Consider the following 288,358-nt stretch of genomic DNA (forward strand, 5'->3'; position numbering starts at 1 on the left):
ATATTTAAGTAACTTTGGGTCTCACTCGAAGTTACTAGGGGAATCCAGATGTGGACCCCTTGCTCACTATTCTTAGAGAGGCACAGCTCCACCCTACTGATGAGGTCCAACCAGACCAAAACACGTGTCTGGGGTTGCTGTTGGTACTCTTGTTCAGAGGAGAATTGCTTAGCATTTCGGTGCTGGACTCCCCTAGGACAGGACAAAGACTGGTATGTTTTAGATATTTCCCCTCTGTGAAAGATAGTGGGCAAACGACTCTGGGTAAGTCTTTAATAACCGGGACTAATGTCCGGCCGAGGGACTCCCATGACTCCCTTTGTTTTTTGCACATGTGTACCAAGGCACAAAGCTAAAGAGTACATAGTGCACAGCCTCTCTAGAGGCGGGTGTGCATCCTTATGCAAACGTGTACACCGAAGTCCAATGTGCTGCCCTAGCAATATGAAAAAAATAAAGATCCCAATAATCCAAAGACCATCAACAAAATTAAAATTAAAATAAACACATTAAAGTAACTTCTTACTGGACAAACACCCTCAAAAATGTGGTTTGTTATATAAACAATCAATAAACAAAAAAAGAAAAACAAGAAGCAGAGAATATGTAACTGATCATATCTAAACACCCACAAAAGTATTGAGTTCCTCATCAATGTTGTGCCTAATGGGGGCCTTAGTGTCAAAATCCAAAATCATCTTTGTCTCTAATTGGTGAACTATGAGTTTCCTGTTACCCCCTCGCAGATGCAAAGGTACATGCGCTGCTCCAAAAAAGGTCAATGCCTCTGTGTTGCTGGCATGGCACTCATAAACATGTTTTGCTATAGGATAATAATGATCCACTGTTCTGATGGCCCGCAAATGTGGAAGTATGCTACCTTTTGGTTTACAAGTAGTGCTACCAACGTATCACTTCTTACATGTACAACTGAAAACATACACCACAAAAGTAGTGTTACACGTGATGTAATGTTGCATGGTTCACGACAAATGCCCAACACAGGATGAATAAAAGTGTTGGAAGACACAGAATTCACACATACTTTGCATCTCTTGCATTTATAAAAACCCTTGGTGTGATAAGATTACCATGAGCTAGTAGCCAATTGACTTTGGACAGGAGATAAAAAACTAGACACCAATTTATCCTTCAGTGAAGGAGATTTTCTCAAAGTAAGACAGGAATGACATGGCAAAATAGTGGAGAGACCCTTGTCCATTTTGAGGACATGCCAATGCCTCTAAATAATACGTCTGATATGTTAGGTTGCATTGCCAAAAGTCAGGATGAGACAAACCTCCACATTAAAATCAGAGTTAATATGATGATTATCATTAAGCAAAACATCCGATTAAGACTTCCGGCTTTCACAGATGTCTTTTCAATTACTCCTTGGGAGTAGCCTTGTGCACAACATGTTTGGGCTGCCCTCAAATATCTATAGTCAAAATTCATATTAGTACAGTTTCAATGATATCTGACAAATTCACCAAAGGGAATACCTTTCTTGCTACTAGCCAGGTGGGGAAGCATGTAGAGGAATATTGGAGCTTGTGGGTTCTCTATGCAGAGTGGTCTTAAAACCCTGAACATCAAGATAAACACACACATCAAGAAACGCAAATTGTGATTTCCTGTAAATTGCAAATGAATACTGTTATAATTTAGATGCTTGACAAATTCCAATCTGCTCTGATAATTTCCCTTAAAAATTGTGAATAAATCATCCATAAAACACCACCAGGTCATCACATGTTCTGTGTGCTGACAATTGGAAGAATTCCAGACAACGGTATCTTCCCACCAGCCCATCGTCAAATTGGCGTTGGGGTGGTGGGAAGATACTCCCCATCGCTGTTCCCCTGAGTTGTTGATAGAATGTACTCTTAAAGAGAAAAACATTATTCTTCAGGCAAAGATCAAGCATCTGAAGAATCATTTCTGTGTGACAATTCAAAGAACACATATGGAGCAAATGTTTACAGGCTGCAATACCGACTTGATGATCCATTGAGGTATAAACTGAAGCAACATCAAGAGCTTCTACACTGAAAAGGTGAAATGAGGGTAAGTGTTATTTTTTCACATAACAATTCTTTATTTGCATGATCATTATATTTTGAAAAGCGACCATAGCTTAATAAATTGCTGGACATACATATTACAAAAATCACAAATACAAACAATTATATCAGTTAAAATGCATCACAATGTTCATACATATACAATATCATAAAGTGCACTGAGAAGGGTGCAAAATTCTACTTGTGCATTACACCAATCCGACCAAGCATATGTGTGATGGAATACACTCAGTACAATATTAATACATAAAGATCCCCAATAAGTCTAAAACGTCCTCATTGATGTGAAACAAACATCATAAACAATGGAAAACAACCATAGCGTACTAGGTGAGACAGATATAACACTGTCTTTCAAAAGTGCACGTTCCCAAAGGGTTTAGTCATTTTCCTTCATCCTAGTTTCAACAACTGTTCATCAGGACAGCTGTATCAATTTCTAAACAGAAAACAAAAAATATACAATTTGAGAAAAAAAATGTGTACTTTATTTACAATCTATTATCTTGCTGAAATGTAGACCAACATCATACATACATTGCTACACTTACACTTGATGGAAATTCAATGCAAGTGCATGAGTCCGTTCTTGTACCATGATCCACTGACGCCTAAACAAACACAGACAGGACACATCCATTAGTGGTGTTGTCTAACAGTGCCCGATTTAAACATCAACTGCAGTATTCTTTAAAAGAGAAAAAAACAAAGAGATACTCATAGTATCTGTAGACCATCAAGAAGACGTGTTCTAATTCTGGATGCTTAAAACGAAGGGCGATCAATCCCTCCACCATGGCAAAGGAGCCTCTGGATAATTGGGCCAAATTGGTCATCCGAAGCTAGAGGAACAAAGAAACCAAAGAGTCACCAAAATGCAGTCAAACTAATCCATGGAGCAACATATGTGTGCCCTATGTGTTTCCAATGTTAATGATGTCACTCAAATTTGCAAATAGCCCGGTTTGTCCCTCACCATTTATGCATGCGTCTTTTAAATTTGACTAGTTATGTCGTTAAAATGAGACAAATCTCATGATTGGCCCATTTCAAAAAGTAACAAAAATGCCAACAAAGAGACATTAATGAAACACACGGGTTGCCTGATTGGTTCCACGCCGTTAACCCCTGTTAGCAACTAGTTGTGTATATACATGGGCTGCCAATTCCAATACTGGGCCCACTGAAAACATGGCAGTAACATTACAAAAAGAGGGGGGGGCGGTTTACCTGCATGTCCTTATTCCTACACGTGGACAGCTGACTTCTCTAAGCCTCACGCCGCAACGCCAAAAATGTTTGTGGACAAAAACGCAGCTCTAAACGCTGCTCCCAATACATATGGCGAGCAGATATGTCATCTCCAAGTGAACCCGGTCTCAGGGGTACCTTTATTTTTTGTGTTGCCACAGGCAACTGCAGATCACATGTTCGGCCAGACCCACATGAGCCGCCACGTACTGACGGTTCAGGATGATGTTAGCAATGGCATGTGGTACCACTATTTCGTAGTTCACCACATAATAAACTCACCAAATAACAACAAAATGCAACCCATACGGAAGGTGCAATACCATAACCAGGATGATTGTAGCCTCTGCCTAATTAAAGCAGCACTGACCAGTAGTTGTCATTGAGAACCCTGAGGCACGTGCAGAAAAACAATAATCGTGATGTCACCAGACTAAAAGAAATGGGCGTATTTCAAAAAATATACACAGCGCACCAGATCGACAAACACAGTGCAAACCATCCTCATGTTCGAATCATCACAGTGAGATCTGGGAAGTTGGAAAGAGATGCATATCAGACAATGTACATAAATCATACCTCTAAATGCATCCATGGCACTGAACCTAAAGTGTTTGAAAAACGCATCCAGGGTGGGGCCCATTAGCAAAATGTATCAACCGCATTGGACTCCATTCATCTTGCTGATTGAGTCCAGATCTATATGTGTCCAAAGTGTATAGCCAATGTTGCCCCCGAAGTGCTAGCCAGTGATCTATGATGTGCTGGCCCATGCAACAATTTTGTCAATCACCCACCACTTTATATCATTTTCATCATGTCCGCTCATAACAAAATGCTCAACCCCAGGCGCTGTCATAGTTTTGGTTCTAATTTTAGACCGAAGCTCTGTGATCCTGGTTCTAATTTATCTCAATGTTTTCTCCACATATTTCTTCAGACAAAGGTATTGAATTATATAGATCACATTAGTACTTTTACATGTATTATGATAATTCAGGAACCAATCCTTCTCTTGAATCTTGAAGCTCTTATTTATCCCGCAGATTTTACAGGCAAAACAACCCCCACAGGAGTAGTGTCCCATAATCGCTGCAAGGCCCACAAAATACCTCATTTTTGCCAATGGTTTGGTAATTAGTCTGTCAGCCAATATTAGATGCTGCTTGAGGTTTTTGCCTTTCTTAAAGGCAAATAACACGGGTTCCAAATCTGAGTGTGTCAGTTGAAGTACATACCAATTCTTTAAGATTATTTTTTTTATCTCATTAATGTGCTGACTAAAGGATGTCACATAGACCATACTAGTGGATTTGATTTTGGCATCAGTTGTTTCCAAAAGGGAAGATCTATCTACATTTATCACTCTTTTCTTGCTTTGTCTCAAAGTGTGATCGGGGTAACCCCTATTGGAAAATCTGTCTACGGCCAGATCCGCCTTCCATTTGAAATCCTTGTTAAAGGTGCAGTTTCTGCTAATCCGGAGAAACTGTCCAAAGGGCACATTATCCCCAAGCGATTTTGGATGAATACTATCATAGTGCAAAATGGTGTTGCATTTGGAGATTTTCGATACAGACCTACCCCTTCAATCACATGCTTTAATGTCCAAATCCAAAAAAGGAATGTGTTCCACACTCTTCTCAATTGTGAATTTGAGATTGGAATTTAAACCGTTAATCCATTTGAAATAAATCCTCAATTTCCCCCTGTGTGGTATCCCATACCATGAGGATATCATCGATATACCTCTTATATAGGTGTATCGCAGGGAGGAAAGGGTTAGTGGTATTAAGAATAAGCAGCTCCTCAAATGTGGTCATATGCAAGATTGCTAGGTTCAGGGCAAAGAAAGCTCCCATTGCTGTGCCTTTGATTTCGATATAGAAATGACTTTTGAAGCGGAAGTAGTTCTTGTTTAATGAAATTTCCAACACTTCCAATATGAAGTCAGTGGGTACAGCATGTGGTTCAGTTCTGCTGTTTAGATAATCCCTACAGACACAAACAGCCTCCCCTTGGAGTATATTTGAGTACAGAGATTCAACATCTAATATCACCAACAGGTCTTTTACTGGGTCAAAGGTGAGGCCCTCCACAATAGTTATAACATCCCTGAAGTCTGCCAAAAATGCCAAGGTCTTCATGGCTAGAGGTTTCAAAAAGAAGTCAACATACTTTCCAACAGGTTCCAAAATAGTACGACATAAAGACACAATTGGTGTTCCCGGTGGGGTGGTGGCATTCATGTGAATCTTGGGGAGAATATACAACAATGGTGTCCTCGGATTCACAGGGTTCAAAAAATCAAGTTCCCTTTGGGACAAAGAACCTGCCTCAAACCCAGATCTGATAACCTGATAAATGAAATCCCTGATGGATATAATGGGATTGCCTTGTAATGTGCCATATGTGTCCTCTTGATTTAGTATTCTTAATGCCTCTGAATCATAATATAAACTATGCATAATCACAATCCCGCCTCCCTTATCTGCACCTTTGATAACAATTGCGGGATCACTGCGATGGAATTGAAGAATCTTCCTACATTTTTTTCCAAAATTGAAACTGGGTCTGAGGACTTCAACTTCAAATAGTCTATCCAAGTCCCTAAGAATGATCTTTACAAAGGTTAACACTGCCTTGGAAACCATGCTGTTGGAAGGATTAAAAGAAGATGTCGGACGAAAAGGGGTGTTCCCTGGTTGTTCCTGATGACCTTCCCCACAATCAAAAAAGTCCCGCAGACTTATCTTTCCAAAAAACTGTCTCAATTCCATCTCTAAATTCATCTTTGACACATTACACATAGGTACGTATGAAAGCCCCAATTCTAATACCCTTTCTTCTTCATTTGTCAACTTCCTTTAGATATATTGAACACAGGCGGAGCTTTGGCTATCTCCGATATGCCCAGTTCCATATCTCAAATGGCTGCTGTGGTGCTGCCTGTGGTGCTTGTTGCGTAACTTCCACCAGCAGCAGTTGGAGATTTTGAGGAGGGAAACCTCCTCTCTGTTCCTCTCTGTCTTTGGAGCCAACGGCCTCTCCTTAAAAAAGAGGAATGCTGACAACATCAAGAGCTGCCATCATCAAACCATTCTCCCACAGAATCTCATTTATATGTTTCAAAAAATCTTTAGTGTTCTGCAAATAAGAAGGTAAAGTAGACACCAAAGAAATGAGTGTTCCATCCACAAACTTGAACAAATTCTCTAAAAGAGACCCGAATAGTGTGACAATGCATCTGCCTGAAGGCCTCACTGTGGATTTATGGATTTTGGCCACAAAGTATATAGTAGGGATGACAAGAGAAGTAGGGGGAAAAAAACTGCATAAATCCATATCTAATATACCTTTATCATTCCATTTAGTAATAAGAGAATTCAGTTGACACTGTATGTCAGGAAAAAGATTGACACTGAGCCAGAGGTGTCTCTAAGTTGATGAAAAGCCACAGCCACATTATCACCCCAATTTAGCAACACAATATTTGATCCTTTGTCTGGTGTTTGTATGACCATTCCAGACAACTGTTTAAGGGACTCTAAAGATTGTTGCTGTGCATAATGTGAGGAGCCAGGAATGAGACGTGGACACAGCAAAATCCTATTTGTGGTTACAGGCATTTATTAAATGATAAGAGGTTGGAAACTGCCTTACTGTCCCTGGGATCTAAGAGGTATTTGCCTACCTCAACCAAAAATAAGGGTCTATTCAATGTCAAGATGTCCAAAGCAAAACTGCCCTGTGTCTGATATCCTATCCTTGCCTTAACATTCTAAAGTATCTCTAATATGCAAAGAGGTAATGTCTCTAGTCTTGAAAGATGTACAAATATTCAAGTTCAAAAGAAATATAAATGCACTCCAACACAAAAGTTCCCAATGGATAAGGTTCCAGGGGATGGCTCCCTTCCCCAGGTTGCTGTACAGGATTTCTCAAGACTCCAAAGGCACAAAACCTCCCTGGAGGTTTCTTGGCTGATAACAAAAACACTTTGTATTGCAAATCAATTTTAGATAAAAGTTCCAACTATACATGATACCTGGTATACTCCCATGCCAGGTTATTTTCCACTTCAACTTCACTTCATTCACTGTCTTTGGTTTACCGCGCATATTCCTGTGCCAGGACTTCTTTGGGTGTTCTATTTTCTACAACTGCAAACTTTAGCTTTGGCCTGGCATACTTCCCTGCCTGGGCCTTTAACATACTTCACTTTACACACACTTGCATACTTGGGTTTGCCTCGTATACCCTCCTGCCAGGACTTTCAATGTAGTAGATTTTACAAGCAAAGTCTGACAGGGGTGAAGTGACGTCATGACGAAAAGACACAAGGACACACTGAAACGATATATGAATACTTAAAGAATGAAGATGTAACTGAAGTAACAAAGTGAACATACATGCAAAAGCGAAGAAATCATATGTACTAAGAAGAGAAGTAAGAAGAGGTGCAGGAGATGTAAATATGTAGAAGCGCAAAGGTAGATAAGAAATATAGAAGCTTGCTACAGTAGAAAATACAACGCGGGTAAAGCAGCCATTTTGAGAAGATGGTCATCGGTTTCGTGTAATAGTAAAATGAAAATTCCAAGGAGAGAGACCACGGCTGCAAAGCTGACAGGCACTGAAATATAAAATCGTGCAAGAACAAAGCATATTTGTATGGCTAAAGATCAAGGATTCCACAGTGAGAAGCAACTACAAAGTACAAAAGGAGTCACAGAGGATAAGCCATGTACGCAAGACATATTTCTCATACATTAAGCAAAGAAATAAACATTTGCAAGTGCCAAGTAGTTGACAAGTAAAGTGAAGAAAGCATATGCAAGATGGAGCAACCAAGTCTCCAGAGGCCAAAGAGAGTAATAGCACCCAGTATAATTGAATCAAATAGCACTAAATAAAAGGATAGAATGGAGAAATCATAGCCTCCTAACATGAGTGCAAGACCAGAAAACAAGGCCTATTCATAACGCTCCAGACAAAGATAGCAATGTACCCTCACTCTGTTTAAAGTTCTGGAGAAGAGACCAGTCAGCAACGTCAACTACAAAGAAGAGGTCTTGGCCTAAGGCCTAAGTGATTAGAGCTGGTAAGGCTAATTGGCCAAGTGGGTGGTTATCTGATGTTGTTCTCCACACCTGGGTTTCGTTTTGCTGACGTGCTGCTAACTAGCTGAATGTCCAAGGTTGGAAGAGGATGCCAACCAATCAGAATGGCCTATGCGATGATGAACCATAAAATGTTGCAAAAGCCAACTTGATATCTGTTAAATAATGTTATTTGTATTATACGCAGTTAGAGGTTGTTTTAGGCATGCCTATCAGATAAAAGGCAGCCAATTATGCTATTAACACCTAAATAAGCTATAGGTATATATGTTCCCTTTAACCAATCCCTCCACCCGATAGGTTTTTACTATTTGCCACGTAGGATGATGTCATGGATGCCGTATATTAAGGTATAAAGCCTTTGCATAATAAAAATGTATTTTGAGAGTGAGTTTGCTGCTTGTTATGCTTGCCAGATTACCCTGCTTTATTGAACTAATAATAAAGTAGTACTTTGACATATTCTTTGAGTCTGTCTGGTTATTTGGGCCCATAACTATTGGTTATGTTAATCCCGTCCAGAACTTGATACACTCCAGGTGTTACTGCACAGTTCGGTAGCGGTGTGGATGGTTCAAGATCCAGACTCTCAGATTTTTGATGTCTTCTACGATCAGCCGGAAGACCGCAGAGGTTCCTGTGGAGAGCGAGAGAAAAATATACGTTTATCCAGAGACGGCTGGCCAGGTGTGCCTTTGAAGAAATTCCTGTCCAGTCCCTGCAGGCGCCCCGCGGACGAAAGGCGAGGTGGTCGATTGGGGAAGAGTCGATACTGAAGGGCTCGAGCTGAACAAACAGATGTAAGTAGAAGCATTGAAAGTGGTAAATAAAAGGGGAGGGATTATATTGCATGTGTATATAGTGGGAAAAGCAACAGGATTTGATTAAAGGAGAGGTACATTGATTCTTAATCTCAAGTAGAATAGAGGGGATTGCATCAAACTCCAGAACAGAGTAATATTTAAGGGATTCCTGTGGCTAAGAGTCAAAGAAGGGTGCATTGCACACTCCAGAATAGAGTACTACGGAGATGAGATTCTCTTTCTAGAGAAAGTAATGAAGATGATTGTAGAAATTAGTATGCACATTTTTGTTTGGGGTTGTGAAAATATCACTGTAAAAGAGTTGACGTGTTTTGTATTAGTTGTGATAATATAGGTTGTAGGTTGAAACTATGAAACAATAGTAATACATTTGATTATTAGATTCTAAAAAACAAGTGATTGGCACCAATCAATCAATCAATTAATTAATTAATCAGAGGGGGACAGGAGTTAAAAAAATAGAATCAAATAAGATTCTGAGGTTATCAATAATAAAAATAGGATAGTAAGTATCGAAAGACCCATAAATGAAAAAGTAAAAAGAATGTTATTGTGTAAGCTTGAGAATTGTTTGGAGAATTGTTTTGGGAAATAGGTGGCAATTGATGATGCTTGCCAGGTAATAGAACAAAAAAAGAACTGCTAAGTATTGACAGTCAAGAACAACTTCTCATCATGGGGGACACTCTCCTTCTATACCTGTACAAAACATTACCGAGATATACACCTAAGATTAGGAAATACCATGCTGAGTGGCTAAAAGGCACGGCAGACAAAATGGTCGTGCCTTGGCCTCAAGAAGGTTCACTATCAAGAATAGTATTGCAACACATGACAAAATACTTACATGCTGCATAGTCAAGGAAGAAGTTACAGAAAGGTTATCTGTTTTAGAGCTATGGAAGATGTATCAGAGCAAGAGAGAAGACCCGTCTGAGAAGGGGTGGGTGCTTAACTAGCTTATATAGATGGCTGTAAGGCCCTTGCCTCCTCTTTCTCCGCCTAAAAACGATAGTACAATTGAAGAAAAACAGGGACTTTATCCCCTAAAGGATTTAAAGGCAGCAGAGTGGCAATTTAATCCAACATACGTACCCCCGCTTATAGTAGTGAGGATAATATAGAAGAGAGCACAATTAAAGAGTGTCAATACATGTCCACAGGCGATAAACATAAAGAGCGTGGTGAAAGAAGGGACAAGCAGATAGAAATATAAGAAGATAAGAGACAAAAAGAGAGAAAGACAGAGCTAGTGGAGGGATAGTGGTACAGAATGAGTGGATGGGGGACAGACACTACATTAATTAGGCGGAAAGGGTATTGATAAAGTCGAAGAAAGAGAGGAACGGAAAAAGAAGGCAAAGGAACAAGAAAGGATATACAAAGAGGAGAATAAAAAAGAGAGGATGTGAAAGGGAGAACAAAGAAAGTATGAAGAACAGAAAAAAGAGAAAGGGAGAATAGAGGAGAATAAATGTGAAGAAATAGAAACAGAGATTGAAAGAACGTAGGTTGCAAAGAAGGCGAGAGGAAGAAGAGAAACGGTAGGTGAGAAGAAGGGAGGAAGAAATGACAAAGGGTTCATGAAGTAGACAACATTGTCAATAGATGTATAATACGAATTGAAGCACGAGAACAATGGGAAGAAGAGAGAGGTTCACAACAGCCTAATAGGGAACTGCAGGGGATACCGAGAATACAGACATGGGATGATGAGCATGAGGCAGAAGGCATAGGGAAAAGTATTGGGGATCAATGCAGGCAAATGAGAGAGAAAGATGGCTAAAGGACCAGAGTGAGCATTGCAGGATCTCCAGCGAAAGAAACAGGAGATCGATTGGATGATGTAATGATGGTCGAGCATAGAATGCTGTCCTTAACAGATTAGATCTTGATGACGAGGAAAGGAACGATAGTAATACCAGATAATGCGACTCTGGAAAGTCTTAAAGAATAGAAGTACTTTGGAGTAAACATTAACACTAGTCCAGGAGATATTCCATACAAAAAGGATATAAAAAACCAGATGGTCAATCTAACATCTCAGGCAAAGGTTCTATTACATCATTATGGTAAATTCTTGTGTAAACCAATTCTAATCTTTTACCTGCAAAAAGTAATACCTGTGGTCACCTATGGTGCACAGTCCAAAATGCCAGCGGAGCAACCAAAATGAGACTACGTGGAAGGAAAATTGTGGATATCTGTCCTAGGTCTTCCAGCATGTACACTAATTCAGCTAATAAGTTTGTATTGGGATTGACATCACTGCAAACTGTCATAGAATGGTAAACCTTGTAATTGTATAGAAAATATCTACTGCAGAACGACCATAAAGTCACTTTAATTCCAATGATAGCAGCTGCGATAACAGCCAATTCTGACAACTTTTTTAAACTTTGGAAAAAATGTTACTTGTCAATCCTGGACAAAGCTTATATACAGGAAAGGCATGTTAGGAAGAATTCTCATAATGTGCTAATTCCCTTCATCTAAGAGACCCCCAGCAACTTTGCTGGATTTTGGGGACTTGATTTTTTTACCTGGAGAGAGTGTGAGCCTTTTTTCCCACTCTCTCATGTATTTTGACCGTGATTTACTCTTGTGTTGTCTTTGGTTATGGAGTTTTAGACAACTCCATAGGCATCATCTCTTCAAATGTGTCACACATCACCCTCAGTGCAGTGGCACAGGGAAACCTTTTAAGGCTTTCCCAAGGTTTTAATACCTTCTCTGGGATAAACTACTGTTTCCCAGAGTAGGTAAAGTGAAATTGACTTTATTAATCTTTTCAAATTCCTAGACCCAGCGCACCCTATCTCACTATAGAGTGCTGGAGGGGTTACCTAGTATCCCCTGAGTCTAGAAACTCATGTAGCAGTCAAATGCTACCCTTTCCTCTCGAAATGGCTGGTGGCAATGGTTTTACAATGAACTACCATGATTTTTCCCGACCGCAAACACCGGTAGCGTTAAATCGTGGGAGCCATGTTTTTCAAGATGGCGTCTGAGCCCCCTCTGTTTAAACAAGTCCCGATCTTCTTTTTTACCATTTCTTCTTGGAAAAGTCCTTCTAGAGTTTATCTCTGTGCGCCAAACCAGGTTTGTTTCCTTTGTTCCGTCGCCTTTGGCAGGCTTCGGGACTGAAGACCGCCTCTGGTGCCCAAGTATCTGGGGAGGGCAGGAAGTGAGGGAGGTGCCCGAAACTCACTGTGCTTAGTCTCCTAGGAAACCCAAATGCACTCTGGCGTCATTGGCTGGCTGACTGTCCGGCAAAGACAGCCATCCTGCTGGGTGAGTGACATCTAGGCTGGAATGAATGGGAGAGAACGTGATTAAAAGGAGAGTCTCTTTGCTTGGAAAGTACAGTCGACCACTGGAACAAAAGAACCGAAGATGAGTTTGAAGAGGATGGCTGCTGCAACTCCTCGACCATAGGTTTGCCCGGTGAAGCCCTGCTGCAGGTCCGAATCGCTAAATTCATCTCGACAGAGAAGCCCTGCAAGGATGACTTCTCCCTTTTAAGTTGGTGGGACCAATCAACTTGACACTAAGCCACCTGGATACCATTCTCGGAGCTGGTTGTATTTTCCTCACAGTGTTGCAGGAAACCGAATAACCAGGGAGAGGGACACCAGTTTGTGTGCTTTACTACAGCTACCGGAATTGAAGATTTGCCAAGTGCCAGCTTTGCGACCAGTCCCAGTGCAGTGCAGGAGTCCCCTGATGTCCTCCCTCTCATCCCGACGACTGAGGCTCAGGAACAGCGAGATCTGCAGGAACTGCCAGGAACAGACGTCTTCAGCTGCTCCTTTTTCTTCATTTGTAAGGTACTGTGAAAAGAGACTGAGAGTACTTACCTCTCGCAGTGAAAGTGCTTGAAACTTTCCCAACTTGCAGGCCTAATCAGCTTGTAACCCAACATATGATTCTTTCTTTTACGAACTACTTCTGAGAACTTTGGCAAAGACTTTTCCGTTTAACTACCAGAACTGCTTTATCCTATACAAGACTTTAGGCCATTGACTTTGGCCTGACCTATTGCATTGAATTAACTCCTCTGGTGAACTCAAAGTATTTGCACCGTCTAAGAGTAACTGTAATATTCTTTTTATTAACCTATGCCTTTTTGCTCCTACTTCAAAGTACTGTGAATGCCATTTTGCTGCTCCTTCAAAGTAGTTTAAATGTCTCAGAAACCTACAATGTAAAGTACTGAAGTATATTTGTGTGTCATATAGATTGCCTCCTTCTAGTGAATGTTTTATAACTGACTGTGAAATAAATTAATAAGTGTTTTACCAAGAAACCTTGAGTGTAAGAGTTCATTTGAATACTGCTGATTGTAGACCTCTGTGTAACATCATTACAGCTCATATTCCACTCTTGAGATAAGCCTGGCTGCTCAACAATGCTACCAAAACTGTATAGTACATACTTATACCAAAGGTTGGTTTGCTTACACCTGTAGTTCTAGTTGTGTGAAGTAGTCCCAAAGGGTACTGCATACAGACTCTGACTAACAAGGCAGCTGATAGAGAATCTAGACCGTGCCAAATACAAACTATACCGATAGAATGGATCAGACTGTGGGACACATGCCAAAAATACAGAATTATGAAAACTGGCTGTTTTGTTCCTAAACTAATAAAACAAATTCCTAAATATCTGATAAAGTTTCCAGATCCATATTATTAAAATGCCTTGCTAAGAATTCGATTTGATTTGTGACCTACACGAGCACTGCTAGCATTGAGAGCAAACAAACCTGAACGAGAAAGTACATATCATTTTTGTAATGATGCTTCAACCTGTGAAAATCTAGAGCACCTTTTCACCGAATGTCCTGCCCTGTGACAATTAAGAAAAGAGCATTTTTATAAATGTTTTGGAGGTATAAGAACACTTGCGCAAACTGATATATGGGAAAAGATTTTTGTTGCAGAACATATTTCATTGACTAATGCCTCTGTCGGCTTTTTAAGGAACCTGAAACTTGTGTAGACTTGTGCGCTATATTGTAAAGAGTATTACACAATTCTAAAGACAAAGAAATATTTTTCTTTCTCTTTTTTCTTTTATCATATATATTTGTCTAAGTTTTAATGACTTTCTTAAATTGTACTGTAATGTATTTAACATGAAATTAATTAACATTAATGTAAATGAAATGCTTAGCAGAAATGTCAAAGTTTGTATTTTGAAAAGGTTGAAATGTTTTTAACCAAAACAAATAACGTATAATTGAATAGTCTACAAAATACCAGTTAAGGTATAATGATGTCAGATGAAGAAAGGGAAGACAACGAGAGGGCTCGGTGGGAAGGCGCATGCGTTTATTTGACAGATGTAGAAATACGAAGAGGGGTAAAGTGTTCAGACTTAGAGAACCGAAAGAAAAAACACAAGAACCAACACCATATTCTGAAAAACCACAAGCACGGTTGCGTAGTGCAGGGGATATATTCCTGCCTTATGTAAATAGATTAAGGTTGCTGCCAGGACGGAGACGAACGGCCAAAACTAGCCCCACCTGGAAGACAAGGAGCATAGGTTGAATGATTGTGGACCAAGATTCATACAATTTACATTATTAGAGAAAGGGGGAGGACGACCACAATATATACTGTGGCCACAAATGGATAAAGAGAATTTAAAATGCAAATTACCTAGTTTGACTGCAGGTGCAGGAAAATTGATTTATGAATTCGAAGGTATGACAGTGGGAATCGCGTTAGCAGTGGGTGACGTAAAAGGCCTACTAGCAGCTATTCTAGGGGAGAGAGCTGAAGACATTTGGAGACAAGTGGGATATGCGAGTGTAACAGCACAAAAAATGATACATGACGTAGCGCCATTTAATAATTGTAAAGTAGACATATGGAGAGCGCTCAGAGTACAATACCTTGACACATCAGACTTGGGTGTGATCATGACAAGGAAAATGGGTGAGGACGAAGATCCTGTTGATGTTATTCAGAAGATTCAAGAGGGTTAGTGTCTTGAGATGAGAGAACCGTGGGATAAAACAGTGGCACTATTTTATCATGTTCTATTTCAGGGACTGTCCGAGCCAGTGCAACTGCAGAAGAAGAAACAGGTAAGGATGGAAGCTAAGCCATGGCCAGAAATACAGTTGACTATAGTACATCCTTGTTGATTATTACAAGAGAAAAATATGAAAAACGCTACGAATAGAAAGCAGGAGGAAGCAAAATTGGGTCAGTAAAAGTTATCAAAGTTTGCCATAGAAGAGGCTGTATTGACAGGTGGTGAAGGTGTGGTCACACAAGAGTTACAGACAGTGCAGCCAAGCAATGCAGGGTACCCTATAGATCAAGGTGGGTATCATTTGTGGCCATGAGGTAGTGGAGATGGACCAAGAGGATGAGGCCGATTTCAAAACCCTTAAGGGGAAGAGGATTTAATGGAGGTTAACCACAGCAATGTTGGAACTGTGGGAGGAGAGGACATATAGCCCGTACATGTAGAAGCAGAGGGGGCATGCAGCATAACGGCATAACTGGCAAGCTTCAAGAGGTGGGATGTCCTATTCTCCACAGTATAATACAGAACCGCATTATGCTCTGATCCAACAAGCACAGGTGCAACATGAAAAGCTAATAAAGAAGTTCCACAAATACCCACGCCTAGGATAGGGAGTGTGACTTTGGTGGGAGGAAATCCTTTTACAGGCACAGGGATGAATTTATACCCACAATAAGAGAGCCCACATAGCGACTTGATGTGTTCAGTACTATCTGTGACACCAGACCCACAAGAGGAACCCAGGGTCAGGGTAACAATAAGAGGCAAAACATTTTCGTTCATAGTAGACACAGGAGTAACTCGTTCCTGTGTTTGAGAGGGAAAGTACCCAATGTCTGGGATTGCCAGGAATGTGCAGGGATTCTCTGGGGCTACGAGTTTGGTTAATTTTACTGGCGAATTACTACTTTCCATAGGAGAGCATGATGTGTCTATGCCACTATTGTATTCCCAGCAGGACTTGACTTGATGACAAAACTAAACCTAACTGTATCTTTCACTGACAAAGGGATAGTGTGTTCCACCCCAGGCATACACTACATAAACATAGGAGAATACATATTAGCCTTTCCAGGCCAAAAAGCATTACGTGGGGTTCCTTTAGACGCAGACGTATTTTGTTTAGAGTACACATTTTGTTGACATGACTTCTTAGAGTGGTAGGTAAATTGTTGAGAATAACTGACACATTTTTGGTTAGGCCAGAAATACCTATGGATGATTTGAGAAACCAGATGGTGTCTCCCTCGCTAGTCCCCAGGGATTTGTTATCCAGGTGGCCAGGACTTGGCCAACGCTATTGGATGCAGTTCCTGGGGGTGGACCAGTGAGGGAGGATCACCTGGATGGGGGTCCTTGAGGAGTGGGAGTGGGACGTCGATGGGTGAGACGCGGTATCCCCCTTCCTTTTACACCATTTTCCCATCCTCTCACTGAGGGCATTCTAAACCACTGCCCTGACCCCTTTCTAACTCTAACACTTTTGCACAACACAAAGGACAATGGACTAACACCAGAGCTGTTTACCTGACATGTCCCAATACAAGGGTCAGGCAAAGTCAGGCAATTGATCAGAATAACACACACCTGACGGCCTCTTCCCCAGAGAGATAAAAGGTGGAGCCAGAAACTACAGTCCGAACAAGGCGAGCACAGCAGACAGCACAATGACACGGTTACCACGTGGCAGTTCAAGAGAAGGAGAAAGGCGGAAGGAATCGAGGGGGTGGCGAGGAGAGAAGTGACCTTGCCCTTTTCATCCCAAACCCTCAGATCCATCGTGCAAGAGAGCTTAAGACTGCAAACAATAGCACAAGTGTCCTGCAGCAGATGTCAATGGTACACGGCGCAAGCCTATGCCGATAGGCAGGAGCGAGGAACCAAGTGATGAACCAAGTGGTTCATCACAACCAGTGAGTTGAGGGGAGAACCGAGAATAACCGGGCTGTGATGAGTGAGAATCGCAAAGTGGCAAGTTTAGAACCAAAGCTAATGAACTTTGAATGAACTGTTAAAAGTGTGAAGGGGAGGCTAGCTGCAGAGGGAAAGCTGCACCACATGGGTGCTAACCCAAGAGACTCTGGTCGAGCCCCTTATGAGAGAAACTACAAGTACCAGAAGGTTATAGGAGGGCTGGCAAAATAGGTCAAAGTGGTCATACATAGGGTCCAGCAAAATCCCTGTACAATCAAAAGACTTTGATCTACAAGCAGTGTGAGGAAAAGGGAAGTGAATCGCACAGCGAAAGTGAACATTGAGAACTCAAGGGAAAAGAAATCCCGCAAAAGGCAAGAGGTCTCCGAGCCCGACTGAGGGAGATCCAGGGGTGAAGTTGTCTCCCAAAGTTGATTGATAAAGGAACTGTGACATATTTTGGAATACGATTGAGAAGGGTCAGCACCCAGAAGAAGGGCACCCAAGGGTGAACCCCTCACCCAGCGAACATTGACAAAGAACTTTCATTTGTTGAAGGAACTTTTGTTTTGATGTTTGAACACGTCAGGTCCTCGAAGGCAAGAGACTTTCAAGTGAACCGAGACTTGGTCATCGACGGCCTTGATAACTGAAAGTTCGAAGGCTAAAAGCTGAACTATCATCTAATTTTAGAAAAGCCAGAGAGTGTGTCCTGAGACCTGTCATTGGAATTGAAGTCTCGTGCTGGACAAGCCAGAGACTGCACTGTGCTTCAAGCTCCCATCTTACCCAGTGTCCAAAACATGGGGAAGGGAGACCCAGGCTACTTCATCCTGACATATTATTTGAGAATACTTTTTTTTTTCTTGAGAACTAACCCACACCCCTTTTTGTATTAGTTGTGAGGTTTGACAATAGGTTTCTTAGTATAAACCTTTTTATTTTGACATGACGCCACTAGGACTGCCTTATATTCATTTGATGGTTGACGCTTGCTCCCATCTTAGATTTAGTTTTCGATATGGGATCGGCAGTAGTGAAGTTAAACTGTGATGGTAAATTTGAAGTAGTGACAAGTGCAAGATTGCCTTCACACTGTTCAGCACAGACCGCAGAATTAGTGGTGGTTATCGCTGCACTTCAGAGATATGAGGATGAGGAAGTGCTAGTGTATTGTGACTCTGCCTATGTGATGCCAACCATTCATGCAGTGTTGGCACATTGGAAAAGGAGGGGATTCCTTTGCACAGATGGCACACCAGTGCAACATATGCCGCTATTGGACAATCTTATTAAGGTACTAAAGCTCCCATTGGCTATCACAGTAGTGAAGTGTGCAGTCAATACTAAAAGGACAGACATGATTTCTCAAGGTAATGAAGCCACAGATGTAGAAACCAAAAGAGCAGCATATTTTCTAAATATTTCTAATTTTGAAGTGGAAGATGTTAATCAAATGTCAGAACGCTGCATGTTGATGAAGGAAGGTTTTAATATGATATCCATTCTACAGTTAATTGAGTTGCAAGGTCAAGCACCACAGGAAGAACGGGATTTATGGAAGAAACATGGGTGTTCTTTATCCCCCTCTGAGGCTTTATAGAGACAGAATAGCACTGGAAAGCCAGTTGTGCCTCTAGCAATATTGAAAGTTGCTCTGGATCAGCTTCACTATCCTGCGCATACAACCAGAGAGAATCTTGCTGACATGTTTGCAGAAGACTGGTTTTCACAAAATTTATTAGAGCACGTTGCACAGTTTATTGTGAACTGCATTGTTTACTTTACTTTACTTTATTACATTTGTAATGCGCACAATGAGCCCATAGGCATGATGGCACGGACACAAACAAAACAAACATAAATACATAAAAGGTACATATTGTGAGTAGAGAAATGCCAGAGGGAAAACAGTGATATAACAATAAGGATATAACAGTGACAACCGTTTCTCCATCACCCAGCCTATCTGACATTCATCATTAACACAATGGTTATATTATAAGGTGCACTATTCAGATATCTAACCAAGTACTATGCCATTTAGAGAATCAGATTGCAATTTGAGGCCCCTTTGGACAGGTATTTACAGCATTTGAGAAAGGAAGGAAGTGTGCTAGCCCCACAACCCACTAATATACAATCACTGTGGGTTGCGAGCACCAGTCGCTCAGATATATCCTACGAATGATGATTAGGTTCAGGTGTCTAACCACCCCTGGGCCTGTTCTCTGACGCAGCCAGGCTAAGACCTTGTTGCGCAGGGCTTCTTTGGACTCTTTTCCTTCACTTTTTCAGATGTTAGTTATTATAAAATTTCTTTGATCCATTACAAAATCATATGCGTTTGCGTTCTTTATTTTTTTTGTGACTTGTTTTGTTGCAAGTTCCTAGAGAGTGCTCCCTTCAATTTAGTGTTCAAAGTTATAGGCTGATTGCCCTCTTTGTTTATGAGATATGAGTCATCTCGCACTACCAAAGGTGAGGTTTCATGTGGGCCGACTGTGTTGTGGAGAATATTCTTATCCTTTAACATATTATTAGTTTGCCAGAAATTCAAAGCAGAACATACTTTGCGAACTGTGAGAGGAGCAATACCCAGACCTAAACGTCCCTTTCAGCATCTACATATAGATTATGTGGATATGTTGCAAGTATGCAATGGCTACAGATGTGGTAGTATATCCCTTTTCCAGATGGATTGTGGCAGTTCCATGTACACACCGGAGGCTGCATGAGCTGCCAAGTTTTTTCTATGTGAGGTGTTTCCTAGATGGGGTGTGCAAAGTCCTGCAGTCTGATAAAGGATGGTATTTTGTAAATGAATTGTTTGAACAGATAAGTCTTCTATTAGGCATAAAGCACACATTGTCATCTGCGTATCACCCACAGGTGAATGGTTTTTGTGAGAGATTGAACAGGCTCCTTAAAGAAAGCATTGCCAAGGTCAAAATGACCTTACAGAAAGGCATGGCTACATTGCCTACCTCTTGCTCTATTTGACCTGAGAAATCAGCCTGGCTCAGATCACCACCTGACTCCTCATGAGTTGGTGTCTGCACACTGTATGAGAGTACCCTTTGCCCCTCCCACTCAAATAAAAACTGATTCCCTTAGTGTAACAAAGACATTAGGGGATGAGGTGCATGATTATTTAACAAAAATGATCGCTAGTGTTTCTTTTATTCCTCAACAGGTCAAAAATCAAAGGGAAAGGTCGAAGAAGAGTGATAAAGACAGCCAAACAATTGATCCTATTGACTTACTAAAGCAACCTAGTTTGTTACCAGGGGGCTAAGTGTTTGTAAAATGTTTTGTGCGCACTTGGAATAAGCCCCACTTTGAAGGACCATACCTAGTAGAGGAAGTCACTCCTACTGTGGTGAAACTCAAGGGAAGAAGAGCTTGGCTACATTTGAATGATGTAAAGATCACCACAGGGGAGACCCTGACCCCTCCTGCACCCTCTGACAGTGAAGCAAGAGAACAAGGTCCACACATACAGACGAGATCAGCTACCAAGAGCCAAAACAAAGAAAAGAAAACAAAAACAATTTGAATTACGAACTATTCCCAAGTTCTAAAGGGAAATAAGTACATGGATGTTTGCAGCATTTGAAGAGTTATCTCAGTTAGTTGGAAATCCTAAAAACATTCCTATTATTTGCAGGATCATCAATGCCATCATATTACAATTTCTGTTATGAAATTGTGGTTCAGAAAAGCGACAGAAACTGAATGATTGAATTAAAAAAGAATAGGAATCTTCCATTATATAAGATACACGTTGCTCGTGAGAAGGCTGCCTACTGTACAGTATATAATTCGACACATGGACATTCTTGCAATACTTCTTGTAGTTACATTTTGCAAAATGTGCTCTCTTTACTTCCTTAAGCATGTAACATTTTGCCACATGATTTTTATAATGCAGATGGAGGGGTTGGCAATGAGACATTTATTTGTATTTTGATTCCCAACAAAAGCACAAGTGATATTTTTCCTGATATTTACAAACAAATTATTCGCCTATAAAGATGCTGGGAAAGATAATGAGGATATAAACTCATATCTTGATAATTCGACCCATTTAAAGGATAACAGGTGGTACAAGCACATGAAGGAAGTGGGGAGGAGCACATCTGACGAAAGCTGCTACATTTGTTCTCTCTTCCCTTATGCCATGTGCACAGCCAGAATATTAATTTCAAGGGAAATACCTATCCATGATGTAAAGTGTCTCAGCTGTCTAGCAGCATGCACAAGAAGAGGACAATTTGAAGGAAGATGGGCAATCCTCCTATGGATGTTGAACAAAACGTTTGCATGTGAAGATACACCGAGCAAGTACTACAAGTACTGTTTGCTGGGCTGACACGCTGACACGCCGAGTGGATCTCCCAGCGTCCTGAACTCTATCTCACTCTGCAGCGCTTCTACGCGGCTTTTACGCGGCCCCCCAGAGGATGTCTTATCAGGCTACATCGCGGCTTGCCTGTCCCTCGAAGAAACAAACAAAGGACAACCAATTGTTGATCCCTCCCCTGTGGTGGACACGCCCCAATCAGACCCTTCTTCTATCCGGGGGTCTGCGCACCTGCGCCATGCACCGAGCAAGTACTACAAGTACTGTTTGCTGGGCTGACACGCTGACACGCCGAGTGGATCTCCCAGCTTCCTGAACTCTATCTCACTCTGCAGCGCTTCTACGCGGCTTTTACACGGCTGCCCAGAGGACGTCTTTACAGGCTACACCCCGGCTTGCCTGTCCCTCAAAGAAACAAACAAAGGTGACTGTTTTGGCACGTTGTGCCTGAAGTGTGCATTCTGTGCTGGTACGTTGTGTGCATACTGCACGTTGTGCTCATTAGCACAGAGAACTCATTTTTAAAAAGCTCTTTTCTTTTCCCTTTTTTTGTGTTTATCTCTAAGGACAAGTGACTGTTGATCCCTCCCCCGTGGTGGACGCGCCCCAATCAGACCCTTCATCTATTCAGGGTTTGCGCACCCGCACCGCGCACCGACCAAGTACTACAAGTACTGTTTGCTGTTCGCGGCGCGTGGTGCGCTGAGTTGAGTCCAGGCGTTAGTATTGTTCCTTCGGTAAAAATGTAGAAGTTGTTCTCATTAACAATTATATGTTTACTTTTGGTGTCAATTGAGGTGTCTCCCTAATTTGCATTATTTGTGCGAGGCTCTAATGTATTCTTTGTTTTTTTGTATCACGCCTTACGCAATCATAGACGTGACCGTGGCCCACCTGTTGACACAGGTGTTAGGATTAATACACTGTCCATCTGCGCACTTCCAAATTGCTCCTGCACTAGTCGACTGGTAATCAATCCAGCCTTGTGACCTGTGTCTTGTGTCTGCCGGCAGGCTTGTTATAACTATGACATATAGGCTTACTACAAACATGCCGCCCAATATCCCATGCCTTTCCCAAGTGCGGTCGAGCCAATCGACTCAAAACAGTCATGTTGAGTTTGAAGCTAAACCCCTAGACTTCTATACCGCCCACTCACTAATTTCAACAGGCACATCGTTATCCACAAAAGCGAAATTCACCTTTGACAATCAGATAGATTAAGCCATTGTTTCAATCTCATCAATGTCAATCTCCCATCTAGGTAACAGCAACAAACCAGAAGGCCCACATGCACTCGATATATCCATCCCTCCAAGAACTCCAAGTGCAAGGGAAACCCACGTCCTCTATCTGACATCACAATGCTAGCTTCTACCAAAAACTGTCCACGTCTCTCTTCCTCCTGCATTGTCCTTTCCCCGATCACTTTTCCCTCACTATTGCAGGACCAAACTGGCATATCCATCCATGCCAGCCAATGTGAATCCCCGATTGCATGGAGGGCTCACCATCATTCCACTGATGACCCTTCGCACAGTAAAGTTACCCTGTCTCATCATCACTCTCAGGACTTTAAGAACTCCATGCTTCAATCATTTGTCTTACCCACACCCAGAATACCCAAAACAGTTCTTTCAGATTTATTTCTACAACACTCCACCATGATTCAACCGGCGTTGATTGCCATCAATACTAATATCACGAGCCTTTGCAAATTATGTGAATCGCTGGACACAAAAGTGTCTCACCAATCCAAACAGTTTGATGATCTGATGAAGTGGATGTTGGCACATTATAATTCTTCATTGTCCAAAAATGTGTCACCAATCACTGGGGGAAGGTTGATGAAGGAATCTCTAGAGGGGGCGGTAGGGTGCAAATCTGGCATTGCTAATGTATCCACTCCGACTGCTGTTGAAGTAATTCCTACGGAGGCATGCGCTTTGCCCTTGATCACTGGCATCATACGACCAATCACTCATATGAGTCACATTCAGTCTCCTGTTCATGGGCCTGTGCCTATAGTCCAACCGCCACAAGATTTTGTGCCTGAGGCGGCCCGGGTACTTAAGGTGCACTTCCCTGCGCGCATATCAGGACAGGGGTGTAGCCACCTAGACGCCCTTAAAGTAAGAAATCCAAAAGTTGTACCAAAAAAGCCTCTTGCAATAAAAAAACAAAGAATATGGCTAATCTCAAACAAACTAAAAAAACACTGAATTCATTTTTTAAAGCCTTGGGCAAATCAACTGCTCCACAAGACAAAGTGCCGGCTGTTCCTCAGCAAGTCCATCTCCCCTTACCATTTTCTTCGGCTCCATCAGTGCTGGTTGGCCTGCCTCCGGTCATTCCTTTACAAGCTGCGTCCCAAACAGTCTCACCTATCCCTCCCCCCGTGCAATCTTTGATGCCCCCGAGAATGGTCCAACAAGGCATTGTTGCACGGTCAGGTGCTCCCCTTTCCCCCCTGTCTCAGTTAGTTCTATCTATAGATCGTAATATTGAGGCGGACAAACAACTTGCTGCTTTAAAAGCACTAAACGTTGACCGCGTGGGGCTGTTTTCAAACGCCCACAATCCTGTTTTGATGGGTCCTTCTCTTACCAACACTCCCGATTACTTATCATCTGCAGTAATCAAACCTGTCCAGCCTCCAATTCCCCTTGCTGCGGCTTTGCTTAAACCTCGAGCTTCTGGGGTCAGCAGAATCAGGCAGATATTCCCAATGCACTACCCACACTAGATCAGCTTGAGAATTTTAAGCAAAAAGTAGATGAATATCTGGCGATAAGCTTAGCCAAAGCGCAAAATTCCTTCTTTTCTGCTGCAGCCAAGGATAGCAAGCAGCCTGCCCACATTACATTCCCTGCACAACCAGTTGCTCAAGAAGATATGTACCATGCTCAAGCTAGCACAAACATTGCCAACTCACATTTGCAGTGGGCTCCGGAGAAATCTAATACATCTTCAATCTCACGCCATCTGAACTCGCCGTGGGCAATTCTCTACCCTCATTCTAAAATGTAGAGAAGGAAAGTTTCCAAGTTACAATCTGAACCGGCAGAGTGTGCTGAATCTTTTTTCCGAGACGTTGCTGAGCTACGAAACCTGTCCTCTAATGATATAGACCAAATTGAATTTATCTCCGAACTCACATGCTCAATAGTCAGACTTTGGATCCCCTCTGGGCTGGTCTGAGATTCTATTTGGCAATGCAGAATGCAACTGTTCAGCATGGGATTTCTCGTAGCAGTGGAGCCAGAACAAGTCCATTCAAATCTTCAAAACTTCAGTCGAAAATCACATATCTATCAGGGAGCGCAGAGGCAAAATCATGGGTCCCAAAGTGAAGCCAGTCAACAGCAGTAACCATCAACACTCTGCGCCAAAGATACTATTCAGCTCTTAAGCTGGAACTCGAGGGGTCACTCCCATTTGCACTCCTCTATTGCCAATTTATCCAGCACTCACCATCTAATAGCCCTACAAGAAACCTGGCTCACTACATGTCCCATTTGGGATGGCTATGAGACTTCCCTCCTCCCTGCAATCCCGAGTAGTGGGCGTTCATCGTCCGGTCTCCTAGTGGGTGTGCATAGTGCCAGTGGCTTTAGCATTACACCTTGGGCCTCGGTAGGAGCTCAAATTCAGTTAGTATTAATCTTGGGTCACTCCCAAGAAGTGGCCCTAGTGAACGTCTATCACAACACTGCCACCATGTCCGATGATGTATTCTATAAAGGTCTGAATGAGACTTTGGATTTGATTATTTCCAGACATACCATCACCCATACCATTATTGCAGGAGATCTTAATTTGGATTGTCGAGACAGGCCTGGCATAACCTGGACAGCTCAGAAATGGGCAAACATCATGCATGATCGCAATATACACACGATAAATGGCACAGTTAAGGGGGATGTTCCTTCCAATTACACGTGGCAGCGTGGGAATAATACAAGCACACTTGATTACATCTACATGACCCCCTGATTGTTCCAAAATGTCCAACATTTGTCTATTAGTGATCACCCTAATAGTGATCACAGATTACTTGTTCCGCAGATCACATGGAAATTTGGAGAAGTTCCAACCAGACAGGTCTTACATGCTGTGGCAACCGTAAATTCAGCTAGAAGTCGTCTCCGATGGAACTCAGGCAAGATCATGTCTCTCACAAACATAGTAGAGCACAATGCTATGCAATATAATGGTGCTCAGTACCCTGAGCTTCTAAAACCTTTCATGCAAACTATTACTATCTTGCGGCATAACCGTGTCCGGCATTCACATATCTTCGACGCTGAAACCCAGCGTGTCAAAGCCGAATACAGAAAGCTCAGAAAAAAAATACTATCTGAGAATGACCCCTCAAGCTGCCAACTTTTAAAAACTGCCAAATGCTGTTATAAAAACTGGCTCAGGAGCAAAAAAGCAGCCCAATTTCAGCACGATAGTGTCTCCATGCAAGCTGCCATGTTAAATAAAAACTCAGCGATGATGTGGCAATTACTAAATGACCAAATCTATAATCTGCAGGGTGACGCGCAAATTAACGGCGTCCAAGAATCTGACTGGATCACCCATTTTTCCTCCTTATATGCTGATCCAGCCTTTGATGATATAATGTATATGCCCTCAGCTGACTCACCTTGGCAGCTTCAGTTGTCTGAACTAACAATTCGTACCATCATTATGCAAGCCAGTTCATCTAGAGCGAGAGGATCTGATGGTCTCTCTAACTTTATGCTTAAAACACATCCTGATGAATGGGCTCATATTCTTTATATCATCTTTAAGAACATCTTACTGACCCGCACGATTCCTCGCTCCTGGAAGACATCTATCATCATTCCTATATTCAAGAAGGGTGATCGTAGTCTTCCAGCCAACTATCGGCCTATTGCCCTACTAGATGCACCGGGTAAAGTCTTCTCAAAAATGATTCTTGCAGACTTCAATGACTGGACTCTACACTCACAGCTGTGAGACCCGCATCAGACGGGTTTTGTTGAAGGAATGGGAACATCGATCAATTTATTTGCCCTAAATTCGATTAAAATGCAATGCCATTTGCAGAAACAACAGGTATTCTTTGCGTTCGTTGACCTCAACGCTGCCTTCGACTCAGTGAGCCATGTCCTCCTACTAGCGCAGCTGCGTAGAGACCAATGTCCTACGACTTTAGTGGATGTAATTCACGCATTACATTCTGAAACATTGATTAGAGTCCGCCTCTCGTTAGATGTTGTGCTTTCGAAACAGATCAACACCTCACAAGACCTAAAACAAGGTTGGCTCCTGGCGTCGGCAATCTTTAATTTTTTTATTCAAGACGTTAGGCATGACCTGTCCACTGTGATTTCGGACTCACCTAAATTAAACAATCATCCAATTCAAACGCTTGTTTATGCTGACGATTTAGTCCTCATCTCCAGAACACAAGTAGGCTTGCAGCGATTGTTGAATACATTCTTTATCTATACTCAAAACAATGAATTGAAAATAAATACTTCTAAAACTCAAATCGTCGCATACCCTCCAAGACGAGGTGGCCCGCTATCTCATGTGTGGACCTTCATTCATGTTCCTATAAATATGGTGCTGCATTACACCTACCTTGGCATCGCATTTGAGAGTTCAATTTATCCAACAGGCCATATTACACGCCTAGAGGCAAGGCTAACATCATTTATTTCACAAGCCAGTATCCTTATGTATAAATATGGCATATTTTCCTTCTTGCCACCATGGCATTTCTGGACCATGAAAACAATCCCAGCGCTATTGTACGGTCTAGAAACCTTTCAGGATAATCCTTCCTTACAGTTTGCAAAATGGGAAGCAAAATATTGGCGACGAATCTTACACGTCCCAAATTGCATTCCAATTGCCTGGATAAGATACGAACTTGGCTTAGTTTCCTCGCAGGCTATTTACAACTGGCGCCAATGCTCCTTTTTTAGGAAATGCTTGCTGTCAACCACTCTGAAAGTCCTGCTAAAACACCTTTCATCATATATTTTTTCATTGAAGCAACCTTTTATCAAATCTTGGCTGATGAGTGTCTATCGCGTGCTAACCTCGGCAGATATCTCATTGTATTTATTACTGCAAAATCCAGATAAAGCTAAATCAAAATTGTATCATGCAGATTGGTCTCTCACTCGAGCAGCATGTCTTGTGTACCAAGATGCTGATGAGTATCGTTTCCCACATGAAAAATTACGCCCCTTACCAGCATACTTAATTTGTTGCCTTTCACATAAACTTTGCAACAGTATTTTAAGAGTGCGTTTCAATTTATGGGCTATTCGAGACCTACAGGCCAAAAGGAAACTCTTGAGCCCCTCCGAGAATATTTGCTGCTTTTGCATGTCGATGGACACTAGCGAAACCTTGGGGCACCTTATCACGGAATGTAAGGCCCTTCAGCCAATGCGAGAAATTCATTACGCAAGACATTGTAAATACTTATCCTTTGCTCTCCGAGATTTGGCCTGGTCTTTAATTCTAGGTTCTGTTTATTTACCTCTACAAATTGCCACTGTTAATTTTTTATCAAGTTTAAATCTGGAAACTCAGTGATATTATCATCAGTCCTGGTATTACCCTAGTTGAAGTATGTGATGCATCTTGTTCTAATGCTTGTGTCTTATGTTTTTGTCATACTTTGATGAGCATCTACATGGTGATAACTATGATTAGATATAGCTGACGTATTGCTATTCATATCTCGCACTATTTAAAGTTATGTGTTTTTCTGTATTTGATTTTATTGTACATAGGAAAGGGGAAAGAAGAAAAAAAACTGAAAAATGTAACTATTAACAAGTTTTGTTTTCTTTTAATTCAAAAATATTTTATTTGTTCTATTGTATTTTGTATTTGAAAGGTTGATTGATTTCAACTAAATCAAATAAATAAAAATATAATGTTTAAATAAAAACTAAGAAAATGTAAAAAGAACTAGATTGGAGAAGTAGAATGCTCCTATATGGATACAGTGGAATAACTGGAGAACAGATAAAGACTGTCAAATCAAAGAGTTTGGGTTGTGCAGGGGTTTGGGAAACCTCAGGAATGCCAGGATGTTGGAAGAGGCCTCGGCTATTGGAATGTGGACAAGTTGCCACCAATGCAAGATGGGAAGATGGGATGTTAGCATGCAGCGCACACTTATTAATGGCAGCACCAGTACACATAGTGCAAATGATGAATGATGAATGCCTAAAGGAATGGGCAAGTATTCAAAATTATTGACATGGGTTGAAAATGAAGCAGGACCCGTGTCCATATTACCTAGGAAGAATGCGACAATGTGTTTCAGAAACAGGGGACTGATCATAGTTGGGGGAAATAAAGCATGCAAGCAAATAATTGATGTCCCAGGATTTAATGGTGAAACTGCTATGTTAATGGACCATTATCAGGCCTGTGGATTGAGAGCTTATTTGCAGCTACCTAAGAATTGGGGAGGAATATGCTCTATAGTAATCATCCATGTTTCTGCATTGGTGATTCCCCATAGTGATCTCCATATCACTGACTTTCCAAAAATGGATGGACACCAAAGGAAGTAGAGGTCACTCAACCTCGTCCGACAAAAGAGAGAAAACAATTTTTCGGCAAAACCAGTAGCAGCATATGATTACATTCCAGATTAGCACACATTGTTCAGTAAAACATCAGTGATATTTACAGCTATATTCATGCCAGGAATTCAAACTGCTGTGAACGCCAAATGGTTACAAATCACTAGGTGGGAACTGCTGTATCAGGTAATATTATCCCCATACATATGGTTGCCGTAAATAATATTGCCAGGAAAAGGTCGTGGCAATATTATATGGGTGACCATATATATGGGACAGGGGCAAAAAAAAAAAATTACAAATAATTGGGGATTGCGGGGGTGTCCCCCGCATGTTCCATGCAATAATGTCGCCACAAAAAACGGCAATTTTTCAGCGATATTTTTGCATTGCGATATTTTTGTGGCAAAATTAAATGGAACCGGAACTGCTACAGACAATCAACACAATGATAAAAGGATTTAATGCAATTAGAGAAGAATTGACACTCCAGAACAGGTATGTCTTGGACTTGATTACATCAATAGAAAGAGGTGTTTGCGCCAATATCGGTCTTCTTGCTGTACTTACACACCTTCCCATGATGAAGTAAATAGGATCCTGACAGAAGCAATAACTATGCTGCTTACCCTGCTTTCAAACATGATGGACGAAGTAGATGAGACCTAAGATGAAGATTGGTTTTTGTCTTTGTTTTAATGGGTTCCTACTTGGATGGCAAATGCCTTCAACCTACTGGGAGCAATACTGGTTTTGGTGTTGCTAGGATTCTGCCTTATAAGAATAATCATAGGACAGTGCCAGAAGACAGCAAGAAAAGCTGTTGGGATGAAGATAATGATCGATGTGAATACTGTAACTGATGAGCACACACAGACTGAATGCACCACCTGTGAGCACCGGAAAGGAAGTCTTCTGGCATCTCCATGAATGAAGTTTTATCATCCCAAGGATCATAAGAAATATGTGGGACATTGGGTATTCTGTCAACCAATTGAAGAATGTTGCCATGTGACCTGCAGTGTGGATGAACATGTAAAGAATGCAGGTGACCTGAGAGGGGTGACAAAGATATGGATTCTGAAGAGGGGGAATGTAGAGAAGGAGAGTACATGTCACTCATGGAGCCCACCCCCTTACCGCCATCATACTGGAAGAGCAGCAAGAAAACACTGTGCATGACAGCTAGTATCATCCCAATACTGCATCGAAGATATGAAAGACGTTATGTGCTCAGACAACCGTACCAAATGTACCCTCAAACTGAAGTGGCAGAAAGAAGTCTGCAGACACCATCAGATGTAGAAGAACTATAAGCAAAGTCTGAGAGGGGTGAAGTGACATCATGAAGAATAGACATGAGGATTCACTGAAACAATATTTTCGAATACTTGCAGAATGAAGATGTAACTGAAGTAACAAAATGAACATACATGCAAAAGCGAAGAAATCATATATACTAAGAAGATAAGTAAGAAGAGGTGCAGTCAATATAAATGCAGAAACGCAAGGTAGATGACAAATATATAAACTTGCCACAGGAGAAAATATAATTCGGGTAAAGCAGCCATTTTGAGAAGATGGACATCAGTTTAGTGTAATAGTAAGCTGAAAATTCCAAGGCGAGAGACCAAGGCTGCATAGCTGACAAGCACTAAAATATAAAATCGTGCAAGAACAAAGAATATTTGTATGGCTAATGATCAAGGATGCCACAGTGAAAAGCAACTGCAAAGTACAAAAGGAGTCAAAAAGGATAAGCCGTGTACCTAAGACATATTTCTTTTGGATTAAGAAAAGAAATCATCATTTGCAAGTGCCAAGTATTGGACAATTAAAAGGGAAGAACACATTTGCAAGATGGAGCCACCTAGTCTCCAGAGGCCAAAAAGAGTACTAGCACCCAGTATATTTAAATCAAATAACACTAAATAAAAGTACAGAATGGAGAAATCATAGTGGTCTCCTCACACATGGTGCAAGAACTGAAAACAAAACATATTTATAACGCTACAGACGAAGGTAGCAATGTACCCTCACTTAAAAGTTCAGGAGAATAGAACAGTCAGCAAGGTCAACTACAAAGAAGAGGCCTTGGTTTGAGGCCTAACTGATGAGAGATGGTAAGGCTAATTGACCAAGTGCCTGTTGTCTGACGTTGTTCCCCGCACTTGGGTTTCGTTTTGCTTACGTGCTGCTAAGAAGCTGAATGTCTAAGGTCCGAAGAGGATGCTAACCAATCAGGATGGCCTATGCGACGATGAACCATACCTTGTTGCAGAAGCCAATCCGCTGCTGTTATTCTACTATTATACCTAGTTAGAGGTTGTTCTAGCTGTGCCTATCAGATAAATGGAAGCCAATGGTGATATTACCACCTAAATAAGCTATAGGTATACATGTTCTCTTATCCAATCTCTCCACCCGATACTATTTGCCATGTAGGATGACATCATAGATGACCCATACTAAGGTATAACCTCTTTGCATAGTGTAAATGTATTTTTAGAGTTAGTAAGCTGCGACTTGTTATGCTTGTCAGATTTCCCTGCTTTATTGAACTGATAATAAAGTAGTACTTTGCCATATTTTTGAGTCTGTCCAGTTATTTGAGCCCGTAATTATTGGCTATGGTAATCCTATGCAGCACTTGATACGCTCCATGTGCTAGTGCACAATCTAAAGGGGTCTTCAGAGGAAAATCTCTCTGCTTGACAAAATTAGGAGTTGTATGCAAATCAGTGGGCTTTGTCATATACATTCATGTGAATGTGAAATGTTGGCACTGTTGTGTTTGTAAAAACAATTGTCTAAAGGTGTTTTCTAATGCACACTTGTGTATTGTATGTGTTCAATTTCTGACCTGGCAATAGGGGTCAAAAATAACAAAAAAGGAATAACCATTTTTATAAAAAGGTTTTGAAAAAAAGTTTTGTACACATTTATCTATGGTGCTTTGATTGAAATAAAAGTGTATTTTGTATACAGAACCAAGTAGTGGTATAGTGTGTTATAAGAAACCGGATTTCACCTGAAATGTATAAATATTAGGGTAGTATTGTGTTTGACTTCTTTGATGGATAAAATTGTATAAGGTGTTCCCCTAGACATTGGCATCAATATGGTTTTGCAATTGACCAGACTTTTAGGGAATATGTTTTTTTTGACATGTATTGTATTGATCATCCATTCTAACACCATGACATGTTAAGAGACTAGGAGTGTCACGGTTTTATTACACAGCACACTCCAGCCCAGGACTACTTCCCCGACACTGAATGTGGTGTACAATAAAGCACTTTTTATTTTTAATAAACCACAGGTTCTTTTATTTGAGTAGGCCTCCAACCCGTCTTGCACTCAACCTTCACAAACACCCCGTGTCACAATGGACTAGTATCCAGGCCGGTGTGTATCAATAAGATATTTTTAATTTATTATTTAATGAAAAAGGAAAAAATATTCAAAGTACAACACCCACTACTATGTGGCACACAAATGCAATGATTCCTTCAGAACAACTAGTTTCAGATATCCTATCACAGTTTGCATAGAACCCCAAACGGATCCCTAAACATCAGCTAACTTAATTCCTTTGAATGGAAGGCAGTGGTACGGAGTAAGGGTAGAGAGACAAAAATCGAATTTGGAATAAAGTCCACCACCCCAAAATGGGAAACCAGTTTGAGGTTTTCAATAGGACAGAGCAAATTAGTAGTTTGTGGGATAATGCACACAATACATGGGCAAATTCGATTTTCAGTTACACAGAGACTTATTCTGTTGAGGCTATACTTTAATGACTATAGTTAATAAAGACACTCAACAAGATTGTTGATTTCGAATGGCAACAATTTTTAATGTGAATTTCAATGGGGAAATTAATTGATTTGTTTCAAAATGATACTAAAAGCCGGATTCATAGAATCTTTTTTAAAATGGCGCAAGCCCATTGGAAAAGGCTCCATGAATCGGGCTCTAAGTACTTATACAGACAACTGAAAGATTTATCAAAGGAATACGCTAACATACACAGTCTAATACAGATTCTTCTATGGAGAGGTGAATAAGTTATACTGGCAATTTGGGACTTTAAATGGGATCTTCAATGGGGTTTCGATGGGATTTTCAATGGGATTTTCAATGGGGTTATCTGCTACTTACATAGTAAGCCTTGGTTTGGGTTTCTGGATCTCAGGACACTATGGACTGCTAGGCAAGTGGACTGGTCTCTGCACTCTCCTTGAGATGGTGCCGCTACCTCCTCTCCATTCTCCTTCTCCTGTCTCCCTGGATTCTTGTGTATCCCTCTTCCTACTAGAGTCCCCCCTTGTATAGCCCAAATGACATCATTTACTTTACAATCTAGGGGGAGCTCTAGAATTACTCCTACCCTGGTATAGGACAGTCTACCATTCCTCTCTCCGCCCCCTGGCATCATTGGTTCAAGGGGAGGGAGCACCATCTGTCTGTTTGGCATTTATTACAGTTCTTTGTTTCTCAGGTCAATTTTGTATCAAAACTGAGTTATCTTTCCTAACTCCATATTTATACTAGCCACTGCCATAAGAAATAGATATGTGGTTTCAGTTAGTCATATGGAATTAGGTAAGCCGATCACCAAATCTGTACGAGGTAGCATGTCCCTTTGGTGCATTTTGGTCCTTTTCATAAAATATATAACATTTATAACTCTGCAAATGATTAAGCATGTTCATAATCTAATTGTCCATCTTTCCATCAAATCTCATGCTTGTCACATTTTTAAATCAGCCAGAAACTAGTCTTTACTGGCTATGTCAGTCCACAAAGTCCTAGGAACATGCACTTAGTCTCTAAACAACCGCCTGGAAATCACATGGAAAAATAGCAGAAAACATAATTACTTCTTATTCTGAGTGCTGCGAAAAATGCCTAAAATGAATGAATCCTTTAATGTCAATTTGGAGGATCTGTCACATATGGGAAGGTGGTTCTTCATCCCCCACAGCCAACTGTCTTGCCCTGACTCAGCAGGGGCCTAAAGATCTTTATTACACCCTTTGAAGTTTGTCAGTTTGTCCTTGGGAGTGGGTGCAGGAGGAACTCACACTTCCTGGTCAAGCTGCATCCACTCTTGCTTTCTCTGTCCTACCTGCTAGTACTGCCTTCAAGTCTGGCAGAACAGGGAATTACAATGCCCTCAGTCACATCACATGTCAATGCGGAATAGTTCACTTATAGGTGCAACTTCCAGTGGGAGTCAAGGCTTCCAATTGAGTGTTTTGCCTGAGCCCAAAAACTGGTTTTACTGGTATTCTGAGCCTTTTCCTAAGTGATTGAAGTCTTTTGGGGGAAAACATAATATACATGGCTTTAGTCAAAACCCCACCCACAACATATTTCACTACATTTTCTGTGCGAGCAAAGTTTTTGTTCCACAGTGGCTTTTAAAAGTCATTTTTCTTTATTTCACACACGTGCAAGCCATTTTTCATCTAACGTTTGAAATGCTGTTCTGTAGGTCATGGGATTCTTTCATTTGTCCTTTTTGAGTGAGTTTGCATTTTCTGTTGGTCCATTGACACGGAGGGGTAGGCCCCCTGCACAGTGTTCTTTAATTTGACATGGAATAAAAGCAAAAGCAAAGCCATTTTTCTAATTTGCAGTGTTTTAGGGAAAACAAAAGCTGTGATGGGTTGCAATGTTGAAATCCTTGCCTCTCATGTGAATTAACAGTAAGACAAGACCATTTTTGGATGTAGTGCATACCTTTTTGGTATTCAGATGAAGGAAAAGCAAACGCATGGCCGTTTTGAATGCAGTGCGTAACTTCTTGTTATTCAGATGAAAGAAAAGCAAACGCAGAGCCGTTCTCAGTGAAATGTTCAAATGCCTGCACATGTGCCAGGGTAAGCAAAGCACAGCCGTTTTTCGTGGCAATGTTTAAATGCGTTTTTTTTAGGTGACAAGGATTTCTGCTTAGCGCCTGTAAATGCACCCCACAGGAGTTGCCTTCAACTCTGCATTATGTATGGATCAGCAAGAAAAATTTGTAGTTAAATGATCCAATCACTACCCGGTGCTGCTTCGCCAGATTATATTGTTCTTATTTCAGGATAATTCCATTACTATTGCTTGCACCATTATTGACACAGAAATTGATTACTTCAATGCCCTGTTTCTTGGTTCATCTAAAAAGATTCTTCAAACGCGTCAGGATATCCTGAATGTGGCAAGTACGGCAGTCTTTAATACTCTTGTCGTGCCCATATTACACTGGTTTCCGGTGCATGCCGGAGTACATTTTAAGGTACTCTTTCTAGTACACAAATCCCTTTACAAACCAGTCCCAGATTATTTTAAGAACAAATTCAAATGATATTTTTCCACCTGCCTCCTCCACTCACAGAACAAATGTTGTCTTGCAGTTATCCCTCCCTACAAACACAAGCAAGCTAAGGGATGTTCATTTGAGACCCAAGCCACTAGGTTATGGAATGCTTTGCCTGTGGAGGACCAGGAAATGGTATATTTGATTACTTTTAGGCACAGTATCAAGAAGCTCCTGTTTTAATCTTAAATGTGTCCTGTTTTTGTTGCCGATGCTGGAGAGCGCTTTGTTGCCCATTGAGCTGTTTGTGCTCTATAAATAATCTTTAGCTACATAGATAGTAGCTAACGCTGGGTGCTGACGACCACAGTTATTGGATACTCTGCTCTGAAGGTGCACCTCAATCACGTCCATCTTCATTCGCCCACAACCATAAATCAACCAGGAGCCTAATACTGTACACAGTTTGTGCAGTGTAACTCTGTACATGTTTTGTGCATGTGGAAAGGTTTGATAGCATGCTTAAATGTATAATGTTTAAAATGTCTGAAAATCTTAGTCCTCTTCTGGGTGAACTCCTTTGGTTTCTGAAAAGTGAACAATACACTCTGAACAGGTACATTCGGTAAGCATGCCTAAGATTAATTAAACATTATTTGTTACACTGTGTTGGTTGGCAAACGGTAATGCTCCACCTAGCTGTACCATTAGGTTACTGTATTTCCACCACAAATTGCACTGTTGCAAGTGAGGTGGGCTAACAATCACATATAAAAATGTCTTCTGCCCATTCCCTTTGCTTCAAGCCTTTTTTATCTGCAGAATCTATGGCATAAGTGTGTCTTTTGCCAACATCACATGGCTTATTGTGTATCCTAGTTTGATAACCTTCTCCATCTCCTCCGCATCTTCCTTGCCAGAATTCAGTGCCTCACCACCGCTTGCATATAAACGTTTGATAGTGGTTGGTGATTTTGTTTGCTCACTTTGGCATCAATGCTTCGATCACTGAACAAACTAACTCCTATCAATGACCATATCCAATAAAATGAAATATATGTTCCCACTCATGGCTTTATTCTTTGTCAAAAGCAACTATGTGAATATGTAAGGGTTCTAGTCTCAGGATCCAATGATGCTATTGCCTCGCTTTGATTTTCACTACCCCAATATATAATTCTGCATAATGGTAATAACTACATTGAGTATAGCAGAGAGAATTGCACCCAAAAGATGGGATTTGACTGCACAAAAGCAGTTTGATTCCGAAAGCTCTCTTTTCATTTTGAGTCTCTCCATTTCATCAAGGTCAGATGGGGCAGCCATCGACCTATTCTGAGGACAGGATTCTTCGGCAATAGTAATTTCGTCCTAGAAACCACTGGATATGCAGCATAGGCTTAGGCTTATACTGAATGCCATGTGCCTCATCCAATAATGTGTCTATTATTGAGCCAACTCCTCCCTGATTTGTCAACTTGTACAGTCAGTCTAGCTCTCTGGGTGCAGCCTACCACATCCTCCAATTGGCTCAAATGACCTTTGAGTGACCCATGTGAGGTGCTATGAATGAGACTCGGACACAAGGGATCATGGTTTTGGTCAAATACTTTTATTAAAATAAAAGGGGTTGGGAAAATGCCTCTCTGTCTCTGCTCTAAGAGGTATTTCCCTACCTAAAATCAACCTGTCAATGTCAGAATGTCCAAAGCAAAATTGTCCTGTGTCCAAAGTACTATTTGGCCATCACATTTTAACAAAATAAACTCTAAGGTGAAAAGGGTAATGTCTTTGGCCTTAAGTGGCTTGTAAATGTTCATATAAGAAAATATGTAACTGCAACACAAATGTTCCAGAAGGATAGAATTCCTTATTCCAGAGGGTGGTACCCTTCCCCTGGATTTCTCTTCTCTCTGTTGTATATTCAAAGATAACATGTCCTTAAATTGTTCCTCAATACAACTGATACACAAAACAACTTCGCTATTTGCCTTTATCTTGTTAGATACCTGGTGTACTCCCCTGCCAGGTGTTTGCTCCTGTTCTGTTTGGTTTCACACAGTCTTTTGCTAGTCCTGATACATCCTTCTCAGGACTACATTAGGTGATGTATTTCTTGCACATTGTTCAGTTTGTCCTTGCCTGGTGTATTTCCCTACCAGAACTTTCTTGTGGAACACACTTGCAATTGCCTAGGATACTCTCCTGAAAGGACTTTCTTAAACACACATGCAACTACCTGGTATACTCTCCAGACATGACTTTCTTAAACACACTTGCAACTGCCTGGTATACTCTCCTGCCAGGTCTTTCTTAAATGCACACCCCTGCAACTTTACTTTGCCTGGTGTCTCGCCTAGCAGGGCTTTTCACGTGTGGGCTCTTCACATTTTTCCAAACATAATATCTTCTTGTATTTTCTTTATCTAATGCTGTCTCTGGCCGATACGCTATCCTGACAGGGCTTTCTTTATATGTGCATTGCATAAACTCACAGAGTTTAATGTCTCTTACTTTCCTTCTGTTTTCCCTTTTCAGCAAAATGCTCATTGGCTTCTTCTCTTTCAATCACTTTATTTGTTTCTTTCACAGTTACTTGCATGTGGAATGGATGCCAATACACACTGGTGTACCTGTTTCCCTTTCGAGGGCTCTCCAGCTCTTGCTGATTTACTTCCTTCTTCCTTGCGGCAAGCCGGCGGCGGTAGTTCAGCGTCTCTTCCCGTCTCACCACCTTTGTTCTGTGGGATATATTGACTCACTCAACAGCAGTTCTCCACATCACCAAGCTGCAGTTGCGCAGAAACAACAAAATGGTTGGGCTGGCTCCTGTGAGCGCCATGGATCGAAACTGCTTTTTGCAACAACAACAAAAATGGCTGCACCATCCTGCCAAGCCCACATCAGGCAGGATAGAACAAAGGGGGCACATTGAAGGAGATTGCCAGTGTGTGCTGACATAGATAAAAGGAAGAAAGTGGAAAAAGCAGTGTTGCTTGCTGCAAAAGCCTAAATCCCCATTGAAAAGAAACCCATTTCACCTTTAAGTAAAAAAATGCAGCCTGAACGCTAATTCCCTCTGTTCCTTAAAGCCACTGTGATTAATAAGGACTACCAAGCCCTGTGTGTCTCACTGTGCCTCAGCAAAACCAGGCATGATTCTGAATTGACAAGCCCATTCAAACCAACTGTAAAAAAACAACCAGGAACGTTACTTTGATTTACATGGGAAACACGGTTATTTTCACTGCAAAAGTATCCACAACTCAGCTGTTCAGAGACAGCCTCTAACTAGCTGAGCCATGTCTGTTTCAATGTATCTGTGCTTTAGACCAACTCTGGCATTTCAAGAGAAAAACTGTAGCTGCAAGACAGTGTGGGAATCTGCGGGAGATGGAAAGTTGCATTTTAGAAGGAAAGCCAGCTTTACCATGTGTAAATAAATGGGCCTTTACAAATTAAAGAAAAACAAATGCCTGTGTGTTGGAACAGTACACTGGTGAATGAAAGCCTGCCAGTCTTTAGCAATTTGAAGGGGTTTGTTGCTGATGAGACTACATAACGTGGGTTGTTTTATGTAACCGGCTTGCAGTAATTCTGGATCTAAGATCAGGAATTAAAGGTTAAAACTATGGTGGCTGGAGTTGCAAGTTGAAAAACAGGTTTTCTGCTTGGAGGGGTGGCACCAAAAGGAGGGCTCTCTCTCAGCAGATACTGACAACCCCCTGATAATTACTAGGTTGAACAGACTTTCGTCTCTGCTGGGACCCTGACAATGAAGCTCCCAGGGAAGGAAGTCTGAAGTGTGAAGGGGCAATATAACTTCAATCAAGGGAGAAACCCCCACCATGCTCTGAAGGAAATGGCAGTTGGCAGCAGTTGATGGACAAATAAAAACTGACCGAGGAACAAAGGGTCTGCCATTTGTTCCCAAAGACTGTTTCAGGAATGAACTTTAAAGACTTCTATCTCTGCAGCAAGACTTAAAAAAATTGTTTAAAAGTGATTTTTTTGTGTTTTCTTTTGAAACATGGTAGAACTCACTGACACCTTGGGGACAGAAAGGGCAAAGTATTGAGTATAAATCGAAAAGTATCAATGCTGCAAACATACATTTTGTACATACATCCCTTGGGATAATTTGCATCTGTGTATAAAGTTATGGAATTTTACGCCAAATCTTTCAAAATGTATCAGAAGGGCGAAACAAGGTCCCACTGACTGGAGGATTGGAATGATATATGCTGCACAAAAGATGTAACCTGTGTATATAATTTGCTAAGAGATTGCAATTGTATAAATGTATGTTGTTGGTAAAATTGGATTTTAAGTAAAGTAATTGTGGGAGTTTTTGGACATTGTAAAATTCACTTCATAAATCTGACATAATTCCCTTGGAAATCCAACCAGTTAAGAGAAAGGCGGAGACTAGCACCTCTGCCCAATCCAAGTAGTTTAGGGGCGTGCTTAGTTAAACCTGCCCAGCCTATGCTTTGATGATGTCATTATGCACTATAAATAAGGGTACCTGACAGGACTCTAGACAGACACTCTTCCGTATTGGCTGTGCTGCGTTCCTGTTCCCATCATCTTCCAGATCCAGACTCCAACCACAAGGCCAAGCATTGCTGATTCTACTCCAAGGCCCACTGCAAAACCCAAGCAGTGCCGATCCCATTCCCAGCAAGGCCTCAAATCTAAGAACCCACTAAACCTCCCATTAACAAGGGGAACGCTGTGGTACCTTTGGTATCCTGATCCAGCCTGGCTTGCTGCCACTCACTGCATGCTGCTGCAATCCTGCTACCCTGATGACCTTTAGTATCCAGTAAGCATAACTGCCCGTCCAGTGCCTGCCAGCCGGCGACCAGAACCACACAGCTGTTTGCCAGGTGCCCTGCCGTGTAGCGACCAGACCCGATTGACTGTCCAAAAAGTCGAACACTGAAAAGTGGATTGTGAGTATGTCATCAACCCGTAGAAATCGATAGTATACCTGGCCTTGTCCTTATTCCCCTCTATAAGTCATCCTATCCTTATCCTAATAACTTGTCCAACTTTCAGAATTCCCTGTGCATTTTGTCATTAATTTTAGGGCAAGTCAGCTCTGATTGATTTGCAGGTTGAGACTTCCATACAAAACTTGAGAAAAGGTCTTCAGTTTTTTTCCTAGATGGATGAGTGGAGGTGTAAGGCATTGGGTATGGATGGAGTATCCTGAAGAGAAGATGGGGAATAGTTTGATGGTGCCCTACCATTCTCCGGAGGTGGTCTCCACCCTTGTGATTCTCCCTCATATAGCCGACCCCTAGGATCAGGATCAGGTAGCGGCTGCCGTCCCCATGCCACATGGGGAGAGGTCACAGGCAGGAAAGGTGATCCGAAACTATCGGATTCATCACACCCAGCTGATTTTTCAAGGCCTGGCTATGTTCTTGTCAGAGACTGAGGTCAATGCAAAGCCTGCAGACCCATAAGTAAGATGGGTAGCGTGGGTAAGAGCAGAGCTTGTTCTTCTTCACAAAGTGTGCTGTGTCTGCAAAAGATGGAAATGATTATCTCTCTCTACGTTGTCCATACATTACATTCCCAGGTCAAAGGGAGATGTTTGAGGAGGCAAAGAGGGCATTTGTACTCAATGATAGAAAAGACTTGTTCAATGCAAGAGTTAACGTAAATGTCTGGCTCAATGAATGATGTGGAAATGCATGCCCCTCCCTCTCCTGCCCTCCAGTCCAGCGTTTCTAGCCACGCCAAGAGGGGCACATTGAATTCTAGACTTGTCAGAACCTCGCATTGCTGATCTCTTCCTTAACAATTGAATGGACATTATCTACATGGCTGTGACACCATGGTCTAGGAAGGCATGTGTTTCTTTTCCCTGAACACCATACTCCAGTTTTCTGCCTTTTGGAGGACTTAGGCCACCAAGACACAACCACTGTTTGACCTCGTTACTGGCAGAAGCAGAAAGGCGCCGTGCATGTCCGTGCAGTAAGCAACAGGTGGGCCCTCGTATTGCTCTTTTTTGGCTGTTTCAGCACCACATTGATACAGACTGGGCAGACATCTGCAGCCCAGGTCGACAGTGACAAACCCTTTTGTCGGCTCACCTGTAGAGAGGTGCACAGCCACCATGTGCCGCCCACCTACACAAGGCCACCTACCTGCATGCTGCCTGTCCCTGCTGTGATCTTGTGCTGTGGGAACTTGTACGACTGCTGCATAAGCAGCTTCCTTAACTCTACCACTCTGGCTTGCGCATAGCAGTAGGTTGATGTCCCAGTGAACACAGAACACAGAAAACAGCATGGATGTGTACCGTCTATAACAGAAATAACATCGGTGGTAGCCAATAGAGGACTTGAAAGTTGGGGAACTAGCAAGATATCAGAAATAACAAAGCAACATAAATAACAACCTCAGGCCAAAAGAGGAGCAAAAGCAGCATCTGTGCCCATGGGCACAAAGGAACAAATATAAAATAACTTGATAGGAGCCTACCTTGCCCCTTGCACTGCCCTGAGCCCTGATCCCTGCTTGAAGCCACAACAGGCCTACCTCACCACTAAGCCACCGGGAGCCTTCCTCGCCCTGTGTGTTGCCCTGATCCCTGCTTGAAGCCACAACAGGCCAACTGCAGCACTATGCCAGGGGGAGCCTACCTCGCCCTGTGTGCTGCCCTGATCCCTGCTTGAAGCCACAACAGACCTACCGCACCACTATGCCACCAGGAGCCTACCTCGCCCAGTGTGCTGCCCTGATCCCTGCTTGAAGCCACAACAGACCTACCGCACCACTATGCCACCGGGAGCCTACCTCGTCCCGTGTGCTGCTCTGATCCCTGCTTGAAGCCACAACAGACCTACCGCACCACTATGCCACCGGGAGCCTACCTCGCCCCGTGTGCTGCCCTGATCCCTGCTTGAAGCCACAACAGACCTACCTCACCACTATGCCACCTGGAGCCTACCTCTCCCTGTTTGCTGCCCTGATCCCTGCTTGAAGCCACACAGGCCTACCGCACGGCTATGCCACCGAGAGCCTACCTGGCCCCGTGCGCTGCCTTGATCTCTGCTTGAAGCCACACAGGCCTAACACACTGCTATGCCAACGCAGCCTTACTTGCCCGTGTGCTGCCCTGATCCTTTCTTGAAGCCACACAGGCCTACCGCACCACTATGCCACCGAGAGCCTACCTCGCCCCGTGCGCTGCCTTGATCTCTGCTTGAAGCCACACAGGCCTAATGCACTGCTATGCCAACGGAGCCTACCTTGCCCGTGTGCTGCCCTGATCCTTTCTTGAAGCCACACAGGCCTACCGCACCACTATGCCACTGGGAGCCTACCTCGCCCCGTGTGCTGCCCTGATCCCTGCTTGAATCCACAACAGACATACCACACCACTATGCCACCGGGAGTCTACCTCGGCCTGTGTGCTGCCCTGATCCCTGCTTGAAGCCACAACAGGCCAACTGCACCACTATGCCACTGGGAGCCTACCTTGCCCCGTGTACAGCCCTGATCCCTGCTTGAAGCCACACAGGCCTACCTCACCACTATGCCACCAGGAGCCTACCTCGCCCCATGTATTGCCCTGATCCCTGCCTGAAGCCACACAGGCCTACCGCACAACTATGCCACCGGGAGACTACCTCACCCCATGTGTTGCCCTGATCCCTGCTTGAAGCCACACAGGTCTACCGCACCACTATGCCACTGGGAGACTCCCTCGCCTGTGTGCTGCCCTGATCACTGCTTGAAGCCACAACAGGCCTACCACGCCACTATGCCACCCGTAGACTACCTCACCCCGTGTGTTGCCCTGATCCCTGCTTGAAGCCACACAGGTCTACCGCACCACTATGCCACTGGGAGACTACCACGCCTTGTGTGCTGCCCTGATCCCTGCTTCAAGCCACACAAGCCTACCACACCACTATGCCACCGGTCCCTACCTCACCACTATGCCACCAGGAGCCTACCTCGCCCCGTGTGCTGCCCTGATCCCTGCTTGAAGCCACACAGGCTAGCCTACCTCGCCCCGTGGGCTGCCCTGATCCCAGCTTGAAGCCACAACAGGCTTACCGCACCACTATGCCACCGGGAGCCTACCTCGCCCCGTGTGTTGCCCTTATCCCTGCTTGAAGCCATACAGGCCTACCTCACCACTATGCCACCAGGCCCTAACTCACCACTATGCTACCAGGAGCCTACCTTGCCCCGTGTGCTGCCCTGATCCCTGCTTGAAGCCACACAGGCCTACTGCATGGCTATGCCACCGAGAGCCTACCTCGCCCCGTGTGCTGCCTTGATCTCTGCTTGAAGCCACACAGGCCTAACGCACTGCTATGCCAACGGAGCCTTCCTCGCACGTGTGCTGCCCTGATCCTTTCTTGAAGCCACACAGGCCTACCGCACCACTATGCCACTGGGAGCCTACCTCGCCCCGTGTGCTTCCCTGATCCCTTCTTGAAGCCCCAACAGGCATACTGCACCATTATGCCAACGGGAGTCTACCTCGGCCTGTGTGCTGCCCTGATCCCTGCTTGAAGCCACAACAGGCCTACCGCACCACTATGCCACCCGGAGACTACCTCACCCCATGTGTGCCCTGATCCCTGCTTGAAGCCACACAGGTCTACCGCACCACTATGCCACTGGGAGACTACCTCGCCTGTGTGCTGCCCTGATCCCTGCTTGAAGCCACAACAGGCCTACCGCACCACTATGCCACCCGTAGACTACCTCACCCCGTGTGTTGCCCTGATCCCTGCTTGAAGCCACACAGGTCTACCGCACCACTATGCCACTGGGAGATTACCACACCTCGTGTGCTGCCTTGATCCCTGCTTCAAGCCACACAGGCCTACCGCACCACTATGCCACCGGTCCCTACCTCACCACTATGCCACCGGGAGCCTACCTCGCCCCGTGTGCTGCCCTGATCCCTGCTTGAAGCCACACAGGCTAGCCTACCTCGCCCCGTGGGCTGCCCTGATCTCTGCTTGAAGCCACAACAGGCCTACCGCACCACTATGCCACCGGGAGCCTACCTCGCCCCGTGTGTTGCCCTTATCCCTGCTTGAAGCCATACAGGCCTACCTCACCACTATGCCACCAGGCCCTACCTCACCACTATGCCACCAGGAGCCTACCTCGCCCCGTGTACTGCCCTGATCCCTGCTTGAAGCCACACTGGCCTACCGCATGGCTATGCCACCGAGAGCCTACCTCGCCCTGTGCGCTGCATTGATCTCTGCATGAAGCGACACAGGCCTAACGCACTGCTATGCCAACAGAGCCTACCTCGCCCGTGTGCTGCCCTGATCCTTTCTTGAAGCCACATAGGCCTACCGCACCACTATGCCCCTGGGAGCCTACCTCGCACATGTGCTTCCCTGATCCTTGCTTGAAGCCACAACAGGCCTACCGCACCACTATGCCACCCGGAGATTACCTCACCCTGTGTGTTGCCCTGATCCCTGCTTGAAGCCACACAGGTCTACCGCACCACTATGCCACTGGGAGACTACCTCGCCCGTGTGCTGCCCTGATCCCTGCTTGAAGCCACAACAGGCCTACCGCACCACTATGCCACCCATAGACTACCTCACCTCGTGTGTTGGCCTCATCCCTGCTTGAAGCCACACAGGTCTACCGCACCACTATGCCACCGAGAGCCTACCTCGCCCCGTGCGCTGCCTTGATCTCTGCTTGAAGCCACACAGGCCTAATGCACTGCTATGCCAACGGAGCCTACCTTGCCCGTGTGCTGCCCTGATCCTTTCTTGAAGCCACACAGGCCTACCGCACCACTATGCCACTGGGAGCCTACCTCTCCCCGTGTGCTGCCCTGATCCCTGCTTGAAGCCACAACAGACATACCACACCACTATGCCACCGGGAGTCTACCTCGGCCTGTGTGCTGCCCTGATCCCTGCTTGAAGCCACAACAGGCCAACCGCACCACTATGCCACTGGGAGCCTACCTTGCCCCGTGTACAGCCCTGATCCCTGCTTGAAGCCACACAGGCCTACCTCACCACTATGCCACCAGGAGCCTACCTCGCCCCATGTATTGCCCTGATCCCTGCCTGAAGCCACACAGGCCTACCGCACCACTATGCCACCGGGAGACTACCTCACCCCATGTGTTGCCCTGATCCCTGCTTGAAGCCACACAGGTCTACCGCACCACTATGCCACTGGGAGACTACCTCGCACGTGTGCTGCCATGATCACTGCTTGAAGCCACAACAGGCCTACCGCACCACTATGCCACCCGTAGACTACCTCACCCCGTGTGTTGCCCTGATCCCTGCTTGAAGCCACACAGGTCTACCGCACCACTATGCCTCTGGGAGACTACCACGCCTTGTGTGCTGCCCTGATCCCTGCTTCAAGCCACACAGGCCTACCACACCACTATGCCACCGGTCCCTACCTCACCACTATGCCACCAGGAGCCTACCTCACCCCGTGTGCTGCCCTGATCCCTGCTTGAAGCCACACAGGCTAGCCTACCTCGCCCCGTGGGCTGCCCTGATCCCAGCTTGAAGCCACAACAGGCTTACCGCACCACTATGCCACCGGGAGCCTACCTCGCCCTGTGTGTTGCCCTTATCCCTGCTTGAAGCCATACAGGCCTACCTCACCACTATGCCACCAGGCCCTAACTCACCACTATGCTACCAGGAGCCTACCTCGCCCCGTGTGCTGCCCTGATCCCTGCTTGAAGCCACACAGGCCTACTGCATGGCTATGCCACCGAGAGCCTACCTCGCCCCGTGCGCTGCCTTGATCTCTGCTTGAAGCCACACAGGCCTAACGCACTGCTATGCCAACGGAGCCTTCCTCGCCCGTGTGCTGCCCTGATCCTTTCTTGAAGCCACACAGGCCTACCGCACCACTATGCCACTGGGAGCCTACCTCGCCCCGTGTGCTGCCCTGATCCCTGCTTGAAGCCCCAACAGGCATACCGCACCACTATGCCACCGGTAGTCTACCTCGGCCTGTGTGCTGCCCTGATCCCTGCTTGAAGCCACAACAGGCCTACCGCACCACTATGCCACCCGGAGACTACCTCACCCCATATGTGCCCTGATCCCTGCTTGAAGCCACACAGGTCTACCGCACCACTATGCCACTGGGAGACTACCTCGCCTGTGTGCTGCCCTGATCCCTGCTTGAAGACACAACAGGCCTACCGCACCACTATGCCACCCGTAGACTACCTCACCCCGTGTGTTGCCCTGATCCCTGCTTGAAGCCACACAGGTCTACCGCACCACTATGCCACTGGGAGATTACCACACCTCGTGTGCTGCCCTGATCCCTGCTTCAAGCCACACAGGCCTACTGCACCACTATGCCACCGGTCCCTACCTCACCACTATGCCACCGGGAGCCTACCTCGCCCCGTGTGCTGCCCTGATCCCTGCTTGAAGCCACACAGGCTAGCCTACCTCGCCCCGTGGGCTGTCCTGATCCCTGCTTGAAGCCACAACAGGCCTACCGCACCACTATGCCACCGGAAGCCTACCTCGCCCCGTGTGTTGCCCTTATCCCTGCTTGAAGCCATACAGGCCTACCTCACCACTATGCCACCAGGCCCTACCTCACCACTATGCCACCAGGAGCCTACCTCGCCCCGTGTACTGCCCTGATCCCTGCTTGAAGCCACACTGGCCTACCGCATGGCTATGCCACCGAGAGCCTACCTCGCCCTGTGCGCTGCCTTGATCTCTGCATGAAGCCACACAGGCCTAACGCACTGCTACGCCAACAGAGCCTACCTCGCCCGTGTGCTGCCCTGATCCTTTCTTGAAGCCACATAGGCCTACCGCACCACTATGCCCCTGGGAGCCTACCTCGCACTTGTGCTTCCCTGATCCTTGCTTGAAGCCACAACAGGCCTATCGCACCACTATGCCACCCGGAGATTACCTCACCATGTGTGTTGCCCTGATCCCTGCTTGAAGCCACACAGGTCTACCGCACCACTATGCCACTGGGAGACTACCTCGCCCGTGTGCTGCCCTGATCCCTGCTTGAAGCCACAACAGGCCTACCGCACCACTATGCCACCCATAGACTACCTCACCTCGTGTGTTGCCCTGATCCCTGCTTGAAGCCACACAGGTCTACCGCACCACTATGCCACTGGGCCCTACCTCACCACTATGCCACCGGGAGCCTACCACGCCCCGTATGCTGCCCTGATCCCTGCTTGAAGCCACACAGGCTAGCCTACCTCGCCCCATGGGATGCCCTGATCCCTGCTTGAAGCCACAACAGGCCTACCGCACCACTGTGCCACTGGGAGCCTTCCTCGCCCCGTGTGCTGCCCTGATCCCTGCTTGAAGCCACAACGGGCCTAACGCACCACTATGCCACCGGGAGCCTACCTCGCCCCGTGTGCTGCCCTGGTCCCTGCTTGAAGCCACACAGGCCTACCGCAGCACTATGCCACCGGGAGCCTACCTCGTCCCGTGTGCTGCCCTGGTCCCTGCTTGAAGCCACAAAGGCCTACCGCAGCACTATGCCACCGGGAGCCTACCTCGCCCCGTGTGCTGCCCTGGTCCCTGCTTGAAGCCACACAGGCCTACCCCACCACTATGCCACCGGGAGCCTACCTCACCCCGTGCACTGCCTTGATCCCTGCTTGAAGCCACACAGGCCTACCGCACCACTATGCCACCAGGAGCCTACCTCGCCCCGTGCCCTGGTCCCTGCTTGAAGCCACACAGGCCTACCGCACCACTATGCCACCAGGAACCTACCTTGCCCAGTGCACTGCCCTGAGCCCTGATCCCTCCCTGAAGCCACAACAGGCCTACCACACCACTATGCCACCAGGAGTTTACCTCGCCCCGTGCGCTGCCTTGAGCCCTGATCCCTGCTTGAAGCCACACAGGCCTACCGCACCACTATGCCACCAGGACCCTACCTCGCCCCGTGCACTGCCTTGAACACGAGACCCTGCATAAGACCAGAGTGAATTCACTTCCTCACCTCATGCGCACAGACTCCCTGAGTCCCACCGACAGCTTAACAAAATGGGACAGCTGTGCGACATGGAGGAAGGGACCAAACAGAGAACCAGAGCATGTGCAAAATGCTGCCCTCTGCTCTTGACAGCAACCACTCTAATCTGTACAGGTGGCGGAGTAGTCATGGTGTGGCGGGAGTAGCAGTGGTGTGGAGGAGGGAGTAGCAGTGGAGTAGAGATGGGAGTAGTTATGGTGTGGAGATGGGAGCAGTCATGGGGCAGGACAAAGACTGATATGCAAATGGATATTTCCCATCTGTGAAAGGCACAGTGAGTAAAAGCAGTGGCTGCGAACTCTCAAGTGGTTAATAACCACTGAACAGGTTATCATGTCTGTTCTTGCGAGAGAGGGGCGCCCGCTACCTTTGTAAAACTATTTTTTAAGGAACCTGGGATTGGTAACCCTGGGTCTCCTGGGGGCAACCAGACGTGGTCTCCCTCTCACTGTGCTTAGAGAGGCATCAGCTTCACCTCACTGATGATCCCCAACAAGGGTGAAATACGTGTATGGGGTTGCTGGTGGTACTCTCGTTCAGATTGGAGTTGCCATTGTATTTCGGTGCTGGACTGCCCCTGGGCAGGACAAAGACTGATATGCAAATGGATATTTCCCATCTGTGAAAGGCACAGTGAGTAAAAGCAGTGGCTGCGAACTCTCAAGTGGTTAATAACCACTGAACAGGTTATCATGTCTGTTCTTGCGAGAGAGGGGCGCCCGCTACCTTTGTAAAACTATGGTGTGGAAGTAGTCATGATGTGGAGACAAAGTAATAGTGGTTTGGAGATGGGAGTAGTAGTGGTGTGGAGGTGGGAATAGTAGTGGTGTGGAGATGGGAATAGTAGTGGTGTGGAGGTGGGAAGAGTAGTGGGGTGGAGGTGGGAGTAGTAGTGTGGAGAGGCAGGAGTACTAGTAGCAGGAAGAAAGATCAGAGGGGGGTGGTAGATCACAGAGAGAGTAACTAGGTAACTGAGAGAGAGAGAGAGAGAGAGAGAGGGACACATAATCAAAAGAGAGGGAAGAAAGGAAGGGAGGAGAGTTGCAAAGCACGGAGAGAGAGATTCGAACAGTAGGGTAAGGATTAGAAGAGAGAGAAAGAGAGACAGAGGGAGAGAGATGCGCAATAGGCTCGTTGATTGATAGTGAGTTCTAGAGGCAATGTGTGACAAAGGTCACAATGAATCATTGTGTTTTTTAAAAAGAAAATGAAGGCAACAGTTAGCCTACTATATATTCTCGAAATAAGGTCCAGCTGAGATACTGCATGGCTTCGCTGCGTAGTTGTGTTCTGTGTGTTGGGCCCTGCAGGTATGCCTGTTTTTGCAGGTGCGCCTCCTCTCTCATCTCCCTTTATCAGCGTGCGATAAGCCTCTGTGTTTATTCGTGCAGGAGCCTCTCTCGCCACCTGTGGATTTAGGGGGCGAGAGGCTGTCATAAATAATCTGTGCATCCCTCCTGGGCAGAGTTGACCATCCCCCACCCCCCCACAGAGGGATCAGAGTCAGAGAGGGTTAGGCCTGAAGCCTGTCTGCTGATTCTGTACACTGCTGACACTGTAACTTTCCTACCTGCCACCACCTGCCACCTGCTCTTGCTCTCTCCCTGCTCAGAGGCGGTGTGGTTTATATAAGTGCCGGATAAGTCCCTTGTTCTGACAGCGGTGAGCTCAGATTGATGACAGATCAGCGTAGCTACTTTACTGTCTGGGCCGTGGCTCTTTAACAAGGTGTGACAGGACACCATGGCAGTCTCCTGCCGTGATTAAAGGGGCCCCAGAACTCACATGTTGTGATGCCTGTTTGGGCGGGACCTCGAGTGACCTTGCTATGTCATGGAATGGTTCTGTACTAAGTGATTAAGGGGACTTTTTGAGTTGACCGTAACCTTAAGTGGGAGCACGTAAGCCCAAATATGAGTGCACTGGTCACTGTATTGTATTGTAGTTGTCATTTATATAGCGCCTTTTACCATTATTATAGTCTCAATACGCTAGTGGTGGGAATGCTCTCCGGGATAGAAGTCCAGAGCGTTGGAGATCATGGAGTAGGATTAGAATGAGTGTATGCATTTGGTCATGATAAGGCTTAGCAGGGCTGGCCACGCTCTGGTAGAAAGCAACCCATGAGGTCAGGCAAGTGTATAGGTGCTGAGAGGGGTCCGGAGATGGCGTGAGTGCTAGACACTCGCTTTGTGGTCAGTGTGCCCGAATTTGTCGTAGGTTTTCACTGCATACTGATGTCAGAGGTGTTGTTGCGTAGTCTGGTGTAAGTAGGCGGAACAGTGATGCGACCAGCGAGACCGAATTTGTCATAGGCGTTGCTGTATTCTGATGTGTGTGGGTAGCCATGCCTGCGGCCAGTGTCCTCCGGAGTAGTGCGTTATACGCACAAAGAAGCACTGATTGAGATTTGTTTTATGTGCACCCAATCAGATAGTGTCATTCTCTGTCGATTCTTGTCACTGTGACAAAAATGGTTAGCGACAGGGTATGCTTCACAAATTGCCACTAGTGGAGTACAGGCTATACTTTTAGCTCTTCCAGGCGGAGAGCATGGAAAATCTTCCCAGATAGTGTGGGAACCCTTAATCTTCACAATAGCTACCTTTACCATCAGAGGCCAACCCTATAGTTCACCCAGGTGCGATACCTGCCCACCCCTCACGTCCTTCCACTGCGATTCCGAGCAAATTTCCGATTGCGTTCTGAATCAATATACGAGAAACCCCCACCTGCTCTTCTGGCGTGAGATGTGGTCATAGCACACAATTCTTCCCAGGACAATGGCTGGCCAGACATCACAATCTATCCGAGTGTGGTGGTGCTGTCATTCTTTCTCAACAACTTTGACTGCGATTTGCCTGTTTTCTTCGTATATGACATGTGCAGTGACTGGTCAATCCTGTGACATATCATGATGTGAAAACAAGATGATGGCCAGTGTCCAGCTAGTGCTGCTCGAGGGAGCCAAGGTCATGAATGGTGTCTGATAGTGTGTGAGCTCAGGCCGTAAAGATACCATCGCGCCGCCTGGTGCTGATAGGACAGGACCTCTGTGATAACGGCCGGCGCTGCCTGGTGGTCAGTGTTCGTATGCTCGGATTGGGAATTGGGAGGTTTAGGGACGGGTTTCAGGATAGTGTGCAAAATAGCCAGGTTTTGCGCACTTCTGAAGGAAAGGTAGTCTTCACTCCTGTGGGTGTGCAGAGGAAGAGTGTTCCAGATGGTGCGAAAGAATGGTGCTTGAGGGAACATAGGTCCTGCTTGGTGTTTGATAGTGTGTGAGGCCCGGGCCACCATCATGATTTCGGCCGGCGCCGCCTAGTGCTGTGAGGTTGGGCTGCCACGATAACGGCAGGTGCCACCTGTTGGTGAATGTCTGTCTGCTCGAATTGGGAATTGGAAGGTTAAGGACAGGTTTGAGGATAAACTGTGACTAGGGAGTCCAGCTACACTTCATTGATGAAGCCCAACAAGGTTAAACCATGTCTGCGACTTGTTCCTGTTCACAAGTGATGTGCTTTAGAGGTTTGGATTGCACTGCTTCCATTGATGGCAGGAACAAGCCAAATAGTCATATGGCTGCCCCAACGCGCACATTGCTAAACAGCATTGCTAAACAGCAATGGAATCATAACTGCCAAGAATAATTACCAGTGGTTACGATTAATTGAATATTTAGAGTAAAATAGTTTGCAGCTTTTTTTCTGAAATTAATCTTTTGGGCCATGAGTGCAGTCGTCTAAATGTGCTTTATTTAAAGATGTGTAGACCACACAATTATTGCACCAGTACACTTGGAAAAAATACAAATGAAATGAAACCCTGTTGTGCCCGCAAGAAGTACAAGGAGGCGCAAAACCATCTAAAGCGCTATACCCCAGCTTAGCTCAGAAGCAGTACCTTCACAAATGCAAAATAGGTCAGACTGAATAGTATATCTCCTTGGTCTCTAATGATGGGATGGGCCGAGGGCAGCTGCACTCTTTATAGATGTGAATCAGTAGCAGAAGCCTGAAGGGAGCTCTTTATATAGTGGAAAGAATCTCGCCTAGGTCAGAGCTCCCTTAGCTCCTCCCATGCCCAATGTCCCGGAGAGCAAACGGGCCTCTGCCTGCAATTACATTTCCTTGTCTGATCACCGACCCCCCCTCCCCCTCCCTGCAGGAGAGTCTACGGTTCAGGCCGTCCTTTCGATACCAATTTACCCACATGTGGGTGCGGTGTACTAGTCTCACTTGAGACTCGCAAAGGATTTCCTGGGTGGGACTGAAATTACCTGCTCTCAGTCTTGAAGAGAGAAATTCTTGCCAGCATGTCCTTCTTCTCAGCCAATGAGTGTGAGGCAAGGTTTGGCAACGAAAAGTCGGTGAAGTTAGAATTGGCTATAACTTTATTTCTCCTCATAATACAATATTCTTCTGTTCAGAATATTGATTCATGTCTAGATTTGTCTAGCATCCTAATGGTAGGATGATAGGACATGGCCAACAGGTGTAAAAGAGTGTTGGAAATTCCAATGGAATGTAACACAGGGGTTTATGATTTGGAGTTCAATTGCCTTGCTGACTCGACTATTGTAATTAGCAGCCTACTTGACCCAACTCGGTCTTCGATTAGGAATTGGGTCGGAGGTCGATTAGGAATTGGGTCGGAGGTGCAAATCGATATCTCTATGATGCTTGACTGTTGTGACAGACTTGAGGGATTGACAGAGGACCAGAGATTCAGATAACGGTTTACAAGGAAAGCCTTTTACTTAGTCAAGATGCAGGGTGGGTTGGAGAAAGGGAACACAATGTTGGTTAGTCTCTTTAGAAGAGTGTGAGGGTTCAGGATTAACAGACGCAAGTGCAATGTATGTTTATGGAGTCCAGCGTTAAACTCCTCGTCGGACTGGTGTCCTAATCCCAAAGATCATAGGCCTTGCTCGAGGTTAGGGCGAGCTTTCCGGACCTAGTGTTTGAGTCACTTGCAGTTCTCAAGGTTGTGACGTATCCGAAGTTTGCTGTCCTGGATAGTGGTCGCCTGGTTTGCTGATGTGTGTACTTCCTCCCCATCCAGGTTCACAGTTCAGCTTAGGTGTAGGGGGACCTCTCCATAGACTCTGGTAAGCCCCTAGTGCCCCAAGAACCCGTTTGGTTTAGTTATTGTCTCTCACTTACTTTCCCCAACTCGCTTCTCTCCTCTGCCCTTTTTAGGTTGAGTTCAAACACTGTTTGTGATGGCAAGTCTTTTTCACTTGTGTCCCAAATTCCCAATGAACCCCTTCATCCAGTTTCATGTGATCCCTTCTGGCTCAGTCTCTCTGCGAGCACTCCTGGCTCACATTCTGAATGAGCAAGTGCTATTTAGTTTCTTTAGTGGGCTTGCCAGTCCCATCAGCATCCAGACGAGTGCTCCTGGATAGCCTGGATCAGTCTTCTAATTTCAGCCTCAGTTGGAGTCTTATAGGTTTTGCCTAAGCACTTTCTTGGGCCAGGTCATCAAGGAGTTTCCCTTTTCTAAGTACTGTGCCCTTTCTCCACCCCATCACAGACCCCACTGGTGTTGACACATACGTCTTAGCACCCTATCTAGCCATTGGCCCTTCCATCTAGGCCAATGAGTGTTTTCTGGTTGCAATCTTTCTGTCCCATTCATCGTCTCATTTCTGACCCTCCTCCATCCCAATCCACTCCTTGCTTCTGTTGTTCACCTCCTTCCTCTCAACACCATTCTCCTCCAACTTCACCTTTCATTCTCCTTCTTCCTCCTCGTCTGTCAATCCTAAAACCCCAAAAAGGCTGGGCTTTTTTGAAATTTTAAATGAAATTGAATGATGGTAAATCAACCTCTGGAAAATGTGTGGGGCTAAACCACACACATTAACTAACAATGGCTCCATGGATCCGCACTGTCCTTTTATTGGGCCCTGTAGCTGGTGGTAGCAATTCACATACTAATCAGAAAGTAATTCAAACAGGCCCACATGGGGTCTGGCTGCAGAGGCTAACAAAGGATACAGAAAACCCTAACAACCTTTCATATACAACTGTGTCAACCTGATGCCAGCTCCCGGCCTCAGTATCGATTGACGGTGAAACTCATGTCTGGGACTGTGTGTTTACAGTAATCATCCCTGCAGGGGAACCCGTTTCATAAGGTACGAGTATGTGGGTTAGCAGAGCCAGAAAGTCTGGTATCACTGCAGCTTCAAGGTAGACCTGCCGCTTTAATCAAGAACCATGGACAGATCCATTAACCAGAGAGACCCTTTGATCCACAACAGACAGGAAGATGGGTGGGACTTAGTATTACATGTTTTCGCTGCTTTACCTTTTGTGTTGCAAAGCACTCTGGTTATGATCTCACACATGCAGGAGATTGGTGGAAGGGACCCAGGATTGGTTCATTAAGGTAGGCTTAGCATACACCAATCCCTGTTGTTCATTTGGCTTGAAACGAGGGCTGAGACCCTCTTTGGCAGATCATCTGAATATTTTGCAACGAGAAGCAGGAAAAACTCATCATTGGACCCTGGCTGAAGGTACAGTCTGCCTTACACATCTTCTGCCAGTGAAGGAAGGCCAGGACCTCCCAGAGGGAAGCAGGATCCCTCTCCTAAACATCTCCCAGGGAACAGAGGGAGATACTGAATCCAAGGGACACTCCAGCAGCTCCAGAACCAGTACCCAGCCAGCACACAGCGTGCCCTGCTTAGCTCTGCAGGAAGCTTCCCAGGTTGGAAGTGCCAGAGAGTCTCTGAACCCTAAATCAAAGACAAGGCAGCTGCCAGCAAGACACTCCTCAGCTCTGGGCCGTCTGCCTTGAAGGACGACATAGGTCCACTGAAGAAGCTAGGAAAAGTGCATCGACAAGCATCCACCTATGTTCGCCTTAAAGGACATTTTCAAGCCAGTTAAGCCCCTCAAGCTGCAACTGATTGCATCGCTAAATGTTGTTACACTGCAGTCGCTGAAGCCATCCAAGACACCTCGACCAGTGCTTCAGAACCGCCGACCAGCATTCAGACAATGATTCCCGACCCCAATCCACCGTGCAGGCCTGCCTTAAGCCGTCCATCCAGCTTCGCTCGCCCAACTGGCTGCCGCCTGATACCCACAGCTGTCTCCCGACTTGAACTCTGTCGCAGAAGCTGTAAAGCACCCTGAAACTGGCTCGACCCTGTCGAGCACCAAGAACTCCTAAAAACACCAGGTACATTGTGGTTCTGTCAACCTAGTCCTTCTCCAAACACCCCTAGAGACATTTTAAGACCCATTGCTCACTTTGTGCTGAAGCCAAGTATCCTTGAACTGTTGTGATAATTTACCATACCAACCACCCTCGTGTCAGTATCCAGGGTGCATCCATTTTCCTCCTTTGAAACTGACTGTCCTCTGCATTCCTTTACAGGGTGGGTTGTATTTCGTAGTTTTGCTAGAACTGTCTGTTGTGATAATAGTAAAGTAGATATTTGTATACACCCTTAACTGGAGAGTCCCTTTTATCATTGGATAATAATTGTATTTGGTGGTTAAGACCACTGGTGCCCCGGAAGTTGATTTGTCACATTGGCGGCAGTCGGTTGGATCTAGTTGGAGCCTTGTGCAAAGTTTAGTCACCCAATGATAAAAGTACTGTTGCAGGCATTGTCTTGAACACTGCTCGGTATTTGTAATAATCATGGATCTTGACATAGAGACTGTGAAAGACATGACCAAGGACGTCCTGCACGTCCAATGTCAAGAGAAAGGACCTCCCCACAGCACCAAGGTTAATAAACCTGAGTTGCTGACCAGCCTCCAAGTTTGGGCAGAAGCAAGGGTGGTTGGGGAGAAGATCCCAGGGGACGAGTTAGACCCCATTTACCCGAACTAAGAAGACCTTCCAGAAGGGGTAGTGGAAGATGACAAGGACAACAGCATGAGCAGTGTCTCTGGCCAACTATCCCGCCGGGATGCAAGCGTGGTTTCTCAGCACTCTAGAGTCGCAATGAGGTCAGGGGCTAGTGCAGCATCCCGTAGGTCCCAGGCCTTGGCAAGGTCTCCAAGTAGCCCTATAATTGTTTTGGCTGTTAACGAGGTGGTGGCTAGAAAGCTCCTTCTGGAGACGAGGAGACTAGTGCTAGAGGAACAGAAAAAGCAGGAAAAAGTCATCATAGATCTGTGCAAGCTGGCGCTCACAGAGAAGCGGGAGGCTAAGAGATCCACCTCTAGTGAAAGCAGCGGTAGTGACTCAAACCAGGGTGCCCGAATAAGCCCCGGCGGCAAATCCCAAAGACTTAGTGCAGGCTTACGAAGTGGAGAAGGATATTTTTGATGGGTCATAAGCACTTGAGCTTGATTTTCAGCAATAGGAGGTGGATGAGTTACTGTGGGGTGCAGCCCTGATCAGCCGTTTACCAACACCAGGGACTGATGCAATTCTTCAGTTATTTCCAAAGGGAAAGGCCCTTTTATGAGAGCATGAAGGCAGCCCTCCACAGGAAGTTCTATAAAACCCCAGAACAGTATCGCAAGAGATTCAGCGAGCTCAGAAAGAAAAGTGAGCAGACATTTGAAGCATTCACACACTTGACATTGAAATATCTGAGCGTATTGGTGTCTGGTAACAAAGTTAACACATTTAAAGGGATTACAATTTGATTGTGTGAGAGCATGTACTGAAAAATGTGAGGTTGACCTACACCAGCATCTTATTGACAAGACTATTACAGACCATAGCGAGCTTGCAAAGGCTCTCGACAGGTTTGTAACTACTCAAGTCCAGAAAAAGGCTCAGGCGAGCACAGCTAAACCAGAAGAGTAATCTTCAGACAAAAAAGTTGACAAGGATAGGAAGGACAAAGGTCCAACCCAATCCTCTTCGAAGTTATGTCCCCAAAAGAATGAAAGGAAATCCCAAAACTTTAGTTGCATACACACTGAAAAGAAGAGCAGAGGCAAAGTGGTGCCTACGTTCTCACCACACAAACGTTGTTTCGTGTGTAAGGAGCTGGACAAAAGGAAAGGGGATACTGTTTGCAAGGGCTTACCCAAGCAAGCCATAGTGAATCTTGGAATTGTGGAAGAGGGCATCATTAGTATGGGCCTCCTAGAGGAGGACTTCCTAATAGGCCAGGGAGTGGCCGAATGTGGATTAGTTACACTGAGAGGGAATAGTACTGGGTCCACAAAAGAGATCCCAGTTCCCAACAATACTCAACTCTATGTAGAACATTTGTATATCAACGGACACAGAACTCCTACGGTCTGAGACATTGTGGCTGGTCTCACTGCTGTCACCCAGCAGTGGGTACAACCGGGCCAGTATATTGATGGGCCTGATTGTAGCATCAGTGGGTTTGAAGGAAAGAGTCAGTGGTCCCTTGGCGATAGTAGAATTCAGCTGGTGTAAAAGAAGCTGTAAACGACTCCATCCCTGACCCATGTCTGTTGGGTAATGATCTTCCTCATCCCGATATAGTCGCAGCAGCAATGAGTTCGAGGACTCAAGAGGCCGCCAGATTGAAGACTCTCAGTGCCTTAGGGCCTGGAGCACTTCCACAGGGCTTGTTGGAGGGACCAGCTTGACCAGTAGCCCCTAGTCCAGTTCCACAGACTGCTGTGTTTCCTACTCCTGTGGGAGATGGGTCAGTAGCCAGCGAGGACCCTACTTTGGTAGCAGGAGACTCAGTGATTTCAGAGTTGCCTGACACAGCGCTGTAATCGGAGGTGGGGGACCAGGTGAGCTCAGATCTGAAGGGCCTGCCCAAGCTGGATGAGTTTGCATCAGGTGAGAGTCCAGATAAGACTGACTTCTTTAAAGCCCAGAAAGAGTGTCCCACTCTGGCAGGCCTGAAGAAGCAGGTGGAGGATCAGGCTAAGGGCGAGGCCCCTGGCCTGTTCAAAATGTTCTGGGAGGATGGACTGCTGTACTGTGAGTCAAAAGACTCTGAGGGCGAGGGCACCAGAAGTTTGGTGATTCCCCTATGCCACAGAAAGTTCCTTGTAGATTTGTCTCACCAAATTCCTTTAGCAGGTCACTTGGGAGTAGGGACCACATTTCACCAAAATGCCTGGGGTAGCGGAAGTGACATCACACAACCCTTGATTTCTGCTGACATCACAAGAGTGATGTAATTTGCCTCACCTCCAAGTGACATCACGGGAACTGATGGCACACAACGGTTCACCCCTTCTTGACGAAACAGAAAATCACAAGGCATTGTTCCTCAGTACACTACGAAGAATATGGTTACGATATCACTGTAATATGATATACACTTCATACAAGAAAGGGTCATCATATGACATAATATCAGTGTGTATAGGCCCATATTACCAAATTACTGTAAATCTAAGTAGACCTCCAACACATCAACCTGGGCTGTTGTACATCACTCAGGTTCAACTGTAAACATACAGATGATCTCGAAGAGGCCTAAACCCCAAAGCGAAGACATCCAGTGCCTACCAAGTGTCTGGCCACAGACTGGAAACAGCAACTGGCCAACACAAATCCAATCAGAAGACAATCAGATGCTGCATCACTTCATGCTTTTACACTTGGACAATACACGCAGGGATTTTCTTGTCAATAGGGCACTTTGAACCATTGCACAGCAACTCACTCCTGCCAGTCACCCAGAGCCTGAATATCCCCCGACCATTTTCACCATGGGCACCCTACCATCCACTGTGAGTCGCTAAGGGCTCTCAGTTAACAGCTTTAAATGTCTGGCACCCACTCCCTCCCTTCAATACCTTACACCTCCAATGCCTTGCTTCAACCCCTTCATGTTTACACAGTGCCATCCTCCAGCAACTTAAGTCTCCAGCATTCTCCAAAACCATCAAGCTCTAGCAAACTAGCAACTTAAGTCTCTAGTACCCTCCTTCCACACCCCAACAGTGTGAGTCTCAATTACCCTTCTCACACATCCTATATCTGCCTTCAATGCATTTCAATTGTCTTATAACACATTACGCCTCAAACACTCTCTCCCAGCATCTGTTAGTCAGTAGTACAACATCTTAAGTGTCCAGGGCACCAGCCTACATAATATTGAGCCTCAAGCACACACCTCAAACCCAGAGCTTTGCCAGTGGTTTTGAATGATTTGAAACCTTTCAGCCATCACCTTTCTGTTTTGCTTATTTGGTAAGTAGTCCACAGGTTTCTTTTGTTAGATGGGAGATAGAGGGGAAGGATGTGTTGCAGGTCACAGTAATTGCGGGTACTTTTAATTTTAAAAGGTAAACAGTAGCAACAGCTCCATGACATCACCCCTAGAAAAGGCTTATGTTATTATTTTCTTTGGTCCTTAATATGTTGCTTAATACCAGCCTCCTCCAACTTCTAAGCACTGGAACAGGAATTTAGCCCATGTTCCACTGCATCCTCTAGTTCCCAAAGCAAGTGCATTGTCCTTGATCTATCCTTCCAAATATATTATTTTTTGTTTGAGGAAGGGACAGATGCTTTACTTCAAAGGCGGAGGGAAACTTCATCTAAATTAATTATCCCACCTTGCGTCTATCTACAGTGTGCCGGTGATGCAGGTCTGGCAGATATGGGTGGTTACATGTCTTTCCATCGAAAGATGTACATCGAGGTGATGTTACATCGAATCTTTTTTATGGAAAGATGTTTCATCAGTTGCCATACATAAAGTGTGAAGTGTTTATGCATCGAAACCCACTCATCGAATAGAGTTTCGTTCAATAAACACTTTACATTTTTTGCATGGAAAGTCACTGAAAACTAACGTAACAGGGAGCTGTCCAGTACTGAAGTAGAGTACAAAAAGTACCAATCTAATCCAGCACTGGGCAGCTCACTCTAACTTGTGTAGTGTCAGAGAGTGCACTTGACACTTTTATTTGATTTTTTAATGCCCCCCCCAAACTCCCAATAAAATAAAAGTCCACAGTCACTAATACTACACAAATCAGAGGGCGCTGACCAGTGCTGAAATCACTTCAATACAGTTACGATGTGTTTCAGCACTTGACAGCTTCCTCTAACTTGTGTGGTGTTTATTTATTGAAATGCTTTTCCATCGAAATTCAATGAAAAACGATTCAATGAATATTAATTTCGATGGAAAGGTATTTCAATCAATACATTTCGATGGAAAAGGAGTCTATGGATGTTTTTTTCGATGGAAAGACTGTATACCGATCTGGGTCAGGTCACACAGTGCCCAGGCAGGATTGGTGGCAGAAGCCACTGGGGCACACCCCTCTCATCACAAGCCCAGTGGCTCACTGGATGTGCAAAGCAGACGAGAAACACTGATAAGATGTGCGTTCATGCTGTTCTGTCCCTGAGTATTGCAGGCTGCTCTTACCCATTCTCAGGTAGCTAGACCTAGCCCCCATTCCCTTCCAGTTTCTACACTACTGGGTATGAGCTGCACAGACAACCCCGCCTCTGAACCCAAACATTCAGGCATTCTTCACTAATGGACTGCCTGTGACAAATCAACTTCTGGGGTACCAGTGGTCCAGGGATGAATATCGGTTTCTAAACCATCAATCGGCCCCACACCTCTAGTAAACCAGAAGGGATCCAAGCAGATTGGAACACAAGTCAATTATAAACCTCCTTGTCAAATTTTGGTAATGTGGATGGAACGGTAGGCTTATCTCCACAAGGTCGCGGATCGTTGGTTAGTTGCAACACTGTGAAAATACAATTATTACCCAATGATAAAAGGGACTGTCCAGTCAAGGTTGTATACAAATATCTGATTTATTATTACTACAACAGATAGTTCTAGCACACTACAAAATACACCCTACCCTGTAAGGGAACAGAGAGGACAAACAGTTTCACGAAAGGAAAGGGTAGCACTCTGGATACTGACAGGAGGGTAGTTGGTAAAGTAATCAGTCTTACTGTTCAAGGTTGTTTGGTTTCAGCACCAAGAATCAAAGGGTCATAACTGTCTCTAGGGGCCTTCGGAGAAGGGCCGGGGGCAGAACTACAATGTACCTGCTGCTTAAGAAGCGTAAGAAGTTCTTGATGCTTCACAGTGTTGAGGCGGTTCCAGGGCGCTTTGCAGCTACTGAGACAGAGTTTGAGGTGGGAGACAGCTGCGGGTATCAGGCGGCAGACAGTTCTGCAAGCGAGGCTGGACGGATGGAGTTAGGCTGGCATACACGGCGGCTCGGGGTCAAGAATCATTGTCACTGTGCTGGTTGGTGGATCCGGAACACTGGTCGAGGCGTCTCGGACGGCACTGTTGACTGCGGCGTGACAACAGTCAGCGGTGCAACTGGTTGCAGTTCGAGGACTCAACTGTGACGAAAATGTCCTTAAAAGATGGACACTGGTTGATGCTTGTAGGGGCACTCCTCCTGGCTTCTTAGCAGGCTTGTGTCATTCTTTCAAGGCAGACGGGCCAAAGTTTAGGAGAGTGTTTGCAGGCAACAACCTTGTCCTTAATTCAGATACTCTCTGGCACTTTCCACCTAGGAAGCTTGCTGGCAGAACCTAGCAGGGCATGCTGTGTTCTGGCTGGGTACCGGTTCTGGAGCTGCTGGACGGGTCCTCTGAGTCCAGTATCTCCCTCTGTTCACTGGGAGATGTTTAGGGGAGGGATCTTGCTTCCCTCTTGGAAATCCTGGCCTTCCTTCACTGGCAGAAGATGTAAGGTAGACTGTAGCTTCAGCCCGGGTCCAAATGAGTCCTTATTCTTACTCCTTTCAAAGTCGTCGGATGATCTGCTAAGTTAGGAGTTCAGCCTTCTTTTAAAGCCAAATGGGCCCCAGTGATTGGTGCAGGCTAAGCCTACCTCAATGACCCAATCCTGGGTCCCCACCTAGAATCTTCTGTCGTGCATGAGGTCAGGAACAGAGTGCTCTAGAACAGGTAAGGTAAGGGGTGACAGCATACACCTAAGCCCCACCCATCTTCCTGTCTGTTGTAGATCAATGTGTCTCTCTGCTTAACTGAGACCTCTTTGACGCTTGATTAAAGCTCAGGTCTCCCTTGATGTTTGTGATGAGAGCAGACTTCCTGTCCCCCTTAAATCACATACTTCTCCCCTCTGAAAGGGGTCCGCTTTCCAGGGGTACCTAGGGTAACTGATGGACCCAGACATGCCATTCAGTGCCTTTCATACAGAGGGGTGGGAACTAGCTTCAAGTTGACACATTGCATACCAAAGTGGTGTTAGCCCAGCTTAACTGTTGTCTGTCTGGCAACCAAGCCCCTTCCAACATTGCCTCAATTATCTCTCATTAGTATGCACTGCACCAGCCGAACTAAACAATCGGAAAGCAGATCAATGGAGCCTTTGATATTTTAATTAGGCTGCCCATGGCCAGAGGAAGCTGTTCCTCCCTCTTCTTGAGATGCTTTGATGTACCCGTGGCTGTCACATTCCATCTGAACATGACAGGGGAGGACAGCGCCTGTAGGCTGTGATCTCCCGGAGTACCCATGACTATGTGTTTCGTGCGGTGAGTAGAGGAAATGTGTGCGGAATGGCTTCACACATTTTCGGAAGTTGATCTCCCATCATTCATTTTCATTATCAAAAAAAGCAAAAAAGCCCAGGCGAGTGCACACTCCCTAAGTGGATGGTCGAATTCCTCACATCGCCAATTTGTTAGTGATGGCGGCTTCATGGTTTTTCTTGCATCCCTGTTATTTCTTTAGCTAACGAGATATAGATTCCAGGTGAAAAATGTGTGGTACACAGCTATCTGCCCTTGGCACTGCCTCTTTGTCCAGTGGGCCAGCGGTAGCAAGGACAGGTTTAGGGGTAGCGGAGGGGGAGCCAGGGGTAGCAGTTGGTACCACTGGCAACTCCTAAATGACGTCCCTGCTTTGGAGTGAGTAAGACATCAGACCGGTCATCTGCGTACTTTTACTGGCTGCAGTTCGGGGTAAAGGTGAAAGAAGTAGTCCGGTACTGCCCCACTTGTCAAGCTTCTGGCAAGTCAGATGGTGTCACAAAGGCCCCCTTAATTCCACTACCCATGGTTGGGCGACCTTTTGACAGAATAGGCATGGACATTGTGGGTCTTTTGCATTCTCAAACCATCTCAGGGAATAGATGCATCTTGGTGGTGGTAGACCATGCCACTAGGTACCCTGAGGCATTTCCTCTGAGGAGGATCAAAGCAGCTGTGGTTGTGAAGGCTCTGATTGGGATATTTTTCTGTGTTGGATTCCCCAAGGAAGACATTTCTGACAGGGGAGCAAACTTCATACCAGCATATATTAAGGCTATGTGGGAAGAGTGTGGAGCCACCTACCGGTTCTCTACATCCTTCCATCCACAAACAAACAGGCTTGTGTATATATTTATTTATTTTTGAGCATTTGTATGGCGCCTATAAATCAAAAAGTGTTTCCAGGCAACACAAGACAAAAAGAGGGGGCTGGGGGGCAGAGGAGAAAATAACAGTAAACGGTCCTACTAGGCCTTGTGACATTCAGATCGTGTAAGGGCAATAACAAGAAGTGCAGGATGGGGTGGAGGGAGAAGTACAGGGGGGAAGGGCAGGGGGCTGGACAAGTGCAAGGGAGGCCCAAGAGGGCAAGTGTGCATGGAAGAAGGGAAAGGTGGGTAAAATAGTGAGGGGGAGGAGACTGGTCGAAGGCGGGCCTGGCCTCGGTAAGGCTCATGAGGGATCCAGGCAACCAGACAGAGGCAGGTGGAACTAGCAGGGAAGTTAGAGGGGGAAGGGGAAGGAGGATGAGGAGAAAAGGAAGGTCTTGAGAAGCTGCCGGAAATTAAGGAGGTCCGGCTCAAGACGGAGAGGGGCAGAGAGGCCATTCCAGATCTACTCCCCACTCTCTGCTTGGAGAAATTTCTGACCTACAGAGAGTTAGAGCTGGCAGACCGAAGAGCTCTAGCAGGGAGCTATTTGGAGAGAGTGAGTTGGATGTAATGAGGTCAGAGGCCCCAGAAATCCTTGTGGATGATGCAGAGGGTCTTGAATTTGATCCCTGCAATCACAGGGAGCCAGTGGTGAGATTTTAGGACTGGAGAGATGCAGTCCCTGGGCTTGAGGCCAAGGATAAGTCTTGCAGTCCTGTTTTGGATTAGTTCAAGTGGGCGGAGGGAGGAAAGAGGCAGATTAAGGAGGAGGCTGTTACAGTAGTCCAGCCTGGAGAGAACCATAGCCCTGGAGACATTGCATTTCTGGGTGAAGGTGAGGAAAGGGAGAATGCCTCTGCGGTGAAGCTAAAAGTGAGATTTCTTACAAGGTCAGCAAGGTGGGGTGAGAAGGAGAGGGAGGAGTTGAAGAACGGTTTGACAAGAAACTGAAAGGCATGATAGGTGGATTGGAAGAGAACCTGAGAAGAAAATGGTAAATTCTCCTGCCATGCCTTCTGTTCGCCCACAGAACGGTGTAGGAATGAGCCCCTTTGGGATTCTGTTTGGACACCCTATATGGGGTCCCCTCAGTCTAGTGAAAGAGGGATGGGAGTGCAACCCTCATCCCCTATGCGAGATGTGGTGGACTATGTACTTGGCCTTCGGTCTAGAATGGCAAAGTACATGGAACACTGGCACAACCAGAAGGCCACAGTGACAGTCTATTCTCCAGGACAGTTTGTGAGGATTATGGAGCCTGTCAAATCTAGTGCAGTTCAGGATAATTGGACTAGACCTTACTGTGTGCTGGAAAAAGTCAGTGAGGTGAATTACCTCGTTGATGTGTAAGGGCCTACACAGATGTTCAGGGTCTTTCACGTCAACCGGCTAAAATCCCATTATAGCCAGGATGACTTTGTCATGGCATTAGTGGCTGATGGAGAGACTGATGAGGAGACCAATCCCCTACAAGAACTCCTGCACACTGAAGCCACAGATGGGTCAGTTGAAGGTGTCAACCTTGCAACAGACCTGTCAGAAAAGCAACTGACAGATTGTCTCTGTTTACTGGGACAGTTTGCCGGTCTGTTTTCACTGACACCAGGTCAAGCAGATTGGTTCACCCATGGTGTGGACACTGGAGACAGTAAGCTGGTGAAGAGTAGGATTCACCGGATTTCTGATAAGGTCAGGGACACCATCAAGGAGGATGTTTCCAAGATGCTGTCCCTAGGTGTGGGGAATGAGAGGAATGAGAGGAATCTGTGGATCGAGATGCAGTATTTGTCTTCCTCTAACAGCAAAGACCTGTCGGCCAGATTAAAAGCTAGAGGTTACCCCTCGCATATTGTCTGCAGATCAATGAAAAGGGCAAGAAACACCAACAGACAGGACTGTCTGGCAACACGACCATGAGTGAAGGAAGACAAGATAACGTGTGTTTCCACTTTCTCACCTATTAGCAATGATCTTCGCAGGAGCATACTTAAACACTGGAGTATGATTAATACCGAGGAGTTTGTCATTAATATACCACACTTTGCATTTAGGAGCATGCCTTATTTAAGAGATAAATTGGTCCACACATATAGAATACCCAGAGATGGGAGCAATAATACTCAACAAACGCTCTGGAATTTACCAACTGTGGTAGCCCACTTTAAGTGTGGTAACTGTTCAGTATGTCATCTCACTACAAATTTGAATAGTGTTGACCTAAAAGGCAGAATCTGGAATCTAAAATCCTTCACTAATTACAATTCAAAATGGGTGGTGTACGCCATAAGATGTCCATGTGGGCTGCTGTATATTGGAAAGACCAAGAGGCCCATACGGCAGAGAATCTGCGAACATAGGTCTTGTGTCAAAAATGGTGTAGCAGATAAACCCTTAGTATCACACTATAAGTCTGCCCACCATAGCCCAGATGACATTCATTGGTTCATTATTGAAGCTATTCTTCCCCAACCACAAGGTGATAATAGGGATCTCAAACTGAGGCAGGCAGAACAAAAATGGATTTATTCCCTTAACACTGTAAAAGAAGGTCTAAATATCTCAATAGAATGGGCATTATTTATCCATCATAAATGAGTATAAAACTGCACCATAGAGCTGTTTCATATGGGGCTTAGATCTCAGATACAACAGATGTGGGACATCCGTCCAGTTCAAAGATGGCGGCCTTTCTTACAGTGTAAGCATGCCTTCTTCAAAAGAAATGCAACATATCTTGCTCGCATTTCACATAAAACTGGCATTTCTGAAATACACGTTTGTATTTCTATGTTTTATTACCCCAAGTTCAATAGATGAACACATTTTTTTTGGGAATATACAGACTTTCCCTTTCCTAAAATGGCGGGCACAGATGCGTCGTCAGAAGTCAGGCATGCGAAGTATAGGCGTGGCCTGATCCCACGTCATTACAGACACGCTATTTGAAACCGCATGGCAGAAAGTCAGCGCATCATGTGATCTTTGTAGTCAGGTGACACGCTGCTAGCGGAAGTGTACTGCAGGCTAAGTCGTCGGCCATTGTAAGGTCAGATACAAACAAGCAGTATTTTTCAGCTGTTGTGTATTTACAGTACAAAGTTCTTATGCCATCCCACGGATGTAATTTCAGGTCCGGAGAGGACTAGGTTCCCAAACGACAGATGCCACATAGACATTTTGGATACAATACGTGGAAACGCGTACCGCATGCTGCGCCACATATAATAAAAAGAGAGCGACCATAATAGGTGAGCACTTTTTGGCTGACCAAGTGGGGTTCTAGAGATGGGGGGCAGTAACTGCAATTTTAACACAAGGTAACTAGCGGTCCTGTTTCCCCAGTATCTACAAAAGAGGTGACTGAATACATTAAGCCACTCTGAGTGGACACACGTAAAGAAGGGAAAACATCAGGTCATGGTGGGACTGAAAAGGGTAAGGATGCATGATAGTATCTGTCAAAGCAGGGGTGGTATTACAACATTTACAACCATCATGAGGGGTACATGGAAGAAATTTAAGTAGTACGTGCCTCTAATATTGAAATTACTGAAATTGAGTAAACCAAGGGAAATGGTCCCCCATAAATATCAATGACGATAGAAAAAAATGATTCCTTCTGTTTAAAACTATTTTTTTTTTTAAAACCTCAGCCTGATGAGGCCCAATGTAAACAATGCTTTGTTACAACTTATGATTCATCATTTCATTAATCACAAGGATTCTTGTACATATAAAAGGGGTCTAATACCCGCATGAACACACATGTATTTAGACAGTCAACACTTTTTCATCAAGTCTTAGTGAGTCCATGAAGTCTACTACTGCGCAGCTCAATTTAATGCAATGACCAGCGCTAGCATAGGACCATGAATCTCGATTGCTTGCTGCAGCAGGAATAAATTCACCTAAGTGCTGCATCCATTTTAGTACAATCCGCTTGCACTTGGTTAAAAGAGGTTCAGTTGTTTCTATTTCACTGTTACAAAAGCGACACATGTTATCATTTCCTTCGCTTATATGTCGACGCCACAGCATTCCTTTTGTTTTTAAGGCGTTTAGGCGAAATCTCAGAAATTGATCCCGATGATGACGAGAAGGGCAGTTTGTTAGGTAGAAACATGGCTCATTTAACTTGTGAGCTCCAATTCCTGAGTCGAGAGTGGTCGACATTTGTAGACGATGGTCAGTGTTCTTGGTCCAGCACCAAAGTTCAAACTTCTTTTTTGTAACTTGTGGACGCATAATCAGGTCATTCAAGTTTAGATTGGCGGTAGCTAGAGTTGAGATCATCCTCTGCTTCCACTCCTCTAAGAGCTTCGATGTTCCCAGTCCCAGGCTTGGAAAAGAAATTTGAAATGCTGGAACCACAGGGGTCAGACTCATCTTACGCAGTGCCATTAATGATTTCCACAGTACACACGTGTAGAGTGAATTTAGGGACAGTTCGTATCTTATCTGGATCATTGAAATGTATGGAGGCAACCTCAAGACTCGCCGCCAAAAGATCCCTTGCAGCTTCTGCCAGAATGAGAAATCGATATTCCACCCGGATTCTGACCCAAAGGTGATTGCTGGGACGACCTTTAGAGCGTAGAAGGTTAAAACAGGAGCAAGGGTGAATTTGCCGTAGTTTTTATTCAGCAGCTGATCTTGAATGGTGAGTTGTATCATTCTGTTTTCTACTTCTAGTTTCCAGTGATGTTCATGTAGGGAGGTGTTGAATGTAATCCCCAGGTAGCTAATGGAATTGACCACCCCAAGATGTTTCCCTTCAACTTTCCACGTAAAGTCTTTCCGTTTCTTGGATTCTCGTTGACCAATTATGACAATCTTTGTCTTTTCAATATTCAAGGCCAAGTCATTGATGTTCAGATACTCTTGTAGGTTCGCCAATTGCCGTTGGAGACCTATTTGAGTACGATCCAGAAGAACGACGTTGTCGGTGTAGATAATGCATCCGATTTCGTTATGATTTAATTTTGCTGGAAAACATCGTACATTTCTTCGAAACTCTGGTAGATCACAAATTAATAATTTGAAGAGTTCAGCTGCCAACGGACACCCTTGTTTCACTCCTTTGCTCGTATGTATTTGCCTCGATAGAGCGCCTTGGTCGTTCAATCTAATGCGGACAGCGGTTTGTGAATGTAAAGCGATTATTGGTTCGATTAAATTGCGGGGACAAGTCCAGTTGTTCAATTTTTTCCACAATTTATCACGATTGATGCTGTCAAAGGCACCCGCAAGTCAATAAAAGCCAGATAAAGATGCGTCTTTGCTTTAAGGGTTTCCAATTTTAATATGTTTAGTAATAATAAGTTTATTTCCACGCCAACACCTCTGGTGAATCCAGTTTGTCTGATATCAAAGATGTGGTTGGACACAGACCATGCTGCTAACTTTTGGCACAGAAAAGAAGCAAACATTTTTCCTATGGTGTCCAACAGGGCAATCGGTTGATAGTTGGTTGGATCAGCCCGATTGCCCTTTTTGTAAATTGGCACAATAATTGCTTCTCGCCAGGAGTCTGGGATCGACGTCGATGGAGACAGTCGCCGAAACAACGATTCAATAAAGGTTGCCCATTGTGCCTCGTTTTCCTTGAGCATCATGTTTGTTATTAGGTCCGGGCCTGCGGCATGCAAACTTTTTAAGGCTCGGATTGCTGCCTTTAAGTCATCTTTATTAATGCATAGCTCCCATGAAGTCAGCTCGAATTTTGGAACTGTCAGTGTGTCTGAAGCTGGATCACTGAAGATGTTTGAGAAATGTTGTTCCCATTTTCCGGCGTCAATTACTTTTGACATCATAGAAGATTGACGGACATAACCTGTGTTCAGGATTACCCAGATTTCACAGGAGTTCTTAATTATCAGCTCCTTCATTAAGACGTCAGCTTGGTCTTGCTCGATTATTATTCTTTGAGATTTTAGCCAGTTGCGATATACCTGACGACGCTGGCGAATTTTATTTTTAATAATCGAGTTATTGCAATTCACGTGTTTTGATTTTTTTAGGCACGAATGTCACGTCTCATGGCCTTTTTTGCTCGCAGCACTATCATGGACGATATATGTTTATGCTTTGTGCTCGATTTGTGGTCCAAGGCTTTTACTGTGACAAAGTCATATAATAAAGGAGCATAGTTTACCGACAGGGCTGTGTCATGGATACATTTTTGACCCATTTTCTCGATCTTGGGTCCGTCAATCCGGAGACGATTCCCTCGTGCATTGTCAAAAATTGAGGTTTTATGTTGTTTACATTCAGTGCAAGTTAGACGAAGAAGATTATGATCACTGGAAGACATATCACTTATTACCAAGCTTGTCTCTCCTTCAAATAAGTTATAAGAGACCCAAAAATAATCAATTATTGAATGTGCTTTATGGTTTGACCAAGTTATGTGAGGTGGCTGATCTCTGAATACTTTTCCGTTTACCATCTTGCAATTGCGATTTCCAAGAGCGAGACTCCACTGATGGCTCTGTGTAGATAACTCGTCATCAGGTAGCAATTTGTAGTTTCCAGAGCGAGAATCATAGTTGAACCACGTACAATTTAGGTCGCCGGCACATATAATTGATAGGTTCTTGTAATTCAGGAGAGCCTTGTCAATGTTTGATGTGACCGTGTTTATGAAGGTCCTTGTACTTATTTTGTTTGAGTTCCAGTATCCATTTAAAACAAGCAAGTGTTTTCTTGCAGAACGACTTTCGTCAGCAGTTTGTAGCACGGCTCCTTGAACAAAAGGATTCGGATTGAATGAATCCACAAGGGTCCACCACGGATTTATTTTAATCAGCATCAGTAAACTAGAAGATGGTTGCCCCAAGGTGCTTTTGATGGCTGGATTTAATAAGGATACGTAGCCATCTCCGATTGGTGGGTTGCTTAACCATGTCTCCTGGAGACAGATAATGAATACTTTTTCCAGTTGGAGGTCACAGTTGTTAAATAAGTGGGTAAATCCCCTGGTGTTCCATGATATGAATTCCCGTTTGCATTCAGATGCACTGACTGGTGGCTAAAGCTGGGATGCTGCATCATGGCGATTAGCACTTTTTGGCAACTGAGTGGAATTTTGTCTTATGTTATTTGGAATTGACATTGCTTTGCGTAGATCTGCACATCTTTGTTCGTGGCTTCCTTGGAAACTGCTCCTTGGACTTGATGAAGGCATATTAGACCCGGCGCACAATGGTTCGACAGATATGTCGAACCCAAAGACTAGCAAAGACTAGCAAGTCTTCTGCGGCATTTAGGATAGTGTAATAGGACTTGGTCACAGCATTTCTCGGTGGCGTACTCCACAATTCGAATATCTCCGACCTAATAATGCGAAGCGAAGGAATGCAAGTAAAACGTTTCATCACATTAAAGAGATACAAGTTTAGATCGCAATCTTCGTGATGTATATTTTGTAATCGCAATTTACAGTGCAGGTTTCCTGAGCCAATATTTGAAGAAGATTGGACTCGTGAGATGAAACGGGGTTGTGTGTGGGACTGGAATCTTGTATGCTTGGGGTTCAATAATGCAGGTTTTCTAGATCCTTGAACAGGCTCCTTCGTTCTGCGATCCAGATTTTTGTCCCGCCGTACTTTTGGTTTGGGATTTGACAGAGACTCAACACCAGAAGCTTTGGGAAACCTATGCGATTGACCAATTGGTTTGTCGTTGGGAGAGGCGCCTGAGTAAGTTGAAAGGTCACAGAGATTGATCTCAGACACTGATAACTTGCTCGCAAAACTTTCTTGATCTGATTCAAGGCATTGTCTTTTTTTTGCAGGGACCACTGTATTTGGATGTTTTGGTGCCAAGTTTTCATCAGAGGGAGCATCAGGGTGGTCGCGAGGAATTAGCAACTCTGGCCGGGAGATTAGGCCTGGCTTATTCGAAGGCATGATGTATCTGATGTATTTTCTTTGTTTTGTTTTCTGTTGACGATTTTTAGGATCTTTCGTTCGTGCTGATGGTTCATCGTGGGATGCCTTTTTAGGTGGTGTGTTTTGTACCGGCTTAGTGGCGACCTCAATTGATTTTGCAGGACCATCAAAAATGCCAAAAGAAGCTGGTGGTTTCAAGGAAGTGGTGCGTGGGACTTTACATTTTGTTTGTTGCTTTGATGTAGAATTTGGGATGGCATCCTGAAGATCTACGTCCAGGTTTATTGTTCCAGCTTGGTCGACTGAACCACAGGTGTCTTTGCCAGGAACCTCAATCACAGGGAAATAGTGGTTACTTGTAATATGTTTGATCGGCCATGTGGAATCATGGAATCTGTCACAGAGGCCATTAATTTGGGAAAGGGCATTTTGTTGGTGTTCACTGCCGGCATTGGTAGAACCTTCACTGGCTCTGTTGGAATTGAAATGATATTATGCCTCCTATCGCAGTATTTGAATGTGTATTGGCCTACGCCAAGTTGTCTAAAATATCATGTAAATAGACTCCGCGGCAAGGTTTTGACCTCAACGAAAAGTTATGTAAGTCGCCATCTTGGATTTAGCCGCCATTTTAGGTTCTCTTGTAAAGTGGAAGTCACCCTGAACATCAAAATGGAGGCCGACTGACATTCTGATTGAGATTCTGGCCGTTGTGACCTCCACACACACGAAATAATTAATAAGCCTGCAGGCCACTTGTCGGGGTCGCGAACTGAGACCTTGTCCTATCCCTGACCTATGTGTAAATGAACAACTGTATCAGCGGAACTGATCAAAATGCATGCATTATGGGATTGACCTGGCAAGGAACCCTAGGCCTGGTCCCAAGAATGGTTAACCCGCGAGGGGGTTGGCCAAGGGCTGAATAAAGGATATAAAAGCCCAAGTATTCCAATGTACGGTCTCTCTACTAATGCATCGAACCCTCGTTGAAGTTCGTTACGTTACTCTGAGAGCCGAATAGCTATCCGTTTGTCAATTGACTTTGGTAACTGTTGTAGCTTTTAAATAAAGCACTTTGTATGTCCTTTGCAACCTGTGTTGGTGTGTTTCCTTTCGGCTTCCCAGCCTCATATCAATTTTTATGTTTTCACAGTTGGCGCCCGAATAGGGACCCTCAAGATTGATGGCGGATCATTGAAGGTTGACACAGACTATCGAACCGGGATCGGACGGTGTGATTCTGCGTGCCCGACCGAACGAGACGCGATACCTCGGCAGCGCTGCACGATCCGATCCTTGGACGATAGTCGTGTGGTCTGACACGGCATCTTGACGAGGGTCCATTTTTGAGGCGGGCAGATTTGTCGAAACCACCAAACACAAGGTAAAATTCGTTAGGTAAGTTCTTTAATAAACCGTACGGTCCTCCTTAGGTTTGGTCAGGTGCAGTCGTGACCCAGCTCTTAATTTAACCCTGACAATTTGAATTTGGCGTATTGTATCTGCAGACACAATTATTGACCAGGTAACACCAATTTTTTGTGAAATGCCTGGGAAATTGTCTAGCTGCTTTAGGGCTGTGTTCCGCAGCGATCGACAATCTTTGGAATTTAGCCGCCCGGCACCACAGGAGGGGTCGCCGGCATGTACTATGTACTGTAAGTATGGCATTGGTAGTATAGTATTTAATGATATTTGGCACAGACAGACCAGACATGCCTCCGAATTTCAGTGGCCAATCAACGGCAGTTTTGAGATCCCCGTATTGAATACCTAGAATCAGTCTTGCTAAAAAAGAAGGCTAGACCTGCAGCCTTTGATGTTTTACAGAATTGGAAAAAAGAAGCGCTACAGCAGCTTAAAAGTAGGGATAAACATGCACACCGTCATAAAACAAATGCCGAAAAAGCGTTGTTATATGATAAAGAAAAACATTCAGAATCAGTTAAAAATATGGATAGGGCTTTTTCACTCGGAATCCAGAAAATTGACCCCTCCAAAGATTTCCACGTTTCCGAAGAATTTATTGAAAAATTGTTAAACGAACGCAGGCCTGGTGCCTCTGCGCCACCTCCGTACGATCCTATTTTGGGCGCTCTCCCCATTCCTGCTGTTGTTCCTGCTGTTATTCCTGCTCCCCCTGTACAACCTATTGTTCCTATTCCTCTAGTTGTTGTTCCTCCACCTATCGCACCGCCCCTTCCTCCTGCGCCGATAGTTGTACCTTTATTAAATTTACCTGCACCTCCGCTCCCGAGTGGCCCCGTATTGACTAAAGATGATCAAGGTGCAGGATCAAAGATCGTCACTCGTAATACTGCTTCTGCAGATAAGAAACAGGAATTGTTTGCATGGGCTAAGCACTGTATGGAGAAAGGTGATCAAGTTAATGTTTTTTCCACATTATCTAATTTGAACAGTTTTCCCGAGAAAAATGTTTTTATCGAAGGTTTGGGGACTCATTGTAACGCTCACCTGATTCCCGTAGAGGCGCCGGTCTTGACTGGGCGTATACCGTATCTTCAAAGGTGATGTGTAACACACGGCTGGCTCTTTGGGCTGGACCTCTGTGCACTGTATGTCTGACTCGAAGGGTAAGATGTCTGCAGATAGAAAATATGGGATTAAGGAACTGGGTTATTGAAGGTCTCTCTCTTCTTCCCTTTCTCTTCTCCTGTAGAACCCCAAAGGTTAACGCTCTCACCTTAGGTAAGTGAACGCCGTGCTCTCCACCTGCCTCGAGGCAGGGTGCTGTAACCAGTTTCTTCACTGGATAAGGGGAGCAGGCCTCTTGACTTCAGAGGACTGCTGTCCGTCGTTTACTGCACGAACGGTAAGTTTCGAGTAATTCTAATGTCTTTAAAGTCTTTAGTAATGATGTTTCTTGTTTTGCAGGGTTCCGGCGATGGCGGATGACGGGCTGAAGTGAGTTGAAGATGGAGCCCGTGTGATGAATAGAAGCGCCTGGAAGCACGTAAGTAAGCGCTTGTTGCCTGCTTCACGATGCGCTCTAACTGTCTTTTTATTTTGCAGGTACAAGTTCGGAGCGGCTGCAGGGTGCCGGAATACCCACTGGGTTAGATGTGGAAAGGAGTAATGGCACGTGAGTATTAAAGTTCCCCAATGTCTTTAAACGCACCTTGTTTTGTCTTTCAGATGCGGGATGCAGCGCCGAAGGCCTCCGGAGCGTGCGAAGAGTTGGTAAGCTTTTGTCTTTCAGATGCCGGAATGCAGTGTGAAGACCTCCGGAGCGCACGAAGAGTAGGTAAGCCTTTGTCTTTCAGATGCCGGAATGCAGCGCGAGGCGTTGGTGACAGCCGATGGACCAGGTAAGTGAAGAGCTGAAGACCGTACTGCTAACCTGTTCTTTCTTGTCTTTATAGGTGTTGCTGAAGACTGGATTCAGGATGGTAAGCCTTTTTCCTTAGGCCCAGGATCAGATGCAGAAGACACGATGAGCGTTCTGCTGCAGAGGATGCAGAATAACGCAAAGCAAGATTCATCCATCGGGTGTGGTTTAAATAGCCTCCTGTAGTGCTTAGGTGTCTCCTACCACAGCCACGCCTAGGTAAGAAAAGAGTTCCTGCTTTCCAGAAGAGTTCCAGTGTTCTGAATCTAGGGAGTGGCTCCTGCCCCACCCAACAGGAAAAGTAGTTCCAAACAGAAGAGGATCAGAGGCTCAACTGGCAGGCAAGTAAGCAGCATGGTCTGCTGCAGGTAAGTCCACCCAAGCATTATGAGCCCGGCGCTTCCAGCGCTGGGACTGGGCATATTTATGAGCCTGGTGCCACTGGCGCCAGGACTGGGTCCAAAAGGTCCCAATTGGGACTGGTTGGCACTCGGAACCTGGGTTATGGATCTGCTTCCAAGGGAGTTGGGAAAACCCTGACCTTTTGGAAGCAGAGATCATGACACTCATTTATGTGTGATGTGGGGTAGATTACAAAATTCGGATCTTCCACAAGGGGTGAGAGATCTAAATGCTTTGGCACTTTCGAGAGACACAGAGCAGAAAGTATATGGTCATGTTGAAAAATTGTTTGAGCATAGGAAGGACTTTGAAAAGTCACGAGATGAGGATGACGAAGACAATAGTATGTATGTACAGAAACGGTTCCTTCCGTGTCGTAGATCGGCACCTGAGGAAGTACGAATTTGTACCAAAGATGCGATTCGATGGATCTCGGATTCATCGATTCCGCCAGATGAAGTATATGACACGTATAGTCAGTATACAGTAGAAATGCAAAGAAAGGTAATTCAGGTAATGGTACAGTACCTGCAAGAAGAATGTGTAAGAAAGAAGGTTAGTTGCCCCATAGAATTATTGGGGATTTGTAAAAGGGCTTTTTCGCCCGACACTTCTTCGGCTGCCTTAGCGCTCGACCTGGCTCTGTTGCTTTGTAAGCCGCTGGAGGTACCTATATCTCAGTTGCCTATGAGAGAGGTTCCTCCGACCTTTGTCCCAAAAGTTGAGATTCCCGCCAACGCTGGGACTGGTGCCCCCGCTGTGGATATCCCTGCACATTATGTATCACAATTCGTTCACGTCCCGTTTTCACGACAGGAAGTGAACACTATTAGACAATCAGTTCCCGATATCAGGAAAAACCCGACGGGGTTTTACAAAGAAATAGAGTCCGTCTTGCAGTCCTCTGTGTTCACCTTAAGTGATATTGACTTGCTATTTCCTGTACTCCTACCCGTAGATGTATGGAAACAGGTTCGGACAATAGACGATGTGCCAGGGTTGGGAGATACGTGGGCTAATATGATTAGGATTGATGGGGAAAGTCAGCAGGTGAGAAACCACCACAGGTAATACTTACTTTGCCTGATAGAATTGTCGCAAAATTAAAAACTATAATTCCAGAGAAAAGAATTATTTGGGACAAGCTTACGGCCTGTGTTCAAGGGAAAACTGAAGGCGCCACCGAATTCTTTAACAGATTCGAGCAGGTATTTTTTGACTTCAGTGGACAGGATTTGGGTACAGAGTCTGGGAAAAGGTTGTTTGTGGACAAATTCGCACGTGGATTGTAGCCTGACATCCAGTCACAGATTATGTCCTCTGAGAGCGCTTGGCAGGCAAAATCTCAATCTGAGGTTTTGCACATGGCTCAGTATTATGAGAACCGTGTTAATAATGAGAAGGACAAAATTGAAAAGAGGAAAGGAGATTTGAAAACCAAAGTATTATTACAGCAAATTGTTAGAAACTCCAGAGGAGGCACGACACAGACCAGAGGTCAGTATGTCCCAAAAGGAAATGCTCCTTTGGGTCCTGTGAATATTAATCAATGTGCTTATTGCCGCCAGGAAGGTCATGGGCGAGCACAGTGCCCCGTCCTTCGACAAAGGTCAAACAGTGCGCTTGGGAGTATGGGTAGACAACCTAGGGGCCGCCCTGGAGCAGGGGGCCCTGATAGAGGTCAGTTTTTACAAGATCCTCAGCAACCTTTTTCGCGGGAAAATCAGACCTCGAGTGTGGACTCGAGGAACATATTTGATCACCCTTCTGCTGCCTACCTCTCTGAAGAGCTTCCTTCTGACGATACTCTATTTCATTAGGACTGCCCGAAGCAGGGTTTGGAACCTTCACCTATTCCCGTTAATCAGAAAGGCCCCTACGTTGAATTGTTAGTAGGGAATAGGAAACACCAGTTTTTGATAGACACTGGAGCACAGAAGTGCTCCATTGATCATTCCCGGGTTCCAAACATTCCACTGTCAGGGCAAACAAATGTTTCCATAGGGTTTTCTGGTATACCAATTGTCTGTCCGGTTTCTTCACCGGTGTCTGTTTCTTTGGGTCCCTTTACGGACCATTGCCCTTTTCTTCTCACTTCGAACTGTGGAGAGAATTTGCTGGGGTTGAATTTGTTAAAGAAATTGAATGCAGTAATTCATTGTTTCTCTGATGGAGTACGGCTGACGGTTTCACCACAGCAACTTCCTAATTCTCAGTTCCTGATTCGACCTTTATCTCCTGAGTTTAGCATTGTCCCGGAATGTTTATGGGCGGTTGACGACAATGATGTTGGGGTATTACAGATTGAGCCCGTTAAAATAGTTTTGAAACATGGAGTGAAACTACCACGCATTCCGCAGTATAAAATATCAGTTGAGGGCGAGCGTGCTTTGAAATGCATTGTCTCCGATTTTGTGCATCGTGGGGTGATCGAGGAGATTACAGGTAGTTTGTGTAACAGTCCGATCTTGCCTGTATATAAGAAAGGCGACAATGCAATTCCATACCGGTTCATAATTGATCTTCGTGCTATTAACAGAGTTGTCGCCCCACAATTTCCAATCGTGCCTGATGTGACGACGATATTGACAATGATCCCTGCTACGGCGACGCACTTCAGCGTTGTGGATTTGAAAAACGCTTTCTTTAGCATCCCTATACATAAGGAAAGTAGATATTTGTTTGCGTTCACCTTGGGGGGACGCTCATTTACATTCACAAGGGCACCTCAAGGGTATACTGAAAGTCCAAGCATTTATAGTAGAGCTTTGAAAGAGCAGCTCGACACCCTTGAATTGCCACCTACTTGTACACTGCTTCAATATGTTGATGATTTGCTTTTGGCTGCAGACTCTGAAAGTGCTTGTAAAGAAGGCACTATACTGTTGCTTGTTCATCTAGCAAAAAATGGTCATAAAGCTTCGCTCAAAAAATGTCAATATTGTTGTCAGGAGGTCGCCTATTTAGGGTACCTCCTGTCAAAGGAGGGAAGGAGATTGACACCTGAAAGAATAAAACACATTTCTGGCATGTCTGTTCCAAATACACAGAAGGAAGTCAGAGCCTTAATAGGTATGGCTTCTTACTGTAGGTTGTGGATCCCGAACTTTTCACTAGTGATAAAACCGATGTTGGCTTTGACGAAGAAGGGCATTTCTCTGCCACTGCCATGGGAATCGGAACATCAACGATCATTTGAGATTCTCAAAACCGCGTTATGCTCTGCACCGGTTCTGGGTACTCCAAATTATGACAAGGCCTTTGTCTTGTTTGTGCATGAATGTGATGGATGTGCTTTGGCTGTGTTAACACAGGAACACGGAAGGAAGAATAGGCCGTGCGGCTACTATTCCTCCGCCCTTGATCCTGTCGCATGCGCTTTGCCAAGATGTTTGCGAGCTGTCGCTGCTGCTGCCGCGTCTGTAAAACAGAGTGAGGGAATGGTCCTAGGCCATGATTTGATTTTGATGGTACCTCACTCTGTAGATATCCTATTGAACAAAACCCAAACGCAACACCTCACCTCTGCGCGGTTAACAAGGTATGAATTAATTCTGTTTGCCCCTCACATTCAAATTAAGAGGTGTTGTGTTCTTAATCCGGCTGAACTCTTACCTTTCCCGCAAAACACTGTTTGCGGTGACGAAGAATTACATGATTGCCTGTATACCACTGAACAAGAAACGAAGGGCAGGATAGATCTTATAGATACTCCTTTGGACAATGCAGAAGGGGAGCTGTTTTGTGATGGCTCCTGCTTCAAACTTTCAGATGGTACATCTACAGCTGCTTATGCATTTACTACATTGAATAAAGTTGTTGAAACTAAGAGAATTTCGCATAACTCCGCACAGGCCGCAGAGATTATAGCATTGACCCGAGCTTGTGAACTCTCCCAACGGCGTATAGTAAATATATATACTGATAGCCAGTACGCCTTTGGGGTGGCTCACAACTTTGGGAGGCTCTGGTCGGAAAGAGGGTTCCTGACCTCACATGGGACCAAGATCCAGCATGGCCCCTTGATAGTGCAATTACTCTCGGCACTCTCACTCCCTAGGCAGTTAGCGATCATGAAATTTGCAGCAAATCGTAAGGTCATAGATGATGTGGGAAAAGGGAACGCTTTTGCGGACCTGATAGCCAGGCAAACGGCCACAGACCTTAGCACGGACATGTATGCTTTGAGGGAAATGAAAGATGCTTATATAATGGATGAAGGTATCTAAAAGATGGGCCGAAGGAATGGGGAAACTAGATGGTGATGGGTGTTGGGTGGATACATCTGAAGGAAAAAGGTTGCTCCCTGATTCATACGTACTGGCAATGGTTACGATGGCACACGGTCCTACACATGTGTGTGCTCAGCAGATCACGAAAATGTTAGAACAAGTTTGGGTGAATAACAAGATTCCGGAGACTGCCAAACATCATGTCCGAAATTGCATGATCTGCTTACAGCACAATGTGGGTAAGGGGGACAGTAACTCCAAGGGGAAGCTTTGGGCCCCCTTCTGTTCCCTTCGAGGTCATTTACTTTGATTTTATTGAGATGGAACGGTGTAACAATCTGAAATATGTTCTTGTAATTATTTGTGCCTTCAGTAAATGGGTCGAGGCTTTCCCCGTTAAAGATGCTACCGCCATGACCACTGCAAAGATTATAGTAAAAGAATTCTTTCCTCGATTTGGGCTCCCAAGGGTAATTTGGTCGGACAATGGTCCTCATTTTGTTGCAGCAGTAATTTTGCAGATATGCACAGCCTTACGTATTGAGAATCGATTTCACTCAGCTAGACATCCTCAAAGTGCTGGGTTGGTGGAAAGACACAATGGTATCTTAAAGAATAAGCTTGCAAAAACATGTGCCGATACCAAACTGAAATGGCCAGATGCCTTACCCATTGTATTATTGGCTATGCGTACCACACCTCAAACTAAGACTGGGCTTTCTCCATTTGAGGTAGTGATGGGGAGACCTGCTAATATTTGGGGTCTCCCAAAACCTAAAGCCCTGAGAGAGGTGGAAAATGTATTGCTTGTAGACTACTGTAACCAGTTAACTAAAAACCTGTATTTCATTTATCACCAGGTGTTTTCAGCTTTACCTGTACGGTTCACGGGCCCGGGACACGATATACAGCCTGGAAGTTGGGTCCTAGTGAAGGCCTAGGAAAGGTCTTCCTGTCTCGCTCCTCGTTGGAAGGGACCGTACCAGGTGCTGTTGGTCACTCGGACAGCAGTGCGGGTGGCTGGAAAGAAACACTGGATCCACGCGACGCATGTCAAGAAACTTCCTCACCCGACGCCACACGTTATAGAAGAAGCAGAACCCCTCGCTGATGCTACAATCTCTGATCCTGGAGTAGCAAACAGCGCTGTGAGTGCGCCGGAGAATTTCTCTGAGCCCGAGGAGCTTGGGGAACAGTACATTTCGTCTCCGCACTCTCTTGAAAAATCACTTCCGGAAAACACTGTTTCAAGCTCTGCGACTTCCGTCGCCTCCGATACGTCGCTTCCCTCAGGAAGTGACGACGCCTTATTTGCGGATCAAACAATCTTGGGTACCACCAGGTACAACCTTCGACAAAGAAAATAGAACTGCGGCACGGGTTTTCCGTGCATTTGGAAAAGGGAAGTGATTGGAAGTTTTCTTTTGTATAAGAAAGTTTCTGTTGAACAAAAGGGATTCTGCTGGCTAGGGTTGGGAAGGACTAAGAAATCGCGCGACCGTAGCGTCGCCAGCAACGAACATTGGGGTCGTCGATTGAGGAACTACAATGCCTGCCACCTCCACTGCTGCTCCCCGCACTGGACTTGTGAATAAGGGGGTGACCAACTTGGACAATGAACAATGTGCCTGGGCCCCAAAAACGTACTGCTGTGTTTTGATAACGATAATTGTTATTTTCGTAATTACTGCTGTAGGACTTTGGTACTTTGAAGAAATCTATCCTCTAAAACCTTTACTACCGACCGAGATTGTACCAACTGCTTTGACTCCCTCTGTACACCTTCACACTCTGTCCCCTAGAGACTCCCAACATAGACAAAAATATCATAATAACACTCTAATGATAGTGATGAATGCAACGCATGCCATTTTTAATAAGAGTAATTGTTGGATTTGTACTCATTTACCGCAACATGGGAACAAGGGACTGGGATGGTATATTCACCCTTTACCTTTAACGACTGCTTGCTATGCCTCTCTTAGAGAACTATTCTTTGGCCGTTGGAATGATAGCATCTCGGGGAACTTAGATGGAACTAATCTGAATGATTTTGAGAAACGTGAATTAACTCCCCTGGGATGCTCGCTTTTTGCGAATAGAAGTAAACCTAATGTCGCTTCTATTAGGCCGTCTGATAAACTGTCTCTTCCTTTTCAAACTTTAATTTCCTTTAAAATGGCTCCGATAGGCAATAAGGACGCTGTACCTCCTTCTTACTCTATAAATCATAGCCCTGACTCGGTCCCCTTTTGTGTACAAAGAAATGGCACTCGGCCAATGGGAGATTTTGAAAGTTGTAAGAACATTGTAAATTTGACTGGAGAAAACAGGCCTCTGTATGTAGGGGGGCCTGTTTATTTTGTTTGTGGTAGTTTAGCATTTCCCTGGTTGCCCAAGGATTGGCAGGGAACCTGTTATTTAGGAATCCTGTTACCCGGGGTATTTGTAGCTAGTACATTGGAGGTTTCTAAGGCTCGCCCACGGCGGGACAAGAACGGAGATACCCCTGGGCAAGTATTGGGAGATATAGCAAAATCAGTTGTGCCCTTTTGGGGACAAATAATAAACTCTGAGAACATTAGGGGATTAGCAAGGGTACTGGAGAGAACGATCAACCGGACCACGGACATACTCTACAATATGACATTAGAACAAAAAGCAATAAGATTGGTAGCACTCCAAAATCGGATGGCATTAGATGTGCTTGCTGTGTTTTCGTACCAGATTCCTCGCCGACAATTTTTAAAGCAATACAGAACTTTCATATCCTTAGTTCTGAAGTACATATCCTTGTGCGAGATTGGAATCTTAGCACCTGGTTCTGGGATTCTTTGCGATCTTGGGGTTGGAAGGTGCTTTCTGTTATTCTAGCTATTTTGGGGATCCTGGTATTCCTTTGTTGCTGTTTTCAATGTCTTCCGAGTATATGTGGAATGCTAGGGGGATGTTGTGCCCAAGCAGTGAGCACAATAGGGCATAGAATATATGCCCCAGATACAGCATCTAAAGAGTTTGTGTTACAAGAGGTTCTGATGAACGACCTAATGGCTATAGATATTACAGACAATGATTCGGGATGTATGGATGACAACACATGGAGTTATTTGCAAAAGTATTAGAAATGATATTAGCACTTGGCATAGGCCAAAAGGAGGGTCTGTTGGAATTGAAATGATATTATGCCTCCTATCGCAGTATTTGAATGTGTATTGGCCTACGCCAAGTTGTCTAAAATATAATGTAAATAGACTCCGCGGCAAGGTTTTGACCTCAACGAAAAGTTATGTAAGTCGCCATCTTGGATTTAGCCGCCATTTTAGGTTCTCTTGTAAAGTGGAAGTCACCCTGAACATCAAAATGGAGGCCGACTGACATTCTGAGTGAGATTCTGGCCGTTGTGACTTCCACACACACGAAATAATTAATATGCCTGCAGGCCACTTGTCGGGGTCGCGAACTGAGACATTGTCCTATCCCTGACCTATGTGTAAATGAACAACTGTATTAGCGGAACTGATCAAAATGCATACATTATGGGATTGACCTGGCAAGGAACCCTAGGCCTGGTCCCAAGAATGGTTAACCCGCGAGGGGGTTGGCCAAGGGCTGAATAAAGGATATAAAAGCCCAAGTATTCCAATGTACGGTCTCTCTACTAATGCATCGAACCCTCGTTGAAGTTCATTACGTTACTCTGAGAGCCGAATAGCTATCCGTTTGTCAATTGACTTTGGTAACTGTTGTAGTTTTTAAATAAAGCACTTTGTATGTCCTTTGTAACCTGTGTTGGTGTGTTTCCTTTGGGCTTCCCAGCCTCATATCAATTTTTATGTTTTCACAGCTCCAAGTTTGAGCCCATCATTGAGGTGAATGACGCATCCACTTAACAGCTTCAAGCAGGCCGTCTGACAAAGTGTAATTTTGACAATGATGTTGTGCGGCGAGATGACTCAGCCGCTCTTGCCATCGCGTTTTCAGTTCAGCCTCGTGGGATAGCTGCGTCTGTAAGAAATTGGTCACGAATTCAAATTTGTCCATCTTTTCTTTTAAGCTGACTATTATAGAAGTCTGATCTTTAAAGGCTTCGTGCAGCTATTTGTACATCTTTATAAACGGTAGCAGTGCAGTTGAGGAAGACGGCAAAACGTTATTGTAGATTTGCATCGCTGCAGCGGACGAGAGACTGGGTTTCGGGTTAGACCCAAATTTTTCGGCCATGCTTGTCTGTGAGGGGTTTGCGGACTCAGAATGGAAGTCACTGAGTCCTGAGGTGTTCACAACTGGCGGAGCAAGGATATCACGAGACGGCTGAGCAACTTTGGTGCGTGAGCTAGCAATCCTCGGTGTACTAGAGATGTCTTTTTGATTTAATTGCACACATAAATTCGTGTGAGTTACATTCGTGCTGGGAGCAACAGAGCCTCGGGGGTTTTCTCCATCAGTTAGAGTCACAACAGTTCGAAAACGGTACATTTTTGCATTACGTGAACTGTCACTTACACGAAGAGACACATTTTCCGAGCCAGCATCATGCAAGCGATTATTTCGCTGGTCAAAATCCGTTAGGAAGTTAGAATGAGTACATAACTGAGGAAGTTTTGGCGTGCATCGCAGGTTGTGAGCCTCTATGGAAATCAGCTGTGTTGGAATTATGGCACTTCTCTGCTTCTTTAGTGACCTTTCACTTACACAGCCTTCCGGATTTGGAAGGTTGTTAGTTTCATTCTCACCAAGTTCGACTTTGTGGTGATTCGTTGAGTCAGTTACTGAAGCACAGCCAGCTATAACTTTGTTGTTTGTGCAATTGACAGCAAGTGTATTTTGTCTTGAGAAGTTCACGCTCTTATTGTTGTCGTCTTCTTGAGAGGCTTCCATCAACTCTGCGTCCGTACATTCAAATGGAGAAAAAAATGCATCTGCCGTTTCAGAGTTGATCAGTTTTTGATCTGTTTGTTGAAGGTTGATTAGCAGAGGCGATCCTAACGGATTTAAGGTTAGACAAACGTAAGTGAGTCAACGTTAGTAAGCGTCGTAGAGGCGGGATTTCGGAGTTTGCGGTGGCATCTTCATGCAAGGTAAGCACTTCAAGCTCGGCAGACTCTTCTGAGATGATGTCGACATCTGCGCGAGCGGGTTGATTTGGATCTCCATTTCCCGCTGATTGAAGACTGTAAGCTTCCAGGAGCATTGGTGCCTGAGCCTGAGCGAGCGAGTTGTCGCCACCGCCATGTGATGGAGCTTTATTCATTCCTCCCCTTCTTTCTCCCCTGTCATCTACTGGCATGCATAATAAGTAAGTGGGGGCGAGTCGGCAACGCTCATTTCTAATGGTGGGACGGGCAATGAGACAGACGATAAGTCAAGCGAGGGTTCTGGCGAGATAATTGATTCAGTTAGCTGGCGAGCACGTTTAGCAATGCTTACCTTGGTGGCTTCTAAAACTGAGTCGGCCTTTAAGGCGGTCCACGGGTTTTGCATCCGACGTTGTTGGATGGTTTTTCTTCATGTGTGAGGCCCGCCATTTCCTGTTTGGGCAGTCATTGTGGCCAGAACGCTGTCAGTCGCGGACTGACGCAGACTGACTCTGCGCACGACTCCGCGCGTGAAGATTTATTGGCCTAGCCCACTAGGTTCCTTAAAGCAGCAGTTCACAGTTAGAGTTCTCAGGGGAAAACACGTTGCTGCAGCTCCTCTCGAGGCAAAATCACAATGGACTGACGCAGACTGACTCTGCGCACAACTCCAACTATACAAAGGTGAAGACGTGATCGATGCCTCAGGAGTTTTTTGTGACATGTCAAAAATCATGTGAACCATGGTATTAAGATTTGTTCTGTGTTTGTTTTTTAGAAATGTCGGAAAGATGGCAATATCTTGTGATGTTTTACGATGAATGTGAACCAATGAAAATAAGAATAAGTGCCCTGAGGACAGCACCAATAAGGAATGCAATTTAAATTAATTATTGTGCATTTTTCAGAAACTAGTATTGGTTCTAGAAACACATTGTTTGAAGTGTAGGCACACTGTTTTTGCCCTCTCATTCAAGGGGGTGTCACTAGGTAGGATCTCAGTGGAGTCATCAAGTGGCTCATGGCTAAGATATAAAAGAGGGTTAATTAGAGGTGCTTCTCTGCCATATGAGTTACATATGTGTTACATGTATAAGTGCATATGTTTATGCAAAAATGAACTATGACTGTATCATTGTCTTTTTAAATATATGTATTTTTGATTTTTGTAATTCTGATAAATATTAAAATATGTGTATATTTTTTGATAACCCATGGTTACCTGCCCTCATTTATGGTAAAAGGGTATGACATGACTATCTCAAGAGGCATTTGAGAACTCACTAGTAACAGAAAGGAAGGAAGCTGGTTTGTGGGATATTGTGTCTTTTCTTCCTATAGGGAGGGCATCTCACTAAAGTACATAATGGCTTGATGTTATAATAATGTGTCTATTCCACAAGTTGAATATGTTAATGTGGGTAAAAACTAGTCCCAAATCTTTTGGTATAGAGAGAAATAAAAGCCCTTCACAAACCCGGGACACTCATAGAGCTAAAAACTCCTTTAACTCCCAAAAGTGTAGAGAAGGGAAGTTTATGAATAATAACGGTCTAAATTCTAAAAGATTTTTTCCCCCCTCTTCAATCAAGTCTGATGACTAACCTGCATGATGTTTCCTTAGAAAATGTTATGGGGAACAGAGGTAAAGTTAAGAGTGAAGAAGAAATCAGAACAACTAACTTTGTTACGATGGACTTTAAGTCCCATGATTCCCTAAGTACTGGGATGATGAAGAGGGCTGAAGGGGAACAATACTGCAGGAGTGGTCAACTAGTTAATGCAGATGACCCACACCAGAGGGAGACTGGGAGGTTTAAAAAGCCCCCTGAGGTGCAGGCATTAGGAAAAGGAGAAGGAGAAGAGCTGAGTGAGCAGCAGTGCAGACTTTGTATACAGCCAAGGCCGGGACTGGAGGAGAGATAATACGTGGGGACTGCTGTAAAGCTAAAGACAGTGGCTGGTCCGGGAATGGTCTATGACTCCAGTTGTCCCAATTGCAGAGGTCGTGCAGAGGGAAGCATGCAGAAGGGATGCTTCCCCTTTGAAGTCCTGTGGTGCAGAGGCTGCACAGCGGGAATCGAAAGCACTGAGGGAGGTTTTCCCACTCGAGAGGTCTTCGGGCGCTGGCGTACACCAAAGACTCTCATAGAGGTCTACGGTGGCTCGTGTGCACAAGAGACTCTCAGAAGCAGAGGCGAGGTCTCCGGTGGCTCGTGTGCACCAGAGACTTTCAGGAGTGAAGGAAGCTCGAACAACAAGTGGCACGAGCAAAGATGGACCAGGAGAAGCTGTTCGCCGGGTCGCGAGGATTCGCTGCAGCTGAAGACCTGCGAAAGTAGAGAGGATCCGTAGCAAGCGACTTACCCGGTGAGATCACAAGTTGCAAGTGACTCGGGAATGCTCTGAGAAGGCTTACGTGTTCCAGGCAGACAGTTTCACTCACATATAAGGGAAAGAAGAGTTAATAGTCCTTTTGAATACCCAACTATCAAAAAGCAGCAAAAGTTGTATTCCGTGAAACCAAGTGACTGAACACACATTGCCAAAGCCAAGCAAGGAACATGAAAAACTTTTTCCTTATCAGAATTTGGTTACTTGTATAGTGGCGGAACGAAAGTGGCAAAAAGGCTGCAAGGAGTGTTAAAGAGCACCAAAGTGAATCTGGTTTCCCTGAGAAATTGCTATAAGTGTAATGCTGCAAGATAATGACAATTTTGAAGTTGTAATAAAGCTGTTATAAGTTGAATGTTACCACTAAAGCACATTCTCATTTGTGAAATGCTGTTCGGGCAGGGGAGTATACCCAGATGGCAAACCTTTGAAGAAGTAGGCCTTAGTTTACTTTAGGCTGGTAAATCCTTGTCAGTGTAGAGATAGTGAGGCATTTATCCTAACTTTTAATAAAATGGCACATTTTGAAAACCTCTTACAAAGATTTGCACCTCACATTTCTGTCCCCTCACAGTACATTCGACCTCATGGCACGGTATTGGCAGGTCGGCGTGACAGATGAGCGAGAGGGAGGTCAGCATTCTCAACCCCAGAAGGACATTATCAGTTAACTGAGATGCCCTTCGGATTGAAGAATGCCCCGGCCACTTTTCAGCAGATGGTTAACCAGGATTTGTCTGGCCTGGAAAACGTCTGTGTCGCCTATTTATATGACATTATGTTGTTCAGCCACACCTGGGAGGATCACTTATCCCACCTGAAACAAGAGTTTCAGGTGCTGCAGAATGCAGGTCTAACTATCAAGGCCAGGAAGTTCCAGATAGCTCAGGGTCCCGTGATTTACCTAGGCCACCTGGTTGGTGGAGGTAAGAAACAACCTCTCGAAGTTAAAGTACAGGCTGTAAAGGATTGGGATATCCCCACCACACAGACACAGTTAACAGCCTTTCTAGGTCTCACCAGATACTACCGGTCCTTAATCAAGTGGTATGGGACCATTGCCATGCCCCTGAATAATGTAACTTCCAAGAAAATGCCAAAGAAGGTAACTTAGATCCCTGCCTATCAAACCACCTTTCAGGATTTAAAGGATGGATTGTGCAGGGCCCCAGTTCTGAAAGTGCCAGACTATGATCAGGAGTTCATTATCCAGACAGAAGCCTGTGATTTTGGGATTGGAGCAGTGTTAGCACAGCTGAACTCTCAAGGAGTAGAGCAACCTGCCACCTACATTAGCAGGATATTGACAAAAAGGGAAAGGAATTGGGCCATTGTTTAAAAAGAGGACTATGCAGCCATGTGGGCCCTAAAGAAACTGAAACCCTACATCTTTGGGTCACACTTTACGAACCAGACAGACAACCAGCCTCTTTCGATGGTCAGTGGTCATGCAAGGGGAGAACCCTAAGCTTTTTCATTGGGCCATATCCCTACAGGGATTAGATATGGACATCCAGCAGAAGCCAGGTTCCCAGCATGGAAATGCAGATGGCCTCAGCTCATACTTTTGCCTTGATGACGAAAGGACCCTCCGTAAGGTAGTGCCCCCCAGCCTCACATGTTGAGGCTGGGGGGCATGTGAGGAATTCGACCAGCCGCACGGTCGGAGAGCGCTCACCTAGGCTTTTTTGATATTTAAAATTGAATTGAATGATCGTAGATCAACCTCTAGATAATCTGTGGGGCTAATCTGCACACATTTTCCTATGCTCACTGCACTAAATACACATAGACCTGTGTACTCTGGGTGGACACAGCCTACAGGCGCAGTCCCCCTGTCATATTTAGTTGGGATCTGACAGGAAGAGTGCACAGTGCATCTCCAGAAGGGGGGGGGGCAAACCCTCCCCCTGCTATGGCCAGCCTAATTAACTAACAAAGGCTCCATGGATCCGCCCTGTCCTTTTGTTGGGCCCTGTAGCTGATGGAAGCAATTTGCATACTAATCAGAAAGTAATTTAAACAGGCCCCCATGTGGCCTGGCTACAAAGGCTAACAAAGGAGACAGGAAACCCCAACAACTTTTCATATGCAACTGTGTCAACCTGATGCCAGCTCTCACCCCCAGCATCGATTGACAGTGAAATGTCATGTCTGGGACTGTGTGTTTACAGTAGTCATCCCCGCAGGGGGACCCGATTCAAAAGGTACGAGTATGTGGTTTAGCAGAGTCAGAATGTCTGGTCTTGCCACAGCTTCAAGGGAGACCTGCCGCTTTAATCAGGAACCACAGAGAGATCCATTAACCCGAGGGACCCTTTGATCCACAACAGGCAGGAAGATGGGTGGGACTTTTCACCCCTTTACCTTTTCTGTTTCAAAGCACTTTGGTTATGACCTCACGCATACGGGATATTGTTGGTGAGGACCCAGGATTGGTTCATTAATGTAGGCATAGCCTACACCAATCCCTGTGGTCCATTTGGCTTTAAAAGAGGGTCAAGCCCCTTTTTGGCAGATCATCTGCAGACTTTGCAAGGAGTAGCAAGAAGAACTCATCATTGGACCCTGGCTGAAGGTACAGTCTGCCTTACATCTTCTGCCACTGAAGGAAGGGCAGGACCTCCAAGCGGTAAGCAAGATTCGTCGGCTAAACATCTCCCAGGGAACAAATGGAGATACTGAACCCAGAGCACCCTCAAGCAGCTCCAGAATGGTACAAAGCCAGCACACAGCATGCCCTACTCGATATCCCAGGCGGCAAGTGCCAGAGAGTCTCTGAACCCTAAATCAAGGACAAGGCAGCCGCCTGCAATATACTCCTCGGCTTTGGGCTGTCCGCCTTCAAGGGCGACACGAGCCCAGTGAAGAGGTTAGGAGAAGTGCATCAACAAGCATCTATTGACTTCCGTCTTGAAGGACATTTTTGAGCAAGTCGAGCCCCTTGAGCGGCAACCGACTGCACCACTGACAGTTGTTACGCCGCATTTGCTAAAGCCGTCTGAGAAGCCTCGACCAGGGCTTCAGAACCGCCGACCAGCACTGAGACAATGATTCCTGTCCCTGAACCACCGTATAGGCCAGCCTCCAGCCATTCGGCCAGCTTTGCTCACTGAACTGCCTGCCGCCTGATACCTGCAGCTCTCTCGCATTTTGAACTCTGTTGCAGAAGCTGCAAAGCGTCCTGAAACTGACTCTACTCTGTCGAGCACCAAGAACACCAATAGGCACCCAGTACATTGTGGTTCTGTCCCCCTGGTCTTTCCCGGAAGGCCTCTAGAGACATTTTAAGATCCATTTCTGCCTTTGTGCTGAAGCCAAGTATCCTTGAACTGTTGTGATTATTTACCATACCAACCACACTCCTGTCAGTATCCAGAGTGCATCCCTTTTCCTTCTTTGAAACTCTCGGTCCTCCGCATTTATTTACAGGGTGCAGCACTGGTTCAAATCCCAGTCCCACACTTAGAGAATGGTCTCCTTTATTAAAGATTGATTCATTTATTTAAAATGTCCCTCAAAAGCCTCCCCTCCTCTTCTATAATCTTTCCCACCTCCGGCACCACCATGTCCCTTCTCGTGCCTCTTTACTTCACTCTGCTACTTGTTCGCTCAGCTTACTCTCATGCTGTCTCCACATCGCCAAACTCCCTGAGCTCAGGTGTGCTCTCTTTTATACTTGTGACTCTTGACAATTTTACAAATAATTGATGTCCTGGGAACACCTATGCGCTTTCATTATCGTTGGCTTGCGGTTGGGTGCACACCTAAAGTCCCGCCACCAACCCGTATTCCGCTACGGTTTGGTGACTCATTAAGCGGCCCACGGCTTCATGGACCAAGACTCTATGAAGTGGAGGCACCATTTTGTCATGGTGGTGGTCTAATTCTGCTATGGCGCCATCTCCTCTACATGTATCGCACTGTTGGAGTCCAATCATCTCTTTGCAGATGCTCGAGGTTACTGCGGATCTACCTGAATCTTTATTTTTCTGCTAGGGTTGAGGTCCGTCCTGCAGACCGCACCACACGTCTATCATTTATCATGTTCTCTCAAAGCTACATGGTGTGCAAGAGCAGGAATCATGACTCGTACCCACACGGGAAATTCCACATTATCCAGCTACCGGTCGGGATGGGGCTTTGACGTTAGGCGTGGCTCCTGTCAATGGGAGGAGCCATGTGAGATCATCTTTATAATATGTGAGGGCTAGGAAACATAGAAAGGGTGGCCTTTTTCAGAGTCCACATGTTTCTTCTTACCCCGTGTCCCGACCTTCGAAACGGGACTTTGTCACTATATATGTACTTAGCACCAAATGCTCTTAGAGAGGGAAGAGCAGAAGCAGAGAGGGAAGAGTACACGTTTCTACTGTTTCTGCATGTGCACAGTTGAAGGGATATGTAATATTTCCATATGAATTGTAGCCAATTCACATTTCAGCTGCTGGTGTGTCTTTGGACTGTGCGCAGCAGCATACATGTATCAACTACGCGGATGCAAGCAATCGTCAGCTGAGGTGTAATAACTAACACCACTGTTTAGCCATAGAGCATATGTGGAAAGTGTGTATGTTCAACAGAGTACACTTTCCTCTGGAAAAAAACCCCTTCACTTTGCGAAAATGGAAACAATCTCATGACGGTACACTCTTTCAAGTGCCAATACTTTTTTTTTAAAGTCTGCAGTTTGGTCGTGCACTTTTGGTCGACCTGAAGCCAACCAGTTTTCTATTGGGGGTGAGGGTGCCACCCTTGCCCCATCTCCCTACCCTACGCCCCCGCTTAAGCATATACATGTATATGCAATTGGTCGATTTGACCAAAAGTGCATGACAAAACCGAAGACTTTCAAAAGAAAGTCTTTTAAAACACAGGATACCCGAACGTACTTAGTGAAATCCAGTCATTGGGGGTCACTAGTTTTTAGATGACACCCCCAACTTGGATCACCTCTTTGACACTGGTGAGTCCCTCAATCGTCCTATATAGAATGACGTCAGAGCCAGCAGTGACGTTTGTGATATGTTCCACGGTAATTCGTGATTTACTCGTTAGGCTTTTGGTTACATCTTAATATTCAATTCAATAATCCATTACTTTTGATTGTTTTGTAATGTGGCGCCATATCTGCTACCTTCTTTTGAATGTGTAACATCCAGTGATATGTATCCCTTCATATTGCTCAGCCCCATGTCAACTGTCACTCACACTCCCTCACTACTCAGTTAAACCCTGAACATGAACACTATAGTTAAACTTTCCGACTGCCCAATACTGTCCAGCTACAATGTTTCCCTGCAAGTTGCCAGGTGTTGTCTTGCTTTGCAATCTGCGGCCATGATAACATTGGACGATTCTCCACAGGATGCGCGCTTCCTAAAATGGAAAGGAAATTACCCAGAGTTCCCATAATGTATGCATCACTCTATGCTCCAGAGCACTTTGTTTCACATCTAGTGAGAGTGTATGGTGATAGTGATTTCCCCGCCCCTGGCAGGCAAAAGGTGGCGCGGGCTCACTGCCTGAAAGTGGGAGTAAAGTCTTTACCACTGGGGTTCACATGAAGGACATTGCAAAGAGTCATAATGAATTACTCATTCCAAACGAAGACACATATATCAGGGCTTTAATTCACTTGTTTCCTTAAAGCTTACACTCTTTATTCCTTTATAATTAATCGGTGTGAGCTTGAATCTTTTTGAATACACCTACCTTGTACATTTCTCAATTGTACAGTTTTAACAACCAGTGACATTGAATATTGTTTTTAAGCTGCAGTGGTATTAGTGCAGTTCATATTAAAATGAGTATGTAGTGATGTATCTTACAATGAAGCTACCAGCACTCTTGTTATCCCTCCACCCGCCCCCGGATGAGCGTACTAGTTTGAGAAGTTCATTTGGCATGCTGGTTCTACTGGATTCCTTCCTCCCCAACTTCCTCATCTTAGAGACATTCTCTTTTGGGCTATCAAGGGATGCAGTGAAGCTCTGCGTCGTTCCATGCCCTGACACCGGATGTGATGTTGGGGGGGGGGCATATAGTGAATCACCTCTCCTCATTACCTTATTTCCCTTTATTCGCACAATCAGTATGATTCTGGAACGCCACCTAGATTTTCCAACCCTTTAAAAGCCTTGAGCTTCAAGCCTTGCTTGGACCTGCAGGAGGAAAATGTCCGTGTTTGCCCCCCACCGGGTGTGCCTGCAATGCCTTGGGTTTGACCACAACACGGAGGATTGCTGTTCCTGTCAGTCCATGCATTCAAATACCCTCAGAGGGCATGCCGCAAAAAAGTTGTTTCACTATTTCCACAAGTGTGGGAAGTAGACCCCTTCCAAGTCTGGGGTTTCGTGTAGAAGAAGGCCCAATTTGATTAACCACTGGAGGAATGCTCTCCATTAAGGAAGAACAAGAAGAAGAGATGTCGGGAGAGGTCCCATTCTCCAAGTGTCTCTTTCTGGCATCCTTCTTCCTTTCCCTCCAGGAAGCAATGTTATCACTCTCATTCCAGGGATAGCTCTGAGGCGTCTGGGCAGAAGGTTCCTTTCCCCACTAAGATGTCAGCTCTAGAAGCATAAGATGCTATTCCACAGAAGGTGCTTAACATCTTTACCAAGGCCATGGTTGCAAAACAGGCCCATCCATCATTGAGAAACCTGCAGAGATGCCTTCTTAGACTGCAACTGCATGCCTGCTGGCTTGGTTCCTGACTTCGTTGGTGGACATTGCTCTGCCCCAGCCCTGAATGGCTCTACCTTAGGGTGCTGAAGCCTCAGCGTCTTCTCCTTCCATCTCAGCAATGGTTGGTGCCGGATCTCACTGCAATACCCCCCCCCTTTCAAGGGGAAATATCTTTTAAAGGTGACAGAAATGTTTTATGAGGTGGGGGCTGCTATACCCTATGGTCTGGAACCATCCTACTTCTGTGAGGCAGAGGACTTCCCTAAGGAGTTCTCTTAGGAGGTGGCAGTCTAATGGACTTATCTGCAGGCCTGCAAGATTCCAGCGGCCTCGACATGTCTCCGTAGCTGGATGTTCTTCCTGTCCTAGTCCCTGCCAAACATCCCTTCTCTTTTCAGAGATCCATTGCAGAGACTCTGGGTGTGTCTGCTCACACTAAACCGCAAGTCCACTGTGAATTGATTGACATTTTTTAAGAGAATCATCCGAGGGAAATCCTTTTGTCTTTCAACCATGGGTAGCTGCACCTGTTTTGGTAGCCTGGGAGCTGCCAGGTTTGGTCATGTATTAGACCATGACCTTTCCAAAAAGAATTGTCTGGTGGCCTTGGAACCCGGATTACTCTTTGTGCTCCCTTTGCCAGAGAGCTTAACCCGCCCAGCTGGTTGAAAAACCACCTCTTTGCCCTCCTTGCCTCCTGCTAGTGAGAGCAAGAATCTGGGTGCCATGGGCTCCACGGTCATCATATCTCACAGCCTTTCCTTGAGAGTGGCCTGTGGCGTGTGATCTCTTTTTGCAGATGAAAACTTGCCGACAGAAGAGATGAAAGAGAGTTTGAACTCTATAGTTGGAGACGGAGGAAAGCTGCTTGCCAGATCTTGCAGTCTGGTCTTGACACTGCCGGCTGCTTGGAGCATGGAACAAGCACTGGGTCTGTCCTGCGGCAGCATTCTTGCATCAGGACCACAGGGATTTGTCTGATGTCCCAACTAAACTACTAGACATACTGTTTGATGGGAGCAACCTGTTTGGAGAAAAAGCAGACAAGCTACTGCAGATGTTCCAAGCCTCTAAGGCCATGGTTAGGTCCTTAGGGTTGGACGTTGAACAACCTTCTTTCTATCCTCAAAAGAGTCCCTTTTGAGCCTTCACCTCTTTGCCCACTGCTGCAGGCGTCAGGTGCCTTCTAGTAAGCAGTCACGTCACCGTCCCCTGCACCAAGGGAGAGGCAAAGGGGAGATTTTGTTGCCTCTGCTGTGCCCACAGCAACCCCAAGTGCCAAGCTGCCATGAAGAGGACTCCAGTGGGTGGGAGGCTGGCTATACCTGTTTGTTAAGGAGTGGCAACAGGCCACCACTTACACTTGGGTCTTGCAGGGAATAACTGCAGGTTACTGCTTCCCTTTTCTTCATCGCCCCCAACCATTCTCCTTCCAGAATTTCACTGTCTTGGGACCATGCTATGTTGGAGGTGGTCCATCAGCTTCCTAGGAAGGGAGCAATAGAATTGGCACTCTGTCCAAAATGAGTTAAGGTCTAGTACTCCCTTTACTTTCGGGTTCTGTAGAATGATGGGGCTTTGTCCCATAATGGATTTGAGACTCTTGTACTTATATCTGTGTGTGGATACGTTCAAGATGGTTTTATTGGCCAAGATCCTCCAGGAACTGGTTTCTGTGTCTGGGCCTTCAGGAGTCCTACTTCCATGTGCTGATTCATCTCAAACAGAGAAAGTATGTGTGGTTCATGGATGGGAAAGGCAACTACCAATTCCTAGTTTTACTTTTCAGTCTTCTCAGCACCGAGGAGCCTTTCCAAACTATTGGCAATGGTTCGGCTCTTCTCAGGAGGGTGATGATTCACATCTCCTCCTGGTTGCATGATTGGCTCATTCGAGCCAGGATCCCAGACCTCCTGCTTGGCACATTAGTGCATCACATGCAGCCTTCTGCACTATTTGGATTTCTCCCTGAACTTCAAGAAGTCCAATGTTTTGCCATGCAGGTCCCCCCATTTTACCGTAGTGCTATAGGACATGTGGGTACAGCTTTCCCTTCTTCCCAAGGACCAAGTAGTGTTAATCCTCTAGACGGTGCATGTCTTTCATTTGAGAGGCCTCCACCATTTTGTGTGTGATGGTCATCATGGCCTCCTCCTTCTTTGTGGTGCCGGAGTTTCAGTTACGCATGAGGTTCTTTCTATTGGCTGCTTCAGAGTTGATGGTCTCAGTTACAAGGCAACATGTCAGACCTATTGCTTCGGCAACCCTGGCCCCAGCCGATAGTGGTCGTGTGTGCCTTTTTTTAGGGTGTGGCATTCATCTGTCAAATGTTATGGTGTGTAGCCTTTGGTCTCTACGGATGCTCAGCAACATATCAATTTACTGGAGCTGAGGGTGATTACGCTGACCCAGATTGCCTTACTCCCGTCTGTGCGAGGAACATGTGTGATGATAGTGACAAACAACACAGTGGCCATGCAATACCTCAACAAGGGCAGTGGTGTGGGGTTGTTGCCTCTGTGCATAGAAGTAATGCGACTGTCGTTCGGGGTACTGGAGCAAGATGTGTCACTAAAAGTGGTTGATCTTTCTAGGAAAGATGTCCTAGTGGATGCTCTGAAGAGACAGACTTCAGCCTCCCATGAGTGGAAGCTCTACCAGGCAGTTCTGGAGACGATCCTCACCTTCTAGGGGACTCAACAAGTAGGCCTATTTGCTTCCAGTGTGAACAGGAAGTAGGAGTTATCCTGCTCCAAGGAATTTCCTCTGCTAGGAGTTGAATGGAACTTCAAATTCCTCTATGCATTCCTGCTGATGTCTGACATTTGGATGGTTTTCAGGAGACTGTGAAAGTTTAGGTCCACAATGATTCTGACCACCATAGACTGGGCATGGTGGACATGTCCATCTACCCTCTCTGTCGGTTTATGGTGATAATGAACCTCCTCTCCCACTCGAAAAAGCGGGACCTCCATCCGAGACTCAGAAGCCCGAACCTTCATGTTTGGATGCTGAGAGTCTAAGGAATAAAGAGGGGGATTTGTCTGACAATGTCCCGCATATGCTCCTTTCTGCTCTGAGGCTTGCCACCAAGTCTGTATATGCCCGAAGGTGACTTAAGATTTCAACTTGCTGTCAAAGGAGGGATCTGGGACTTCTTATCTGTCCAACATGAAGGGGTACCTGGCTGCAATTTCAGTTTTCAAAAGCACCCCTGAACAAGGCTCTTTCTGCAGTATCCTGACTATTATGCCATTTTTGCAAGGTCTGTGTAACCAGTTTCCCAACAGTAGTTAAACGTCCCTGCGTGGGATTCAAATTTAGTGTTTGCTTTTCTCACAGGAGCTCTATTTGAACACCTGCAGTCATGTCCTTTAAAACAGTTCACCTTTAAGACTTTTAAGGTGAGGTTCCTTGGGGGGCATCACTTCCGTGACATGGGTGAGTGAGCTCCATCTCTGTCTATTGAACACTTTCTCCTCTCCTCCCACCTCACCCTCCCTACCCCTCAGGCCAAGCCACCTCCATCACTGCCACCCACCTTCTTGGTCATCTGACCCATGAAGCGCGTGTCAGTTGAGGCTTTCGATGCCACTTTCTCTCCCCCTCATCTCCCTTTGGCTGGCTCTCACCCTGACACAGCCCTCTCCACTCTGCTATATCTGATACTCTTGATATCCTTGCCCTTGTCATGAGAATCAGCCTGAGGTCCAAAGCCAAGTGCAACTCCTGGTACGACTGTGACCTCGTCACCCTAAAACGCAAGTGCAGGGTGGCCGAGAGGAAATGGTTTGCTTCATGTACACCCTCTGACAAACTGGCCTGCCGCCTGCTCCAAAGGCAATACCGGCTCTCTGTCCTTACCAAGAAGAGAGCCCATATGCAAGCCCACGTCTTTGCGGCATCCAACAATTTGGTTGAACTCTTTAGAATCTGCAAGGAACTGGCCAATCCTGCCGCAGTCTCTACCTCTCCTGTCCGTTCCCAGGCCCTCTGCACGGCACTGGCTTCTCACTTCATTTCTAAAACTCAGGACATCCTGTCCTCACATTCCTCCTATGGCCTCCCTCCCTCTACTCCCTGCTCTTCCTCTGGCCCTTCTGCAGCCAACCCACCTCCCTCCTTCTCTGCCTTTTCCCTTTTATCTGCAGACAAGGTTTCTAGACAAGTCCAATCTATGAAAGTCTTGTTGAAACAGGTTCCCCCCTGTTCCTCCAAAACTATCAAGGACCACATCGACTCCCTGGCTCCTGCCCTTGCTGATTTCTGCAATCACTCCTTCGCCATTGGAGTCTTCCCATCCCCCTGAAGCACTCCCTTGTGCACCCCTTCTTAAGAAATGATCTGCCGACCTCTCCTGCCCGGCTAACTATCGCCCAATCTCCATCACTCCCTTCCTGGGCAAGCTCCTGGAGAAACTGGCAATCTCCTAGCTTAATCTCCACACTGAATCTGTTGGTTGTCTTCATGACCATCAGTCTGGCTTTAGAGCTGCCAGAAGCACGGAAACTGCTCTCCTGAACATCTGTGAAGACCTGCTCCCCAACCTTGATTCTAACACCCCTTGTGTCCTCATCTTGCTTGATCTGTCTTCTGCCTTTGACACTGTCAGCCATGCCATCCTGCTCAACCGTCTCCGTGATAACCTCGGTATCACTGGTCAGGCTCTGGCTTGGCTGACATCTTTCCTCTCTGACCGACCTGCCCAGGTCCAACTTGGGTCCTTCCTCTCCGCTATCTTTTTCTCTACCTGTGGTGTCCCCCAGGGATCTAACCTCTCTCCCTGGCTGTTCAACCAATACCTGGCAGTCCTTGCCCACCACATCGCTGCTCTCTGCCCCAACTTTCAGTGCTATGCGGATGATACCCAGCTCTTTTTCAGGCTACCCTCAGCCTCCTCTCCTTCCCTCATCTCTGACTGTCTGTCTGCCATCCAGGAGTGGTGTGCCGCCAATGACCTCTGCCTTAGTGCCAGTAAGACTGAGATTCTACTCATCGGCACACCCACTCCCTCCTGCCCTGCAGCTCACTGGCCGGCCTCTCTTGGCCCTCTTCTTGCTCCCACCTGCAAGGCTAAAAACCTCGGGGTCATCTTCGACTCCACACTCTCCTTCTCTCCTCACATCTCTGATGTCTCTAAGAAGCCACACTACCAGCTGCACCTCCTCAGAGGTATTCTTCCTTTCCTCTCCTTCCCCCAGAAGCTCACTGTCTCCAGAGCCCTGGTTCTCTCTAGGCTGGACTATTGTAATAGCATCTAAAGCAAAACCAATAGATCTGAACCATTGATACTTAACAGAACAAATATCCTACGCCTTTTCGGAGCGATTCCACAACTACAACAAATAACAACAAAAAAGATTGATTTAATAACTTTTAAAGACGACAAGCATCTTGACAAAATTGTGGCTGAACTCTCTGACCCAAATGACCAAGAACTGATCGTATCAAAACGCGCCCAGCTCCTTAAACTGGGCTTTATTTGCTGGGCATCTACATCAACAAGAAAACATCAACCTAAAAACCAGATGAATAAGCGCATCGAGGATCACTCAGGAAATCCCACTTCTCGGACTGATGTCGGACAAGCAGAAGAATCGGACAGAACAGACCGACCATTCAAAAGAATCTACGACTTAGAATATTCATTCACAGAAACCGTATCTTCAAGCATTTCACTTTACTCCCAATCATAACAATCAATGAATCCAGATATCATGTGGTCACTTTGCTCATGGAACACTAGAGGAAACTTGCACTTGTTCACCCATCCCTCAACTGATTTAGAAAACGTCCAAATCATTTGCCTTCAAGAGACTTGGATCAGTGAAACGCCAGCGTGCAATAGCTTTCTCACCTTTCCCAACCCTGCAATAGTTAAAAAACAAGGAATACCAGCATCAGGCCTACTTACTCTAATCAAAATAAACCCTCAATGGAAAGTACTGATTAACGAAAACATCAATCCCTGGATCCAATTAACAATAATAACGACGATGCAGAAGAATCAAACCCAAAAAACTGATGAAATAAGAATTGCTATTTTGAACCTGTATTGGAACCCCGCTGCAATAACAACCGAAGCATTAATTGACGGTGTATTCATTACAATTGACAAACTAGTCGGAACTCATTACCATCTAGAGCTCATACTTTGCGGGGATTTGAACATCAACCTATTTACCCAGAATGGTACTCCCCGAACTTACGATCAACTTTCACCAAAAGCAACAAGGTGGATGAATGAAATACTCACTCAAGATCTCATCCTCCTAAACCACACAAGGAACAACTCCACCTCCTATGTGCCAACATGGTCCAGAGGATCCTCATCTGCAATCATCGATTATATATTCATCTCAGAAACTTTACATGATTCAGTGAAGTTAGCTCATACGACAGTCTCCAACAACAGCGATCACAACAAGTTAACAGTCCACTCACATCTCATTACCAAACAAGATTCAACCCCAAAAGTAACTCCACTAGAACTTGATGGAACATCTTCTAGACTCTGTATTCCTCAAGCAGCAATAGCCTTTCTACCGACGAAACTTCTCGCCTCAAACAAGACAGATTTTGAAAAACTGAACTACGAGTGGATTCTTTTTCCTTTCCAGCAAACAGTCAAAAATCGACCAGAAAAAACTCACCTTCATGCATACAATCAGGGAATAGCAGAAAAGAAAAAGGCCCTGGCGAAATCGTTAAGACAGTTGAAGAAAACAAAAACAGCAGAACATATCTCACAGATTTCAAAATTGAAGCAATCATACAACAACTGGAAAATATCGCAACAAAAAATCCTATTGCAAACAGATGCAGAAACTATAATGAAGACATACAATTCAAACAACACAAGAGAACTTTGGAATCTCCTGAATGTCAATTCCCAAAAACAGCACAAGTTAACAGCCAATGTCCCGCAACAAACGTGGATTACACATTTTTCGACCATCTACGCGGACAGACCGTCTCAACTTGAAGAAGAACCAACTAACAAAAAAGCAACATGGACAGTAAGTGCCACATATGACGACTTGTTATGTATGATCAAAAATCTAAACACATCAAGAGCGCCTGGCCCCGATGGACTTTCAAATGCCGTACTGAAGCAAGATCCTCCGGCATGGGCAAACTTCATGTGCCAGATAATAGACATCATAAACACTCTCCACCAAATTCCAACTTCTTGGAGATCAGCAACAATTGTTCCGATCTACAAACAAGTACCCCGCGACCAACCACAGAATTTCCGCCCAATTGCCCTATTGGGCCCACTCGGGAAACTCTTTGCAACAACACTTCAGAGACAACTAACTTTTTGGGTTACAAACAACGGCAGGATTTCAACACGGCAAACAGGCTTTACGCCCAATGTTGGTACTAACATCAACCTACTTCTACTCCATCTCATCAACCATGAAGCCATCAACAATAAGACCACAATATATGCTGCATTCATCGACCTGAAGATGGCCTTTGACGCCATATCACGACAGAAGCTATGGGCAAAACTCAAAACATGGAACTGCCACCCGAACATCTTGGAACCAATCATCCTACTCTACTCATAAACCTCAATAAAAGTGCGACTAACCAAGCAAGATATGACCACCAAACCGATAACCACATCAAACGGACTAAAGCAAGGATGCCCACTTGCAGCAACTCTTTACAACCTGTTTACATCAGGCATTGAACACCACTTGATCAGCAGCCAAACTAATCCACTAAAAATAAATTGAACTCCGGTTCCTGTTATGGCATACGCGGATGACATCATCTTGCTCGACAAAACTCCCTTTGGATTACAAGCTGCCTTGACATTACTGAATAACTGCATGAACAATAACAAGCTAACAATCAACATCTCAAAAACAAAGACTATGATTCTTACTAAACCACAAGCAAAAACAACACATCAATCACAAGTCAACATCAATGGAATCCGATTAGAAAATGTTACAACATTCAAATACCTTGGCATATTAATCAACCAATCCTAGAAGGAACAAACAATGGCTGGATATGATAGAACAAAAGGCACAAACTCTGGCACGCCAAGGATGCATACTGCATAGGAAATATGGAAAATTCTCATTCAGACCAATCATTGCCTATTACAGATCAAAATACATCCCGATCATAACATACGGAACAGAAGCACTGATCAATACTGACAAAGTAAACTGGATGAAACTTGAATCAACTTTCTGGCGCAAGATTCTCCATCTCCCACACTCGTATCCAATACCGAGAATACGATATGAACTAGCAACACAATCAATTGGATCCATTGTAGCTTGGAAAAGATTATACTTCTATCGCAAACTACTTTCTGATGAGAAAACTGCTGCAATTCAAATCCTGAAAACCCAGCCAAACACCTTTAACAACATGGTGTTAGAAAAATGTAAAAGCTCTATCATCAAAGAAATGGAACAGCAAGAGATATCTGAAGAACTCTTAATCATGCGCCCCCAACATGCCAAAACCAAACTCATGCAGAATGATTGGATCAAAACCATTCAACTGAACAACAGCTACAAACAGACCCTCCAATGTAGCAAAGACAACTGAAAAATACATGACCCAGAGCCGTATTTGCTATCATTCCCAGACCAAACCATCAGAACAACATTTTTAAGAATTCGTTTGAACATTCTACCAACAAACTCTTACCTTGCCATAACAAGACAGATTGATAAATCACAAAACTACTGTCGCTTCTGCAAAACACAAACTACACTGGAAACCGTATTTCATTTGGTTATGGAATGTCAGTCCCTCGCAACTCAACGCAAGCAATTTGGCTCCTACTTTGATGTTGCATCACAACAAATGAACACAGAAGAAAGATGGGATGTTATCCTCAGCGGAAAGAACTATAAATACATATATACAATTTCCCTCATCCTATCCAGCATTCTTGAACTCAACCGAAGACAAACCTGAAGCACAACAAAGGTCTTCTTTTGATTTTTTTCTTTTTTTTTCTTTCTTTTCTTTTCTTTTCTCCCTTATCTCATTTCCTATAATTCAACACATCTAATTCACAATGATGGAAAAGTTTGATACCAAACTAAATCATCAAAAAAACAAAAATTAAAAAAAAATAGCATCTATCTAAATCTGCCTGCCTCTACTCTCCACCCTCTGCAACTTATCCAGAACAGGACTGCAAGACTTGTCCTTGGCCTCAAGCCCAGGGATCGTATCTCTCCAGGACTGAAATCTCTGCACTGGCTCCCAGTGGCTGCGAGGATTAAGTTAAAAGCCCTCTGCATTGTCCGCAAGGCCTTCTGGGGTCTGGGGCAGAAATACCTTCAACTCTCTCTTCCTAAATATCTTCCTTCTCAAGCTCTTCGCTCGTCCGCCTCCAACTCCCTTGGGGTCAGTCGCTCCTCCAAACAACAAGTTGGTGGTAGATCTCTCTCTTCAGCAGGGGCATCCCTCTGGAACAGCCTTCCAGCATCCCTGAAACATGAGGAGAACCATCTCTGGTTCTGGAAGCACCTCAAAACCTTCCTCTTTGCTTCTGCTTTCTCTCCCCGCTTCCCTGCGGAATTCCTGACAGAAACTGCACTGGTTACCTGGCCACCTGTTGTGATGTTATTACTATAGTTTCAGCACATCCTACTGAAACCGTGATGTAATGAATTCTGTAACCATGACGGCATGTTCATGTATGGTTCCAGAATGTTGATGGAACCATACACGAAGATTGCCTGAAGAGACAAGGTCGGCCTCCACGGGGGCTTCTCCAATAAAACCTGACAATATATATATAACAACAATATAGTATTTATATTTACACTTCGTAACAATTGGCGACGAGGATCTCATAGGGAGGAAGCCCCCAGAAGCAGTAATCGACATGACAAGTGCTGACTCGACCAGCTACATCGAAAAATGGTGAGGCAGCAGAACCCACGGAAATGTTTTGACTGATGTAAGGCAAGTTGGCACAAGTAGCGGCGCTAACAGCGAGTGGAAAAGCAGCGAGCGAAAAAAAAAAAAGTAAAGGAAAAGTGGCAATAATTAAAAAACAAGCAGAAGTATTGTGCTTACGTTAGCTTAGCATCGTTTGAATGTTGCGCGAGGCCGACAGTAGAAAACGCTAGAGGAAAGCACCTACGTGCGTAGGGTGCGTGCCGCCATCTTGAGGGATAAAACAATTTCGTCACACCGGCAAACGCTACGCGAAAGGCCGTCGATGTGCGTATCATAACAAAGATACGACTGATGAAGTATACGCTGGCCTGCGTGCGTTACTGAAAGTGAATGACAGTAACAGCTGTCTATACTGAGTAAACGTGAACGCGCCCCAAGTGGATGCAACAGTGCAACAGCTGATTGAAATGAGACAATGTGATACACGTTTGAATCAAAACACGTGCATAGTATTGTGGGAACGTTAGGATTGCCAGAATTACAGATGAACTGCAGTAAAGACATTAATTAAAATAAAAGTTGGCACTATGGAAATAAGTTTCAAGGGTGAAAGTTGATACAATTTCAAGTCAAACTGAAACTGGAAATATATAAAAATATTGAAGTAAAAAGGAGGATACAGTGACAGCCACACTAGTATACGAAGATCTGTGTGGTTAGGAATGACGCAGAACATAGCAGCTCCAATGAAATTTTTGGCACTGCCGGGGGATCCAGTGTGTCCCTGGGAACAGTGGCAGGACAATTTTCAAGTATACTTAAGGGCGATAGGAGGTACAAAGTTTAATGATGATTTAAAGGAAGCCACGTTACTTAACTGCATAGGTACAGAGGCACTCAGGATCTTCAGGAACTTACCAGAATTGGATCACACAGATGTAGTTCTGGGTGGTGAATCGTCAAGCGGAGCCAGAAAATATGATGTGGCAATAATTAAACTGAACAAGCACTTTGGAAATAAAACCAACATTGTGTTGGAACGTTATAGATTTTTTTCAAGAAAACAAAATAAAGGTGAAAGCATCGATGCCTACATAGCTGCGTTGAGAGGTCTATTGGCTACGTGTATATTCACAGGAGTGGCGGAGGAATATTTGAGAGATCAACTGGTTCTTCATGTGGCAGATTCTCGCATACAACAGCGTCTGTGGCAAGCAAAAAAACCCACATTGGAACAAGCAATTGAAATAGCAAGGTCCATAGAGCTTGGTGAGAAATGCATGAAGGAGGTTCAGAACAAGATGGAGAATGCAGAAATAAAGTCAGTTAGAGAAACAATCGATGGACAATATGGTAGTGAAGAGGATTTGATTGCCATTGTCAAAAGAATAGTCAGGTCTGACAATGATGCTGGACCTAGACAAGGAAGAGACAATGCATACAGAATGAACAACAAGTGTTTCAAATGTGGTGGATTCAGACACATAAATGTAGAGAAAGACTGTCCTGCTGTATCGGCTGAATGTTATAAGTGTGGACTAATAGGTCATTTTGGTAAAGTGTGTCGCAACAATAGAGGCAGAGGCAGATTCAATTTCCGCCATGTGAGGAATAATGGTAGATATGGTAGAGGAAGGACTGCTACCACGACAAGCATAAAGGCTTTGGAAGAAATTGGTGGTCCCAGTAGTCTATTAGCCATCAACGACAGATTTGAAGAGGAAGTACAGATACTTGCATTCACACCAAATGGGAGTGGTTTGGGCCCGTGGGTGCCAATGGAAATAAATGGGATTACGTTGCAAATCATGGTGGACACAGGTTCTCCATATACTATGGTGGATGTGGACACATATGAGAAAATACTAAAAAAAAATTTGGAAGAATTGAAAATGACCAAGATTAAAGCGACGGGATATGGTAAGACTCCCATCAATATAGTAGGGTATGACTGGGTACATTTAAATTTCGAAGGAAGGAAGACATACTGTAAATTGTATGTTGCTGAAAATGGATTTTCCATAGTTGGATGGTGGGAACAAGCATCATTGAAGATACGGATACATCCAGGCGAGAGTGTGCCTATTCTTTGCATAAATGGAGATAGCTGTAGTACATCGGAAAATTTAGCCAAAAGTTTTCCCAAGGTCTTCAGTAATGACATTGGAATTCTTAAAGGTTTCAAGCATCGGATCATACTTAAAAGAGGAGCAAATCCTGTGGTACATAAGGTAAGAAACATACCTATAGGTACCAGAGAAGCATTGAAAAGAGAATTAGATAAATTGAGCATGCAGGACATCATTGAACCCATTGAAAGTTCTGAATGGCTATCCCCTATTGTTATTGTTAAAAAACCAGACGGATCGATAAGAATGTGTGTTGACCTGAGAGATCTCAATGCTAAATCTGGGTAGACCGTCATCCACTACCAAATATAGGAGAAATGTTGACCACGATAAAGCCAGCGAAATTTTTCACGACACTCGACTTATCATCGGCATATCACCAGGTAATGTTAGATGAAGAATCCAGACACTTAACCTCATTTATAACACCATTGGGAGCATTCAGATACAAAAGGATGCCGTTTGGATTGGCTTCTGCGGCTGCAGTATTTCAGAGATTGATGCATCATTTATTTGATGGTCTTCAAGGGGTTCATTATTTTCAGGACGATATCTTGATATCCGCAATGTCTGAGGAAGAACATGATGCTAAGTTGTTAGGTGTGCTACAAGTTATACAACAAAAGGGCATGACACTAAAAATTGAAAAATGCAAGATAAAAAAAAACAAAGTAACTTATTTAGGACATCGCATAAATGCCGATGGTATAAAACCCAAAGAGTCATTAGTTGACACTATTCTTAAGATTCCTGATCCATTAAATAAAGACCAACTCCGAAGTTTTTTAGGATTAACAGAATACTATTCAAAGTTTGTGGATCACTACTCTGATAGACAGAACAATTGAGAAATCGGATGTGCAAAGGTATGAGATTTCATTGGTCTGACAGATGCAAGAAGGAGTTTGAAACAATGAAGTCATTAATAAACAGAGCACCTGCACTAAAAATGTTTGACTCAAGTGCCAAGACCAGAATATCAGTAGATGCCAGCAACATGGGCTTAGGGGGTGTATTAGAGCAGATTAAAGATGGTGAGGTAGTTCCCATTGCTTTTGCATCCAGGACATTGAGAGGAACGAGAAGAATTATTCGACTATTGAGAAGGAGGCTTTGGGAGTTAAATGGATTCTAGAACATTTCAAGAGTCTCATTTGGGGCATACCAGTTGAAATAAGAACTGATCATAAGCCACTGGTACATGTATTAAATTCAAAGAATCCCCACATGACTTCTCCACGCATAAGGAGGTGGACGTTAATTATCATGCAATACAATATCAAAATAATATACACCCCTGGGAAGACCAATGTAGTGGCTGATTGCTTTTCTCGTCTACCATGCAACTGTGATACAATTGAATGTGATAACAAAGGAGAACTTACAGATGATCAAAACATGGAATGTATAATAGCACATATACAACCAGGGTTTTCAAAAGAGGACTGGATTGAGGCAAGAGAACAAGATATTGAACAAATATTGTTAAGAAAAGCTATTGAAAATGGGTGGACAGATACTGGAGAAAATATCAAGTCTTGGGAAAAGATAAAAGATGAATTATCAAGTGATAATACATGTGTTTATAGAGGCGAGCGAATAATACCTCCAGTTAAGATGAGAGAGAAAATTATGAAATTAGCACATGAGGGCCACGTAGGAAGAAACTTAACGAAAAGAAGAGTAAGAGAAGCTTATTGGTGGCCCAACATGTGGGATGAATTGGAAACTATGGTTAGGGATTGCTCAGCATGTGCAGTAAGTGATAAGAGCAAAACAACGCACATCACACCATTACAACCAGTAGAGATTCCAGGTACGGTGTGGACTAAACTGGCAATAGATATAGCAGGACCATATGAAACTTTAGGACCGCAAAAAATCTATTTCATTGTACTGGTTGACTATATGTCTAAATGGGTGGAATGTGGAATTGTTGAAGAATCAATGTCAGCAAGGAAAGTTACTAAGTTTTTGGAGGACATCTTTAACAGAGAAGGGGAGCCTCTAGAAATAATATCTGACAATGGAGCTCAATTTATGTCACAAGAAATCCAGAAATTTCTTAAAGAAAGGGCCATCAAACATAAAACAACGGCTTTGTACCATCCTATGGGTAACGGATTGGTGGAGAGGATGAATCGTTTCATAAAAGGTATCATTCAATTAGCCATTGTCAACAACATACCATGGAGAGAAACTCTAAAGGAGGCGCTTAACACGTATAAAGTTACCCCTCATTCAACGACTGAAGAAGAACCTTTCACTTTGATGAGAGGGAGAATAGCTACAAACAGATTCAGACCTGCGTGGATAACAAAGAAAAAAAACAAAGAAATAAATTTGGATGACATAGTTAACAGAGTAAAAAGAAAACAAGAAGAATACAAAAATTATTACGACAGACAGAAACATGTTCAAGGAAGTAAGTTTCAAAAAGGAGATTGGGTTAGAGTAAGAGAACCCAAAAGAGTGATGAAAGGAGAGTCAAAATTTCGTCATCCTCAGAAAATAATGGAGTGCTCTGGAAAATCAGTGATTCTAGAAGATGGAAAGAAATGGTCATGTAATGATGTTGTTTTGGCAAAGGAGGAGGAAGTTGTAAAATTCAAAGAAGAACAAGTGGCAAAGGGAGAAATGTTTAAAGATAAGTTCAATGACTTGAGATATATGAACAAAGCAACCGCTCAGGAGAGTGTAACAAAAAATGAAATACATGAAAAAAATTTAGAGAATGTTCAGTCATCTACAAGAGTTAGAAAAAGAGTGTGGAATCATAATCAAGACTATGTATATTATTAAAGAGAAATTGTGACTTAGAACTACAACAACACAAAGAAGCAAGAACATCAAAAGATATAACTTTACAAAAGTATCCTTTTCTTAAATGGGCGAAATGTTCACACATATATATATATAGATATAGTTATAAATGTTAGTGGTAACACATTTTAAAATGTTAAACTTAGTTGTTCAGTTTAATATAGAAGGGAAGATGTTGTGATGTTATTACTATAGTTTCAGCACATCCTACTGAAACCGTGATGTAATGAATTCTGTAACCATGACGGCATGTTCGTGTATGGTTCTAGAATGTTGATGGAACCATACACGAAGATTGCTTGAAGAGACGAGGTCGGCCTCCACGGGGGCTTCTCCAATAAAACCTGACAATATATATATAACAACAATATAGTATTTATATTTACACTTCGTAACACCACCCTTTCTGATCTCAGGCCCAGGCCCCGCCAGTTGACTACCTGCACTGCCTCCCTGGCAACCCCTGCACCTGGGGACTGTTTTCTGTATCCCTACAGTCCCCCTACCAGCATTTATGTCTGCACTTACCTTGCACTTGCCACCAGCTGACCGTTTTAGTATCTTATTTATTCTACTATTTCATGTACTGCATTTTCCCCTCTCCCTTCCCCCGTGCACTTTTCCCTTTCCCCCTTCCCATGCACTTGTGTTATCTGAATGGCACATGGCCTAGTAGGATTGTTGTCTGTCTTCCCTTGTTCCCCCTTCCTTGCCTCGTCACGCCTTGAAACACTTGTGTATAGGCGCGTTATGAATGCCATATCATATCATATTAAAACCCCATACTTTGTGTTCTCCAATGAGATGGTGACTTTGAGAGTGAGAATGTCCTTCCTTCCCATTGTTGTGTCAGAATTTCATCTCTCTCAGAAGATCCATCTGTTTTCCCTGCAAGACTGTGGAGGGATTCCACTGGCTAGATCCTGTGAGGGCCCACAGCTAGTATTTCTCTTGGACGAGGGACATCAGGAGAAATGACCAGCTCTTGGTACATTACTCTTGTTACTTTGTGGGCAGGGCTTTTACTAAGCAGACCCTGTCCAGGTGAATCCTCCTGTGCATCTCCAAATGTTACAATATGCCTGGCAAGGTTGTGCCTGATGGTCTCAGTGTTTATTGCACTAGATGCCTGGCAACCACACCGGCCTTGCAGAGTGGGGGGGCTCTCATTGGACATCTGTTAAGCAGCTATGTGAGCTTTGCTGCACACAGTTAATAAGTATTACTGTCTGGATCCCTTGTCAGGGCAGGATGCTCACTTTGGCCCAACGGTTTTTGAAGTTCTTTTTTGGAGTACGTGGTGGTTTCTCACTCTCCTCCCTCCTCCAGATTTTTGTAATGGCACGAGGCTCTATCTAAGAGGAGAATCTGTGGGAGGAAGGAATCCATTAGAAGAACAAAATACTTTCCTCTTTGTAATGTCCTTTCTTGAGGATGAATCCTTCCTCCCACAGATTATTCATCGCCGTCCCACTCTGCCCCTGTTGGAGGATAGCTCATACACCTCATCTGTTTTATGACCACTCATTTCTGCTTTTTCCCCTATCGCTCAGCAGCTGAGGTAATTGGATGTGTGGCTCAATAAATACTGGCCGGACTTTACATGCAACGCAGAGATGTGCTATGTCCTCTAGTGGCTGAAAAAGATTCTGAAGATAGCTGGCACTGGAAAAACTATATCTAGGATGAGGCATCTATGAGAGGAAGAAATCCATTAGAAGAACAAATAATGTACCCCTCTATAATGTTCTTTCTGATGAATTAGTCCTTGCTCTCACAGATTCTTGATGACTGTCGCGCTCTGCCGCTGCTGGCGGATAGCTCATACACCTCATCTGTTCTGCGATCCCTCAGCTACTGAGTGCTAGGGAAAAAGGCAGAACTGGGGTCTTTAGGTGAAGTCACTCTATATATACTGGTCTAGACTTCACGCGCAACATCTGGGTGTGCAACGACGCCGAGAGGAACGCAGAGCTGAGCTGTGCCCTCAGGCATCTGAAAAAGTCTCTGAAGACAACTGGCACTGGAGCGAATATATCTAAGATGAGGAATCTGTAGGAGGAACAACTAATTCATCAGAAAGAACTTTCCTGAGAAGTAAGTAATGTGTTCTTTTGTGCCAAAAAACAATTATCTTTACTGTTATGTCTATGTGATGAGAGGAAAATACACCCTACATTACTAGGTTCACAGGAGGAACACAATTTCACTTTTCAACAAAATGTTCAGGAAAATGCATGAATGTTATTCCCAATTGTTTAGTCTTCTGCTGTTGGATGTGGAATAAGAAAGTGTAAATGCTTAATTACAAAGTATGGCGAGGAAATCAATATTGCAATCACTTGGGAGCAAATTAACATGGACGATAGAGCACTAATGAAAGGCGCGCATTCTCTGATCAGAGTTTGGCCCTGGTAGCAATGTTTTGAGAGACCGTTACAGTGGTATTGCAGAGTATCTGGTGAGTTGGCGACTGAAAGTACATGGAGTGGGTGGTGTCCATTCGACCGCATTCCTTTTGGGAAACGATTAAGTAGATCCCAATGGTCATGTGGGACAACTATCGACAAGGGTAGGTTGAGCTTGAATATATGGTGGCCTAGTATATGATGGATGTGTAGGTTGAGTATTGATTGAAAAGTAACGTGCGTCGCAATGCTATGGATGAGGGTTTGAGAAGTTGTCTGGCTCCACTGAAAGGCATCAGAGAGTTTTAGCACCATAGGTTAAATGTGTTACTGTGCGAACAGGCTCCTAGAATGCTAAGGAGCATTGTCAAAGATTTAATATGTAATATGATAATGTTTTAGACTAAGGTTACATGCACATGCTTTGTCCTACCCGCCGTAGGGGCTAGGAATATAGAGACTGTTTGGCATATTTGAAAATAGTGTATATTTATTAACTAATAGTCTGGGATACTCTAATGAGGATATCTGTCTTGTTAACGACTAGCTGGGATAGCACTGCTGGATCGGGACGACGTGTTTGGAGGCAGCCCTTTTGGCACTGGCCGTATCAATGCAGCTCCTTCAGCGCAGATCCCTTTTGGATCTGCCCTGCTGGCTATATATCAAAGCAAACATCAATATCTAGGAGCGTAGGTCCCTAAGCTCTGCTAGTTGTGGCCAACAGGGCTTGCTTAAAAGGGACCTCTGCCCAAGGTGCTGCCCAGAACGGCCGGTGCTGAAAGCACTGCTCCGGAATGTCCAGCTTCGCTTCTGGCTAGCCAGAAGCCTAAGAAATGGGGATAGAAGCTATGTGCCAGAGCGCAGAGTGAAATCCTCTAGTGCTACGAAAGATTTCTCTTCTGGCAACTTTCCCTTCATATTCCATGGACCCCCAAACTGTCTGCTTATGTTTTTGAACCTGTCCTGATTTTTTACAGAGAAGTGAAGACCTTCAGCTTCACTCCCCTGGCCTTTTGCTCATTTTGTCATGGGGAACTGATCAGTCCTTCAGACTGTCAGTACTGGTAAACTATGATTACCTCTCTTTTTACCTTGTTGGTATATTTTTAACACTGCACAGAGCATCTTACAATGCAGTGCATTGGGGATACTTCTGTAACACCCTAGTGTTTTACACTTGGGATTTCTGGTTACTTGTATATGTGCCTAAAGACAAGCTGATGGCAGCCATTACATCTGTGTTATTTCTAGTGTGCACATTCGTGTTTACTGCGTATGGCTACTAAAAGTGGCTAGTGCCCTAAAATGGCCGCATTTTTTCGTTTGTTCTTTGGTCATATCGTTGTTGGGGCATATTCCTGCCTTCTCAGGTCAGGAAATCCCATATAAGGTTGCTGCTGCTTTTGCGGTCTTGTGATGCCTTTGTGTGTGCTTGGCTCAGGAAGGGGTGGGACTGTCTGGTTCCACTCCACATCCGTGGTGCCTGAAAGTCTGGGTGTGTGGCATGAGTGAAACCCACAGTGATCCTTGATTGGACCACTGCTGGCTGTTTGAATTGTGCATTTCCTTACCATTGGGGGTTTTGGACATGCTTCCAGCCGGGATTTAGGATATGAAGAGAACTTCTGCAGCCATTTCTACAGATCAGCGTTTGAGCCAAGTATCCTGTGTAGACGAGCAGCTGACTAAAGATCCATGGACGACTCCTGAAGAGGCCCAGCATCCCTTACTGTGTTTGGCCCGGTGAAGCCCTGCTGGCCTACCTGATCTGCAAAGCTCCTGAACGGTGCTTCTACCCTTGGACTGGTGGGGCCCACCAGTCTCGAAGCGTTCCTGAGGAACCAGCCATCCTGAGCCATCTGAAGGTTCCCTGGACCACCAGGTGGACTGACCAGCTCTCCCGTGGGCTACCTTGGTAGAATCGTCGTAATTCCACGTTCGTCGCTGGATCTTCGTGGTAGCCAACTTGTTGTATAATTCACTTCCTGTCCAATTTCAGCCTCCCATCTTCAAGGGATCCTGCTTTGGAAGGTCTTCTTAAACCGTGACTGGGAGGATGTCTGCTGCTGCCTGTGTGAGGTAGCTGTCGCTGGAACGCACCTATCCCTGTCTGGTGAAGTGTCCTGAAGAGGTCTGCATCAGTGCCGTCTGCATTTTTTCTTCGCAAAGGGTTTTACCTACCTGTCACTTTGTTGAAAAGCTTCTGGAACAGTTCACCACCACAAGAACTCTTCCTACATCAGTCCCCTCTCATAACGAGAAGAGTTGTGACTTTTGGGCACATGGCCCATACATCCTAGGGATTGGACTTATAAAGTGAGGGCATCATTATTGTGTGCTTCACTGTGTGGACCCCTGACCCCACTAACACTCTCCTGACACTAAACCTTGACCACTTCCCACACTTACCTTGATTGGGCTTGGCTAACCTGTGAGTTCCCATTTTTCACAATAACAAGTGTGACCTCCTAAAATCTGTCCACCAGGCCAGATTCTAGAAATCAATTTTAACAACAAGTTTGTGAAACACTGGACCTCACTCTTACACTTACAAGTGTCTCCCACACTGACTCATGTTAAAACCTCAGCACACCTACCTCTGAGGAAAGGGAGAGAGTGATATATGATATGATAGGTTATTTATAGCGCGCGTAATACCCGGAGGTTTCTAAGCAGGGACTGAGGATCGAACCTGCGGTGCTCTATGTCGTCTTGCTTCCAAGGCGAACACGTTGCCCCTGAGCTATCCTCCCAAGAGTGCACGTTGGCTCTTGGCAGGTGCCGTGTCAATGTACATGTATTGACCACAAAGATCTTGGATGAGGAACAGAGCTCTGGGTTGTTACGGGTGTATGCAGGGAACAGGGCCACAACAGTATTTATCAGATCAGAGGGACCTATTCCCCTGACACAGTAATGATAATGATGTGGTATTAATATAGCGCTTTCACCAAGGTATTTCCATAAGACATCACCTCATGGAAGTTGGCACTCATAAATTAATCTGAGCCACACAGACTGCAGCACCGAGCACTCAACCCACTGAGCTATCTAACGGCAGTAACAGCATGTAAAATGTTGGCGTGGGTGAGGTCCAGGCTGAGTGGTATTTGGGATTAGAGAGGGATGATGTTCAGGGGTGAAAGCATTGATAGAGGATGGGGTTCAGTGATGTAAGATGCTTAGAGGGGAAAGCCGTTAGGCCATAGATGGAGCAGAGGTGTTAGACAGGTCAGGGGAGGATCACATCTCGAGCAGAATGCGCGGTCGTAGCAGGTCAAGCCAAGGGTCGAGGGCTGTATTGGAGAGGTTAGGGCCGTGGGGATAAGAGCAATATTACAGAGGTCAGAGGGGGACACGAACTAAAGCAGGATTAGAGATGCCAGAGGGGTCTCATCCAGAAGGTTAGAGCATGGGAGACACCCGAGGGGGTCCCGTCCAGTAGAGAGGCCCGAGTGGGTCAGGCTCGGGGGTGGGAGAACAGAGCAGTATGGGGGTGGTCTGAGCGGGCCTGGCCCTGGGTACGAGAGCAGTATTCGGGGAGAAGTGCAAGGGGTCAGAGGTGACAGATCATGGGCCTAAAAGCACTAAAGAGTTGAAGGAGGACAGCCACAGTAATAGAGGCGGGTTCACAGGGGGTCATGACCCGGAGGGAGAATGCAGTATTGTAGGTTTAGAGGAGTCAAGTGCACGGATATGTCCGCGTTAGGGGGGTGCAGGCCTAGAGGATTTGAGGGAGCCCTTATAGTTGGGCTTTGGAGAGGTCAGCGTCATCAAGGGCCAGGGCGGGAGCAGGCGTGTCGCAGCAACTGAGAGAAGAGGTCAAAGGAGGTAACGGGGGCAGCTAGGCCTGGCCCTGAGCAGTACTCGAAGGTCCGGTACAGCATGCCATGAGGTGGCGCATTCAAGTTTAAATATAACATGAATACATTCTGTGTGTTCATAGACAATAAAAGGTGGTCTTATCAGTGGAATCGGCCGAGAGAACTTTATCTTGCTGACAGTTTTCAGCGGAGTTCGCTTCAAGCTCCATCTTATAGTGCGGATTTGACTTGCCCGCCCCACTTTTTAAATACCTCCATTACAGTGGCCGACTCCCCAGGTAGGAAGAGGCGCCTTGGCGCCTCGGCGCGCCAGTCCTGACCTAGATCTCTGACAGTCGCCATCTGCAGCCGCGCGCCAACCGCCCGCCAGATGCAGAATTATGACGCGGGCTGAGGCCTCGAGCTGTCGGATTGCTCTCCTCCGATCCCCTTGATGAGTCTTAGTGACTCGGAGATCATTTAGAACATCCAAAGCTGTCCAGAGCCCTGCTCAGCCCCTTCCCTCCCTCCACCCTACAGGTAACACCGCAGCCCCTTCCTACCTTGAAATCCGTTCTCCATTTTGTCTCTGCACGTTTCCCAGTGTTTCATACGATCCGCTCTCCTCACTCAAATGACTGCCACACACATTTCTGCTGTTTTATTTTACATCACATCACATCACTGTCTCGCTTCCTTCTGAGGCTCTGGCCAATTTCTCTATCTCTCCCCTGTCTCAGAGACCTGCCTTATTCCTTTATCGCCTCAGAGGCTGTGAGGAACGGTCTCAGAGAATCTAGACTATAGTGGGAGAGTTATTGCAGGCTTAGCACTCTCTAGCTGAACTCTCACCGTGCCTCATTTAGCTGCTGTCAAACGGTTCCCTCTGAAACGCTCCTTGAAGTATCATTGCCTCACTGTTAGGTAGTGCAGGCCTGCCTCCAAGCATAATGTATGTGTCATTTCACTTCTATGTCGACAGAGACGTCATTTCACCAAAATGCCAGGGGTAGCGGACGTGACATCACAAGAAGTGATGCCCTGTGACCCCAACCCGAAGTGACATCGCGTGAAGCAATGGAACACGACCTTTCACCTCTTGACAAAACCGCAAGTGGCATCACATAGCATTGTTCCTGAGTAGGCTACAAATAATTTGGTTATGATATCACTATAATGTGATGTACATTTCATACAAGAATGGTTCACCATATGTATCGTTAGGATCAGTGTGTATAGGCCCATATTACCAAATGACTGTGAATGCAAGCGGACGCCCAAGGCCAAATGAGAATGATATGCTATTATATAGCACTTACGCATACGCGCATTATATAGAACAAATATACATACATCATCCAACCTGTGACGGTACTCATTTATCGACCTCAGAAGGATAAAAGACTGAGTTGGTGTGTTTAAACAGACTAAACCAGTGACTCACCCCCTGAAGTGTGCCTGAAATAAACCTTTAACGAGTCTAGCAATTATTGTATAGCATTCCAGAAAGACAAGTTATTTGTTATTCCTATTCTTTCTTATTTAGGGTCACTGCTCAGTGTTACACTTTTGGTATTCCCTGTTGTTTTTAAAGGGTCTGATCAAGAAAGTCAGCCACTCCAGAAACAAAGAGCCACATGGCACTGGCCACAGATCATGAGCTTACAACTAAAAAAAATAAAAACAAATAAAATAAAAGTAGTTTTTTTGGGGGTAGTAAGGGAGACCACAGGGGTAGCAAGGGAGACCTCAGGGGTTGTAGCTGCGACCCCTGTCAACCACCAATTGACGTCCCTGTATGTCGAGACCACAGGCTTCCTATTATGCATTCAACTTCTTTACTTACAACCAGCAGCAAAGACGGAAAAATCTTAACAAAACACTAGGAACATTTTTAAACAGTATTACCATGAACAGAAAGATCACACAAGACCCCAACCTAAGATGGCAATCCTGGCATGTCAGCCATTCAGGCACTTCTCCAGGGACGTCATGTGGGGGTCGCCGTGGTCGCAACTGCGACCCCTGAGGTTTCCCTTGCAACCCCTGTGGTCTCCCCTGCTACCCCTAAAAAAAATGGTGAACTAATGTCACAGGCAGCTCCCGGGGAAATCGGAACATGGACTTGCACTTCCTGGAATTCCAACGCCACTGGAAAGTAGACAAAGCACTGACTTTGATTTGGAGAACAACAGGAACAGGGTTATTGTTCCTCTCACTCCGTTCACAGAGTTCCCTCTAACAGATGGGAAGCCTGGCTGACCGTGAATGGACCTTGGCACCATACGATCGACACACGTGAGATACCAATGAATCTTTAAAGGAAGAAGCACTTTGGAATAGCTGAGGGTGAGAACATCGGCGGGTTTGATCCAAGACTACTGACGAGAGGTCCAGATTTGGTGAATGGCCCCTGTGTTTGTACTATAAGTAGTGAATCAGTTGGACAAATTTCCACGTGAAAACTACATCAATTGGGAGGCGACTTCAGGGCTGGAATGTGAAACATTCAAGAATGAAGACAGTTGAACACAAAAGAAATGCACTTTATTACACACCGACTTGTAGTCATTTTTTAGAATGTATTTTTGTATTTGTATGTTCTGATGAGGTGCACTAATTGGGAACAGTCTGAATAACTAGTTGCACGAAACTCGAGTCGACAAGACCAGAGGTTCCACTCCATTTTGGAGTTTGGACTCTACTTGGGTCACATAGAAATACTACAGTAAATGTATATATTGAAAGAAATGTGTTAATATATACTCTTTTTAGAATACTCATTGATGCACTTCAGAAGACTACAAACATGGTTTAGTGTCTTAGGGTCTATTGGTATAGACTGGTTTGTTCTGTTTTTGGAACACACAATAGATATTGCACTGGTATGAATGGATTTGGGGTTGAATGTGAATGCAAGATTACGAGATGAATGTTGAGATAGAATGGTTTTCGGTTGGTGTGGCGTTAATTGAATATTTCAGATTTTAACAATTGTTCAACTTATAAATGTTGTAATTGTATACAACGTCTTATGTGTTGCAAGTTATGAACATATAAATAAGAAAATAAATTTAATGAATTCAATAATGCCTTGTCTATAAATCCTTTTGCATAAAATAGCCATTTTGTTGTAGGTCTTTTTCTCATTAGTTATATAATATAAATGGTTAGAGGGCGGTACTTGTCCTTTTGACAATTGTACCTTTTGCATCACCCCTAAAAAAAAAGAACATTTTAAAAAGAATCTTTCTTTTTTAATTTTTTTTTTTTTTACATTGAAGCTCCTGTACAGTGCCATGTGACTCTTTGTTTCTGGAGTGGCTGGAATGTATGTTGAGGCCTCTTTAAAAAACAGGCTGTTCCACACTTTGAGCAGTGACCCTAAAGAAGAAAGAATATGAATAACAAATAATTTGTCTTTCTGGAATTCTACCCAATAATTGCTAGACTAATTAAAGGGGTGAAAGGTCGTGTTTGATCCCTTCCCGTGATGTCACTTTGGTTTGTGGTCAAATAACATCACTTCCTGTGATGTCATCAGAGGTCAAGGGTCATTATGTACGCTACCCCTGGCATTTTAGTGAAATGACATCCCTGGTCTTCTCCTCTTATAAAGGTCCTTAACACTAGTCCATCATCCTCTTCTTTGCTTCTCGACCAGCAGATAAGTGTTCCCTATCTACTGTCAAGCTACGTGCTGATTTAAATGGTTGTTGGTAATCATTACTGTACATAATGTATTTGCATAAGTGTTTCATAGTTTTATGACAGTGTGTTGCTCCCGTTCTGCTATGTGCAAGCGTTTGGCGTATTACATTTTTTTCGCAGCGCTTTCATTTTCGCTGCGTTCACTTTGCTCGCTGCGTGTATTTTGCAAATAGCAAGCATTTCGTTTGTAAGAGCCCGTGAAGCCTTATCGGCCTCCCAGACTGCTCGTCTATTCCTCGCTCTGTGAGAACACCCGGGCAAGGAAACGTTGACATTTTGTTTCAATTTCTTTGCCGAGCAAGTCCCAGCGGGAGGCGTTCCACAAGGAGTACGTTGCAGGCGCAAGTGCTCCATCGTGCAGACCATTCCTTCAGGCTATATTCTTTCACAGCGCAGGCATTGTGAGGTGTTACTTTGTTTCTGTAGTTTGCAGTTTTGCTCCGACTTGGTTGGCAAGAAGCCTGCTCGGCTTGAGGGCGTGTCACAGGCTCCTGAAGGGATTTATGGTTTTGGCTTGCTCTGCCTTTATACTCTCACCTGTGTGGTTGCTTTACTGAGGTGAAGAGTAACCTCTGCCCAAGGTTTTGGGGCTGACTGTGTGTGAGTCAAAATATCCCCCCCCCTCTCTCATCTGTTCCTGTTATAACTGGTAAAACCTTGACAGAAACTATGTCAGTTTTTAGAGGGGAGTAGCGGCAGGCAGAGGTAAATGAAGCGGGTATCCTTATTAGTCAAGGCAGTTTCTTGGAGGGGAATGAGGTTCCAGCTAAACAAGGGGCTACAGGACGCAGGCTGGAAGGGGTTGATGAGCACCTATGGAGAGTGGCCAGGAGACAGTTAGTAATGCATTCTGGGTTCTTAACAATATGTTAGCTGGCGCTTTTGATGACTTGGTGAAGGATATAGCTGATTTTCATGGTAATGGTCTTGCTGGCCCATCTGAGGTGCCAGCAGAGGTTCCCAGGCCTTGTAAGTGTTCACAAAAGGTTAAACATGTAGAGAAGGGGTCTCAGGCCAGGAAAAGATGTAGGATCAGAGTAGAAGTTTCCCTTGTGGCTTCTTCCTCCAAATCCTCCTCGTCTTCTGAGGATGCAGATTCCCCTCCTAAGAGGCAGAAGGTAAAGAAGGACGTATCCCAGGAAGGGAAGAAAGTGCTCTGAGACATTTTGGGGGAGCCTTTCTTTGATCCCGATGACATTCAACGTCCTCGTTCGGCAGAGTGGAGGCCATCAGAGGCTGTGTCCTCCTGCATGAAGCATTGGGTAAGGAAGCCCATGGAGAAATAAGCTAAGGGAAGTGTTCCCACGCCTGTCTCTCCCGGATAAGGTGGCTGCGACCGCTGAAGTTGTCCATTCTATGGTTGTTTTTCTGTCAAAAAAGGGTAAAGACCCTAGGAAAGGCATAGACAAAGCCCTGAGGTGCTGCCAGGACAAACTATTGGATATATGCATCTTGCTCAGATTTTCGATATGCTGGATGAAAGTGCACGATATGACACCCGACTCGATGTCAATATCCTCAGGGGCTGGGTCCAGCGTTCTGTGTGCCTGCTCGGCAACACCAACTCTGCTCTGTCACTGGAGCAGTGTAAAGCTTTACCGATGCGCTTAGATCCCAAATTACCTGACATGGCCGTGGCGGAGGCTGGGCCTAAGGCCCAGTGGCTGCTCTTCGGGGAGAGATCTGTCAAGGAGCTCTCTTCATTTCTGCACACGTTCACGGCTTTAGATAAAGCGCAGAATAACATTAAAAAAAAACCTGACCCCAGGTGTTTTTGTGAAGGCCGGAAGGGTCAGAGCCCTTTCCTGTGGCCGTCCGTTCCAGCTCTTCCCGCTCTTCCCGGCTCTTCCCACCCACAGTTTTCACCCAGAGGAGGGAGCTCCGGGTTCAGCTCTAGAGGCGCTGCCGGCACCTTTGTTCCACAGCGAGGGACACAGTGGAGAGGCCGCTCCTACAGGGAAGCAGGACATGCACAAATCTCTTCAGGTGAGCATTTTTCATTTAAGTGTTTCTTCCCAGGGAGAGCTTGTGGGGAGATTAGCTTGTTTTGCTCAGAATTGGGCTCAACTCTCGGCAGATGCTTGGGTGCTACAGTGTGGGGGTTCCACATAAAGTTTTACAGTCCCCCCTTTCAGATGGTGCGTCCTCGGCCGCTAGTGTTCAGTCAGGAGAGGCAAGTTTGTGTTGATGCAGAGGTACACAATTTCCTTCAGAAGGGAGCAGTGGTGCCCACATGGATGATCGATTCCCTTTTTCTCAGCTTCATCGTTTTGGTGCCCAAATAGGATGGGGGCTTCATATTGGTAATCAGCCACTGAGCCCTCAATTCTTTAGTGGTGTATCGCCACTTCAAGATGGAAGGGATTAATCTGCTGAGGGATTCTCTACTGCAGGGAGATTGGAGGGCACGATCGACTTGAAGGATGCTTATTTGGTGGTTCCGGTTTAACCCCCTCATCAGCAGTATATGCAGTTTCAGTGGCAGGATCGGTTTTGGCAGTGTGCGTCTCTCCCGTTCGGCCTCTCCTCAACCCCTTAATGCTTCACTGACCTGCTGCGACTGGTGATGGCTTTTCTATGGTCCAGGGGGATAAGGATAGTCATGTACCTGGACAACATGCTCACCCTAGCGCAGGAGGAGAGTCTCCTCCTCGCCCCACTTCGGTTGACGGTGTCCCTCCTTCAGGATCTGGGGTTTGTGATTAACTAAGAAAAGTCTGTCCTCATGCCCAACACAATGTGTGCATTTTCTGGGATTCGTTATAGATTCTCAGCTGTGCCAGCTCTGGTTGCCCCAGTAGAGGATGCAGAGGATTCAATCCCAGATCAAGTCTGTGTTACAGAAAGGGGTGTTGTCTCTTCGACTCCTTTCCAGGGTCATAGGTATGCTATTGGCATCCATTCAGGCCATCTTTCCAGCCCAGCTCCATTACAGGACTCTTCAGAGGCTGAAGACTCAGCATCTTCAGTCAGGGGCTGCCTATTCTCAGGTGGTGCGTTTGTCACAAGATGCAACGGTAGAGCTTTGTGGGTAGCTGCAGCACATGCAAGCGTGTAGCGGGCGAGCTATATTTGGCTTCACTCCAGATATGGGATATGGTGTTAGAGTTGGATGCCAGTCTGTCCAGTTGGGGATCGCAAAAGCAAGAGGTTTCTACGGGGGGAGGGGCAAGTGGTCCGCCCTAGAGCAATCTTTCCATTTCAATTGCCTCAAATTCATAGCAGGGTCCTTTGCAGTGAAGAGTTTCGCCAACGACAAGATGAATTGTTGCATGCTTCTAAGGATGGACAATGTGTCAGCCGTCTGCTGCATCAACAAATTGGGGGGGAATCGATCCAAGGGATTAACGGACATAGCACAACATTTCGGACACTTCTGCCTCAATCGCGGGATTATGTTGCAGGCAGAATATCTACCAGACCTCTCCAACACAGTGGCGGATTGGAAGTCCAGGTTTCTTCAGGACAGCAGTGAGTGAAAGCCGAACAGTGAAGTGTTTGCACTCCTGTCACATGTTTGTGGTCTGTTTGTCACAGCTCTGTGCACCTCTTGCCTCAATTGCCCGGTCACTTGCTTCTTCAGATGGCCCGCCGGATCCGAACGCTGTGACAATAGACGCTCTCCTTCAGGACTGGGGTCACCTTCAAGGGTACACTTTTCCTCCATTCTCCCTCATTCCGAGAGTTTTGCTCCAAGTGCGCAGACAAGTAACACCATTGGTCCTTATGACCCCTTTTTGGCCAAACCAGATATGGTTTCCAACCCTTATGGAATTCACTGTGGACATTCCCAGGCTCCTTCTGTCCTTTCTGCTGATTATCACAGATCTGGAGGGCAGGGAGGGTGGGTGTCACGAGTTGGTCTTGCAGGGGCAACTACAGTTCATTGCATGGAAGATATCTGTGAGTCCTGGGCATTACCAGGCCTTTTGGGAGATGCGTGAGAGGTCTTCAGAGACTCTTGGGCTAGATCCACTCAGGTTTCCTATTCATCTGTGTGCTTGCATTGGGTGATCTGGTGCGTGGAGAGTGAGCTCGATCCATTTTCTGCCGCTCCAGTAGAGGTAGTTAACTTCCTGGTATCTCTCTTTAAAGAAGGGGAGGCTTATAGGACAATAAATTATTTCCGCTCAGCCATATCGGCGGGTCATATTTTGGTTAAAGGAGAACTGGTGGGTCAGCATTTCCTAGTGCGAAGAGCCTTGCGGTCCATCAGGATTGAGATTCCTCCTAAACTGAGTTTTCTGTTTTCTGGGATGTGAATGTAGTCTTCTGTTTGTTCCAATCATGGCCAGTTAATGATGATCTTTCGCTTCACCAATTATCTGCAAAAAGAACTATATTGCTATTAGAAGGGTTTCTAATGTTAAAGCATTCGATGAAGATAATAAGGTGTTTTCCCCAGAAGGTGTAAAAAATGTTGTTTCATGCAGGACAGAGGGCCTCATTCCAAGTCAGGCAGTCCTGTAAAGACATGTCGGTATCCGTGGATAGAGGCACTTTACTGGACCGCCCAACTACGGGTTTGCCGATGGGGAACCTGGATAACCTCCAGCTAAATGCTAGAGGTAAGCCAGGTACCCTGTGGCCAAAAAAGCCCTCACTACCGCCAACCGCCATTGCCGGTAATGGCAATGATGGAAAATCCCCCTATGGAGTCCTATGGGACTCCATGAATGGGCATTTACACCATACCACAAGCACTTGTAATCTGGCAGCAATGCGCCAGACCGAGTGCCAGTAAAGGTAAGCACTAAATACTGGTATCCTGGTGGCTCTACTGCCAGGATACCACCATACTCGGAATGAGGCCCAAAGTGTTTATCTACCTCAATTTCTTATCCTTCTTTTCCGGAGGATCAGAAATTGTGTGCGGTTCATTGTCTGCAATCATATTTCAGGGTTACTAGTGGATCACGGTCTCCTTACACCTCTCAGTTGCTCGTCTCCTTTAGAAGACCTTTTGCTGCAGTTTCCTCAGCCACCTTAGCTTGCTGGGTGCGTTGGGTTATGAAGGAGGCTGGGATAGACATGTCCATATTTGGAGCTCTTCCTCCTAGAGGAGCTATGGCCTCTAAATCGGCTCTGCTTGGGGGGAGGTTGGAAGATATCCTAAGGGCGGCTGACTGGTCCAAGGCATCTACGTTTAAATCTTTCTATCATAGAACAGTTCAGCATGTAGCTAATGTGGTGTTGCAACAGCTTTGAACTTACATAATAGGAAGCCTCTGGTCTCCCCCCACACTAACGTGAGTGGGGGTTTAGATTATATTAAGAGACACAGAGGCGAGTTTTATCCCTCCCACCCTTTCCCTTTATTTATACTGTGTTCTCTTCCTCCAGCGGTCGTGTGAGTGCGAGACAGAGGCAACGCATCAGGAATGAGGGTGGAAAAATGATAAGTTCCGGTGGAATTCCATTTCTGGCTGGGTGGCACTCCTGGTTTGGGGTTCGGCATCAGTATCTGCTCTCCTATCACAGCTTCAGAAGAGGATGATGGACTAGTGTTATGGACCTTTATAGGGGAGATGACGTTGATTCGCTGACAGACCAGGACTGCCATCTTGGGTTAGGGTCTTGTGTGTGATTTTTCTGTTCATGGTAATACTGTTTTAAAAATGTTTCTAGTGTTTTGTTAAACATTTTCAGTCTTTGCTGCTGGTTGTAAGTGAAGAAGATGAATGCATAATTCTCGCCTGCATGTGTCTCTTAATAGAATCTAAACCCCCACTCACATTAGTGTGGGGGGTTAGCCATTGGACAATCTGCACTTCGGCAGTGAGTTTAGCAGTGCCTTAAATTAGCCGGTCCTAGCCGGCTCTCAGGGCTGGCACTTTATTTCATTTTTTTAATATTGAGCACTGGGCCACCTCAGAAATGAAGGAGGGTACCGGTACTCAACTATACGGCGACGGAGCAGTAAAAATGTAAGCATTTCATCATCTGTGGTGTGATAGCTCCTGCAGTCTTTGCTGTGGGAAGCTGCGCTCGCTTCCCATCCTCTGACCCCATCCCTTCCTCAGACCTTACAGCCCCATCCTGCAGTCAAACATCATTAGGGTGTCAGACAAGTTAAAACAAGCATTGGCAATGCCAACAGCTTGGGCTTTTGTGTAAGCATGGGAAAGGCACTTTCCAGGCACTGCCGTAGTGAAATTTACTGGCTATTGATGGTAGCAGGTGCAAAATGGTACGAGTACCTGGGCATCTAATACCAGTGCCTGGCAAATGCCTAATACTTATACACAAGCCAAAACGGTTGGCTTTGTCAATACTTGTTTTTAACCGAACTTCAGTGAAGGACACAATTAATGCTTATAAATCGATTAGTTGATGGCAGACCTGGATAAGACATTTTTATTACACCAGTAACGCGGTTGAAGCTCCAATTAAGTGATTAACTCACACTGGAAAGCACTTTGAGTGCAAAGTTTGATGGCAAGACTTGATTAAAGCAATCTCAAAGAAGAGTTCCCATGAGGTGTTTTGGGTAGGAGGGGCAGAAACTGGGTAGGAATGGCCATTGGGATGAGCATGGCCATGGGCAGTCAATGGGTGGGCATATACCGAAAAAACACCTACACTCTTTGTGCCTCCTCATATGCCATTTCTCCCTATCTGTACCCTAATGCAATAGATTTGGCTAAAGTGCCACCTAATAGCCCCAAACTAACAAAAGTAGAGCCAGACAGGGCATTACAGGATGGCTTCTACCATCAAACGGGAGACTCCCCTACTCACTCCTCCCGCAATGTCCCTGCAGCCCAATGTAACAGATCCTTAACACGTTGCCCGAAGCAAGATTTTTGCAAACGTGCTCAATGTCTTGTTAATGCACGCATTAAACAATCACTTGCTAGGTGTCTCGGGTCTGGGGGTTTCTAATTGCTGCTGTGTCTCAAACTGTGGACGTTTCTCCCCCTTGCTATGTGTCTTAAGTCTTGTTATTTCTACTAGCAGCTTTGTTCTAATTTAGACGTTTCCCATTCAAACCTAGGTGCACCCCCCCCCACTGACCCTTTAAACTCCAGGTACTGTGGCCCAGTTGGGCCCTCGTGATCGGGCCCCACCCTATGCTCCTTCACTACTCTAGCGGCACCTTCCATACGTGTGTCATCTCTCTATTAAGGGTGCATCCGACCCACAAAATAGACACCATGCCCAGAAGCTTAGCCAGGATTGCCTAACAAGTGGGGCCTGAAGCTCCCTCCAGTGACATTAACATCTGTAAATGCCCACACAGCACTGCTGAGGTGGGCATTTACATATTTTGGGTGGTCCTTGCCTGCTCAGGCCCTACCCGGTCTACGCCTTTGACCATGCCCCACACTGCCCAAATCAGCCACCTCAGCCCCACTTAGCATCACCCATGCTCCACCCCAGATCCCAGTCCATGCCCCCTCGCTATAGCTCCCAAACCTCCCATCTGGCTCCTAACCCAGTCTTACCACTATTCCCTTCCTCCCCCCTCCCTGTCTGTTGACCTCCACCCATGATGCCCTCCACTGGCCTCCCCAGCCCTCATCCAGCCGCCACCACTCCCCGCACCATTTCCACCCCTTCAAGAATCCCCCCCAAGCTCATGTCGTCCCGCACAAACCACCAAACCTCTTGCATTCTCATCAACGCCAGGCCAGTTTCTAAAAACAAATTTAACACCTTTGACCTTATCTCGGATGAACACCCAGACATCCTTTTCGTCACAGAGACCGTGTTTTCTGACGATTACTAGCCCATTGCACACAAGCCCCCCCCCCCGGCTACAACATGACTGTTATGCATAGATCAAGAAGAGGTGGGGAACTGGCACTCCTGCACAAGCACCGGTTTCCTCTGCTTATCAAGGAAACCTTAGCCAACACCACAAAATATGAATTCCAACTCTCGCCCTACACCTCCCACAGCTTCCTATTAATTTATAGAACCACTGCCTACAACAAAGAATTTTCAGACAAACTCAGCAAAGCTCTGTCAACTACCTTCAACCTACATCCAGCACTCTGGTTTGACAACCCCTCAAAACCCATGACCCGCTTTCTCACAGATAACCTAGAAGCCTTCAACCTGACACAGCGCATTTCACTGCCCACCCACACTGCAGGCAACACCCTTAATCTGGTTTTCAGCACCACAACCATCACATCTACTTTGCCTCCACACCCTCTAAGATGGACAGATTACTCAGCAATCCTCTCCTTACCATCTCCACCAAGGGCCCCCTCCAAAGACCACGCCCGGCCACCACCAAGCCCTGCACCGCTCACCCCGCTCCGGAACAAAGTCGTTATCACCCCATAACTAGCTAACTCCCTCCTCAACTCACTCCCAACACTCTCCCCTCAGGAAGGCTTCCCACCCATCAAACTCTTCAACCACTGGCTCTCCAGCCCCCTCAAGCCCCTCACCCCATCAAAACAGACATCTCAGAGATCAGGCTCCACACCCAGGTGGTACACCACCAACCTCAAATCTCTGAAAACCCTCAAGCACTGTCTGGGACGCACCTGGAGAACCAACCCAACCCCTTCCCCCTGAAAAAAACCCTGGCAAGAATAACAAGGGCCAAGTGCCTACAGATGGGAAATCATAAAAACCAAAAAAGCATTCTACAGAAACAGAATCTTGAACTCTTGCAACTCCAGCAAGGAACTGTATAGAATCATGTCTGAATTCAAATGGCCAGGCTGCTCAAAAACCCCCCTCCACCCAACTCCCAATCCCTATGCGATGCCTTATCAGAACATTTTCATAACATCGCTATCATTTTGCCATCATCTCTAAAATACAAATAATATTTGTTGCCCGCCCACCTCTCATCCCCTGTCTCAACCCGCTTCTGAAGCAAACATTTGCCTCTTTCTCATCAATCTCTACACCGGAAGTTCCTCTTGCTCCTAGCACATAGCCGCCCGTCAGGATTTCCTAAGGAGCCTTGACTGCCCTCTCTCCTCAAAAACTTCCTAACCTCAACCTGGGCAGGCAGTATTGCACGCTCAATCCTTAACCAATCTCCTACATCTGGAATCTTCCCGGAAGACTTAAAAACCTCCTAAATCAAACCCTTCCTCAAAAAAACCATGCTCGATCTACTCCTTGCGCTGAACTACCTGCCCATTTCCAACACCCGCTTCATGGCCAAACACGTGGCTCACACAGCATGCAAGCAACTCAGTCATTTCACTGCAGCCAGCAACCTCCGTGACCCCGCCCAATCTGGCTTCAGACGCCTTCGGGGAACTGAGCCCTCCGTAGTGTCCATTTGGGATGATCTAAAAAGAACAGTGGACACGGAAGGATGCGCTGTACTCATTCTCCATGACCTCTCTTCCGCCTTCCATATCATTCACCACACCATTCTCCTAGACAGGCTCCTCTCCTTAGGAATCAAAGACCCTGCCCTCACTTGTATCTCCTCCTTCATCTCTAATCGCTCGAAAATCATGCTCCTCCACCCTTTTCACTTCTGCATCCTGGCCAGTGGCAAAAGGGGTCCCACAGAGAGCATACCTATCTCCCCACCTCTTCAATATCTATCTGAGCCCACTTCTCTCACTCATCCGCTCTGCAATTTCACCTGCTACAACTATGCAGACGATACCCAGATTATTCATAAAATCCCAAAATCTTAGCGTGGATGGGGGTCAAGGTGTTGGTGTCCCACCTGGCCCTGAACCTTATATGCACTCTCATTGCTGTGTGCCCCACGCCCCTGCTAAGGACTTCAAACCACACCATCTTCCCCAGGAGGGTGAAGCCCGCAGGGGTAAGGGTGTGGAGTGGTGGCGTCCCGCTGGGTGTTTGCGGAACCGCAGGGGGTGTGTGCCTTCAACCCATGCACTCTTTCATCGACGTCCTGAACTGCTTGATCTGGAAATGTTGAGGCCGTTCTCACCCTGTGGCGCTGTGCTGGGTCAGCGTCTCACTTTTCACTCCTCACTCTGCATTGCGAGACCAGTAAATAAGGCTACAAGGTAACAATTGCTATCGGTTGCCCCAGTGCATTGTATACATTGAGACCAGTGGTACCTGCCATGACCCAACATTATACATTTCTCTGTAATGTGCAATATTTTTTGCCTGCTGCCAGGTGCACATATCTGGCGCTGTGCAAACAGCTTACATGCAATGGCGGGGCGGGTGAGGAGTGAGGCTTGAGACAGACACATAGAAAGGGGCACTGAGAGGGTCATGAAAAGCGAGACATGAAAAATGGGAGGCACACATGGAACGTGAGTTCAATGGAGTACTTCACAAATAGAGAGGGGTACAGTGAATGCGATTAATAGAATTGAGGTTGGGTCCCGTCAGGGCTCAGCCGCCGCCCACTTCACCAAGGGGGTACCTGGGCTTTTCTTTTTTCTCATTTCAAGCACTGACGCTCAGGTGCCTTCTGTTTCCAGATTTCATGGGGGCGCTAGAACAAAGTGGGTTTCGGCCTTGTCCTGTACGCCATGAGAGGCGGGGGCTGGTAAATGCAAGGTTCACAGCACAATGGCAATACAGTTATGGAAAGAAAAACGTACGGTTCAAAACATAGTTTGCTTTAAAAAAAAAAACGGCTCAAAAAGTAGAATGGTTTACTAGCACCCAAACGACAATGTTAGTGTTAAAGGATATTTGTACCGCGCACTATCACCCCCGGAGTGGTCCCCTGGCAAGTTCACGTTGAAATCTGGAGCAAGGTACGGTGCGAAAACCTCAAGTGTGCTAAACTCTATGTAGCCAATTTTCAAAAAAAGAGCATACAAAATAGCAGAGGGTGTGCTTTTTTGAGATGGCCCAGATTTGGAAAGGCGCTGGTCACCTTTGCAACAATGGTGACCTGTGCATTTCCAAGGGCTCTGCTGCAGCGCAAATGATGTGCTGGCTGGTCCCATTGCATGCATTAGTGCTGGAGCACGCGGCCGACACCAATACATGCCAGGCTTTCTGCACCCCATTGGTGCTAGAAGCATATTTTAAAGCAACAGGTCCTTAAAGGCTACGCCATGAAAGGTTCAGAAACGACAATGTCATGCTTTGTGCATCCACACTTCACCTGTTCCAAAAAGGGGCAGGAAGGTGATTGCTTAGGCACATTTTAAAGTACATCCCATTTGTGAATGCACTTTAGAATGTTAATGTTAAAGGTAATTATACCGCGCACTGTCACCACTGACGTGCTCTGGCGGATCTGAAAAGGAGAGTGTGAAGAAAGGGGATCGTGGGAAAAGGAAAGTGAGTGTTGTGATATCCTGGTGGCAGCGTCAGTTCGGCTTGCACCGTTCGCTGTGCTTAAGTGCGTTCGGGTCTGTACGAATTCCCATGTGCTGTTGTGCTAGGGTATGTGTTATGTGTTGTTAGTCTGAATGCACAGAAACACCCCCACAATTTCGCATTTGCACAAAAGGGGAAAACCGCAGGAGCTGAATGTGCACACCATTCAGATTTTGGGCATTGCAATACTTGCCTCAAGACAGTTTTGAGAGCCTAGTCCTATGTTTCAGAAAAGGTTCCTGCAGTGGAGTGGAAATAGAAAGCGGACTGGGATGGAAAGGGTGACTGGGTGTTAGGCACCTTCGGGCTCGCTAGCTATTCATGCATAGCCGAGCCCAATAACGACAGGAGCCATTCCATGGTTCAACTTCCCTTTATTCCGTAATTCCATAACTGACCCAACTCCCCCCCTCGTCCCTCCCCTTCCTTCCTCTTCCCGCTCCGGTGTGTTTCCTCCCTTCAAGGGGCCGCGTCCCTTTATTCAAGTACAACACCTCCCCCGTGCTTAACATGAAAGCTGGGGTTCACATTTCTTCAATGAATCTCAACGGTCTCCTCACTGTTCTGTGTGGTCGCGTCTTCTTCTGGTGTGTAGTCTTCCCATTGGGGAAGGCACGTTCGAGGTCTGTATCTCACCATTAGTTCCGCTGGTGTTTTCCCCCGTTGCATCATGTGGTGTGTTTCTGTAGCTCCTGAGCATGCCACAGATGGCTTGCGAGTGTGACACTTGCTCAGCTAGGGTTTTCTGCCTCATTAGTTTTATAGTGGCCATGAAACGTTCCACCATTCCGTTGGCTTGAGGCCAGAGTGGGGGTCATCTTTTGGTGGTGGAAGCCGAGATGGTCAGCGAATTTGGCAAACTCACGTCCTTGGAACGGAGACCGTTGTCTGTTTTGACGATGTTGGGGATGCCCCATTTATTGAAGAGTTCATCTGTGATGGGTGCTGTCTCGCAGAATGATGTTGACAGTGTTTGTTTGATGAATGGAAATCTTGAATATACGTCGATGGTTACAAGCAGGTTGCCACCTTCCTCCAGGGGTCCATAGAAGTCCATTGCAACCTTTTGCCAGAGTCTCCCTGGAAATGTCGGCTGCATGGGGTTTGGAGGTGACTTCTTTGCTGCTAGTTGGCAGGGTCTACAGTGTGCTAACATGTCTTCCACTACAATGTCCATATAAGGGAACCAAATTGGTTCCTTAGGATCTTTTTTGTATTGTCAATCCCTCTTTGGCCCTCGTGCGCCAACGCTACTAGTGTCTTCCGTGGGTCTTTCGGGGCCACTGGCCTGTTTCCTCGTAGAAGTATGTCTTGGTTGGTGGCCACTAGCTCCGAGTGTATCTTGGCTAGACGATCTAAGTCTTTCTTGTCTGCCCCCTCTCTTCCGTGTCTTCTTTCATGTAATTCCCTCCATTTGTTTGTGCGGGTGAGATGTATGGCGGTCCTGATTGTAGGGTCGGCTCTGCTCTGGGCCGCAAAGACTGCTGTCGAGATGGTCGGTGGCATGGCGTTGGAGGATAGGTTTGAGATTTATTCTTCTGCCTCATGGACTAGAGAGTTGTCACTTCCCTCCAATGGGTGTCTTGACAAGTAGTCAGCCGGGTTGGCTTCTCACCCCGGTTTGTGGATGATTGCGTAGTCATATTCTTGTAGTCTTATCCCCCAGCATTCTATTTGGGGGGGGTGATTTTTGTTTTGGGGTTCCCAAATAATGAGAGTAGCGCCTGGTGGTCCGTGACCAGGGTGAACCTCCGGCCAATTATGAAGTGGTGGAACTTTTCGCAGGCCCATACGGCCACAAGGCTTTCTCGTTCTGCTTGGGAGTAAGCTTTTTCGGTGTGGGATAGAGCACGGCTGGCATAGGCCACTACTGCATATTGTGCGTTGTCTTTGGTGTCTGTTTGGGCTAGGATGGCTCCCAGGCCCACAGGGCTGGCGTCTACCATGATGACGGTGTGCCACTCCGGGTGGAAGTATGCCAGCTGACGACAGTTGGCGAGGTTCTCTTTGATGGTCAAAAAAGCCTCCTGGCATTGTGAGTCCCAGTTGAAGAGCTTGTCCTTTCTGAGGAGGGCTCGGAGCGGGTCGGTGACCGTGCATAGTTTTGGAGGTAGCTTGCGCAGTATCCTGCCATCCCTAGGAACGATCATAGTTCTGCTGTCGTCGTGGGGGCTTGAAGATCAGTGATCGCTTTTATCTTGTCCGGGTCAGCCCTTCTGCCTTTGTCCGAGAATATGTGCCCAAAAAATTTGAGGCTGGTTTTGTTGATGTCGCACTTGGGTCCATTAAGTGTTAGGCAAGCATCTTGAAGTATCTTGCAGACTGCCACGAGTGCCTTGTCATGTTGTTCTTGGCATTTCCCAAAGATCAGGATGTCATCACTGTAGTTTATGGCGTTTACATCAGCTGATATTAGGCGTCTGATTGTCTCTTGGAATATTTCTGCGGCGGACAATATGCCAAAGTTGAGGTGTTTATATCTGAATAGTCCTTCATGTGTTGCAAAGATGGTGATTGGCCTGGAAGCTGGGTCTATGACGAGCTTGTGGTAGCCCTGATTGAGGTCTAATTTTGAGAAATGGGTTGCTTGGTTCAGGCTGATGAGCATGTCCTCCAGGCTCGGTCCGGGATGCCTCTCTCTTTGGATGGCGGTGTTGGGGATGCACATATTGACACATATGCGTAAGCGCCCATTGTCTTTGGCACTATTACGATGGGCGATACCCATGGTGTCAGTCCTTCTGCTTTTTCAATGATGTCATTGAGGAGTAAGAGTTGGAGTTCTGTTGATACTTGGGCTTGAAGGTGAAAGCCCACTTTGCAGGGGTGTTGTGGCACTGGTGTGACTGTGGGGTCAATGTGCAGTTGAATGACGGAGTCTTTAAGCATTCGTACCCCTTCAAATAGTTTGGGGAATTGGTTTTGAGGGCCTCTTTGGTGAGGGGACCGCAGGTTATGGCCATAATGTCGCCGCTAACTGATGGGTGTCCTTTGATGACTTCAGTTTGTTCGTATTGCAGGTCAATGAGTGCCAGAGCCCTGGCAGTTCTATAGCTGAGGAGGCAGCGTCCTATGGAGGGACTCCGTATGACGTGTATTATGGTGGTTGTTGTGATGTTTCTGTGAGTCAAATCACATTGAAACTGTCCTTTGGACGTCATGGGTAGTGCGGCTCCCAATGGAAGATGTGGGTCCTTGATTGTCGCAGGGGGTAGAGGTCTGCTATCTCGTGGTATAGTTCCTCGTTCATGACGTTCACCGTCGCTCCCGTGTCGACAACAAATTTGTTCCTGGTGTTCCCCATTTGTATTGTGACCTTGGGGGCGGGTGCGTCTTCACTGTCGGCGCTGAGGAGCCAGACATATTCCCTGTCATATCCATCTTGCAGGTACTGGGGGTGATGTATCTCTTCTTGAATATACCTCGGTGGGGAGTTGTTGTATGGGTCATAGTCCAGGGGAAATTGTGGGGTGTGGGTTTCTAGTTCTTGTGGTGGCGGGTGTTCCCTTGCGGAAGGTCTCTCCGGGGTGACCATTTGTATTTGGTCATAGTGGTGGAAGTCATACAGCTCGTGAGCCTTCCTGTCGGGTTCGATTTGTAGACCTTCTAATGCTCTCACAGTGTTGGGGCATTGGTGGGGGTTTGCGGGGTATGTCGATCCCCTTTTGCTGGGTCGTTGGCCGGGTTGGTCTTTGTGTTGTTCCGGAAGGCAATTGGTATTCTGTGGGCGGCTCGGGCCCATGTCGGGGAGTTGTTCCATACACATGGCTTGAAAGTGATTTTCCTGGCCACAGCGCATGCATCGTTGCCCGATAGCGGGGCATGGCCCTCTGTGTGGATACTCGAATCCACAGCGGTAGCACTGCCAGTCATTTTATGTCTGCTGCATAGCCGTTCTGGGAGTTTATCAACTCTAAAAGTTCGAGTATAGGGAGTATGGGGTAATGGCCGCGATGATGTCCCCTTTTTTTGGGTTTTCAATGGCTGCGGCTTGGACATCTATTCTTTTGTACACCCTGGCCAAGTCTAGCACTTCTTTGAGGGATTCCTCAATAACGAATTCCCCTATGGATTTGTGGGGAAGCTGGGCGCACTGATTGAAGGTATAGCGTTCATAGTCACGATTTGGTGTTATAACCAGTTTTTCGTTGATGGCTTCAAGGAGGCGTGGATAGGTGGCACGGTATTGCAGGGGAATTGTGCATATTATGTTCTTAATTTCCCTCCCTGCTACATTTGTGAAGATGCTGATCTTGTTGGGAGGATCTTGGGTGCCAATGGCATCTACGAAGTCTTCGAATTCCTCGACCCATTCCTCCCATCGTTGACGCTGGTCATGATGCGGGTTGAGGGTGAATGGGCTTGGTCTCCTCATGAGGCTGGCATGTGAAGTGAGGCTGGCAGTGGCAGGCTGGGGAGATCCTGCATCTGCCGCTGCTTGTGCTTGGTCAGTCATGGTTGCACCCTAGGTGGTGCTTCACAGGGCCTGGTGGCTCTGTGGTAGTTTGGGGCTGTTAGCGGTATTCAAATGGGGCTCCAACATTTGCTTGTCCCAGTGTGAGGTGCTAATATGTTGAACGTTCAAATATTAGTGGCCCTGCAGTATTTGGCGGTGGTGAATTGAGTCCCAGGCCTTGTAGTGGGGAAAGGCTTGTGTGCACCTTTCAATTTGCCGGTGTGCCTGCCCCTTTCTTGTATCCTCGTATTTCTTAGCCACGTTAGGAAGTGTGGCTTATTATTGGGCTGCTTTGGTGTGGCAAAGTCATTCTCATTACTATTTCTTTTACTACGTGGCACTGTGACGCGTGATAATACGCTCTGGCGTGTCAATGTCGCCCTCTTTCCTTGCACTCAGGCGTGATGGAGAGAATCACGCTATTTATTTATTTTTGGATGCGTGGGTCAGAGGAGCGTTTGTGTGGGGTGTCTGCTGTGTCTTGCTGCGGTGCGTGTCCTTGGCAGGGGCATGGAGTCTATACCTGGAACTGTGCTTGTGTTTGCCGCTGCTTTCCCCCGTTGGTGCTCCTTACTTGCAGTTGGCCCCGCGATCCGGCGGCGGTCCTCTTCGGTTTTTGGGCTTTTGGTCCAGTGTTGGAGTCGCGCCAACTGCTGGGCTCACGGTCTCGCAACGTCCTGTTCCTGCTGCTGGGCTCACGGTCCGGCGGCGACCTCTCTTCTTGCTGCTGGGCTCCTGGTCTGGTGACACCCTGCTCCTGCTGCTGGGTTCACGGTCCGGCGGCAACCTCTCTTCTTGCTGCTGGGCTCGTGGTCCGGCAACGTCCTGTTCCTGCTGCTGGGCTCATGGTCCGGCGGCATCTCGCTGCTGCTGCAGGGTCCTCGTTCCTGCGGCATCAAGTCACACTGCTGGGCTTGTCTCTGCGGGTGGTAGGCCCCTCTGCTGCGGTCGGGTGACCGTGTCACACTACCTTGCAACCAAGGTTACCGAAATCTTCGTGTTCCTGCTGGGCTAGTGGGCCCCCCCGCTGCACGCCTGGGACGGCGGCTTAGTCGCCAGTTGTTAGGCACCTTCGGGCTCGCTAGCTATTCATGCATAGCCGAGCCCAATAACGACAGGAGCCATTCCATGGTTCAACCTCCCTTTATTCCGTAATTCCATAACTGACCCAACTCCCCCCTCGTCCCTCCCCTACCGCCCTCTTCCCGTTCTGGTGTGTTTCCTCCCTTAAAGGGGCTGCATCGCTTTATTCAGGTACAACAATGGGCCGCTCAGAGGCTGGATTCAGTAAGGGATATCAGGACTCAGGGTCAAGTTGTGCCTTGTCCCTTTGGCAATGTTTTATGAGAGTTCAGACTTCCACAGGAACTTGCGAGAGGGCAGGGAGCACTGTGAGGACAGGTGGTTCAGACGATCGGGTCATGAGGTGGTAGAGTCTCTGGAGGATGTCCCTGGTACTGCAAATTTGGGGGCAGTGTCACAGACAAGCGGGTCAATAGAGGGCTCGTACACTGATGTTGTATCAGAATGGGGTTATTTGAATACAAGTAGATGGAGTACGGGAAACACACAATGGATGAGTCCCTGTAAAAAGAGTTGGGTTCAGGGGAAACCAAATATGTGGGACAGTTTTTGAGAGATGCATAGCTACTCTACTGAGGGGACTGTGGTCCTGGGTGTAAAAGTATATCAGGTGACATAAGCCCTTCTGCCCATATGTATTAAATAGTCACTGACACATATTCTAGTTAGGAGTTCCAGTAAATCCACTTGGTGGCTGCTAGTGTGCGGTGGCCCTCCTGGGTGACAGTAGCTTTACTTGCTGTGACAGACTTTTGATCCCTCCCCTGTCCTGGATAGATTTTCAGGTTGCTTTCACTGTATGCCCCCCCCCCAGCCAAGGGCATTATTATAAACCACATATCATACCACATGCCATCTACAGGCCTGGGGCTCGTGGAAGCCTGCCACAGGCTCAGGTTCCTCAAGAGCCCTCCTGGCTGAGGTTACCCACTGTCGCTGAGGTTTTAGTTGCCATCTTGTCAGTCCCACCAATCCCTGGATTACGGCTCCTGGCTAGCCTGGCCATGTCCACTCCCTGGCTGCGATCAGGTCTGCTTTACAGCCTGTGAGTTACATGCATCCCATCCGTCACGTGGCTCTAGTTGCATGGAGGACTCCACCAAAGTCTAGAAATACCCTGGTAAGCCTGGGGCTCTGCTCTTACTTCTGTCCGTCTTTGGGCTGAGGTCACTCAATATCTACAGCCATCCTCCCCTTTCTGCTCCCCAGCTTCGTCTCTATCACGTGAAACCCATCCCCACCTTCACTTTCTCCAAGGCCACTTTCCTTCTTCCTGATCTCTGTTGCCTCCACTGCCTTTCTTGCCATCTACTACTCCCCTCCTTTTACCCTGTGACTCGTTCTCCTCTCAAGCCTTCATTGCCCTCTTCTCTCCTTCCCTCACTCTCCTCCTTACTCTCGCGGCACAACTCTTTGCTATCTCTTGATCTCCAAACGACCACACTCTCTCTCAAAACTGGCCCTCTTTTATACACAGGATTGATTGGGATTTGGGATTGTACTTGCTCTAGTGGGACACCTCTGTACTACTTTCATTCTGGCTGTCTGATTGAGTCAGGGGTACTTGCCCTGCTCCCACCCAGGTGCAAAGGATGATACCTGATTGACTCCTCATTGGCCTTCAGTCCGCGAACCAAGGGATTAAATAAGCGTCTGCCATTTTGGAGCAATGTGGCCCATTCATGACTACCGCCTGACTCCATTGTGGTGCCTCCCAAGTGTGCTTGTCTCTCGTCTACCCTGTTATTACTCGTTAACAGTCCATGAACCCCCCCTTGTTTGCAGACTGACGTGAGTCGTTATTCTGATTATGTGCATGGTCACCTTGTCTGCTTTGATGAACCTTAGGGTGGCAACTGTGAACACCAATCGTGAGCATTAAGGGAGCGGAGCCCTCTAACACTGCGCAAGTCCATTCCTCCCGCTATATCATATTGTGATTTCCCTGCATTAAACATGAGGTCACGACTGGGGGCGGGGCCCTGGGTGATCTCTGTACACTCTGGGGATAGAGTAAAAGCACAAGTCCATCCCACACCCGGAAGCTAGGGTTTCACCCATCCCACGTCCCGACCTCAACAATGGGTCCCTGTCACTGGTGGCACCACATGAAATAACCAGGGGAGTCTGTTTGCTGCATGGTTCAGGTAGTGGAGAGGATGGCTAAAAAACTCAGATGTCTGATCTTGCATTGCGTTGGCTAAAGGCACTACTGAAACAGCATGGTAGGATGCTACCCAGGAGGGGAGCCTTGTGAGTGCCACAGGACTCCGAATCAGGACAGATTTTGGGGCCTGTCACAGGATGAACTTTGTGTCTAAGTGTGTCAGTAGAGGGATTTGGACTGTACAAATTACTACCTCTGCCCTTTTATGCACGTTGGTCAATTAGTTTAATACATTTCAATGGGCGCTTCTTCCCTCCACATTATCAGTATCTCAACCCTTTTCTGTACTCATCACCTTTTCTCCATAAAATGACCTGCTCCCCTCTGTCCCTTCTTCTGTCCATATCTTTTCACTCCCTCCATAAATTACTAAATTAACCCCTGGTGCACTGATCTCATTCCCTCACTTCTGTGCACCTTTCTGTCTCATGCCACATTTATCAAGCCCCTTCTTATTCCTGCCCCCAGCATTTCCCCATTCTGCACTCAGCCAACATTGCCCTTCCACCACCAACGGTCAGCATACTCAGGTTGGCGTGAACCGCACTGGTACTGTTACAGCCAAATTTTGCAGCACTCACACAGCGGCACACAACATTTCATGCACCCTATTGACAGCCATCCTTCAATACTATCCCTCCCCAATGGCCAGAAGGCCCTATATCACATCCCAAGTGGCCTGCACCCTAAAACAGACCTATCCTCTCACCGCGACTGTGCTGTCTACGTGTGTAGCAGCCATGCTTGTAGACAGTGGGCTCCACACTACTCAGCCCCCTTTAGATTGGTCCAAGATCTATTGGGGAGAGGAGGAGGCTCTGGGTGTTGGTACTATCAAGGTCCCCCTAACTGAACCAGGTACCAATTTAGCACTTTTTGAAGCCAGTACATTATCTGTACTAGCACCGCCAACACTGTCTCTTCTACCAGACTACTCATTCACACATCCGCTTTCCCTCCAAGACTCAGTCCTCTCACCCATCTGCTTCCAACCCCAATGTCAAACTTCTAACTTCTCTACCTTGACTACTATGTCTAACCGCAAGCATGTGTTTAACACATGGAAGATTGGCCTCCATCTCACCCCCAACTGTTTCAAAAGGGGGGCTCATTACGAGTTCCCCGGTATCCCGCCGATAATTCTGGTGAGATACCGGGGAACTACCGTACCGTCTCTGCCGCCCGATATTCCAGTGTTACCAGGATATTATGGGTGTCCGAGATGCCAGTAACTCCCGATTCCCATGGAGTTGCATAGGATTCCATGGGATGGGGTTGCTCAAATCACTAGCACTGGTGATACCAGTGCTGGTATTTGCAATAATTATCTGCTGGTAGGGGCCTGGTCTACCCGCGGATCAGGCCTGCCGGTAGATCACAGCCTCTACCGGCAGGCTTGGAGTTGGCCGGTTCATAAAGGTGCCGTTATACGTTGTTACCAGCACCTTATTTCTAGACCAGCAAACTCCTAATGAGCCTGCCTTCTACTCCTTAGCAAAGTGGGCTGTTACAGAAGCCTCCCAATGGGTTCCATTCATCACTCCTACAAACAGCTAAAAAAACATAACTATGATTTTGCCCTATGGCCTCATAGCTCCACCATCTTCTCCTCCAGAGGTCTGGCAGTCTGGCTCACTGTGTAAAATAAGGAGTGCTAGTCGTGGCTGTGAAGCAATGCTGGCTTCGCTACATCTGGTACAGTTAGTCATGGTTGCTCAGAGTGCTGGATTGGTAAGTGATAGTGATAGTTAAGTTACTCATGGCTACGGTGAGTGTTGGCTAAGTTTGTTCCTCACACCAGTGTTCAAATTTGTTCAGGTCCTCGCACACTTGCCTTACACAGGCAATGTCCCACCCAACCTTTGCCTTCTCTAGCCCCATCTCAAATTCAACTTCGTCTTGTCCTTCTCTTCCACCTGATTCTGGTCCTTTTATCGCTTGGCATCCTTCCACCTCACCCTGTCTCTTAACACAAGATCTGCCGTCTCCCTGCGACCCTCTCAGAGGCCCTCAAAGATCACCCTTCTAGCTTGAGCCTCACTTTCTTCACCATCACCACTGCTCCAAAGGGTGCCACAAAAGTGACTGCACACAGCAGAGCCCTATATGTTCACTCTGACTGCTATTTTCATCTTGTACTCTAAAAAGGCTTCAGGTAAGCTCATTTTTTACTTCTTTAGGCCAGAAATAGCCAACTGAGGCTTATCAATAGTAGACAAGCAGTCATAGTCCTCAGCAGGTTCACGAAAATAACAAATACCAGTGCCTTCTTTACGGCATCAAGCAGTTCCTCAAACTGGCTGGTGACCAATGGTCCTCCCCTTACATGTCTCCACTAGTCCATGCCTAGACTCCCTGTATCCAGAATTTTAAACCTACCAATTCAAGAATATGGTGTGTGTTGTAGATTCTATTCTGAGACTAAAAGCAAGGTGGGAGATTTGTGCTTGGTAAACCACTTAAATAGGAAGTAGCTGGATGTGTAAAGTTGTAGAGAATGCAGACATGCTTTTCCGCTGTACCTGGAGGAAAAGAGTGTGATGTTCATAAAAGTGTCCCTGCCTAGAGGCACTGAGATATAGCTCATGGCTCTAAGACTTGGCTAGTAACCCTGAGAGCGATTACACTCTCATTCCCTCCCATCCCTTCTTACTCATCACAGTTCGTACTTGAGTGTAGGTGATCCGCCTTCGAGACAGATCATCACAATATACAAATGTTCTGATACTTTTGCCCTAGTCTCTTACTGGAACTATGAAAGCGTTTCCTGCGCTCTCACGCCATCTTTGTTTCTGTCTCATGTAAGGAACTCATGGGGGCAACACTGAAGACAGACACAAGTGATCACAGTTCAAAGGTGTTTATTGAACTTTATAATGGGTGAGATAAACGCCTAATCTAAACATAAAAATAAAATGTGAGCAAGCTACAACCATCAAATAATAATAAGGCAGACCTAGTGGCATCTTGTCAAATACATGATTTGAACTGTAACCTGTTGTTTTTAGAGCTAGAGTGATATGGTTGTAAGGCTTGAGGTTTAGTGTACATTTTTTGGGATTATTTGGAGTGTTTTTAGGTTTTCTGAGGACAAAGCGATATAGTGGGAATTGCAGTACTCCAATATGGAAAGTATTAGGGCATTGATGACGGTGAAGTTCCAAGAAGGGGAGTATCTTCCTGTGGGTGTGTAGGAGGTAGTTTATTTTTAGTGAGGCCTTTTATATGCAGTTTAAGGGATAAGTCAGTGTCTATTAGCTTTCCCATGCATGGTGCTTGTAAAGTAGTAGGTGAAGGGGGATTCCTAGGTCAATGGGCTATGCAAAAAGCAAGGCAGTGGATGTGCTGGGTGCCTAACACCACGCACCATGACCTCTGTCATGCTGTGGTTGAGGTATAACTTGTTTTGGGACATCCATTTTCGCATGGCTGTAATGCATTGTTGGATTCGACGTCTGGTGAAATGCAGAAGGCAAGCTGTGTGTCGTCTGTGTATCCTTGAAATGTGGGTGTGAATTGCTCTTTATTGTACGTGGGGGGCTATATATAGTCATTGCCAAGCCACAGGGATGAGGTGAATCCCCAAGGTACTCCCTGAGTAATTTCCCTAGGTATTGGTAGGAAATCTCTGACTTTTATTGTGGAGGTGTGGTTTTGGAGAAAATACTCAAACCATTTTAGGGCAGAGTCGTGTCTGCTCAGGTGGAAATGTAGGTGTCTAAGAAGTGTGGGGTGATTGGTGGTGTCAAACGTTTAAAAAAGGTCTGGAAGGATCAGTGTTGGTAGGAGTTGTTTTATCTAGTGTGAACAGGATGTGTTCTCACATGTATAAAAGTGGGGTTTCAGTGCTTCAGTGGGGTCTGAAACCGGAATGATTGTTGTGGAATCGGTTGCGCGTTTCTGATAATTGGGGGAGTTGGTTGCATGGTAGTTTGCATGGTAGTTTCTCCATGATTTTTGCTATGAATAGTAGATTGGAGATTGGTCTTTAGTTGTCTGGGTTCTTTTAATCAAGAATAGTCTGTTTCAGGAGTGATCTTACTAATGCTTTATTTTAGCTCTGTGGGATACAACCCAGTTACAAATGAGGCATTGCAGAGTTGTGCTATGCGGGAGGCATCTAGGGATCCATTTTCTTTAATTATGGAGGCTTGGCAAGGGTGGGGTGCGAGGGAAGGGTGCCTTCAGGTTCATTATCATCTTTTCTATTTCCTATGCTGAAGTAGGCCTGAAGGCTTTGAATGCAGGTGTGCTGATGCTTGGGTTTAGCAGTGGGGTTGTTGAAGGGTTGTTAGGTTGAAATTGTCTATAGTGTTCTGCTTTTTTTAAGTCTTTGCCTGCAAAGCTAGAGCTATATTGTAAGCCAAGTCTTGGGTATGAGTCGGGAGGGGTGTTCAAGGTTTCAGGGTTGGGTTTTTGACAGTATATTTTGAAGACTTAAGCTGTTTGGGATTGAGCTCTGGTGATAATGGATTGATAGAAGAATTATTTTTTTCTCTTGCACATCGAACTATATCCTCTGGAGAGGATTTTTAAATTAATTTTCTGATTTGGTTTTTCTCCATTTGCATTTATGGAGTATTAGATCAGAGTCAACCCACTTGTTGGATCTTTTTCTGGTGGTTTGGGTCGGTATCCACAGAAAAAGTTGCAAAGAAAACATTGAATTTCGAAACAACCTCCTTTTTTTGCGATCATTTCGCCATTTTTGGGGATATAAAAAATAGGGGTGGGTTGGGGTAAGGGAAATAGTTATGTTGGGGGAACAGGGGCGTGGGGTCTCCCCCTACACTTTGACAACAAAAAAGAACACAGTAATTTTCGAAATTTGCTATTTTCACGTATATCCGTTTGGTTTGACATATTATTATGGGTGCGAGGGTATCAAGTGTTGTGGTAATTTCATGGTAAATGTTTTGCAAGCTGTCTATGGAGGTGATGAGGGGTCTGCACGCAGTTGCAGAGTTTTTCGTTGTTGAAGGTTTTTCTGATGTTTTGGGGAGTGATATTTTGCATTGACCGGAAATACATTTTCTGGGCTGTGTTTTGTTTTGTTGCGAGATGGAGGGAGTGTTAATTGACCAGGTGGCAGTGAGGAGGTAATGGCCAGTCCATGCTAGTGAAGTAGAAGTTGATTTGGGAAGACGGTGATTTGAAGAAAAGATATTGTCAATGGAATGCCCTTTCTGGTGTCTGGGGCCTTGAGAAAGGAGGTTCATGTTTTGGGCAGATATTCTGCTGTGGATATGCCACCACCTTTTTCCTGCACTGCCGAACTTGTAATGAGGTTCATACACAAAGAAATGGGGAGAGTCCCATAAGCAGCAGTGGAATGGGACATTAAACTGAAAAAATAACGTTGGAGTCCACTCTGCTGGGAACGTAGTTCAAAATTATTTGTGATCATTCAAATATTGTGTGTATCATTTGCGATATCACTTCAAATATGATTTAAGCCATCTAAACTTCTAAGAGCAATCAATGTGATCAAATCATGTATACTCAAACATTTGATTTATTTGGGTTAAAAAAGAAATTATGAAGTTATAAAGCAAAGAAATGTTTTTTGTTGAAGTACATGTGTAAAAAGTCAAAGAAACACATGTCGAGACAAACATTTGAACAAACTTACAATAAGGAGTGAGACAATGAATAAAGAATCATCATAACAAATTAAATCAACACATTTTGAACTAGAGAGAAAAAGAAAATGAATAAAGAACTCTCATTACAAATAATAAAGAAGCACGTTTCCAAGGTGTTCCCTAATGTGCACATTTCCCTAATTTTTGAATTGGCTTATTGATCAAGAGCAAGAACTTGTAATGAGGCACAATGTACCTCAACTCAGACAAGGTTTATGCGCTTCGAGACTGATATGATAGTGAAATGGCACAGTATAAAAACCCATTAATATTAATGTCACGTTACTACAATCAGTCCAATTCCAATATTAGTATGTCTTACTTGTTAAAAGTGATAGCCTTAACTCCTTCCGAATAAAAAAAAGTATTTCTTTTCAGCTAGAACTATCTATAAGCTGAAAATGGTCTGATTGACTGAGACTCGGACTCCCTTTATCTGGAAAGCAATTGGGCCTCGGGAAACATGTGGTGGTAATTCTGTTGCTGCCACTTTTTGTTGCTGTTGCCGGTAATTGAATTGCCACCATGTTTCCTGCAGCGGCGAATAATACATTTGGAGTTAGAGTGGAGTATACCACCAGCATCAAGTCTGAGGCAAATTCGCCCCTTTCCCTCCAGAAATCAGTGGATTTACCATGCAGTCAATCCACCAAAAATCCCCTTGGAGTCCTAAAGACTCGGAAATGGCAAATTACCACCACTTGTACTCCTGTGGTAAACCCACAGGACGAAGTGGCAGTAATGGTATTCGAGTTTGGTGGTATTTCAGCAGGTCCGATTTCATTTTTCATTTCATGGATGTACACATTCATATTTTTAAATTAGTTCAAAGTGAGAGATGAATACCAAATAAAGCAAATTTAAACTTCACCAAACACATGCCCCTGGTGTGGCTGGCAGAAGCTCGGTGGCATCGCCCGTGGCGTTCGCCGTAGGTAACCCCGGCTCATCTAGCAAGGCCCGGGAAGCTTTAATGCTATTAGAAGGCCTTGTGACTGCTGTTGTCTGTTACTGAGTGGTGGAGTGTGTGTTAAATTGGATTAAAGAAGTGGGTTCAGGTCGATGACAGTGGAAGAGAGGACATGAACCAGCTGCGCTATAGGTGGATGATGTAGTATTAACGCTGGACAGGTAAACAATCACATATACGGCCTATGGGCGCCCACAGACAATGCTTGCAATCTCTAATCGTGGCTTTTTCAGTTTGAGAAGTGACACATTCTCCAATTGGTTTTGATATCATGTTTTCTCTCTTCCATCTGCAGGTAGGGGTAAGGTTTTAAACCCCACATCACCCCCCCATACCCCCAATGTTGATGCTTGGACCCTCTACAGTGCATGCATGAGCAGCCCTTTAAAATCAGCATCTGGACCCTGACTGACTGCATTTTCCCTAGCTTCCATCTGCAGGAAGAGTTACGATTGTAACAACCGCTCAGCCTCCATTTTGATGCTTGGGCCCATCGTCGACCTCCAGTCTTAGCAGCTCCTTGCTTATGCCTCCTGTTCCTGCTCCATTGAGAGTGAAAAGAGGGCTGAATTGTTAATCTCCATTTGTATATGTTTTCTGTTAGAGTATTTCCCAGTTAATTTGGTACTTCAAGCAGCATCCTTTGGGCGTCCAATCGCCCAGGCGTTCAGAGCAAAGTGCAGACATTTCCAAGGATAAGAGTAGATATCACTCTCTATACCATTCTTTGCCCCCTGTTAGCCTCTGTTTGCCTCAGGGTGACACAAACATGACACAAGCAAGCACACAACAGCAAACATCATAGAAATCCCAACTCCAACATACAGTTACACTGAGACAACTATGTACATGCACACACATGCATTCTCCTCAACTACCACTCTGCACCGCACAAGAAATCAATGACTTCCTCACCACACAAACCCCTGACATGCTGCTTCTCCCTTAGACATGGATGAAACCACACCACATGCCTATCAACCCTATTATGATCTCACCACACTATCTCAACCACCACAGTGACTGCCCACTCATAGCAGGTGGTGGCATTGCCATCAGTAACAAAGACTCACACTTAACGACCTAACCCACCGAACATACACATCCTAGACCCTTTCTCTCAGTTGAGCCCCTGCATTACACCCACAGTCCACATTCACCCACCTCACTTTCCGACCACCAACACACAATCCCAATTTTCACACTGAATGTATGAGTTCACCACAACTCACCCTACTCCACCATCTAAATTGGCAATTTGAATGCAGGCTGGTCCCACCCTGACAGAAACCCCGTACTGAACAGTAAGCCTGATTACGAATATGCCGATATCCTGGTGGTAGAGCCGCCAGGATACCGGCATCTGGTACTTACCTTTACTGGCACTCGGTCCGGCAGCATTGTCGCTGGATTACAGGTGCCGGCAGGTATAGTGTAAATCCCCATTCATGGAGTCCATTGCCGGTGGTGGTAACAAGGGCTTTTTTGGCTAGTAGGGTGCCTGGCTTACCTCCAGCATTTCTCTGGAGGTACCCCAGGTGCCCCACTGGCAATACCGTAGTCAGGAAGGCCAGTAAAGTGCCGGTATCCACCAATACAGGCACCTATTGTACCAGACCACCCAACTCGGAATGAGGCCCAGTATATTCACTCCACTCACTGCTTATAACATGACCCAAAACATCACCTAACCTACACATGGGTGGCAACACACGGGACCAGATTTCAAGCATAAATCCCACTTTGTGCAAAATCGAATCTGGGTATCATGGGCTGGCCATCTTGCTATTCCCTTCACACTCAATATGCCACAAAGCCAGACAAATTAAAACATATTAGAGACACAGCCCTAGCGCCACTCATATCACACACACACACACACACACACACACCCAACCCCTGCCCCCATACTCCTCACCAATTAAAACACCACCATCATCCAGGCATTTGACAAAATATCCCCACATAAAACACAAAAACAACACAACCACCACCAGCCATGGTTCAGTGATTATCCTCCTTTCCATCAAACAGGAAGCTACACGCCTTGAAAGTGCCTGGCAAAGAATCCATACCCCTCCACCAGGACACCCCATAAACACTGCCAATCCAAATACAAGATGACAGTGCTCAATGCCAAAGGTGTCCGCTAACTCCGAGAACTCCAATCCACCAACAATCACACTAAAAAACGTCAACATTGTCAAATCACTGTGCCAACAACCATCCACCCTTATCAAGCCCCTATCCACCTCAGTATGCAGCTCCTTCATGGATGACTTCAAATCTAAAATACACAACATCAGACAAGCCCTCCCCTCTGCTGTCCCACTTCCACCCCTTAATCCCAAACCTTCCAACATATGGGACAAATTCCATGCCATCATTGAGATCCCTTCATCAGCATCAAGGCAGCATTCAGTAGCATTCCAAGTAATGAGCGCAGTGTTTAGCTTAAATATACGGTCACCCAAAGCACTGCATTCTTTGGTGATTAGGATGACAATATATTTAAGCAAACAGTAATATCCCGGCTGGATAGTTCCCTGCACCGGTGTATTACGGTTTGCAGTACTTTCCCGGTGCGAATAAGTCCCTGCGCACTGTTACCCGCGGCCAACAGAGCACGCCTATAAATCGGACCTGCACCGAATGTGCCATGCCAAAACAGTCGGGCCAAAATGACTGTGCTCGAATGTCCAGCTTCGGGTGCTGAGACCACCTATTGAACGACAAAGAGTCACCTAGTGGCAAATTAGCAGATAGGGTCTCTGAAGGCAGTGGCCAGTGTGCACCAGAGATATATTGCGGTGAACAGTGTGGCAACATGTGTTAGTGAGATATCTGTTGGGATCACGGAATGTTGAAAAAAACGTGTTTATCAAGACACACCACAGATATTCTAAACTAGGTATGGAAACATTGAATAACAAAGAGAAATAAGTATTGCTAAACCAATGAAGAGAAGAGGTTAGCTATGAAGAAGTAAAGAACTTCTGACCAATTGAAAAATACACATGATTCAAGAAATATGAGATAATATACATGCAGCAAAAGCCAACAGTTAATTGACTTTTGTTGAAGTATTGGTCTGCCTCGAAGAAGCTCACTAGTGACAACAATATATACTTGTAGACCACTAAGCGAAACACGTGTTGGCATGGACTTGTGGAATTAAATACTTCAGTTACAGTTGATATTTATATTTGAGCATGTCAAATAAGAAGTATTAGGTTTTTTGTACTTGAGTAATGAAAATACAAGTAATACACAAACCTAAGCACTGTTAACAAGGAAATATGAATTATCCTTGGAGGAATTTGAAATAGATGATTTAATAATGTATGTTATATATTGTGAATTAAATACTGATAAGATAGGGTTTATAGTGATAATACCGAATAAAAAAATCTCGAAAACAAAAATCTCGAAAAAAAAGGCCGAAAAAAAAAATATCGAATTTTTTTTTATGACGTTTTTTTCTCGAAATGCTGGGGTTCCCCCCTAACCCCCTTTTTTCTATTTTTTTTTTATTTTAACCCTTTTTTTTACTTACCTGACCCCAAAAACACATATAAATAAATAAATAAATAAATAATTCAATATATTTTTTTTCAAGATTTTGTTTTCGAGATTTTTGTCATTCGGTATTATGTTTTCGGCCTTTTGACCGACCACCATAAGATAGGTGTTAGAAATGTGAATTAGTGAGCGCAAATAGGGTATTGTCTAGATCTGATGGAAATATCTGTTCCAGGTGATTAAAAGGAGTGATCTGTACAAATGTCACACTAAAGTATAATACGACTTTTTTTGTAACTACTCCAGCTCCCTGGAGGTGTACTTAAAACTGGCAGAGCTCACAATAGTCTCTAGTTTTTTTTATCAGATGGTGAAGGCCATAATACTGCTTTATTAGTAGAATAAATATATTCAATTCCAATCATAGCCACTTTGGGCACCTTTTAATCCGGCAATCTCACTCGCCTTTTTTTTGCTACTTAGCTGTATATGTACTATTCATTGAATACCCTTTTAAAATCACTGAATTTCTTTATTTGACATATATTTTTAAAAAAAACCTTAGGTGACATTAGGAAAGCAGTTGCCCACATAGCCCTAAAACCTTAAACTTCCTGCACTTGCTATACACCAACATAACACATTAGCAAGTTCCAGAACTGCTAGTCAATCAGATGCCTAAGGAGAATCAAACCCAGGCCTTGTGGGTTTCCTTAAACCTAATTACAAGCAACGAGCAATCGTGCCAGAAAACCTTCCCTCAAGAAAACATTCTCAAGTAATTTGATCAAATTCCTAACGGTGACATCCCTGAGTATACCAACTTCAGGCCATTTAGACAGTAGATACATTAAGACCACTACATAACTTTCCTGGAACCAGAAACATTCAATGGTCCTAGTAAATCTATTGCCACTGATTTCCCTCTGAGACGTTTCCTCTTGCCCGGTGTTTCCTTGGCCCCACACCATTTTCCATAGCTGCAGGCGTGCAGGGTGGTGGTCTGCTCTCTGGTGAGCCTTATATTAATATATTTGTATCACCCGGAGTGCAGACCCGATTTCCCCAGAGCTATTTCCTCCTTCCACGGTGTTCCTCCCACCTCCCGATCCGCCCCCCTCCCCCCGATTGCTTCCTCCATCGGTGCTCAGCACCAACGTGATCCTGATATGATCCTGTAAACAGCATAGGTTCCCCAAACAGGGCAGCCCCCTGCCCAGGCAGTCCCCGGTTAAGGGCTCTAGGCAAAGGGCAGCACCCACGAAAGCAGCACCAGTTTGTGTCTGTAGGTGTCAGCAGGGGAAGCAAGGAGCCAGCAGCCAGCAGCCATCAACCATCAGTGACAAACAAGGCAAGCAAACGGTGAGCAGGGAGAACAGCTATCGCTGCTCCTCATCAAACTGCCCCACCATCCTAACTATCTGTATCACTCTTTTACTCATGTTAACGCTAATATAATTTCTTTGCTACACATAGCACACTGCCCAATGTTATCCATAGCTAAACCCTAGGCATGTTTGGAGGAAAGTCAATCTTAGATCTGTTTTCACTGACTGCTACAGTTTGAAATTGTAGCTCTTTTTCCCACTATCAAGGAAAGTCAATTCTAGGTGTATTTTACAGGTAACTGGAACACTAGGATACCGTATCACTACCTGGGGGAAAGCTCAGGCACACCCGCTACCCATAGCCCCACAGCAACACTAGAAGGCTATAAAACTCTTCCAACATAACCAAGGACCCTCCCATTGACAATCCCAAAACTATGCAGGTGTTGCATGCGGGCTGCAGCCCCTGCCACCTGAACTTCAAACAATACTTCCAAACCAACAGATCCCAAATGAAAACAGAACAGAACGACGCGAAAGAAAAACAGGAGAAGGAACAAATCAAATGGATCCACTCCACATCATCCTTCCACTAGACAAGGTCAAGAGTATGGAACACTCCCACAAGCAGGGTGGGAAACAGGTAAAGGGATTTTTCACTTTGTGAAGTTTTTCTAACTCTGTACCTTGAACCACAAGCAAACACAATAATTAAGAAAGGCTTCTTCCTCCTAGACACAATAAAAAGGATTCTACCATTCCTCTCCTTCACCCACAAAACACTTAGCATCAACTCCCTCATCATGTCAGGAGTAGACTATAACAACAGCCTATACCTCGGAATGCCGGAATACCTGCTGAAGAAACTGCAACGTATCCAAAATGCAGCGGCCAGACTTCTCAAATTATCACAAAGGGACCACATCACTCCAGCGCGGAAAATGGTACATTGGCTGCCAATCAAACAATGAATCGCATTCAAAACTATGTGCATAACGCACCGAGCAATGCATGGCCAAGGAGCAAAATTCCTACAAAAGAAAATCACCATAAATCAACCAACAAGAACACTAAGATCCAGCAATGACATCTGCCTCGAATCGAAACCTTCCACAAGAAAAAAACTTGGGAGATCTTCATTCTCCCACCTGGCAGCAAAAATGTGGAATTCCCTCATGAAAGAAATACACCACATGAAGAATCACCTAAAGTTCAAAAAACGGATCAAATCCTAGCTCTTCACTTCAGAATCAGAAGGAAACATATGAAAAACACTGGCACCTCTCTATTACAAAGCGTATCCACACAAAACACACACATGAGGAGAAATACCAGGATGGAAGAGTGCCCAGGGTACACCAACGCCTGTCTAAAACCCTAACGGAGACTCCTGTGACGGGACAGGTACCTAGTCATAAAAGAGAAAGAAATTACCAACCAGGCAACCACCAGAACCAAGGGAGTCCCCCTAGAGTATGAGGGAGAGGACCCCGCTCTAGTAACCAAGAGGTCATGGCAATCGCACCTAGAATAATCCTAGAACCGACCCTATGTACATTGCCTAGTCTGCACCTAGGGTCTGGAGGAGAGATACCAATTACTTACTCTGTGGTGGAAGGGGATCACACGTCTAGGAAACCAAGGAGGTGAAGGGAGGCACACCCTACAATAATCTTAGGACAATCCCTATGTACACCTCCATCGCCAACTCGCCCTACAGACCACCAGACAGTTAAGGAGAGGATTTGGAGGAGGCCCACCACTAACTTTCCCGTAGAAGGAGGGGATCGCACATCAAGGAACCCTAGGAGCTTATGGCAGGTACGCCCTTTGGATAATCTAAGAACCATCCCTATGTACACCCCAAATCCACACCTGGAGGTGGAGGTGGCATCATGAATGTGCCCCACAGACCACTAGGCAGTTAATGAGACAGGCCACAACTATGCATAGACCTTGGATAGTGTTAGGAACTCATGGTGGCAACAGTAAAGACAGACACAAGTGATCACAGTTCAAGGGTGTTTATTAAACTGTATACATGGTTTGGAAAAACACCTAATCTAAACCTACATCTAAAATGAGAGCAAGCTATGGCTATTAAATAATAATAAGGCAGTCCTAGTGGCATCTTGTCAAATAAAAGGGCCTATACTAAAAAATAAATTGCCAATCCTTACAGCTAAGTTAACGAAAAGTGTGGGATAGTGTACATAAGAAAAGAAAGAAGTGTTCAAAAATGTTAAGTCCGGATGATATAGCCGGGGGTCTCCCTTCCCCACGTTTTTAGCACAGGACAAGGCAGGACCTTTGAGCACAGCACACTCCTGGGCTTCGCCAGCACGAGGTAACAGTTTCTTTCAACAATGCCAGGACATTCTGGGCCAAGTCTCATTCCTGCAAATTTTCTTGCCATAGAAGGCCTGATGAACCATAAACAATAAACAAAACAAAACTTCCTTTGGTAATCTTTCACGTTGGGCGATTGCTCGTCGCCCCTTGGATCCCCTTGAGTCGGGCTCCGATCCTTCTTGTGACGTTTGCCTCCCTCAATCGGGTTCACATTTGCCAGTTTCCTAGTTCAATCAGTTTTCTCCCCAGGCTTTCTCTAAAGTCCCCAGTCAGGCTTTCTCTAAAAACCCCCACTCAGGCTTTCTCTAAGTTCATTCAACACAATGTTCTCACAGCGTCCCCCTTGTCCGGGTGCAAACGCCGGTTTCACTATTTCCTGTTTGTCAAAGGCTTTCAACTGTACAGGGATTTTACTTCTACTTTTTACCTTTGTATGACCACTTTGACTTTAAATGCCAGTTACACTGACATTTCTCAGGTCCTCCTGGTAATTGTAGTTCACAGCAGTTTCATTTCTTTCTTCTTACCATGGCCCCTCTCTAGGCCCCTTTGTTTCACATAGGTTAGACATGGTAATTCCAATTACTGGACAACTTTGCTATCAATCACTTCTCTCTGGGTTTCTTGCATGGTGTCACTGCGCACGCGTAGCCCTTGGGGCTCTCCTTATCACTTTGAATAGATACAGTGCTCTTAGTTTTGCTCACGGTTTCACAGAACATGTCGAGACTCTCAAGCATATCAACGTTTCTATGCCCTGCGCAAACTGGTCTCTGCGATCGGTTTCAATCACTGGTTGTGTACGATCTTTCTCGTCCTTTTCCCCTTTTGGTCAATGATTAAGATACAGCTGTGCCTGGCTCTTTCCAACACCTTCGTTCACCCGAAAGAGGCGGCTGTTAACCTTGTGCCTGGGAAGGGGGTTTCTGTTCTATGGCGTCAAGGACAGCACCACAGCTACAAACGCTTCTCGGCGCTTTGACTATCAGCGCAGGAGGGTCCCGTGTACCATTGACACCTGTCACACCACACGCCAGCTGGACTTCCCGGTCTTATGCTTTCCCTTTCAGAGGCCTTGCAGATCTGAGTTGTAAAGGGCAAGGGCAATTCCCAGTGTGTCGTCCCTCTAGGTCTCTCCGCCTTTCTCCTCTACTTGAAGTGCCAGTCTGGAATAGCTGCTTCCTCATGCGTTCGACCTTGCTCGATGTGTGCTTCCGTGCTCTGCCTTTTATCCCTGTGGGAAGGGAAAGGGCCGTCAGGTGTGCGTAGTTATTATTAATTGCCTCACTTTGCCTGACCCTTGTGTTGGGACATGTCAGGTAAACAGCCCTGGTGTTGGTCTGTTGTCTGTCACTGTGTAGGAAAGTGTTCGTGTTGGAAAATGGGGAGGGGGCGGCAGAACTTCTGAGTATCTTACGAGGTAGGATGGGGAAAAGGTGTTATTAGAAAGGGGGTACTGCATCTCACCCGTCAAGTGTCCCACTTCCACTCCCTGAGGACCCCTCATCCAGGTGATCCTCCCACACTGGACCACCCCAAGGAACTGGATCCAATAGCGATGGCCGTGTCCTGGCCAACTGGATGACAAATCCCTGGTGACTAGCAAGTGAGACACCGTCAGGTTTCTCACAAGACTGATGCACCAGGGAACAACTCAATGCACAACACAGGCAAGAACGCGTAATGCAGATGTCTGAAGCAAGGAGTTAGGATTGAATAACCCACTAACCAAGACGCTAAAATCACAGCTCTCTGCATACTCCTCTCAACTGTGAAAACAAACACAAACATCTTTCGCACAACAATCCGCACACACTTCACTACACTGCAACAACAAAACAAATCACACTTAAACACGCACAACAGCACACGATGGACTACTGACTCAGAAACCACACTCATGCTCAGTGAACGGTGTTAACTGAACTGAAGCTGCCAACAGCACACTGCAACTCTTTCTATCTTTTCCTGCTTTGTCCTACTAACTCATCCTACCCTCTTGCCATTCCGATCCACCTGAGCGCCAGGGGTCCACTCTGGTGGTGATAGTGTGCAGTATAAATGTCCTTTAATATTACAATTAACATTTAGGGGGCTGACTCATTCATTTCCAACATTCTTCCGCCAGGAATTCTGTTTGGCTCTCCATTGACTCAAACCTGATTGATGTTCAGAAGAACATGGCAAAACCACCCGTTACTTTCTATGGACCTTAGGCTCACTGAATCATCCCCCTGACTTTCTCTAGCTATTATTTCTAACCAGTCGACAATAATGTTTCATTCAGTGAAATGTAACTGGTTTTGTATTCTTAAAATTACATAAATATTTTGTGTTAACCTGGGAAGGATCCTCCCTGCTGAGAAAGCTATATACTCAGCAGGCATACGAATATGGATCTCAAGATGGTGAAAGTCTTTGTGCGCATGCTACAAATGTTTTACCAACATAACCAACAAGTTCCAACCTAAGTTCACATCATGATGGTTCTCCGAGGGTAAAATTAGGCATTTATTGAGCATTCTGTGAAACTCAAAGAAGGCTCCCAATCCTGAAGGATGGCTACCGATGCGAAGGATGGCCCTCTCATTATATGTTGAGAAGGCTTTTGACACAGTGGAATGGGGATACTTACTCAGGCGCATATCAAGATCAGAATCATGAACAACTTTATCAATAAAGTCAAACTGTTGTATAACTCTTTGATTCAAATAACCTGCTGAGGATTCTAGCAAGAAACATTCAGTACCAACATCACTTTCTGTGATTTCTCTGGAGTTCATGGCAGTTCTGAAAATGAATGACACAATGACCGATAAAAATAAGATAATGCTTTACGCCAATAACATCCTGGTGGCCTTGTCCAAGCACACAAACTGCAATTGAAATGTGACAAAGAAATACTAAATGAAATGAGGAACAAGTGAAATTCTACCATTGACGTAATATACCTTTGCAATCGCCTTTGGCCTAAATAATTTGAATGGATGCACAAAAATCTAAAGTGCCAGGGGGAAAAAGGAACGATCCGTGTAAACGATAATACTCTAATGGAAAATATTACTTACAACATAGCCAAATTGGACTTGTTGCACCTTTCCTTTGAAAGAGGGTTGCAAAGGTGAACACAACTAATTGTTTAGTATGTTGACAATTCTAAGACTAGTATATTTGCAGTTTTGATGTCATATCTGGGAAGGGATGAAACCCAATCATCAAAACCGTCTGCTACAATAGTTGTGGGTCTGAGACTCCCCTCACTGAGAACATACCTCATGTCTATCACCAGATCAATGGGGCAGCCTTGGTGAGATGCAGAAAATAAATTGGGCCTATGCTCCCAATTAACACTTGTGAGGTGATGTGCATTGGCCTCCCAGCCAATCAGGCACCTTTGAATGCAGGTCTTATCTCATGGTATCAGACCAATATGTGATCCCCCCTAATGAGCGGGGCACCACCATCGTCCCTTCCAGGATCCTCCTTCCATTCTCCCCAAATAGCCTCAGCACTTATACACATCCTCTACCCGTTCTCCTATTCTACTTGTCTTTTTCCTTCCTCTTCTTCCCACCGTACTTTCCTGCTCACCTCCTTATAACTCTTATAAGTTAACTCCTCACCAACGGCTGCCTGGAAAGGAAGACAGGACTAGAAGTAGTGCCCTTACCTTATCCTCGGCAACCATCTTCTTTTGTGTTTTTATAAACTTGAGAAACAGCCTCTGAGCTATTTCACAACTTATCAAAGCTATTGACCCTCCAAACTAAATGCTGGGGTGCTATTAGCTATTGACTGCATTAGTGGACTGGCATTACCTCTCCAGGTTGTTACCAGAAAATAACCGCCCCCTCACCCTGGGGGAAGGGGGGTTATTGCTTAAGTACATACAGTTGCAGCAATTTAGGACAATGCATGACTTCTGATAGATGTCAAATCGTCTGGCTTGTTTGGAAGAGAAAAGAGGTTTAGAACCAATTGTGTTAATAGATGAAGACTACATTAAACGTCTTCACAACTTGAACATGCCTTCCATCTAGAAAACTACAAATACATGCTGCTTCATCACTCTCTGAAAGAGAGCATGCCAATTGGGTGCTGGTTCTTAACAATCATTAGTAGCTAAGAATAGCACCAGGGTTCGCGAGGGCAGGCCATCGAGGCAATACCAGCCTCCTGACACCAGACCAGGCAGAATTTCTGTTTATTTAATGAGTCTAGCATTACAAGCCATAAATCACTGTACCTGTCCATTTAACCTTGGACACTGGATAGATTCTTCTCATAAATGTCCTTTTGAGTGACTTCCTCCAGCTATTCAGCTCTTCTCCTTCCTTGAGACCAACTCTCTTGGGATGCATACTTTCATAACCCTAAAGGGCTTAGCAATTAATCTCCTTCATTGATTGGTAAGATTATTGATACTCTTGAGATCATTCAGCTGGCCCTGCCTGGGTCCTTTGCTAAATGCACGGCCTGTGACAGTGGCAGGCAGTTCAAGCAGCGCACACGCCGAAGTCTTTGCTGTTGCTAACCTTTAGGGCTGGAGAGCTTGTCCCACAGAAGGTCTTGTGAAATATCGTATGCATTTGCTCAAATGATATGATATGATAGGTTATTTATAACGTGCTTAATACCCAGAGGTTTCTAAGCGCTGACCCGGGGATTGACCTTGTGTTGCTCCGTGTCGTCTTGCTTCCAAGGTGAGCATGTTGCCGTTGAGCTATCCTCCTGAGACAATGTATTAATCCCTCAGATGATTCTGCAGATCAGGAGGGTACAGGCAGAATTTATCATGGTGGTCCTTTCTGGATACTCATTGTGTTGAGAGGTCTTGCAAGGGGCTGTTCAGTGGTCCTATAGACAAGGTGAGGTACAATCCTATCTACATCACTAATAATCTTTACAAGGAGGTGTTGGAAGAAGTTCCTCTCTTGGTTTTATTTCAGAATGATGACATTTTTGAAGAATTATGCAAATTGGGTTTTTGGCCAACTTTATTTTTTTGAATGTTTCTGTTCCAAAATGGGTAGCCCCCATAACCCCATTTGTTCCTCTCGCTACATCCTTCACTTGTTCTCTTTCTCTGATCCTTGCCTGTACTGTTCCTCTTTGTAACCTTGTCTTCGCCTCCCTTCTCCTAACCCGGTCTGTGAAAGGTCTTCTTTGAAATCTTGCTTGAAAACACGCCTTTCACTCCCCTCCCATTAGCAGATTTTGACTTGCTTGTTGGCCCTGTGCCAAGGGCCATCTTTTCTGAGGTTTCAATGTATGCATGTTTCATGATGCTGATATGAGAGTTTTGCTTGTATGTTTTCTTCCTCACCTAACGGTGAGGAGCAGCTTGATCCGCAAGGCCTTAAGGCAGGCGTCAACATTTACCTTGAAATGTGGCCTTCTTTGCAATTACAGAGTCATTGTTACCTGCTTAGCATCTGGGCAGGATCTTTGTCCTTCTGCATCTAGTAGGTGGTTGCATTCCTCTATCGAGAAAAGGTTCTTCTGGATTCAAGTCCTCTGGTGCTTCCGGGCAAATCTACAGAGAAACGGGGGTAGCTTCCTTCTGATCGGAAGTACGGAAAGTACTGGTAACAGATACATGCAAGGCCACTACTTGAGAACACCATCAAGAGATCATTTCTCGCTAGGGAAATGCTGGGATTCTTCATTGAGTATGTGAATTTTAGGATCCACCTCTTGATGTTGGTCATTAGGTTCCTAAAATGTGCTTTCTATTTTGTTGCACTGCTTTACTCCGGTGCATTGTTTTTATGCACCAATGACTGGTCAGCTTGGGCAGTCTCTCATATGGATCTTTGTTACTTCAAATCATTCTCTTCCTCCCCACAGCCCTAGAGATCCTCCTGCACTCCCTGACTCGGTGATCATCACCCGCATTGTACGGGCTTGGCAGAGTGGCATGAATTTTGCTTCAAAATAAAGATGCATGGTGGACACTTTAATTCTGCTATACCTTTCTGGAGATGCGGACCTATCACATACGAGTAAGCGCCGTAACATGGAAGAGTAGGACTTGGTGCAATGAAGATAACCAGTAAGGATTCGAGCATTATCTTAAGCCTGAACAACCAAACTAATGATGCAGAGCGGTCAGCATTGATGCCACTTCACTGAAGTCATTGACCCACAAAGGGGGAGTCACACAACTGAACTTTGATTCTATGCCGTCACACAACTTTTGACCCTTATGAAAACTGTAGGACGTAGGTATTTACGCTAAAAAGCGAGTCAAACTAGTGAATAACTTCAAAGTATGAAAGTAAGGCTTTGAATGTGCAAGGGAGATCATAGGGGTTGCAGTCCCAACCCCTACTGTCCTTGAAATCACGCCCAGGCCACAGAATCCCTGGCAGTCAGTTCCTTAGTGGTTATAGTAGGAGGGCGTGGCTCATGAAAGGACCGCTGTCTCCGTTTCCATGGTGATAGAGACTGAAGAGATGGATCCCCTGAAAGCGTTTCGTAGGGAAACCGTATGATATGATATGACATTTGTAACACGCCTATACACAAGTGTTTCAAGGCGCGACGAGGCGGGGGGGGAACACGGGGTGACAGACAACGATCCTACTAGGCCAGGTGTCATTCAGACCGCGCAAGTGCAACGGTAGAGGGGACTGGGAAACGTGCAGGGGGAAGGGGAGAGGGGGAAAGTGCTGTACATGGTTAGTAGAATACAAGATAAATAATAGGGCCAGCTGGTGGCAAGTACAAGGAAAGTGCAGTAAAGGTTAGTAGAATACAAGATAAATAATAGGGCCAGCTGGTGGCAAGTGCAAGTTAAGTGCCGGGAGAAGGGGCTGTGGGATACAGAGACAGTCCCGTGGTGCAGGTAGGCAGTGCAAGGGAAGAGTGGCTGGGCCAAGGACCGAGATCGGTGAGTTGTCCAGTAGCAGATTCGGTGCAGGTTCAGTGGTTTTAGCAGGGGAGAGAGGGAGAGAAAGCGGAGGCAAAGAGGAAGGTTTTGAGGTGCTTTCAGAACCGGAGATGGTTCTCCTCAACTTTCTGGGAGGCAGGAAGGCTGTTCCAAAGGGAGGGGTTGGATTCACAATTTTTACTCAATGGAACCCTTGGTCCACAAGCATAGGAGTCTATAGAGTATGTATGTGCTTATCCTTAGGGTTGGACAAAAATTACCACGGGTGCAGCGTAATTGATATATTTTGCCTTAAGCTTTGCTTTGCCCATTTTATGAATAAAAGATATTCTGCGCATCAATACGGTGACACGCGAACCCTAAAAAATATTGTTTCTACTGTGAAATATTTGAAATTTCCCGGTGATTTCAACCACAAAATGATCACGAAATTGATCGTATTTCACAATGGCCTTTTTTTTCGCTTTGGGTGCAGTTTGCTGAGGTAGCCCAGCTAGATGAATTTCCAACAAAATGTCTGCAGAGTGAATTCACACGGATTCCCTCACAGCTGGTTATAATAACAGAAATCCCTTGTACGGGTTTCTTACCTTGAGAAAACTGGTCATTTGAGGTCTGAACTAACACTATCACCGTTAATAACATATTTTTAGAACATGATTGCCTCATGTTCCGTGCGCAATACATATGCCTAAATCTAGGTTACTCCAAAACTGCAGCCTTAGAAGGTTCAATGTGAAAACAGCCCCTGGGAAAAAGTCGCCAGGTAGGCCATGTTTTTCACCGCACCCTTAAAAGCCTTCCCCCACATATTCTAGTACAGGTATTAAATACTATTCCAAATCCAGTCCAGGAATATTTTGGGAAAGTGCTTGATTTTCGTGGGAGTACAATGTTGGGGAAATGTCGCCCACTGGCGACCTTTGCCCAGGCGGCTTTTGTTTGTTTGTTTATTTATTATGCGCGCCAGACCCGAAGGTATCGGGGCGCAAGAAGGTAAGAAGGCATACAGCTTGGTTACATAGGTTGAGGTACAGCTCAAGTATACAGACAAAGAAATGAATACAGGTCAAAAATATAAACTTTATCACTGGATACCCCTTGGAGTAGTATCACTTGCTTAACACAGGGAAACGTCAAGGAATCTGCTACTGGAGTGTGTGACTACATTATCTACTCACCACAAAGCCAACCTCGGCGCAATCTATGCATAGCGGCAAGCAAGCAGGGCCAGCTCGGCGCAATCCACAGCCAAGTCACCATTCAGCCAAGCACAAGACGCCATGCACATTAGGAGAAGGGCACAGCGCTGCAAAGCCACAGCAATGAGCAGCGGTGCGCTATGGGCCTCATTACGACCAAGGCGGTAAGTTACCGCCTGGGCCGTGACTTTACCACCATGGCGTAAACTACGTTTACGCCATGGTGGTTGGCGGACTTACCGCCCCATTCCGACCTAGGCGGGGCGGTAAGTCCCCAATCCCCATTTACCCTTCCCCATTCCCATTTTTGCCCCATAGGGCATAATGGGAGTGGGGAAGGCGTTAATTACGCCACCGTAAATTACGGTGGCGTAATTAACTCCATGGTCCCTTAGCGCCATGGATTTTAACACCTGCTAAAAGCAGGTGTTAAAAGCACCATGGCGCTAGGGGACCTCGTAATTGGCGGTAAGGGGTCGGCGCAGCTAACGCTGGCGTTAACCCCTTACCGCCAGGGTCGTAATGAGGCCCATTTATCATTGCAAGATACATGGAGATAGCAGGAGATAATGTGCACATGTTTACAATCCACATGAACAACGGGAACCGCAACACAATGAAGAGTATTTAAGAAATCGGTGTGCATACAACTCTGGATATTGTTGTAAGGAAAACTGGTAACAACATTAAAATGTCTTGGAACAATAGCACTGATTCATTTGTATGGCATGCACATTCTGGCAGTGTCAGGGAGTGTTTCAGAACCCCTCCTCCCCCCAGCAGCAAACATTAAAGGCAGTTCAGGGTCATGTTGAAGGGGGTCTTTATGTGACAGCTGCTCTGGGGCAGATGTAGGGGGCGGTGGGGGGGATTACCTAGGCTAAATCCTTGAACAAACAGTCAAAGAACAATTAATTACTAATTTGCTAATTACCCATCCCTGTGTCCCCCCTCCCCACCTCCTTTATCCCCTCACAACCTGGCAATGCTGCAGACAGCCTCAAAAATTATCCCTCTTAGCTTACATTGGTTCACTCCTGATAATTAGGGGAGTAGATTTACTGCCCTCCGGCCCTTCGCCCCATGGATCAAGGATCCATGCCCAAGCATCACTAGTGTGGCCACAGCAGGGTGATGTGGGCTTAATCTCCATATGCACGGCGGTTCAGGCTGCATTATGCAGCAGTAAGTAAAGGGATCATGTCTCATTCACCAGAACACTGCACTACTACACAGTGCATCAAAGGCGCAACTGCACAAGTGTATGAGCCATGGGTTGCTCCATGTAACACTGGGCTTATTGCAGAGTGGACGCTCCTGCTTAATTGTAGCGCAAAATATTTTTTCTTATAGAAGCACTGACATTACTAAATTGTGGGTTCCCCGTACAACGGGCCTCCTCTAAAAGTAGCAAACGGGGAACTCTTCGAAGGGTTGTTTTTACTTTTTGTGAGGGCTGCGAGAATGCAAAGATTGTCGTGGAGCTGAAACGTTAACATTTGGTTAGCTATCTGTGCACAGGAGAGCCTTCATCTTTGATTTAAAGTCCAAAAATAACAATTGCTGGATTCTATGCTGTTTGTGTTGTTGTGAAACTGACTGTCCCCACATACTCCTTTTCATTATCTAGCATACATTGCTTACCTAATCTTGTAGATGTGTATTGGGGATACCTAAATACCGATAAAGCTTATTATTTTGGTGGCAGTATAGAAAGTGGGGTGCTGTTTTTGATGTCCCCCCATAAACTAAAAGAGTGGTGCCTTATCTCCACGACAATAGCTCCCGAGGGTAGTCGAGGCCTTTCAAGGGGGTCTAAGTTTGCTCAGCTTGGTGTGGTCCTTCCCCGGGTACTGGGCACCGTCCCTTGAGAGAGTGCTCCCCGAACAAAGTCCTTTCCACTACAAAATAAACCTTATGTTATGTTATGTGGCATTTATATAGCGCTCTATATTTATTCATTGCATTTATTTGCAGTGCACATAACCCGTAGGTATCCAGGTGCTAATATCATTGGTATGATCTCAAAGCGCTTGTGGGTTGATCACCCTTGGCGACTGTAGTCCAGGTCAGTCGAGAGAGTAGGGTGGCATAGGGTGCTTGGGTGCACTCAATATGTGAGCATCTGATGCGATTGCCTGATGGTAGTTGCATCCTAGCATTAGGTGCGGTGGTATTGAGAGATCAGTTGAAAGTGTGCAGTCTGGTGGTTGGTCTCCCAGACTGCATTCTGGCGTCCTTAGGCCTGTGTAGGATTTTTATGTGTGCAGCCAGGCCGATTTCTTTCGTGGGGTATAGCTGCATTCTAGCCCAAACCGCAGTCTCAAGGATGCAGCGCCCACTTCATTTCTTTCCCAAAATCACAGTCCTAGGTGTATAGCGCCCATCTCACTATTGGTAATTCACACAAGGGGAACATGCTGGGGCCACTTCTTCTTGCTCCTAAGGATATGGTGCGCATCTCACTATTCATGGAGACAGTGCCCATTCCACTCTTCTCCAGGAATATAGTTCCCTGCTTAGTGTCCAGCACTGCCAATGCTTTTAAAGGTGTTGGCTTTCCAGCATCTCTAGCTTTTGAGCTCTAAAAGGTCCAAGCTTTGCTATGGTCCCCAGTTCCTTCAGCTCGCTCAGATCCCAAACCTCTTACCGGCATCTCTGGTTCCGTAAGCCGCTCTGCACACCTAGAGTCTGGCCATGATGCTTGTGTCTGGGTTACTACCTTACTCCTGATTGCGTGCCATTACCTGACTTCCTCTGATCTTATGTATCTGATCTTATGTAGACATCTCTTCTTATGTCCCATTCTGTCAGGTTCACTCATTGGTTGGGTTCATGTTCTGATTGTCTGGGCCCTCAGGGTAGGCTCTGTCTCTTGAGTGCTTTATTTACCCCACCATATGCAGGTTTGCAGCATCCTGAGGCTTCAAAAGCCCTGGCAGCCATGTTTGTTTCGGCTTGATCTTGCCTTCGGCTATCGTCTCTGCTTGGCGAGTCTTGGCTCTCCATCCGCTTTGCTTTCTTTTGCCACGCTGCTGTAGATTCTCTACTTCAACAGGTGAGATCCCGCAGGTATCCCAAATGGTGTGCAGGATCCCAGTGACATGTCTTACATGCTGGATATAACTCCCTCTCAGTTCCGGTTCTCGATCTGTCGGGCTTCTGTGTCTGTCACCCTGAAGGGCACTGAAAGCCAGTAGGCTTGGAGAGGGCCCATCCACACCCGAAGAGAGTATTTTTTCAGCACATGCACAGAGTACATAATAGAGACCCCACTCAGCATAGGGTACGAGGCCTAGCACGGGGATCCCTGCAGTCAGTCTTGTCCCAGAAGCTGGGTGTGGGAGTTGGATGGCCCCCGGCCCATGTCCCTTCCTGATGTGCCTGCATATTTTAAATAAGTACCACTATCGATCACCCCATGCCTGCACTGCTTAATTCTGGCCAGTTTATTTCCGTTTGTCCCACAGGACTTCAAGAACCAGCAGCATAAGCGTGGAAACAGCCATCCAGCAAGGTGACCAAAAGAAAGACAGCAAAGAGCAGACAAGACACAGATATAACTGCACAGCAGCCTAACGAAGCCAAGCTACTAAGCGACCCATGCCAGCACAACTCCATTGTTAGCGAGTTCATGGAGCACTCAAGCAATGTTCACAAGCTCACCCAGAGAGACAATGTACTCACCTTCATGGAGTGGTTGCATCCTCTAACCGGCATCTCAACCTTGGTTGAAAGCCCTAACATGAACTGGGACATTGAATGCAGTGGCTGCCATTGCTTGAAACCGGCGGACTGATGCACAAGATGGTGGTGGTGCTTAACACCCCTTTTGTATGTTTCTTGCTTGTAACACCTCCTCTGTGAAAAGGACAGGCAGCGGTTGGCCCTTTGAACTAGCTAAGGCAGAGAGCCAATGGAGGGGAAAGGAGGAGGTTAAAAGAGGGCACAGGAAACAGGAAGGTGTGGGTTATTCGGGTGAGGTCTAGGGAGGAGAAGGAGGACCAAGAGACCAAACAGAGGAAGGACAGTGTAGAGGAGTATGGAGGAGAATTGTTGAAGGAGTGCGCCTTGTGAGGAATTGGTTGGTGGGAGAAAGTGTTACTTGGCTTTGAGTATGGTGACAACGTCAGTGCCTGGAAGACACCAACTCTTACGTTATACTGTATTGCGGAACGTAGGTCAGCAACCACCTAGATTGTTCCCAGAAGGACTTTAGAGAAGGCATGTGCCATCTGGCCACCAAATCCTGACAGACAGCTTCTTAGATAGTAGGGGTTATTGATTCTGGGGTTTGAGGCACGCCTTTGTTAGGGAGGGAACTGCCTGCCCTAGACGAGAAACCCGAAAGTCTGAGACTGTTAGGTGCACGAATCATTATGACACCAGTAGCCTCCACTCTCGACGATGAAACTATATCAACCAGAGCTATGGCCTTTTTAGCCCTCGTCAGGCAACCATACCACCTTATCTATCACTGCCACTATTAACACCACCAATACACTCTTCCTTCAGTTAGCAAACCTGTGCATTACAGCTGACCATTGCCGTACAGCAATTTCAAGGTCACCAGGAGTGGTGCCAAGGTGGCTGCCCTCCTCCTGCTGCCACCAAGCATATGCGCGCATACACAATCTCACGCGTGCACACACACACACACACACAAACACATTCTCACACACGCGCCCACTCTCACATATACACTCCTCTTTTCTTCTCTCTACCCTCACACCCTAATCCGCCCCTTTTCACAGACTTTCCCTATGCAGTAGGAAGTGGATTGCTTCACTTATTTATGTCTGTTCCCACCCAGTGCCTGCTCAAAGGTTGCTGCTCTTCCATAAGAGCCAAGGTGTTGCATATCTCCCCACCGTGATCTACCAAACCTCAAACATATACCTTAAAAGTTCCAAGGAAGAAGTCTGCAGCCCTTGCTGATCACCTCTACAATGTTAGTCTGCCCACCTTCAGAAGGGTCCACAGGGGAATTAATGCATGCTTCGATTTGATCTTGGGGTGGTGTATTTGTACTTGTGTTTTGTTTATTTGTATAGCGTGCCTGGTCCAAAGGCATCTATGCGCATTTCTTACATGTTATGGTTACATAAGTATACAGATGAAGTATAAGCATCACATTTTAACATATCCAGTTTACATGTACACGATTTTCACATATCCATTTACATACATTATATATTTTTACATATCCAAATTACATGCACTCAATTTTTATATATCCATTTACATACAGTATATATTTACAGTGGGGATCCACATGCAGGCGTAGGACAATAGCAAAAAACAAGCAAACGTTGTTGTGAGCATTGTGTCTGGTATTGGTTAGGGAGGTCCTGAATGGAGTGTGGATTCAGATTGGGTGGTCCTGTGCTGCAGGTTTTGCTTCTAAATGAATGGAACGAGGATTCAGATCTGAGAGGGTTCGGTAGCGAGTTCCATAGCCTGGCGGAGAGCACCGGGAAACTGCAGCCCCCTGCTTTATGCAGCTTTAACCTAGGTAACTGAAGGCAGTGTACTTGGGCTGCTCTATGAGGGAGATCGGAGGAGATAGTTGTGAAACAGTTGGACAGGTATTTCAGTGCTTGGTTGGTGAGACATTTATGCGTGAGTGACAGAGATTTGAGGGTGATTCTTTGGGTAATTGAAAGCCAATGTAAGTTTCTTCTAGTGTCGGAAATATGATGCTTTCTCTGAATGTTTAGGGCTGCCCTAATGGCGTTGTTTTGTGCAACTTGTTGCTTATTTAGGTTCCGTTGACTGGTCCCTAGATAGAGGGCATTGCAGTAGTCGAGTTTCGCCATGATGAGGGTTCTAGCTAGGGTAATGCAGTTGGCGGAGGTAAGGAACGGTCGACAGGCAGTGATAAGTTTACAGGTATAGGCTGTTGATGATATTATGGCCTTGGTTTGTCTTGTTAAGGATAGTGTAGAGCCAGATATATACCTAAGGTTTTTGTGTCATTGGATACCTTTATGGTGTTGCCATTAATGATGAAGGAGTTGAAGGCAGGATCTAGTCTGTTGAGTCTTGGTTGGGATCCCAGGAGGAGTAACTCTGTTTTGTTGTTGTTAAGCCAGAGCCCGTGTTGTGCCATCCAGGCCTGGATGACCAAATAGGTCTCGTTTAGTGCTTTGGAGTCAATCTTGTGGTCTCCAGTGATAGGGATAAGTGTTTGGGTGTCATTTGCGTAGTTAGTGTTGATTATACCCAAATAGTAAGAATATCGAAGAGGGGCTTGGTAAACACATTATATAGTGTTGGTGATACGCAAGATGCTTTGGGGATCCCATACAGAAGAGGAGAGGGTTCAGCGGAGGCCTGAGGGGATAAAACCCTCATGGATCTGTTCTCTAGGAACGATCTGATCCAAGTCGTGGCTTTGTCAGAGAAGTGGGCTGTAGTTTTGAAATGTTGGCAGAGTATTTGATCCTTAACCAGATCAAACGCCGCTGATAGGTCGAACAGTAAGAGGAGGGCCATTTTGCTGTTTTCTTTAAGGTCTTCAATTTGGGTTTTGAAGTCAATTAGTGCTGTTTCGGTCTCATGCCTAGGTCAGAAGCCAGATTATCTGAGGCCAAGGAGGTTATTAGCTTCTAAATATTCCGGGATCTGCAAATAAGCCGTTCTGTCCAAGATTTTGAGTAAGAAAGGAACGGTAGTGATTGGCTTGTAATTGGTAGGGGTACTTGGGTCTAATGATGTTTTTTTTAGTAGGGGGAGGACCCAAGCATCCTTCAGGTTGTCCGGCACGGCACCTGTGTTGAAAGAGGTATTTATTAGGGCAGTGATGAAAGGTGCTAGATCATTAGCAGCCTCCTTAATGATGGGAGCTGGACAAGTGTCACCCTGGCAGTTAGAGGGTTTAAGTTTGAGAATTATATTTTCTACCTCTTTGATAGAAAGTTGTGAGAAGTGAAAAGGTTTGTGAGTGTGTTGAGGGGGGTTAGGCACTCTAGTGGGAGTCCTATTCTGTGAGTCAATGTCATGCATCCAACATGGAAACTATGGCAACGCTGGAAACACCGGTAACACTTTCCTTTTCCCCTTTCTTACAGCCGCGGTCTAGTCTTCCACCAACATGGCCGTCAGTATAAGAAGGGGGCGGATACTTCGTTCATTGCATTGTAGCCATCTAACGGTGTGTTCAACTTTCGTTGCTGTGTGCTTTTCGTGCTTGTCCCTTGTATTTGACCCTTCCAGACTTGCTATTCCTTTTGTGGAATACTTTCACTGCTATGCTCTCTAGCGTTCTGTTTCCTTTCCTGGCTTCTTTCCTTGGGGTCTTTCGAAGCTGCGTTCTTTCACTACGTAGATTCCCATTTCTTCTGTGTGCACTGAGCTAAGCTTTGTGGGCTTCTTAGTATTCCTTTTCTTCCGCGGCTACCGCATCTTTGGTAAACGCTCTGTATACTTTTCTCTGTACTGTTCCAATTTTGTTTGGAATTTGTTTTGCCTACCTTTCGTTTTGCGTGTCCTGTGCATACTTCTTTCACCCTCTGTGTCTGCTTACTTCCATTCCGCTTCACTCAAGTCTTCTGGAGGCATTCCCTTTTCCTAGGAACTGACTAGGTCTCCCCTTATTGTCATTTCCGTTTTCCATCTTGATAATGCTTATTCCTTTTTACTTCTATATTCCATTTGTTAATATTCCCGGCTCATTTAGTACGCTCAGGACTATATATGCGATCCACTCTCATCCCGGAAGTATACCCCTAACTGTCAAAGTCTACTCGTCCATCAACACATTGTTATTGGAAATTCATACCTTGTGCATCAATGGAGATTCTTCCAAGGATAAGAAGAGAAGGAAATACAAACATTCATCTAGGGATTTTTTAGTCTTCAAGGCTTTTCCCCTGAATTTGGGGTTGGCTCCCTGGGGGTCCCCGGATTCAGGGTTTACTTCTGATCACGGTGGCCTCCGAGGGAGGTCGCCCATATCTTCATCAAAAGAAGGAAAGGAACCTTAAAGAGCTCAAAAGATCCAGGAGAAAAAAGGATTCAGAGGCCAAGTACAGCCCAGTGGAAGATCCAGGTGAGGAGGAAGGTCGAGAGGGTTCTACACACTTGACAGAATACAACGCCAAACAACTTCCATGGCCTCTTTGGAACAGTTTCAAGAGATGTACAAGGCCCTTCAAGGGCTAACCGTAGAGGTACAAAGCCTTTGTGCTGAAAATGTGACTTTACGATGGCAGGGGGCAGTTTGTGATGAACATCGAGGGGATCTCCCACCTACCCCTCTTTCCTTTGGCAAATTCGATGGAAATCCTAAGCAATTAAAAGAATTTCTCGACGCCTGTTCTGTGCACTTCTCCTTCAGGCCAAAATCCTTTGAGTCAGGTAGAGCCAAGGTGGGGTTTATTATCTCCAATCTGTCTGGGAATGCATTGTCATGGGCAACCCTTCTGGTCACAGATGCTGATCCTTCAGTCAATGACTATGATCAATTTGTGCAAGAATTCAAGAGACATTTTGAGAGGCCAGAAGTCCAGTTTTCATTTTACGAAGCTATGTTGGCCATTCGCCACGGGCCGCAAGATGTGCAATCCTATGTCGCACACTTTCAAAGAATATCTGCCTACTCAGGGTAGCCAGACTCTGCACAACAGACTCTGTTTCGTAGAGGATTACATGAAGAAATAAAGGACGAATTGGCAAGGATAGCAAGACCCAACACCTTTCAGGAACTGGTCACTCTGGCATTGCAAATTGAGTTTCGACTAACCGAAAGACGACATGAAAGAAGAAGAGGTCATGGTTATCCTCCCCTACAAGGACCAATTGCCACTCCCAAGGAGAAGACAACCCTGGAGGAACCAATGCAGATATGAGCTACTCGAGGACCACTGACTTAGGAATAGAGGAAGAGACGCAGAGAGATGGGATTGTGCATGTATTGCGGCTCCTCCAAGCATTTATTACGCAACTGTCCTGATGTACCACCAAGGCATCAGGGAAACGCTCTACCCCGTTCCTGAGCAGGGATGCTAGCAGGCTAAGAAGCAAGAGTCCCTGCAACAGTACTCAACTCATGATTAATGAAGACTGTAAGCTTATGGTATTTCAGATTTCTTTTCTCTCCCCTCCCGACCATCCTCGAATGTACTGGCCATGCTGGATAGTGGGGCAGCCGGTAATTTCATTGACATTACATGAGCTGAAGAAAACCACCTACTTCTCCAACTGCAGAAAAGAGCTATACCTGTGGAAGGTGTAGATGGCAAACCTTTGTCATCTGGACCTATATGCATGGAAACGGGTCCCATGCAAGTAACCATGGGAATTCACACAGACTTTAACCTTCGATGTCATCCGGGATGCTCATTTCCCGGTTATTCTAGGGACTCCGTGGTTAAGATTACACAATCCACAGATCGATTGGAGTGCCAATCGGTTAAGATTTGCATCGGATTACTGTAGTCAACATTGTCATGAAGTCTCAAGGACAGGAGATACTACAGGGGAATTCGGTCGCCTTCGAACCATCAATTATCTCATCCATTCCCATGATCTAACAAGCCTATTCGAAGGTGTTTGAGGACAATATGCCTAAGCTACTACCCCCACATAGACCAGAAGATTGCTGCATTGATCTGAAGTCAGAAGCACCTGTACTTTTTGGAAGAATGTATCCTTTGTACTTACTGGAAAAGGAGGCCTTGAGGGAGTATCTGGATGCCAATCTGCAGAATGGGCTCCTCCAAGAGTCTAAGTCTTCAGGGGGTGGCGTCTCTCTTCTTCATCTCCAAGAAAGGCACATCGGAATTGCGACCTTGTATAGATTACAGGGGCCTCAATCAAATTATGATTCGAGATCGCTACCCTATGCCTCTTATCAGAGACATCTTGGAAGCAGTTCAAGGCTCACAAGTATTTACTAAGATTGACCTCAGAGGAGCATACCACTTGCTCAGAATTAAAAGAGGAGACAAATGGAAGACTGCTTTTCAAACTCCACTGGGACTGTTTGAATACAGAGTTATGCCTTTTGGATTGGTAAACGCTCCCGCAGTCTTTCAAAGATTTATTGATAAATTGTTTTCTGACTTACTATACCTGTCAGTGGTCGTCTATTTAGACGATATATTGATCTTCTCATCTAACTTGACAGAACACCAACTACATGTGGAAGAGGTACTTAAGCGTCTTCAGAACAACTAGCTTTATGCCAAGCTGGAGAAGTGCGTGTTTGAGGCCTCTGAAGTATCCTATTTGGGGTACATATTATCTTCGGAAGGTATCAGGATGGATCCTGAAAAGGTAACGGCTATAGTGGACTGGGCTGCACCCAACACCGTCAAGAAGGTCCAAAGATTCCTGGGACTAGCAAATTATTACCAGCGGTTCATTCCCAATTTTTCTACAGTGGTGCTACGTATCACCTCCTTCCTCAAGAAGGGAGTATCCTTTTCATTGAGTACTGAAGCTCAGAAGGCATTTCAGTACCTCAAGACATTGTTCACTACAGCACCCATCTTAATCCAACCTGATCAGTCGCTTCCATTCATTCTGGAAGCAGATGCCTCTGGGGGAGCTATAGGAGCAGTGCTTTTGCAAAAGACCCAAGGCGACCTGGAGCATCCGGTGGCATACATCTCAAGGTCCCTAACCTCTAGTGAGAGGAATTACTCTGTATTAGAAGAAGAATTATTGGCCATTCGTCAGGCATGTGCAGAATGGAGGCATTAGCTTCAAGGAGCGACCCACCAGTTTGTGATATGCACAGACCATCGGAATTTGAAGGTTTTTAGCCAGATGGAGTGTACTAACTCCAGACATGCCCGTTGAGCTTATTTTTGTCCCATTTTGATTTTGTCATCACCTACATTCCAGGATCACTAAATATTGTAGCAGATGCATTTACCCGTAGTCGGGGTGAGGACACTGGCTCTTATCAAGGCAGTGAGAAGATACTGCCAGAAGGATCTTTTTTGGCCAATATTCATCCTTTTGTAAAAGAGGTCAGAGATGATTCCCAGCATCTTACTAATTCAGACCTTCTTCAGTTTCAATTGACAGAAAGAGAGGGCCTTCTCTACAAAGGGGAAGCATTGTATCTACCTAATGAGGTACTTCAAAGGAAGGCTCTAGAATGGTGTCACAATCTTCCCTTGGCTGGACATAAGGGACAGAAGGCTACATTAGATTTGATATCCAGAAGTTTTTGGTGGCCTAAGTTAAATCAAGATGTCAAGTCTTATGTCTTTTCTTGCCCTGTCTGTGCTTCACATAAGATCCCTAGAAGCAAACCATTGGGCCTTCTTCAACAAGATTCCTTGCCGTCCAGACTCTGGACACATGTTTCCCTAGACTTCATAGTCGATCTATCCCTCTCTAAGGCCATGACAGCCATCCTAGTTACTATTAATTCTTATAGCAAGATGGCTCATTTCTCAACCTTCCCAAGTGTACCTTTGGCTTCAGAAACTGAATCTGTTTTTCTTTGAGATATTGTCCGAATACATGGACTTCCACAGACGCTGGTGAGTGATCGGGGTACCCACTTCACCTCTAAGTTCTGGACTCCCTTATGTGATCAGCTCGTTATCCATAGAGCACTATCTTGAGGGTACCCCCCACAGTCTAATGGTCAAACAGAACATTTAAATGCAAATTTGGAACAAAATCTCTGCTGTTTTTGTAACCAGAAACAGGATAATTGGGCTGATTTCATACCATTGGCGGAATTTGCCTACAACAATACCTTTCATACAGCAATCCAGATGAGCCCTTTCATGTTTACTTATGGGTACAATCCCCAACATCTACCTGGGGCAGGCTACACCACAACTAAATCCCCAACAGTGGACAGTCTTTTGTCTGGACTCCGTCAGATGCACAAGGATGACTTAAGAGCTTTGGAAGACGGCCGGAAGGGCTATAAGAGGTATGCAGACCTCAAGAGAGGTCCCAATCCAGAGTGGAAGCCGGGTACACAGATTTGGTTATCTACTAAATATCTACCTCGATGGACTCACTTAGGCAAGTTTGCTCCTCGATTTATTGGTCCCTTCCGCATTTTGTCCAAAGTCAATACTATTGCTTTTAAACTTCAGCACTCCACAAGATTGAAAAGGGTTCATCCGGTTTTTCATACCTCCCTATTCAAGGCCTACGTCCAAGATCCTTTCAAGAGGAATTACAAAGGAGTCTCTTTGTCAAGTTCGCCTGAACCTGAAGAACATGAAGTGGCAAGACCCATTGATTCCAGGTACAGAAGGGGTGTGCTACAGTATCTGGTACACTGAAAGGGGTAACCCGATTCTGAGAGAACATGGGAACCTAAGTCTCCCATACATGCCTCTAGGCTTGTGCGACAGTTTCATCATCTCAACCCGGGGAAACCCGGGGAAGGGGTACATAAGAGAGGGCATACTGTCATACGCCTGACATGGAAACTATGGCAACGCTGGAAACACCAGTAACATTTTCCTTTTCCTCTTTGTTACAGCCGCGATCTAGTCTTCCACCAACATGGCCGTCGGTATAAGAAGGGGGCGGATACTTCCTTCATTGTGTTGTATCCGTCTAACGGTGTGTTCGCCTTTCGTTGCTGTGTGCTTTTCATGCTTGTCCCTTCTATTTGATCCTTCCAGGCTTGCTATTCCTTTTTTGGAATACTTTCACCGCCACGCTCTCTAGCGTCCGGTTTCCTTTCCTTCCCTGGCTTCTTTCTCTGGGGTCTTTCGAAGCCGTGTTCTTTCACTACATCGATTCCCATTTCTTCTGTGTGCACTGAGGTAAGCTTTGTGGGCATCTTAGTATTCCTTTTCTTCCGCGGCTACCGCATCTTTGGTAATCGCTCTTTATACTTTTCTCTGTACTATTCTAATTTTGTTTGGAATTTGTTTTGCCTACCTTTTGTTTCGCGTGTCCTGCGCATACTTCTTTCACCGTCTGGGTCTGCTTACTTCTGTTCCGCCTTACCTTTCATTTTGCGTGTCCTGCGTATACTTCTTTCACCGTCTGTGTCTGCTTACTTTCGTTCTGCTTCACTCAGGTCTTCTGGAGGCATTCCCTTTTCTTTGGAACTGGCTAGGTCTCCCCTTATTGTCATTTCCATTTTCTATCTTGACAGTGCTTATTCCTTTTTACATCTATATTCCATTTGTTAATATTCCCGGCTCATTTAGTATGTTCAGGACTATATACGATCCACTCTCATACCGGAAGTATACCCCTAACTGTCTACTCAAAGTCTACTCGTCCATCAAGACATTGTTATTGGACATTCATACCTTGTGCATCAACGGAGATTCTTCCAAGGATAAGAAGAGAAGGAAATACAAATATTCATCCAGGGTTTTTTTAGTCTTCAAGGCTTTTTCCCTGAATTTGGGGTTGGCTCCCCGGATTCAGGGTTTACTTCTGATCACGGAGGGCTCTGAGGGAGCTCGCCCATATCTTCATCAAAAGAAGGAAAGGAACCTTAAAGAGCTCAAAAGATCCAGGAGAAAAAAGGATTCAGAGGCCAAGTACAGCCCAGTGGGAGATCCAGGTGAGGAGGAAGGTCGGGAGGGTTCTACAAAGCTTGAAAGTCAGTAGCTAGACTTCTTTTTTTGGCTTTTATTTTGATTTGTAACCTGGTAATTTTATCTAGGAGTGCATTTTGAATATTAGAGCACCATGCATTGTCTTTGACACAAGCATCGGGGGGAGCTGAAGGTGATTCTAATTCTTGAAGTATCTTAAAGAGCTCTTTTGGTACTCGACTTGGCTTGCGAGATCCGATTGTTATAGGTGTCTTTTTTGGCTTGGAAGACTGCCCCTTTGTAGTTAAGGGATGCTAGTGTAAGGCTGTCCTTATTCACAACTGAAGGTAGGCTTTTCCAGTGGGCCTCTGCATTTCTTTTTTCCTAATGTAGTGTTCTGAAGTGTGGTGTGAACCAAGAGTTCAAGTGTGCTCGAGGTTTGGATTTCCGTAGTTTGAGTGGGGCAATGGTGTTAATGGTCTTGAGTATGGTTTGATTATAGTTGTCAATTAAGACCGTAGGATCAGTGCACAATTCGGTAACTTTGTTTAGTATGCTAGAATTAGAGGTATCAGTTTCTCGCTCTTTATGTCCCTTTTGTTTCTCGTGTTGATGGGAGGTGCAATGTTTTGTGTCGAGCAGTGGTTATTGGCTTTGATATTAGGTTATCATGTGGTGGTCTGACCAGGCGCAGGGTGTATTTGCCACTATTTTGATGCTGCAATTAAGTTCAAACAGCCAATCAAGGGTTCTTCCTTTGATGTGGGTGGGTTCCATTATGAGATGGGAGAAGCCTACTTCTGTTATAGCTCTGGCAGCGTCTAGGGCTTTATGATCATAAGCATCTTGAAAGCCGAGATGAAGGTCACCTAATAGGATGATTTGTGACTTGGGCTTAGTGTTGGCTGATAAGAGGGTGGTAATGTCACCTATGAAGGTGGAGCCTGGTCCAGGTGGCCTATAGATGAGGTGCAAGTTAATGGTTTGGGTAGCTGAAATAGGCAGCTTAACGGATAATAGGTCAGCTGATGGAATATGCTGATTAGGAATGGATCTGAGTCCTAAGGAGCTTTTGGAGATAAAGGCGACGCCACCGCCTTTGGAATGGTTGGAGTCTCTATCGCATCTTGTGATGGAGTAGCTGTTGGGGATGGCGAGTGAGAGTAATGGTCCTGCAGCTGCATGAAGCCAAGTCTCAGTAATGGCTAGGAAGTCTAAGTCATGAACCGTGATATAGTCTGCAATATCCAAGGCGTGAGCAAGGAGCGACCTTGCATTAATTAGAGCACCCTTAGTCTGGAGTGTGTTTGATGTCGGTGATGGTAGAGGAAGCCTTAGGTGTGGTGTGTGTGGTAGGTAATGTCTTGGGAGTGTATGTAGGTTTGAGGGAAGTATTATGGGTTTTAGAATCCGTGGTGGAAGAGTGATGTCGTGGAGTTGTGAATGGGAATCTAGAGCCTAATCTAGAATTCCTGAGATGCAAGGCGCAAGGTTGATTAGGAGTGGGTTTGGCAGCGAAGTGTTCCAGCCATGGGGCTGGTGAGTTCAGGTAAGGGTTAGGTGGTAATGCAGTAGTGGAGGAGGTGGTTTTGTTAGTGTACAGTAGGCAGGAGGGCAGGAAGGTCGATGGCGGAATGCTCTCTGAGGGCGGGAGTCTAAGACTAGTAGTAAATGTTGCGCTGGACATATTGATCATATTAATCGATATCCGGGAAGGCAGATTAGGCAGATCCCTGCTAGTGTGGGGGTAGGTGCAGGCAGACGTAACTGAGTTGCAGAGTATCAGTAGTAAATAGCGTATTAAATGGGGCATGTACATTGTAAATGTGGAGTTTTGGTGGTTGATCGATGAGATAGATTAATTGGAGGGCCTGTGAGCAAAAGCGTGCGTATGTGTGCTAATTCAATATTTTGGCAGAGCAATCTATTTGGGTGGTAGGTCTGTGACCAGGTATACACAAGTTTGCTGGATCAGGGATAGGCCATCGTAGGCTAGTTCAGAGTTGGGCAATAGGCCTGAGAGCACTATGCACACAAATAGGCTAGTCCAAGATTAAGTAGTAGGCCCGTGAGCACTATGCACACAGGTAGGCTAGTCCAAGATTAAACAATGGGCTAGTAAACACTATGCAGACAGGTGGGCGAGCCCAAGATTAAACAATAGGCCAGTGAGCACTATACACAACAATAGGCCAGTCCCAGATTAAACAATTGGCCTGTGAGCACTATGTACACAGGTGGGCTAGTCCTGGATTAAACAATAGGCCAGTAAACACTAAACACAAAAATAGGCTAGTCCAAGATTAAGCCATAGGCAAATGAACACTGCACACACATGTAGGCTGGTTCTGCATTTACGTAGAGGTTAAGCAACATAAACATTGGTCCTGCATAGAGGAGTTGTATATAACATCCTGTTTGGAACCACATATGGGATGTTAGGCAACTTGAGTAATTTTGCATTGAGTAATTCGTACTGGCAAATAATAGGGTGATCAAATGACAAGAGGTATTATGCAGTAGCCATGGTGACAGTAATGCTGGGTATAGGACACAATGAGTATGACAGTAGGGCCAGAAGGGCATCTGGAGTGTTTTTGGGGTATATTGGCTAAGGTGGTGTTGGAGATGTGGTCATTTCCAGTGTTTTAGCGTTGTGCTGGATTGGGTGGAGACATGAGAGATAAGCGTCTGAGGGTGCATTGAGTTAGGGTGTGGGTAGGAGGGATGGGCAGGTGCAGCATTTTACTGGGGTGTTGTGTTAGGCTGGGGTCGGAGAGAGGAGTTATGCAGTTATTTCATGGATCGTTTTTGGTGTCCATATGTCCAGTCTTGTTTGCTGCATGATAATGACAACCCCTGGTAAAAAAAAAAGTGTGCTGTACTTATTAGCATGTCCAGCGCTCTCCTAATGAGGTCCTACATCGTGGGATGAGTGGGTTGAACGTCTCTGTGGTATGTCCCACTTTGTATGCTCGCAGCTGGTGGTGAGTTTGGAGGGTGACTTGATGTCCCTTGTCTCCATGACTACAGTGACAGTCCTGGGGTAGGGAGTCGATGGCCAGGCAGGATTGGGAGATGTGTGGCAACTGCTATGTTTTGTGGTATGAGGTATAGTGGCAGGACATCGCCTGCCATAAGGTCATGCCACTTTGCTTCAGCACATTCTGTAATGTAATGTAAGTCGTCTTGTATAGCGTCTGTCTGCCACTACTGGTGGCCTCGCTGCGCTGTGGTGCAGGCGCATGAAGAGGTGCTTGAGGGAACACTTTCCCTTCTCGATGGTCAGTAATGTCTGGTTATGGCCACTCTAACATTGACTAGGGTTCCTATTTGCAGATGGTACGCCGCCCCCTCCTTTAGAAATGAGTGTGTTTGCAGCCACTCTTAAGCCACTTCTGAGATAAATGAGGTTTGTGGGGCCCCCGATTTTATAAAGATCTTAGTATTTTACCCCCAGGGCTTTGTGCACCATGTTGCCAAAGAATTCTTGTAACAAAGTGCCTTTTTACGTCTATATTTGAGATCTAAAATGTTTATGTGACATGTTACTGACTTGCCAGCTGTAGTGACGGTAAATTCACCAGAATGCCAAGGGCAAGGCAACTCATTAGCAGAAGTGATATGACATTTGAACGTGATTACTTCTCAGGTAAGTGACCTCCCAGATGTAAAAACAATACTACAATAAATGTAAGATTAATACAGCAAAACATTTACCTGGATGATGCCTTGGTATGCTAGAGGTGCAGTCATAATGTGCCATGAGCACACCCAGCCAGGCAGCCACATACTAGGGGCACTGCCTTCATGCAGCATGCCAATCTTACCTCGTGTGGCCAACGCCTTACACTGTATGCCAGCTACAGCTTCACATGGCATGTGTACTTGCCATATGCTAACTAGATCTTCACATGACCAGATGTTGCCATCGTATGCCAGGTGCAGCCTCTTTGTTCCAGGAGCTGCCGTCCTCTGACAGATATAGCCTCACATGCCTGGTATGTGCATCATATGGTGCAAAGTGACTGCAATCACAGATAGTACCATATACATCGCGAAAAAATAAATATGCAGGGGGCAGCCTCACATACCCAAGTGCTGCCATCATATGCAGAATGTGACCTCAGATGTTCAAGTATGACCATTATGTGGCAATAAGACCCAAGGCGGAGGGCCAATACCGCACCAGGTAATGCCCCTGGGCCGTAGTTACAGAAGCCCCAGGGGCATTACCGTGGACGGTATTGGCCTGCCGCCGAGGGTCTTATAGCCATTAGTACCCCAGCCCGTTAGACCGGGGTAATAATGGCATTTTTTTTTGTTTTGAAACGCTGCCACGTTTCAAAACAGAAAAAAAAAAGCTGCACAAAAATGGCCGCCGAGAAAGGGAAAACGTAGACCGTTTTCCTTTTCCATGGCGGCCTTCGGGAGCGGACGCGCAGGGAACATAAGTGTTTCCAGTGGGTACGCTCCAAGAAAAGAAGAAAAAAGTAAGATAAGTGAGGTTGGGAGGGTGGGGAGCGGATAGTTTGCGGGGGAGGTGGGTGGAGGAAAAAAAAAAACGTACCTGAGACCCTGGCGGGGGACAAAGGCAGCCCCCAGCCATGGGGAGGCTCGGAGCGGGGATTGCCCCATTTCGAGCCTCTTCATTGGCTAAGGGGCTGCCACGCCCCTCGCCGGGAACAGAGTACCCGGCACGCACGGTTTACACGGGAATACCGTGTGGTAGGGCTCGGAAAAGAGCCAATCCACACGTTGTATTACCGGTGCGCAGCGCGTGCCGGGTACTAATGTCAGGTATAGCTGCATATGGGTATGCAGTGATTATATCAAGAAAAAAACGAATGAAACAATAACCAAAAAAATTACGAAACATAAATATATGGGGGGTGGGTAGGGTGACCAGATAATAAATAACCCAGACAGGCCATAGACATAGAAGTAGGACTACTGTAAATAATAATAAAACGGTAGGCCTACTACTATGTCACTTGCCTTTTGCGGGTGAGGGCAGGCAGTGTGCTCATAGGCACACTCCTCTCATTGGAGGAGAGTGCCGGGGAGGGCAAGGGGGAGGAAATGGGGGCCTGAAAAGAATTTCACGCTCCCAGTCGCGCAGGAAGAGTTGCGCCAGGACACAATTTCGGGATTTCCAAATCAGGTCCTGGCAAAAACCGGGACTGTAGCCACCCACCTTGCAAACTCCAGACAGGGTTTTTAAAATAAAAAAAATCCCAGGATCCCGGGTGGAAGGGCGATTTCCCCAGACTGTTCCAGGAAAACCGGGACCTCTGGTCACCCTAGGGGTGGGTGTGAGGGGTTATAAAGTGTGGGGGCGGTTCAGGGTGAAGCATGGGGAAACTGGGGGATTTGGGGGCAGGTTAAAAAAAGAAAATAAATATTTTTATTTTTCAGTATTATTTCATTCACTATTTTTTGACTTGTTGTAATCACATGTAACCTTACATATGCTATGCATAGTCATCCTATAAAGAATACAGCTTTGCATGCACAGGTGCTGCCATCTCTAAACCTTTTCCTCCTTCCTCTGCCCTGACCCTCGCACACCCAGCTGTGTACACTGTCACTCCTTGACACTGTCTTCTCTGACAGCCTAAGGCTCTGCAGACCCACGATACTATCTACATGTACATATGCCAAATGCAGCTTCATATAGCTACGTTCTGTCATCTTATGCCAGTTAGCCCCTCCCATGCCAGGCGTAGTTTTTATAGGCAACTCACATCCTCACCTACTGCCTTCATATGCCAAGATTAGTCTCAAACACAAACGTACTGCCATCTTTTGGCAAGTATTTACCAGGGTCCCTGAAGAGCTATCTGAACATAGCGACAATAAATTGCAAGCGACCATATTTTGCCCATTCAGGGACTGGGGCTACAATAAGGCAATTTACAAGCAGCTGCAGAATGGCACACATGGTGCCATTCTGGACACATCTATATATAATCTGGTCTCATTATAAGGGTGGTGGGGGCAAAATGTCACTTTGCCTGGGGCAACATAGTCATAGCTCTCAACTCTCTTGGGCCCCTGGGCGGGTAAAAACACCCGTTATTGTTTTTGGCGGTTGAAAGCCCATTCATTTATATTAATTATGGGCGTGTAATGGGCTTGGCAGGTGAGAGAACTGTCTCAGTGGCGGGTGTCACTCTGAGAGTTGAGAGGTATGCACCAGGGGTGGAATCGGAACCAAGAGAGGCCCTGGAAGTAATTTTTAAAGTGGACGCACATTACACATTTTCAGCAAGCCCGCAACCGTTTTCCTATGATACAATTCAGAACTAAGAGGCCCAGGGTGCATAGGCCTACAGGGAAATCTCCAGAGTTCCTGATAGGGGCCTTCAGTCCACCCCTGGTATGCATAGTTCCTTAGACTAGGCCTGGCTGCTCTTTTAAGCCTGCTCATTTATGGACGCCTCAATGGGCCGACTATTTGATCACATGACATGCAGGGGCACGTGCGTCCTGTGTGTCCTTCTGGACGCGTCTTTGTGGCAGGTCCGAGTGGTGGCTTTTGAGACGCGGCTGGCTGCGTGCCAGGTCACTGTGGCTGCCCAGAACACGTGTGCTCCACAAGGCTGCCCTGTTGGTGGCGGGAGACTTGTTGTAATAGCTGCTGCAGGTTCCCGTTACAGTGGTAATTAGCGTTCCCCAATTGAAAGACTCACTTTCCTTTTGTCCGCCGTGCAGACAATCCACAGCCAACTCCCCTGACAGGGTAAACAATACTCCCCTGGGAGGAGAGCACCTGTCAGGGCGGGATTGGCCTACTCTGGGAGCCGCCTTCCTAGCCAGCGAAACAATGGCTGCTCTGAGTGCTGACACTCCAGGCACCCGAGACCTCTGGGGCCGCATTAAACTTTCATGTGACTCCACTGGTGACCTGTCCTGCACAAGGCAGCATCCTGCAGTGACTTTCTGATGGCCTTGACACTGGCACAGCGCCACCGCCATGGACGGGCATAAGTTCACTCAGCGACGGCAACCGGGCCTTTCAACACTTTCAGTTAAAAGGGGCCTCGGCCCCCAGCAACTGCCCCCGTGATGCCAGTCAGCAGTCTTATAACACAATATATTCTTTTATATATATCCCTTTCATTCCAGGGCTTTAAATGTGCTCTTTGCAGTGCTCACCTTACACGCAGATTTGCTGAAGCCCTTCTGGCATTGACTTCCCTCCGGATTTACAGAAGTGTCACCTCATTGCCTTTTAACACCAGTTCCTCCACATCAGCCACTTGCTGACAAACAAGGATTCATAGCTTTTCAGAGGGCATTTAGTGTTCCAGCTACCTGCGCGTAGCAGGTACTAACCTCTGTCAGTATTCCTTGTCTCCATTATAACGGATGCACCCCACGGTTGCTGTAGACTATTTTTTTCATTGTAAGCAAGGGGAGCCCCCAAACATCATGTTGAAATGGGGCCCCACACTTCTTCAGCCGGGCTTGAGTTCATTCTCCAAGAGTTAGGTGGGTAGTCTGAAAATCACCGGTCAAAAGATGATCCTCAGAATATTTTTGTTTAAATGTTGTTATTCTCGAATATGATTTAATTGCCATGCTTGTCATTTGTCTACTGCCTTATTCTAAGTTAATGTCAACGACCCCTTTCCACAGACACGCTGCAATTCTTTTTTAAATGTTGATCCTTGCAGCTCATGAGACCCAGAATGATACGAATGTCCCACATTTTCTATGCTTTTATCTTTATCATTTGCCTTACAGGGCTTTGTGTTTCAAAAGTGAAAGCATCGAAAACAAATGAATCGTAAATGTGCTCTATTCGAAAAGTAATGAGAAAGCGCATATTTAAAGGCTCTAATTGCTTAAGCATAGGTAGAAAAATAGTCAAACATATTGTGAAGGTTGCTCTAGTCAAGAAAGTTTGATCCAAAAGCCGTGAATATAAAACAGATATGCTGCCTTAAGGACTTATTTGTTGTGAACCTTTTATTATCTGATTATCTTTTGACATGCAAAAGATTGGGCTAATACTTCATTGAGCTAAGTACCATATGTTCAACATAAGACTACTGGTTCTGTTGGAGGGAGATTAGCCTGCAGTAGTCAAACCAAGTGACACTAGCCCAAAGTCACAGAACGTATACTAAGATGTGAGACCAATTGCACCACACCCTAACTGATAAGTATATCCTTTCATAATGTGATCACAATGGGGGATGAGGATATCTTCAAGATATAAGGACGCAGGGTTGAGCACCGGATATGCAAGTGCTGTCTTCTTGGATAATACAGCAGTTAGATCAAGCAAACTAATGAATGGATCTATGTATCTTTCTCCCTTTTCCCGTTATCTCACGATGGTTACCCCTTGTGGATAACATTGACGTGACAGATGGATACACCCTTTTCTATAGAATGTGATTGCAAAACCATTGGTAATGTATAAAATTGTAAATCTTCAATGTTCTATGTATGTATCTTGTAATAATTCTGATTGACTTGTTGGGATATAAAGGCCCGAGGAAGACCTGAGTGTTTGGGTCGAAACACGTGTTGGCTACCGAGTGAAGAGAAATGCACCAAAAACTGACAAGTCTTTTGTGATTTGGAACACGGTTGATTAGGAAAGGATATACTTATCTAGGCGTGATGTTATAGCAAGGGCTGAATATAAATCAGCCCTGGAAAATAGAAAAAAGGCAATTGGACACCCAGGCGTGGGAAGAATTACTAACCACAGTTTCTTCCAGAAACTCCAAGGGCTTTTGGGAATTTGTGACTGGAGGCCCGGCATACAGGAGAGTACAGACATTTATGGAAAATTCTGTGGAAGCTAAAGCCTGGGTTGACAATATTTCATCCTTGTATAAGAGCCCCGAAACCGAAGGTATGAAGTGAGGACAGGGCACCATGATCCAGGTGTCATCTCTGTATAAAGGCAGTGAAACGAGGGCATGAGGGGAGGACGGGGCACCTCGATCCAGGTGTCATCTCTGTATAAGGGCCCTGAAACAAGGGTATGAAGGGAGGACAGGGCACCTTGATCCAGGTGTCATCTCTGTATAAAGGCAGTGAAACGAGGGCATGAGGGGAGGACGGGGCACCTCGATCCAGGTGTGATCTCTGTATATGGGCCCTGAAACAAGGGTATGAAGGGAGGACAGGGCACCTTGATCCAGGTGTCATCTCTGTATAAGGGCCCTGAAAACGAAGGTATGAGGGGAGGACGGGGCACCTCGATCCAGCTGTCAATAGGTGAGGTGAAGGAGGCAATCTGTCACCAGGCACCAAATAGAGCACCAGGACCAGACTCTGTGCCCGTGTATCTATACAGGGAAGAGTTGGATCTATGGGCCCCGCTGCTGACCATCTGTTTCAACTCATTCCATTGTACCGGGAATTTTCCACAGTCCTGGAAAAGGGCCATCATATACCCAATTATTAAAAAAGGTTATCATAAGTCCCCCTCAGCATATAGACCTATATCCTTACTGGATACTTCCTTTAAGGTTTTTGGTCGTATCGCGAGGCACCGCGAGGAGTGGATATCAACACATGAAATCCTCTCAGATATTCAGTAGAGTTTTAGGCCAGGTCTGGGGACTCAAGAACAGGCTCTCAACTTGTATTTGGCGGGGCTGGAATAGGCAGGTGTGAACCAATCTACTTGTCATTGATGGTGTTATGCACACTGCCTTTGATAAAGTTAATAGAGGGAAGCATTGGCACGTGCTTGTTGTCCAATCGATCTTTTGAAAATGGTGCAGTTAATTCATGAGGGTAATAGTGCCTGTGTGCACTCTGGTGAACAGGGCCAGTGCACCAGATATTTCGAGGTGGCACTAGGAGTTTGCCAAGGCTGTGTTCTGGCCCCCCGTCCTATTTACATTATACATCAATGGCCTCTACAAGGCTTTGGTTGATTCAGGGGCAGATTTTTCACAGATTGGTAACACACATTTCCCGCTCATAGCGTATGCTGACAACGCTGTTATTCTTGCACACACACCTAATGCTCTCCAGAAAGATATTAATGTCTATACTGACTGCCTGTCAAACTTAGACTTAAGGATAAACACAGCCAAGTCAACAGTGATAGCTTGCACAGTGGGAGAGCAAACAAATTTAAGATGTGCACTATAATGCGTAATGGGTCAGTTATACCGCAAATATATGTGACTATTTGGGCATTCGCTTATCTGGGAACTGGAAGGGCAGTGCACACATATTCAAGCAAACCATGAAAATGAGACAAGCATTGGGGGGTGTATCACGTTTAATGAGGTTGTGCCAAGGGAAGCCGCTCGGAGTGATCTTAGAAATGTACATGGCACGGATCAAAGCTGTTACCAACTATGGAGCATCATTGAGGGGGTCTGAAAATGTATCTGCTCTTGAGATTACAGCAAATATTTTTTTAAAGAAATTGTTGGGTTTGCCATGCACTGCACCAAACTATGCAGTGAATGGCAAAGAATTGGGAGGGCTATATCCATCCCTCAGCCTGCCAGTGTTGGGAGGCGCCCATTGAGGATCTTCTTTATTTTGTTATTTTCTGTCCATGCGGTATGGATATTAAGAAGACGACAATTATCCCCTTACTGGCACAATTAAGATTTCACTCAATGTCGTCCGGCCTTCACCTTTCTACTTTTGGCTGACTTGTGCTTTGTCACATGGTTTTTCTTACTTATCTGAGCAGGACCTGGAACTTGAGGAGCCGTGTTATGGATGTAAATGTAGGGAGGACCAAGTTAGCAATCCTCCTCTTCGCAATCAAAAGGATTCAGAATCTATGAGACTATTTGATCAACACAAACCAAGAGGACAATAATGAGAAGAACACCCAGGATAGATTATGGGCGATGCCAAGACCGCTCGGACATACACCTTGTGGACAATGTGCTGCCTGTCCTTTTACGAAATGCACTACTTTGATAGACATTGGATGGAGGACACTAGGAACAAAAAACTTTGACAAACTATAACACAACATGTAATATATCAGATTACATGTCCCTGCAATTTACGATATATAGGAATGACTACGAGAGAGATAAAAATGAGAATAGGTGAGCACTGAGAAAACTATTTTCACCTCAGAACCCACTGAGATGACAACCTGGGCACTGCTCATGTATTACAACAAAAAGACTCACAGCACCCTTAGTGGAACATATTGTGAGAAAAAGCAAGAAAAAGCACACTGAGAACGATCTTGAAGGACAATACTCGAAAATGTAAAAATACCTAGGAGAGGTGGAGACATAGGGGCCATGCTCCTAAAGCGAGAACAACTGTGGATTTTTTTGTTTGAATACCCACAAGGAGGGCCTAAATGAAGAGATCTGTTGGCAGACCCTGGCAGCTCGAGGATGAACAGAATGTGTTGCAGAAGTGATTAGAAGATAGTTCAAATTAATACTAAAGAATCCAAGATCTAGCTGCAAGAATGATGATGCAGAATAGACAATGGGCCTCATTACACGGTAGGCGGTAAGGGTTTACCGGTACGGGTATTTTACCGGTACCGGTAAACCCTTACCGCCTTACTACGAGGTCCCTTTGCGGGTTGGTACATTAACGCCTGCTTTTAGCAGGTGTTAAAAAACGAACCCGCAAAGGGACCAGGGTGCTAATTACGGTACCGTAATTAGTGCCTTCCCCATTCCCATTATGCCGTATGGGGCAAAAATGGGAATGGGGAAGGGCAATGCAATGGAGGAAGGAGGAATTACTGCCTTCCCAACCTTGGAATAGGGCGGTAATTCCCCTTTCCTCCAAGGCGGTACCGGTATATTACCGGCATGAACCATGGCGCTTATAGCGCCAGGGTTTACCGCCTACCGTGTAATGAGGCCCAATGCGATGGAGTGTGCTAGAGTACGTGCAAGTGTCCTCAGTGTGTGCAAGTGTCCTCAGACGTCGAGAAAATAAAAGCAAATGTGAGAAATTGAAATCAAACATGAGAACATTGAAATGTAATATCGTAAGAAAGAATACGTGTGAAATCATATGGCAGCACTTTCCCGACCTTTGGAAAAACGAAAGGACACTCAGAGAAACTGAAGACTATACAGAACGAACAAAAGAGTCCACTCGAAGATGGCGCTTGAAATCTTACAGATTTCAAGCACTGACATACCAGTGACACGTGCAATATCATGTGTACATAACACAAGGAAGGAGGCACGGTGGCTACTAGGTAATGCGCGCACATTGAGGAAAGAATCCTGGAACGCTGAAAGTTTGGTGAGGAACGCACTGAACGAGCGTTAAGCACAGAGAGAACCTAACTAACATGAACACTGAATAAACATGGACGCGCCATAGCCGAGTTCAGGGGCAATAGATATATGTATATGTAATATGCTGCTATTGAGAACAGCTTCTAATTTGGAAAGAACGATAGTGCCAAACATAGCACAGGGGATTTAGAAACTATACTTTTGAAAATGTGAGGCTTAACATCTAAGGCATTGCAAGAAAGAGTAATCTAAATGTTCGGTACTTTCCCAACAGGGGAAATAGCGATTTGAACAAACAAAATACCTCAGAGTGTTTAGCTGATAACGTAGAGGTAAGATTTGTAATTGTAAAAGGCACTGGAACAAAATACAGATCTTGAATTTAGTGTGTGTACACAATTGAATCCAGAATATACCATATATTATAGGTGTCTCTCTCATGGGAGAATGTGGAGAAAATAACCCCAGGTACACCGAAACAATCACCATAATCAGAGTGGTGGGTATGAATATTTACAAAAATAAAATGTCCTGACAGAATCAAAAAGAAAGGTGGTAAGTAGAGTAATGCACCATATAGTTTCTTATGTCTCCCACTGCAGGTTGGAAATAAAATAGACTCGTTCTGTTACCCATATACAGCAGAGTATACATCGCCCTTCTGTTTTTTTAGAGAACACAGCCGGGAGGCTATGCTCTGGTCCTGAAGAAAGCAGCCAGATGAAAGCATAGTCTGATGAAACTAGTAGACTGTAAAAGAATTCAGGCTAAATCCCGGAACCCCCAGGACACTCAGACTGGTTTGAGAACATGGATATTTAAGATCATAACATTTCTTTAAACATATAGCAGAATAATCTGCATTTTTAACACACCAAAGAGGGAGAATTAATGCAGATTGCACTCCCAGGTTACATGTCTTTATAACAAATCATTGAATAATTAATGCACATATAACGAAAATGATATAACGACAAAACATAACAAATGTTTGTTTTTCTTATTCGGGTGGGGGTTCCCCCCCAAACTCCTGTTTCCCCCAGCTAAAAACCCACCCCAACCATTTCCCCACAAGATGTAACCATTTACCCCACCCCCACATACATTTTCGTTATTTTTTTCGTTATATAATTTTCGTTATATATTCATTCGTTATTCGTTTTTCATTACAAAGACTGTATACCGCACTCCCACTAGTGTTTGGGTTTTAACTTTGCAATACAGGGAAAGTAGTGAGTTAGTCTAGGGCTAGCCCTCTTTCTATCCCCTTTCCTAGATAGGCGGCACGCCAGCGCTGACGATGGGAAAACAAAAGATGCATTGAGGGATAGTTAGACTTTCCTGTAGGGAGATTTAGTGAGCTGTGGGCCACTTACCCTTGAAAAGTGATGAATAGAGCATCAAAAACATCCGCCCTTGTTGTGTGAAAAGAAAATAAATGTATTGGAGTAGACCCATTGTTTATCACATTGTTTATCACATTGTTTATCACATTGTTTATCACATTTTTGCACACATAGTATTTTAACTGTAGGAAGTACCACAGATTGCTCAGGACGCTACTCTTTCATGTTTTAATCTGTATAGTTGCCTTGAAGCATTGTACTTGTTTTATTTCTTGAATCATATGAATTATTTGTATTGTATATGCTTTTATAGCAAGATTTTAAGTTTGTTTTTATTTATATTCTTTTTATGTGCTTTTATGTTTTTTTTACCGAAATAAAGTTGTTGTTGAGGATGATGATATACTTATCTGTTAGGGTGTAGCGCAATTGGTCTCACATTTTAGTATACACTTTATTTGCTGTGACCTTGGGCTAGTGTCACTTGGTGTGACTACTGCAGGGTAATCCACCTCCAACATAACTAGTAGCGTTAGGTAGAGCATATGGTACTTCACTCAACGAAGTATTAGCCCATTCTTTTTGAATTGCATTTTAACTTCATTTTGAGATCCTTAGGATACCACATAACAGGCAGCAGGTATGGCAGATCATATCACGTCAAGGGATGAGGACATTAAAGCTCCCTTTTCTCCTAGAGGTAGCACTCTCAATGCCTTTACAAATACATCTTCAGCTACAGAAATATTAAGACAAAAATGTGTCAAGCAAGAACGATCATCAAAAAAAGAAATCAACACACTTTGGGAGAAGAAAGCTATGAGACAATATTTTGATCAATAGAAAATACCAAGAGGGTTAAGGATATTAATATTTCCGGATTTCAATAATCCTGAGGACGCCGATCTAGTGGAAAAATGAGAGTAGGACCTTAACCAAGGCCCAATAAGCATGATTGAACTCCTGATAGAACATGCTACTAGAGAGCATGATAGAGTTGTCAAAAAGATAGAGGAATTCAAATAAGAAATAGAACTTATGAACGCAGTAACTGCAACTATAGAAAAGAATTATACAAAAATGTATGAGATTTTGAAGATACACCAAAATGAAGTTAAATTAAGAAAGTCTCGAAAATGCTTTAGAGATGAACATGATTACTGTGATGATCGATTATATACTTTCCAACCGAAGTTTGATGAGGACGGACTTGGTCATTCAACGCATAGCACTTCTAAGACATCACCAGTCAGCTCAGATCCAGATAGCGATCCAGATGTAAGTGAGGCTAGTACAGGAGGGAGAGAGGCTTCAAATAAAGGAAGTTGTTTAGAGCAACTAAAAAGGATCTGGAAAGGCCATTTCGAGAACACAAACAAGAGGGTATGATTTCAAGATCCACCAGTCACACGTATCATAACCGATTTAGGACAAGACGTGGAACCAGAGGTGGGAGAAAAGCACAAGGGATAAGATCCGAATTTAAGGAAAAGAGTGACAAGATCATGGACACAGAGACAGCAACGAACGAGAAGACAGTGAAACACATGATGAATTTGTCTAAAAAGACATTAAATGATGTAGAATTTACAGTTCTCAATAAAGGGTTGTCATTCACCTCTACTGTACAGAGTGATTGGATGAACACACAAGTAGATATTTACAAATGTATGAGTAAGCTTACATTAAAAAAGTGTTTTCATCAGAGACAATTGAAAACGGTTAGAGAACAGAGGAGAGGACCAGGCAGTGAACTTACGGTTACATATATTACCAGTAGACAGTTATTGATGTCCCTAGAGAACCCTGAGAATGTCCAGGATTTGGATACCTTGAAAGAACTTGATATAGAGCCCAAGCATCTCACCAATGTAGGGATGAGAGACAAATCAAGGTTTACACCCTTTTTTGGAACTATAAATGCAATTGAACTTTTCCTCAAAGCTGTCAGCTGTCACCTTAGATATTCATAAAATAATCGATAATGACAAATCTAAAATTAGATATGATAATCTGAATAAGGTTGAGAGACATGCCTTGGTCTATCTCAAGAATGACCATCAAAATGTGATCAAACAAGCAGATAAGGGAGGCAATGTAGTAGCGATGGATAGAAAGATTACCTAACAGTGGCAGAGTTACATCTCAATGTACCTGGTTGCTATGAGAAATTGAAGACTAATCCCATCAGGCATATCTTAAATGAGGCAGATATCCTGGGTGACAAATGGGCACGAACAGGACTCTTTATTGATGAAGATTAAAGATACACAACGTTAGAAAGTCTGAAATCACCAACAATATTTCTTACCTAAGGTACACAGAGGTTTTGACACTATCCCGGAAGGGTGACCCATAGTGAGTGGAATGGGCTGGATAACTGAGAAATACTCAAAATATATTGATGCTATTATATCAAAGGAGATTCCAAAGTTACAGTAATATTTGAGAGATACTATGCATTTATTATAGCTATTGGGAAAATGTGATTGGGCAGAAGACTTCTGTCTTATGTGAGAAACCTGAGGGTATTCTCACTTCCGCTCCCTTAGGATCTTCTGTACAGGTGATATGATGATATGATATGATATGGCATTTGTAACGCGCCTATACACAAGTGTTTCAAGGCGCGACGAGGCAGGGAGGGTGGAACAGGGGAAGACAGACAAGTGCAGGGGTAGGGGGAAGGGAGAAAGTGCATGGGGAAGGGGAGGGGGGAAGTGCAATACAAGGTAAGTACAATAAAATAAATAAAGGGCCAACTGGTGGCAAGTGCAATGTAAGTGCAGACAAGTGCTGGGAAGGGGGGGCTGAGAAGGTTGCCATCCTTGAAAGACTCCCGGAGAGGGGTACAAATCAGAGGTACGCCCTGTGGAGTTGTAGAAGGAGCCTGAGGGGGGGGGGAGAAGAGGAAGGAGCAGATGGCAAGGTAGCCAAGGAGGAGGCAGCGGGGGGAGGTAAGGAAGCCGAGGAAGGGAGAGAAGGCACAGTAGGAGAGGAAAGGAAATTGATGAGGTGCAGGAAGCATCTGTCAAAGAGGAGAAGGTTAGCCTGAGGGTCTTGGACCAAGACGGTGCCATTCAGGTATACGTTACACTTCAATAAAGTCTCCCTCATTACCTGTTACTCAACACAAATGGTTCAGTGTACTCTCTTTAATTCCTCGGCACCAGACACTTCTGTGTAGTCTCCATCATTCCCCATCACTAACTACTAGAATTCAGGTAGTCTACCTCATTCCCTCTTACTGGCCATGTACGTTTCAATAAAGTCTCCCTCTTTGGACATTATCGAACTTAAAGCCATTCAGTCGTCTTCAGCGTTGACTCCTGGACTTTATTGTAGTCTACGTCATTTCATATTACTAGGCACGGACACATCTATAAGGATTCCCTTGTTGGCTATTGATGATCTTGCACACTTCGGTGTAGTCTCACTCATTCCTCGGCACCGACTCCTGGACTTTATTGTAGTCTACCTCATTCCCTATTACTGAGGGCACCGACATCTCTATAAAGTCTCCCTCATTGACCAATGGTGATCTGGAACACTTTGTGTAGTTTCCATCATTCCCCTTCACTGAACTCCTAGGCTGTAGTGTCCCCCATTTACAATTAGGCAGTGCAGGAAATGGGCTGGAACAAGACAGAGCGGCGCTCCGGCAGAAAATGTCTTGCCGGAGCCCTGTTCCGTCCTCCAGACCCATGGGTTCCCAGGCGCGACTCTCGCAGATCCTGAGCCTCATGGAGCAGACCGCTTTCAAGAGAGTCAGTGTTCATGCTGAGTCTCCTGAAAGCAGACTGCTCGTTGTAGTGCAGGCTACTCCCACTGGACAACCCATTCTTATTATGTGCCTCATCGAGCTTTCTTCTCGAAAGGTGGGCAGGGAAAGGCCATCACTCTTGGATCCCGACCCTGGGGGTGGACAAGCGAGGGAGGATCACCTGGGTGGAGGATCCTTGGGGATTGGAAGTAGGGTGCCTTTGAGTGAGATGCGGTATTCCCCACCTACCTTCCAGGGAGAAACCTTTGTCCCAGAAGCAGTAATGAGATATTGTTGTTCATATGCCCTTGACCAAGACAAGGGTATGAAAAACGCTCTCAATTAGAACCTACCAGGAAAAAGGTAAAAAGGACTAAATATAAGAGGGGAAGAGGATCTGTGGGGAGTGGGATACCCTTCCGAGAGACATGGTACTCCCCTTTCCCTAATAATGCCAAACCAACCCATCCCCCGTCTTTATGGGATATTACAGACCAACTCCCCTGAATTCTTCATACATGACTACAAAAAGTACTGAGACGAGGAAGAGGCAACTAAGAGCAGTGAAGACAAGTTGCTTTCACCACTTAGGTATTGGGACAAAGAAAAAGCCTGCTGAGAGCAGTAGAGGCCAGGCATGTGCCCTTAATGATGGACAGGCAGAGCTAATTGTGAACTCGCACCTGCAGCCTGGTAAAGGGCTGCCGGTGTTATCAAAAGCTCCACCATATGAGTGTAAGGGAGGGTATGATGACAGGACCAGTGGCAGTGAATTTGCAGCAGCAGAGAGGCCAAGAAGAACAGTGAGGAGCTGTCTGTGTGCATCATGCGTATGGTTCAGGGAAGAGTGGCCACGGAGCTGGGGCTCTGTGGACCCAACAGACGCATGAAAGTGGAGCCGTGCTGGAAGGCTGCCCCTTTTCATATTGCTCAAAGTGCTCATTCTCCTGGGGCCAGCTGCCGACCCAGGAGTGCCTGAGGGGCAGGGGGCAAAGACCCGAAGGCCGGACGATCTGTGCAGCAGGAACTCGCATAAAAGCAATCAGTGAGTTTCTAGATAAACAGAAACCCAGTATGCAAGTGTTTGATGCTACACATAAGGATATTTTGTATCAGAGTAGTCACGTGAAGGTCTGCGATTAGAATCCTTACGAACTGATGAACATTAAGACTTGTGAACTTGTAAAGCAGAGTGAATACTTTGTTAAGGAGTGGCCGTTTGCAGATGAAAGCACGTTGTCGAAGGTCTACGAACACTCAGCACATATAAAGGACATTTATAAAGACAGATTACAATACATAACTAATTGAACAAGGATAACAAACTTAATTACCTTGCAACCATACATCTGCACCGTTTTGAATACCGAACTGAAGGAAAATCCTTTCTTATGCAGATAATAAGAGAAATGAAGCTTTTTCCATACAACTAAATGCACTGCTTGCTAATTCCCAAAGGGAAGGAAACTTATATTGCAAACAACTTTCAAAAATGTTATTTCTACTGAAAAATTAAGTATTATTACAAAGAAGCCATTGAATAATGAACTATAAAGTAAGTGCATCTTTACCCAGACCAGCGAACCCAATGTGCATTATTTCCCAAAGTGAATGGAACGTAGGGTAGTGAACTTTAAGAACTTCTTTAAAAACGTAAATTTAACTGACTGTCAATTTCAAATAAAATATTTTGTTGTTCAAAGACCGGTAATAAGCAGAGGGTACAAGTGTGGCACTGAACATTAAGGAGACACCCTCACATTGGTAACTCTTGGTATGACTCCGATCTCGCCACCCTTAAATGGAAGTGCAGGGTGGCCTGGAGGAAGTGCAGGACATCAGGTGCATCCTCTGACAAACTGGCCTGTCACTTGCTCCAAAGGCAATACAGACTCTCCGTCCTGTCCAAGAAGAGAGCCTACATCCAAGCTTGCGTCTCTGCGGCCTCTAACAACACAGCAAACCCTTCAAAATCTGCAAGGAGCTGGCCAATCCTGCTGTAGTCTCCACCTCTCCTGTTCCCTCACAGGCCCTCTGCAGGGCACTGGCTTCTCACTTTACCATTAAACCTCAGGACATCCTGTCCCCTCGCTCCTCTTCCTCTCCCTATACCTCTTTCGGCCCCTCTCCAGCCGCCTCTCCCTCTCCTCCTCTGTTCTCCTCTTTCCCCGTGTTCACTCCTGACGAGGTTTCTATACAAGTCTGATCTATGAAAGTAGCATCCAACCAGGTGCTCCGCTGCTCCTTCAGAACCATCAAGGACCACATTGACACCCTCGATTCAGCCTTAGCAGATTTCTGCAATCACTCTTTTGCCACAGAAACCTTCCCCTCGCCTCTAAAGCACTCCATTGTGCGCCCCCCCCCCCATGAAGAAGCCTTCTGCTGATCCTTCGTCTCCGGCAATCGTCTGCCCAATCTGTATCACTCCTTTCCTGGGCAAACTCCTGGAAAAACTGGCCATCTCCCAGTTTACTCTCCACACCGAATCTGTTGGTTGTCTCCATGACCATCAGTCTGGCTTTAAAGCAGCACAGAGACTGCTCTCCTGAACACCCATGAAGACCTGCTCTCAAATCTCGATGCTAGCCTTCCTTCTGTCCTCATCCTACTTGATCTTTCCTCTGCTTTCGACACGTTCAACCACGCCATCCTGTCCAATTGTCTCTGTAATAACCTTGGCATGACAGATCAGGCCCTAGCCTTGATGGCCTCCTTCCTCACCGATCGACCCTCCAAGGTCCAAATGGGGTCCTTTCTGTCCACCCCCTCTTGCTTTCCACATGTGGTGTTCCCCAGGGCTCTAACCTCTCACCCTGGCTCTTCAACCTTTACTTGGCACCTCTGGCTCATCTCATCTCTAACTTCTCTCCTAACTTTCAGTGTTATGCAGATGACACTCAGATCTCCTTCAGGCTCCCCTCAGCCTCCTCTCTTCTCTCGCTCATTCCTGATTGTCTATCCACGATTCAGGAATGGTGTGTCCCTAATGATCTCTGCCTGAATGTCAGTAAGACTGAGATCCTTCTCACTGGGACCCCTGTTCCTGCTTTCCCTCTTTCACTCTGGCCGCCCTCTGTGGGCCCTCTAGCGGTGCCTTCCTGCGAGGCAGAAAGCTTTAGTGCAGAGGTCTTCAAACTGTGGGGCATGCCACCCCAGAGGAGCTCGGCCGCATCCCAGGAGGAGCGTGAGTGCTCAACATGAAATGTAAAATAAAAATAAAATATTTTAAAAAAAATGTTTTTGAATTTGAGGAAATGGTCAGGGGTGGCTCACATGGTCCCGCAGTTGCAAATGGATATTCATTTGTTTGAATAGTACCCAATGGTTTTTTTTTGTTAAAATGGAAGCAAATTGTGATATTTAAAGAATATGTATTCAGAAACAATGGTCAAAATTGCTAGCTGCATAGTGAAATAACTCATCAAACTGGCTCACATTGGCCAGAAAAGTGGCCCATTTTGACTGGCCTACACTAGCAGTTTGCATTTTTGGTACGGGCATTGCCCGATTGCCCTCTGGGCCAGTCCGAGCCTTGCGGCTCTTCCTTAATGGGTGAGGGGGCGTCCACCCAGTGGCATCCTCAATGATTATGGAGGAGCTGAGGAGCCAGCCTAGTGAAACACTCAGCACTCCCTCAGCTGCTTTTTCCAGCTGAAGGAGAGCTCCTGGGCTGGCTGAACTGTCAAAGGGAAACACTGTTTCCCTTTGACAGTTCAGTTCCTCAGCCGTTCATGCTCACTGAGCCCTGCAAGGCTGGGGACGTTTTGCTTCTCCAACCTTGCATAGCTCATTGGAAATGCAGGGTGGGGCACTGCATGTCTGTATGTGGGAGGGGGAGCTCATGCGCCTCCTCGCACATACGAACAGAGCAACCTTGAGCATTTCAGCACCCACGTGCATGCGCCTGCAGAAGGTAACATTATGTTAATTTATGTTTTATTTAAATATGTGTATGAATGCGTGTATGCTTGTGTTATGAGTGAGTGTATGGTGATGGGTGCATGTATGCATGATAGTGATTGCTGTGTGAATGTGTGTGCGTGTGTGTGTGTGTGTCTGTGTGGGTTTTTTGTTTTGGTCATTTGAGCTGATTTTGGCTAGTGGAGAGTAGATCGGGGAAGGAGGGTTGTACAACTAAGGCATTTTAAAAATAACTTTGTTGCACAATCCCTCTACCAAAATCAGCTCTCCTTCTGAGGCGCTGTGGAGCCCAGGGGACAGGGATGGAATTTTTGTTAATGGGTATCTATCATAGATGTCCAGTCAAGAATACCATGCTTTCCCCCTTGGCCCCCCAGTGCCAATTGCAAACTGTCTGGCGTTTTACCCATATTGTCGTCTCCTCACACGTGGTGCAAGACCAGAAGCAAGGCCTATTCATATGGCTCCAGACCAAGATAGCAATGTATCTTCACTCTCTTTAAAGTTCTTGAGAAGAGAACAGTCAGCAAGGTCAACTACAAAGAAAAGACCTTGGCTTAGGGCCTAACTGATGAGAGATGGTAGGCTAATTGGCCAAGTGGGCAGTTGTCTGACGCTGTTCCCCCCACCTGGGTTTCGTTTTCCTTATGTGCTGCTAACGAGCCGAATGTCCAAAGTTGGAAGAGAGTGCCAACCAGTCATGAGGGCAATAGTGGACTATACATTGTTGCAGAAGCCAATCTGTTACTGTTATTCTGTTACGATCTGTATTATATAAAGTTAAAAGGTTTTTTCAGGCATGCCTATTAGATAAGGGACAGCCAATGATGTTACTAACACCTAAATAAGCTATAGGTATATATATTCCCTTAACCTAACCCTCCGCCCGATGGGTTTTTACTATTTGCCATCATAGCTGACATACATTGAGGTATAAAGCCTTTGTGCAACTGAAATGTATTCAATATTGTGTGAGCTACAATCTGTTTGTTCACCAGGTTTCCCTACTTTATTGAACTGATAATAAAGTAGTATTTTGCCATATTCTTTGAGTCTGTCGGGTTATTTGGGCCTGAGACCATTTATTGTGGTATTCCCATCTAGCACTTGGTACGCTCCAGGTACTACTGCACACATGCATAGGCAAACCAGAGGTGTGGCCATGGGGAAAAATTATGCACCATATCTGGCTAATCTATTTATGGGGTACTTTGAGGATACACATTTCTATTCTGAAAATCCCTTCACATCACATATAAAACTGTGGGTCAGGTACATTGACAATTGGGCTTCATTACAAGTTTGCTGGTCCGGTAGTAACGGCACCGGTAAACTACCGGCGCCATTACTACAGGACCAACAAACTACGAGTTCTGCTTGCGGGTGCCTTCGCGGCTGCCAGGTCAGACCTGGCGGCCGTACCACACACGCGAGCAGAGCATGCCGCATGCACCGGCACCATTCACGAATGGTGCCGGTGCATCTGGCTTCCCCATTCCCATTGACCCCTTTGGGGCTCGAATGGGAATGGGGAAGAATATTTTCCAGCCCCTGGCAATGGGGAAATAGAGGGTCCGCCAGGGTTGTAATGGCCCTGTATTTCCCCGTTCCCAGGGGCCGGACAAAATGTGCAAGTTGTAAATATAGAATTGTGGTCAAACGCCTAAACACAGACCACGAGGTGGGGGTCTTCCTATGAAAACAAGGACTATGGTTGGGAAGATCTGTTGTACTGTAGTAAGTTACAGCTTTCTCCTGTTCTAAAATTCTTTGTGACAAGGTCAATAAATTGCATAATTATTAGTATGTGGGAATATTTCACTAAGGAGTATATCTAGGGAACATTGGGCTTTTGGTTCAGTTCCTATGCTATGTGCTGCACTAGTGCACAGTGGATGTCCGAACCAATGTACCCTGATCATTGTGGGTGCAACTGATAATGTAAAGGAAAATGAATAAACAATCTGTTTTGTGAAGGGATGACTAGAAACGTAATGCATATTTTGAGAGAACGATTGTGATATACACCCACCACCAATGCCTTTACATTACCAATGAGCTATTAAAGATGCAGGAATCATCACTCTGCACCCCAGGTGACAGGGTGATGATCACCCCATCTCTAGTGAAAGGGGTGCTTGGAAAGAGATCAGCCTCGCAACTAAAAGCCAAGGAAACACTTGACCTGACCTGAATGCTGGCAGTTAGGCCACACACCTGGACCTTTTGCAAAATCTTACGGGGGTACGGCCTAAAAGGCAGCATTCAGGTGAGGGAAGTGTTGCCTCTTAATTGAGGCGCTGACCCCCTGCCAGGCCACACCCACTAACAGCCCCAGCTCGAGTTGAAGGCCACTTAAGGCACCGCCAGGTTGCCTTCAAGAGAGCCCTCCATCATTTACAAGTCCATGGCAACCAACTCTCCATCATTTACAAGTCCATGGAAACCAACTCCCCATCAAGCCTGGCTGAAATTGCCAGCATTTCTAGAGGCCAAGGCAACACAAGCAGCCACACCATGGCAGGAGTAGTGAAAAGGAACTGCAAAAGGGGGGACACTATAAAACAATAATTCTCTAACTATGCTCCCCGGGTGGAGGAACAGCGTGCCCACTCACATCCGCCTTGCCCCCTTGCTCCTGCTCTTCAGAAAAGAGAAGAGGGGCCCATCTATTCAAACAACACTTCAAAGGTCACTGAGCACGGACAACCCCAGTTCCCACCGACTTCGCCTTTCTGTTGTACGCACACATTGTACAGGGCTCCACTCTTGCTGAGCTGGGACTATAACTTAAAATACCGAATATAACAATAGGATTATCCTGACTTGATCGTAACCCCTTAATGTAACTTGGTCAATAAGGCACTGCTTCAAGGCCTGCACCATTCCCTGCAGCGCCATGATTGCTCTCAGTGAACCAGGATTCGATCAAATCGGCCTGCGGGGAAACATCATGGAACCAAATCATGCCCACAATATAGGATGTCTGCATGTACACCAGAGCCTGCTTGTTGTGGTGGCACTGTGCAAGCAAATAAGACACATCTTCTGCACACTTAACACTGAGTTAGCCTCACCCTTCAGAACAGAACTCGCATGGTTGGTGGACCTGCCACCACTGCTTCTCTGTGGGCTACTGACCTAAAGTCTAGTTGACACTGGACCTAGTCTAGCATAACCAAGTTTCTCCCACCGTAGCATCAAGGTACAATGAACCCTCCTATAGCAGTACTATGGACAAGTCTCAAGTGAACAATGCACATATGACTGTGCATTGGATGTTGCTAGTGAATGGACACTGACACAGGACACAAAATAATGATCTGGCAAGAGTCAAATCCTTACACCTGGCATTCACGTTTTCTAAAAAACAAAAGAGATCTACCTCACTCTTGCCCAATCCCAGATTACAACAGGTTGAATGATAACCGTCTAGACACTCACAGGCTCATGTTACAGAATTTTCGGTACTGAGTGAACCACCCTTTTTCACTGTACAGAATTTAAAAAAAGATTGCTTTAGAAAGACCTTTCTGAGACCACTGATTCTCGTAGAAAATTCCCAGAAGTTCAAGAATAGTACTTTAAGTTATACAGTGGGGTCTTAACTGTCACTAGAGCTCAATGAACAAGGCCAAGTGGACAACACCACAGGTCTGTCTTGTCTGTCTTCTTTCTTCTTGTCTTGTCTTCTGTCTTGTCTTCCTTCTGCCGCCTCTTATCTTGTTTCACAATGTCAACTGCATTGAAGTAGGATTTGTGGTGCTTTCTGACACTTCGAGCCTGGTTCGAGTTGGTGAGCTGACTCGATAGGAGGCAACAGCATGGTGCTGTTGAGCAAGCAGCAGTTGCTCGTGGCTGGAAGAAGCTTGTGACAGCTAGTTGATGTTGGAGTTAGTGTAGCTCGAAGGCTCTGTATCTGAAAGATTGGTGCCGTTTGACAAGTGACAATAGCTTTCAGGCTCCAAGAGAGATTGGGACAGGCAGCAGTGTTTGGGTCGGTGTCACTCGAACATGCTCAAAGTGGTGTGAAGGTGAGAGTGTGTCAAAGGTTGCACCATTGGACCATTGCAGTAGCTCAAAGGGTTTGGAGCACACACAGCGGCCTAATGAGATTCGAAAGTTCAGAAAGACCAACAAGCATTTTTCCCCCTACTCTTCACCCGAGTACCTAAGGAAATGTGAGTTAATCTTCTGCCCTTCCTAGCCAGGAAGGTTACCAGATAGACTTGCGGGGGGGGGGGGCTGCCACCTTAGCAGGCAGAGTCTGAGGTGCTAGTAAACCAGCAGCAGTCATGACTCCCTCCAACAGGTGGCGTCAAAGGTTTCCCAGAAGCGGTTAAGGAGAGAAAATGCACACGCCTTTGAAGTCCTTGCCTTCACCCCCGTATGGATGGGGATTTTGGGCCGCCTTTACCCAATCCATGCTCCAGTGGAATCTTTTTCACGATTGTTCCAAAATGTCTGTCAAGATAGTTCTTCCAGATGATTCTTCAAGGTGGTTCTTCCGGATAATTTCCAAAGGAAGCTCGAAGATGATTCCATTTACGGTACGGGGGTCTCCCCCTCATATAGTCACTTTGCCACAGCAGATTGGTCCATTCCAATACTTCCGTAGGGGGCCAATCCTGGCTGTTATAACAAGGGTAATTCCATGTGATGTCATCTCCCAGAATGCCTTGTCTGCAGAAGTTAGGGGTTGTCTCAGGGTGGAAGTGAGGGCCTTGCAGATCCAAGATGACTCGCCCCTTGCCTAGAGGCAAGGTCCTCTTCAGCAACATTGTGCTTCCCACATCCCCTGTCTGCTTGAAGTCAAAGGAACTCCAGTCATTATCTCCATGGTGTGACTTCCCCATTGTGTTGAACGGCCCCTTTGAAGCTCCCAGCCCTCACCACACCCCTGGAGGGGGGCGGCCCTGTTCTCATGGGGAAGGTGTTCAAGCTTACCAGAAGAGAACAAAGAACATCCCGTGTAAGGCCTACAATGTATTGTGGCTGAAACCTCCATGGCAGATCCAATACACCCCGTGGAAATAATAAGTGACATCGGATTGGGTTTTTGTAATTTTTACTGTATTTGCTCATCTGCCAATATATTATGGAGCATAACTTTATATGTATATTTAGCAAAGCTCTGCCAAGATACAACAAGGTTCTGCAGTTAAAGGTATTTTGAAAATGGGTGCCATTACTTTTCAAGGCAGCCCATAGCTTTTGGAATGAATTGTGGTTCCAGCAGGCCGTTTTAGGAAGGCACATGCTACTCTGTTGCTGCCATGCAGCCAAATCACGGTGTAGCTGCTGGGATGTCAGTAGACAAGGCCCAGAAAACAACACATGTATTCTATGTATTCACATGTGAACTATATTTTTCTGCGTGGAGCATTTTTAAAGTGAGGCCTGTTTACTATGACCCATATTCTGAGAAAGAAAACCACCATTTTGCATAACAAAAATAAAACAAGTTGCAGGATTGCACACACTCGCAGATGATATCCTGTCACAGTATCATAGTTGGATTTTCCTTGAGCATAGCCGGAAGTTAAGATACGAGGTGGACTGGGGAGCCTGGAACACAGGAAAAGGCCAGGAAAGCAATGCCTTTTTTGATTTATTATTTATTTATTTTATTTATTTATAGATCACAAACTCTTTGCCCACAGGGCCTATTTTTTAGGAAATGAGTTGTCTTTGCTGTTGCTCAATAAAAAAAGACATAAGCAGCTCAGCGCCCAGCACAGTAGGCAAGTCTCACCATAACCCTTTCACTCACTTATTGCTGTCCTAGTAATCACCACTTTTCCCCTCTACTGGCTTCACCCACTGGTCAGGTCAAAGACTCACTCTTCCCTGGTTGAATTAAGCTGAGTGTGTCCCATATTGCTCTCAAGTGGCCCTGACACGCGGTCTGCGCCCATTTTACTTTAAAAAAATATGACAACAATACCTGGAAGCGGCACCAACCTCTTGTCTTCCCACACCCAACATAACACTATGTTTTAATCTTCACATTCCTGCCATGTCCTTCCTCTAGCAGTGCACTGTTAGTGATACAAGGTTCAGCCAGTGTGAACATCATCCAGTGGGGTTTACAGCACTGACGTGGAACTGCTAAAATACTATAGCAGTGTTTGTACTTGTAGGGTAGTTTCATATCACTGAAGTCCTATTTCATTGACAGAGATCCCACCACTGGAAGAAGCTGGAGGAGGGAGCTTGCACAGCTACAGTGATATTGCGCTGACAGTCCTCATCTGGTGGACATCCATTCTCCTGGGGCCCTGTAACTCTCGAAAAGGTGCTGCTGCCAGAAATGCCTCCTTCTGAGACCCTACATGACTAGCAAGTCACTTCTGGAGTCATGTAGCACTGGCTGTATATTTCTGGAAAAAGCTTACACTTTTGGGGTTCTGCAGCACTGACGGGTGATGGGGGAAACTGACAGTACTATAGTCCATGCAGTATCTCCACATTAGCTCGCTGCCCACCACTGCAAGCTAGAAAACATTGAATACTTTAAAATGAATGGGGGTGAAAATATAGATTGGGGTGGATTGTGGTATTCATTAAAGTAGGGGATTTGTGGGGGAATGCGAGGAGTCCCCCCGCATATATTTTAGCAAACATTTGTTCTGTGGGGAGAGGAACCCGAGATTAAGGTGATTCAATGATTCTAATTGAGGCTCAACCATTTGCACAAGGCTGTGCATGCCGTTAAGTCATTTCTCACCAGAGGCAGGGCAACGTAGGGACTGTGGTTAGGTACGGGGTAGCAATGTACTGATTCACATAGCCTTACCACCTGGAACTTCTCACATCACAGGCCTGGAGCTGGTGTTATTTACTCTTACGTCCTGTCCCCTTTCCTCCATACTGCACGGGAATCTGAACCTTTTTCACCAGAAAACCCTTCTTCCTCTTTAAATTTAGAGGCCCGCAGGGGTGCGGCCCTGGGAGCATGTGCTACCCTGACTCCGCCCACCGATGCCACTCCCCAGTCCCCTTTTCCGCGTCAACACAAACTGGCCGATTTCACTAGTGCTCCTGGGTTTCCCTGCCATGTAATTCCACGCACTCTTGCCCGGATTCTTCTTCTATCTTTTTGTCTTTATTTGTCCTTCAGGTACTTGGTCCTCCGGCGTCACGCTCCTCCCCGGCGCATGTCGACTTCAGTGGGTTCCAGCAGGTGTCCAGCCTGCGAGGGGATTTTTTCTACGTCTGACCCCCATGATCTTTGCCTCCGCTGCCTTGGCCCTAACCACAGCTGGGAAGGTTGTACCGGGTGCGACGCACTGACTCCACACGCACTGAAGAACCGGCTAGCTAGGTCGAAGGAGCTCTTTGAAGGGTCGCCTCCAGATGACTTGAAGAGATTTGTCACACAGAGATCGAGGCCCAAAGGAGGGTCGATATTTTCCATCGTACTCCGTAAGGGCGACTCCTTCCTGAGGAAACACCCAAGCAGGAGGAACCTCTCGGATTCTTGTACCAGCATGCGCACTGAGGCAAGTCCAGCTACCAGCCTCACGGCCGAGGTGTTGTCAGATCCTTCCAGAATCAGTGCAGAGGGACCGCAAGGTTCTTTTACCAGGTTACACCTGAGGGGTAACGCCCTATTTCCGGCTCTATGTCTGAGGTGGCACCTGCACGCAGCACTACTGCCAACAATGCTGAGGGCAATACACCTTCCAGACCTAGACCTGAGGTGCCGGTTAGGCCTCATGCTCCAACACCAAGAGTCTTGGAGGAAGGTGGGCCCAGGGAGTCATGCACCACGACTTTGGCACGTGGCACGCAGCTCAACAAAATGGCTGCTGTGCCAGACAACATGGCCACTCGTCCGATGCCACTCCTAGGAACAGAGCAGGAGGGTGAACGGGTTCAAGGTGGGACTGGTGTCAACCAGGTACGTGGTCTACAGTTTATCAATCAGCACCACAGGGAAGGTTCCCCCTGCAACCTAGACAGAGTGCGCTCCAGCCCCAGCAGCCCCCAGCCACTCCGTCAATATCTCCTGGCTCCTCTTCTGACTCCTGCCTCTTCGAAAAGGTTCTTGGCGCTGTCAGGGACTTGCTTCCTCTGGTCACTCCACCGGTGCCCATATTCATTCCTCCGATGGCTCCGGTGCCACAGGACCCAGCGCAGCCCCCTCTGCCCCTACCAGCTCCTTCGATTCCGGCTCGCCTGCCTCCCACAGCACAGGCGATCCCGCACTAGCCTCCGCAACAGCCTCCGGCTCTGGTCTCCACATCGCAGTCCACGGCATCCAGCACCCCTCCACCCGCTCCGGACCAGCCGGACACGCTGGTGGACACGGACGAGGAGGAGGACCCTGACACGCCGTCGTCAGTAAAGGCCTTCCACACCAGGCTTACAGGTTTGGCAGAATATTTGGGCCTTCCACAACCCGAGGTAGAGCAGCCCGAGGAGGGGTTCTTGGCAGAAGTCCTCACCCTAAGATCCCCTACCAAGAAGGGTATCCCGATGCAGAAGGATGTTGTGGCACTGGCCAAGAAGGGGTGGCGCAAGCCACACTCAGCCCAACCTGTCAATCGGCGTCTCAATGTCGAGTAGAGACAGATGGAGGGCGATACACTCTGGTTGTCAGCGCACCATCAACCGCATTCTTCGGTGATCGCTGCAGCGTCACTCTACTCTAAGCATCAGTCATACTCGGCCACCTCGTCCTCTGCGCTGCTAGGCAAGGAGGAGAAGATCTTGGAGGGGTATGTGAAGAAGCTGTACTCCAACACCTCCCTGTACCTGCGGCAGGACAACGCGGATGCAATGCTAGCAGCCGCTAACCAAAAGCTCTGGCGGGAAATAGCAGACTTCCTCCTGGAACTTCCGGTGCAGAGCCAGGCATGCAGCAAGGCGGGTCTAGGAGAAGCCAGACTGGTAGCACAGAACATCATGGAGTCCACCGTGGCCCACATCGATACCTCTGGCCGGGCCATCTGCATCGTCACGGACATGAGAAGGACGGCCTGGCTTCAGGCTACTAAGTTTAACCCTGGTATCCAGGATCACATATTGGACCTTCCGTTCGAGGGGAGTGACCTCTTTCACTCTACCACCAACGAGGAATTAGATAAAAAGAAGAACAGCTCACAGACTGCAAAATCTTTATCTATCCTGACGAAGGCCTCGCCCAAGGCGTACAACCTCTCGCATCAACGCTCCGACAAGGGGCGGATGTTTGGCGGTTTCCAGGGATTCCAGGAATGGAGGTCTAGACATCCTGACCACTCGCTGAGTCAGCACCGGTGCAAGCAACAAAAGGAGAGGGAGCAAGGGCTTCTTCCAGTCCCTCTCAGCAGCAGCCTCAGAAGGAAAAAAGGCAAGACACGTCCCTTCGGGTACACGTGTCTCCAGTGGGTGGCAGGCTTGCCTATCATGTGCATTTCTGCCGCCAAAACTTTGTGGACCCTTGGATCCTATCCGTAGTATCCATGGGGTACCGCCTGCCGATACTTCCCTCTCCTCCCCTCCATTCCCACAAATTAGGACTCCAACTCTGTTGGCAGAGATCCGGTCGCTCATCGAGAGCCAGGCAGTGGAAAAAGTACCAGCTTCCCAGAGAGGATTAAGCTTCTATTCCAGGATTTTCGCCATTCAGAAGAAGAACCAGGCTGGTCTGAGAGTTGTGTTGGACCTATCCACCCTCAGCCTCTCTCTCCCTCTTCAGGAATTCTAGATGGTACGCCAGCACTCATTGCTGAGACACTAGACAGGGGAGACTGGATGTGCTCCCTGGATCGGAAGAACACCTACTTACACGTCCCGATTTGGCAGCCACATCGCTCCTTCGGAACATGGGCTGACATTTCCAGTACAAGGTGCAGGGACGTTGCTAGGGGGGGCTAAGTGGGCTATAGCCCCTGATCTTTTGGTTGTAGCCTCGCATAGAATCTCAGGAGCTACAGCCAAAAGACTAGCTAGCCCCCAGTCCCAACAGTTCCGACATCAGCTTAGCCCCGGGTCTTTTCCAGACCTAGCAACTCCCCTGACATGGTGCTACCCTTTGGCCTCAACCCAGCCCCCAGGATATTCACTATACTCATGAATGCAGTGGCAGCCCTCCTCAGGGCCCAGGGCCACCATGTCTACCCATACCTGGACGACTGGCTCGTCAGGGTGAGATCCCCGAAGGGAGTTGCCACACTTCCTCCACGCTTATGGACACGCTCCATCACCTGGGGTTTACTATCAACCTCAAGAAGTCTCAACTGCAGCCCACACAGAACCTCACCTTCCTGGGCATCATCTGGGACAGATGCTCTGAGAAGTTGTTTCCCTTGGAGGACAAGATTACGGCCATCATGAGGGCCACGATGCACTTCCTTACCAGGGCAGTGACCTCAGCTTGGTGGTACCAACACTTACTGGGTATCATGACAGCGGTTCTTCTGGCCATGCCACACACAAGTCTCTGGATGAGGAGATTACAGCTGCACTTTGCAGCCTTATGGAATCAGGAGAGGGCCTTCCAAGCGGAGTTGGTCAGCATACCGCCTTCTCTCCTCGAACCTCACGTGGTGGCCCAAGGACTGCAACCTGTGGATGGCCAAGCCGCTCTGCCAGCCACCCCCACAGGTCACCATCATGACAAACTCCTCCCTAGAGGGCTGGGGAACAACTCTGGACAGCCACAGCATCCACAGAGTCTGGAGCCAGCAGGAGCAGGAGTCGCATATCAACTGGCTGGAGCTCAGGTCCATCTGGCTAGCCTTCAGAGCCTTCCTCCCCCTCATTGGGGGGCAGGACCGTCCTCATCCGGACCGACAACTCCACCAGCATGTACAATGTCAACAAGCAGGGGTTACCAGGTCCCCTCCGCTGTGCAACCTAGCGGTCAGAATGTGGGAATGGGCCCTGGAAAACAACATCTACCTCACAGCCGTCCATCTCCCGGAGGAGGCTAACTTGGAAGCGGACAGGCTCAGCAGACTGGGAGCGGACAATTATGAGTGGCAATTGAACGACCAGGTGCTGCAGGTTGTCTTCGACACATGGGGCCATCCTCAGGTGGATCTATTTGCTTCCTGGAAGAACAGGAAGTGTCATCAGTTTGTGTCTTGGTAGGGGCGGGGCACCAGCTCCCTGGGCGATGCTTTGCAGATTCAATGGGAAGGCATGACAGCCTATGCCTTTCCTGCCACACACTTGATCCCCAGGGTACTCCGCAAGATAAAGGAAGCTTGTTACCTCAGCATCATCTTGATAGCTCCTTTGTGGCCGGCGAGACTGTGGTTCTGCAACTTGCTCAGCCTCACGGACAGACCACCCATTCACCTTCTGCTGGGTCCAGCACACCTCCTGTCCCACAGGGGGCAGGGTTCTCCACCCCGCTCCCCAGAAGTTAGCCCTCACAGCGTGGTTCCTGAGCAGATCACCCTCAAGCACCTGAGCTTATAACAGACTAACCTGGAGATCATCCAGGGTTCTAGGAGCAAGGCCACCAGGAGCCAATATAAGAGTAAATGGAGCAGGTTCTGTCACTTGGGGGACTCTAAGGAGATCGACCCCATGACGTGCACACTTGACGACGTGCTCTCCTTCTCGGCACATCTTGCCCACTCAGGTGTACAGATGGACACATGTCACACCTATCTGGCACCCATAGGAGCCTACTGAAATTCAGAGGAGGTCTTTGCCTCTTCCAACCTGATAGTCAAGAAACATCTGGCGGGCTTGTCCAGACTTTACCCGCCCATCGGAATTGTATGATCGGACTGAAAAAAAGGTCCGACCATACAAAAAGTCCAAAAAATGCTACCACCAAAGGTTCGAACTCCAAAAGGTCGAACCTTTGGTGGTAGCATTGTAGGTAAGTATGTATAAAAAAAAAGACTGCAGGGGTTGCGGGGTTGTCCCCCGCAACACCCCGCTCACTATACTGTACTATAGTGAACGGGGTGCTGCTGGGGACACCCCTGCAGCTCCCGAACAAAAAAAAAAAGAAAAGAACCCTGCGGCACCGGTTCCGATCACAGAAGTGAAAGGGAACTGGCGCCGCAGGGACTCAGCGTGTAAAAAAGGTAAGTAGGGTTTGTTATTGTTGGGGGTAGGGGTTGTGTTGAGGGTGTGGGTGGGGGAGTGTTGCAGGTATGTTGTGGGTGTGGGTGTGGGTGTGGATATGTAGGATGTTTTGAATGCGTGTTCGCATGGGAAATGTGCGAACCTTTTGTGGTTCACACATTTCTCATGCATTACTGTTTGGACGCCGGCTCTAAGTCAGACGCGGCCTCCGTACAGGCAGATCTACGAAACTTGTTTGCTTAAGGAGGGTCTCCTCTCCACCCTGGGGCTACATTCAGTTGTAATCGCCCATGAAGCATGGAGGAAAGGGGACTAAGGACTAAGAGTATGTTAGTCACTACGATGAGTAACTTTAATTTCTCTGCCCACTGCCTCCCTCCAGGCTCACCAAATCTCTAACCTGTGTGCTATATCAGGAGTGGTGTTGCCAGGAATAAAATGTAGGAGGGGTACAGAGGGGGCCATAGACAAAAGTAAGGGGGGCTGCCTATAAAAGGGCAATGTGTGACATCAGAAGCACTCCCGCAGAGAATATTTTGTGCACACCAACTACCACACCCCTTTTGTGCACCTCCCCTCCCATCAGAATGTAGGCCCTAAACCATTACGTCACTAATGACCCATCATTAGCAGTTTTGTGCACTACATTCTGATTGGAGGGGCTGCTCTTGGCTGCAAGGGGACTTAACAGCTCTTCTTTTTTGTGCAGCATTGATTGTGGCCCTGTGTGTGTGTTGTGCTGGCGGACACAGCACTGCTGACAGTGCAGAGAAAGTAGCCCAGCTGAGGTGGGGGGGGCACAGGATTTCAGCGGAGGGGTCCGGGCCCCCCCCCAGCTTCCTCCTAGCGATGCCAGTGTATATCAGACAATGCAAGGGGATAGCAGAGGATTGTGGGTGCATGTGTGCATGCTTCCCCACGACTGTAAGCTTGCTCTAACTGCACGTGTGTACCCGCACAGCTTCTGTGAGTCACAGGGATGTTACCGCACAGTTCTGTGTGCGTATCTCTGGGGTTATGCATGATGTGTAAGAATGCTGATCTAAAGTGTAGTGTTAGTTGTTGGAGTACAGCTGTATATAAAGGATACATGTTTGCTTATTTAGATAATGTACGTCTTAAGTGGCCAAATTGATTCATTTAGGGCCCTTTGTTATGTTAGGGTACGGGTATTTGTAACGTTCAACCATCACCATATCCATGGCTCCTCGTTGCTGCTGGCTGTCCCGCAGGGGATATTTCTTGACACCTTATAGGCGATGCATGGGCAAGGCAAGGGAACATTGACCGAACATGCTCCTTACATAATTGAAGATACATGAATCATACACACTACTAAGTATGCATTTATTCACACAACTAACATGACACTTAGACTTTGTAACACTGAATCAAGCACACTCATGGATAACTCTTTTTACAAAGATGATATATTACAACTATCATATCTATAACAGGATCATGTTAGCCCTGATGAAGACCCGAATGGTCGAAACACGTGTCGGCTCAAACCCAATTTGGAAACTTTATTTTTAGGAATAAAGTAATTTATAAGAACCAGCAATGTCTACTATCTTGCTTAATTAAGGAATTCGGTGCATCTGAGAAGCAACATATACCCAACATATTGCACATTGGTTTTGAGATTTAGGGCAAACTGACAGTGGTGGCTTTCTGTAATGCTCTCCTCGATACTTATTATCAATCTCAGGCAATACAAAGAACTGTCATCACCAGCGCAGCACCACTGGTGTTAAATTGGCCTTTCTTCTTGAAACATAGTGGTTTGGGTGGCTGGACCCCTCTTGAGCTGAGGCTGTGCTCTCCTGGTCGTTAATCTGCATGATCCAGCCTTTCTACCCGGGCTGTAGTTGCCATGTCCTGGTGAAAGAGTTTGGAAAGATGATCTTGCCTCCAACAGATGGACAGCATCAGTTTACAAGCTTACAGGTCCCCTTTGGTCCGTAAGGCCCTTTTGGTGGCTTGGCACCCCTCTACTGTGTGCATGCAATGTTTCTTGTCTGTTTTGTGGAGTCCTTCACGTCACTTTCCAGCTGCTTCAAAGTTGGCCTGATGGTTGGCATCAAGGCAGAAGGTTCAAGCCTCATTCCCATTGATAAGTCGCCAGGATTGTAATATTGGCTGATGGAATTATTCGGTTTATGGTCATAAGACCGAAAAAAAAATCTCGAAAAATAATCTCGAAAAAAAAGGCCGAAAAAAAAGTCACATTTTTTTTAATGACGTTTTTTATTCGAAATGGGGGGGTTCCCCCCCAAGCCCCCTTTTTTGTATTTTTTTTTTTACCATTTTTTTAAAATCCCGGACCCCAAAAATAAATATATAATTAAAAAAAGAGAAATTCGACTTTTTTTTCGGTCTTTTTTTTCGACCTTATTGTTAGTCGAGATTTTTTTTCGAGATTTTGACCGACCACCGAATTATTCAGCTGAAGAAGAGGAGGAGAGACCAGCGGAGGGGATAGTCTCAGCTATTCGCATTTTTGTACCCGTGCTTAATAAGTATGTCATTTTAAATTCAGAACTACAGGCACCAGAATGCAAAGGAAAACGAAAATGTGGACTGGGCAGGTTGTTCGGGCATGACCCCGGACTACTTGGGACATCTGTAAACTCTGTCGAGGGTTGTAGTATTGAGAACATTCATCTGCTTTATATCACTGGGAAAACGAAATACACAGCTTCCTGTTAGGCATTATGTGAATGCAGTCTACACAGCCTGCAAAATAAGCGTTACCTTGTTTGCGAATCAAGCAGCTTCATATTTAGTTATTTATATATTTATTTATTTGTAACACGCTGGAACAACACCCGAGGGCATAGAAGCGCGGAGACGAGACAAACAACAGACAGGATTTAATTTGTAAAAGAAAAGGTACCTCATCAACTCCGGGCTGTGGTGGAGATTTCCATCTTAGTGTTGGCCCATTTCACAAAGATGTACATCATTTTATACAGAAGGCTCATGCCAGCTGCTGTTGCCCTTGCCACCCGTTCCACAGTAACATCTGTCTGCCTGACTGGCACACAAGCTGTCAACTTTTACAGCACAGAGCAAAACACACAGGATAAAAGGGTAATTGAGGGCACTGCAGGATGCTTTGATGGAGGAGCCCCAGTCATGACCACTCTAACCGGATGTACACCGTTTAACAGCTAAGCAGGCAGTGCTTCACGGGGTGGCAAGGTAAGCAGACGGGAAAGGGGGATATAAACAGTGCTTGATTCATGGGGGTGTGACTGGGCACAGTCAATGTCAAACCTTTCTGAACGCAGGCCCTTATTGTCTCAGACTCAGTTTGATCATGATTTGGTGTTTTGGCAATTTTATTATTTTAACTGTCTCGTGCAATCATTACCCACATGACCCACATGGGTGCGGCTGCGTCATGGCATACTTAAGGTAAAGGGCCACTCAGTGGGCAAAAATTACAGCGGGCCCCAAGTTGGCGGGTCATGGAGGCAGAGTCTAGAGTGGGCGGAGTTGCAAAATGGGGAATTTTAGGGACAAATGCTTCATTTTAAAGTTGTGTTTTATTTTTACAGTTTTCTGGTGTTGGGGGCTGTCTCTGGCTGGAGACAGCTGGGCCCCCTCGCAAGGTTTTGCTTTCAATGGCGGTAATATTGAATGATGAAGCCTGAAGCTAATGTTGGAAATGATAGGGTTCAAGGGATGGGCAATGGGGAGGGACATGACAGGAGGTGATATCACGGGATCATTCCTACAGCATGCAGATCCATTTTGAACATGTGCCCGGTGTTCGTACTCCAAACAATTATACCAAGTGGGCAGTTAAACAAGTCCAGATGAAAGCCAAGGTTGGGGAACAGGGCTGGGTGTGCATGTCGGGTGACCAACCCACTTGGGACAGGAATAAGGCTTTACATTTCTCCTCTCAAGCAGGATCAGCTGTTCAAAGTCTTCCCAGTTCGCACTTTTCATGTGACAGTTAAAAGCAGGGAAGCACAATGCCTTTACCAATGCTTCCACAGCACGCCCAGATTCAGTTTTGTGTCAACCTCATTTCAATAAACCAATTAGAGGTTGATGACCCAGGCACAGGGGTTCCTGGGTAAGGCCTGATGTCTCTTAGAAGGTGCCATTTGTGGGTGATAATAAATTCGAGGGGAGTATAACACTGCATGCTGTGTAAAATATGCGCTCTAGCAGATTACATTATATTAAATTCTCTTTCACTGTGAATACCTTATTTAAAATAAATGATATATATTTTTTTTTATTACTTGTATGTAATCAAGGGTAAAATGATTTTTACAAGAAGTTGTTAATTACAGTTGATGTACGTCAAAAGAAGAGTGCGCAAAGGTAAGTCTCAAAGTATTAAATTCAGAGATGTTCTCAAAATTGAACAGAGAGGCAATCCTCTCTCATTAGAAAAAATGTCCATTGAACATCCAAGACCGGCCGGTCGCTTTAAGTTACGCCGCCGAGTTTGATGAAGGCTGCTTCCAATATTTTAGCCGTGACTACCGCCCATCGGGACTTTTCGCCAGATATCAAACAGCACCACCACGTGTGCTCATCGATCAGGACCGAGTCAAGCCAAAGCGGAGTCAAAAATGGGGCGCGAATTTCCTTCAAAGCCGGGCAGTTTAGGAGAAGATGGCGGATGTTCTCCACAGAATCAGGGTCTTCACACAGTCTGCATGTAGTTGAACTGGCCAGCCGTCTTCTCCCTAAGATTTCTCGAGTATGGAGCAGATTTAAACGTGCCCTTAAAAATGTTGAGCGCAGTTTTTTGTCTGGGAATCTCAGACAGTACGCCATAGGAAGTTTCAATTTATTGTAGGTTGGTGGAAGGTGGTTTAAGCACTTGATGGAGGCTGCTTTGTCAATGGTGGTGATCCAATCCTGCAATTTTAGTTTTTCACTTACTCTTTGCGGGTTCGTTATCAAGTCATTGAGTGAACAATGCAGGTCTTCCAGTTTGGTTTTTTGAAGGTGAACCCATTTTTGGACCGTCTTGGTGCTAGTTGATTCCAATTCCTGCCCAATAATTTTAAAGATTGGCAAGCTGTCTTTAATTAAGGTTTTCCTGAATAGGGCGAGTGCGGCCCCACTGATGGTGGCGCTTAGCGACAGAAGGCCCAACTCTCGTCTGATCGCTTCAATAGGAATAGCATTCGGAAGGCCTAAAAGAGACTTCCATATAAAGGCCTCTAGTTTTCGCCATATTTGGGGAGGTACGGTGAACATGGCATCCATGCGGTAGATCAGTGTGGGCACCATTTTTCCCTTGTAGAAATTAATGGCCGGCATTAATGAGAATTTGCCAAACTTCCTATCAAGTGCTCGTAGTTGGGAAGTCAGTTGTTTAGTTTTAGCTCAGAGATGTTGCTGCATTTTGAGTTCTTGGGACGACCCATCTATGAACACACCTAGATATTTAAATTGTTGGACCACTTCGATTCTAGTTTCGCACACTGACCAAGACCGGGTGGTTTTCGGAGGGTGGCGAGGAGAGGACAGGACCATAATTTTGGTTTTAGTCTGATTTATTTGGAGATTGTTGGTGGTCATGTAGGTTGCCAAATTGTCCAGCTGCCTTTGGAGGCCGATCGGAGTTTGATCGAACAGGATCATATCGTCGGCATATAAGAGGCGGGACAAGGAGGAATTGCCAAACTTCGGAGGGAAGCTGCGCACCAGAGCTTCCGAATCTTTGTAGTCCCCCAAAAAAGCCATGAAGAGTGCCGGAGCCAGGGGACAGCCTTGTTTAACACCTCTATGCTCTTGGATATTTCTGGACAGAGCCCCTTGTTTATTCAGTCGGACGTTAAGTGAGGTATTGGTATGCAGGTCTATTATTGGCTGTAGTACAGCGGATGGACACTTCCAGTTTTCCAGCTTTCTCCACAATCTTGGTCGATCCACTTTGTCGAAAGCCTGAGAAAGGTCGATGAAAGCCGCGTACACCGTAGGGGCACCCTGCTTTATTTTAGCTTTTAGGATTGTGAGTATGAGAATATTCAATGCGGTGCTGCCATTTTTCTTGAAGCCTAGTTGGTAGGGATCACTGCAGGGGGCTTCTTTCTCCCAGCGGTGGAAGTGATCTAAAAGAAGAGTGGCAAACAGTTTGCCCATAATGTCCACTAGGGCGATCGGGCGATTATTTTCCGGGGCTTCTGTTGGGTGTCCTGACCCACGTTAGAGCTATCATGCTGCAACATTTGGTGCTGTGGGCTTAGAAATCCAAGATGGCCAAAAAGCCCACAAGTGCGCCAGAATCCAGGAGAACCACGCAGTTTGTGCGCACACCAAAATGGTTACCTAACTTGCCACCCACCAGTGTAAAGAAAGATCTTTGTCAACAAAATCCACTGTTACTGATGTCAAAAAGTTGCTGAAATCGTGACTCATTGGACCACTTTAAAGATTCAACCCTTTTTTGGGGTTCCACATAACCATTTTACTGTAAGGAGCCCCATAAAAACAATGTTAAGCAAGGATTTACTACCATGTAAGAACCATTCCTGTTTGGAATGCATTAATCCAAGAAAAATCCCCAAAATGGTTGCATTACCAGTACTCACCACTATCAGAAAGCCGGCGTTTTAAAACAACACCAGACTTTTTTTGTGTGTAAAACTGAATAAATGAACCCAAAGCAGGCCAAAGAAAGACTTACTGAGAGGTGGATCCAATGTAAAGTTATATTCTGAAGTGACTTGAAGGTTTATAACAAGACTGGCTGAGCTGTGGATTTCAGCAGTTTAAGTAAATTTGGACTGAAAGACACTAAAAATCTAAATGTTTAAAAGAAATGAGTGACCTACTTTTGAGTGTCACATAGGTTGCAATTGTTTAAATGTCATAGTTTTAAACTTAGAATCAGCATTCTAGCTGCATATGTAAAAATGGTTAGTTTTGTTTGAATGCAGAAAACTCGGTAACTAAAAGCGACATTAGCTGGGGCCTGGCTTAAGGAACTGGGTTCTGCTTGACAACTTCCCCCCAATTGGAGTGAAACTGGATCCACAGCAGTTCCCAGGCCTAGCTGCCTTTTGCTGTTCCCACCAAAAGGGATATGGCACTTCTCTGATTGAATTACCCAGGGACTGCTAGAGACTAAACATAGGACCCAGGCAGAGGGTTTATTGGAGTGGCCATAAATGGCTTCCTCTTGAACAATGGGCCTTCCAGGGCCCAGGCAGATGGTTTATTGCAGGGGTCATAAAAATGGCTTCCTCTTGGCAGAAACTGGGAGGGGGAGAAACTGGAGACAGAGGCTGAGCTTGAAGAAAGTGGAAAGACTGGTTTCTGTACCATGTGACCTGAAAAGACACACCCCTGTAGCCAGAATATGGTCTTAGAAAAAGATGAATAACTCATAGTACAGACTTGTCATAATTATTTAAATGATACCATAATTCTTGTGATTTTTCTGCCCACATTTTAAGAGGTTTTTAGAACCGGTGGCATGATCTGGGGGCAAACTAGCAGTTAAGAGGGTATTACTTAAAATGTCTGCATGTGAAAAGTCTGATACTTCATCAATTAATGCCTGCATGCCTTGCACACATTTGGGTAAATTTGAGTAAGAATCTGATCTTGGTAACCTGACCAAAAAGTGAAATATGTTGCCATTTTTGAACCCAAGCTCCTAGGAAGAGAAGATTTGGACAGGGTATATCTCATGTGATATGTGATGGGTGCATGTAATTTCAAACCACTGTGTATCTATGAAATATGTCTTTTTGAGCAAATATAGATTGTGTGTAAAGTTGACAGGGGTGGGTACTCTGTATCATAAACAGACCTCATCATGATGACACTTCATTTCATTCCCCCAATCAAGGGGAAGAGGAGGAAGTGGCCAATGACAAGTGGAGAGGGGTAGGGCCTAGGAAGCTAGCCTCCCCACCCATTTTCAAAACACATAAAAGCAGACAGTCAGGACAGATAGGGACATTCTATTCCATCTGCTGCGGGACGCTCTGCCGGGAAAATCCATACTTTACCTCCATCAACCTCCAGAGAGCCAACATAGAGACTTCAATCTATCCACCTTCAGAGAACAAGACTTTACTTCAGAATTTGTAGCAGAGAGGTCAACTACAAGCTAAATCCCTCTTTAGCAGGCCTCAAATCATTGCCATTATCACAGCCAGGCGAGCTGTTTGAATTCTTTGCAAGAACTCTTGCCATTTGCCAGAGAGCAGTGTTGTATCCAGAGAGAGACCAGCTGAACCGGAGACCGCTGTATCCGGACCCACAGACCTGATCAGAACCAGAGATCCAGACCAGACCAACAGAGTAGAGCTGACCCAGACGCTGTGCGCAGAGACCGTCCGTGGCGAGTGAAGAAAACCTGACCAGATCCGTTGCGAGGCCCATTCTATTTTAAAATATATTGTGAGTACCTAGCAGAACTGTGCAGAACCAATCTCTTAGTTAAAATAATATAATTCAATTTATTTTAATCTAACCAGAACTGTCTCCTAGAAGTTGTACCTTGTCATTTTGCAAAACTGTCACCTGTCATTTCTAGCTGCTAGCTGTCACTTGTCACTTTGAACTTTTAAAATTTCAAATCTGAAAAATGACCTTTACCATATCGCTCATATCTCCGTGACCGTTTGTCTTAGAGACTTGCAGTAACTTGTAGGAAAACTGGGAATCTTGGCTTTTCAACGAACCTAGAACCGCATTCCTACTCCCTATCCTTTTGCCGCAATCGCGAAAAACGCACTCGCGAATTTGCCGCAATTTGCAAATTTCTCCACGTGTGAAAACAGCAGCTTCTTTGCTTTCCTTGCTACAAATTCGTTTGCCTCTTAAGAACCATCCCTGAATCATTGTTAGAGTGTGCCTGGACTAATATTAACTAGATACCACTCACCCTGAACCTCCAGAGGGAATTAAAATCATTTTAGCACATTTTCCAATATATTGCTATCACATATAAAAGCATTTTGGGCCTGTGTTTCAGACTTCTGTAGTCTAAGCTTGCTGGGGTGAACTGAATTACATTTGATTGCATTTCTGAGAACTGTGTGCTTTCCTTCCATTTCCTTGCATTGCATAAAAGGGGGGGGTGAATTGTCCAAGAAAGTGATTACATTGCTTTTGCTGAAATCCTATCAAGTTATTTTCTGTACTGCATTTCATTCCACATTGCATCCATTTGAAACCATCAAAGTATTGTTGCTATCTTATCCATCCTATAACCACTCATCATTGATTATAAAGAAGGGTGCCAGTGCCAGACTATCCATTATTGATTACTGCTCAGATTAAGTGTGATATTCAATTATTAATTTATTATAAAGTGTGATATATATATATATATTGTTTAAATTCTCAAATAAACCTTTTAACTTGCAAAACAGAACGACTTCTTGGCTCAGTGGGGTCAGGGGGATTCCAGGGGGATTCCAAGTGAGGGGTGTTATATAGGGGTAGTCAACCAGAACGCATGAACTGGACATAAAGATATATTAATAAGGGTTTCCATTCAGTATCCCAGACTAGGCATTGACTTAGCTGTAGTGTTGAATTGAATCCTCTTACACTTCTCTGCTTCCATGTTTGAAAATTGGTATGATGGTTGCTTTGCACCAAGATGATGGGATCTGTCTGGTAGTTCTGCAGTGGTCAAACAGAATGCTCATGAATGCAGCCCATTCATCACGGTGCTTCTTTAGATCTATATTCGACAAGCCATCCGGGCCTGGGGCTCTTGATGATTTTAACTTTTGGATGGCTATGCTTATGTCTGATATTGGAGAGAGATCGATCCAAGGCGCTGCGGAGGAATCAAGGGACGAGATCGTATCCTGAGTCGGGCTAGCAAACAGGTCGGTGAAAAACGTGACCCAGACTTGTTCCGGAACTGAGTTGCTCATGTTATAAGTTGTGGATCCTTGCGAAGCATTTACCAAGGACCAAAAATCAGCCGTTTTTTTTGCAGTTAGGACTTTCATCATTGATTCAGCGTCTTGTTGGTATAAAACAGCTCGACGTGCTCTGATCCATGATTTGTAGGCTTTTTTTTCCGTTCTCCAGCGATCCCATGCCGCGGCGGTGCTATCAGCCTTGGCACATCTTCTGAGAGTTCTCAAGACGTTTTTCTTCCCAGCTGTTTCCTTGTCGTACTGGTGGTTGCATGATTTGGGGATAGGTGAGCCCGCTGCCGAATGATGCCTATATTTTAGGAGCATGGGGAGGTAGTCCGGCCTGGTCGGTGGAACAAGAGGTTGATCAGTCCCAAATTCCGCCACGTACTGATCGGTAATAGATCTAATATTGGCCAAAGTCAGTCGAAGGCGCGATTGCTGGGGATTTGTTTCAACCGATGGTAAATAATAAGTTGAATTCCTCGCAGAAGAGCTCCAGGAAGTAGTGAGCATATTGTGGTCACTGGAAGCCGTTTTGACCACTTGGAAGTCTTGAATTGCTGCACACAGAGCTTGTGATGCAAAAATATAGTCCAAAGTAGCTGTCGACCGGCCCCTCTCCCAGGTATTGTTTTTAGGTCCACATTCCTATGCAGGCTGCTACTGCAATTGTGTATTTCGGGTGGGGAAAATAATGCTATGCATGTCTTTGTGCTTGACCTATTTCTGTAACAATGTATATAATGTCAGTTTGGTTTCTTGTGTGATTTGTGCACTTCTCAAGGCATTGATAGAAAAACGAATTATTTTGTTTTTGGGAACCCAACCTTAAAAAATATGTGTGACCAATCGCTGGGAAGATATGTAGTTAAGTGCTTAAATCACAGCCTGGACCCAAAAACTGATGTCACCACGTTAACGAAATGTGTGGTTATGGGAAAATCATATACTCTCACTGTGTCTGCTTAGATTACATTGGGTGTCGCTAGAAAGGATTTAGTTGCAATTTTTGCTATGAAGAAAACCTCTTATGGTTTGCTTAACTATTGAGTGTTGCATATTAATAATAGTGAATATTTATATTCACAGCACATTATTCTCTTGGCTTACTCATGAACACTGATTTTAATGGCTTTACCAGTGGTGTCCTAGAGTACTAAAGGCGATGCCACTGTTTGTAATGTTATTTACTCTGATGTTGCTTCTCATTAGGTCAATCCATATCTTGCAAATTAGGGTTCTGCTTATCTTTTGCTGGACAAGTCTCAAGTTACTTCGGCCTTTCAGCCAACTCAATGGACCTTGGAAAGATGAACGTTTGAGTCAACCTTTCTGCAATTCAGACATGTGGCCTGCAGATCTCTCTACGCAATGTATTAAATCACTGACATTTTTATTAAGGACCTATTGGTCGTTCCGTCCATGGAACTGCGCAATTGTGTTCAATCAGCTGCCCTGCTTTAAAGCATGCGTTCTTACCTAAAGACACTACCTGTGCAATTCAGCAGTCATATTGTCTTCTCCACCTGATACGCTCTCTTTACGGTCCCCATTCTCTTAAATGGTCTTGTATTGCAGCCCTCCGGCTGTCCTGTCACCATCAGACAGAGCTGTTGTGTACAGATTTGTAGGAGATACTTTACATTTTTCAAATTTCCTTCAGTGGCTATGATTCTCCAGCAGGTGGCGCTGTTTGGTAGAAAACACATTACCGTGATCAGAAGCTGATGGAGTTGCTCTGGGTTTATCCCATTTCTAGCAGATGGAGTAGCTAAAGAATTATTCACAAACAGCTGTAATACTTTGCCTGAGATGATGCATGCCTATGCCACTCTGTGGCTTGACATGGGTGCAATTCAACCATCCAATGCAGGTAAATAAAGGGTGTGCTAGCGTGACTCTTGATGTGTTCATGTTTGTTGACACAGCCATGGTTACTCATGATGTCCCTCCAGATATTTAGGACTCCAACTCCCACAATTTCCAGCCAGCATAGTCAGTGGTAAGCGATCATGGGATATGTAGGGCAACACGTCCGGAGGGCCACATAACATGATGGCCTTGTGATTTGTTCGCTTGAAAAATCACTCCCCACCAGGATATGATGTCACTGATTTCAAAATGTTGCTGCCTGACAAGAGATTGCGGCCCATGCATATAATTAATATTTAGTCAAATAAAAGCATGCATATGGCCACAAACACCTCCATGTCACCAGAGCATTACTTTTCCAGTCCTGCGCTGCCAACGAAGAAACTACAAATGCATCCTGGGGTTTGTAGTCTTACTTAAAATTAAAATAATACATTGTTTTTAAGCACCTGATGCCAAATATTTCTAATAGAAAAGCCAAGGAAAAGTAGGGACTATGGTAGCATGGAGTCCTCTACTCATCCTGCACACACCGATGGCCTGCACTAGGCATGGGCAATCTGTCCCGTCGCCCAGGGCCACACGCTGCTGGGGGCCCACAGTGGCGACTACCAGAGTGTATTGTGAGGGGCTTGTTGCCAGCGCAAGGCCTTTCTTTTTCACTCCCCTGGCTTGTGCACCCCCCTCTTCCCTTACGCCCCATGAAGATGAGGGTGCGACTCCTAACCTGTCACTTCCTTTGCAGTCCAGCAAACTTTACCCACCAGATCCCACCGGGACTTCACACATAATGTACACGTTCTTTGTTATGTAAAAGAGTTTAATTGGGAAGCTCTTAATTAGTGTTGGTCCACTGGACAGAATAGTGTTTCCACCAAGACCTTAACAGGTTTTAACATGATTTGATACGAACTGTGATGGGCCATTTGTCTTATGAAAGCCCACTCAAAATTCCAGTATGCTCTCCAAATACGTGCCTTCTTTCAAAAGAAATAAAGTGTGTCAGACAAAAACAAAACCTTTTAAGTGATCTCCCTTATAATGTGTGCTTGCTTGAGTCACTACTAAAAGGTATTTGCTTTTTTGTGAAATGTCACATTTTAATCTCAATCAATGTGCAGCAGACCTGTGTCAAATAATGCTCTGATTACTTACAGGTAATCTTCATTACTCCTGGTCCTACTCTTCCTCGTCACAGTACTTACTTCATGAGGCACCTGCCTCCGACACAGGACCTTCTTCTATTTCTTTAAATCCCTATAACTCCTCCCCCACACCCATGTCACTCAGTTTCATATTACCAAGCCGGAGCATGGGACCTTCCCCGCAGGGAGGGTGAGGAGGGACGTCAGTACTGTGACGAGGAAGAGTAGGACTAGGAGTAATGAAGATTACCAGTAAGTAATCAGAGCATTACCTCCACGTCCACTCTTCCTCGTCCCAGTACTTACTTCATGAGGTATACCAAAGCAGCAACGGGGAAAAGGTCCCAATGAGACACAGAGCCAAAAACAGTGCAGCAAAACACACCCACAATAACTTTTAAATCACATCCCCACAGACAAAAACTCCAACCACGAAGGAACAAACCCCCGAGTGGGAGAAACTCGACCCATAGCGGTTGATGAAAATGCCTAGACCAGCCAAGGCGGCAGCCATACAAATCTCTTTCAGAGAAAAACCCTCCTTGCATCGGCCCAGGAAGCCGCGAAACCCCTGGCAGACCGCCCCTGATTGTGCGCAGGCACAGGCAGGCCAGAAGCCACATAGGCCCTAGAGATCACAACCCGGAACCACCGGAAAATGGAAACCACAGATGCGTTATGCCCAGCCCCAGCCGGACCACAAGCAATCAGAAGACTATCAGATTGGTGGAAAAGGCAAACCAAGCCAAATACTCCAACGCGCCCCGCCGGACATCAATGTTAAGCCGAGCCACCTCCTCAGGCGTTCTTGGATCATGAAAGAAGTCAGGGAGAACCAGACCCTGAGAGGTGTGAAAACCGAGAGACAACTGAAGGGAGAAACATCGGACCACACCTCGGCACCACCGAGTCTGGCAGCACCCTCAGGAAAGGAGCGTGACATAAGAGAGCCCCAATCTCCCCAAGCCTACGGGCAGAAGTGAGGGCAATAAGAAAAGCAGATTTCAGTGTAAGATGTTTGATATCAATCTTGGAAATGGGCTCAAAAGGAGGCCCGTGAAGGAACCGTAATACAAGAGGGAGATCCCAAGAGGAAAGCCCTTTATCAGCAGAAGGACGGGAAGAAGAAAAACCCTGGATCAACTTCCCCACCAACACCTCCCCATCCAAGTGACCGTCAGAGTCCCCCAAAAGGAATTTCATGGAGGCCCACTGAGAGTGAAGCCTGGAAAAACTGCCAGGCCCCTGTCAAAAACCCCTCCTGGAGGAACCGAAGTATAGCAGAGGCCAGAACGCAGGGGAGGGATCCCAGACCGCCCATACCAGTCTCGGAAATGGCCCAAATGTCTGGCTAACACCTTCAGAGTGGAGGGTCTAAGAGCATCCATTTGGACTCAACTACAGGATCTGAGAACCTCTGAGATATCAACCTAGACTGAGCAATAGCCACACCGCCAATTGCATCCGGTGGAATTCTAACCGCAGATGCCCTTGAAGGGGACACGGCCACCTCGGAACCAGCCAAGGTTCCTAGGAACGAAGCTCCAACAGAGAGGGGAGCCAACTCCGGCGGGACCAGAACAGAGCTAACAACAACACAGTCACCCTGGACACTCAGATGCGCCAAACCACCCGGGGCAGAAGAGGAATAGGCGGAAAGGCATAAAGGAAAACCCCAAGGCCACTGTACAGAGAGGTCGTCCATCCCCCAATCCCCTCAGCCTGAAACCGAGAGCAGAAGAGGGGAACTTCTGCTGAGGCCGGGGATGCAAACAGGTCTAGAACCAGGGACCCTAATCTGACACAGGTCACCGCAAAGACCTGGGCCAACAGGACCAGTTCCGCAGAGGAGTGAAAACAGGCGTCTGAGAAGATCTGCTTGAACATTAACCACCCTTCTGATACGTGAGGCCACCAGAGACACCAGATGAGATTCCTCCTAGGTGCCTATCAGCGCTGCCAGAGCATTCAAGGAGTGGCCGGAACCCCTTTTGCAGTTGACATATGCCAAGGCCGTCGTATTGTCCGATCGGACCAAAAACCGCCGACCGTCCAGCAACTCCTCGAAGTACACCAGAGCTTGGACAATGGCACAACTCTTGCTAATTGGATGATCACCGGCTCTCCCCAGATCTCACAACCCTTGAGCTGAGAGGACCCCCAATGTAGACCCTTTCTGTTGGTGTTGGTAGTAGGAGAGGCCACAGGAGGAAGGACCATGCACACCTCAGCCTGTAGACCTGAAACCCCCCGCAACCATAGCAGGGACACTCGCAGCGCTGGGGACACTGAAAACAAAACTACGAAAGCCGAGATGTCGGGAGCCAGTGGGAGAGAGTATAAGACACCAGGAGACGTAACCGAAGACGGGCTCAAGGAACTGGAAAACATGCAAGACGCCACGTGCCCCGTAACTTCAGCAACAGGCGAGCCGAGACATACTGCCTTCTGAGAACCCAGCCCAGAACAGCCAGCAAGCGCCCCCCCTGCACAACATCCAGAGTACGCTCTCCTCAGACGTCCGGACAAGCAGTGCAGGGTCTTGAGACCCATAAGCAGGTGACACATCCTAGAAGGCATAGGGACCAGGAACACCCGCAAGTAGAAAACTTGACCCTGAACAGGGAGAGGAATGGGCCAGACGGTAACCCACAACAACCGTTCGGAGAGAACGGATCCCATGGCCAACTACTTGGACCGTGAGCTGGGTACCAAAGTCCTAACCATGCAAACCTGGACAGGAGGAGACAGGAACGGCAACTGATACCCCCTCCAGAAGGAGCCCATTACCCAGGAAGCCGAACCCCACCGGTCCCATACACCTCCGAGAAGAAAGAGACGAGGAGCCAGGGAAAACCGCCAGTCACTGCACTTGCACCAGAGGGAAATCACAGGACGTTGAAACAGGCCTGCGCCACAATATAACAGCATGCTTGTCAGCCCACAAAAAGATCTGACCTATCAAAAGGAAAATACTGGACAGCCCAGAGGTCCAGCAGACTATGGCCCCCTCAGCCGACAGAGGAGCCACCAGGCTGGCGTCAAAAGGGCAGAGTACTGTCACAAAGCGGGGCAAAGCAATCCATCCCGGATAGCCGACATCAAAGGCAACCCCCTACCTGAGGTATGCCTATATCGGAAAACCCACTGAAGTGACATCCCCCTCCACCGGCACCAGGGGCTCTGAGAACCCCTCTAAGCACAGACATGTGCCACCATGTGCCCTATCACTTCCCACAAGTCTGAGAGGAGGCGTGAAAGCAACACGTCGGCACCGGAGGACCTAGGCCCTAAAAGAAGAGACACTGGGTACCCCCTGCATGGCCGTTACTTCCATGATGCATTTTCCATAATCCCATGCCGGACAAGGGAAAAGCAAATCAACTCCTTTGACTTTCCCTCGCGCAGTTTAGAGGAAGAAGACAGGACAAGGAGTCTGCGTCCATAGCTAGCACAGACCCAAACACACCACTAACACGCCACATGACTGAGAGGTGGCTTGAGCCCTGTATCCAGTAGCTGGTAGCCCCATGCTCTAAATCGTTCCAATGCGTCGGTCTAGGAAGGATGAAGGACCGAGTCAGCACCGCTGAGACTCGAACCCGAAGTGTAGACTATGCCAGGCCGGTACCCTTCCGGCCGCTTGCAGACGTGTCCAAATCTGCGCCGTATTCACAGGCAGCACGCAAGGAATGCAGCCAACATCCTTTGCATCCTGGGCTTTGTGTGTCTGAGGAGCGGGTGGTATGTGACATGCCTGTGACAGTACAGAGCCCCCACACTTTCAAATACTCTGTCACAGTCACCCCACGACAAGAAGCAGAGAGGCCTCACAACAAAAAGGGAAGGCTAGCCCATACTGCCAAGTGCTTGCCATCATTTCCAATAAAGATGTGTACACAGAGCACGAGGTAACGGCCTTTCGAAGGAGTCAAGATGGCCGTACCAGCAAGAGAGGGGAAAACATCAAGCACAGTCCTCCCCTCTCCTTACCTTCCCCCAGATAATGCAGCTAACATCCGGTGCATCCTGGGCCATGTGTCTCTGAGGAGCGGGTGGTATGTGACATGCCTGCGACAGAACAGAGCCCCCGCACTTTCAAATACTCTGTCACAGTCACCCCACGACAAGAAGCAGAGAGGCCTCACAACAAAAGGAAAGGCTTAGCCCATACTGCCAAGTGCTTGACATCATTTCCAATAAAGATGTGCACATAAAGCACGAGGAAAACGGCATGTTGAAGGAGTCAAGATGGCCATACCAGCAGGAGAGGGGAAAATATCAAGCACAGTCCTCCCCTCTCCTTACCTTCCCACAGATAATGCAGCTAACATCCGGTGCATCCTGGGCCGTGTGTCTCTGAGGAGCAGGTGGTATGTGACATGCCTGCGACAGAACAGAGCCCCCGCACTCCCAAAGACTCTCTGCCACTGTCACCCCACGACAAGAAGCAGAGAGGCCTCACAACAAAAGGGAAGGCTAGCCCATACTGCCAAGTCGAATCAAGATGGCCAAAAACAGGAGGAGAGGGGAAAAACATCAAGCCCAGTCCTCCCCTCTCCTTACCTTCCCCCGGCCGTGCAGGACCCGGGACACAATGCTCACGCTGCAGTCCGGAGTCCAGCAAAGAACCGATCGAGGCAATCCAGCTCAACTGTGACCCCAAGCCCCGCAGGGGGCCCAGGAGCAGCGCCGCACCTCAGGGAGCCGAGGGCCCCGCCACACAGCCCCCAGCAGGGGGCCAGCAATCGGTGCTCCCTGGTGCCCCGTACCGGGAAGAAAAAGTCCAACCTGCCGGGGGCAGGAAAAATTAAAACTGAGTGACATGGATGTGGGGGAGGAGTTATAGGGATTTAAAGAAATAGAAGAAGGTCCTGTGTCGGAGGCAGGTGCCTCATGAAGTAAGTACTGTGACGAGGAAGAGTGGACGTGGAGGTAATGACTGCAGGCAGCTGAGAGAATCACACAATGTCTTTATCTATAAGTCTTGAAAGAACATTTACAAAACTCAGTCCATTTTTCTTAGCCTCACTAATTGCTTCCTGGTAGTTTTAGTCTTGCATTCAACACGGGGAAAATAAAGCTAACATACTTTCTTGCTTAACATATTTCTATAAGGATGTACATATTTGTCAGAACGGCTTAAAATTGTTTGTGCAATTTACAAGTAATTTCTATGAAGCAAAGTATTCTTGAAAGCCAAACATGCATTTCTACCGACTCAGCCTGGGTACACTGTCTCAAAAATGATCTGTGTACTCTCCCAAATCTACGAATGGGATTCAGGTATGTAGATGGGTTTCCGGAGATTTTTGTTCCAAACCGAGTCTGTCGGGATCGCCCTTAAGAGCCATACATCTTCAGGGACGTTTTTGGAGAGGTTTAGGCAGCTTCAGGCTGATTCTTGAGAAGATAACATGCACAAAATAACTTAAAAGGCTTCAGGAAGGGAGAAACAGGTTAAGGGAAAAAGGAGGGGGTATGGTGGGGTTGTGGGAAAGGGGGTTAGCAAAAAGAAATGGAGTCCTGTACATTTGCGAATGGTATCCAAGTAGGACAGAACATTAAGCTCTGCAGTAAGGTATCTCAGTAGATCAATGCACCTACTGCAGATATCTATGTGTAAACTGCAGATCTCAGGCTTGAAACTGTGTAAAAATGATTCAGCCTTTCATCCTTTTGAAGTTGATTGAATTAGTTAACACAACTGAGTATTATTGTTGTTTATAATATTACAAGATAGGGTATTCTAAAGCAGACGTGTGCTCTGGAAGAGCAGCCAGTCATGCATTAGGCGTGCAGGAAGTTTCTTCATGCTGAGGTAATGTATTGAATAATAGCGATAGTCCATTGCTGCAGGCCAATGACCCCAGAACAGATAGTTGCACTAAAGCGGAGCCAGGCACGTGTCTAGATTTCAAAATAAAGCTAACATACTTTCTTCAATTGTGAATGTTAGCATGTCCACACTTAGATAGAACTGTGAATACTAGCATGTCCACACTTAGATAGAACTGTGAATACTAGCATGTCCACACTTAGATAGAACTGTGAATACTAGCATGTCCACACTTAGATAGAACTGTGAATACTAGCATGTCCACACTTAGATAGAACTGTGAATACTAGCATGTCCACACTTAGATAGAACTGCGAATACTAGCATGTCCACACTTAGATAGAACTGCGAACATTAGCCTACGTCGCGTCTGGATAGATTTGTGAAGTTAGCATGTCATTGGCAGATGCACTGGCCACTAGAGTCTAAATGGAGGATAAGGGGAGCTATCAGAGAGCATGTTAGAGGCGGGGTCTAGAGGAGTATGGAACCTGTATGCCAGTCAGACCCAGATCAGGACAGAGCCGCAACAGGGAGGCTACGCTTGAATTCAGGATAGAGACGCAAACTAACCAACCCTACTAACAATTTCCCTTTCTGCATACACCTCTCAAACTCCAAACCAAACACAACCAAAACCTACAGCACAACAAACCTCACAAACTTCACTACATTGCATCAACAAAACAAAAACACACATAGCCTTGCACAACAGTACACGACGGCTACCGGCCGCAAACACCCCAGGCCCAGCCAACGGACCCACCAGGCTGAGGCCGCCAACAGCACATCACTGCTCCCTTGCACTTTTCCTGCTTCCTCCCACTAACTCAACCTCCCCTCCTCTTTCCGAAACGCCAGAGCGCCAGGGGACCACTCCGGTGGTGATAGTGCGCGGTACAAATGTCCTTTAACATTAACATTAACATAACATGTATACACTGGCATTCCTTAAAGGAATGCCAGTTATTCAGGTAGGACTGCAATATCAGGAGCTCTGTACCTGGGAGAAAAAATCCCATAACAGAAGCACATGCCTACAGCAAGAGGCGTATTCAAAAACGTTTATTAGTACACTAGTGCATCTCATCACTTGCACCCAAAACACATGTGCTCCAACCACACACTTTCTTTAAATGTGCACCCATCCAAAATGTCCTTTTGCATCCCCTTTGCACAAATAAGGGTGCATTTCTGCACATTTTAAAATGCATCCCCAATTTAGAACTGGGTTGCACATTAAAATGTGCAGATAACAAACACACTCCCTGTGCCTCTATTGAACAGGTGCACGGGGAAGTGCAATGGATGCCAGGGTCATTTCTGACCCGTTCATGCGTTCTTGTTTAGAGTGTGGAACTGCAGCGGCATGAACCCCTGCTTTGCCACTTACATTACTATCTCTCAAACAGGGTTATACATGGTTTTTTTTTTTTTTTTAACACATTTCACAGTAAGATGCCCTTCAAGGGCCGGCCATGATGCAATGCACTCCCAGCATTCACGTGGGTGCTGTTAGAATGTCATATATGCTGCAAACACTAATATATGCCAGGGCCTGGCAGGAGCATTATTTCTGCTGCAGCACAGCCCACTAGAAATGTGCAGGCTACCCCTGTGAATAAGGTGGCATGCACATGCCTCAAAGTAATGCAAACAAAAAAATTCACCATTTGTGCATGTTTTTGTTTGCATTTCTTTTTTGTGAATTTGACACTCGTTGTTTTTTAAGACATCATTTTTTTCAGCTGAAAACATAGTTATTTTGGTTTCTATATTAAAGAAAAAGCCAGTTGCAAGCCATTACTCATTTAGACACTTTGCTTTCTTTAAGGACCCCTTCCGGGAACATTTCTGACCTATTTGATCAACGTAATACTTTGTTTGCTATGAGCATGTGCCATCAGAAAAATCTCTGGCCTCTTCAACCAAATGTTTACAGAAACATTTCATCAGCTGGAATTGTCATGAGCTGACCCCGAATCTGTCATCCGAATGTCAGCCGAACCCGAGTCACCCAAATACAGTAAACGTTCCGGTGATTTGGGGTTCAGACAAATGTGTACTCCCAGAGTAATTACTAACTGCGGTGAAGATGTATAATCAAGTGTCTAAGTTGCAGACTGCTCTCGAATCGTGGCTTCACCATTTAACTTAAGTGTGTGATCCTGGGCAAAGCATTTCACCTCACTGTGACTTAGCTCACACTGTCAGCTACTGAAGTCACACTCTTGGTATGGCTGTATATATAATGATGATAAAAACGGAGACCATTCATATGTTGCGCACGCTTTATTTTCTTTGCTCACTCCTGGAAAACGTTGCTTTGAATCTTCCCTTTATCCCCTCGGATCAACGGGCGCATCTCACTTCCCCTGTGATGCCCGCACATAAGCAAACTAGAGGTCACGGTCTTGCAGAGGACGCTTACAGATGACGTCACGATCCTACGGCAACGCTTCTGCCGTGGGTGTAGGTCCTCAGACATCAGTGCTTTTTCCTTCAGATTGATCATGCTAAATACACGCGAGTAAACGTGTGAATGATGGGCCTTTCAGCAGTGTGTCTTGCATTCCGTCAGACATTATTGAATAACCCACAATGGCCTAATGACTCCCTGTCACAAATGACACTTTCAGACAGCCTCAGCTTTTTAGCCAACACCACGGTGCATGCTGGGAGTTGTAGGCCCACGCTTCTAACTGGAAAGACAGTGCTGCAAGGAGCCACATAATGCAAGGTGTTGTGGGCTGAATGGAGTCGCACATGGCATGGGGGGCATTTGGGAGCTCTTCTCTGTCTGCTGCTGGTGAGCTTTCATTGTGCACTCACACACGTAGTGCCCTGAAGCAGCCTTCACGGCGCTAGTGCAATACCTTTTGAATGCAAATGTTCATGTTTCTGTGGAGGTATTATTTCACATCAGTGCTTCGCAGCGAAATACAAACTCGGTCCATTTGTTTCAGCGCATCAGTCCCCCCCCAACCCCCCTCCCCCCCCCCCCGTTGACTTGAAAATAGACGTTTAGGTAATTTTCATCCCAATGCATCTCACTGTATTTGTGATTTATTTTTAGAGCATTGCAATGTGCTTTTAACTTCTTTTATTGACTTCCCTAAAACGGAGGAATACGCCTAGACAGGTACATCTCTTTCCTACCCCCCACCCACTCCCCTTTACCTCACTTTTTTAAAACAATATATTCTTGTGTGATTATTTGTTTTTTGTGCCATATCCCACCGGGCTGATAAGTCATCTTTTTTAATAATTACTATTTATATCATATTGGTGGGGGTTGTATATAGCGTAATGAGGGCATTCTTGGTGGAATATACTCGTGTTAAGTTTTGAATTTACAGGTATTTCTATACAAAGAGATGCGATGGAACGGTGGGCTCCCGATTCTAGAGAGCTGGCCTGTTTCCAAACACTTCTGTTTTTTTTGACAGAAATTAAAGTGCAAGACGATGAATTTAGCCAAGATCACCCAGTTTGCTTAAGTGGGGAAGCTCATGCTCCTCTCCCCCACAAATATGATAATCACTTGTCGACAACTGCTCTGGTTAGACTTCCAAAATGACGCTCCTTTAGCTCGGCCATACTAGTACAAGGCCAGCAGGTGGCAGTATGTTGCTGTAAATCAAGCATAGATGGCAACTGAGTAGCCGCGCAACGGAAGGATGTTTTTACATAAGACGTAGAGGTGCTCTTTAATACACAAGGCGTGGCCGCTGCGTGTGTGATTGGAGACTGGACCTCAGACAAGATGATGCTTTTGTGCACTTGGAACATCTTAATAAAAACCTTGGCCGTGGATGACTATTTTGCATAGATGCCAACTTTCCCCAGTGGGCTCGAAGGTCACTTCAGCGTGGTGACACTCCCATGGCTCGGGCTCCAAAAAGTGCATACTTCGCATAGCTTCACCCATCTCACTAAAAGGACAAATGCACTGTGAAACCACCAAGTTAACGACACTTGAATTAGAAACGAACACATATTACTTGTATTTTCATTTTTATAAGTGTAATAATGTATCTTTTATAAACGCCCTTCATACTGGAACACCAGAGACCATTCTGTAAGCGCCTTGTCTTGCTTCCAAATCAAACGCGTTGCCCCTGAGCTATCTTCTCGGCCCATAAATACATAAGTGTGGATTTGCTGATCCCAAAACACCTAAAGAATTTGGTTTTTTTTTTGGAGATGAGGCGGCAATGCTATACTTTATTTTTATTCTAGGCTTGGAAATCTGCAAACGTTAAGAGGGCAAAGGAAGTCAAAGCTCTGTGTTTGGCAGAAGCAGACCTCAGTAAAGCCATTCGAGGTGAAAGGCTCGCTTTGCATCTGAAAGAATCATTACTTTACCAACGTGATGACCAGGGACCCGATTCATGGAAATGTGCTCAGAAATCATGCAAGGGCTGCAGGCCGAGAAGGACACTGCGCGAGCCTGCGCACAGAAAGAAAAACGTGCGCCCCGCGTTTTCATGGAATTTACAGTGCTAAATTACATAATTTGCAATTGATTCCGGGAACGCCCGCAACACTACCACATGCAAAGCATAAACAGCCAGAACAGCCACCTTTGCGTGCTTCCTCGGGCGCGAATACACGCACCCTTCAAACAGTGTGTGGGGTCCCCAAAAGCAGGCCGGTGACTCGGGGACCCAGCACGGGGTCCCCCGTAACTGTATTCTGAATGATATCCCACCTGGCCACAGAGATATCGATTCCATAGCATCATTTAGAAAAGGAATCAAGACACTGCTATTTAAATAAAATATGTCACACTGTCTACGCTCTGTTACTCCGTGTAAGATCTTTCTGACTATTTGTCGTGCCCTCACGCCCCCGGGTTTTATGGTGCGCTATACAAATGAATAAAGTAAAGTATCCGGCACCCCAACAACATGCGTATGAAAAATCGTAACTCAGCAATAACTTGGGAAATCTGCATGCAAACCCCAGTAAAACATTCCTGCACCCTGCTACATTGCTTATGTGCATCCCTAAGTTACATTGAAACCCTGATGGAGTACACGCACCCCAAAATCTGACATGCAACCCCACCTGCATGCTACAAATCCTATGCTTAAGTGTACTTACGCCAGCCTTCGATGGTGGATCATATGAAAGACTTGCGTGGCCATTTCCCAGCCGAGACGTTGCGCGATCGAATTCATGAATGCGTCTCATGCCACGCAATTGTAGGCGTGCGAGGGACTGCCTGCAGGCTGTACCTCGGAACGCCCACTTTTTTGCAAGTTCTTCCCCATTTTTGGTGTTCCGCCCCCTTCCCAGCGTTCTGCGCAAAAAACACTCTATGCTTGGAGTCTCAAGCAAGGCCCTTGACGGCTAGCACAGATGAGCCGAGCCAGCGTGAACTACACGCAAGTCCAGGAAAAGTACTGCGCATTCGATTTCGACAAAGGTGGATTTACGTGCAGTTGCACGCGCAAGTACCCTATTTTACGTGAAGATAATTGCATGAATCGGGCCCAATGTTTCTCTGCCCGCTCTGTTTGCAGGTTTTCCCAACACCAGTGCGACCTTAGGGGTTTTGTCCTTTATTGCGGGCCTAACCCGCGATTCGCGGGGTCAGTTGGCAGCTATGATTTTGCAGACACAGCAGTAACCATATTATTTTTTGACTAAAAATTAGGCTAAACCGAGGGTACTTTATACTTGGTATTCCGGTTTGTGTGTCTGGCATTTATTGGTGATATGAAAATAATGTTTTGAAAAAGAGAATGTGTTGGCATGTTGCCAGCAGTCACAGTTTTGGGTAATTTGCACGTTAAGAACATTCCTGTGAGTACAGCAAAAAATAAAGCAGTGGTTAAAAGAATTTCCCTGGCGTGAATCAGGTGAACCATGCAGGGGCTCGCTGACCAGGTGAGCCGGTGCGGTGTGCATATGATTATTGGCATGGTAAGCAAATGGTTGCTATGTTTTCGGTTAGGTATTGGCTGCAAAAACCCATAGCTACGGCAATAGCTTTGTGTGAGCAGTTGGTGGGAGTGCATTTAAAGTATGTCTGCCTGTGCACCTCCACCCTGCCATCTTCACCCCTGAACGCCATCGGGCCTGATTTACGAAAATGTGTTTCAGTGGGTAAATGCCATTGACAAACACTTGGTAAATCATGCCCAACATCTCTTCAAGAAAACGCACACCTATACTGAGGGCGCAGTAGGAGGCTCATTTCACATATGCACCAACACCAAAAGTACACAGAATTTTCCCATTGAAGAACTCTTTGTGAATCAGGCCCATGTTGTTAACACTTCGCTGTGGCAAAACCATCCCCAGCGCTAGAATACTCTGGGATAACTGGGTACCAGGGGTGTGCCATTCCTTCACCTTTTTAAAGTCTACTTCTTAGGAACACTTCAACGAATTGCATTTGACTATGGCAGGAGGTACTTCATGACCCCTTCATTTCATTATTTTGGATGGAGAACCAGTGCTTTAAGTGGGCCAGGGCCAGCCGGGGCTGGACCCTGGCTGTCCCCTAAAAGTGGGGTTGAGCCGGGTCCCTGCTGGGGCCCACCACAGTGTTTGTGGGACACATTATCCTGCCGCAGCCGCGATGGGAAATGCGCCCTGCCATTGGGTCAGGCAAGCTGACAGAAGTGTCAGCCAGCCACAGCGTCGCTGCGGCCAGCTGGCGCTTCTGTGAGTAACTGTATCTCCCTCTGGTGACCCGTCGCGCGAGGGGTCACCAGAGGAAGTTACTGTCCCTTTGTTTTTCCACCCTCTCCCCAGGTCACTGAGGCACCTTTAACCCTCAGCAAACCTGGGGACTCCTCGACATATTTCGAGGTTTATAAAAGATGGCTTGAAAAGTACACAGTTCAAGCCATCTTTTATAAAGCTTTGCCAATGGACAAAGACGCCTCAGGTTTTGCCCGTAATCAAAGCTTTATAAAAGATGGACTGAATTGTGTACTTTTCAAGCGATCTTTTATAAACATATAAACCTCTGAGGACCACCTCTGTGGCACATCGTCTTCCTCAAGCTGCCTCACAGGCCATACAGAATTCTGATGACCCTTACCTTTCGAGGGTCACAGTTGTATGTATGTACTGTGACACAGTACTCTGCAGGGGGAGCGACTTCGGAGTGCTTTTGAGACTATCGTCTCAGAGCACGAGAAGACCTGCTCACTACCCAAATAAAACCCACTCTACATCTTCCTCTCTCAGCTTGCCCTTTCTTATCCCTGTGGTTGGTGTCCCCCCCTTTACCCTCCTTTCCCCTCCTCTCCTAGTGTGTCGTGTCTAAAAAAACCCCAAAAAATGTAAAATTACAAAAATCACAAAAAAATAAGGCTCTTTTCAGAGCCGCCTTTCACAGTTAAAAAATAAAAGTGAAGATAAATAAAGCAGGGCCCTTTTTATTTCTTAAACGTCCGCGGACAGTTCGCGAACATTAAAAAAATTGGCGTGCTACCCTATTGTTACCATTGCATTTTTCTCTGGGAGGAAGTGGTGGCTCTGAAAAGAGCCTTTGGGAGGTATTTGTATGTCAAAAATTATAAATACTTAACACCTACTTCAAAATGGATGCTGTATTTCTAAAAAAGGTTGCAGTGCATTTTGTACATTTCTCAGAAAAATCTAATTGCCAGCATAAGTAAAATGGACTCCATCTCTGCGAAAAATGTATGTACTACGAAACATAATATTTTCATTGTGAAAAGAGGACATGCCAAAATCTCTTAGAAATGCACAAACAGCCTTATTAACATTGCGCCTTGCTTTTTCCATTTGTGGACCAAATGAAGAAGAACAAAGCCACATTTGTCTCTGCGCAATCCGTGAAAATATGATTTGAGAATTAGGAAACATGTCCATGACTTTCCCAAGTCCTTCTTTCATAGCAAATTGCAAAGAAATTCCAGACACATGTCCTAAACTGTTCCCTCCACAATGAATTACAATTATGTCTGGATGTTGCTTTGTTTCCAAAGTAGCACAGAGAGGTAGCAAGTCCAACCACTTCATTCCACGTACTCCATGCCAGTGTACTTCCACATGTGGAAATCCAAGATCTACAGCTACTCCACAGCTTTGTGCATGCACCCTCAACCAATGTATCCACGAATCTCCCAAAATCCAAACAATCTGTTTTCTGAAACACACAGCCATAGCTATCTGTTGTTCTCTCAGCAAAAAGAGTATCTGAGAAACTCTTTCCTGGCACAACACACCCACTAAACTTTCCTGACCAATCCCTTTCACTGCTCATTCTCATTTGCATGACTTCTGAACCTAAAAATCCCTGGATGTAACTCCTGATGTCCACGAACTACCGCCATGTCCGCGAACATATCGTAATATGAACAGCCCTTCTACCATTTCCACTTCACTCTCTGTGCCATTCCCTCATTGGATGTGGCTAAGAAATCACATGACCATGCACCAATCACATTCAAGACCTCTACATCTAACTGCATCATCATAGATCAGCACTGCAAATGTACTATGAATCTCTCTGAGTACAAGTGTCATATCATTGGCAAGCACCATCTACAAGAAATACTGTACAAGTCTCCAAGATTTCTACTTGCAGCTCCATGCATATCCATATGCATGAACAGAAACTACAGCTATGCATATTTTCTGTACATTACATGAACACATTTTCAAACTGACTTTTAGCTTGTGTAATCTGTAAAATGAATGTACTGTCTTTTTTCCAATTTCCTAAAATCAACTATCACTTATAAACATTTATACTATTTACTTTCTTAATACACACACTATCGAATCATGTTAAACTAACATTTTTGAAATGAAATTTAGACTACATATATTGAAACAAAATTGCATGCATGCACACTCTATGTTCCAATCTCAAAAAATAATACTTATACAATTACATTATTTATTTATTTATTTATTTGATTACTTTAATTTAAGCATGACATTAAGGCACTATTACCTAGAACAGATTAGTTACAGAAATGGTGGTATTCAGTGGTACATTATGAATTTCTCAAGACATACTAAAGATATGTTGTTTGTTTGAGTTACTCATTGCAATACAATTTGTTCATTAAGAACATATCATATGTATTGAACTGGTGCGACGTATCTTATGTGATTAAGATAGTTTTAATGGTTTTAAGGAAGGCGCTGAGGATTTCAATTAAAAAAATCAATATCTAAGTTAAAAACAATGCTATATACAAAATAAATTACTATTCTCCTGAAAAGAAGCAGCCGAATTTCAAGAACAAAGAAGAACTAAGAATTAAACTGCTCATTTTAGACAAAAAGTAAGTAGAATATCACCATAATATTTGTATTATTACTCAAACATACTGTAAAGTTAATTCATTCTATTTTTGTGCCTAAAAATAGAGATCGTGCACCATTCTGTCCAAAAATCCCCAGGTCTTAAACAGCGATTTACAGCCAGAATGGTGCACAAATTCCTACTTTTGAACCCAAAAATTACCCAACTCAACCGCTAGAATTTTCATATTATAGAACAAACTACTGTTTTTATTGTATACATTAGATTTACTATTTGTACTTCTCCACACCACTAGCTTATTTTTTTCTGTCATCTGAACCTGAGTTTAGTAACATATTAATTGAAGAATACACATCCATACTAATTGTAGTTCCCAATGCACAATCAGACACCATTACATACATCATCTTACTCAAACACTCATGCACACAGCACACATACATTGCAGAACACCCCAACCCATACCTTCTTTATTTTTTTCAACAGACCCTAAAGAATGCCTACCAAAAGTCAAGTCCGTAGAAAGCAACGCAGAAGTAGAGCAAATGAAAATAAAAGTGTCGAACATAAGCATCCATCTGTAGCAGAATTTGTAAAAAAAAGTTCAAACAAAACAGCTAATACAGTCATTTTGTGAAACACAAGAAGTTTCAAGTATAAAAACTTTGCCTTCTCTATAAAAATGTAAAACAAACCAAAAAGCAATTAACAAAAAATCAGCTATCACTACAGATAAAACTACTTCTTTAAATTTTAATATAGTGCAAAGTAAGCATACCAAGAAAAGTATTTCAGCCAAAATGTTCCGTTACAAAGTCCTTCAAAATCTTGTAAAAACAAGAGAGAAATCAGGTTCAATGCTTAAAACCTATCGTAGGAAATTAATTTTAGAAGTGTTGATAGATAGTGCAATTCTTCTCAAATTAAAGTTATTTATTTTAGTGTTAAACAAAATGAAACCACTAACAAAACGAATAACTAAATTACAAAAAGACTTCTCAATAAACGAAATGTCAACAGAAAGAACTTCTTAAGTATCTGCGGAGATGAATGGAGTCACACTACGTGCACAGAACCATACTTTCACCCTTTAAGTGCCATGGGTATTTCTCCCCAGTGCCAGGGCCTTTTTTGGTGATTTTGGTATGTGGCCATTCAATGGCTTGTAATTTTTTTGTTACATGAGATATCTCGGCCAAATTTGGCTCCTTTTATTCCCACATGTAGGCGGTCGTAACGCCACTGAGGAATCCCAGGTTGCTGTAGGGGGGTGAGAGAAAATAAGGAAAAAGTGTAAAAATTTTGGGTTTTTTCAAAAAATGCCAATAAAATGATGTACAAAGAAGCCTGTGGTTTTTTCCTTGTAAGAGCTAGGAACAAATGGTTTGCTGTGCTGAGTTCCCCAATGTCGTGGCCTTCAGGAACAGGTTGAGTCGAAATGGAAAAAAATTATTTTGATGTGGTTATCAACCGTTTAGTGAGAGGTAGGCGATTTTTGCCATTTTTGCCAATTGGACATGCATGGACGGAATGGAAGAAAAGGGCAGGAAAGCAAAATTGGAGGACAGAAAGGCATATATATCTGAAAAGTAGACAACATTCCAAGTTTAGGAAGGGTGATTTGCATAGGTCAGGCAACAACTAGGTAGGGGAAACTGCCATCGAATGGGGGAAAAGCGGAAAAATGACTGAAAAAAATGGTATGTGTTGGACATGGTTGGCTTGGTACGGCAATGGCTTCTATGAATTTTGAGAAAAGCAATGCTCCGCTACATTCCCCCGACTCTTGCAGTTAGGAGAGCATACCATTTTTGTAGTGTTTTTACAAAACAAGCAATACCACAAGCCAAACACTGAGCCATGGTACACAGGAGTTTTACGCTCACAGCCTGACCAGACGCACTTAGCATGTGTAAATTGGGAAAACCAATGTGGTGAGGAACGGCAGCCATACATTTTTTCTTCAAGGGTAGGTGACTTGTGCAGGTTACAAAAGTGTATGGTGGCTAAAGCAGAGACTAAATGTAGGTCACATTTGGGAAAAGAAAGGGTTGTGAGACAAAGGGCACCAGCAAAAGGGTCAAAACGTTATGAAAACCACACAAACACAACACATGGCCTACCATCCCGCGTTCCCACAGGTGTCCGGATGAAAACGGCACCTCACATGTGTGGGTGCACCTACCTGGCCGCCAAGGGGAAAGCCTAAAACACAAGTAACCCCAAGTCTGTTTTCAGAGGGAAATCTCAGACATTCTGCCGACCGGCACAACGTACAGATATGGGCCTCGGGTGTCCAAGCCACCAAGGAAAACAGGGAACCCCATGCATTTACGAAAAGAGGACACCCGTGGGAATCCGCAGAGGTATGATTTGCGCACATCGCCCCAGAATATTTTACCCAGACACCCCTGCAAAGTCCGAAATTTGGGGGAAAAAACGCATTTTCCGCACATTTCGCTTGACGCACCCATCGAAACACGCCCCCAACAACACATGGCCTACCGTCACGTGTTCCCACAGGTGTCCCGATGAAAACGGTACCTCACATGTGTGGGTGCACCTACCTGGCTGCCAAGGGGAAAGCCTAAAACACAAGTAACCCCAAGTCTGTTTTCAGAGGGAAATCTCAGACATTCTGCCGACCGGCACAACGTACAGATATGGGCCTCGGGTGTCCAAGCACCAAGGAAAACAGGGAACCCCATGCATTTTCGAAAAGAGTACACCCATGGGAATCCGCAGTGGTATGATTTGCGCACATCGCCCCAGAATTTTTTACCCAGACACCCCCGCAAAGTCCGAAATTTGGGGAAAAAAAAGCATTTTCCGCACATTTCGCTTGACACACCCATCGAAACACGCCCCCAACAACACATGGCCTACCGTCACGCATTCCCACAGGTGTCCCGATGAAAACGGTACCTCACATGTGTGGGTGCACCTACCTGGCCACCAAAGGGAAAGCCTAAAACACAAGTAACCCCAAGTCTGTTTTCAGAGGGAAATCTCAGACATTCTGCCGACCAGCACAACGTACAGATATGGGCCTCGGGTGTCCAAGCCACCAAGGAAAACAGGGAACCCCATGCATTTACGAAAAGAGGAAACCCGTGGGAATCTGCAGAGGAATGATTTGCGCACATCGCCCCAGAATTTTTTACCCAGACACCCCTGCAAAGTCCGAAATTTGGGGAAAAAAACGCATTTTCCGCACATTTCGCTTGACGCACCCATCGAAACACGCCCCCAACAACACATGGCCTACTGTCACGCGTTCCCACAGGTGTCCCGATGAAAACGGTACCTCACATGTGTGGGTGCACCTACCTGGCCGCCAAGGGGAAAGCCTAAAACACAAGTAACCCCAAGTCTGTTTTCAGAGGGAAATCTCAGGCATTCTGCCGACCGGCACAACGTACAGATATGGGCCTCGGGTGTCCAAGCCACCGAGGAAAACAGTGAACCCCATGCATTTCCAAAAAGAGGACACCCGTGGGAATCGGCAGAGGTATGATTTGCGCACATCGCCCCAGAATTTATTACCCAGACAGCCCCGCAAAGTCCGAAAAGTCGGGAAAAAAATGCTTTTTCCGCACAATTCGCTCGACGCACCCATCGAAACACGCCCCCAACAACACGTGGCCTACCGTCCCGCGTTCCCACAGGTGTCCCGATGAAAACGGTACCTCATATGTGTGGGTGCACCTACCTGGCCGCCAAGGGGAAAGCCTAAAACACAAGTAACCCCAAGTCTGTTTTCAGAGGGAAATCTCAGACATTCTGCCGACCGGCACAACGTATAGATATGGGCCTCGGGTGTCCAAGCCACCGAGGAAAACAGGGAACCCCAAGCATTTCCGAAAAGAGGACACCCGTGGGAATCCGCAGAGGTATGATTTGCACACATCGCCCCAGAATTTATTACCCAGACACCCCCGCAAAATCCGAAATGTGGGGAAAAAAACGCATTTTCCAGACATTTCGCTCGGCGCACCCATCGAAACACGCCCCCAACAACACATGGCCTACCGTCCCGCGTTCCCACAGGTGTCCCAATGAAAACGGTACCTCACATGCGTGGGTGCACCTACCTGGCTGGCAAGGGGCAAGCCGAAAACGCAAGCAACCCCCAGTCTGTTTGCAGAGGGGAATCTCAGCCATTCTGCCGACCGGCACAACATACAGATATGGGCCTCGGGTGTCCAAGCCTCGAAGGAAAACAGGGAACCCCATGCATTTACGAAAAGAGGACACCCGTGGGAATCCGCAGAGGTATGATTTGCGCACATCGCCCCAGAATTTATTACCCAGACACCCCCGCAAAATCCGAAATGTGGGGAAAAAAACACATTTTCCAGACATTTCGCTCGGCGCACCCATCGAAACACGCCCCCAACAACACATGGCCTACCGTCACGCGTTCCCACAGGTGTCCCGATGAAAACGGTACCCCACATGTGTGGGTGCACCTACCTGGCCGCCACGGGGAAAGCCTAAAACACAAGTAACCCCAAGTCTGTTTTCATGGTGAAATCTCAGACATTCTGCCGACCGGCACAACGTACAGATATGGGCCTGGGGTGTCCAAGCCACCGAGGAAAACAGGGAACCCCAAGCATTTCCTAAAATAGGACACCCGTGGGAATCCGCAGAGGTATGATTTGCGCACATCGCCCCAGAATTTATTACCCAGAAACCCCGCAAAGTCCGAAATGTGGGGAAAAAAACGCATTTTCCAGACATTTCGCTCGGCGCACCCATCGAAACACGCCCCCAACAACACATGGCCTACCGTCCCGCGTTCCCACAGGTGTCCCAATGAAAACGGTACCTCACATGCGTGGGTGCACCTACCTGGCTGGCAAGGGGCAAGCCGAAAACGCAAGCAACCCCCAGTCTGTTTGCAGAGGGGAATCTCAGCCATTCTGCCGACCGGCACAACATACAGATATAGGCCTCGGGTGTCCAAGCCTCCAAGGAAAACAGGGAACCCCATGCATTTCCCAAAAGAGGACACCCATGGGAATCCGCAGAGGTATGATTTGCGCACATCGCCCCAGAATTTATTACCCAGACACCCCCGCAAAATCCGAAATGTGGGGAAAAAAACACATTTTCCAGACATTTCGCTCGGCGCACCCATCGAAACACGCCCCCAACAACACATGGCCTACCGTCACGCTTTCCCACAGGTGTCCCGATGAAAACGGTACCTCACATGTGTGGGTGCACCTACCTGGCCGCCACGGGGAAAGCCTAAAACACAAGTAACCCCAAGTCTGTTTTCATGGCGAAATCTCAGACATTCTGCCGACCGGCACAACGTACAGATATGGGACTCGGGTGTCGAAGCCACCGAGGAAAACAGGGAACCCCATGCATTTCCGAAAAGAGGACACCTGTGGGAATCCGCAGAGGTATGATTTGTGCACATCGCCCCAGAATTTATTACCCAGACAGCCCCTCAAAGTCCGAAATGTGGGGAAAAAAATGCCTTTTCAGCACATTTCGCTCTACGCACCCATCGAAACACGCCCCCAACAACACATGGCCTACCGTCACGCGTTCCCACAGCTATCCCGATGAAAACGGTACCTCACATGTGTGGGTGCACCTACCTGGCCACCAAGGGGAAAGCCTAAAACACAAGTAACCCCAAGTCTGTTTTCAGAGGGAAATCTCAGACATTCTGCCGACCGGCACAACGTACAGATATGGGCCTCGGGTGTCCAAGCCACCGAGGAAAACAGGGAACCCCATGCATTTCCGAAAAGAGGACACCCGTGGGAATCTGCAGAGGTATGATTTGCGCACATCGCCCCAGAATTTATTACCCAGACACCCCCGCAAAGTCCGAAATGTGGGGAAAAAAACACCCTTTCCGCACATTTTGCTCGACGCACCCATCGAAACACACCCCCAACAACACATGGCCTAACGTCACGCGTTCCCACAAGTGTCCCGATGAAAATGGTACCTCACATGAGTGGGTGCACCTACCTGGCTGGCAAGGGGCAAGCCGAAAACGCAAGCAACCCCCAGCCTGTTTGCAGAGGGGAATCTCAGCCTTTCTGCTGACCGGCACAACGTACAGATATGGGCCTGCCAATTTAGGGTGCCCATCAGCCCCCCCTAAAAAGCAGCCTATGAATTTGTATTATTTTTTTTGTTTACCCAACTTCGCTTGGTGCAGATGGCCACATTAGTGTGGCAATCTGCCCCCAGGGTGCCCAAACCCTACTGCGCCATCTATTGGGGGTCCTGCCCCACCTTTTGTGGTGGCCCTCTCCCCCCCACCCCAAATGGAGGTGGGGTGTACCTCACGCAGCCGTTTGGAGGAGGCCCAGGGAGGCCTGCATGAGGTGTGTCCCCCAGCCATTGGGGGTGGGGGGAGGCACCCCAAAAGGTGGGGCAGGACCCTCAATAGATGGGGCAGTAGGGTTTGGGCACCCTGGGGGCAGATAGCCACACTAATGTGGCCATCTGCACCAAGCGAAGTTGGGTAAACAAAAATAAATATACAAAATCACAGGCTGCTTTTTAGGGGGGGCTGAGGGCCACCCTAAATTGGCAGCGAATGATGTACCGCAACGGGGGGTGGCCCTTAACCCCCCCACCCCAAATGGAGGGCCCCACCTCATGCAACCCTCCCTGGGGGCAGATATCTGCTCCTAGGAAGGGGCATCTGACCCCAGGGAGGGATGCATGAGGTGGCACCCCCCCTATCTGCCCCCAGGATGGGTTGCATGAGGTGGGGCCCTCCATTTGGGGTGGGGGGGGTTGAGGGCCACCCCCCGTTGTGGTACATCATTTGCTGCCAATTTAGGGTGGCCCTCAGCCCCCCTAAAAAGAAGCCTAAGAATTTGTATTTTATTATTTGTTTACCCTACTTTGCTTGGAGCAGATGGCCACATTAGTGTGGCTATCTGCCCCCAAACCCTACTGCCCCATCTATTGGGGGTCCTGCCCCACCGAAAATGGCTGCTGCGGTGGATTTACTTTCAGTTTCACGCCGACGTGCGTTACGCACGCCGACGTGAAACTGAAGGTAATCCAACCCCCTGGCAGTGAGGGGGGACCTCCCCCTCACATAGCCCAGGGGTTGGATTACAGTTTTGCAGGGATCGCTCAAAACAAGGTGCCGAAAAGGACGAGCTATCTCGTCCTTGGCACTGCGTGTGCACTGTCAAGGACGAGATACCTCGTCCTTGGCACTTAAAGGATTAATGAAGAAGCGTACAAACAAAAACAAACAAATACAATTGCCATACATAGCAGTGGTCGAGGTTATGAAAAAGTTAATAATACCATAATGGAACAAGAAGTACTCCTTACAAAAATATGCCCTGAAAACTTAGAATTACCCCTCCATTCAACTGAATCAGAACGTCTAGTGTACAAATGGCCATGCACGTCAATATGTAACATTCCTAAACAATTTTTCAAGTCTTTACGCCAATTCCTCAATCAATATGTAAAAAGCAAAGACAAATTCAACATTAAACTACTGCAAAATATGGATACCTGTCCAGTGCGCAAATACACAGGACTACAAGGACATTCATTGGCCTGCATTACAGGACCTACTTGTAAAACCACCTTCCATGATATCAAAAGAATATCAACACATCATTCAACTATAAGAAATCTAGTCTATAAACTGTACTATGCTAAAAGTCCTGCTTTAGCATTAGCTAATTTAAATAACATTCTTCTACATGGTACAGCAAAAGACCTACTTCAAGAAATTGACTATATCCAGAAAAAATATTTTGGAAGTGAAAGCCATTTACAGAATGAAAAAGCTTTAAACCAAATTAGCAGCAATTCTATACATGGCAACCTTTTGCTAAACACATACAAAAAAGAAATACTAAAATTTAAAAGTAAATCAGCTGAAGTACCAAACTATGTATGTGTATGTTGCCGCAGAACTTTTTATAAACATAACACGAAAACTGTAGACCTATCATATAAAATAGAAGACAAAAATGGTTTGAATTAGCTCTCTACCTTGTAGCAGAAAACAAATACGAAATAAGTGACCCCTTAATACTTTGCAGTTACTGCACTACAAAACTTGACAACAACCAAACTCCTTCACGTGCTATCACAAATAATTTGGAATTATACCCACTACCAAAACCCCTATAACAACTTAATTTATATGAGAGCATCATAATTCAAACAGTACACCCATTTCAAGCAATAATACGCCTTCAACCAAAAACAGTAAAATTACCTCCCTCTGAATTGGTAAAAGGCATTTGTGGAAAAGTAGTTTATTTACCATTAGATCTAAAAGAAAATGGGCATACTCTAGGAGTGCAACGTCCAATGCAGCAATCTTTAATTATCTTAGTAAATGGAGTACCTACAAAAGACAAAAAAATATGGCAACAGTTGGTAGATTTACATAAAGTTAGACAAGCCTTACAATATCTTAAAGAGAATAATGAATATTACAAAGAAATTAATATTGAAGAAAACTTGAAAGATACAACTGAAATAATTCAAGAAACACAAGAAGCTGGTCAATTTGAGCTACTAGATCCTGCTACAATATCAAATACTTTAGACCATTATACAATTCATCCTTTGCACTCTAATGACACCATAGAAGATGCACTGGAAACATACCAAATGCGTCAAATAAAAGGATCACCAATCAGCATATGGGAAAAAAGCATAGAAGCACATGCTTTTCCTCTACTCTTTCCTACTGGCAAAGGAGGAAGGTATGATGATAGACCTATTCAAATATCAGCTTCAGAATACCGCTCATTACGGATGTATTCTGAAGATCCCAGATTTAGACAAAATGTGGAATACATATTCCACCTACTCTTTGAAAGTGAACTAGCAACTTTATGTTACGGAGTTGCACACATATTTAAATCAGGATCCCACTTTCAAAATATGACAGCTACACAATTATTACAAAAAGTGCAACAAAAGGATGAGGTTTTACAATCAAATATTGCAAATCTATTAGCAAATATGCGTGGTACTAAAGAGTACTGGTTTCGATGTCACAGAGATTTACGTTGTATGATCAGAAACCTTGGCCCACCCACTTGGTTTGTTACATTAAGTTGTGCAGAATATGCATGGGAAGATTTACATGATTTCCTACGCATATTAAAATAAAAACAAAACAAACATAGATATACTAACACCAGGAGAACTTTGTTCTTTGGATCCTGTTAATGTTTCAAGATATTTTCACCATCGCTTCATTGCTATGCTACATTTTATTTGTAATAAAACTGTTCCTCCCCTTGGAGAAGTGCAACACTTCTTTTGGAGAAAAGAATACGAAGCCAGAGGAGCACCACATATCCACATGCTTTTTTGGATTAAAGATGCTCCTAAATTTGGTCAAGACAGTGATGCCACTGTTTTACAGTTTATTGAAAAATATGTCACTTGTGAAATTCCATCAGAATCCACAAACAGTGATCTTCATGCACACATTTTACAATTTCAAAGATATAAATGTGGCAAATATTGTCGTTGCAAATACAAAAACAAAGGGAATTACTACACCAAATGCCGATTTGGTTTCCCTAGACCAGTTACAAATACAGGTCAAGTGAACAACCTCATGTCTTCAGTTAGACATAGTGTTAAAGGTAAGTCACCTAAAAATACATATTACATAAAAAGAAAAGAAGAAGAAAAATATATCAATGATTATAATGCAATCATTGCCCACTTATGGAATGCAAACATAGATGTGCAGTACATTGCAGACAATTCTACTGCAGTTGCACGATATGTCACAGCATACTTAACCAAAGCAGAAAAGACAGAGCTCCAAGACCTCTGGAATGACCTGTCATCAGATAAAACAGTGTCTCAGAAATTATACAGCTTGGGCATAAAAATGCTCTCCCATAGAGAATGTGGATCATATGAAGCAGCTGACCGTTTAACTGGTACTGCATTGTATGGGAAATCTGAAAATATAGCATGGCTAAGTCTTGGTCCAGCTAAATCTAGAAAAAGAGTTCTAAACACATACAACGATATAGAAGCAATAGCCAAACATGATCCCAACAGCCAAGACATTTAAAAAAAACAATTTATTGGACACATACCACCCAAACAGAAGTAATACTTTGGAAACGATGTGTCTATACTACATAGCCCAAAACTACACATACCAAAATAATATAAAACCTGATGAAAATAAAGGTAAATACAGAGTGACAAACTGCGAAGGCAGCTTAGTTAAACTCACTAAACCAAATTTAATTAATCATATCAAATTGTCATTGAAGACTCCTCAACATAAAGAAATATATTACATGTCCCTGCTACAACTCTTTAAACCATGGAGAAAAGAAGAAGAAATACTAGAAATCTATGACTCATATGAAGATGCTTTCAAAGCAAATGAAAGCACTATAACTTATGCAAACTTTACACAATACAAAACAATGTTGCACAATGAACAGCAACACGAAGAAGAACTCCAGGCCCAACTAGATAAAGACACTCCTGACAGTAGTCAACCTTCTGTAACAGGAAGCCAAGAACCACTGGGAGAACCACTAATAATAAATGAGGCAGAATTAGCTATGATAGAAGTAGAAAACACCATGTGTCAGTATGAAGATAAAGAAGACTTAACTATACTACAATCAAAACTAAACAACGAACAACGTAGCATTTTTGAAGAAGTAACAAAACAAATTGCACTTGATGTACAACATGAAAATAAAGAATGTTCCTGCCATAATTATAAACCTATACTACTGTACGTCAGTGGTGAAGCTGGTTCTGGCAAAACGTTCCTCATCATTCCTTCAACAATTGACAAACACCAAACTGTCAGGTTTAGCTGCCTACAACATAGGTGGTGTCACTTTACACCGATTACTACTATTGCCAGTAGAACACCAGAACAAATTAGACTATTACAAACTTTCTGCAGAAGCTGCAATGGAACTACGCAGAGTATTGAAACAAATGAAAATGCTACTAACAGATGAAGTGAGCATGGTCTCCAACCTAAGGCTGACTTTGATTCACCTCAGATTACAAGAAGTACTGAAAACAAACCATGAAGAGCTCTTTGCAGGAAAACACATTATTGTTTTCGGAGATCTTCTTCAATTGACACCAGTAAAAGGTGAACCTATTTTTAAAATATTAGGACCCAAACTCTGCTGTAAAACTGTTGGCAGCATTGGAAATGTCAACCTTTGGCAACATTTCCAATACAGAGAATTAACAGAAAACATGCGGCAATCTGCAGATCTAACTTATGCCAACATCTTAAAAAGTATCAGAGTTGGTATACTCTCTAAAGAAGCAGAAACAATATTGAAAACCCGGCAAATTAATGCACTTTATGGCGATAATGCATGTGCTACAGATGTTATGGAACAATTAGCCCTAAAAAATGTCAATTGTATGGCTTTAATGCCAACTCTTGCAAGCTGTTTTAAATTCAGTGAAATAATGTTAAGTAAAGAAATGCAACCAATAATGGAAATTAGCGCCACAGACAAACTAGATGTACATGGTAGGACACTACCTATGTGTGACCAAGCCACAACAAGACTAAATAGTTTAGAAAAATCAATCTCAAACACAGCAGGCTTAGAAAAGATATTAAAATTATCCTTAAATTGCAGAGTAATGCTTAAACGTAACCTTGACGTGGACCAAGGACTAGTTAATGGAGCACTGGGTACAGTTGTTGGCTTTCAAACATATCCACGTGACAACAAAATTCAGTTTGTCAATATACTCTTTGACAAACTTTCAGAAGTTAAAAGGATAGGACGCTCAGCAGCTCGATTCCTTCTCTTCAAAGACATGTATGTACGCAGAGAACAATTTTCTCTAACTCTTGCATACGCAGTCACGATTCATAAATCACAAGGTCTTACCCTAGACAAAGCAATGATAGATATTGGTAACACAGTCTTTAAAGAAGGCATGAGCTACGTAGCACTATCATTCTTACGCACACTTGACGGTCTATTTCTAATCAACTTTGATGCAAGTAAAATAAACGCTGATATTCCTTGCATTTTAGAATACAATAGACTTCGCTCACTATACACTCCCCATTTAAGCACATATTCTGTTCCACAAAAAGTAAAACATTATAAAAGAAAAATAAATCAAACAGAAAAGCAACAGGATGTCACTGCAAATCCTCCAAAGAGAGTAAAAGAAAGTAATACTTCATCAAGTACCACAATCAAAAAAGAATCAATTAGGGAAAGTAAACCAGGTACTTCTTCAAAGAAGGAAGACAAACTCCAATAAAGCAGTCAGATACAGAACTACCTGATCCATTTAAACTCTCAAATATAGTTGGTGTAAGTTGCTACGCAAATGTAGCAATGAATATTCTATTTCAATTACCACCAATTGTTGAGATCATTTACTTGCACAGTACAGACCCATTGTGTTTGCAAATGTTAGTACTTCACAGAAATGCAGCAAACAATCCTGACAACACGTATAGTGTTATGGAATAAGACAATTGGACTACTGTGCTGGAATGGTGAAATTCAATATAAACTCACAGGAAGATCCACAAGAATTTCTAATGTACTTATTACAAGTACTGGAAAACAAAAACATACCTATAAATGAAATCTTCCAGATTTCATACATGTGGAAACATACATGCACTCTCTGCAACAATGTGACACAAGAAGAAATCCCCAATGAACGCTTCATATATATATCAATTCCTAATTGTGAATCCATTCCATTTCAGCAACTTGTACAAAATGCAAACCATGGTAGATTATGTTCTACCTGCAATTCAGATAATCGCTCCACATTAGTAATACAAACACATAGTAAATACGTAATACTAATGCTTCTACGTTACAATGCAGATGGTACCAAAAACAACTGCAAGCTGACTGGATTCACACACGGTCAAGTGTCACTTGGTAAGAAAACCTTCACAACAATAGGTATAACGTACCACACAGGAGCCACAACCAATTCAGGGCACTACACTGCATATATAAAAAAGAAATGTGGATGGTTTCAATGTAATGATAGTACCATTACTCTAAAGCAGAGATTACCAGCAAATCTTACAAACGCTTATTTAATGTTCTTAAAACCAAAATTTGATAACTTAACTGTACTTAAACTTCAAGTAAACTTGTAGTAAAAAATATAAACTGTTAGAATATTCCAAAAGCTATCTAACTGCCCAAAGATTCTACAACCATTAATCACATAAATGAATACCACTAAATTAGAGCAAAAAATAGACAATTAGAATATGCCAATTGGTATCTAACTGTCCCAAAATTTAACAATATCCAAACAGATAAATCAATACCACTAAAATATATAAAAAAAAATAGACAGTTAGAATACGCCTACTGGTATCTAACTGCTCCAAAATTTCATAATATCCAAACAAATAAATAATATGTTACTGCTCCAAAAAAAATGCAACAACCCAATGTATAAAGCATTAGCCAGAAACAACAAATGAACACTGAAAACAAACAAACAAATAAACTGTAGAATAACAGAAAAATGTTTTTTTTTTAATCAAACATGGATTTTTTTTCTCCCACAGACCCAATGATTTTAGCAACGAACACAGAAACTGAGCAAATTGCAGAGTACTCTGTTTGTAATCTACTAAATATGAGGGTCCAAAAAAAAAATGTTGATTATACAATGTAAAAAGCCATTACAAAATACTAATTCTAACATGCTATTTTCTTTTATGACAGAAATTAACAAGAAATACATGTACTCCAGTTACTAAACCAAACAGTAAGTATATTATATACTCTATGCCCTGGCCACAACTATCACAGCATATCACACCCATAGTATCTTATAACTTTGGTCCTTATAAATTTGTTTTTGACCCAAAGTTATAAGCAACTATAAATGTGATATGCTGCGGTGGTTGTGGCCAGGGCATAGAGTGTTGGGTGCATGGCCAAATGGCCATGCACCCAACACTCTATGCACTGGCCACAACCACCGCAGCATATCACACCCATAGAGTAAAACATTTCAACTATGGCCTATGGAAACTTATGGGGGGTAATTCATAGAATTCAGCGCACAAGTGGCGCACTCGGCTGGCGCACAGTGTGCGCGTGCGAATCCCTGCGCCATCCGCGTGCGCCAAAACCCATTTCCGCGCACAGCGTATTCATGGATTCCAGCTACCAAAACCAGCCGTGGCGCACAGTGGCCCAGCGACCCTGCAGCAGCGCCAGTTACGCCCCCAAGAACGCCTCTCGCGCAGGGAAAAGCCATCAAAATCCCCAATCCAGCGCAAAGGGCTGCGCTAACCCTGTACCAGCATGGCAAGCGGGCTACGTGTATCACTGGGGTGCACGGGAAGTACCTCATGTCATTTCAGCTGGGTACGTGCATTTCAGGGGTGCGCGGGAAGTTTCACACGCGATTCCATCAGGGTACGTGTATTTCAGGGGTGCGCGGGAAGTTCCACATGCGATTTCAGCAGGGTACGTGCATTTCAGGGGTGCGTGGGAAGTTCCACACGCGATTTCAGCAGGGTACGTGTATTCCAGGGGTGCGCGAGAATTTCCACACGCGAATGTCCAGGCTACGTGTATTTCGGGGTGCGCGGGAAGTTCCACACGCGATTCCATCAGGGTACGTGTACATCAGGGGTGCGCGGGAAGTTCCACATGTGAATGTCCTGGCTACGTGTATTTCGGGGTGCGCGGGAAGTTTCACACGCGATATCAGCAGGGTACGTGTATTCCAGGGGTGCGCAGGAATTTCCACACACGAATGTCCAGGCTACGTGTATTTCGGGGTGCACGGGAAGTTTCACACGCAATATCAGCAGGGTACATGTATTCCAGGGGTGCGCGGGAATGTCAACACGCAAATGTCCAGGCTACGTGTATTTCGGGGTGCGCGGGAAGTTTCACACGCGATATCATCAGGGTACGTGTATTCCAGGGGTGCGCGGGAAGTTCCACACGTGATTCCAGCAGGGTACGTGTATTACAGGGGTGCGCTTGAAGTTCCACACGCGATTCCATCAGGGTACGTGTACATCAGGGGTGCGCGGGAATATTCACAAGTGAATTCAGCAGGGTACATGTATATCAGGGGTGCGCGGGAAGTTCCACACGCGAATGTCCTGGCTACGTGTATTTCGGGGTGCGCGGGAAGTTTCACACGCGATATCAGCAGGGTACGTGCATATCAGGGGTGCGCGGAAAGTATCACAGGCGATTCCATCAGGGTACGTGTATTAAAGGGGTGCGCGGAAAGTTCCACACGCGAATGTCCAGGCTACGTGTATTTCGGGGTGCGCGGGAAGTTTCACACGCGATATCAGCAGGGTACGTGTATTCCAGGGGTGCGCGGGAAGTTCCACACGCGAATGTCCAGGCTACGTGTATTACAGGGGTGCGCGGGGAGCACCACACGTGAATTGCACGTGTGGGCCCTCCCAGGTGTTCCCTTTACACCCTCCACGGCCCCTGCAGGTGGCTCACACCACAGGGGCCTACCCTGCACATGTCCTGCAGACACCCCATCCACCATGGCCATGCCCCCCAGCCAACCCACATGTCAACTTGCACTACTGCCCACCAACGCATGTCCCCCTGCAACCCCAGCCACCAGGGGCACCCTCCACCAGGCCCCCACCCATGTCTCCCACCACCCCCACCCCCCAGCACTGTGGGGCACCTGCCAGCAGGCCCCCACCCATGTCCAACTCATGTTCCCCACCACCCCCACCCCCCAGCACTGTGGGGCACCTGCCAGCAGGCCCCCACCCATGTCCAACTCATGTTCCCCACCACCCCCACCCCCCAGCACTGTGGGGCACCTGCCAGCAGGCCCCCACCCATGTCTCCCACCACCCCCACCCCCCAGCACTGTGGGGCACCTGCCAGCAGGCCCCCACCCATGTCCAACTCATGTTCCCCACCACCCCCACCCCCCAGCACTGTGGGGCACCTGCCAGCAGGCCCCCACCCATGTCTCCCACCACCCCCACCCCCCAGCACTGTGGGGCACCTGCCAGCAGGCCCCCACCCATGTCCAACTCATGTTCCCCACCACCCCCACCCCCCAGCACTGTGGGGCACCTGCCAGCAGGCCCCCACCCATGTCCAACTCATGTTCCCCACCACCCCCACCCCCCAGCACTGTGGGGCACCTGCCAGCAGGCCCCCACCCATGTCTCCCACCACCCCCACCCCCCAGCACTGTGGGGCACCTGCCAGCAGGCCCCCACCCATGTCCAACTCATGTTCCCCACTACCCCCACCCCCCAGCAGAGCAGGGGCACCCTCCACCAGGCCCCCACCCATGTCTCCCACCACCCCCGCCCCCCAGCAGTGCAGGGGCACCCTCCACCAGGCCCCCACCCATGTCTCCCACCACCCCCACCCCCCAGCAGTGCAGGGGCACCCTCCACCAGGCCCCCACCCATGTCTCCCACCACCCCCACCCCCCAGCAGTGCAGGGGCACCCTCCACCAGGCCCCCACCCATGTCTCCCACCACCCCCACCCCCCAGCACTGTGGGGCACCTGCCAGCTGGCCCCCACCCATGTCCAACTCATGTTCCCCACCACCCCCACCCCCCAGCACTGTGGGACACCTGCCAGCAGGCCCCATCCATGTCTCCCACCACCCCCAGCCCCCAGCAGTGCAGGGGCACCCTCCACCAGGCCCCCACCCATGTCTCCCACCACCCCACCCCCCAGCAGTGCAGGGGCACCCTCCACCAGGCCCCCACCCATGTCTCCCACCACCCCACCCCCCAACACTGTGGGGCACCTGCCAGCAGTCCCCCACCCATGTCCAACTCATGTTCCCCACCACCCCACCCCCCAGCACTGTGGGGCACCTGCCAGCAGGCCCCAACTCATGTTCCCCAGCCAACATGTCATCACAATCTAGATCCCTGGTCCCTATGGTCAGCCTCCAAATGCAAAACACCCACCCGAGTATTGCATCCTCCCACTCAGAAATGGCAATTACATGACAGAACACCAATTGCAAGTTTCGAAACAAACACATGTCCCTCACATACACCCAATGGGTGTCAGTGAATCTCAAAACCCATATCATGATATGCATGAAACCAATGAGATGATACTACACATTGAAGTTCGATAAAAAAATATGTATTAAGGAAACATAAATAGATTCAAAAATAAAATGAAGAAACAGAAATGGGAATGTACAAAAATGAAAAGAAGCATGTCCGTGAAAAAAAACAAAACCAAAAATTATAATCCAAAGTAATGGTGTCCAAAGTCACTGTCCACAAAAGAAAATCCAATGGAAATAATAATTGAAAGCCATTGCTCCATGGGTAAATTGTGAAAGAAAAATAAAATCCAACAGTGAACTATGTACAGACGAACAAGCCAGGGTCCATTATCCCAACCAAAGAAATGAAACCTATCTAACAACACTAACTAATAAAATAAACTATATACAAAAATGTGGCCAATGTCCAAAAGGTCCAAATAAAATCAAAAAACAAAGGAAACCTAACACTAACTACATAACTATTTACATGGGCAGCGGGCTAGTCCAACGGCTCACTGGATGTTGTCATGGACCAGGGCATCATCGAACTCCTGTTCAATGGCTTGGAGGTGGGCATGTTCCCTGGCCCCGAGGTCTCGCAGGGATAAAGCAGTGTCCAGCTCCAACTCCCTGCGAAGACCCTCGAGGCACTCAGCCCGCCTCAACGCCCTCCGCATGGAGTTCTCCGCCCTGACCATTGTGAGCCGTTCCTCCTCTGCCCGCTGCCGCTCCGTACCTATCTGCTGGCCCAACCGCTCCCACACGGAAGCCACTCCCATTCCAGGGTTCTCCTGCCCTCCGGCCGATGCCTGCACCCCTGATGTTGATGGCCCCGAGCCATGATGCCTCCCACGTCGAGCCTGCCGCTGCCTCCGATGCAACTGCCTGTGCCAGCACGATGGCATCCAGGCTGATGGAATCCACCGACGCCGTTGTGCACGTGCCCTGCCCGATGATGCCGTCACATCCTCCATCTGCTGGGGTCCAGTTGCTGGTGTGTCCACCCCTGCTGGACCTCCGACTCCTGACTGTGGCAGGGATGGGATCCCCACCGAGCCGGCTGCATTGGTCAGGGCAGGTCCACAGGGGGCCCTGGTGGCATCTGGGCCGGAAGACGGCATGGAGAACGACTGGTGCATAGTCTCCACAGAGGAGGAGAGGGTCGCCAGATTGGCCGACACATGTAGGAAACCCCCGCCCATGGCCGATCCCAACTGGGCCACATCGGCACGGTGCTCTCCGTGATGACGTGCATGCTCCTCCCGGGAAGCACGCACCTCATCACGAATTGCACCTGTGCGCAACGCAACACCAATCAGGACCTTCTCCATACGGCCAGGGTATCCCCTCGTCCGCAGTTGGAGGGGAGTCAGATGACATGGACATCCCCCCTACCTGCGGACGGGCCTGGGATGGGGCATCCCTGCTGGTGGTGCAGTCACAGTGTCAGGGACAGTGACATGCTCCATGGCGACCTGTGCTGCCTCCTGCCCCTGCCCCTGGACTGCAACACTTGCACCAGCAGGGATGCCCCCACCAGGCCCCATGTGCGCCTCAGTAGCGGCCACCTCCTCCTCTGTGGAAACCACCAACCTGGATGGCTCCACCCCGTCTTCCGCCGTTGCAAGCCCCTGTGGAGGCTCACCCACCCCTTCCGCTGCAGCCGTGGGGGCATCCCCGCCGCTTTGCTCCACAGAGCCGTCTCCGCCCTCTTCTTCACGTGGCGCTGTGTAGAGGGAGACATATAACACAAGCATCAGGGTATTGTACAATGGTCCCCTAGACAGGAAGCAATAGCAGATGAGTGGCACTGTCAAAGATCACTTACATCATGTCCCTCCACAACACATGGCTCAGTGCAGGTAAAACACATGCAGTAACAGGCATGGCACATGCTATGCACATTAGCATACATGTCCAAGGGATTCTTGAAACATACAATGTTGTTTTGGAACTCACATGCATCATGGGCCATGCCTATCACATCCACACACTTCACCCTAGTTTCATCCATCTGGCCTCGTACACCACAGACACGGTGGATACAAGGATGACTAGGCTGCATCAGTGAACCTGAACATTGCGACAGACATGTGTCATGCATCCCTGGCATTCACAAGTCACAGACACACAGGTCAGACACACAGACATGGACAGCATACATGTACATGGCATCAGCACCCATCCCTCACCCCCACCCATGTCCAGGACCAGAGACTGGCATGCTTTCATGTGGCCATTCCGCATAGGGCAACCCATGTTGCATTTGAACACATACACTAACTGTGTGGTTCACACGTTACTGGTCTCACATGCATGACGTCCCTGCACACACACATGCATACATGGCCTATGTCACACATACAGGCAAGTATCAGACAACCAGCACACTGTGACATGCCCTGTCTCACACAGCAATGCTTGGCCACTTACCGCTCAACTCCAGACGGGTCTGCCTCTCAAGGATCGGGGCGTGGAACGCTGGGCCTACGCGTTCCAGGACCCTCATCTGATGGGACTCATGCGGCCCCGGCCCCCCTCCACGAGGAGCCGGGCCTTCAAGAGGGTCCTGGACCTGCAGTCATCCCAGCGCTTCTTGACATGTTCTTAGTCGTGGACTGCCACCCCCCCCGCGTTGATGGCAGTCACGATGTCCGTCCAGATCCGAGTCCGTCCTTCCTTGTTGGCGCGATTACTTCCGAAGAGGGCATCATACTGCCCCAGGACTTGCTCCACCAGGACACCAACTTCGGTGGCAGTGAAGCTGGTGCCCCTTTGCCTCTCTGGCCGGGGGTTGCCAGTGGTGCCAGATGTTTCAGTGCCCGACATGGCAACTCCAGAGGCAGGAGTGGGTGGGTAACTGGGTCCTGGGGCTGGGCTGTGGAGTGATGGTATCCCAGTCGGGAGTCTTCTGTTCCAGCACGGGTGGACACAGCAAATGGACCCCTGCAGATGGCTGATGTGCAGGCACCAAATGGCAGGGCACGGTGGCAGCAGGCAGGCAGGCAGCAGCAGATGGCTCGTGGGAGGGTGCTCGGGGCTCTGGGGGGCAGTAATTCGGCCTTTTGGGCAGGAGCGTGGTCTTCCGTGTGCTTACGCGTGGCCAGCTTGATACGGAGTGAATTGGCACGTGAAAATCCTGCACGTATGCGTGTAATTCGAGGAAAGGCCCTTAGCGCGAATGCACGTCAGCATGCATATGCGATTTCATTGGACCAAAGGCCCTTAGCGCGTGAGCGCGTCTGTGACGTGACGCGCGCGGGTGTTTCCCTCATTATACGTGATGACAGAACACACGTGGATTTCCACCAATCGCGTGTGAAAGTTCCCGCGCACCCCGAAACACACGTACACAGGCCAATCTCGTGTACGCTCACTTCCCTCCGATTACACGCGATGACACTCGGACGTGCAGTTTTACCACGTGTGCTCTGTCATCACATGTAATGAGGGAAAACACTTGCGCGCGTCACGTCACAGACGCGCTCACGCGCTAAGGGCCTTTGGTCCAATGAAATCGCATATGCGTGCTGACGTGCATACGCGCTAAGTGCCTTTCCTCGAATTACACGCAGACGTGCAGGATTTTCACGTGCCAATTCACTCCATATCAAGCTGGCCACGCGTAAGCACACGGAAGACCACGCTCCTGCCCAGAAGGCCGAATCACTGCCCCCCAGAGCCCCGAGCACGCTCCCACCTGCCATCTGCTGCTGCCTGACTGCCTGCTGCCCACGTGCCCTGCCATTTGCTGCCTGCACATCAGCTAGGGGTGCTGTTGCTGTGACCACCCCTGCTGGAACCGAAGACTCCCGACTGGGATTCCATCGCTCCACAGCCCTGCCCCAGGACCCAGTTGCCCACCCACTCCTGCCTCTGGGGTTGTCATGTCGGGCACTGCAACATCTGGCACCACTGACAACCCCCAGCCAGAGAGGCAGAGGGGCACCAGCTTCAGTGCCACCGAAGTTGGTGTCCTGGTGGAGCAAGTCCTGGGGCAGTATGATGCCCTCTTCGGAAGTTCCCGAGCCGACAAGGAAGGACGGACTCGGATCTGGACTGACATCGTGACTGCCATCAACGCGGAGGGGGTGGCAGTCCGCGACTTCCAACATGTCAAGAAGCGCTGAGAGGACTTCAGGTCCAGGACCCTGAACAAGGCCCGGCGCCTCTTGAAGGGAGCGGATGCCAAGGGGCGCCGGGGCCACTTGTCGGAAGATCAGATGAGGGTCCTGGAACGCATATCCCCAGCGCTCCACATCCAGGTCCTTGAGAGGCAGACCCGTCTGGACTCGAGCGGTAAGTGTACATGCATCCTGATTGTGAGCTGTGCGTGTGGTGATGTTTCAGTAGTGTGCAGGTTGCACATCTGTTTGTATGGGGTCGAGTATGGGTGGGGGTGTACAGGGCCGTGGGGCTAACACATGCGAGGGCTGTAATGTGTGAGACATGGATGGTGCTTGTGTGTGTAGGCTTGCATGCCAAATGCAGTTGTGTGGGCACACATGTTTGGATGAATGTGTATGTAAGTAGACATGTCTGTGATGTCACGCATGTATGTTGTTTTCAGCTGCATGTATCAGCACTGTGTACATGTGCATTTGTGTGTATTTGACAAGGGTGCAACAGTGATGCAACATGGATGCATGTGACAGCGGGATGTGGAAGCCTGATTGGCAGATGTGACATGGATGCCCATCTGAACACTGCGACACTTGGCAGAGGTGTACACATGCATGCAAGTGTGGTGGTGTGTGTACATGTGTGGTGCACTTCCTGTGTTGCATGTGATGTCTGGCTCAGCTTTGCCTGCTCATGCTGTTGTATGTGTATGGATGGTGCTGCCAGTTGTGATATGGCTGTGGTATGGCTCATGTGTGCGAGTTGAAATGACATGCGTGTTGCGGATTGTGATGGCATGTCTGAGGTTTGCCAATGCCACTCATGTACAACTGTCATGTGTGTATGTGTCCATTGTACAGTGCCCTGATGCCTGTGTTTTATTTCTCCCTGTCTGCAGCGTCAACTGATGAAGAGGGCGGAGAAGGTGCTGTGGAGCACAGCGGCGGGGATCCCACCGCCAGCCGGAGACGCAAGGCCCGGCTCCCCTCCCATGTTGTCATCTCGTCGTGGAGTGAGGAGTCCGGTGCCGCGTCCCAGGCCGCAGCTGCCGGGGGGAGGTCCAAGAGGCGGAGGTTGGAGTTGGACTCCTCGGCAGCAGAAGGGGCAGCTGGGACGCCACAGGGCCCAACGGGGGAAGATGGCACGGAGTCATCCAGGTTGGTGGGGGGTTTGGTGGAGGAGGAGGCCGTGCAAGCAACAGAGACGGGGTCTGGAGGTGGGGATCCCACTGGTGCTAGTGGTGCAGTGCAGGACCAGGGACAGGAGGCAGCACAGGCAGCCGCGGAGGTGCCTGTGTGCAATCCTGTCCCTGATCCTGTCCCTGCATAATCTTGCACCAGCAGGGATGCCTACGTCCAGACCCGTTTTCAGGCAGGGGATGAGCAAACGACAACTGGCCTTCCTCTGCCTCCGGACGTGGCTATCCGGGTCCGGGTTGAGCCTGTCCTGACTGGTGTGGCGTTGCGTCAACGTGCCATGCGAGGTCTTTTCATGAGGAGACTGCACGTCATCTCGAATGGCTCGTTGACCACGTCAGCCTGCTGGGACAGGTCACCCAGGCCGGATTCCTCCGTTTTATGGGGCTTGCTACGACCCCCTCCTCAACTGAACCACCTACGCGCCAGTCGTTCTCCGTGCCATCTTCCCACCCATCAGTCACCTGGGTGCCCTGTGGAGCTGCCTCTGACGGTGCGGCCAGGCTGGTGGAGGAGGCATCCCTGCCACAGTCGGGAGTCAGACGTCCAGCAGGGGTGGCCACATCAACAACTGCACCCCAGCCGGCGGAGGATGTGCAGGCAGCAGGAGACAGTGCACGGGCAGAGGCACAGCAGCAGCAGCAACGTGGTGGGAGCCATGAAGGCTCGGGGCCTTCAACATCGGAGGGGCAGCATCGGCCGGAGGGCTGGAGGACCCAGGACAGGCAGTGTCTTCCGTGTGGCAGCGGTTGGGCCACGCCATAGATGCGGAGCGGCAGCAGGCGGAAGAGGCACAGCTCACAATGGTCAGGGCGGAGAACTCCATGCGGAGGACCCTGAGGCGGGCCGAGTGCCTCGAGGCAATCCGCAGGGGGTTGGAGGTGGACACGTTGACAGCCCTGCGGACCCTCGGGGCCATGGAGGAGGACCCCCTCCGGGACATTGAGCAGGAGTTCGATGATGCCCTGGCCCGGGACATCCAAAAGTGAGCCGTCAGACTAGCCCGCTGCCCTTGTACATAGTTATGTAGGTAGTGTTAGGTTTCCTTTGTTTTTGGATTTATTTTGGACCTTTTGGACGTTGGCCACTTTTTTGTATATAGTTTATTTTATTAGTTAGTGTTTTTAGATTGGTTTCATTTCTTTTGTTGGGATAATGGACCATGGCTTGTTCGTCTGTACATAGTTCAATGTTGGATTTTATTTTTCTTTCACAATTTACCCATGGAGCAATGGCTTTCAATTATTATTTCCCATTGGATTTTCTTTTGTGGACAGTGACTTTGGACACCATTACTTTGGATTATGATTTTTGGTTTTGCTTTTTTTCACGGACATGCTTCTTTTCATTTTTGTACATTCCCATTTCTGTTTCTTTATTTTTGAATCAATTTATGTTTCCTTTAATACATATTGTTTCATCGAACTTCAATGTGTAGTATCATCTCATTGGTTTCATGCAGATCATGATATGGGTTTTGAGATTCACTGACACCCATTGGGTGTATGTGAGGGACATGTGTTTGTTTCGAAACTTGCAATTGGTGTTCTGTCTTGTAATTGGCATTTCTGAGTGGGTGGATGCAATACTCGGGTGGGTGTTTTGCATTTGGAGGCTGACCATAGGGACCAGGGATCTAGATTGTGATGACATGTTGGCTGGGGAACATGAGTTGGGGCCTGCTGGCAGGTGCCCCACAGTGCTGGGGGGTGGGGGTGGTGGGAGACATGGGTGGGGGCCTGGTGGAGGGTGCCCCTGCACTGCTGGGGGGGGTGGGGGTGGTGGGAGACATGGGTGGGGGCCTGGTGGAGGGTGCCCCTGCACTGCTGGGGGGTGGGGGTGGTGGGGACATGAGTTGGACATGGATGGGGTCTGCTGGCAGGTGCCCCACAGTGCTGGGGGGTGGGGGGGGTGGGGAACATGAGTTGGACATGGGTGGGGGCCTGGTGGAGGGTGCCCCTGCACTGCTGGGGGGTGGGGGTGGTGGGAGACATGGGTGGGGGCCTTCTGGCAGGTGCCCCACAGTGCTGGGGGATGGGGGTGGTGGGAGACATGGGTGGGGGCCTGGTGGAGGGTGCCCCTGCACTGCTGGGGGGTGGGGGTGGTGGGAGACATGGGTGGGGGCCTGCTGGCAGGTGCCCCACAGTGCTGGGGGGTGGTGGGAGACATGGGTGGGTGCCTGGTGGAGGGTGCCCCTGCACTGCTGGGGGGGGTGGGGGTGGTGGGAGACATGGGTGGGGGCCTGGTGGAGGGTGCCCCTGCACTGCTGGGGGGTGGGGGTGGTGGGGACATGAGTTGGACATGGATGGGGGCCTGCTGGCAGGTGCCCCACAGTGCTGGGGGGTGGGGGTGGTGGGGAACATGAGTTGGACATGGGTGGGGGCCTGGTGGAGGGTGCCCCTGCACTGCTGGGGGGTGGGGGTGGTGGGAGACATGGGTGGGGGCCTGCTGGCAGGTGCCCCACAGTGCTGGGGGATGGGGGTGGTGGGAGACATGGGTGGGGGCCTGGTGGAGGGTGCCCCTGCACTGCTGGGGGGTGGGGGTGGTGGGAGACATGGGTGGGGGCCTGCTGGCAGGTGCCCCACAGTGCTGGGGGTGGGGGTGGTGGGGAACATGAGTTGGACATGGGTGGGGGCCTGCTGGCAGGTGCCCCACAGTGTTGGGGGGTGGTGGGAGACATGGGTGGGGGCCTGCTGGCAGGTGCCCCACAGTGCTGGGGGGTGGGGGTGGTGGGGAACATGAGTTGTACATGGGTGGGGGCCTGCTGGCAGGTGCCCCACAGTGCTGGGGGGTGGGAGTGGTGGGAGACATGGGTGGGGGCCTGGTGGAGGGTGCCCCTGCACTGCTGGGGGGTGGGGGTGGTGGGAGACATGGGTGGGGGCCTGCTGGCAGGTGCCCCACAGTGCTGGGGGGTGGGGGTGGTGGGGAACATGAGTTGGACATGGGTGGGGGCCTGCTGGCAGGTGCCCCACAGTGCTGGGGGGTGGGGGTGGTGGGAGACATGGGTGGGGGCCTGGTGGAGGGTGCCCCTGGTGGCTGGGGTTGCAGGGGGACATGCGTTGGTGGGCAGTAGTGCAAGTTGACATGTGGGTTGGCTGGGGGGCATGGCCATGGTGGATGGGGTGCCTGCAGGACATGTGCAGGGTAGGCCCCTGTGGTGTGAGCCACCTGCAGGGGCCGTGGAGGGTGTAGAGGGAACACCTGGGAGGACCCACACGTGCAATTCACGTGTGGTGCTCCCCGCGCACCCCTGTAATACACGTACCCTGATGGAATCGCATGTGATACTTCCCGCGCACCCCGAAATGCACGTAGCCTGGACATTCGCGTGTGGAACTTCCCGCGCACCCCTGTAATACACGTACCCTGATGGAATCGCGTGTGATACTTTCCGCGCACCCTTGATAAGCACGTACCCCGCTCAATTGCGTGTGTAACTTCTCGCGCAACCCCGAAATACACTTACCCCGCTCAATCGCGTGTGTAACTTCCCGCGCAACCCCAAAATACATGTACCCCGCTCAATCGCGTGTGTAACTTCCCGCGCACCCCCGAAATACACGTACCCCGCTCAATCGCGTGTGTAACTTCCCGCGCACCCCCGAAATACACGTGCCCCGTTCAATCGCATGTGTAACTTCCCGCACACCCCCGAAATACACGTGCCCCGCTCGCACAGGCCCAATTGCTGTATGTTGCCACTTTTGTAATGCGCAGGGACGCTACCGCCTGCCTTCGTGTGGCGGACGTGTTTCGGCTTGTGCGTGTCTTTGGCTGTGCGTGGCTTTGCCCTATTCGATTCCATGAATACATGTGGTTCGAGTGCGTGTGGGCGTTCCGTCTGCTTCCCTGCAGTACATCCCCAGTTACGCCCTTATTTTCGCGCGTTGTTCCCCATTCCACGCATTACGCCCCGTGTTCCGTCCACTTTCTGGTGTATGCGTCGAGGTTGTGCGCTTTCACTGTGCACGTCGCGCACGCCTTTCGGGATGTTGCAGTGACGTGTGCGCCATGCACGGGTTTGGCGCACATCCCGAGGAAAACACGCGCAGGGACTTCCATGAATCGCACAAGTGCGCGTGCGCCTGTTTTTTTGCGCTTGCGCCTGCTTGCGCAAAGATTTTCGGCGCACGTTTGTTCCATGAATCGGCCCCTTCATGTCCGCGGACATTACCAGTGTTCTTAGAACACTTTCAATTTGCCAGCGAACAATACGGACAGCGTCTTCAGAACACCCCCTATGAACATTTCAGGACAACGCGAAAGTTCTTAGAACACTTTCAACTCGACAACGAACAATACGGACAGCGTCCTCAGGACACCCCCTACGAACATTTCAGGACAACGCGTGTGTTCTTAGAACCCACCCCCATTTTGTTTATGTGCGAACATTTCAGAACAATGCGAGAGTTCTTAGAACACTTTCAACTTCACAACAAACAATACGGATAGCGTCCTCAAAACACCCCCATTTTGTTTATTTGCAAACATTTCAGGACACCTCGAGTGTTCTTAGAACACTTTCAACTTGCCATCGAACAATACGGACAGCATCTTCAGTACACCCCCTGCGAACATTTCAGGACACCACAAGAGTTCTTAGAACACTTTCAACTCAACAAACGAACAATACGGACAGCGTACTCAGGACACCCCCTACGAACATTTCAGGACAACGCGTGTGTTCTTAGAACACACCCCCATTATGTTTATTTGCGAACATTTCAGGACACCGAAACAGTTCTTAGAACACTTTCAACTTGCCATCGAACAATACAGACAGCGTCTTCAGGTCAACCCCTACCAACGTTTCAGGACAACGCGTGTGTTCTTAGAACACACCCCCATTTTGTTTATTTACGAACATTTCAGGACACCGAGACAGTTCTTAGAACACTTTCAACTTGCCATTGAACAATACGGACAGCGTCTTCAGGACACCCCCTACGAACATTTCAGGACACCGCGAGAGTTCTTAGAACACTTTCAACTTGACAACGAACAATACGGACAGCGTCATCAGAACACCCCCATTTTGTTTATTTGCGAACATTTCCGGACACCCTGAGTGTTCTTAGAACACATTCAACTTGCTACAGAACAATATGGACAGCGTCCCCAGAACACCCCCATTTTGTTTATTTGCGAACATTTCAGGACAGCCCGAGTGTTCTTAGAACACAGTCAACTTGCCACAGAACAATACGGACAGCGTCCCCAGAACACCCCCATTTTGTTTATTTGCGAACATTTCAGGACACCCCGAGTGTTCTTAGAACACATTCAACTTTCCACAGAAAAATACGGACAGCTTCCCCAGAACACCCCCATTTTGTTTATTTGCGAACATTTCAGAACACTGCGAGTGTTCTTAGAACAGTTTCAGCTTACTTGCGAACAAAACGGACACATATTGAGTCCTCAGAACACCCGCCATTCAGTTTATTTAGAACATTTCAGAACACCCATGATGTCCGCAGACAAATCGAACACAAAAAGAATGTCTACCACATAAAAAAGCACAACATTTCACCTATCTCATACCCTCCCATCCTCCCCAAACACTCCTACACACCAACACATTCTACTAAATACACATTTAGAACATACTTTCACCGCGCTGTCCGCGGACGTCCGCGAATCCAAGATGGCGGGAGCTACCGAAAATCTGACGCGCTTCACGCTTAACACCGTCCAATCAGCGAACACGTTGTATGTCCGCGGACATCACGCAAGCCGATTGGCCAATCAGGACACTGTCCGCGGAGCGAACAGGGAAGTGTGTCCGCGGACCGAACACAGATATCACAAATTTTTTTTGACCTACTTTTTGGTCATTTTAAAAAAAAATACTGGATGGATTTTCACCAAATTTGCAAAAGCACGCTTTCGGGACCAAGCCGCTGCTCCTGGTCCAAATGCGTCCATTCAGTCTATGGGGAAAAAAAAAAGTTTTGGGACCTCCCCTATAACTCCCCCCCCCCTGGACGAATCCTCACCAAACTTTGCAAACAAATTCAGAGTGGGCCATATACTTTTTTTGCAAAGTTTGATGAGGATTCGTCCAGGGGGAGCGAATTTATAAGCCCCGCCCAAAAAGTGCTCTTCCTATGGAAACAGCAACTTAACCATAACTACGTGGCCACTACTGTGGCCATGTAATATATATATATATATATATATATATATATATATATATATATATATATATATATATATATATTTTTATTTTTTTTATTGGCATTTCGAATTTAAAACAGTAACAGTAACAATCCCCTTCTACCCTCCTCCCCCTACCCGGGTCCCCCCATCCCCACAGTATTCTTTTTGTTTCTTCTTTTTATTAAAAAAATTATTAGTTTTTATTGGCATTTCAAATTTAAAACAGTAACAGTAACAATCCCCTTCCCCCCACAGTATTTTTAACCATCAGCCGATGGTTATAATTCGTCTGAGCAACAAATCCTTGTCCATTTCTGATATCCAGTGCTCGCTGACCCAGCGACTCCAAGCGCCGCACAATGTTTATGCAAAGTTACTCCCTTTGCGAGAGATTGTTTCCAATCCGGATGTACAGTGAGGACATTGGAAATGGAGTTCTGTAAGTTTAGTAGCTGTCCATAACTAGGTTAATTAAGCATAAATGCTGACAAATTGACACGTGTGTGTTACAACATTTCCTTTTTCTTGCCACAAAATTTGGAGTGAGTTTGTTGACATGCAGGGCCAGATTACAGAAACGTTGCACCAGTGCAACTGCAAAATCACATCTTATTATCAGTACGGCAAAAACCATTGGGGCCATATTAGGAAACACTTGCACCGTGACACGTGCTATTTTTCATCATATAAGCAATAGGGAAAAATTACCCTAGGGCAATAAACATGCACTCTCAATGCATTTTTCCACCATGGCGAAGTTTGCCCTAGTGCTAATACCATTCAGTGTTAGCCAGTGTTCCATGTAAGATTTGGAAGTGGGAGTATTTTACTCCCTATTTTTTTAAAGTTGGGAGAATGATTTTTTAGGGAGTAAAAATGTAATTCCAATTCTCAATGGGAGTATTTTATAAGAGAGTATACATATGTTTTACTGGAGAGCGGAAACGTTTTTGTAATAGTCATTTTTTTACATCTAGTTATTTATGCACATTAAAAGATACAGGTTTACTTCCTCTAGTCAGGCAGTAATAATAGTGGTGTGTTCCTGTGTAACAACATGCACTACAGGTCCAATCATATCCATGGAGCTGTGTGGATTAAAGCAGGGGCACCAAGTTCTATGTGTCTGATTCCTATATTTTGTTAGGAGTATTTTTACTCCCTATTTTTATTTTTTGGGAGTTTTTGCTTTTTTTGGGGGGAGTAAAAGTGGCCAATACGCCTCTTATCTGTAAGACTTGTTTTAGCACTAGGGCAGTATTTTTCCTGGTGCAAACATGCACTGAAAGTGCAATTATTTTGCACTAGGGAATTAATCGCCCTGGTGCTTATACCATGAAAAATAGCACTTGTCACAGTGTAAATATTTTCAAATATGGGCACAATGTTTTTTGCACTAGGGCTAGTGCTTATACAGTGCAACTTTGCACGTTCACCCTTGCAAAGTTTCTGTAATATGGCCCCACAAGTCCTTGAACGTTCTGTAACATCACCAAAGTCACCATGATCTTTAAATAGCGACAGTAGTTATGTCTCGTCCTTAAAAATCATTATTGATAACCCGAGGGTTGCAACATGTTAATACTGTGGTTAATAAAATACACAAATACTCAGCATTGCTGCCTTCAACGATTAGAATCCAGATTGGTTTAACCACAAGCCCTCTGGTGTTTGCTCGCCGCAACGTAGATTCATGTTTGCTCTTGTGCAAATATCGCTGTGTAAACTTCAGCCATGTCCGATTGCACAAGCAGCAGAAATTGTGCAAAAAGAATTTGATCTGAATTTGCACCAGTGCAAAATCTACAAAAACTGGAAGCTGCTGCCATTGTTCAAAAATATTTAAGGTGCGTTTCGAATATTAAATACAAAGGGAACACAGTTTACCGCCTAATAAGATACATTGATTTGCCCAACATGGCACCCATGGTGGCAACATCTGCTCAGGGAGAGAGAACCGAGAGCCGCAACAGGAATCTAGTCTGGCTGAGGGTCAACTATTCCATCATCTCTTAGACCAAAAGTGGTGATTTCGCTGGTGCAAATTGAACGAAGGGAAACCTGATAACGTGCTGTATTTCTCCATGGCTTGGATGTAATTTCTTTTCTCTTTCTTCTTCGTTTACTCCCTCTGTATATAGGAAATGGTTTACAGTTGAGAATGTTGCCCCCGTCATGAGGATCCGCATGAAGCCTGCCTCCAAATGCAACTCTTGGTATGACTCTGACTGTGTGGCTTTGAAACGCAAGTGCAAAAACGCAGAGCGGAAGTGGCAGGCATCTAGCTCATCCTCTGACAAACTGGCCTGCTACCTCTTCAAAGGCAATACCATCGCTCCATCTGCTCCAAGAAGAGGGCTCATGTCCAAGCCCATATCTCTGGAGCCACCAACAGCACGGCTGAACTCTTTAAAATCTGCAAGGAACTTGACAATCCTACTGCAGTCTCCTCTTCCCCTCTCAATCCCAGGCCCTCTGATCTGCACTGGCCACCCACTTCCCCTCCAAAATGTTGGACATCCTGTCCACTCTGTCATCTGCTCCCCCCCTCCACCACCCACTCCCTCTGTCGCCTCCCTTAGCCCGCATACTCTTCTCTTTCTCTCCTTTGGCACCAGATAAGATCTCTAGAGTCATCTGCTCTATGAAAGTCTCCTCTAAACAGGTGCTCTCCTGCTTCTTTAGAACCATCAAGGACAACATCGCCTCTCTCGCTCCAGCCGTGGCTGACCTCTGCAACAACTCATTTGCCACTGGCTCCTTCCCCCAACCCCTCAAGCATCCTCTTGTGCACCCTCCGCTAAAAAAGTTGTCTGCTGACCCTTCTTGCCAGGCTAACAATTGTCCTATCACCCGTTTCTTGTGCAAACTCATGGAGAAGCTGGTCATATCGCAACTGACCCTCCACACCAAAACGGCTGGCTGCCACCACGACTACCAGTCCGGTTTTAGCACTGCTAGAGGCACGGAAACTGCTCTCTTGAACACCTGTGATGACCTACTCTCCAGCCTGGGTTCCAACTCTCCCTCTGTTCTGATCCTCCTCGATCTCTCTTCTGCCTTTGAAACAGTCGACCACTCCACCCTCATAAACCGTCTCCATGATACCCTAGACATTATGGACAGGGCACTGGCATGGATTACCTCCTTCCTTTCAAACAGACCCTCCCAAGTGCAAATGGGTCCTTTTCCCTCATCCACCACACTCTCTACCCGTGGCGTCCTTCAGGGCTCCATTCTATCACCATGGCTCTTCAACATCTACCTTACCCCCTGGCCCACCTGATCGCCACTCCCTGCCCTCATTTCCATTGTTATGCAGATGACACACAGCTCTCCTTCAAACTGCCATTCTCTACCTCCTCTTCCTCCTTCTCCTCCCTCATACCTGATTGCCTCACTGCTATTCAGTGTTAGGCAGAATCATGTGCAGTACCCTTTGGGAACACCACACACAATTAAGACTACAAGTGTAAGTACAAATCCACCTTTCGTACAAGCCTGTACTATATGGTAAAGTGGTAGTGATGTCTGAGCAGCCAGACTTATCTCAAGAGTAAAGTGAGCAGTATCAGAAGTTACACAAAGGACAGTCATTACTATGGTTCAAGCAAATACTGATTCAAGGTTTCTGAGTAAAAGAATATACATTTATTTACACCATCATTTATAAAACAGTCCACTAATATAAAGCAGCAGAAAATCACAATCTTAATACACTACACAACACTCAATCAATTCTGGACAAGTTAAGCTCAAAATGAAGTGTGAGCAAAATGGCACTCCAGCAATTTAAAAGGGGAGGGAAAGAACAAGTTTATCAAAAATCAACAACACCAACAAGTAATAGGCAGGGCAATCTAGAAAAGGCTTACTACAACTAGGATTCAAATCAATAGGCCTGGGCCAATGTTAATGGTTCAGAGTCTTTGCAGAGGATCACACAGTTCAGAGTAGTGCGCGGTTAAGTCTTTGCCAAGAGTTCAAAACGAAGTTGGTCCGAGGAAAAGTTATTTAAAAGAGTAGAGAAGGACAAGCCTTCGGAGAGGTGAAAGATTTCAAACACTTTCACCGCAGTCGGACGGAACGAACAACCGGATTTGAACAGTACCTTAGATGAAGAAGAATGCTTAGCTGAGGTGGTAGTTCCTGGCAGTTCCTGCAGGCTCACTGTTCCTGAAGTGACTGTCAGATTGACAAGAAAGAGGAAGACTGGAGGGTCCTGCGCTGCCCAGGGAAGAAGCCAAAACAAGAGCAAAGTGAAGAATATAAGGTGTGCTCCTTAAAAGCACAAATGGACTCTCTCTCATTGGCTATCCGGTTTTCTGTAGCACAGCAAATTCGACCATGCTGAAGAGGAGGTGAAAGGGCTTTGTGAGCTGGTTGGTCCCACCAGGCTCAAGGGGAGAAGACTCCTTTCGGATCTTCACTGTCGTCAAAGTTTCAGGCGATTCGGACCTGCAGCAGGGCTTCACCGGGATGTCCAATAGTTGCAGCAGTTGTCTTCCTTCGGCTCCTCGTTGGTTCTCTTGTTCCAGTGGCAACTATGCCTTCCAAGTCCCAGAGACCTGCTTTTAAGCAGTTTTCCCCCATACACACAGCCTGGCTGTCAACCACACAGCACGGTGGCTGTCCTGGTAGGACAGCCACCTAGCCAATCAAACTAGCGTGTGACTTGGGTCCCCAAGGAGACCCTGTGCAGGGGACCTCAAACCCCTCCCTCAGATCCTGTGCACCCAGACACTCAGGCGCTTAAGGAGGGCTTCTGTGCAGAAGCCTGCCAAACGACAGCGAACAAAGGAACCAAACCTGGTTTGGTGTGCAGAGTAAAACACGAGAAAGACCTTTACAAAAAGAAATGGCGATTAAACCCAACCGGAACCAAATAAAATTAAAAGGGGTCTAGCGGATTAAAGTTCCAGGCTACCACCATAGCCTCTAACAGTACTGAGGCTATTTTCATAGCTTGCAGTAAAATAGAAATGGTAGATACCACTGCCACCAACCAAATCTTAAAGAAAGAGAAACAAAATAATGTTACATGAGAAACAAACAAAAAGAGATAACTATTAACCCTTCCAGTACTCTATGGAAGATAGTTTGTACTGGGTCGGTGATTTTAAAAAAACTAGTAAAGTCAATGGCAACTTTACATGTTCTGGGAGACAGTAGTGAGTCCCAGAAAATGGAGTTTAAAGTGGGAAGTCTGAAAAAGACAACCCTGTGTCACTGCACTAAAGGTGCTGAGTGACACACAGTAAAAAAATGATGCCTATGGAGTAGGTGAGAATCCACAGTCTATGAACACAAACAAATGTAAAACACAACAAAACACATGTAAGAGTGGGAAAAAAGGCTCACACTCTTCCCAGGTCAAAAGTTTAAATCCCAGAAATCCAGCAAAGCTGCCGAGGGACTCAGTAGGTAAGGGGAATTAGCCATTCTGGAGAATTCTCCCTAACACTCAGGCACGGTGCTCTGCCAATGATCTCTGCCGTAATGCCAGTAAGCCATAGATCCTATTCATTGGCATGCCTGCTCCTTGTTTTCCCTACTTTCTCTGGCCAGTCTTCCTGGGTCCCATGCCTCACCCACCCTTGAGACAAAAAACTTTGGGATCATCTTTGATTCCTCTCTTTCTCTCCACACATCATGGACCTTTCCAAGAAGTCCACCTTTCTGCTCCACCTTCTCAGGGGCATTCTACCTTTCCTCACCTTCTCCAGAAGCTCAACATCTCCAGAGCCCTGGTTCTCCCTAGTGTTGACTACTGTAACAGCCTCTCCCTCAATCTGTCTCTTTCCTCCCTTGACCCCATCCAACTAATCCAGAATAGGGCTGCAAGACTTAACCTTGGCCTCAAACCGAGGGACTGCATCTCTCCAGCCTTAAAATCTCTCCACTGGCTTCTGGTGACCGCAAGGATCAAATTCAAGACCCTCTGCATCATCCTCAAGGCTTTCTGGGGCCTGGGACCTCTCTACATCCAGCTTTTCCTCCCGAAATACATCCCAGCCAGAGTCCTTCGTTCCTCTGGCACCAACTCTCTTCAGGTCAACGCTTCTCCAAGCAGTGAGTGGGAGGTAGATCCCTTTCCGCGTCTGGCTCTTCCTTCTAGAACAGCTTCCCACCCCCCTCAGACTTGAGCTGGATCTTCTTAAGTTCCAGAAACTTCTCAAGACTTTCCTTTCCTCCTCTTCCTTCCCTCTCCCCCTCCCATGCTAACTCTTCTTTTGCCACTGCGACTGGGGCCTGGTCCCTTCAGAGTCATACAGGGGCCAGACCACCCCCCAGCATCCTTTGCTACCATTTACCCACAGGCTCCCTTTCCCGGACTAGCCCTACCTGGTCCCCCCTGTCCACCGCACATATCCTCCCTTTCCCCCTCTTCCCCCTGGCACTTTTCACCTTGGACTGCCCAGCACTTGCCCGCCCCCTCCCTTGGGGGCACCCACCCCTGCACTTCTCCCTCTACCCCTCCCCCTGCACTTACCACCTTCTCAAGCACTTGCACGCTAGGATTGTCACAAGGCCAATATAACCGTTTTTTGTTGTTCTACGTTCATGATTCCCATGTCCCCCCATCTTGTCTTGTGGCGCCTGGATACACTTGTGTATAGGTGCCATACAAATGTCCAAAAAAATAAATACATCTGTTCTGTTCTTGTTGCTCTACTGTTTGCTTGTTCAGATTTCTATTGTTGTAGATTGTATTATATTCAGAATTTAATAAACACATTTATTGGAGAAAAAAAGAAAAATGTCAACACTCACTCATGTGCAATAAATAATCTGAGATTATCTGGGCTGGACTGGGACAAATATAAGTTTAGAACACAAAACAACGTGTCCACATTCACCAATCGCAGTTCCTGACTTGTTTTCACGAATAGGGGCACACGGAACATCAACCATGTAGCCGAATAGGGAGGAAAATCTGAATCCACACCGCCAGAGGAGAAGAAGTAAGAATTCTGCCCCTATTTAGACTGGATTTTCAGCCACTTTAATTGGTGGAAAATTCACCCCATCAGAGGTGATATGTGCCAACAAAGGCCTTTGCCAACTCAACGCCCTTGGAACGGAATTGCAGTGGAATTGTCTCCACTGTGCAATTCTGCTCCATCCTATGGTTCTGGGTTTTCCCACTGCATTATACAGCAGCATCCAGGGGTTCATTTTTGAGAAAATGTGTGGCATATGTTTTGATTTTTCAAAACTCCTTTAAAGGGAACATTAGTCTTTACTACCAGCTGCACAGTGTGCCAAGTCATCAACATGGCCCTCATTAATAAAGGGAAACTCAGATTGGACTTTCAAGGACACCATCTGGTGTTGCCCTTTTGCCCTATAGGCCAGATCGAGCCAGTTGCCCTTCTCGTAGCAAGATGTTTGGTGGGGATGCTGTATGTAGCAGCAGCCATTTGCTAGAGGTGCGCCCCTCCCTCCAATGTAACAGGATATTCTGCAGCGGGAAATGCTGTCATTCATATTTGCTGCCATACAAGCTTCTGCAATGTTGCTTTTCATTGCTAATCCCTTATCGTGTTTCATCTATGCTGATCTGATGAGGGACGGGATTCACCACTGGAAACCTGCTGCAGCAGAATTCTGCTTTTTTGATATTAAACATCCTTTAATATCGGGTTTTTGGTGTGGTATAAATCCTACATGTGTGGGTGAACCATATATTCAAACAAAGTAAAAGTTCACAGTAGGTTTATGTTTCACACCGAAACAAAATTTAGGGTACATCAGCACCTTTACGTCTTCCCTCTTCTCCTCCAAAATACCTCTGCCTTCTTGGCAGCAAACTGCCACTCACAGCCTCTGTGGTCTGTAGGTCCCCACACCTCTTACTTGGATGTTTGGAGAGTGTTTCTTGGCTCGTGTTGGGCCCTTCTGAATGTGCCGTTGGTCCTTCTGGACTTGTTGAACAGCCGGCGCCACAGCGTCTTGTTCCCGGGTCACTTGCACAGTGGCTGGGCGTCAGCCTCTTTTGCAGTCATTAGACCCTGGGGTTATCAGGGTTCCTCCCCACTTTCACGCTGTCTGAGCCCCTGTGGGCTACTCTGCCACCACTTGTCCCTGGTCTTGGCCTGGTTGGTTTCTCTTTCAGTACCCCTTGTTGTGGGCCATTCCTCACTGGCCTCCTTCCTCCTGCTAGCCCCAACGTCCTAATTTCTGGTCTTTTTAGCCCCCATTTTTCCTTTCACCCTCTTTCTTCTCTCCTTTTCTTCCACACAGCTTTTCCACGCTCTAGACGCCTACTTATTAGTTCTCCACCTCTCTCGTCTTTTCCTCTCCTCTGATCCTCTCTCCTCTCCACGGCTCTGACCTTCCTTTCCTCCACTTCAGGTGATGTTCGCACTCACTTCTCTACCTCTTCCTGTTCATGCTCCTCCACCTCTGATCTTTTCTCTCTCACAGGACAGCCACCCTGCTGTGTGATTGACAGCCAGGCTGTGTGAATGAGGGAAAACTGCTTAAAAGCAGGTCTCTGGGACTTGAAAGGCAGAGTCACCACTGGAACAAGAGAACCAATGATGAGCTGAAGGAAGACTACTGCTGCAACTACTGGACATATCGGTGAAGCCCTGCTGCAAGGCCAAATTGCCCGAAACTCCGACGACAGAGAAGATCTGCAAGGAATGTTCTTCCCTTGAGCTTGGTAGGACCAACCAGCTCGCCAAACACCAAATGCTGGCCTTCCTCTCCTGGTCGAATTTGCTGTGCATCGCTGCAGTGAACCGGATAGCCAGGAGGAACGGAACCTGTTTGGGTTTTAAGGAGCGCACCTTTTTTTCGACGCTTTGCTCTACTGGTGGCTTCTTCCCTGGGAAGTGCAGGACCCTCAAGTCTTTCTCTTTCTTGTCACCACGACAGTCGCTTCAGGAAATGTGAGCCTGCAGAAACTGCCAGGAACCACCGCCTCAGCTACAGCATTCATCTTCAATTAAAGGCATGGTCTAGTAAAAACTTTTATTGTGCCTACGGGTCGGCCATGTTTTTTTTAAGCCTAAGTGGCTCGATTTTAGAAAACTTTCCTATGGAACTTACCCGATTTTTCGTCCATTAAACACACGCGTAAACAAGCACCAGGGAGCCGCCATTTTCTGATAATCCTATCTTTTCCCCCATCGCCCTGGCTGACCTGCTTTTGCGGCACTAAATCAATTCCCCCGCCCCTGAGCCTGACATTATCAAAACATTCATATTCCCCGCCTCTCTCCGTGACGTTACTGTGCTGTGTAGGCAAACGCGCCCAGTCGTCTTCTGCGAGACTCCACACAGAATCCGGAAACCAACACAGATCAACTCACAACACAGCGCGCCACAGTTCGGAATATGAAACTGTACTTTAAAATGAAACAGCAACACGGTACATTTGGTAAAGTACATTTATTTGACATTCAATGTTTAGAGAATATTCAGCAATTGCCATATGAACTCTGAAAGCCATTTATTTTCTTTTATCTGTATCCGCAATAACTGTCCCGTTTCATCTTGAGTCACGCGCTGTTCCTTTATGGTACACAGGGTGTTCATTTTCGTAAAAAGAATCACTTTGGAAGCATGGTGAACTGCAAGGCTGTTCCATCAACTAGGCACTAGTCCAGCCTAAAGGTTGATATGTTGCTTCTAGCCACTAGTACAGCGTAAGGGCATGTGGGCCCTTGGCGATCGTCCCATAATATGGTGATCGTGCTCCAGTTGTTGACACAAAGCTGCAGGTGTCTGCTGAAGAATCCATCCGCCGGTGTCTCAAACAGATGGCAGTGGCAGAATGGGATCAAATACCTGTTATGAAAACAAAAAAATTATAATTAGTCTCGCTAGCCGAACTTCATTAATATTACTCATTTTATTTATTACGGCCGATCAGAAACTATTTGCTTGCAAGGATAGTTCAATGGAGTATGTTCGTCTCTAAAATCAATGCGAAAAGTAACAAGATAAATCGAGGCAAACACACAATTAGTCTACATGCGTGAGGAATGATATGATATTTGATATGGCATTTGTAACACGCCTATACTCAAGTGTTTCTAGGCGTGACGAGGCAGGTGGGGAACAAGGGCAGACAGACAATGATCCTACTAGGCCAGGTGTCTTTCTGATCGCGCATGGGGAAGGGCTGTACATGGTTAGTTGAATACAAATTAAATAATAGGGCCAGTTGGTGGCAAGTGCTAGGTAAATGCCGGGAGAAGGGGCTGAAGGATACAGAGACAGTCCCGTAGTGCAGGAAAAAGTGGCTGGGCCAAGGACTGAGATCGGTGAGACCAGTGGACCTGCATGCCCATGTGCCCACTACGAACACGTTTTACTTGCTTTTCCTAGCTCTTCATTCATTCATGCATCCATTCATTAAATCTTCATTCCGGCATAAAAGCGTGTAAAGATTTACTTACATTATATTTGAAATTTCCATTGAGTCTCTTCGTAATGCAGTCTGTAAAACGGCCCGTGCTCTTGACAACGATTTTTCGTATACTGAACTAAAATGAAACTCGGTCTAGTTTCTGAATTTTCTGCCTTATCGTCTCTTACGTTATTGCGCACTCCCTTCAAATGTAGTTCTTTCGGCATGGTCCCTGTCTCAAGGTCAAAAAACAATAGACCCTTATACTTCCAGTGTGACTTGTGGGCCTCATCTGGGCGCTGTCCTTCGCATTCTTTATTTGCAACATCACGTAGTATAGGCATCTGTGAGAACTTGAAGTTTAGAATCCATCTATGTAGTGCGCCTCAATGTGCAAATGCGAACTGGCTTCTCTCCCAAAGGCCACGGCCCGCTTGGCTGGCGCGTTCTAAGTGCCCCAATTTTGTCCCCGTTGTCTGCGAGCTTTGCAGCCCAAATTGAGACATTTAATTTTTTGCGGAAGGTCAGGGAAAGTATAAAGTACCACAGGAGTTGAGTTAAAAGTGAGATTTATTGTTTGTTTGTTTGTTTTATTATTTGCAATACGCAAGCCTCCCCTCCGTTAACAGTGCGCAGCATTTACATTTACATGAGATGAGACATGAGAAAAATATATACATACACATATGTGAGGTGAATAGAGAGAATTCAAAGATGACACCCAGCTTGTTCGCCACCCATGATGGTGAAGGTAGAGGTTAGGTTTACAGGTACACTGTACAATAACATTTATTTACAAAACGACAATCGTATTGCAATTATTTAAACCGGGATTTGTACTTCACAATCAGCTGTGCTTCGGGTGGGCATGGCACAGTCGCAATGTTCGGTGGCAATGGATCACTGCTCTGCACAGAAACGTCCAAAATTCCATATCTGTGCTTCTCTAACACAGCCTTTCACAAAGTCGAACTGCATTTCATCATAGACTGGTTTGATCACCCATTGCTTACTTCGTTTTGAAAACACCTTAGTGTAGCGAGGCATCCTTACTTTACCCCTAGTCCTAGATTGTTCACGTCCGACATTGCTGTTATGGGCCAAGACCGCTAGTAGAGTGCGATGTTTCATGCCCCGAAAGCTAAAATGCAAGCGCTTTGGCCTGTACTTTAGGCACATATTGTGGAACACCTCCAAATCTCCTGTGTGACATAATTCTGTCAGTCCTCTCAAATCTCTTGATAGAGTTTTGTCGAAAACAATCTTCTCAATGGCTTTGTGTGTCGGTGAAGATGGAATCAACCACTTCTTCTTCCGTGCCTCCTCTGGGGACAAAGGGCCATGTTCACATTGGTGGAAATGTTCATTTGCTGTCCAGCGGTGAACGTTGGTACAGTGGTGCATCAGTGACCGCCATTTTTCAAGTAGTATTTCCACTGACCCCTCACAAGTTTTTGAGCTCCACCAAAGATGGTTGGTGATAGAATGTGACCACTGCAAAATACTTTCAAAACCTTTTTTTTTCCCTGCAGCCGAGATTTTCTTATTGATTGATTTAGCAAGATGCCATACGTCAAATTGATGTTTAACATGTGGGAACTGCTCTCTCATTGTCTTGGCAATTGAAACGTGTCTATCCATGGCTATGAGGTCGATGTGCATTCCCCTTGATTGTAGATATTCCACTGATTTTATAAATCCTAGTTTCTCCATGGCCACTGACGATGTACATTGTGTTACCTGCACGACCACCGAACTCACAATTTTCTTACTATCCATGTCCTGAAAATGGTAGGTGCCGTGCTTGGCAGAAAATCCAGGGCTGTCGCACTGTCCATCGCCGGCTAGCCTGAATCGTTTGCCTTCGAATGTACTTGCTAGAGACAATTGTTCAATTTTCCAAGCATCACTAATGGCCGGAAACAGATAATCACGTTGGTATATGTAGTACAGCGCTTTAGAAATGAAATGGAGTCCCACAAACTGAAAGAAAGCCTCTAACTTTCTAAAACTGGAGCCAATAAAAAGTGATGCAGCTGCACACAGTAGATTGCCTGCTGGCAGTTTCCCCAGCATCGGTTGTGCAGACCATGAGAACCTATGATTTAATCTGCAGGCGGCATTTATTTTGATGTTACTGCCTTTTATTTGACAAGTCCCATTAATCAATGGCTTCCCACATACTTTCCCTCTAATGGAATGCACACATTTCAGCATACTTATAATTTCCATCAAACAACTGTCGAATACAATGTATTTGCTCTCTTTCATTAGACTGTCATCCTGCGTCAACGTTGTTTCGGCCTGTGACGTTGTGGAGATTTCAACACATTGGAAAGTAATATTGCTGATATCAAGTTCTGATGCGTCTATGGATGCTGCGGCTAGTTCATTCTATGTCATTTCGACATCTATTACTTCAACATTGATGGGAGAACGCAACAATGTCGACAGGTTTTTTGGTGGCAAATTTTTGGCGGGTGTAGATTGTGTAAATTGATCTGCAACTACTTCAGAGCTATCTTCAATACATTCAATAACATCTTCTTGTGGTGGTGCGGTCGCACTGTAGCTATGGTCCAATGTAACTTTGCTGTAGTCTCCAAACACAGTTAATTCATGTTCTGGCCATTGGACATGAGCATCTCGAGCCTGAACACGCCTCGCCTCAATTAATAGTTCCTCCATAGTGTACACGGTCTGGCAAGCCACATCTCTCATTCGCTTCACTGGCCCTCATTACGACCCTGGCGGAAATCGGAAAACGATGGCGGAGATGCAATACCGCCATCAAATAGCGCCCGGTGCGACTACGACCCGCCACCGCAAAGTACGAAGCCATTAGCGACACCGTAGTGAACGGCAACGCTAACTGCACCAAGTACGCGCACGCGCGCCATGCCAAACCGTAAATACCACCATGGCGCAAGGGTACGCGAATTCCGACCCTAGCGGACATGTACCTAACGCCATCAAGCATGGCGGAAAGCACCATTCCGCCATGGTGAGAAGTACGGCATCGCGAATCAACCGTAAACGGCCCCACTGAGTGCCTGTACACCGCTCCCTGCCCACAAAGTACAACTCCCCGTAGGTGCAATGAAGTCACAATGCAACCAGTGAAATGTACAAGTCACCCATGCATGCCAACGAACAAAAGACTCACAAGAGGGGCCAATGGGAGCTGCAGGGCACAGATGGCACGAATACAGAAGCCATTCCAATGGACATGACCACAGTCCCCCCCCCCGAAACGCACGCAAACACAGGCACCTGTGACCAGCAATATTCCGATAATCACAACATTCCACCAGTCCACCTGGCTGACCGGCGTCTGTTACACAAAAACCAATCCCCCGCCCCTGAGCATGACAACATTCAAACAGTCATATTGGCAGCCCCCATCCCTGACCTCACTGGGCTCCGTAGGCAAACGCGCCCAGCACAGTACCACGCGACTATACTCCGAAACCGGAACCCAATGCAGATCTCCTCACAATACATCGCACCCCAAATAGGAATATGCCACATCACTCGCAAAGAAGAACGCTACACGGCCCATATCAGAATAGAAATTTAATGCACAACTAAATCACCAAGCTCATACAGCCATTAGTCCATGAACTCCAAAACACATATCACCATTGTGGGCTGCATCCGCAAGGAATGACCAGCTACTAATTGTGTGACGCCCTGTTCCATCATGGTACACAGAGCCACATTCACGTACGAAAAGGCAACATGGAAGCGCACAGAACCGCAGGCCCGTCCCAATGGGGAGGCACTAGTCCAACTGAAAGGCCGAAATGTTGCTCCGAGCCACCAGTACTGCGTAAGGGCATGTGGCCCATTGGCGATCGTCCCATAAGATCGTAATGCTGCTCCACTGATTAACACGAAGCAGCAGGTGTCGTGAGTAAACGCCATCTGCAGGAGTGGCATACAGATGGCAGTGGCAAAAGGGGAGGAGATACCTGTCAACCAAAAGAAAAGAAAAAGAACAGAATGGCCATCAGAACTACATTCGAACAACTCACTCCAATGATCACACTAAATCCACAGCCATATGCATGCCAGCCCACTCCAAAGGATCATCACCACCCCAAAACCACTTGCGACTCATAACCATCTATATCGAGGTGTAAACACCATCACAAACGAGTGTACCTGTGCATGCGACTGTCAAAACAGATTCCATCAGATGGGAATGTTAACGTGCATGGACACAAGTGTCTGAAGGCGCGTCGAGACAGGGAGGGCTCAACAAGGCCAGATAGACGATGGTCCCACTATGGCAGCCCTGCATCACATAGCGCAGGGGAGGCGGATAGATTCCAAGAAGCACTGTACATGGCAAACCCTGTATCAAATCACCTGCCCATGCATCCATTCATCATTCCCTCATCCTGTTATAAAAACGCCTGAAAATTTACTCACAAAACATTCGATATTTCCATTGAGTCTGTGCGTTATGCAGCCTGCAAAATCCACAGTGCCCCAGCCCGTAATTCCAGTGTTGTGAAGTTACATGTATTTGGGAACGTCCGGCCTCATCGGCCACGTCACTATTGCGCATCCCAAACTATTCATATCAATCATTGCTTCCTCGCCATGGCCTCTGTCTCAAGGACATCGAACAATAGAACGTTATATTTGCATTCAGACCTGTGGGCATCTCCTCTCCGCTAGCCGAAAACCGAAAGCGCCGGCCTTCGAATTCCTCATTTGCAACATCACGTCGAAAAGGCATCTGTGGCCGTTTGAACTCACAAATTAATCCATCTAGTGCGGCTGTGTGTGAAAATGGCAACTGCCATCCCCCACTAATGGGACGCCCCGCCCGTCGTTGCAACTCGGTACAGTGATGCATGAGGGCCCACCGTTACTCGAGTACTACGTTCCACTGACCCATCACAAGTCTGTTCGCGACTGCAAAGATTGTATGTGAAACAATGGGACCATAGCCGAATGTACATATCAACAAATGTTACACGGCCATCGGGTACAAATACAAGATTGCAATAGCAAGATGCCATTCCTCGAATAGCAGCGTTGTGTGCGGGACGTGCTCGGCCAAAGGGGAGAGCAGCTTGCACAGGTGGAATGAATCACCACAGGTGGAGGCCATACAGCCTGAAAACACATAAAGTGCACACCCAGTCTCCTCCCACAACCACACCCACTCCGAAATGCTACCGGCAGGACTCGCGATGTTGGCCCTGGGGGACCTGATAGCACTGCAAGTACTCCAACTCCAAGAAGAAGACGAACACCAACTACAACCGGCCGCACGGAGGAGACGCAGGAGGAGGAGGAGGCCAAGGCAGGGCCCGCAAGGGCCGCCAGCACAGCCACTACCACCACGCAGGCAGCCCGCAATCCCACGCCTCCGAGCACATCCGTTCAACCTCACTGATGAGCAGATCCACACCCTCTACCGTTTGGACCGGGACACCATAGCCGCAATAGTGGACATGACACAGGCTGACCTTGTCAGCATGATAGATAGCCCAACCGCCATCCCACCCCTACTGAAGGTGGTGTCTGTACTCCACTTCCTGGCCACAGGCACCTACCAGCACACAGTCGGACAGTTGCATGGCATTTCTCAGCCACTGTTCTCACGGACACTATTGCAAGTGCTCGATGCCCTCCTGAAGCACCCAGACGACTACATCTCTCTACCACGCTCGGAGCAGGAAATTACCAACACCAAAGTGGGATTCCATGCACTTGCCGGCATACCGGGTTGCATTGGTGCCATCGACTGCACCCATGTGGAATTGGTCGTCCCACATGCCATGGAGGCCCAGTACCGCAACCGTAAACAATTTCATTCCCTGAATGTACAGATGGTGTGTGACTCCAACAGGATCATTACACATTGTTGTGCCAGATTCCCTGGATCAACCCATGATTCTATGGTCTTGAGGAACTCTACCATACCACGCTACATGGAGCGACACGCAGGGAACAGATCCTGGCTACTCGGTGAGTCTCTTTTCATGCATGATGATGTGGGGTATGTGATGCGGCAATGACCTGGCAGGAAGGGGGGGGGTGTGCGTACGTAGCAATGGCATTCCACATCATACGTTTATCGTCCACATACAGGTGATGCTGGGTATCCACTGAAGAGATGGCTCCTCACACCAGTCCGGAACCCACGGGACCAGCAAGAGGAGGACTACAACCATGCCCACTCACGTACCCGTGTGGTCATTGAACAGGCATTCGGCCTACTGAAGACTCGTTTCCGCTGCCTCAGCAGGTCTGGCGGGGCACTCCTGTACCGCCATGAGAAGGTTGCAAAGATGGTGATGGCATGTGTCATGCTCCACAACATGTGCGTACGTAGAAATGTGCCCATGCCCCCTGACGCAGAACTGCAAGCACCTGATGATGGTCATGATGAGGGTGGGGATGTGGCAGCACCTCAAGGAGTCTGCGAGGCACCGGAGGGCCGTGACATTCGTCAGCATCTCATTGATGCATGCTTCTAGCACTCACGCCTGGTGGCTGATACATGGACACGGGACTCGTGGCACTGTGTGTGTCTGGTACCTGCACAATATGGACTGTACGCCTATGATGGCCTAGTACATAATGATCATTGTCGACACATCTCATTGGTTGATCGTGCACTTGTTTATGGCATATGTGATATCATGTTGAACACCCTATCGACCCGCCACCCAAGTGAGCCCAACACACCCCCTCCACCCTCCTACCTCCCCCCCGAACACCGGTGTCCAAAGATGCTCATTGTCAGTGGGCTGTCGCTATTGCAAGCCCCCTCTGCGGGTATCAGGGGCACCCCTGCCTGTGGAGCGCAGGTTCCTCCCAGATCTACGTTGGGGGCTGCCCTGGACGGAACTTGCAACGGATGATGTCTCTGCCTGCTCACGTCCATGCATGTCCCTAAGGGTTTGTGAGAGCTCAGTGAGCACACGGCGCACTGCGGCAAGTTCGGCACATACGTCTTTGGACGTCGCATGCAGTTCCCCCCTCAGGCTCTCGGTGCTTCTCTCCATTTGGACTCTCAGGCTCTCGGTGCTACTCTCCATTTGTGCCCTTAGTGTCTCTGTACCTCTCTCCATTTCTGCCCTAAGTGTCTCGGTTGATGTTTCTATGTCTGCCTTAGTGCCCCCACATTCATCGGCATGGTCCTTGAGGAGCGTGGCCAGTTGCTGCTGTTGCACGATTAACTGGTCGAGGGACTGTTGCCTCTGCTGGGCCATGGCCATTTGCGGGGGTGTCACAGAGGGGCTGTTGACCTCATGTTGCCTTGCCACAGGGCTTGGGGGGGATGGCCAGTCGTCGTCTTGTGGGTGCCCCTGCGTGGTATTCTCATGTTGTACGGGATGGGACAGACAGGGGGATTGGGACAGGTCATGGATGGATCTGACTTCGACATCCCCGTCTTCTGTGTCGGAGCATGCTGCCATCAATGGGGTGTCACCTATGGTGCTGCTGCCACCAGAGGCAGTGCCTTCTGTGGCATCCGTTGGGGGGACCTGTGGTGGTGGTGTTGTGGGCATACTGGCTGCTGGGGTGCCTGTTGATGTTCCCTCCTCTGTGCTGCCACCTGATTTGTGCTGCTGCCGTGTCTTGATGCGTGCAGCTGAGGTGGAGGGTCTTTGGCCGTTGGTCTTGGCCCTCTTTGCAGGTGTGCTGGTAGGGGTGTCCTGATGCTCGTCGTTTGGATCGGACCCTGTGGTGGAGTAAAGGAGGGCGAGGGTTAATAATGGGTCTGTGGGTATTGGAATGGCATTGTATCACATGCATTGGGGTGGTACATGAGGGTGATTTGGGTCGTGGCCTTGGAGGTGCTTTCATTTGTGTGTGGGGTGAGGGTGCAGTTGTTTGGCAGCCTGCAGTTAGGGTGTGCCTGCTGGACGTGTGGTGGGTGTTTTAGGGGTTTTTAATTATTTATGTATTTATTGTGGTTTTTAAGTGCGCTATAAGGGCGATGTGTGTGTACGTTCTCCTGGACATGTGTTTCTGTTGCACTATGTGGACACATGGTACTTCACATGATTGGACATTGTGGATTTAGCATTGTTTTATCTGGCCCACCTACCTGATTCTTCTGATGTCTGCACTCCTTTCTCCATCCCTCCGACTCCCTCAATGCTCTCCATTCCGATGGTGGAGGCACAGATTTCTTCCCAGGGGGTCAACTTGATGGGTGATTCAGGACCTCCCCCGGTGGCTGTGGCAATGTTGCGGTTGGCAGAGAGTATGCTGCGGACGCGTATCCGCAGGTCGTCCCACCGCTTTCTGCATTGCTGTGGGTTGCGGGGTGCGGTCCCCACCGCGCTTACCCGCTGTGCCACCAGAGCCCATATGGTCTTCTTGTTCGCAAGTGCCGTCCTGGTCATTTGCGTGGAGAAGACGACGGCAGCATTCTCCTGGAGGGTCTCTGTTAGCACGGTGAGTTCCTCACGGGAGAAGTGGACCTGCCGCTTGCGGTCGCACGCTTTCTTCGCTACTTTTCCCATTTTTCTTGGTTTCGCTAGGGTGGATGACGGGTTGGGGTGTGTCTCGGGGTAGTGTTTTTAGTGGTTGTGTGGTTTTAGTGGTTTTATAGGTGTACGGCGGGATGTTTCCCGTTCCGGGCCCATGTTTTTACTTCCGTTTCCGTATATTTCCGGTCACCGTACTTTCCGGTAGGCGCACTCTGCGGTGTCCGCTGTGTTGGGTGGCGGTATGGCACCTAGGGCGACGTACGGCGGCGGTGTGGGCCGTTTTGGGGTCATTTCCGCCATCGCGGACTTTGCACTTCCGCCATGGCGTGGTGCTCGTGCCCGATGGGTCGGAATGGACCGCTCTTTGCTCCTTCGTGCAATGGCGGAAACGCTATTTACGCTGTTGCGGTCCGGTCAGTCACTTTCCGCCAGGGTCGTAATGAGGGCCACTGTCTGTGTGTGTATAGTTCTGACACCCACGGGTAACTGGAGGAGAGATTGGAAAAGGGATGTTCAGTTTAAACACAAGATTGAATGTAGTAGAATTGACTGGAAACAAACATATAATAGTGCCCAGAACAAACATTTTTTTAAAGTTATGAACTGTTTGTAACTAACCTTTTTTTGTTTTTTTTTTCTTTGCAACTTTTTTGACTCGACCTTCAACATCTGCACGCTGTAGCTCCGATTCGTTTCCGCATGTCCTCGCTTCCTCTTGCGCTGCAACGACTATATTTTTTGTATCCGCATATACAGCACGGAATGAGGCTCCATCGTCTCCCTGAAACATAGTATTTTCATTACTATGTATCAAAATATTGTTAGCATAAAACACATGTGAGGACGAACACACAGGTACATCTCAATAGCCAAACACGATTTAAACATTGTGTGCAACAATCAAATGACAAGTATTCGACCAGTGATGATCTATTTCGATGGAACTGTCAGTATCCATACCTCTGGCTCTGCATGGACTGCCATGAATGGTTGTATTGGAGAGGAGGCATCCACATCTCCCTGAAACACAGTACTTGCATTAGTATGCTTTTCAATATTGGAAACATAACACACACTTGGGGTCGAATGCACAGGTACAAATAAAGAGATAACCGCAAATGATGCATTGTCCAAAAGAATCAAGGAAAATATAAATATGATCACATTTCATCGACTTATTTCTCCGATTTATTTACATCTGCATCATCTAAATTGGATGTTGTGATTGTAGTGGAAGCTTCGTCGTCTCCCTGAAACACAGCACTTGCGTTAATAGGGAAGAACGTATAGCAAATGGAATCACGTTATATGATCACGCATGATGGAGCTGTCATTATCCATACCTCGTGCTGCTGAAGAATATCTATGGATGTTGCAAATGTAGTGCACACTTCCGAAAGCTGTTGTGCCGATTCGTATACGCATGGTCCCGCTTCCACTTCCCCTGGATTTACTTGAATGTCAGGCTCTGCATCAAGTGCAGGGGTTGACACTCCATCAACTGCCTGAAACATAGTACTTGCATTAGTGAGGATTACAATAGTGAAAACATAACACACACCTGGGGTCGACAGCACAGGTACATATCAACGGCTAACCACGAATGAAACATTGTGTAGAACAATCAAACGACAAGAATTCCAGCTCTGATGATGACGCTCGATGGAGCTGTCAGTATCCATACCTCCTGCTGTTGAAGAACATCTAGAAATGTAGTAGATGTGGTGGATGCTTCAGCATCTCCCTCAAAGACAGTACTTGCATTAGTATGGATAACACTAATTATAACTGAAAACAAACACCAGTGGACGATAACTAAGGTGTATATCAATTGGAATGCACTAACCAAACATTCAGTAAAATGATTACACGATAAAATAAAAATATTACTTGACATGCATAAAACAAGTCTGTAGCGGATTAGCCTAGTAAGATTACCTGATACGCGGTAGAAGTGGTTGATAACTGCGACCACGTCAAGGATGTAGAATGTTCTTGCTTCAGATTCAAGGGATAGTCAAGAAGTTGTAAAGGTAAATTAATGATTGATAATGAAATGCCAATATTAAAAATAGCCATGTAAGGCGACAGAATACTTGTAAAATGCTCAATACAGCACAGTTCCCTGTTCCCATACATATACATTGCGTTTGTGGGTTATGAAATCGAAAAAGAATATATTGGTAAATGTCATTATTCAAAAAACTATACACTCATATCAATATCGAAATTATTACAAGGGATAGAACACCTACAATATCAATTAATCCGTTCGGATACCTACACACTACGGCAAGGCCTAAAGCTAAATCCGGACACTTGACTCACCGGTGGCGGAATGTAGACGAATAGAGTGGGAATAGCGTTTTCGAGCAATTTCCGTGTCGTTCGCCGTTTATTCTTCTTTGTTACCCAAGATGTTGTGTACATGTCCAAGGAAAAGTACCGGCTGCAGATGGGGTATCGATCACCCCTCTTGTCCTGTAAGACTTGTTGGACTCTACTTTCCAGCTCATCCAGTGGATATCCGCAATGTCTGACCCATTCTCTTATTCGATCAACAGTTTTCGGGAATACATGCATTGTAGTGCCTTCAGATTTAGCATGGGTCTTCGAAGGGCAACCGCTAATCGAACAGGCAGGCATTGTTGATAAATCTGAAAAGTAAATATCGACATTATTATACAATCTTCAAGAATAAAGATTTGATACAAAAGTAAATGAATCATACAATGATCAATGCAAGGTTTGTTTTGGTCGCAGGAACTATACCAGTTCATTATGTGCGGCTTAGTATTTGCATAAGTTGCAGAAATGTATAAATTATGTGACTAAAAACTGAACATGTGACTCATCCCTTGGATGTTCTGTATTGCACGAGAAGGAAACATGCTTACATCATAGACTGGACCCCCGAAGGGTGCAATTCGATGACAATAGACACAGATGAAAATAAATAGATCTATTGATAGCATAGCAATGGAAACTCAAGTCAATAGCAATGAGACCAATGAACCTAGCACTATTGTGTACTCAACTCGCAAATAGATAGAAATTTAAAAATCTGCGAAATATGACTAGGATACATGGCCTTACCTTGACCAACAAACAGTTGGATTCAGCAAGCAGAGCAGTATGTTGCAGGAGAATAGGTGGGTGGCCACAGGTAGCACACTGATGGGTTTGCTTTAAGCGGTCACAGAAGTTCACGGATAGCACGACGACGAGCAGATTAGCGTAGATCTCAGTGGTTGCCAGGTAACACTTTCCGGAGTTGACTTGCAAAGCACAAAGATGTTCTCATGAGACATATCAAGTGGTTTATAAAGTATTAGAAACAGGGGTGTGTTTGTGAATGAATGACGTATGTATGTCGTGGTCTTAGGGGGGGTGGCCTGCTTCAAGGGGAGGCCTGCCTGGTGACACGGGGTCTGAGGAGACCATGTGAACAATGGCCCCTTGGCGTGGGACACCTTTTGAAGTGTACCTGTAGTTTGGCACCTTGGCCGTTTGCGCCCGTCACAGCCCCCCATGCCAGCGCGCATCCACCGGCGCGAACTGCCTTTGATACAGGGGGGTGGGATGGATGGGCCTGGGGCGTGCAGATAAGGCACAGGAAGACTGCTGAATGGAGACACACTTATGTGGATTGCAGGGGGCCGGCCTGCTTCAAGGGGAGGCCTGGCTGGAGACACGGGGTCTGAGGAGGCCATGTGACCGATGGCCCCTTGCCGTGGGATACCTTTTGAAGTGTACATGTAGTTTGGCACCTTGGCCTTTCGCGCCCCTGACAGCCCCCCATGCCAGCGCGCATCCACCCGCGCAAACTGCCTTTGATACAGGGGGGTGGGATGGATGGGCCTGGGGTGTGCAGATAAGGCACAGGAAGACTGCTGAATGGAGACACACAAATGTGGATTGCAGGGGGGTGGCCTGCTTCAAGGGGAGGCCTGCCTGGAGACACGGGGTCTGAGGAGACCATGTGAACAATGGCCCCTTGGCGTGGGACACCTTTTGAAGTGTACATGTAGTTTGGCACCTTGGCCGTTTGCGCCCGTCACAGCCCCCCATGCCAGCGCGCATCCACCGGCACAAACCGCCTTTGATACAGGGGGGTGGGATGGATGGGCCTGGGGCATGCAGATAAGGCACAGGAAGACTGCTGAATGGAGACACACTTATGTGGATTGCAGGGGGACGGCCTGCCTCAGGGGAGGCCTGCCTGGAGACAAGGAGTCTGAGGAGACCATGTGAACAATGGCCCCTTGGCGTGGGACACCTTTTGAAGTGTACATGTAGTTTGGCACCTTGGCCGTTTGCGCCCGTCACAGCCCCCCATGCCAGCGCGCATCCACCGGCGCGAACCGCCTTTTATACAGGGGGGTGGGATGGATGGGCCTGGGGTGTGCAGATAAGGCACAGGAAGACTGCTGAATGGAGACACACTTATGTGGATTGCAGGGGGGCGGCCTGCTTCAAGGGGAGGCCTGGCTGGAGACACGGGGTCTGAGGAGGCCATGTGACCGATGGCCCGTTGGCGTGGGACACCTTTTGAAGTGTTCATGTAGTTTAGCACCTTGGCCTTTCGCGCCCCTGACAGCCCCCCATGCCAGTGCTCATCCACTGACGCGAACTGCCTTTATATCAATATATAGTATATCGCCTTTATATCAATGATAGTATATCATTGCTTATCAATAACAAATGCCACATACCGGAGATTCTTGTGAGCACAGACCCACACTTCAACCGGTGTATTATAGTGGTCAAGACCCTAAGGCCTGTATAATCCAATGGTAATTGTTAGTATAGATATATGTGTGACTTTTATAGAGACATAACCTACTGAAAGACTTTGAACAAGTGTTATTTAGTGCATGCATTATCGAGAATATGTTATGTTAGCTTAGATAGATAGTGACCACCCTGCTTCACAGCGACCAGACCTTCACCCATTCGGAGCACAGATGTCTGACGTCCATCCTTGAATGGAGACACACTTGATTCATTTAAAAAATCGAAACAAACGTTAAAATATATGTGGTGTTTTATTTTGTATCTTATTTTCATGATACAAAAATACAAGACTTTAAAGATTATACAGGTCAGGTTGCAGCACAGCGAGAGAAAATCCCCTGTACTGACCGCTGTCACTGGGGAACGTTTCTCTAATGGCACGAACGGCACAGGCGGGTATCACTCTTCGAACGCGGTGTCCAAGCCTCCCGTGGAGCCACCATGTAAAGGAACGATAGGCCACCAGCCTGTACCACCTGTGAAAAGGAATGAAACAAACTGTTTTTAAATGACCTAGATAAATTTAATAAACGTTTGTTGTCAATGACAATTCTTGAAACTAATGGCATTCTGCACGGACAAATGCTATCTAGACAATGCACACTATTGAACGACTTACATGCGTTCCAATGATATGTAGATGTAATTTTGGATATAGTAGAAGAACATGAAATAGGAGTGGCATGACAACCAGAGTATACTTACTCGTTACTCGGATTACGAGGACGAACAGTTGCGCGAAGTTCGTGCATAAGCACCATCATTATTCTCAACACGGCCCGTGTGAGGCAGGCTGCCCTGAAGTCTGGCAGCTCGGTGATGCATTGCGGTCGTGGCTCGCCTTCCGAAATGTAGGCCAGGCATCCCGAGTTTTCTTGGCAGCAGCAGTTCTCGTCCTCAGTTGGCATTAGCTCGTACCGATTGCATGTGCACCAGGTGGAGACGCCGTCCATTCGACTAGGCCCAGGCTCTTCATCTGTTGATTCGTCCTGCCAACTGCCGTCCGAATCCCCATCGTTTTCGCGTGCTTCCCTTTCCAGTAGTTCCTCCTCGGTATACTCGGGCTCGTACATGTAGGGCATTATTGTAGCCATTGTGTGGTAAACAGAGTAAAATAATTTACCGAGATGGTACAGGTGTTCACACGGGCTACAAGCGGCGAAGGTAGCTGACCAGAGCACTGAAACAAGTCACAGAATACTCAAAGTAACACAGAGAGAGGAATGGAATCGAAAATCTGCTGCTGTGTGTTGTGAAGCGGTCTGTTTATACTTATTGAGGAAAGAGGCGTCCTGCCATTTCCATGGCGACACGTCATTAGCTGAAGCGCAGCGAATGTTGACACGAGACGTGCTTTGGCGTTGGGAAATGGGCGGTACGAGTCTGCTGATGACAGGCTCAGGGGCGGCGCAATTGATTTAGTGCCGCAAAAGCAGGTCAGCCAGGGCGATGGGGGAAAAGATAGGATTATCAGAAAATGGCGGCTCCCTGGTGCTTGTTTTCGCGTGCGTTTAATGGATGAAAACTCGGGTAAGGTCCATAGGAAAGTTTTCTAAAATCACGCCACTTCGGCTTAAAAAAACATGGCTGACCCGTAGGGACAATAACATTTTTTACTAGACCATGCCTTTAAGGTACTGTTCAAATCCGGTCGTTTGTTCTGTCGACCGCGGCAAAAGTGTTTGAAATCTTTGGCCTCTCCGAAGGCTTGTCCTTCTGTACTCTTTTCAATAACCTTTCCTCCGACCAACTTCGTTCTGAACTCTTGGCAAAGACTTAACCGCAAACTACTTTGAAC

Source organism: Ambystoma mexicanum, chromosome 11 (assembly GCF_040938575.1).
Source record: "Ambystoma mexicanum isolate Mex_15411 chromosome 11, UKY_AmexF1_1, whole genome shotgun sequence".
NCBI lineage: Eukaryota > Metazoa > Chordata > Amphibia > Caudata > Ambystomatidae > Ambystoma > Ambystoma mexicanum.